Source organism: Tenrec ecaudatus, chromosome 9, assembly GCF_050624435.1.
Source record: "Tenrec ecaudatus isolate mTenEca1 chromosome 9, mTenEca1.hap1, whole genome shotgun sequence".
Lineage (NCBI taxonomy): Eukaryota > Metazoa > Chordata > Mammalia > Afrosoricida > Tenrecidae > Tenrec > Tenrec ecaudatus.
Genome location: NC_134538.1, coordinates 47,546,091 through 47,795,354, shown reverse-complemented (window position 1 = coordinate 47,795,354; position 249,264 = coordinate 47,546,091). Strand labels below are relative to the sequence as shown.

Sequence of the window (249,264 nt, the reverse complement as noted above, 5' to 3'; positions counted from 1 at the left end):
GCTGAGCTCCCTCTGAGGTTCTCTCAGTGTCTGGAGGGCAGCCAGCTGCCATAACACATTCAGGAGTAGCCAGACTTATGCCAAAGCATTCTCTACCTCTGCCGCTTACACCGTTCACAAATGAAATCTTGAAAGATGTGCGTCATGGGGCGGGCCCTAAGCATGGGGCTCAAAGGTCCAAATTCAATCTTAACGCTCAAAGTTTAGCTGCTTCCTCATCTGTGACAGGGGCTGGCCAAGGGGAGGGGGCGGGCTGCTGTGGGGAGTCAGTGAGGTGAGGCATGGGTCGTGCTTGGCACACCGCCCAGCACAGTCAGGGTGGGGTGTGTCACCGCCGTGGTCACAGCTCCTTCTCGGGTTCTCTGGACATCTTGCCCCCCTCCTCCAGACCAGGAGACCCTGTGCTCCTCCCCTCCCGGAGGAGGCCAACTATGATCCCAGATCCCAGAAGCCAAACTCTTTCCACAGGCTGGGTGGTTGGAGCTGAATAGAGGGGGACAGAAGCCTCCCAAAGAAACCAAGCTGGAGGCCCGCCGGCATCTCCCGATTGTGCCCCTCTTCCCTCTCCTTGTGATGCAGACGGAGCAAGGGGAAGGCTGAAGAGCCACCGCCTTGCTAAGGCTTACGAGGCTTTCCGTGGGACTTGGCGCCTTCGACATGGTGCTTGCTCATGACCAAGTCCACACGGGAGGGAAACATCCTCATCCCCAAACAACTGAAACCCCCTCATTTGCTTGGTGTGCTTATTCAAAGGCCCTCTGATATGGTCTATTCTTGACTCTGTGTGCTGGGCACAGATGGGCACAATGGCTGTTATCCAGTGCAAGCCCTGCCATCCAGTCCATCCACTGCCGCAGAGTGTTTTCCAGACTGTGAATCTTGACAGACGCAGACAGCCTCATCTTCCTCCTGAGGAGCGGCTGGTGGGTTTGAACCCCCAACGTCGCAGCTCCTGGTCCCACACTCACAAACCAAATGCAAATGCACTGCTGGCCGGTAGATTCAGGCTCATAGTGACCCTTTATGACAGAGTAGAATTGCCACCTGTGGTTTTGTAAACTTTTATGAAAGCAGAGCTCTATCAAGCAGCAGATGGATTCAAACCCTGGACCTTTTGGTTAACAACCGAGCACTATAACCACTGCACCACCAGGGTTCTTCCAGTACCACCAAACAAGGGGAGTTTTACTCAAGTCTTGCAAAGATTCCAGATATTTAATTGATGGCTACTTGGTATATCTGTTTGTCTGGTTGTTTAATTTCTCTATCCCAATCCCCTCTCCTCTCCCCTATTCTTATTAGTTTTCTGTATTGTGACAAATTGAGATGATTCCTTGTCAGTTTTATCCAGATGAAGATGTTCTACAAACAAACCCCCCTCAAAAAAACAAAAATACCCACCAAACTACTTCTGTGTGTGGATTCCAACTCACCACGCCCCCGTGTGTTATGGAGTAGAACTGCACCCCATAGCATTTTGGAGGCTATAATTTTTACAGAGCAATCACCAGGCTTCTGCAGGGTCACCGGGTGCATTAGAACTGCCAACTTTTGGTAAGTTGAGTCCTCTCTACAAAGCACGTATTCTAAAGCCCAGTCCCTGGAGAAGGGCATTATGCTTGGCAAAACAGAGGCAGCGAGAGAGGGGAACACTCTCAGCCAGATGGGCTGGCATGTCGGCTGCAGCCATGGGCTCAGACACAGGAACAGGGGTGAGGATGGCACAGGGCCAGGCTGGGCTTCCTTCTGCTGTACAGTCGCTGTGAGTCAGAACGGAATCAACAGCATCGAACAACAACACCGGTGGTTCTCATCTCACTCTGGAATGGTGGTGCTGTCCCAGGGGAATGAGGCAGGGTTAGACTAGGGTTTCTTGAACCAGTCTCTCTGGCGGTGCAGTAAACCCCATGTAAGGAAGAAACCTATCCGAGAAAGAAAGCGCCACAGTCACCACTAACAGAGGATGACAGAGAGGTGAAAGCCTGCACCTGTCGGAGGCAGAAAACCCGAGCCCTGTCCCATTGACAGCCTCTGCCAGGTTTCATGGTGTGGAAATGTGTCAGGCTGGGTGGACTAGAGAAACAAATTCATAGACACTCGTGTGTAAGAGAGCACTTTTTATCAAAGGGCAATTATATATTGAGAAAGCATTCCAGCCCAGTCCAGATCAAGTCCATAAGTCTGATATTAGCCCCTATGTCCAATATCAATCTATAGATTCCTCTTCAGACTCACACAACACATGCAATGATGCCGAATACAGGAAGATCACAGGCCAGTGGGCAGAAAGTCTTGTGGATCCAGTGGCGGTGGAAGCATCTCAGCACTGGCAGGGCTCTGCACGTGGCTCCCTCAGCTCCAGAGTTCTAGGGTAGTTCCATGTGTCTTCTCAGCAGGAATGTCTCGCAGGGGGTGAGTTTGCCCTGCCTCCAGTGAGCTATTTATCTCCTTAGCGCTTCCAAATGAAGTCATCAAGCTGCGACCTGATGGACAGGCCAGACTCCACCCCTTCCTCAAGTTGACAGATTATGTAACTGTCACAAAGCATCAATTCAGCAAACACATGATCGCTAAGGAAGCTAGGAATGGAAGTGGAAATGGAACACGAACAGGCAGAGAGGGAAAGCCACCCCCCAGAGCCGCTGCCCTGATTTCGGACGCCTAGCCTCCCGAGCAGAAACTCCCTGTCTGATTGCTAAAGCAACTCTATTGGGGGTATTTCTGTGACAGGTGCACCAGCTCACTGAGACAGAGCTCAGACTATTTCCTCGTTCCAAGGTTTACGACTGTCCTTCGGTCTTCGACAGTAGTGCTGAGGGGTGATTAAAGTGGGTCTCCACTGACTTGTGGGCCAAGAGCCTCCTGCTGAGTCATAATCCGCCATTGGTTGTAGAGTCAAGAACCAGTCTTCGACTGTCCCATCTTCTCTCACGGACAGAGAAGTGACCTGATGTGGGGACCAGCGAGCCTCAGAGCAGGGCCTGGTGGTGGTGGTGGCAGTGGTTTTTAATAGTGGTTGCCATGAAAAGGCATTTAAGCCTCTCGGGAAGAGCCAGTAAAATTAATCTACCACAGACCAGCAGCATCCAGATAGAAGGGGCTGGCCAGTGGACACCACGCATGACACACACTTGGTCAGAAGAACAATGGGCACCTCTGAATGTGGGCCCTTTCCAGGCAGGTCTCACCTCCCTCCACCGATAATATCCCGTCACAGTCCCAAAGGCACAGACTTGCCTTTTGTCCCACTCTGACAAGTACCAGCTGTTCTTCCTGTACGGACCTGCAAATTATACCCGTGACTCATTCACAAACACTCCTTTCCATTCCACCGAGCCTGTAGAAGCGTGCTTCATTATCGCAAAGGTTATTTCTGTCCCGTCCCGTCAGTCCTGTGACGATGGGATTTGCAGGAGAACCTGATCTTCCACAGGAGCGGGACCTCGGCTGGCTCGTGGGCCAGGCGCTTTGACTGTGGCGTCGCTGTAGGTACCTTTGGGCATGTCACCCACCCCGTTCGCTCTAGAGTGGGAGACTGGCGGGCAGAGTCGCAGAGTCTGTTAACTACTCCTCCTTGAGGGAAAGGACAAAGATTCGGGTCTCCCAGCCTGCAGGAGGATGACAGTGGGAGAGTGGGTCCGAAGGGGAGCCTGGTCTCCCAAGAGTGTGACAATGTGACTGCAGTTGCTCCAGAGCCAGCCAGGCTCTGCGCTTAAACTTATGAACATTCCCTCAACGGACCCTCACAGGAAGGCAGCGATGGGCGCAGGCCACCACTTCTACCACCCGGTGAGGGACGGGGAAGAGCCCTAGAAGGGGTGCTGCAGGCTGGGAAGGCGAGCGGCTGGAAGCAGGGGAGCTGCAGGCTCTGCATTCCGTCAAGTGTTCCAACGAGCTGAGTTGTCCAGTGAGGCGTCCTCTCCTCGGTCCGCCTCACTTGCTGTTTGAATGGCAGAATGGCAGGTCCACCTGACGGCTCCATCCTGGACCTGCACCTGCACCCTACGACAGTTTCCTGGGACCGTCACAAAGTGCCACCTCTCGAGTGGCTCACAACGGACAGCTCCAGAGGCGACAAGCCCAACGCCAGGGAGTGGGCTGTGGGCCATGCTCTGTGCAGTCTCTGGGAGGGCCTTCCCGGTCTCTTCCTAGCCTGGTGCTTCTGGCCTTGTGGATGCATCGTTCCCGTCTCTGCCTCTGTCTTCACAGGGGTCTCTGTCTCTGGGTCTCTCTTTCATAAGGCCACCACTCAGCATGGACTAGGGCCCACCCCACTCCATCCAGCATGACTTCATGCTGACATCCCTGATGACATCTCAAAGAACCCATTTCCACGTTCAGTTACCAGAGGCTGGGACTTGAACAAAGTGTGTCAGGGAAACACAGCTCAAGCCATCCCAGACTGTGAGTTGTTCTCTGGCCAGCCTCCGTGAAATCGGGGCTACGGTGCCGCTGCAGAACTTCCTGAGCAAGCCCAGTGCACGTTCTGCAGGCCTGACCTACTGGAACATCTAAGCCCCCTCGGCTCTGCGAACAGAGCTTTTGCTCTACTGGGCAAGAAGGGCCCTGGAGAAGTCGCCCCACCAGTGGTGCGTCCACGGCTCCTAGGCACAGAAGACTGGTCGGTGGGTCCGCGGCCGGCTTCCTGGCTGAGACGCCTGCTCAGGGAATAGATCGAGGAGGCTCTCAGAGGGGAGTGGGCGTGCCTGACTGCTCACCAAATGTGGACGCTTGGGTCCATCCAGAGGTGCCACAGGAGAAAGGCCCCATGATCCACTTCCGCAAGGGGAGCCACCGAGAACCCCATGGGCACTGTGAGTGCCACCCCCGAGGCCAATTGGAGTCAGAGCTGACCTCACGACGGGTTTGGATTGAGGGTCTCGCTTGATCTGATCTCATGGGGACATTCTGGAGAGCCGTCCCTCCACAGAATGAGCCCCATCGGGAGGCCGGCCCAGGCCAGTGTGACTGGGAGGGGGGAGGGGGAGAGCGAGTGAGTTGGCTTCTGTTTGATGGGGGGAGGGGTGATGCTTTCAAGAGGAGGCAGTGTGTGTTGTTACCCACTCGCTCCCAATAGCAAGGCGCTCTGGTGGGGTAGCAGACAGGTGGCTCCCAGTTTGAACCCGCCAAGTGTTCCCTGGGAAAGATGTGGCGATGGAGAACATGCCCGGCTCCCACAAAGCCTGACAGTAGGGGTCCCTTTAGCCTGCTGCATTTGACACTGTAGGGAATCAACTCACCCCTAATGTCATGGCTCGAACGGCTTCTGCTGTGCAGTGGTTGATGCTACTTGGGATTGACAATTCCGTGGGCCTTGTGGTGATGGGTTGTATTACTAACCACAAGGACAGCAATTAGGAACCACCAGCTGCTCTAAGACGAGGCGTTCTACCTGCACAAGAAACCCAAAGGGGAAAGTTCAACTCTGTCTCACACAAACAGGAGCTGGGCGATGGGCGTAGGAGGTCTGTACGGGGCCCAGCGACGCCTCTTGCAGGTACAGACTGCTGTTCCACGGGCACTCTGGACTCTGGGGCTGCTCAAGGCCTGTGCAAGCTGCTGCCGCTGCCGCCTACCTGCCACGGGCCACTCAGCCACTTTCCGGGGCCCCTGGCTTTTTCCACAGCTGTATTTCAGTGAGAATCCTCACCAGAGGTTTAGTGGAACCAAGGAGCTTGGGCGTGAAAACCCAGTTTTCATTTGGTCACAGAAATGTTAGCTGGCTGCCCTCGCAGAGAGGCCGTGCCCCACCGAGGTTGGAGACACTACTCCAGACATTCCAGTGTGCTTGCAAATGAAACAAGTCAGCCACCAAAGGTGCTGTCTGTTCCCATGTATGTGTATATGTCAGGGCGAGTGGACTTGACCATCAGCTCAGCCCTGGGATCTATATACTCACTGCCATCCAGGTTTGTGCCACCAGTGGCAGGATGAGTGCCCTCATGTGTGGGATCTCCCCTTAGGCTGCGTGTCAGGTAGCTGCCACCCAGGGCCACCCTTGGGAACCACCTCCATTCTGAAGTCAGAGGACGGTGCCTCATGGGAGTGTGTGTCTTGCTCAGACTGAGCATCAGGTGTGTGGAGAAAGGACACTCCGGGGGGGCCAAGTTCACCAATCTCACGTGGACCATTCCCATTGAACCACGGAGCTCGGATTTGCTAGAGTGGCGCGGCTGTGGCTGTTGCCATCAAGTCGGCTCCGACCCATGGCGACCTTATGTGCAGCAGAAGGCACCACGGCCCAGTCCTGCACCAGCTGCGCTAGGTTCGAGTCCGTCGTTGCAGGCCCCGTGGTCAGTCCATCCCACTGAGGGCCTTCTCCTTTTTGCTGCCCCTCCACGTTACCAAACAGAGTTGGGTAAATAACCCACTTCCTAAGAGGCAGTTCCGGAGAGAGAAAGAGTCGAGGTCCTTCTGTAAGCCTTTCGGTTTCAAGTTAGGGTTCAAATCAGGGCTTCCAACTGGCTGGTTCCGATTCTACCCAGGGCTGATCATTTGCATTTCTGCCCAAGAGCCACAGAACCAGAATCCACAGTTTGATAAGATTCCCAGGGGAGCACAAGACTCACTTGGTCAGCTTATTAAAACAGAGATTAAGATTTAATAAATCTGGGGTAGACATTTTTAGCAGAAGGTTGAACCAGGATGAAGCCCTGATCCAATCAACACCCAATAAAAAGACACGTAAGCACATCTCGCCTGCAGGAGAAAATCAGAGGCCAGCCCCATCATCCTCTGCCACCACCCCGGATAACTACTCCCAGCTGGTCTTCCTTCAGACAAAAACACCCCAGTAGCAACCACTATCTTTTTTTTAATAGAGTGGGGAGGTGGGGTAGATGATACACAACAATACAGAGATCATACTATTGTTTAATGTTCAGCTTTAGAGATTACTAACTCAATATACAAGGAAGACTCAGTTCATGAATTTCCTGATATGTAATCATTCTATTACTGCTTGTGTTTCTTCTGCCCTTGAGCTGACCCTTGGGGTGGATTATTATTCTTGCTCAAGGCGGAAGAGCAAGCAGAGCGCCCGAGGAGCTGGGTCCTGGGTCGCTTACTGCCTATGGACTTTTTGTCCCTGAGGAAATCACTTCATCTGCTTTAGAGGTCCAGAGATTGGGGACTCTGGCCACATCCAGCTGTAGTTCATCCTCACCGAATCGCCACTGCGCTTACGACTCCATGAAATCTTTCTGGAGCTTCCTTACCTGACCTGACCTGGCCCGGCTTCTCTCAGCTTCCCGCTGCCTCCTGCTGCCCTTGTTCAACATGCACAACCCACACCAGCCCTCATTCCATCCTTCTTAGATGCCCTGCTCCCCTCGTACACGGTTCCTCTCCCCCTTCCCCTGACCAATAACCTTCAGATCTCAGCTTAAACAGCATGCCCAGACCCCCAGTCGCACTTAGGTCATCCCCGTTGGCTGTCCCTCGCCTTCTTCTGCGCCCTAGCATGTCACACACATCTTTGCCATTCGGCATCTACTCGTCTGTTTCGAGTTTGTTCCCCGGTGGGCTGTGAGCTCCATGAAGAGTGGGTTGGTTTAGTTCACATCTATGAGGCAAAATAAAAATAGTATCGCTACAAAATTATAGACGCTTTCTTCTAAACACAAAATGTCCAAGTGTGAAGCTATTGTTTCTCAACATAGTCTCCTTCTCCATCTATAGTGTTTCCATCTCTCTGACCCTTCTCCCAAGAATTCATGCTCTTCAATTTCCGCCGCTTCAACATGAGCAGTTTGGGCAATCTCGGGGGACTCGGTTCATGTTTCTCTTACAAGGGTCGAGTTTGGGGAACACACAGATGTCTGAAGGGGCAAGGACAGGGCTGTCAGGTGGTTGGGGTGAGGTTTCACAATGAGATTCTCACAGGACAGCCCTTGCGACCCTCAAGAGAGAATGTGTAGGTGCATTGTGATGGGGAAAATTCCTTGGTGCTTTCTTGGCCTTTTTCTCACCAATGCAATATCCAACTTTCTTAAAACCTTTTCCTAATAAGCCCCAGTGGTCACCTGGTGTCCTTCATGAAAATCTATCAAAATCACCCTTTTGGAGTTCCCCAAATCAGTCACCATAACTTTCTAGCTGACCTCTGTGCCTTGAATCTAACTGACCTAACAAATCCCCTCAGAAGCCACTGTTGTGCTTGGACCTAGCTCTCTGGTTCATACTGGTCAAGCCAAGACTCATCCCTGGTTACAATTTGTTCCATAAAATTGTCTTCGTTTGTTTTGATCTTGCTTAAAAGGAAGATCAGCTCTTTGAGCTAGTTAATGTTCATACAACATTTTGGCACCCATCCAGATGAAAGCTGACTGAAACCAAAGTGTTCACTTAAAATGAAAAATGCCAAACCATGGGAGATGCCAACTTCAGGAGCTACGGCGTCATTCTAAGGTCTCCTTCCACTCATTTCTGGACTTCAGTCACAATTTCTTCCTTGACCCAGATGGTCTTCCTGCTCTTGGCTTATATTTGAAGTCTTCCATGCTTCCCTTCAGATGGCAGAGCCATCTACACACTATCGTTTTGTGGGGACAGCTTTACTCCTGTAAACGTGTTGCAGAGCTTCGACGATTTGGGAAGATGTCTAAATTAATTTTGTCGTAATATCCCCTCCCCCTGTGCCTTTTTCAAAAGATGTCCTGCTGAGAATAAGGCACGCATTCCTGAGAGGACTTGTCTGCAGCTGTACCCAGCTGCCGGGCCATGTTTAAACACATCTTGGCTTGGTGCAGAAACCCATGCACATGTGAATGTGAGTCCTCGTAGAAATACTGCCTGATCTACCACGTGACATTTCAGTTGTCTAGCTGTGCCACTACCTGGACTCAGAGAGAGCATGACCTTCTCACTCCCACAATGCCCATCATATTGGTGGCGCCACTTAGTAAGACACATGTAAGGCCGAGGTGGGGAAGAGATCACGGTCAAACAAAGGTCTGCCCTTCAAGAAAGTTCCTGAGGGGTAGAGGGCCCGGAGCAGCACCTTCCTTCCTCAATGTGGGGCCAATTACACTGTGAACCCCTGACCACTAAGGCCCGTTCCAGGAGCTATGTGCCACCTGGGAGTACCTGGCTCTTGCCCATTTTCTGATGGAGCCAGGAGGCTGCCGGCTTTCAGTTGTGTCTACAACACATGAAGGCTCGCTGAGAAAGCCTTTAGTAAAAAGGGTTCCGTATCAAGCGCCTGCCTTGGCAGCCCCAATAGTGCTTAAGGTATCCGTTTGTGGTGACTGAGGGATTGTGGGCCACTTGTAGCAGAGAGGAATGCTGTGTCGAGCAGGTGGCCAATCCTGAGGAGAAAAAAACCCAGTAGGGAATCCAGGCTTTGTAGCAAAGTGATGCTCTGCCAACAAGTAACTGCTGTACTTTGAAACCCAACGCTCTGGCTTGGCACTGGGTTCAGGAGAAGCCACCCTGCTTGGCTAGAGCCCATAAATCACGTGGTCATGCTGTCCCTCTTGAGATGGCATGGTGTGATGTACAGTTGTTCATAGCCAGAAGCTCCCACCATGGTGGGCATGGGCTCTGCAGGACAGAGTCCTGCAGGAGCGAAAGGCACAAGGAAGCGGTGCATGTGGCCTGCTCGCCAGCATCCTGCTGTGTCACTCCTGCCACATAACTGAGCTTCCCTTGATGGTGTGTGGGATTGCAAACCACAGGGCCAGTGGTTCAGATCCAGCAGCTGCTCTGCTAGAAAAAAGACGAGGCTACCTGGTCCCTTTTTAAGATATGCAGCCTCAGAAACCCTATAAAGGGTCTTTATGGATCAGAATCAACTTGATGGCAGTGGGTGGGCTTCAGTATATACTCAGGGCTTTCAGAGAGTAGACATGCGTCTTAACTCATAAGGGCCATTGCTGTGCATTTGAATCTATTTCCTCACCCACCATGCCTTTCGCCATTGACATCAGGGAATCATCCCATGTCCTAAACATTTTATGTCTTCAACTAAGGAACTTACTTTCCAGCAGACATAAGGTCATGAGCTTGCTGTAAATGCCTCTGGCATTCACTTGTTTTGTCTTCTCCCCCCCACCCCCCACAGCAATCGGCCTGGTAGGTGGAGACACGATTGTTTGCACCCCGCTACGGCACAGCTAAAGAAGAGCACCTTGTAAGTCTTGAACTGGCCGCCAAGATGGACTTATGAGTTGCTGTCGGACCTTCTCCAACTCATGGCTCCCCCCGTGTCTGAGCAGAATGGGGCTCCCCAAAGGGGTTTTAAGGGTGGTTGCAAACCACCAGGTCTGACTCTCGAGGTAACTCTGGGTGCCAGTTCTCTTGGCACCCCCGGGGACATTCGTCCTGCAGGGCGAGGATGCAGTGTGGAGGGGAGCAAGCTAACGTTAGAGCCGATGGCCCATCCTGAACCTGTTTTTTTTTTTTTTTTGATAGCCCAGGCTTGGAAGTGGCTGGTGTCAAGAGGCTTTCATCTTTACAGGAAAAAACACATCACAAAACTGGGCCCTGGAGCAGCCTGCCCGCCGTCTCAGGTCCTATAGCTCTCACTGTCGGATGAACAAGAGATGATGAGAACAGTTAGGGTGACTAACCCACTACAGGGGAGATGGCTGCTGTGATTTAAAAGGGGCACGGGAACCGAGGGAAGCGGGGCAATTCCTGGAGTGCTTCATGTACTGCCACGTCCAACATAAATGCAGGAAGAGACTTCAGAACTGAAAACGCGGCTCACTCCAACACGCGAAGAGTCTTGAGTCATAAGCACTAGCCCTCACCGAAATGGATATATCCTTAAGCCACACTTCTTTCCGTCCTGGGCTATATGATGTTGGTCAAATAGGCTTACTCGTACTGGCCCATCGACAGGCTGTAGAATCTCAAACAGGCTGATGACTAAAGCACAAGGAAGGCTATCACTGGACACTCTAGAATTAAAGGGTGGTAGCTCTGGGACGCTGCCCTTGTAGAAGCTGGAGGTCCCCTTCATCCATCGCCCTCTAAGCTGTGAGGGATGTCATTTTGGTTCTGTTTGGGAGAGTTGGAAAGTGGCAGGTGGGCTTGCATGTCAGGGATATCTTGTGTTTTGCCTACTCCCATTCCCCACCATTCTTCTGGTAAGAAACTTCCATCCTGTGAGAAACTCTCTCATGGTATTCATGATGCCTTGAACTCCATGTCAGGTGCTCTTACTGGCAATTTGAATACTGAATGGAGGGGCCCTCCTGGTTGGTGTGAGTCTGCCAATACCAGCAGGCTCTGAGAGACAAACTCCGTCTGCACCCTCACACAGGCCAATTGTCCAGCTATTCCTCTGGTCCTCTGAGTCACCTAGCATCCTTCCCACAAATCCTTTTTGATTAAATTGGTCTTAGTGCATTTCTCGTGGTCAAAACCCAAGATCCCCGATGGAGACAGTCTCATCTGAACCCACCTCGCACATCTTTGGCTCCTAGCAGATCTCAATCCAGATCTAGCCTAAAGTTCTCAGCTTTTACTGGTGGAAGGAAGACGTGAATATATAATATCCAGTCTTGGCTCACCCAGGCAATCTGGGGGCCCCTTGGGACAAGAGGCAAAAGTGGAGTGACAGCCAGCTAGCTGAGCACCAGGGGAGGCGGCAGAGATGCAGTGGAGGGGACAGAGAAAGGGCCTGGGTGGCGAGTGATAAGGCAAGCTTCTGAGCAGAGCGAGAAGCAGTAGTCAGTGAGGAGCTGAGGGGCAGAGGCTGGCTGTCTCCTGGGTGGTCTTTTCTTGCTGCAGTGGACCCTGCCAGTGAGATTCCTTCATCCTCTCAATCCTTCTCCACTCCTTTCTGGCTCCTTCCTTTGTGCTCCTCTTCCAGATGAAGGTGTGATCACACAGGCACGCACCCTAATCCTTGCTGTAAGGGCCACCGGCCACCGGCCCAGTTGTTTAGGAAGCAAAGACTGTCTAGCTAGAGCCAGATGGCTTAGCCTGAGCTTCAGTTTGGAAGTGCTAACAAGGATCCCATTTCCCAGTGGGCCCAGGACTATGGGACAGGGGCCCTGACACCACACACCTTCAACCACACCAGATGAGTGAGCAGGTTACACAGATGCTGCGTTTATTGCGTTCCAAGGGGAGCAGTCTAGCGCCAGACCCAACCCATCCCAGGCTTCAAGATGGGAAGGAATCAGGGTGCTGGCTGAGCAAAGCCATTTCCTGGGGGTCTGTACAGGAGGCCCCAGAGCTGGAGCCCCAGATCAGGATCTAATGGTTGGCAGGGGTCCTGGTTCCCACCACAGCACACAGTCGGATTACATTCTCCCTAGGGACCGCTTCTCCCACCTCCCACCTGTACCCCACCAGCCCGCTACTTGGTGGGCAAGTGTGACATTCCCTGTGACACCGCCTCCTTGCAGTGTGGAGCACAAGGCCCCTGAAAATCAACAGTTCCCTCTGTCCACAGAGACTGACAACATCCTCTTCAGGCCCTCCCCTCCTGGGGAGGTGGGGAAGTGTACTGGGGTGGAGTGAGAGGCCAGGGGTCCGCTCCCCTCCTGGGCATTGGTGAGCAGATAGGCGTGAGGGTAAGGATAGCCTTGGAGAAAGGACCAAGGAAGGGCAGGCAGCAGGCTGCAAGTGGTTTCCAAGGTATTGCTGCGCAGGGGCAAGGGGCAGGGGTAGCTGAGGGGTGTCTGAGTGGTGGGACAAAGCAGGAGCCTGAACACTCATCAAAGACCACTGCACAAGGACACGGCAGCTCGGGAAGGGCCCTGAGCTCCGTCTGGGCTGAGGGCAGTTAGGTGCAGGATAAGCAGGGTGAGTCAGACAAAGGAGCTGGAAGAAGAGACCCTGAGAGACGTACGTTAGGCCAGACACACACAGGTCTGGCGCCCTGAGAACAGGGCGGAAACAGGGCCCTGTGAGGGGGCGGGGGAAGGTGCCAGTCTGCAGGAGGACCCCTAGAGGACCACTCTTCTGCAGGGTTTGTAGGGGTGCAGGCTGGGGTGTCGAACTCATGCAGAGGACTCGGAGCCTCCAGCAGTGGAGAGTGTAAACTTCAGGAGGGGGGGTCCCAGGCCACTAGGCACTTGGAGGGGGGCCCTCAAGAGCTGGGAGCCCTGGGTGGTGGATGACACCAGGAGAGGTTGGTGGGCAGTGGTTCATGCACCAGTGCTGCCTGATGAGGAGCCGACTGAGAAGAAGTGGCTCAGAGAGGTCCCTGGGCGGGGCCCTCCTCGGTGCTCTGTCTCCAGTTCCATACTGACAAGGTCTCCATCGGGTTCAAGCTGCTTCCTGGTTGGTCTGCTGCTGGGTGGCAGCCCCCAGCCTCCGGTGAGGGCTATCGCAGGCCCTGGGCCTTGGAGCCCCCTGCCTGGGTGGCCGGTTGTCCCAGTAAGCGGGCAGTGACTGCCTCTGGGGTCTGAGGAGTGGCCTTCGTACTTGTACTCTTCCGTGCGCCCTGAGGACTGGGTGGGCCTTTCTTCTGAGGCTGAGGACTCAGCTGGGCACCCTTCCTCCCGGCAGATGGACTCTTGGAGCCTTTAGCCTTGACCTCGGGGCTCTTGAGGGCTTTCAGCGCCAGCATCTCACAGTAGGTATTGCACTGGTGTGTGGAGGCAAACTGGTCGAGCAGGGCAGGGAACCAGCTCTCCTTGAGGCCTTGGTATCTGTGCCAAATAGGGAGAGCTGAGGCCCTAGGATGGCACTTGGCTCCCCGACCCAGAAAGGAACCCCTTGGGGGCTGACTTTGGGATGTCCATGCTCACTGGTACCCAGAGCACCCCCTCTTCTACCTTGGGGCGGTAAGGAACCTCAAGTGGCAGCACCCCCAACCTCCATTACACTCCAGCATATGGCATTCACCAGTGAGGACGTTAACTGGTGTGAGACTAGTTTTCCTTTATCACATTAAGCAGAGCGGTGCTCATCTGCACCTGGATGGGCTTTCTCAGGCGAGCAGGAAGATAGGGTGGGGAGCGGTACATTGAGAACCCAGTACTGCAGGGTTCTGAATGGGCCCCGGACCTTAGACCGTGGTCACGAGCTCGCTGTCTAGGCCTGGGGTCAGGGAGCAGAGGGGGGGGGGGTTTGATAGCCCCAGGATGTTGCCACTTGGTCACCAGTGTGATTGGGGCCATTTGGCCTCAGGTTCAGTGCTTCAGGGATGGAGAACCAGAGAAGACTCTCTGAGGGAGCCTGTGCCCAGGAACCACTCACCCTGGCAGTCTGGTGGCAATCTGCACGTCAGTCATCTTCCAGTCAACCCCTGCAGAGAGAGGCAGCATGGGGTTGATGCCTGTGAGCCTCTCTCCACCCAGCCTGGACCAAGGCCTGGGTGTAAGGATGCTCATCACTTTAGGGCAGTGGTTCTCAACCTTCCTAATGCTGCGGCCCTTTAAGACAGTTCCTCATGTTGTGGCGACCCCCAACCATAAAATTATTTTTGTTGCTACTTCATAGCTGTAATTTTGCTACTGTTATGAATCGGGCAACCCCTGTGAAAGGGTCGTTCAACCCCCAAAGGGGTTGCGAAACACAGGTTGAGAACCACTGCTTTAGACCGTGTGGTAGTTACATAATCTGGTGTGAATTTGGGACTTGAGAGGATTAAGAGTGAAGGGGTGGAGTCTAGTCTGTCAATTGGATCATAGCCAATTAGGCCTCTGTGTGGGCATGGCCTTCTCCTGAGGATTCTGGGGAAAGCTCTAGTATTTCCTACTTGGAGGTGGGAGACACTTCTCTAACTCCCTGCAAGTCACTCTACTGACAAGGCTCACTTCCTGCGAGACATCCCTGAGGAGAAGCCACATGGACCTACCTCGATGCAGCCCTGGGTGCTGGAGCAGCCATGTGGATACCCCTGCCAGCACTGAGATGCTTATAACACCACTGGATCCAAAGACTTTCTACCCACTGGCCTGTAATCATCCTGCACTTGGAGTCATTGCATGTGTTTCATGAGTCTGAAGAGGACTCTATAGATTGGTATGGGACATATGGACTGATATCCGACTTATGAGCTCGGATTGAACTGGGTTGGGATGCTTTCTCAATTGCTCTTGTTATAAAATTCTCCTTATACACATGAGTTTCTATGAATTAGTTTCTCTAGTCGACCCGGACTAACACAGACGGGAACATCCCAGGGCTCAGAAGGCTTCTTCCGGCAAGCCCTCCCTGGGGCATCAACACCAGCCTGTCACAAAGGCTCTTATCCACAGTGACCACATCCCCGTTTTTACAGGGGAGGAACATGATTCTTTGTTCAATGATTGAGTGCTGACTAATCACTGACCCATCAAGGTGAGTCAAGGTGTAAGTTCCCCCTTTTTTGACTACTGGGTCCCAAGCTCTCCCAACAATGTGATCCCATGTGTACTGGATCAGCTCAGACCACAGACTGTGGGGTTCTGGACTTACGCTAATTCATCCTCCTCCCTCTGAACAGACTAGTTTATCCAGGGGCGCGGCGAGGGGGAAGGGGTGAAGATAGAAGAGTAAGGCTACATCAGGGGTGGACGACACTGGAGTGGGAAGGTGACACTGGACCAGACGGGCTAGTACACTATCACAGAGGCACACAGCACACCAAGAAGCCAAGGTGGACTCTGGTTAAGATATCCTTGGAGGAACAGAGGCAGGCAACATGGTGATGGAGGAAAAGTGTGTCCACCCAGGTCAGTCTGTCCAGGCATCTCAGCAGACATGCAGTAAGCTTGTGGCCCTCCTCCCATCTCCAAGCTGTCCAGTGGCATTCTTGGGCCAGTTTGCCTGCCTCTCACTCTTAGGCTTGTGTAGGAGAGCATGTGTGGGATTTAGAATGATTTCACGTTGTAGCTATGAATCTGGCCATTCATTGAAGATCTCAGATCTGTGTAAGTGGAGATAATGGTGCCCCATCTACCAGAGGTGTTGAAGGGATCCCGTCTATATGCAGAACTTGAACCGAGTGCCGGAAACATCCTACACCCATGGGAAACCTTCGCTTCCTAGGTGTCTCGTTCAGCCATTGTCAAACTCCATCTTGTATTTTAGTAATGATGAGCTCGTCTACTTGCTCAGAAATGGGCAGTTTGACACAAGGCTTTTACAAAAGGGGCCTCAATTAGTCCAGGAGTCAGGCAGAGGGGTACCATTCCTACAGTGGGGAGGGAAACTGGAGCTCAGGACGCCGAGTAAGCTAACCTGTCTGTGCTTTCATGGTCTCCTCTGCCAAACAGGGGCCCAGCTAGAAAACAAGCAAGCTTAGACCGAGCTCAAATGTCCTTCTGCTACACCTTGTGATCACCTTCTTGTCAAACTGGGTCCCGTCTTCTGGAGGGCAAGAACTATGCCTGCTCATCTTTGTATCTTCCCAATATTTAGTAAATGTTGGATGGATGGATGGATGGACGGACAGATGGACGGGAGGAAGGAGCATGAATTTACAAGTAATGAGGTCAGTGACGATGGCTAGCATGTTACTTAGCCTCTCCCACTTTGCCTATCTGGCGTTATCTGCGCAATATTTGTGGTAAAGCTAAACTCCCCCCAAAAGCACGTTTCCTCTGGGTCGATAGCTTTGATCCTTGGTCCTATCATCTATTTATGCCAAGGATGAGACTTAATACTATGTGATATTCCCAGGCCTCCTTCCCTCCTGGTGTCGGGGGGATTTTGTCCTTTTCTCTCGCCTTTCCACTTCTGGTTTCAGACAACAGGCCTGGAGCCGCCCAGGCAGAGAGGGCAGCAGTCAGGCTTGCTGGCCTTCCTCTGTGGAGGAAGGAATCTGGGTAACGGGAGAAAAAGAAATGACGCTAAAACAAAGTGAGAGATGACAGTGATTTACATGCTGGAATGTTAAGACTGCGGGAGAGAGCGGAGAAGGGGCAGTAAAGCACTCTGTTCTCAGATGAAACAAGCGTAGGAGAGGGGCAGTTGGCAGTTGCAGGGCAGGGAGGAAGGGAGATTTTAAGAGCAGGGATTGCGAATTTTGATTAGATCCAGTGTCATGTTCTTGGAGACAAATTCCTTTTTAACTTTCGGGGTCAGAATCCAACTCCCCCCAAAAAAACAACCCATCACTGCCATCAAGGGGCTGGCAGCTCTCGCAGCCCCATCGGACAGGGTAGGACGGCCCTTCCACCGCAGACGGAGTTGGCGGCCCGTATTACGGTTGCATTCAAACCGGGTGACTGTGAGGAGCATGGAGAGTAAGTACGAAAGCGCTGTGGTGGTTGGTCAGCTTTCCAATGGGCACTGGTCCTGCCCGCCACATGCTCTTGCACACACACATGCTGCCACGCACACGTGCACACCCTCGTACCTGCCAAGTCTGTCACAAGAAAGCTGCCGTTCGTCCACTGATACAGCCAATGCTGGAAGGTCTGGCATTTTTGCATGGCCTCAGAGCTGCTAGACGCTGCTGGGGCCCCAGCACAGCCCCAGTCCCGGGAGCAGTAAGATTCCGGGGGCTTGCCCAGGTCCTCCTCCAGGGTGGCATAGGGGATAGTGTTGGCAGGCCGGTAGATCAGATACAGTGGGATGACCCTACACACAGTTTCACAGTTCCTGCTCACCGCAGGAAGCACAGCTCCAGAGTGTTCACCCCTCCATCCCAATGGACACTCTCAGCTCTCAAAGGTGACCCCTACCAAGAATAAGGTTCTCAGTTCTGAGCCAGGAGGGCAGCTGGTCAGGGAAGCTCTACCCCGAGTTCAGGAGTGGGCATGGAAGCGCAGGGCACTGGGAGGAACCCTGCTGGGGCCGCAGGGGGCTGTGCGTAGGTGAGGAGTGCTCACACCAGTCATGACCCAATAGTGGTCAGGCCCTGGATATTCAGAATCAGGATTCCAGTCTCCAAATAAAAACCATGCCCATTGATCTCTGATGCCTACAAAGCTCTACACCAACCCTGCCTACCTACCACAGAAAATCCACCGAGGTGCCCATCCCCCGTGGCTTCCAGAGAGGCCCAGAATCTGTGGACGGAAACTCTGCCCGTAGCACATGCTGGGCTAAGGAGTAGGGGGATTCAGATGAGAGAAGGCTTGTGATCAGGACAGAGGCCTTTACAAAGGGAAGAGTGAACCTGGAGGTCTTTTTTTCTAGCTTTTGAAATAAAGGACCCACTGAGTCTTGCAAGTGGCTGCGGGCCCACTGCATATGGCCATGGCCCAGCATGCCCAGGAGGCTGGGCAAGCACTGTGCTCCCAAGGCCCTCGACCTGTGGCGGTCTAATCCCATCCCTGGGCACTTACTCAGGCACCTCCCCAAAAGCAGGCACAGCCCGGGCTTCGGCCGCAAAGATCTTGCAGTATTCACGACTCATGTTCTGGATCTTGCAGCCCTGTGGATGAGAGGGAACCAAGTCAGAGGGACAGAGGACCTCCCAGGGCTCTGACGCGCCTCGCCTCTCTAAGTGCGAGGACTACCTGCTAGGGGGCTGCACGGTGAATCCAGCACTTGGGGAAAATGGAGCACCCACCTGCCCTGCCTCACTTTTATCTTTTGTAAAATAAGTGGCTTTGGCCTTTTGTAAGCCGAGGGGAGTTTTTCATAGTGGTCTCCAAACGGTGCTCCCTGCAGCCGTAATGACAGTGGCAGTGCCCGAAGGGCCACCCTGTGTAGGGAGCAGACCAGGCAGAGCACCAGCCCATCCACCCCATCCACAGTAACCTCCATACCACCCCACCTAGCCAGGGTTGCCATGAGTCAGAATGGGTTTTAGACAAGGTCTCCGAGGAGCCCTGGTGTTCCAGCGGGTTAAGTCTTGAGCTGTTGAGCTGGGAGCGAGGCAGGCAGTTCAAACCCACCAGTCAGTCTAAGGGAGAAAGATGAGCCTGTCAGCGCCCATAAAGATGGACAGTCTCAAGAACCCTAAAGAGCAGTTCTACTCTGTGCCAGAACAGAATCAGTGGCAAGGGCGGTGCGGTTGAGCCTCCATGTGAGATTATATTTGGGGGCAGGGAGATAAGTTCCCACTGCAAAACCACGGTGTGAAAACACTGGCTCACACGGCTTTGACGTCTTCAAGTTCTCAGAGGCCAAGGTGGACGCTAGGTGCTTCATAAGGTCCAGACTAAGATGGTTTCTGCCTCTGTTTCCCAACATGGCCCAGGCCAGAAAATGGGACGGGGCTTTTAAAAACCAAAACAGGGATGGGGAGGAGGGCTAGGGGCTGGGAAAGGGACTGGGACTTGGTACCTGGATGGTGACATCGTAGTTTCTGCCCAGGAGAGAAGTCTCGCTGCTTGGCCCAAACATAAGCAGACTGGACACCTTGATGATGCAGGTTCGGCCCGACTCAAAGATAGGTTCCAGCCCATAGATGACCTTGGCCTGAGAAGCCTTCTGACGGCCACAGCCACGTCCACCCCCTCGCAGCTCCTCGCTCACCAGGCGCCCAAAGAGCTTGTCTCCCCAGCAGCCAGAATCGGCCAGGCCCTTGGCAAACACCATGGGGGTCATCTCAATCTCTTCTCCAACTGAAGGGGAGCAAAAGGCATGTGGGAAGATGGAAGCTCCTGCCTGACCAACACGAGGGTGCACAGGACAGGCGAGAGACTGGGAACATCTCCCCACCCTGTCCTGCCAGCCCAGTGCTCGAACCTTCTGCCCATTAACCTCCTATCAGACTGGGAGCTACCTGAGTGCAGTCACTCTCTGATGTCATAAGGCTGGTCACTGGACACCACCTCTGTGTACTCGTCACGTGGAATGTGCTCGCTGCCATCTGCGGAAGGCAGGGGTGTTCCATGCCCAGAACCATCATTGCGAAATCCTGGGCTGCTCGGTTTCACTTGCGTCTTTGGATCAAAGGGCTAAGGGACTGCATCTCAACCAACGCATCTGACCGGTACAAAACGTTGGAGGAGAACCCAGAGGCAATTAGCGCACCTCGGGCTCAGACGACGATCACTACCCGCAATTTCGCATTCGCAGGAGGACAAGCACAGGACTGGGCTGACACATCTTGTCCAATCAGAAAACAAGGAAGCTGTCGAAAGGAGGCGAGCGTAACAATATCCACCACAACCTCTTGAACACATCTACTATTTCAAAAGTCCACGCTTCCTAACAGTAACTGAAACTCGACCGCCCCCACCAAAAATCAAACCACACTCCGTAAACTTCATCGATCACTTTTCAAGGGTACTGGACACCAACTTAACATTTGAAGTTTAAATAAAAGGAGGGGGAGGAAATAAGAGGGGAAATCAAATATTTACCCTTCATTTCCTGTCAGAACTCCCTATATCAGAGAAATCAAATAGTTCTTTCTAGAAAATCTGGGGAAATGAATGAAAGAGAAATGATAGAATACTATCCCCATGTTGCCACTTCTATTGGAATAACGGATTTAGGCAAGAGTCAGTGGCTGTTGAAACGGAAGGAAATTTGGGAAGTGAGGGGGCTTTAAAAGGATGGGTTAGGCAGATAACACCCAGATAAATCCAACCATTGATAAAAACAATGAGACAGCATGGGCTCCTTCTGGGACGGAAAGGAAACACTGCCCACCAATGGAGGACCTTGCTCTGAAAGGAAGAAGAACCTGCATCTGGCCAACCTCTAGTTCACAGGACACACATGTGTGGAAGGACATGTTTTGTTTTTAATCATCTTATCGGGGGCTCTTACAAATCTTATAACAATCCATCATTCAATTGTATTAAGCACTCTTGTACATATGTTGCCATCAACATTTCCAAACATTTTCTTTCTACTTGAGCCCTTGGTATCAGCTCCTCTTTTCCCCTCCCTCTCCCACCCTCCCACCCATGTGAATCCTTGATAGATTATTATTTCATGTCTTATACTGTCCGTTGTCTCCCTTAATCCACATTTCTGCTATTCTTCCCCTTCCCCAGGGTGGGGGGGCAGCTACATATCTAAGCTTGTGATGGGTACCCCCTATCTCTCCCTTCTTCACCCCCCACCAGCCCCCTACCCTCATGATATTGTTACACCCACTACTGTTCCTGAGGGTTTTATCTATCCTCAATTCCATGTGTCCAGAGATCTTATCTGTACCAATGTGTGCACTCCAGCCTAGCCGGATTTGTAAGTTAGAATTGGGTCATGGTAGTTGGGGGCAGGAAGCTTTCAGGAACTAGAGGAATGATGTGATTCGCCAGTGCTATACTGCACCTTGGTTGAATGATCCCTTCCTTGTAACTCTTCTGTGGGAGAATGTCCAATCATCTACAGGTGGGCTTTGGGTCTCCATCCCAACTCCCTCTTTCACATCAATACAATTGTTTGTTTTGGATCTTTTGATACCTGATCCCGTTGACACCTCATGATCACACAGCCTGGTGTGCTTCTTCCATGTGGGCTTTGTTGCTTCCCTACTAGATGGCTGTTTGTTTAACTTCAAGCCTTTAAGACCCCAGATGCTGTATCTTTTGATTGGGCACCTTCTGCTTTCTTCACCACATTTGCTCATGCACCCATTTTGTCTTCAGCGATCATATAGGGAAGGTGAGTATCAAAGAGAGGCAGGTTACTAGAACACAGTGTTCTTGTGTTTAGGGAGACCTTGAGTAGCAGCTCAAAGACCATCTGTTATCTTAATACTTAACATAAATATCTGCACATTGGCCTCTATCCCTTTCATTATAAACTAATATATTTACATATGCATATGCCTATAGCCGTACCTCTATAAATAGCATTTGCCTCCGAGGTCTTTACTTCCATTCACCTTCCTCCCGCCCCACTGTCATGCTCACCTTCCATTTGGCTCTCAAGAATTCCTCTCAGATACATTGCACTTGATCAAACCCCGGAGGGACATGTCAGGAATGGCTATACTCAACCAAATCGAGAACGTAAAAAGGCCCACACATGAAGACACTTCAACAAAGGAATGGCAAGGAGTGGGGGAAATGTGAACGGAGGATCTGTTATCTATTAAACGTGACTTCACAGGCAGAGCAGCCAAGAGCAAAGAGTGGTTTCTGGTTCAAATGAACCAACACGACTCACCACTGAGGAAACAGGGTCGGCTGTTCGATGATATAAAAGAATTATTGCTACCAAATATACTCGTGTAGAAGCCGAGTTTCTCAGCACATTTTTCATGCCGTTTTTGTGGTAAAATTAGGTGCCTTGGATGATATTCGGGTTGGCTTATACTCGAGTATATACGGTATATTTTTAGTGCGAGGTTATATTTAATATTGACTTGATTTTATTGGCTAACAGAACAAAAGGCACGGGCTCAATGAGTGAGTGGTCCAGTGGATACATTCTGTAGTAAACGGAGCTCTGCGAATCACTCCGTTGTAGGCTGGCTTCACAGACCCAAGCTTGAGCAAGCCTCTCGAAGGTGCAACCCAGATGCCTCCACTGACACCTGAGCCTTGAAATGCGTATCAAACTCGGGAGTGTTTCACAATCACAGGGAGCTGCTGAACACGCCAGGTTTCCTAAGTCCCTCCCCAGAGATTGTGAGGAAGGATGGGTGTGACTAGGCCCAAGAAACTAGTCGACCCCCTGTCTGAATGTGAGGTAGGAGGTCCACGAGTCATTCAGAAACTGGGCAGGCAGGTGGCGGGATTAAGATGTGCCCCGGTAGCTAGTCCTGTCCTTGGCCAAGGCTCCAAGAGGGAAAAAGGACTCAAGGCTGAAACACACCCTCTACCCCCAACCTCTTTTCCTCTTAGAATCTTATGAAAAATCAGTCTTCCTCCCTCATTTCCCATCTTAACTGGGAGGCAAAGGGTGGCTGTGTGTGGACGTGGACGTGTCACCACAGAACAAATGCACAGACCCCTTTAAGTGGAGCAGGTGGCGGGAGTGGGGATAGACGCCCACCCTCTCCTCCTCCTTCCCCAAGGGGGTGCCTTACCTTCACCTTCTTCTCTGGAGATGAATCCCGACAACACTAGGAGAAAGAGAGAGAGAGAGCAGCTGCCCTTGGTCTATTCTGCCTCCATGGGAGCCAGGTCCCCAAGACCCTGGGTGATGGGTAGCACTCACCCTCAGGGCTGAGGCAGAAGTCGGTGGAGATGGAGCCGTGCTCATTGCGGATGGTGCACCGATAGGTACCGCAGTCCACGGGGGATGCCTGCACGATGGCCAGGGCTGCCGGCCCCTCATCCCCGGCACTGCAGAGAATGGAGACCTTTTTAAGGAGGCCATGCCAGGCACGGGGCTCATGGGATGGAGCTGACACATTCCTGAGAACAGTCCCTGCTCCCATAGGCCACTGAGAACCGAGGTGGTAGTGAGAGACGCAGGGAGAGAGGCTGACACCTCCTGGCTGTGCGACCTCAAGCGGGAGGCTGACCCCCACGTGCTTACCTCCACTCTGGGACTAGCAGACTCCCACACAGGGTTACTGTTAGGCGAGGACAGGGCCCAGCGGTGTCCTTACTGGACTTCAGGAGCCAGGTAGGGGGGGAGGTGGTCCCAACCAGCTTACCTCCTGCCCACCTCGCCCACTGGGCGCTGATCCTTGGCCCATGTCAAGACTGAATCACTAAGAATGTTGAAGAACTGGCACCAGAGCTTCAGGCTGCCAGAGGTGTCTGGAAACTGCTCCACCCGAATCTTCCGGATCACCTGTGGGGCTGAAGGGAGTGGGAACCAGCTAAGAGGGAGAAGCCTCTGTCCCCTTTCCATCCTGTGCCCTCGCTGGGCCATCTCACAGGTGTACAAGCAGAGGCAGGGAGCTGGAGTCAGGTGGAGAGAAAACAGGCTCCAAGTCTCCCACTATTTCACAGGCCTCAGACTTGGCTCCCCAACCCCACCCTACCCCACTTCTTATCTCTAGTTTCTATTTTGACCCCCAAAGTACACACAACGAACTGGAAAGAACTAGAGCCAGGGAGAGCCTCGGAGCCTGGAACACAGCCTCTAACTACACAGACCTGCTTTGAACACTGTCCCCCACCGCTAACTATAGTTGTGGGCGAGTTGCTAAAGAGGTGACAATGATGGGGGTGCTGGAGCTAAAACAGTATTGCATGCCAGGCCCAGCAATGAGCCCTTGACTTATTCTATTCCAGTCAACGCTCACACTGCTATGAAGTTGGCACTATGCTTGGCCCCATTTACAGGGTAGCAGCATCAGGAAGAGATCCAGGTCTTTCTGATTTCAGAGCCACCGGGATCATTAAATTAGGTGACCTTTTCAAAGGTCCTCTGTTGTCCCTCAATGAGAATGGGCCATGCTGCTGTCAGCCTCCGTGGCCTCCAGACTGCCCAGCCTTGTGGCTTACCTTTGAGTAGGTCTTTGGCTTTCCTGGGCTTGGCCGGAGTGTCCTGCTTGCTGTCATCCAGTGCCGGCTCTGCATCCAGGTCACCGGCCTTGGCGCTGGCACTGGGGTCTCCTGGCGCCAGCTCCTCCTCCAACCTTGGCACCTCCAGCAGAGCTGCCTTCCTGCCCTGGATAGGGGAGCGTCTCTCCCGCCCTGGGCTCCCTGGGGACCCAGGTGTCAGACTCTTCCTGGACCCCCGGGGGGAGACTGTGGGACTCTCCCTTTCTTCAGGCTTGGCCACCTCCCCATCTCCTGCTGCTCTAACCTTTGGGAGAAATCGCTTCCTCCGGGCCCCCAGAGCCAGCTCTTCAGGTGTGGCTGCGGGAAGACCTGGCAGGGCCTCCCCTGGGGCCTCTTCCTCTGGGGAGGGCTCCTGTGCTTGGCCCTGTGCTGGGAGCAGTCGCTGTCCGTTGGCCGCCTGCCTGCCTACAACCCCGGCTGGCACACCCCCGCTGGTCTCCTGGGCGGCCCCAGTGTGATCAGGCCCCTCGAAGGAAGCCTCTTCTTTACCCTGGCCCTCACCGGATCCTTCTTCTGAGTTTTGCCTGGGGCCCTCCTCGCCGACCACAATGGCAGGGATGCTGAGGGGGCTGGGGGCTGGGCCCTGGGGGTCCCGGGCAGCGGCCAAGGCCTGCTGGCCAGCCTGCACCTCTCGGTCCAGGAGCCCGGTGAGGCGGCGGGACGTACAGGGGCTCAGTAGCAGGCTCTGGGCGCTCTGCACCAGGTGGTTGTTCTCCACGCGCTCCAGGATGCGTCGCGATGTCCGGGGACTCAGGCCAGCCACTTCCACGGCAGGGGGCAGCTTAAGTGAGGGCACAGGGGCCCCGGGGGCCACACTGTCCTGGGGCTCTGCCACTCTGCCACTTGTCTCCGTGCCCGACAGCTTTAGCAGCAAAAGCAAGTAGTTCTTCAGGGAATCTATGAGGCCAGGATCACAGCTCCGGGGGCCGGGGGTCCCACGCTCCACATTGGACATGTTGGAGCAGGCCCCCTCATTGCCAGGGGCCACGGTTGCTGGAGGGTGACTCTGGGTGTGGGTGCTAAGCCCTGGAGGTGGTGTGGAGGCAGCTCCGGGTAAGGCCTGGGTCTCAGAGGGCACGAAGGCAGCAGTGCTCACGTGCTGAGCAGCCAGGGCGCTGGGCGACTCCTCTGCTGGGCTGCTGGCCAGGTCATTCGCAAAACGAGAGGCCATGGTGGGCGCCTCTGGACTCTGATCAGCTGGGGGACAGCTGCCCAGATCCCCAGACAGCACTTCCCCCTGCCAGCCCTCCTTTGGGCACTGGTACAAGCTGGTCTCCAGCTTGTCTTTGGCTGGGCTGGACCTTCCGAGCGCTGGACCACTCTCTCTTCCCATCTGCTCCGAGTTCCTCTCGGGCGGCAGCTGTGCTGGGTGTGAGAGGCACCCTGACAAGGGGCCCGGTGCTGCTTCCTCGTGGTTTCTGGAGGCTGTTGCCACAGCTTCCTCAGAGCTGAGCACAAAACCAGGCGTGTCTGAGGCAGAAGACCCTTCTGGAATCTGCTTAAAGTGTCTAGTAACCTGTGGGGGGCTAGGGCCCTCTGAAGAAGGGGGTGCAGGGGCTCTAGGCTTCTGGCTGTGGCTGCTCCTGGGCCCCTGCTCCAGCTGACCTCCTATGACTGTGGGTATGTCTCCCTCTGACTGCGGCCTGTCCTCTCCCTGGATCCTTCTGTCCTCCTGAGTCCTCTCATCTGCCTCCATCTTCCTGTGCGCCTGCATCTTCTCACCTGCCTGTGTCCTTCCCACCTGTGTCCCTGCTCTTCCTTGTGCCACCACATCCTGAGATGTGCCGAATGTCCTCGTGCCTTCTTGAGCCACAACATCCACCTGCAGCCCTCTCTCTGCATGAGGCTGCTGGCTGGTTTGTGTTCTGCTTCCCGGTGTCAGCAGCCTCCCGTCCAGCTGTGTCCTCCCATCTGCCTGGGAATTCTTGTGGCCTCCTGCTGTCTGCTCAGCAGAGACTCTCCCCTCCTCCTGGGTTCCTGTGCTCATGGGTTCCATGCTGCCCTGACTTCCAGAGGTGCTGGGACCCAGTGAGGCTACGCCGGGGCTGCTGCTGGCTGCCATGCTGGGAACCGTGGTTGCCTGGGATGCCAGGGCCTGGGGGCACAGAACAAAACAAAACGTGACCACACTTGCATCCAATCTGACCTCCTGCACAATTGCCCTTGCAGGATCTCAACACCTGATTTCTTAGGCCATGTGGGGGTGGGAGGCAAAGGACAAGTGGCAAAGCGCCAAAGCCGGCTGCCCGCCCCCTCCGACGCCAGTGTCCAGTCTCGGTTCTTTAGGGGCCCTTCTCATTCTCCCTATGGAAACCATGGTCCCACGCCTTACCCCGGCCACTTGGAAGAGGCTCCCAGAGCTGCCCATCGGTCCCTCTCTGGGGCACTAACTTCCCAGGATAGAATGACAGGGGACGTAGGGGAGGCCAGAAGAGCCCCTGATAGTAGCTTCAATGGCAGCATCTGCCATTCACGAGTGAGGGCCAATGCCAGCATGCCACCCAAACAGAGAGGGCAAAAGTCATCGTGAGCGGCCCGATGACAAGAAATCAATGGCACACGACAGTCGCATCTTTGCACAGCCTGACATCTGCGAGAAAGCCGCGGGTGTGGGTTCTTCTGGATTCCATGCTGAGTTGGCCTCTGACTTGTGGCGGCACCAACACTGTCCAGGCCGGCACCGCCCCTACCGCCACTGTGTCCCACAGCTTCCACGGGCTGATTTCCAGAAGCAGATCCCCAGATATTTCTTCCCTACGCTGAGTCTGGAAGCTCCGCCAAGGCTGGTCTCGCCTCACAACCAACACACCCACACACAGGCAGGTGGTCGCTGCACACAAGGCGCGTCGCGTCGTCCAGGAATGGAAACGGAGTCTCCCCCAGATGCGAATTCTGCCACGGAACTACCAGCGCCGCCAATGCACTATGCTTGATCTGCTGTGTAGATTACCTTGCCCTAGAGCAGTGGTTCTCAACCTGTGGGTCGCGACCCCTTTGGGGGTCAGAGGACTCTTTCACAGGGGGTGCCCGGTTCAGAACAGTAGCAAAACGACAGCTATAAAGTAGCAACAAAAATCATTTTGGGAACTGATTACAAGGATCCACATGTGACCTCTTCCCTGGGAGAGGGACAGCAGAGAAGGGGGGGAAGGGAGACTCCGGATAGGGCAAGATATGACAAAATAACAATGTATAAATTACCAAGGGCACATGAGGGAAGGGGGAGAGGGGAGGGAGGGGGGAAAAAAAAGGACCTGATGCAAAGGGGTTAAGTGGAGAGCAAATGCTTTGAGAATGATTGGGGCTGGGAATGTATGGATGTGCTTTATACAATTGATGTATGTATATGTATGGATGGTGATAAGAGTTGTATGAGTCCCTAATAAAATGTAAAAAAAGAAAAAGGGAAAAAATGATTAGGGCAAAGACTGTACAGATGTGCTTTATACAATTGATGTATGTATATGTATGAACTGTGATAAGAGTTGTATGAGCCCCAATAAATTGTTTAAAAAAAAGAACTAGAAAAAAAATCATTTTACGGTTGGGGGGGTCACCACAACATGAACTGTATGAAAGGGTCGTGGCATTAGGAAGGTTGGAACCACTGCCCTAGAGCATTGATGAGACCTGTCCCATTTTACAGATAAGAACACTGATGGTCAAAGACAGAGCATAATCTGTTCGCGGTTTGATGCCAGTTGGTGGCCTAGTTTAGATTAGAACCTGGCTCCAAACCCCAAGTCATTGGCCTTTCTAGTTAATGCTACCCATCCCAATATAACCAAAGGATTTTCTGTCTAAACACGGTGGCAAACGACAATAATCATCCCCCACGCCCCCACACCTGGTGTGTTCCTCTTGAATATAATCAAGATAACCAAGAAAACAAGCAACAAAGTAAGCAAACTCCATCTTTAGTGAAGCTAAAGGAAAATGGGATCCATACTTAAAAAAAATGGCCAAGGCTACCAAAAGGAAGGAGAGGCAGATGCTGGGTTTGGGGGGCCACGGGGGTGGGGCAAAGCTGCATGGGGGCAGGTGGGAGGGCATAACCAGTGAAGCAGCACAGGAATAGCGGGTCTCAGAATGAGGCAGCACCGTTGCTGGACATTAGAGAGAAGAGGTTCATGATAAAGAGGTGCATCCACGAGTTTGGTGCAAAGGGCTGCAGGATCATGAAGGGGCCCTGGTACTGCGATGGCTCAGCATCTGGCTGCTAACCAAACAGCCCAGTGGGTACAGACGAGGAAACCCTACGGGGCAGCGCTACACTGTTATATCAGGTTACTCTGAGGCAGAATCAACTCTGGTGCACATAGCGACAAGACAAGACGACTGGGAGAATTGAATAGAAGTAAGAGCAAATGCACACATGGAGAGAAGAGTGGATTGGCCCAGGGTCAGATCTCAGAAATCACCAGCAACAAAATATACTCCCTGAAGGAAGCTTCTAAAAAGCAGTCGCGAGTCTGTTATAAGTAATAGAATACAGAGTCAGGGGAGTACTCGCTAAAAGCCATCACGAACAAAACATGGGAAAGAGAAGAAAAGCTTCCCCAAGAACATCCACTAGAAACGTTAACTGGAAACTGAGGAAAATTCTAACCAGTCTGTTTCACCAATAAGTTTAAAAGCTTAATGAAGAAACCACATTTCTGAAGGGAGAATGCGAGCAAGAATTCAACAGGAAGAAATGGAAGAAGATGGAAGAGATAGAGAAAGGAAATATGTGAGCTGTCAGAACTCAGGAAAGATATTGAAGAACAAAAAATACAGACAAATTGGAAAGCATTTGAGAAATAGGAAATTTTATGGTAAATACAGTGAGGAACATAGGAGGCAGAAATGAGAAAACATAAAAGCAAACTAAAGTGGAAAGAAATGGTCAGCAAATGGTTATCAGTCAGATATTAGACCCTTCTTTTAACGTCTGATATTTTGGGATGACCCCAATCTACCCGATTTTGGGATTTCATGACGAAAGTTCACGGAGCAGAGAGGCTCATCGCTTAGCACTTTCTTTGGAAAAATACAGATCTCGTGACCAAGTCAGTCTTTTCTAGCTGTTCTCAACATTAATATGGACACAGGCCTCTCTGTGGACAAAGACAGTACTGGCTGCACAGAAACTTGCTGTGCACGAGCCTCCTAAAAGTGAAGGTTCTTGCGAAGTGACCTTCGCTTCCCTTGAGCCCCAGTCCCGTCCATCCTGGGTCCTGCTTGCGCTTTCTCCTCCATGTCTCAGGATCCTTCCTTCGCTTTACCTCCTCTGCCGAGCTCCAAGCTGCCAGCAATCCCATCACGCCAGGACTACAAGCTACATCTTGCCTCGACTGGAAAGCCCTCCGATTGGATCTTTGCGTCTGCTAAACTATCATCCTCAATGCTGCCCAGTAATGTTTGCAAAACACACATTGATGTGACACTCCCCTGCTTAAAAAACGGCTCAATGGCTTATCATCACTTGCAGGATAAAGTCTAAAATCCCTTGCCTGAAAGATCAAAAAGTTAGCAGCACTCTCTGTTGGCCAGGGCGGAGGAAAACAAGCATTAGCAGAAATGTGGTGTGAGCCCTGCTGGTGCAGTGCTTACTCATGGGCTGCTAACCTCAAGGTTGGCGGTGCAAACCCAGCAGCTGCTCAACCAGAGAACGAGGAGGCTGTCTGCTCCTGTACAGATTCACCATCCCGGGAAGGGAGCACTAGAACTGACTGAAGAGGGATTGAACCATGGAAGTATATGACATGTGACTACTTTATCAAGAAAACCGCGGAAAAAAGAGACCAAACTTGACAAAGGTTACCATAGGTCAGTGGTTCTCAACCTTCCTCATGCCGTGACCCTTTCATACAGTTCCTCATGCTGTGGTGACCCCCAACCATAAAAATATTTTCATTGCTACTTCATAACTGTCATTTTGCCACTGTTACGGACTGGGCGACCCCCGTGGAAAGGCTGTTCAACCCCCAAAGGGGTCGGACCCACAGGTTGAGAACTGCTGCCATAGGTGAAATGGAAAGAGTTGTTGGGTAGGGGCATTGAGTTTATGTCAATGGTGGTCGAATAATTTGGAAAAGGATATCATTAATGGCTGTACAACACAAGCGTATAGTCAACGGCACTGAATTATACACATAGAAGTTGTGGAATTGGATAATGCTCGGTTATGTATACTTTTGCCACAATTATAACAAAGATAATTACATGGATAACAATTACACAAATGACTATAAAGAAGAAAATATTCTAGAATTGAATAGGATGACAATTGTACAGCTCTTCTTGATATTATTTAATTATTGAATTGTATGACATGTGGATAAAGTGCTAATAACTGTTTCAAAAAATAGGGCATAAAAACATATCTTGGTATTATGCAGTCAATATTTGAATGATTCCATTTTAAATTATTTGGCCTGACTCTTAAATTATTACTATAAATTTGGTGTGTATTTGTTTGCGATAGTTTATTGTGCCAGTTTGGCTAATAAACACAAGTGGGATTAATTGAAGGGCGGAGAGATAAATGGCTCGGTGAGCCTCGCCTTCCTTGTCTCTCCCACTTTAGTCATCCGACCAGTGTGTAGCTCAGCTGCCTTGCTTGTTCTGTGCAATTTAAAGGGCACACTACCTGTGGGACGCCTAGCCTGTGGACTGTGTCGCTGTAAGTTGAGGTCCCTTTAAGACCACATGATTGAAATTTACATCTCCGGAGCTGAGGACTGACAGTTGGTGACCTGCCTTGCTGTTTGCTGCCTGTGCTGGGATAGCCTAGCTCGCTCTCTCTACAGAGGACTAGCTGGCGGCCCTCAAGACTTGAAGGACTGCCAGTGTCTCACTACTCTCTCACGGGAGTGAGTTACACTGAGCCATTTGTACTGCTTTATAATTTAACTGTTCATTTCTTGTATTATGTATCTATCTGTATATAATTTAACAGTTCATTTCTTGTGTTATATATCTATCTTTATAAATATATAATATATATATATAATTATCAGCAATCTGGTTTTATCTCTCTAAAGAACCTTGTCTAGCACATCGTTATTTTTTAAAGAAAACAAAACAGAAGTATATAAAATAAATTAAAATTTTTTAAGATTTGCAGTTCCCTAAACTCTATGAAGCTGTGCTCCTCTGTCCTATAAAGTGGTTAATGGTCACAGTTGACTCAATGGAAGTGTGTTTTTAAAAAGCAGAATGAAAAATACATATACTCTTTGACCCAGCAAGTACACGCCTAGGAATTTACTCTACCGATAAACTCTTACGCAAGGGCATTTGTTGAAGCAAAGTTTATAATACCAAGAAACTAGAAAATGTCTAAATTCTATCAATATGGGGCGAAACCAGTGAGTTATGGTAAATCTATACCCTAGATATATAAAATAAACATCCATGTTAAAAAATGATGCAGAATAAAATTACATGATGCAAACATATACACACACAAAGAAAAAAAGCCTGGAAGGCTGCCCAGTTACAGCAGTTGACTAGTGGAAAATAACTGCTTTCCAGAGGTCAAGAAAGAGGAAACTTAATTATCTTGGTAACCTTTGAGAGTTTAAAAGTTTATAATATGCACATGTAACACACGTACTGTGAGATGTTTTCCAGGCTCATCCATGTCATAGCAGGTACTGGAGCTTTGTTCCTTTTCAGAGATGAACACTTACCTGTTGTTGGACATTTGGGTTCCTTCTACCTTTCTTCTGTGTTGTGAATAATGCACAATAAATATTGGTGCTTGAGTGTCTGTTGGAATCCTATTCTTTTGGGTATGGGTCCATGAGTAGTACTGATAACTTTAAGGACTGCTGGTGGTGCAGTGGTTAAATTGCTCAACTACTAACCAGAAGGTCAGTGGCTCAAACCCACCAGCAGCTACTCATGAGAATGATGTGGCAGTTTGCCTCCATAAAGATTTCAGTTCTGCCATGGCCAACAGGGTGGCTAGGAGTCAGACTGGGCTCAACAGTAACGGCTATGATAATACTGGGCTGAGTTCTGAGGGACCACCTACCTGCGTTCTGGAGTAGCTGTGCCATTTTATAGAAATGGACGCGGGGCCCAGTTTCTCCACACCTTTGCCAACACTGCTTATCCCAACACCCTTGTGGTGTAACGTATTATCTGCTAGTGCTTAACTTGTACTTCCCTAAGGACTAGCGATGTCGGACAGCTAGCAACTATTTATGGGTCATCCGTACGCCTTCTTTGCACGTGCTTTACCTGTAACTGTGCATGTCATTATCTAGTGAGCTAACTCTAGACATCAGAGAATTAGGTCATCTTCCCCCCAATTTGTCTTTTAATTATTATGTTTAGACCACTTCTATTTACTATGAGTATGCTTTTATTTCGTTTACTCCTTTTATTATCTTCCTACTTGTTCTGTTTTCCTTCTCTTTCCCCTTTCCTGGATTCTTTTGTATTATTTGACAATGTATTTTAGTATTCTGTTCTAATTTACATATTGAGAATTTTCCTATATCTGTTTAGTTTTTTAAAATTCTATTAATTACTATTCTCACCCTATCAAGCCACTCACTGGCATCGCGTTGACTCTGACTCCTATAAACCCCGTAGGACTCGGTGGAACTGTTCCTTCGGGGCTTTGAAACTGCATCTTTCTGGAAGCAGCCACCTCAGCTTGTTCCCGCAGCATGGCCAGCGTATTGGAATCACCAGCCTTGCAGTTAGCCGCATACTGCCTCCCCAACGGCATCACCAGTTATTGGTCTGTAGATTATAAAATACTCATCCTTAACATCCGATCAAACTATGCACAGCCTACTTGGGATCAACATTTTAGTACTGTTGAAATGAAGCACTCTTACCATAAGGGCCCTTTACCCTCCTGCGCTTGATGTTGCGGTTGTCTTGTGTACTCCACCTACAGACTTTTGCCTCTCTGTCAAACATATTTTAAAGGTCTCATAGGGAGAAGAATAACGTGTTCTGTTTATCCATATATTTACTATTTCTTCTGCCCTTCCTTTACACCTGAAGTTTTAAATTTCCTTCTGCTATCTTTTCCCTTCGGTTGGAAGGACTTCCTTGAACAATTCTGTTAGGGCAGATCTGGGGGCAATGTAAGCTCCTACTTTTTCTTCATCGGAGAATGTCCTTATTTTACCATGAGTCCAGAAAGCTGTTTTCTGCTGAATTTAGAATGACAGGTGATTTGTTTTGGCACTAAAAAAATTGCTGTTCAACCTCTTTTGGGCATCTATGATTTCTGATAGAAATATAAAGTCATTAGATTGGTTCCCTATAAATGAACCCAAGCCCATTTAGCAGTGGTAAATTCTGGCTCCTAGCACCTCCATGTGCTGTAGAGCTGGCTGCACCCCACTCGGTTTCCACGGCTGTGACCTCTTGGAAGCAGTTCACTGGGCCTTTCTTCTGAGGTGCCTTTGTAAGGGTTTGAACTGCCAACCTCTTGGTTAATAGTCAGGCAATGAACCATTTGCACTGTGTCCTTCCTCTCTATATAATGCACCACTGACATAATGCTCCTGGGCCGAGACTTGTGTGGGCTTCTTGTATTTGCAGGTCGAATGAGCTTCTTGAGTCTGGAGGGTTACATCTATCACCAAAGTTGGGACGGGGTCAGCCTTTATTTCTTCAGTTATTTTTCCGTACCACGCTTTTTCCTGCCCTTCCAGGTGTTTGATGACAAATGCTAGGTCCACCCCTGCTCTGGAGGCTCCGCGTGCATCCTATTCCAATCGCTCTTTCCTCCTGCTGCTGTTTGGATGGATGGTTTCTAAGGCTCGATCTTCAGTCACGGACTTTCCTGTCACCCCACTCTGCTACCGAACCCATCCAATGAATGGTTTTTCTCTTGCTCTCAGTTATTGTAGTTTTCCGTTCCAAAATTTACCTTGTATTCTTCTTTATATTTCTCTGCTGAGACTATTTGGGGATTCATTTCTAAAGTATTCATCCATACTTTCTGGCACATTTTTGTGGTCGTTGCTTTAAAATAAGCTAATTCCAACATGTATGCCAGCTTGATATCAGTGTCTCTTGACTGTCTTTTTACATGAAAGTTTAAGTTTTTCTGACTTTTCAAGTTTTGTGTTGGCAGTCAATCTACCTGCTTATGTTCAGAATGCCAGTTCCGCTCACAGGACTGTGGTTTCAATGTTGGTTCTGTTTTTAAAACCTTGTGCCACTGTGTTGTCGTGTGTGTGTGTGTGTGTGTGTGTGTGTGTGTGTGTTCTTGGCCAGTCTGGAACCTGGAGAGTGGTCTCTTAGTTCCATTCTACAGCTTTTGGCATGTTGTTCAGGATCGGATCACCTTGGGAATGAGAATCCGAGCTCATAAGCAGTGTATGAGGTCCCCTCCGAGCTTATTCACGATCTCCCCGGCAATAATTCCTGGTCCTCGGCTGTTGTGTTTCCACTGCATCTGCTCCTCTGTCCAGTGATCCTCTGCTCCCCTTTAGTCCTCCGATCACATTAAAAAGAGAAGCGGGGAAAGCAAGCCCGCTGTCATCCGGTCACATAGCTAACACTTTAGTGACCCAACTCTGCCACTTATTTTTGCAAGTAAGCCTGTGTTTGGGGGCAACGAAAAGACCCAAGAGGAAACAAGGGTTTGTCTTACCCTCTGGGGACCAGTAAACTCACTGCCATCTGGCCAATCCCGACTCACAGCAACCCTGCAGGCAGGTAGAGCTGCCCTGTGAGTTTCTGAGACTGTAACAGTTTCTGGGAGTACTGCTGGTGGTTTCAAACTGCTGAGCTTCCAGCTCACAGCCCAGTGCGCCCCAGCTTCTCTAATTAAAGGGAAAGATTCTCCTTTCTCTCAAGTTTGGGGCACCTATAGGCTCTGTTGCAACGTCTGTCACTCACAGAAGACCCGTTTCCCGTTCCTCAAGTCTGATCCACGGGGCGATGCCAATGCGTACTGCTGGGCTGCTTCTTCCCCACCGGCCTGCTTGTTGCTGTGAACTGCTCTCAGGGCAGTGCCAGCTTACGGAGCTCCCATGTGCAATTAAACAAAACAGTGGGGTGCTTCACAATCACTGGTCTATTTGAGTGACTTGCTGCCCGATTGTGCAGTGCCTTCCACCCGAGGGGGCTCATCTTCCACAATATTCTATTGTGGCCCCATAAAGTTTCCATTGGCTAACTTTCAGAAGTGAATCGTCAAGCCTTTCTTCCTAGCCTGTCTGTGCCCGGAAGCCCCGCTGACTCCTGCCCCACTGGGTTATGAGGCACAGGATCCAGAATCACAGCCACACACAAGCCATCACAGGACAACAAACTGACAGATGGGTGGTGGAATTGCCTGATACTATTTACTTTTTAAAATCCTCAAATAGCTATTTTGTACATTTTGTGCAGATTTTTAGCTGTACTAAATGGGAGAGACAGGTTGGACTGTGCTTACTCAATCTTACCCAGAACAGAAACTGTGAACACAGTAACACTATAACAAACAATATTAGTTATTGTACTTTTCACTTCTGGAATTCTGTTTGGTTCCTTTTCAAGTCTTCGTTACTTTTTATAGTTTCTCGTTCTTTGCTGAAATTCTTCTGAAATTTTAAAAATCTTTTTGAGTATAGAAATTATAGTTTTATTTTTATAGTTTATTTCTGATCCTTCCAAAGTACGGAATCCTTGTGGGCCCATTTCTATTATCTGCAATTTTCACTAGTACTTTTCCCTATCACATTTTATTCTCTGTGCGCCTGCTTACCTTCATGTAGATATAAAATACTATCTTTTAAAAAGATATATTTTAAAATCAGTCCTTGAAAACATTCTATGCTGAGTTAAGGCATAAGAGAGCGACTATTGCATGACCCCACTTACATGATAGTTGTAACATCTGTAACAGGCAAATGTAACAAAATCATGTTTATTAGTGCACCAGGGTCAGGAAGGAGGGAGGGGGCCGGGGGGAAGACTGTTTAAGGAGGCACAAAGATTTTTTTTTAACAGAGACAGAAATTTTTTAAGTTTATAGTGGTGATGGCAACATGGTGTAAAGTTTTATTCTTTCAAAAATATTTCTTGACCATTTAAAATGTTTACTCTAGGAATTATTCAACCAAGGTGTAGTATAGCACCGACGAATCACACATTATACCTTTAGCTCCTGAATACTTCCTCCCTGCCCCCACTACCATGACCCAGTTCTACCTTACAAATCTGGCTAGACCAGAGCACACACATTGGGATATAGATAAGAGCTCTCCATACATGGCATTCAGGACAGATACCCCCCTCAGGAACAGTAGTGGGAGTAGCGATAGCATGAGGGTAGGGGATGGTCAGGGAGGACTAAGTGTGAGAAAGGCGGAACCCATCACAAGGTTGGGGACAAATAATAAATATGTGGGTCAAGGGAGACAATGGACAGTGTCAGACACAAAAGAATAATAACAATATGTAATTGAACAAGGTTTCACGAAGGTGGGAGAGGGGAGAGGAAAAAAGAGGAGCTTATATCAAGAGCTCAAGTAGAAAACGTTTTGGAAATGATGATGGCGATATATACAAATATGCTTGATACAAATGATGTATGGAACATTATAAGAGCTATAAGAGCCCCCCAATAAAATAACTTAAAAATAAGTAAATAAAATGTTTACTTGAACTATGTTCTAGGCAGGAGGTCTCATGGTATAGGGGGCTATATGTTGGATTGCTAACTGCAAGGTCAGCAGTTCGAAACCACCAGTCACTCCTCAGGAGAAAGATTAGGCTTTCTACTCCCATAAAGAGTGATATTCTCAGAAACCCACAGGGGCAGTTCTACTCAAGTCCTATAGGGTCACTATACTTCAACATCGACTTGATATGCACACATACACACATATATTTACTACTGGAGGTTTACCAGCGCTCCCATTCTTAGGACCAGGGCCTATGGATCTGCCAAGAGCACTGCCCACTCTCTGTCTTTTCTTCCAGAGAAACAAATGCCACCCACGCCCACACATCCCCCGCCCCTCCAAAAAAATACTGTCACGTGCTGGGCTCATCATTGTGGATGTTCAAATCCTCCTTGAATTTGGCTTGGTAATTCTTCATTTCCTTAGACCATTAAGAGTTCTGGAATCCCCATTTTCAAGATATTATCCAGTATTTGTTATGCTACACACAGTCGAATGCCTTTGCATAATCACAGGTAAATATCTGTCCAGTATTCTCTGCTTTCAGCCAATACGCAACTAACATTAACAATGACATTCCTCATTCTACGTCCTCTTCTGAATCCACTTGAATTTCTGGCAATGCTCTGTGGATATACTGCTGCAAGTATTTTTGAATGGTCTTCAGTAGAATTTACTTGAGCTATAAATGATATTGTTTGATAAAGTCCACATTCTCTTGGGTCGCCTGTCTTTGGAATGGACACAAACATAGATGTCTTCCAGGTGGTGGACCAGGTAGCTGTCATCCATGTTTCTTGGCACAGATGAATGAGCACTTCCAGCATTTCGTCTGTTTGTGGAAACATCTCAGTTGGTCTTCTGTCAATTCTAGGAGCTCTGCTTGGGGCCAGCTATTCTCAGTGCAGTCAGAATTCCCTTCAGTATCATTAGCTCTTGAGCAGATGCTCCATCCTGAAAAGACACCGATCAACGCTCTTTGGCACGGTGGCTGTGTGCTCCGCGCTTTTTTCTTTAGGTGCTTTCTGCAGCATGCAGCGTTCTGCCCACCCGATTCGTCAAGATTGCAACTTGACGCTTGGTGCTTGGTCTCCAGTTCTTTCAGCGCCGCAGGCTGCGCAGGTTCTTCTCTGGTTGTCTAACTCTGGGTTTTTGCACTTTCCCTCATAAGACTCTACTTTGCCTTCTAGAGGGACCCTTTGAAATTTTTTAAAACCAGAAAAAGATTTTTGTTTTGAGATTTAATAGGATGCAAACTATTTAAACTCAGCCTTTAAAAAGCAACATCAAAATACACTTTTTAACTTAACATTATATATTACATTTTTATAGAACTACAACACGCCTTCTTGTAAGGACAGCAAAGCCCCCATAGGTGGCTCTCCTCCCAGGCGTCCTCGCTGGCACTGGGAGAGCCTGGCAAGGCCACCAGTGGCCCTGGCAGGAGGATGCAGCCATGCTGGCTGGGTGACCCCCACCTCTGTGGGTGGAGAAGCCAGATTCCCACTTAGACTTGGCCGACAGCCTGGTCACTTTCCAAATGAGCTCCCTGGGGGCCAGTGGGGCCATCCTTACAGTATGGCCCTGTCCAGCCGGTGGACTGGCAGCACTTGGGGCAGCCCCGCTAGCTCTCCCAGGGCCTCCAGAATGTGCCACCTGGGAACCAAAGTCACCTGAGACTAAACATGACGGGCCAGGGTCCCTGAGTTTGCCCCCTGCCAAAGTCCTCTGAACTACTGTCCCCAGAGTCCAGTGCAGTCCCCACTGGAACGAAGCCATCTCTTCACGTCTCCCATGCCACTGGCCTCCAACTCCTTCCCCGCAGGAAGTGTCTTTCCAAGGGACACATGGCCTCACCCTGTTTGTTCCCCAGGAAACTTGCTTTTCCTCAGCCCTCCCTGAGGGGCTGTCTCAGCATGCCCCTCCTGTTTCCCTTCCATAAGCCCTCTCTCCTCTGACCTCCGCCCTGCAGACACTGCCTCCCGCGGTTCTTCTGTTCCTTCACAGAGCAGCTGCCACCCCCAGAAAACATCTCCTCATAGTTCCTTCCCAACCAGCGTCTCCTTCCACATGGGGCTGCCAGACTTGGTATGAAAGAATACAGGATGCCCAGGTTCAGGAGAATTCCAGAGAAACAACGAATACTTTTCTTGGTATAAGAGTTTCTTGGAAGACTCGGTTAGTACAAACATGCCGAGCTGCTAAGCAAAAAGCTGCAAGCTCAGGTCCCCCTAGAGGTGCCTGGGAAGAAAAGCCTGCCACTCAGCTTCTGCACACTTGGCCACTGGCAACCCGATGCGGGCAGGTCTACTCTGACGAAGATGGGGTCCCCACGAGTCACAACTGACCCAACGAAAACTGGTGCCGCGGGTATTAACTATGGCCGTGTATTTGGTCTGCCTCTCCCCTACTCCAACCCCTCATAAGAAGCCTGTCTTCCTCCTGCCCTGCGTTAGAACATGGTGTCCCCAGTCCCCTGTGCAGTACTGCCCTCCCTCGGGCCCCTACTGTGGAACACAGGCCACGAGGGATGGTCCCCACCAACTGCCTTAACCCTTACTGTTACCACTCCTCTGTCCCTTCCTTTGAAGAGCGGACACCCCCCCCCCCACTTACCCTCAGAAAACATCATCTTTTATCTGTTGGCTCCTGCGCTTCACAAAGAGATAGCATCCCTGTTTCCACGTGAAGCCGTCCCCCTCTGCATCCCCCTTCCGTCCTGTTGCATGCCTGCTCCGTTTACTGGGTTCTTCCTGGGTACCACGCTCTGTGCAAAGCACCCTGGTTTTCCCACAGCCCTTGGTAATGAGGTGGGCATCATGATCACTCCCGTTTTATGAGACGTGGCCAGGCAAATGAACTTGCTCAAGATCAAAGCAGTAAGCAGAGTCATATTTAAATGCATGTATACCAGACACTGGAATCTTAAGAAAGCCCAGACTGGCAGCTTGTAAAAGCTTTCTCATGAGCATTCAGGTTGAGGAGTAAGTACTACAGCCTACAAGACTCACTGCTGGTCTGTCTCCCCCATGAACACTGCTGCCTGAAGCTGATTCCAACTCCTGAGGAGCCCATGCAAGTCAGGGCACACTGTCCCATAGGGGTCTCCAGATTGCCAGGCATCTCTTCTGAGGGGTCCCTGGGTTCACTCGAACCTTTAAGTTAGCAGCCAAGTACTCAACAGTTTCCACCATCCAAGGTCCTCTTGCCTTAGACAGCCATGGAAAACCCTCTCCACCAGACCCGTTCTTCCCTCCAGTTCCCCAGCGGCCCAGTCCCCTTGGCTGTGTGCTCCCCCACTCCCAGAGGATGGGTCACAGTCAGGCTGTGCTGCCCGTGTGCCTGGCATCTGGAGTGGCTGGAGGAAAGGCCATGTCTATGGTCTCCTGCTTTTGGTTGGGGTTCCACCCCTCCCTATCCACCCCCACCAGCCCTTTCCATAAATAGTCCATTGCTCACTGTTGTCGCAAGAGTTTCCATGAGATCAGCTTCCCAGAGCGGCCTGTGGACACCTGACACCCCCTGGCCACTTACCTCTCCTGAAGTCCGGTGGCCTGCTCGCCCCTGCAGGGAGCTGTCCCGGGTGCTGTGTGTCCGCCGGGCAGGAGGCATTGGCACTGGGGCAGAGGCTTGAGTCGGGGGCTTCCTGACGCCCTGGGGCCCAAGTTCTGAAGTCTGACTCAGGGGAGAGGCGGGCTTGCTTATGACAGAGGGCTCCTCCGTGGGCTTCGGAGGGGCAAATCTCTTCCTGTTGAAAGGCCTCGTCGGCTGGGGGGCTGGAGGAGATGTGAGCTGGCCAGGGGCAGCAGGCTCCTTCTCAACTCTTGCCTGACCTGGTACCTTCCACAAGGGGGATTCCCTGCCATGTGGGGGCTGGGAGCCCGACTCCGGAGGCCCGCGTGCCTGGGTGCTCTCCATATACATGTCCTTCAGGGAGAAGTACACCTGCTCTGGACCTGGAGCTGGGACAGAGCCTGAGGCAGGGACAGGGGTTGGAGCAGTGGCATCGTGGGCCTTGTCTTGAGTGCCCATCGTGGAGGCTGGCTCCCTGGCACCATCTGCTCCTGAGGATCCTGGCACCAGAGCGGCCCTGCCTCTGGGCAGGGTCTGAGCCTGTTCCCTGTTCACAGGCCCCTGCGTCCCACGGGAGTCAAGCCCGCCTGAACTGGGAGCATGGTTTTCAGAAGGATGGGGCACTTGGGCTGCCTTCTCGAACTCGGGCTTCTGCAGATCTTGCTTAGGTTCTTCAGCTTTCTTTTTCTTCTTAGCCCCAGACTCCTTTTGGGGGGCTCTCTGGGGTCCCAGCTCCATAGCCTCACAGATGTATGTCAGCAAACCATGCTCCCCATCCTCTCCGTTCTCAGGGGCTGTGTCCCCGTTGGTAGTCGCCTCCCCAGGAGCAAAACTGTTGATCAGGCCCAGGCCTGGGTGCTGAGCCGGCTCCGTCTCTCCCTCCTGCCAGGCTGTGGGGGTCCCGCCCTCAGCCTCCTGGGGAGGGGCAGGGGGCACAGGCACATCAACCCCACTGAGCCGCCTCTTTCTCTGAAAGCGGTCGGGGCTGAGCTTGCGCAGTGTGTCGGCCTCCCCGGCAGCCTCCTTTCCATGCTTCCAGCTCTGCTCGATCTCACGCATCTTGGCTGCCGCCTTGCGCTTCAGCTTGGCAAACCAGCGCTGGTGGATCTTGTACTCCGTCATGGTGCCCACCTCCAACACCCCTGAGCAGGATACAATACCCTTGGCATTCTGGGCAGAGGCCTGGTAGATGGCAGCATCTTCTTCTTGGCACCTGGAAGTGGGAGCATGTGGTGACACCTCTCCTCTCCTGGGAGCTGTGTACCCCCCCACCCCAGCTCCCCACCTCTCAAAGCTGGAGCCTTGCAGAGGTGTGCATGCTTGGACACCGAGTGACCCCTCCCAGCCCCGCCATCTCAGACATCACCACACCCAACACACTTGGTAAGAGTTCAGGAAACAGGCTGGAGAAAGAGTGCGGGCTGACCAAGATCACACTGCCCTGGGAGGGCTTAGAATCAGGGCCCAGGAGAGCTTCCTGCAGAAAGAAGTACGTGACCCAAACAACCCCTGTGAAGTAAGGATGACACAGTGGCTTTTTCTGGCAGATGACCTCATGGAAAATATTTCCATGGGTCCAACTCTCCTCTTGTTGCTCTCCGCTCCCTGGCTGTCAGAAGTGCTCCCGCCCTGGCCTTAGGAGGTCCCACACAGTGGCAGGCTGCCAGGGTTCACCAGGTGGCACAACTCAGCAGCAGCAGCAACCCACGCTCCACCCCCAGCTCCTGCCTGGGCATCTTCTGTGGCAGACTTCACTTCTGAGGGCAGCCTCTGAAGGGTGGAGAAAGGGACCAAGGCCCTCTCCCTCACCTGTACAGCTGCAGGGTGTGCCGGTTGCCCTGGTGACTGATCTGGTATTTCGGCAAGCCACAGTAGCGGTCCAGCTCGATGTCATCCTTATACCAGGTGACCTCTGGCTCCGGGTATCCTGGGAAGGAAGCAGGAGATTGGGTTGCAAGTTCCAAAATCGTTGGGGGAAAGAATAGGATGTGTGGCTTCTCAGGACCACATGGAGATGGGGCAGGTACATGAGAAGACCGGGGTCATCATATGACTCCACTTCTTTGTAGAAGTCAGGCTTCGGTCACATCTTCCTGCCTCGCTGGCCACAGGTGGGGGCTGGGTCTAGAAGAAGGGCACGTGGCCGGCCATGCAGAGCACGCAGCGGGCAGAGTTGGTGTGCAGCACGCTAGGACACTGAGGCGGACACTCAGGGCAGGACGAGAGCTAGGGCAGAGAAAGCCCCGGCGTTCTTCCCGGCGTGGATTCCATTCCTTGCCTGGGAGTGGCTGCATCCCAGCTTGGCACTTTCATAAGCAGCCTTTCTAGTCTGACCAACCAATCGGTTTCATTTCGGAAGCTCGCCCAGTGGGCTTTCATGGCACCTTTCAACGAGTAGCTGAGTGCCCAGCCATCCGCGCCACTTGGGGACTCCTAACACAATACGCTCTATCCAAAATAGACGCACACATGCAAGTCAGCACCTGCGGCCGGCCAGGCAAGGATGGGGGCCCAACCACCTCCTCTGAGCCCTCCACTCACAGAGCACTGAGTGCACGAGAGAAAAGATACGGCACGGCCACACAGAGTGGTGACACCCCTGCGTCTGTGCACACGAGCTCAACTTCCTTACTGTCTGCGGATGAACTGCCTCCACTCCCACCTACAGCTGCGCACCACCCGCCCCTCGCCTAATCAAAGACTCACAACAAACAGTAAACAAGCAAACAAAAGTGCACTGGTGAGAATGGAGGGGGGTTAGAGCGGAGACCCAAAGCCCATCTATGGACAATAGAGCATCCCCCCACAGAGGGGATGAGTCAATCAGGGTGCAGTAGAGCACTAATGGATCACACACTATACCTCTGATCCCTGGAGGCCTCCTTACTCCTCCTCCCCCACCCACCCGCCCACTAGCATGACCCCAGTGCCGCTTCCCAATCTAGACTAGACGGGAGCATGTACACAGGTACAGGCAAGAGATAAGACTCACAACACATGGAACTCAGGAACAGGAACAGAGATAACAAAAGGAGAGGTGGGGAGGGAGGGAGGCACCGATCACAATGAATGGCACATAACCACACACCCTCCCAGGCAGGGGGGGGGGGGGAGAACAAAAGAAACCAGAGGAGAAGGGAGAGAGTGGTCGATATGAGATTTGAAAATAATTAACAATCTACAATCTTTCAGGGGGCCATGAGGGTTGGGTGGGGGGAGGAGGGAAGGTAAAAAAGAGGAGCTGATCCCAAGGGCTCAGTGGAAAGTAAATGTCCAGAAAAGAACAATGGAATATATGTACAAATATGTCTGATACAATTGATGTATTGACTGTAACAAGAGTTGTATGAGTCCCCAATAAAATTATTATATAGATAGATCTTCATTTACTCCGCCGTCCCCTGCGTCACCTCCTCTACAGAACATCCCCTTGTCAGAACGCACGGGCTCTATTTCCTCCCCGTCAGTTGGGCTTCTGCCCCATCATAGCTCCAGCCAAGGTCACCCATGACTTGCACATTGCCAAACACAGCCGTTGACCCTTTTGCCTCATCTGTTCAATCTATCAGCAGCACTGACCCCATGCCCTGAAACCCTTTCCTCATTGGGGTTTGGGACACTTCGCCTTCATGAGGTGCCGTCGCCACCGTCCCCTTCCCTTGATCATCTTCATCAGCAAGGCCTGTAAATGTCAAGAGTGCTCCAGGATGCAGGCCTCAGAACCATGGTCCATCCTCCGTGGACAGTCACATCCTAAGGATCTAATCCTGTCCATGGCTTTGCAATCTCGGTATGCTGATGGCTCCCAAGTGTCTATCTCGGGCTCAGATTGTCTATCTGAGTCACCAAGCTTCACATGGCCAGGCAGACTCCCCGGTTCCCTTCCTAAGGCAGCTACCACAGCCCCCGTTAAAAGGGAGCTTCGTGCTTCTAAAGTGGCTCAGGCCAAAGCTCTCAAGTTACCCTTTCTTTTTCTCACGTCTTCTCCAATAGGCCTTCCTGTCAGGCTCTCCTGGCAGAGTGTATTCAGCTTACGGTCACTTCTTGCCACCGTCCATCTGGTCCATATAACCATCCTCTCAAGCACATTTCCGTAACACACACTCCTCTAGATCTCACTTCTCCCATCCTTGTCCCTCTTCATCTCGTTCGCGTCACACCAGCCAAAGTGGTTCTGTTTTAAGTCAGGCCATCAAATGCCTCTGTTCAAAGCGCCTCCAACCAGCGGTATCACACGGACGCCGACTCATGGCAACCCCGTGTCTGTCAGAGTAGAACTGCGATTCGCAGGGTTCTCAACAGGAGTGGATCTTGCAGGAATAGATCGCTAGGCCTTATTTCCAAGGCACCTCTGGGGGAACTGAACCACCAACCTTTCAGTTAGCAGTCAAGCACTATCTGTTTGCAAGACACCCTGAAAACAAAAAAACATCACTGCTGAGTGGATTCCAACATACGGTGACCCCACAGGACAAAGCAGAACAGGCACCATTGTGACAATGATGGGAACAGAGCAGTGACCCAGGGCGGCTGCCTGTTCACATGGGACAAGTCTGGTGGGAGAGGTTAGCGGCCTAAGCCACTGTGCCACCAGGGCTCCTGGAAAAAGAATGTAGCCATCCCCAAATTGTGGCTAACACGTGGCTTGTCAAAAAATAATAGTTTAACAAAATTTTAAAAATAATAATATAGTGTAAATCAAATAAAGAGTGAAGTAAAAAAACCCAAATCCACCGTAAGTAACCCATCGTTGAGGAGTTCGTTCTGCATACCGCCCCCCTCGGGTGTCCACGGTCTGTAATCTTTACAGAAACAGCTTCTCCCACAGAGCAGCTGGGGGGTTGGAACCACAGACCTTTGGGTTAGCATCCAGGCTCCTCACCGTTACTCCTCTCGAAACACCCCCGGAACACCAATCTCAACCTGCTCTGAGACCCGGCCCCCGGTACCATTCTGGCCTCTTCGCCTACCACTCTCCCCCTTGCTGGCTCCGCCTCTCAACACCAGGCAAAGCAGCACTGACCTTGCATCTCCAGGGCCTCTGTGCGCACAGGACATCCCTTGAGGGGCCTTCAGCACAAGCTTGGTACAAAAGCAACTCTCCATCCCTGGCGCCCCTACTCCTGGGTCTCAGTTCACGTCTCATCCTGGAACGTGTCCCCACCTGACACCAGGTTGTTAGTTTCCCGCCCACCTTCCCCTGCCTGGACTGCAGAGCTGACTCTTTTCTGGGTTGTTCCCTGCTGTGTCCCCAGAGCGGGTGCCTGCGGCATTCATTCCATCCTGGTGGATGGGTGAGCCAAGCAATCCATAAGCAAAGTGCTCGGGAGCGAGTCGTCACCTCTGGCTGGGGAAGCAGGAGATTCTTTATGGTGTGAGTGGCACTTGAGCTGGCCCTTGAAGGAGTGGAATTTCAGGACCCTCCCCCAGCTCTAGCATCACTAGGCTGTCCCCATCATGGCTCTAGTGACGGCACTGTCAGTGGCTGCTTCCACGCCCTGCTCCCCTGCTCCAGTTATGTCCCAGGTGGACAAGAAACATCTCTTACTCACTGCCCTCACCTCACCACCCACCCTGGGGCCTGGCCCAATCAGGTACTTCATAAAACTCTATTGGATAGAAGAGTACATGAAAAACAAACCAGAGGCAGAAAGGAGGGGGAGTGAGGGGAAAAAGGAGTTGATACCAAGGGATCAAGCAGAAAGTGTTTTGGAAATGATGATGGCAACATATGTACAAATGTACTCCTTCCAATTCACGTATGGATGGTTATAAGAGCTGTAAGAGCCTCCAATAAAATGAGAAAGGAGGGGCATTCCTAACAGAGGCCTGGCCAGGAAGATGGAAGGCAAGCCTGCAGCTGGGTCGGCCAGGAACATACTCTGGGCAGGCCTGGCTGTAAAGCGAGCACTGTTTCCACTGTGAGCTAAAGTCCCAAGTTGCATCATTGTGTGGGTGACCAGGATTAGCACAGGTGTCCTCAACATCCCATGGGATGATCTCATCCCATGAAGTCCCAGCCAGAGCCTCCCTGCCTATGACCTGCCCCAGCCCAGTACCAGTGTCCAGGCCATCTGAGTACAACTTGGCTGGGGCTCAAGGCAGGAGGGAGCTAGAGGCCTGGGGGGTGGGGGGGTGGTGGTAGTGGTGGTGGTGATTATACCCCATAGCCAAAAGCTGGGCATTACCCTCCCCATGCCACCCTGCCACGCCTCTCCTCAGAGTGAGGGCAACTGACAGCTTAGCATTTCATAAGGACACTAGTCATTGGAAATAAATGTATTTGAGAAGAAAGCATTCCCTTGTCCCTTGAGTAGTGTGAACTAAGGATCCTTAGCTCACCACTATGTGTGTGCCCTGTCCATACCCCCCCCACACACACACACACTTGAGCCACCAGAATAACTCTTACTAGTACTGGAGTCAATGGCTTCCCTTTCGCCACACCCAGCAGCCTCTTCTTTCCAGAGCGCAGGCTGGACTCTCTGTGCGCCCCTTTGGATGGCGTAGGTCCAGCACCCCCCAAGCCTGGCCGGGCTCTCGTGGGGCTGACCCTCTGCAGCCTCCTTTAGGGCCTGCTACAGGCAGAGGAGGAGAGAGAGGCAGGGTGGTTGCTCTATCTGCATGGAGACAAGATGGAATCACCAAGCCAATGTTGCGTGTGGGCCGGTCTCAACCTTAGATCAATCTACTTTCTGCATCTCAGGGCTACAGGGATCCAATTTCTAACCCCGTTGCCAATGTTCCGGATCCTCAGTGTCACCCCCTCCTCCATCTCCAGAAACCTGCCCCCTGCCCTGCAGTCTATTTCCTCCTTGCTAACTGGAGACGTGTTTGCAGTATATTATGCTGTTAATAAAGACTGCCTTCTGAATCACTACATAAAAAGTAGGGACCCTGAGGGGTTTTTTATGTGGGAGTGGGGAGGAGCAAGAAGGGTCTGGTATGGCAGTGAACTAAGGAATGGATGGTAGAGATTGAGCTGACAGTGGTGCAGACCTCAGCATGATAGCTGCTTCCTGAGGCGCCCGTGACACTGGCTAGTTGGTCATCATGAGACCAGGGTGCTATAGCAATTAAGGGGGTGGCCATTTTGTCCTTTGGCTTGGTCTTGAAACAGTGGAAAGTCTATTCCCACCATAACCCTGGGATTTACAGTCAATAACTCACAACCAAACTCACTGTAATTGTAACTCACAGCGACCCTATAAGACAAGGTCGAACTGCCCCTGTGAGTTTCCAAGACTGTACCTCTTTATGGAAGTTGAAAGCTCCGCCTTGAGGCTGGTGGTTTTGAACTGCTGGCCTTGCGGTCAGCAGCCCAACACATAACCACTATAACAGATTCATGCCTGGCTCTGTCACGCTGGTGGCTCCAGCGCTCGAATAGCAGAGAGAGAAGGGGGAGCCACTGCCCATGCCTGGACGCCCCAGTGTCCCCAGAGCTGCTGTTACCAAGGCACCAGCCCGACAAATGAGTTGAGATGTGAAAAGTGGAAAGGATACAGATTTTGTCATCAGAACAATCAGGAGTCACTTGGGTCACTTGGAAAATATGTATCGAGCGTCTTCTGTGTGCCCATTCCAGAGTAGTGAGGGGCATTGGAGTGCTGCCTTACCCACCCAGATCACATGGTCTCACTGGAGAGAGGGCGGTGAACAAGGAAAGCATGGCGCCACGGAGGACAGAGCAAGGGGTCTCCCTGGAACTGCTGCTGATGAGCGCAGTCGGAGAGCCGTTTCAAGTGGGCCTTGGAACAGGAGAAGGAACTTTCCAGGCACAGAAAGAATAGGCTTCGAGCTAAAAAGGCAGACGAACTATGCCGTCTACACGGGCGAGTCCTAAAGTCTGGCTACTGGGCTTCCAGTTCATCCACGCTCAGCTTTGTTCCACACAAACCGTGTTTACACAGGTGTGATCTGTGGATGGCTGCAGGCAAATTCTCTTAGTAATACACACACACAGCCTAGTCTCACTGAGGCACCTTCAAAACAGAGCCAATCAAAACAGTGGCTTCTGAAGGGCACTGGAGGCCGGTTGCAGTCAAGGAAGAGAGGCCGGCTTGGGAGTCTATAACCCACCGAAGCCCACTGCCGTGGGGTCCGTTCCAACACAGAGTGGCCATACATGGTGACCATGTCTTGGGATTCCTAAGGGATAATCTTAATAGCTTTTCTCGAAGGATACGGGGTAATCACAGGAGCTGACTAGGAAGAACTTTGGATTGTGAGTTGGTTGAAGGGTTAGGGAGCAAATCCATTTTCCATCCAGTAACTGATACACCCTTTGTGTTATGTCATTGATTGCGATCTCCACAACGTGCTATCACTTCTCCCATTTCCTCCCTGCATTCCCTGCTTCCATTTCTCCTTCTATCGCACCCCTTCTGAATTTTGTTCTTGAGTCAATGCTGCCCTTTTAATCGCGCACAGTGACTACTCTAAGGTGTGAGGAAACGATTTTAAGAAAATTAAAAACTGCACTGGGGATAAAAAAAAGTCAGAAAGTTGTCTTTAGGAATTTTTTCCATACCAATGCACCTGCTCGTTTTTCAAGGATGCAATCCCGAAAGAATTTCATTGGGAAGCCTTACTCTGTCCACCTGACAGCCCTGATATTACCCCTTCACCCCTCATTTTGCACCCTGAGCTCGAAGGCTATTTGAAAGGAACCTGACCTGAGTCCCTTGAGGAAGCCAATATGCTCTTTCCTCTGTAAGCTGAAGAGCACGGAGTCGTTAGGGAGGCACGAGAGAGCCACCTCAGACGGGCACTGACCGTGACAGAGGGCGTATCAAGAACCAGTAGCTTCACACATTCTGATATTTTCATTTCCATGACTTTGTAGTGAAACTTTTCAGCTTACCCTTATATTTCCTCTGAAGCTACACTAAAGGAAGTTTTAAAAAAGATCGTAAATCAGGAAGACGAGGAGAGCAAGCTGGGAGAGCTAGTTTGAAAGGTGGGAGGCTGATGGAAACTGACTTAGCAGACCTGAGGAAACTTAACCCTAAGCTAGCCCTAAGAAACCCTTTTAATAACAGAAAATCCCCCAAAGTCATAAGAACTGGCAACCAGGTCACTATGAAGCATGGGTCAAAGGTGAGCAGGTCAGGTAAAAGTTGCTTAGGAAGCTATTTCGATCTCCTGCTCCCCTCCCTTCACACTGCGAGGGGAATGTTCCTACCTTACCTCCCTCAGCCAATGGTGAGGCTTATTATCCGGAAAGGCAAAACTTTAGAATAAGGATAATCCAGCACAGGTGAGGACATAACTACTTTATGGAAAACAGGAAAATGTAATAGTAATGCATGTTTTATACACATAAAATAAATGCATTATGTGGAAAGCCCATTCCAATCTAATCTAAAACTCTATTCTTCAGGCAAGATGCTGGACGTGTTCACTAGGTATGCAGCAATATGTAAGAGGAAGAAACTAAAGGAACTTCCTTTGGCTGTCCCCAGCAACAGTCAAGAATACCACCCTACCGGAACCCCCATTATCAGCTTTTCAGTCTCCCCTTTTAACCCTTATCTGGCAGCCAAGAATGCCTACATGCTGAGGGAAGCCTGTAGATGGGAGATTAAACACAATACATGTGTGCACATCTGTATCTGTGTGCATGTATATTAATATATATGACCCCCCAAAATTTTAAGCACATCAAAGAAAATGTGCACTATGCATGAGACAGAAACTTTAAGAAAACTACCATTAGGAGTCTCAGCAGGCTAAGAGAAGACATTCCATTCAGGAAAAAAGCAGGATCCGTTAAGCTTTGAAAAGTCAATCGAGAGTAGAGAGATGAAATGGAAGCCATCTCCCAGAAAGGAGAGCAGACAGACAAAGAGATGAAAGGCTAAGAAAATAAAAAGTGCCCATCCAGGACAGCACATCCCCAAATAACGAGAGTTCCAGAAAGGGTGGGGGAGGGGTTACAGAGGAAGAAATTAACGTCGAAGCAATGGCCACTTTCCTAGAACTAAAGGCTATCGGCTTTCAGACCGAAAATATCCCGGCATGCCACAGCATAAGACATCCACATCAAGATGAATCATTATGTTGACCTGACAAATGTGCTATATATTTTTCACAATATCAGAAAACGGTCAATCACTACTAAATGTCAGGACATTGGGGGACCATGAGGAGATCTTACAAACTTCCAGAGGCAAAGATTGGCCATGTGTCTGCTCGTTCTCATCAGAACCATTGTGAGCAAGAGGACAAATGAGCAAGCGTTTCAAAATTCTGAAAGAAAATCATGTGCAGCTTAAAACTCTTCTATGCCCAAACTGTCCCTCCAGAAAGACATTTTTAGACCCAAAAAGTCTAAAAGGGAGCTATCACAACAAGACAGTACCAAAAAAGGAAAACTATACAGAAACAAAACCCAGGCTATTTATCACAGGAAAGCGTTCAAGGGAACTTAGAGGGTGATGAGAAATAAGCGATCCGAGGTGACAGTTGTGCTTCTGACAGTGCGGGAAACGAAATCACCTTGGAGAAGAGTGATCCAAAGGAGAGGTGGCCAAGGGTGGCCTTCACAATGTCCACTGCCACTGTGCCCGCTTTAGGGCCTGACAAAACCACGGAAGTCTCTCAAAGAAGCTGCGAAGTAACCCAGGAAAGAGGACGACTTGAGATCCAGGAATCAGAATCCAACCCAGGAAAAAGGCAAAGGGAAGACCCACCATAACAGCTGTGGTTCAGGCCTTAAAATCCACTAGATGAGAGGAGAGGATAGCGATCCCCGGGAGGGATGGCCCCAAGGAGGATAACTGGTAGATTACCGATAATTTGATTCTGTCGAAAACTGTATTAGACCTTTAGAAAGCGTAAGAAAAATGATAGGTAAATGATTAAGTTGTAATAAATGAAAAATAAGGGAAGTATTAACTTTAGGAAAAATATAAGAAAAGGTAATATGCTACAAGATTCAGTTATGAATAGCATTGACATGAGCATAATATGATCAACAATAACTATGAATTAAGCAAAACTATGATTTAAGTGGAACAAGTAAATCTGTCCTGGAAGCAGTACAATCATACCGATCCTCAAGCAAGGATGGGGAGGCTGTCTCCCGTACTTGGGCATGTTATCAGGAGGGCACATCCGTGGACAGGGCCATCCTGCTGGGTACAGAAGGTCATCGAACAAGAAGACCCTCAAGGAAAGGGACCGACACAGGGGCTACAACGAGCTCAAACAGAACAACTGGAAGGACGGGCCGGGACCGGGCAGAGTTCTGTTCAGCTATGTCTAGAGTTGCTGAGTCAGAACGGACTCGGCAGCGTCTAACACTGATGCAGCCATGTTGATAGGAGAGAGTTCTGGTGACACAGTGGGTTAAGCATTGGGCTGCTAACTAAAAGGCTTGTTGGCTCAACCCCAGCTGCTGTACAGGAAAAAAGATGAGGCAGTCTGCATCCGTAAACATGTACAACCCCGGAAACCCTATGGGGCAGTTCCATTCTGGTCTCGAGTGTCTCTACGAGTTAAAATCAGCTCATCAACAGTGGATTTGGCTGTGGTGGGGTGGAAAGGACCCATGAAGAAAGGCAGAGAAAGAAAGCGATGCTGTAACAGACTAATTCCTTCTCTATCAAAGCAGGATGACACAAGAGATGATCTCAAATGGAAGACTCAAAAGTGAGACGTCCTATTACACAGCATGATGGAAACGGATACACCCACAAGAAAGCAGCCAGAAGTTGAAAAATGGTTGCTTTGGGAAAGACAAGTTGGTGAGTGTGGCCAACAGCTGTGTTTTGACTTATATCTTTTAGTGTAATTGAAGTCTTATACTTTGTGCCTGTATTAATTGGATAGAATAAAATCTGAACAAGGGCTTTCTAGATACAGAAAACAACATAATGCAAAAACAGAGAGTTCTGAAAGAGCTGGGGCTTTCTCATAACAACAAGCCACAAATAAATGTAGGAAATGCACAGTGGTACAAAGAAATGGGGTGCAGGTTTTCTATCTCTGTGTCCCTTGGACAGAAAGTTCTTCACCTAAAACTCAAGAGAGTTCTGGATCCGGGTAAAAACTACTCACAGGAACCCAATGCTCAGACAATCTACTAAGCTGCCCAGGGCAGACCAGTCCCCCAGAATTAAAGGCTATCACAGCTGGAAGCTGCCTGGGAGTTTCTGACCCAATGCCCTTGATATACAGAAGCAACAAGCTCTTAGCGGAAATCCTGAGCAGGACTCCTTTACTTTGTGGTTGTCGGGCTGGGAGTCCAAGTGCCCATGTATTTTCAAAGCAGACTGATACAACATGATAGGAAGTTCTGCTTGGAAGTTAGGCTGAAGGGTAATCCCTGGAACCAGCTTCCCAGACCTCCCACCCTTCTCTTACTCCCCTGTCTCACAACCAAATCCCACTGTGGAGTTAAAACAAACAAAACCAAACCCAAATTCACTGCCACTGAATCCATTCTGACTCAGAGCAACCCTCCAGGACAAGGTAGAACTGGCCCTGTGAGTTGGAGGCTGGACCTCTTCAGGAGAGTGGAAAGCCTGTGACAAGCAAATGATGATCCTTAGCTTAGCACATAAGTGGTACTTATATATTGCCAGGTGTTTTGCCTGTATTGACTCATTCCATCCTCACGAAAACCCTGATGAATTAGTACTATCATTCTTCCCACGTTACAGATGAGGCAGCTGAGGAGCAATTATGTAACCTACTACCCTACCCTATCCTATCATTGGAAAGGGGATGAGCCAGGCTCTCTAACCAGCTCCAGAATCTGTACTCAATCACACTTCATCCCCCTCTGACTTGACTCTCTTTACGCCTCAAATCACCCATCTGCAAAACACGTCACTCAGGGCAACAGCCTCAAAGGCCCCTTTCACCTGGTGAGTGTCCACTCTCAGAACTAAGATGATCAGACATGCACACAGAGCAGAGGGCAAGGAACCGCTCAGAGGACCGGCTGGAAGGTGAGCATGGTGTGTGGCCCCAAAATGGGAGGAGAGAGGGACCTCCAGCCACATGGGGAGATGGGAGTGGGGAGAAGGTAGGAAAGCAAATGTCAACTTGCAGTGTGATGCACACGGTCAACGCCCACCCTATGCCAGGATCCACTGCCTCCCTGGGCCCAGTTCTGTGCAGAGGCCCTGGCGTGGAGCACGCAGGCAGCCTCATTACCTGTGACGATGCAGGTGAACCTGACGTCGCTGTCCTCGGACACAGCCCGGGACTTGAGCGTGGTCTCGAAAAGCGGCTGGGTCTCTTCTGTGAGCTGAGCGATGATGGAGCAGAAGGTGCTCCTAGGAAAGGCAAAAGGGATTCAGAGCAGCCCGCCCCGAGACAGCACCGCCCTGGAATCTCCACCTGTGCCAGGGCCAGTCGCCAACCCCTGGGCACGGCCATAACATTTGGGTGATTCTTTCTTCAAGGGTGCCTGGGGCCCTGGGCCACGCCAAGCACAGGGAGGGTGCCCAGGAGAAGGGAATTCTAGCCCCTTACAGCAGGCAGACTGCTGATCACAGTCCCCAGAGCAGGGATCCCCATCCACCCCTCCAAATGACCTTGTTTCACCCCCACCTTCCATACCCTGGGAAGCTCGTGCATGGGGGACACACACACACAGATAGACCAAGTCTCTGGGACAGAACCCCCAGCCCCATGGCCTCTGTCCATGCCAAAGAAGAAAAAGCCGCTGGCCACACCTCCAGGCTATACGGGGCCTAGGAGCTCAGGACCCTCTCCTGGAGGGTGTGCTTAGAAGAAAAGCATCGAGCCCGTGCCAAAGGCCTGGGTGACTCAGGGTGGGCTCTAGTCCCCACGGGATCACAAAAGGGAGACTCAAATGCACTCGGACCGTCACAGAGCTGGGGCCCTGCTGTGGAATGCCGGCGTGGCTCCCTGCTTCATCACTGGGTGCCCCCTGCTGCAGTGAATACTCGATGGGCAGCTTCTGAACGCACCAGCGGGGCTGCCCAACCACAGGCAGGGCCACCCTGCCAAAGCAGGGCATTTGGTTCCCTCGAGACAGTCCATCTCCCTGGATTCAGAGGCATCTGTGTGCTTACTGAACCCAGGACAAACTCACCAGCAAAGCTCAGGGCTCACAGTTCTCCCTTTCCTGGACACAGGATGCAAACCATCATGCCAAACCCTCCATGGGCCAGCAGAGCCACCAGTGCATTCCCAGGCGTGAAGCGCAACCATATAGGCAGGTGGTGTGGTGCACAATCGGTGCCCCGCGCCCCCTCCCACAACACACACACACACCCCTGATGTGAGCAACTGGGAGCCCGGGGTGGGTGGGGGGACAGAAACTGTGGTGAGAAAGCAGCCTTTCTCTGTGCCTCACAAGAGGGGTGGCCACCCAAGGGCGCCTCTTCACCAGGGGAGAGAAGGGGAGGACCTACAGCCTGCAGACTTGGGGATGTGGACAGTGGGTTCCGTTTCTTGTTTCTGTGTATGTTACTACGGGCTTGAGTTTCGGGGGAAGGTGGTATTCCAGGAAGCGTGGGAATCCATGAAGACTGCTTAGGGCTCAGCCTTGGTTTCTCCTCGGGAATGCAGCTGCAGTTGGCAGGGGCCTCCCCCAGAGACCATGCAGAGAGGGAAGACACTGGGATACTTGAGGGGGTCTGCAGTTAGATTTCCGCACTACGTGAAACACTCTCCCATCAGAGTCACCTATCCCATAAGCTCCCTGCCCTCTTCTTAACCACTCAGAAACAGGAAGTCATGGGCTCAGGACCTACGTCACAGGCCAGGACCAAGTCCCTGGCCCTCAGGAAGAAAAACACAAGACAAATGTTTCTTACTGTTATCAGACTAACAGTAATTTCTGATTGTGGGGAATAGCAACTCTCAACCGAGACTTTCTAGAGGAAATTGTCCTGCTGGGAAGAATCTGACTTCTATTGTTCTTCAACAAATTCAAAGCATCCCTATGTCCTCTTGACATCCTCTGAGCTCTCCCTCACCTATGACCCTGACCCTGGCTGAATGTAACCATCAGCTCAGGCTCTTGGGGATGAAGCTGCATGGGCAAGTCAAGAAAATTGGCAAACCAAACTCATTGCCATCAGGTCGATGCCAACTCATGGTGACCCTTTAGGACAGGGTAGACTGCCCCTGTGGGTTTCTGAGACTATTAACTCTTTACGGGAGTAAAAAGGTGCCTCTTTCTCAGGAGAAACAGCTTGGTGGTTTCAAACTGCTGACCTTGCGGTTAGCAGTCTAATGTATAACCCACTATGCTGCCAGGGCTGGCTCCACTGCAAAGACAACTGCTAGAAATCCAACAACATGAATTTATTTCTTTACTGTTTTCAAACGGGAAAGACTATGTCTCATTTCCAACTTTCCACAGTAGGCCCCCTGCCTTGTTATTGTTCACGTTCGTGTGTGAAAACCAGGAGCTCTAACTAGGAAGAAAGCTTCCAGTGCGATGGGTCTGGGATGCACTTGAGGGGACAGGGAGAGTCACTGACAAGCCACCGAGTGTCACGCAGCTTCTCACTGCCACGAGCTTCCTGTTCCCATCCACCAAACCACACAGATGTGGGGTGGCCTGAATCCACTGCGCCCAGGTCCTCCAGTTCCCTGGAAAGCTAGGAAGCCCATACATCTGGAAACGGTCTCATCCCACCCTGACACCTGCAAGTCCTGCCAACTCCATGACCTCATCGGCTAACAGAGCCCAACCACGCATCTCTCAAGAACACCAGAATCCTTGGGCTTGTGGTGCTCAAGGGAGCCCGACTTTGGCCCTTGGTTTGGCGAGTTACTGTGTGTTAGATAAGCCTCCAGGTCCTCTCTTCTTCAGTCCTTACCAGACTCTGCTTTGCACTAGTTGCGTCCTACCCCGCCCCACCTCCTTCAGGCTGTCAGCCTCAGAACATAGGCTCCCAGTGCGCTCCTTCATCAAATGACGCTGTCCTTAGAGGGTGCTATCAATATCTGCGGGCCCTCTCTGCTACTCACAGGCCAGGAGCTCCTCAGAAATCTGTCTGTGTAGAGAAACTGTAGCCAGCTCTCCCCAAACCTACCAGAGTCTGGGATCAGGGCCAAGTGGGGGGACGCAGCCAGGAAATGTTCCCACTTTGATGCTAACGGTCAGTTCAGCCAGGGGTAGAGCACTGTCCCGGGCGCAGGAGGCAAGAAGACAGCCCTGAACCAGGAGGCTCAGCCGGGGGCCTGCTCAAACCCTGTGCTGCGCCTCTCACGCGGGCCTAGTTAGTGCAGGAGCCCGCTAGCAGCGTGCCTGACCCTGCTGGGTTTACATTTTGCAGGGGAGTGGATGGAGGAGGGAATGGAAATGGAAAGTCAGAGGAAGAGGTGGTAGGCGGCCTGGAGGAATTAAAGAAGATGAATTATGGTCAAAGGTAGTGGCTATCGTCCGAAGATAAGTAACCCTGGCTATGTGGTTATGGAACAATGACATCTTTCCCTGGGGCAGAGAGATATGGGTTGCAGGCAATCTCAAGGAACCCTGACCAGCTCTCTGCCCCTGAGTCCATGTCCCCCTTCCACGTGGCCCATGCAAACATCAACCCTGGCCCCTGTGAGACCCATGCTCACGTGAGTACCCACTCCCAGCCACCCCTGCCCGCTTGCCAGCCCTCCCCTCACCCCGTGCATCCTGGTTAGTGCACAAGCAGTCACCCAGAGGACCAGACCCGAGAGAAAATGCAGTCCGAGACATGTAATGCAGTGTGCCTTTACCTTCCAGAGCTGGGGAGAGACAACCGGTTGCTTGATAAGCTAAGCAAAAACAGCAAATGGAATGATTAGGCCAAAAAGCAAGGAGAGGAGGTGAAGTCAACAACAGTTGCAGAGTATTAACCGGCCATCATCTGGGGCGCAGAGGCCTTTCTATTAAAAGGGACCAGCTGTCTTAGTTGGCCTGCTCCCGCGAGCAAGCGGCCTCACCATAGGACACCAGCGCATCTGAAATCAAGAGTTGGTTAGAGGCCGCAGGGTCCAGGAAAACGGTTAGGCAGGAAGGAGGTCCCACGGGGCTGCACTTCGAGGCAGGTGTGCCTTGGGTGCCCCTCCCCAACAGGGCTAACAGCTACCTGGCACGCTTCCCCACCCAGCCGCAGCCCAGCAGCCGAGAGGCAGCTCCTGCGTCAGCCCTGGGCCTTTTGGAGAAGAGGCCCCAGTCCTGGAAAGGCCCTGGTGGGCTCGGAGGGAGACAGGGGGCTTGGAAAAGCCCCACCATTAATATGTTACAGTTTGGTTAAGGAGGCCACACAAGGAAAACCAGCCGGGGGAAATGAAGAAGAGGGAAAAAACAAAGCAGTTAATTTGGGAGGAGCTGGAGGCACCTAGTGCAGTCAGTCCAGCTCAGAGTCCCTCAGCTGTGGGCTCCCATCACCCACGCTGCCTGAGGAGGCGGAGGGCAGACAGCCAAGAGCAGACCACTGGTGCAGAGGGAGGACAGCCACCAGCCCAGGACGGCCTCTCTGTGGAGATCCAGCCCCCATGAGATGAGCCAACTTTGACCTCTACCTCCATGTGTCCTGTGCCACCTATCTCCAGTGGGGAGAGCTCAGGGCCTGCCTGTCCATACTCTCTGCTGGCAGCCGTCTCCACCTTGAGCACAGGGTCCCCTTCTTCACCAGCAGCCCAGCCTGCTCAATGGCACTCCAGCATCCCCTGGACTTCCCCGCTGGCTTTGTGGCTACCACCTGCATTTTCCCAAACCCCAAAACCTGCCATCGCAGACTCTTCCCTCTCCCCCAACCTCCAAACCAAGCCAGTCAACGGTTCTTGGCCCTCCCTTCTCCCGTTTCCTCCACTCCTGCTGCTGCGTGCCTCAGTTTAGGCTCCGTACCTGATGACCACCTGACTCCTCACACCATCCCACTCCTGTAAACAAAATGTTACAATCCCTCTACTGTCTACTCTCTGTATATTTAAGGCTCTTCCTGACGTGATCACACTCCCATTACAACCAGAGTTCTCTCTACTTCCCACTACTCGCCTTCCATTGTAGCCTGTCCCGTCGCTGCACAGGTATGAACACGTCCACTCCTCACCCCCGGGGCCTTCACTTTGGTCCTCCCTTCTTGAAAAGCCCTCCCTCCTTCCTTCTGCTCCACTAAATCTTGTCCATCTAGCCTTCAAATCTCGCTCCTTCGTGGCTGTAGGTGCTAGGTATCAAACGAGTATTGGCCATCTTGTGGAAAGAAGCACAGGAGAGGGAGAATGGAAAGGGAAAACGTCTTTCAAACAGGAAGGGTCTTGCCCCCCCCCCCCCAAAGGGAGCTGCTGCTCGAGTTTCAAACACCCTCTGGAGGCTGTGTGGGCAGAACCTCTAACCAACACCATCAGTTCCTAACTGAACTCCCCTTCGTCCCTCCCTCGGGGCAGAGATATTTCTACTTGGTTAGGTCCAAATTTCTCCCCTGGGAAGGAACGAGCTGGTCAGCTCTCTAATTTGGAGAGAAAAATAGCAGGTTTCTCCTGAAAGTGGCAAGGGTCGGAGCATAGGTAGTGGCCTTCCCCCCCCACCCCACTCCCCCCAGCTCTCAGGCTGACATGCTCTGCTCCTGGCCCTGTCGTCCTTCCTGTAGCACTCATGGGTGGTTAGCCAGGCCAGGTCCTGCCTGTGCCCTACTGAGATCAGAGCGAGGTTCAGGACTCCCATCCGGGCATAGGGGTAGTGTACCCCATTTACTGTCTCTGAGGAAGTAAAAATCAAAGACATCCAATGTTGGGGGCACAAAGGCCTTCAAGAGTTCGAATGCCACTTTTATTTTACAGAATAGGAATTCTTGAAGGAAAGGCCTCCTTGCATAGAGAAGAAATGTGGGCCTGGGGAGTCGGGGGCAGGACTGCCATGGAAGCTGTGGGCCTCCAATCCTTGACCACCTTCATCTATTCTGAGGCAGAAAGGCCCTCAGAAACCCTGGCCTGATACTTTCGTTTCCCTGCCCCTCTAGATGACCTGCCTGACCCAAGTAGAGCAGTAGAGGTTACCAACCTGTTTACAGAACATCACAGGCTCTGCTGCTCCTCTGAAGCCACCTGGGCCAGGCATCCAAGAAATGAGAAGCCAGGGACTTCTGGAACTTTTGAATGGCCCTCAGAAGCAAGTGGTTCTTTAGTGCACGCTAGCTCATGGCACCCACCCATGGGGGGAAGTGTGGTAGTCGGATGATGTTGTGTCAACTTGGATACATATGAAAGTGTAGGGATGGAACCCAACCTGTCAATCAGGTCACAGCCTGATGATACCTCCTAAGAGGTGTGGCCTTCTGGTAAGGAAGAAACTGGGAACCTCCCTCTCTCTCTACCCCTTTGCCTTCCTGCTTGCTAGGACTCTGCCTGCCTCCAGGGACCCCATGTGAGCCACCTGAGAGAGGTGTCGGCTTCCTGACATGGTCCCCCAACCTTGGATCCACAAGACTCTACACTCATTGGCCTGTGATCTTCCTGTATTCCACTTCGCTTTACTGCCTCGTCAGCCTGCAACTATGTGAGTCTGAAGAGGCCCTGAGCTTGTATTGGACTAATGGGCTTGAGTTGGACTAGATTGGACTGCCTTCTTGACGTACGCTTACTCCCTGATATAAGATTCTTTCTTAAACATCTATGAGTGTCACTGCTTTTGTTTCTCTAGACAGCCCAGCCTCACACAGAAAGTGTAGCACCAGAGGCTAATGACCTAAGAGACTGGGACTTTGGTCTGGTGGGACTATCTCCCTGTCTGAGCACTGATCCCAGTGGGTATCCGGTCATATCCTTGAGCTGGTTGTGGACTAGAAACTCCTCTAGAGACCAGGGCTCCCAAGTGCAGCACCAAAGTGCAGCCCCCCTTCACAAAGACCCAGCAGAGGGATACCTCAAGAGCTCTATGATAAAAATATATTGAGGTACACTTGGAAAATATCAGAGGCCAGAATGAATGTAGACAAGGCTCCCCTAGCAGTCAGGACCCCAGGATCGTAAGGGTGGCTGGAAACACAGGGACTCTGGTGTACTTTTTGCAGGGCTGGGGTGGGGGCAGCTAGGGATCTCCTCGGTGGAGCTTCTTGCTCTCTCAGCTCTGGGACTCGCCCTGTCCCAACAGCTAGTGGGGATGTTCTGAGGGACACTGGACTGTGTGGTTACTGCCTTCAACAAAAGAGTCAGGCTTGGCTAGAGACCTGGGAGCTGTTCCCTCTACTCTGTTCCCACATGCAATTCCATTCCCTCTTTAGCCAGAGGCTTTTTCTAGGAAATCAGATTCTCCGGTGGGAGTCAGTGGCCAGCTAGCAGGAACAGAAAGAGAGAAAAAAAAATCTGCATGGGCAAAACACAGCCCAGAGTTCTGGGTTAGAAAACCCCTTTACCCACTGTGCCTACCATGACCCCACTAAGGCCTTGATAAAAATAGTCTCCTTTTAAGAATATTTCCATATAAGTCCACAACTAAACTAGCCACTTGTGGCCCCACTCTAGCTCTCAGGCTAGCACATTTTTCTGAGCTCAACCGGGTGTGTAATTAAGATTCATCTCCCACACAGTTGCCCAGCCAGGCAGCCCCACTAGCTGCACTCTCCCCATAGCCTCTGGCCTAAAACTCAGACTCATCCACTCCCCATCTGCTTTGTTTTTCAACCCCCACCCTTTCCCCTCTCTCCCTTCAGTGCTGCTGTCTCCAAGAAGGGCCCTGCTCAGACCTCTTGTACTGACAAAGACCAGACTGGAGAGGCAGAGAGCAGATGAGTCATTGAGCCAAGCACGAGACAAGTGTGAGCCCTCCCCACCCCTGACCCCCAGAAAGGATGTCACCAAGGATTGGCAATAAATGTCCCCAGTTCATGTTAGTCTCTCCAGAGAGCCATGCTTAGGAGGCAGGGGCCTTCTTTGCTGGCAGTCAGGGGCCTTACAGCATCTGACTCAGTCACTAACACCAGCTCTCAGCCCTGCCTCAGACATGTGACACCATTTGACGAGTTTTATGCAGAAACGGTTCGTGTTACATCTGAACTTTCCCAGCTCCAAGGTCAACAGGACTCGCCAAACCACGAGGAAGTGCCCTAGGCTTTTCCTTAATGTCCTTGAGGTGGGTTTTCATTATTATAATTATTTTTAATTTTATTTTTTGTAGTCGTTTTAGGAACAGAGGACAAGAGGTCCAGAGACAGCTTTTCAGAGCGGGGGCTGTTTTCCACATAATCCTGAACAAGCCAAATTCTGCAAGTTCTGGGGCGATGAAGCAACCACTATCCCAAATGGCCAAACCCTCCTATTTCTTTGTGGAAAACCGGCACCAGAGTCGGAGGGGAAACTGAGCTGTCCAGAGGTGGCAGGAAGTGCCCATCTCCATGGCAACACTCACGTCTGGGTGTGACCACGTGCCTTTGAGTGCCTCTACAGTCTGTGGGTAGCCTAGCAACCCCAAACAAAGCCTGCACCCCTCTTCAAGCTCTTAAAAGGAGTAGCAAGGGGCTCACCAGACCCCTCCTTGGCTTTGCAATCCCCAAATGGAGGGCAATTGGCTCCCTCAGAGCTGTGAGTGCTTCATCGAAGGCATCACCAGGCAAGGCCAATAATAGCAGCCCATCCCAGCTCCCACAGGGGTCCAGGAAGAAGACCAAAGGCCGGGCCAACTAGGCACCGACTGGGGCAGGCCTATTTCTTCTTGGTGCACCCCCCACCCCCCGCCCCCGGCACCCCGCCTTCGCAGCTGGGAGGAATTCAGCCGCTCTGCCTTTCCTTATCACCAACTGTGGCATCCAAGTCCCGGGAGCAGCGGGGTGTGGGGTGAAGGGTGCCGATGGCCACCATGGGCAACAGGCGAGGCGGGGGAAGATCAGGTGAACCTTCAGGGTCTCCATCCCTGGATTCACCCTCAAATGGAGCCGGTCGCCTCTACAGGGCCGGGCCTCAAGGCCGGGAGGGCTGGAGGGGCCATCCGGAACTGGAGCAAGGCCTCCGGCCTCCAGGCTCTGAGAGCTCGCGGGCGCCGGCCCCCCAGCCCGGGCCTCCAGAGCCCCGCGACGCCCGGGCCCCACGACGACGCGCCGCCTCGGCCAGGGCCCCGTGCCGCGACTCACCTGGTTTCGGGGCGCACACTCAGCAGGTAGCTACGGCTGGCCGGGCTAGGGGTCCACACAGGTCCGTCGTCCTCGCTGTCGCCCCCAGTCCCGGCCCGCAGGCCTGTGCCCCACTCTCGACTCAAGACCCTCCGCGACCCCATGGTGCCGCCGGCCCCTGCCCCCCTTCCAGACCCCTGCCCCCCGCGGACCCCTGCCCTCGGGTCTCCGCCCGCCGCCGCCGCCGCCGCTGCTGCCGCCCACTGCTGACGCGCGCCCCTATTTATAGCCCCGCGGCCCGGCCGGCGTCACCTGCTGCTGTCCCTCCCCCGGCCTGCCTGGGCGAAGGCGGCCGCCGAGGCGCCCGGGGGCGCCGGCCCGCAGGGGCCCGTCGGCCTCGCGGGCCCGCCCAGGGGCCGGCCACCGGAAGTCCATTCATTCCCGCCGCCGGCCGCGCCACGTGCGCGAGCTCGGCCCCCGGCCCGGCCCCGGCCCGCGCGCCGTCAGGGTGGGCGCGCCTCTGGGAGCAGGGCGGCCTGCCCGCCGGACGGGTGGACGCGGACAGGCCCCCCGCGCCAGCCTGCCTTCCCCGCGCGCGCCCCGTCGCGCAGGCAGACGAGGCAGCGCCAACTCTGCCCGCGCCCTGGAGGGGAAAGCAGCGGGGGCAGCCTGATGGGCCAAAGCGGGCAGGGGCGCGCTAGCACCTGCTTGGGAGCTTGGGAGAGATCCAGCCGGGAGGAGCCAAAGGACCCGCCTCCGCCCCCTCGGGTGGCTGGGTCAAACCCACGTGACCTCAGACCCTGGGAGCCTGAGGCGCCTCTGATACATAGCTGGTCGTCGGCTTCTCCAATATCCTACATAGTTTAGGGACTCCGTGCACACTTCTAGACTAATTGAACCTCCTTCTCCAACCTTGGTGGTATACTGGTTACAAGTGAGGCTGCTAACCACAGGGTCAGCAGTTCGAAATCACCAGCCAGCCCCTGGGGAGAAAGATGAGGCTTTCCACTGCTGTAAAGTTACTCCAGAGGCAGTTCTACCTTTCTTATAGGGCTGTGATGAGTTGGAACAACTCAATGGCAGTGAGTTCGTTTCTTTGGCTTTTCCACCCTTAACCTGTCAGTTCCCAGCATGTGAGGGGGAAATGACTGAGTGCCCAAACTCAGAAAATAGATTCAGTTATTCACTACCTGGGCAGGGCAATAGCAAAGCACTGCCCTAAGCCCGGTTCTAGACATCCGGCCTAACCACAGTTGATTTACCCATCCTTTTTTTTCTTCTCCAGAGAGCCCTCATGCACAGGTGAGATACTGGGCTGTTACCTCAAGGTTGGTTCAAACCCACCAGCAACTTTGTGGGAGAAAGATGAGGCTGTCTGCTCCCATGGAGACTTACAGTCTTGGAAAAGCCTGTGGAACCGTTCTCTGCCCTATAGAGTCTATGAGTCCGAATCAACTGATAGACAGTGGGTTTGGATTTGGTTTACCTTCTCCCGCATCCCTGAGAACACCCAGAAAAGGCCCAAGGCTGAGGAAGTGGGGGCAAATGGGCACAAGGGTAAGCTGATTCGTTTCTGCTTTCTTCTGGTTTGGGCAAAATGGTAACCCATGTCACAGAACAAGTTGTATAGAAATTGTTCAATGAAAACCTAACCTGGGCGAACTTTCACTGAAAACAAAATATAATTTTAAGCACACAGTATTGCTATAGTAGAAATCTTTGTTGAACAAACACATCAAAACATGAAGCAATTTTATCTCAATCTATCCTCCATCTGGGTCCAGACGCTTTTGGGGGCGTTGTTTTCACCTCTCTAGCCTCTCCCAACGAATTCTCTGTTCTTCCGTTTATGAGAGGAAGTCAAAGTGCCGCTCTGGGGGCTCCAGCTTACACGGGCCCAAGTCCATTCCAAACTGTGTTTAAACCTGTCTCCGTGATCAGTGGGTGGCTGCAGACAAGTTCTCTCAGTAATGCATTCGTCTTGGTCATGTTAGGGCACCTTCAAAAAAGGAAAGTCCAATCAAAACAGTGGCTCCCAAGCACGTCTGCTGGACTGGTTAAATTCAAGACAGAAGATCTGCTCAGGACTCTCTCACTCTCTCTCTCACTCACTCACTCTCTCACTCACTCATTCACTCACTCACTCACTGACTCACTCACTCTCTCAATCACTCTCACTCACTCACTCTCTCACTCACTCACTCTCTCAATCACTCATTGACTCACTCACTGACTCACTCACTCACTGTCTCACTCACTGTCTCACTCACTCACTGTCTCACTCACTGTCTCACTCACTCACTCACTCTCTCACTCACTGTCTCACTCACTCTCTCACTCACTCACTGACTCACTCACTCTCTCTCTCAATCACTCTCACTCACTCACTCACTCACTCTCTCACTCTCTCACTCACTCATTGACTCACTCACTGACTCACTCACTGTCTCACTCTCTCACAAAAAAAAAAAAAGGAAAGAAGATCTGCTCAGAAGGTTCTCCTGACTGTTTAAGTCAGCAGTTCACAACCTGTGAGTCATGACCCCTTTGGGGGTCAAACGGCCCTTTCACAGGGGTTGCCCAATTCAGAACAGTAGCAAAATGACAATGATGAAGTAGCAATGAAAATAATGTTATGGTTGGGGTCAGCACCACTTGAGGAACTGTATGAAAGGGTCGCAGCATGAAGGGGGAGAACCACTGGTTTAGGGGGATGCCACAGGAGTAATCTCGATAGATGTCCTGCAAAGATATAGGAGATTGTGGGGCTTAGTAGGAGGAAGTTTTAAGAACGTTCCACTGGTGAGAAAAAGGTCAGGAAAGTTGCACTGAGAAGTTTTGTCCCCATTATTATAACGCACCTGCGTATTCTTTGAAGACAGCAAGAGCTGCTGGGTGAGAACGACATTGGCAAGCCTTGCTCCTTCCATCTCACACCCCTGATCTCGCCCCTTTAAGCCTTTTTTGTCCCCAAACTGAAAAGAACATTTCAAAGGAACATGATCTGAGTCCTTCAAAGTTGCCAGAACTGCCATTTTGGCGTGGTATAAATCAAAGAGCACAAAATCCTTCAGGGAGGGCTGTTGTTATTGCTCGGTGCCATCAAGTTAGCTCCGCTTCATAGTGACCCTGAGTGCAACAGAAGGAACCACTCCGCAGTCCTGCCCCTCCTCACACCTGCTCATCAATGCAGCCCCTGTCAGTCCATCCTGCTAAAGGTCTTCCTCGTGTCTGCTGCCCCTCTACTTTAGCAAGCATGATGTCCTGCTCCGGGGACCTCTATCTCCTCATGACATGCCCAAAGTACACGAGACAGAATCTCACTATCCTTGCCTCTAGGGAGAATTCTGGCTGTACTTCTCCCAAACAGATCTGTTTGTTCTTTGGGCAGGACATGGTACTTTGAATACTCTTCACCAGCATCATAATTCAGGTGCGTCGATTCTCACTTGGCCTTTCATATTCAGTGTTCAACTTTCATATGCATATGAGGCGACTGAAAATATCTTGGCTTGGGGAAGGGCTAGAGAGATGGAAACAGCACCTTCAGAAGTGTGTAGACCCAGATGGGGATGTTAAGCAACGATAACTCCGTACTTTGATATTTTTATTGAATAAAGGTTTATATTTCTTATGGCTATACTTTTTTTACTTACCCTTATATAATACATCAAATGGTGTGACTCTGAGTTGACCTCTCTGTCTTGAATTTCTGGTCAGGAAATCCGAGTGGCATAGTGGATTATGTGCTCAGCTGCAAACCTCAAGGTTAGCTGTTTGAAACCATAAACTGCTCTGTGGGAGAAAGATGAGGCATTCTGCTCCCATAGTGACAGGCTCAGAAAATGACAGCTGCAGTTGGTTCTGCCCTGTCCTAGAGGGTTGCTGTGAGAGGAATCAATGCCGGTGAAGAGCAGATAGCCTTGGAAGCCACTGTGTTTTTGTTTTTAACTCAAGTTTGACTTTCTTTTTTTAGTTAACCCATCTTATTGGGGGGCTCTTATAGATCTTATAACAATCCATCATTCAATTTTATTAAACACACTTGTACATATATTGCCATCATCATTTCCAAAACAAATTTCCACTTGAGGCACTTTTCCCCTCCCTCTACCACCCACCCACTGTCGTGAACCCTTGATCAATTATATATTGTTATTTTGTACCTTACACTGTCTGTTGTCTCCCTTCACCCACATTTCTATTATTTGTCTCCCTTGGTGGGTGGGTGTGGGTATGTTATATATTCAATCTTGTGATCAGTTGCCCCTTGCTTCCCCCTTCTCTCCACCCACCCTCCCCCTTACCCTCATGGTATGGCTACTCCCGCTACTGTACTTAAGGGGATTATCTGTTTGGATTCCATGGGTCAAGAGCTCTTATCTGCACCCATGTACGTACTCCAGTGTAGCCGGATTTGCAAGGTAGAACTGGGTCATGATAGTGGGGAGGGGGAAGCATTCAGGAACTAAAGGAATGTTGTGTGTTTTGTCAGTGCTATATGCACCCTTGTGCTATATGCACTCTTGTGCTATATGAATCGTCCCTTCCTTTGACCCTTCGGTGGGATGTCCAATTGTCTACAGAGGGGCTTTGGGTCTCCACTGTGACCCCCCTCCTTCACATCAATAAAATTGTTTGGGGTATTTTGATACCTGATCCTGTCAACAACTTGTGATCACACAGGCTGGTGAGCTTCTTCCAATGTGGGCTTTGTTGGGAAGCCACTATTTTAACAGGACCTTTTTTTTTTTTTTTTAACAACTGTATTACTGAAAGGACTTGTCTGTAGTTACCCAATGAGTGCAGAGAAATGTTTATCTGGAATAAAATGGCGCGTGCCTGAACCAGAACCCTGTAGCAATACGTTTTCCCTGTGTTCTAAAAGTCTCCCATGTGCCCACTCCTTTTGAGAGTGGGTCTTCTCCGACTGTGTGCTTCCATGGCAATCGCCATTCCTCCATGATTCCAGGCTTACATCAGACATGATGCCGACAGAGGCAAACATCAATCGGGCCCAAGCTGTGCCAATTAAAGTTTGTCACTGGCATTTTTAAAACTGGACTGGGAAAGGATTTGAGTTCCCTGTGATAGGAAGCTGCCAACTGTGAGGCCCAAGCTTTCAGAAGCCATGTTGCCTGTGATGTGGGCAGGGTCACCTGCAGCGAGACAGACAGAGGCTGACCTGATACAAGAGAGGCAGAGGCAAGGGCACAGTGCCCTGATGGCCTTCAGGTGCCTTGCTGAAGTTGGTCCTGAGGTCCAGTCAGGTTGATGGTTCAACCTTCCCCTGGAATTTGGGTACCAAAGAAAGTCGCCTTGCTGAGACTCCAGGAAGATGGCGGCCAGATACCGTCTCCTAGCTAGAACTTGCCCGGACCCAGCCAGAATCCAACCCACTGGGCCTTATCTCTACTGTGTTTTTGTTGTAGTTGGGAGCGTTCTTGACTCTGCTATATATCTTTCTATATTTTTCAGTATATGAAATCCAGGTTGGGTTATAGAGGTATTGTTGCTAGAGACCGTAACTTGAATAAGGGCTTCTGGGAGGTATGGCAGGGGAGGGAGGGGATAAAGGGAGCTGATCGCAAGGAGTACAAGAAAGAAGAAAAGCTTTGACAATGACTGTGGCAGCAACTGTACAACACTGCTTGATATGACTGAATCAGGGAATGGCATGATGTCTGGATAATGTCCTGAAAAAATGATTTTGGGGAAAAAATACCAAGAAAAAAAGGTCTCCTTTCACTCCAACTACTTCCAATTAAGTGTCTATTGGTAAACTTATAAGGAGTCTTGGTGATGCTGTCAGTTAAGCATTGGACTGTTAATCACAAGGTCAGAGGTTCAAACTCATCAGCTATTATGAGGGGAACGATAGGGTCATCAGCTCCCACAAAAATGTACAGCCTCAGAAATCTTATAGAGGGTGGCTATGAACCAGAATGGACTTGGTGGCAGGGGTTGTTGGTATTGCGGTTTAGGTATTGGGCTGGTAACCTCAAAGTCGACAGTTCAAAACCGCCAGCTGCTCCTAAGCAGAAAGATGAGTCCGTGTATTCAAATGTAAAGATTTACAGTCTTGGAAATCCTATTAGAGCCACTATGAATTAGAATCAATTCAATGGCAGTGGCATTGTCTTATAAAAACCAATCTCCATTGAATCCATTCCAACTCATGGTAACCCCCTGTGCAGTAAACTACATCCGATCAGTCTTCAACAACTGACTTTTTGGAAATAGATCACTACTTCTCTTCCAAAGTGTCTCTGGGTGGACTCAAACCTCCTACCTTTCCATTAACCGCTGCTTGCACCATCCAGGAATTCCTGTTTTCTGATGGTGAGCCTAACTCCATTTCCTGGTCACATGCCCCAACATTGCTTGTTCTAGGCTCTCTCTCCTACAGTGCAAATATTGAAATTTCATCAGCTGTCTACAGGGAAGTTCTTCAAGTATTTGAGAGCAGCTTATATGCACACACACACACACACACACACACACACACACACACACACATACCACCCGTGTGTCAGAGAGTGACCGAGAGACGGGTCCAGTGAGCCTTGTCCTAAAGCAGTTTCACCTCTAAGACAGTGGAGACAGGTATATAAGCAAAATAGCCTGCCGGGCCAAATGTGCATCCAGGTACAGAGTGAATGAAGTGTCCGGAGTCCTCCAGCATAAAGCGATGGCTCGTTCTGCCTGGGAGTCTGGTCAGGGCAGTTTTACAAGGAAGGAATGAAGGAATGTGTGAGAAGGATTTTGAAAATTAAATCAGTGCTCTTCAAATAGATGGGAGTAAGGGGCAAGGGTGTACACCTGGGGTAGATAGAATATTCTGCGTAGAAGGAATCAAACCCATTGGCATTGATTCTAACTCCTGGCAACCCCACATGTTACAGAGAACTGAGCTCTGTGGTTTTTCATGGCTGTTAGCTTGATAGAAACAGATCTTCACATCCCTCTCCTACAGTCCCATTGGTAGGTTTGAACTGCCAACCTTTCAGTCAACAGTCAAGTGCAAACCACTTGTACCACCTGGTAGAGGGAATATGTGCTAAGACATGGAGTATGGAGAGAGGAAACGGCCTGCCATGCATGCCACTTGAATACCAGGGAGACAGAGTAAACTCGACAACATTGAGTTGATTCAAACTCATAGCAAACTTGTAGGACAGAGAAGAATCGCCCATTTGGGTTTCTGAGGCTGTACATTTTTATGGGAGCAGAAAGCCTTGTCTTTCACTCAAGGAGCAGCTGATGGGTTTGAACTGGCAGCCTTGTGGTTAGTAACTCAACGTGTTACAAGGGAGATGGGTAAGTAGAAATGAGTATAAGGCAGGGGCCATTTCTCTCATAACGTTGTATCTGGAACTACCATTTGCTGGTCACCCTCCAAGTGCTCAACTTGTATTGAGAATGGGGCCCCGCAGAGATAAGAGCAGGGTAGCCTAGAGTGGAATTAGCACCACTCGGTGTCTGGGTTGCACACATGAGCCCCAGCTATTTTTGGCAGCCACTTTATTGTATTGACTCATCAGCCTGCAAGTTTTCAGCAGAAACCACTTTGCCCAAATCGCCCTACTCCTGCTTGTAGAATGAAACCTTTGTTTTTTTCCCAATCCCAAATGTAGAAATTTACCTTTTTAGTTATTTTTAAAGTTAAATCTCATCTTCGTCTCATACTCCTTCCTCCTCCTTTGTGGATTTGAATCTTGTCACCCAGTGTCTGTCTCTCCCAGCTCCTTGCGGTCTGCAGCTATAACAAGCAGACTTCCTCGGCAGGGCACTTGGGGAGAGAGAGGTCGAGGAGGCAATCTCTTCCCTCGGACCTCAGGCTCTACCAGGGGAGCGAGGATATATAAAGACAGCCTTTACATAAAGACCCAAGAGCACTAAACAAGGCGTCTGGAAACTCAGTTTCTAATCTACTACGCAAGCTGGGTGGCCTTACTATCCCTGAGCTTCAGCTTTCTCCTCTGTGGAGGGCAGTGGGCACGCCCTTTATGCTGCTGAAGGTCAAAGCTGTTCATTCAGCAAGCATTTATTAAGTACTATATGCCAGGCATGCTGCCAGGTGCCGAGGGTACAGAAATGAATGGTCGCAGTCTCTGCCCTCCAGAAGCTGTCAAGCCTGAGGGAAGGGCAGAAAAGTCAAACAGAACCCCATAAATGCTCCGAGTGAGGCTTGTGCACACGGTGCTCAAAGAGCACAGTGAAATACACGCTCGGTTCTGCCTTTGGGAAACCATGAAACAAAGCAGTCAGTGTTGGCAATTAAATACGAGTCCTGATGAAGGCCGGAGGAATTTGCCGATGGTGCCAGGATCTCCTCTCTGGGGGGTTCTGACCTTCCTGGGGACCCAGAATAAACTGGGTGCTTTGGGTAGAAAAATCTTGGGCTACTGTTAACCTCCTTACACCCACATGAGCTGCTCCCTCCTTGTCAGTCGGCCAGTTTCCCAGAGCACCCTGCACCAACCTTGGCATCCCCTCATACCGAGGTCACATCAACGTGCACTGTCTCATGGAGTTTGCCAGCCTATACTCTTTAGGGTTTCTGGGCAACTCCCAACCAAAAATCCTTCCTCACCTCTCCATCCGTGAGGCCCTTCCTGGCGCCTCTTCTCCCACCCCGGCACATCCCGAGCTCCCCACAGACGCAGTGGCATGGACAATCTGGCAGCTGCACCTCCTCAGGGCTCTCACTTCATGGTGTTCCCTGCTGGTTCCTAACCCAGAATGTGGCTGCAGCCCATTGTTCTCACTCCCATGCTGACTAGCCCTGCTGGCCTCTTAGGTTGCTTGGCCATCTTTTTACTTTCCCCAAGGTGGCCTCTTCCTTTATGTAGTAGTTACATCATCTGGTGTCAATTTGGGATTTGAGAGGATTAAGAGTGAAGGGGTAGTCTAGTCTGCCAATCGGATGAGCATAGCTAGTGAGGCCTCTGTGTGCGCATGGCCTTCTCCTGAGAATTCTGGGAACTCCTGATTTCCTCCTTGGAGGCAGGAGACTCTCTTCTCACTCCCTGGGAGATGCTCTACTGACAAGACACATGGCACTATGCTGATAGACCCCCTGCCCTGGGAACTGGAGGAGCCACGTGGAGACCCCTGCCAGTCCCAAGATGCTTACAACGCCACTGGATCCAAAGACTTTCTACCCACTGGCCTGTGATCGTCCTGCATTCGGCGTCATTGCATGTGTCTTGTGAGTCTGAAGCAGACTTCATAGATTGGAATCGGACATATAGGCTAATAGCGGATGTATGGGCTTGGACTGGATGAGGATGCTTTAATGTACAATTACCCTTTATATGAAACTCTGTTATGCACATGTGAGTTTCTGTGGATGTTTCTGCAGTCTCCCCAGACTCAACACTTGTCCTACAGCAACTCTTCCCAACAGGATCCCAGGCTCCCTTCTGCTTTCCCACTTGCAATGTCAGCTGTCCAAAGCACAGAGAAGCGTGGACTGTCGGGCTGGATTTTCAACTTTGTAGGAGGACAAGCTATCTAGATGCTCACCAAGTCCCACTCACCTCTTCAAAATGTGCCTTGTTCCTCTTCAAAACTCCCGAGTCAGACTTCCAAGAAGACCCTACTGCATCCCGTCTTCCTGTCCTCCTTCCCAAAGCCCATGAACATGATCCAATACTTTCCCTGCCACCTGCACCCCCATTTTCCACTTCTCACTTAACTATGTACCCCATTTTCCACTTCCCATCACTAACAAACTTCTCAAAAAAGCCTCAGGGTAAGCAGTCAGGTTGTCACCCAGTCACCCAGTGATCGGTCATGAAAATGGGATCGTTGGCTTCCTGAGCAAGCCCAATGACAAGAGCTGAGTCATAAAGCCAGACCAGACACACCCAGCAAGAGTAGCCTGATGCCTGTCCCTGAGGGTAAACATGGATCTCCTGGGGGTCGGCGGTAGTCCCCGAGCCTCGGGCAGGGAGAAGTCTGAGTGACAGAACACGTGGCCCCAGCTGTTTGGGGAGACACCAGAGGGCAGAGCCAGTCCGGGCTCCAGGACTTGGCAGTGGCTCAGTACACCTCTACCTCTACACCACACTCCTGCCATTGCAATTGCTTGGGCTCTCCAGGCAACTTCTGTGGGAGGTCCCCCAGCACACGCGCATCTCCAAAGATGGAGCAGCTGAGCCCTCTAAGCAGCTCCTGTTGTTTTCAGGTAGATTTCCCATGTATTGGGTCAAATTCGATTCTGCCCTCTGAGGCCACCCAGAGGAAGCCTTTTTGATGCACTAGATCCACAAAGGTGTAAAACTACTGATCCCGAACGATCTCTTTTCTTCACGAAACAGCAAGCTCTTCAATAGTTCCCCGTGTGGGATGGCAGCATGCGCCCTGAATCATAGTGCACTCCCTCTGGCTGTGCCCACTTTGCCAGTGGCCTCCTTATGTTGTGTGGGGAGTGTGAATTTCCAGGGGACAGTGAAGTTCAACAAGCATCAGCCTCGCTCTGGGCAGATTATCAAGATGTTGGTTGGCTTGCTTTGGTTCTCAGGTTGACGCATACCAAAGTGGCCTTTTGTACAAGTTGCCACCCAACCGGTTGAGGTCAGAGGTCCATGGGAACTTCCCAATCAAGTGACATCAGCTTCCACTCCAGTTCCCACGTCACCAGACTTGTGATCCATTTTAGGCAGGCGACTGATAAAATGGTAAGTCAGTCACCTCTGCCAGGTTCCACTTTCTTGATTGCATTCTAAAGGAGGCTCTTAGTCCTGAGCACCACAAAGCAGCCCCAGAGCTCTGCTGGCCCGGCCCTTGCCCTCCCATGGGAACCTCCTGTCTTCTGCTGCCAGCTATCCTTCTTGCCTGCTTGGCTGACCCCCGCCTCCCAGCAGCTCCCACAGCTTCCGGCATGGGGCAGCTGAGCCCCGGTTCCTAGAGGGTGGAGATGCCAGGTTCCCGCTGCTCAGGGAGGAGCTGGCTACTCTGGCATGCTCATCTCCGGGGAACGGCCATGTGGCCACAGCTGTGCTTGGGTAAGTGGACACCAATTAAAGGATTACTGGCAACAAGAAGCCACCCCTGCTGCTGGTTTGATTGGAAGGGGAATTAGGGGCCCAAGTGCTGAGTTGGACACCCTCCCCAGCCCACCTGCTCCGATTCCATGCTAGACTGGTGGGGCTAGAAATGTAGGCCAAAGCCGAGCACTTTCCAGAATACGGCAATCTCTCGATGAGCGGGCAGCTCTCTGATCCAGGCTGCAGGCCCACAACACAAACTCTGCATGGTTCACTGAGCCCGTGAAAGGTTTCCCCCGATCCAGCACCCTGCTGGCGGTCACCCTGGATAAATGGGTCCTTTGCCTCCACTCCGAACCTTGTTCAAAGAACTCTTCGTATCTCAGCAGCTATCTCAGCGGCTTCTCATTCTTTCCCAAATGTTAGCAGGTCCCTCGGTTGTACACACCGTGCTCGGGCCTCACGGAAAGGTCAGCGGTTGCACACTGTCAGGAGTACCGCAGGGAAAAGGCCTGGAAGTCTACTTCTAGAAAAGCAGCCCCGGAACCCCCTAGGAAGCACAGGTCAACTCTGACTCACATGGCAGCAAAATGAGTCAGAAATGACGTGGCGGCAACTGGTTGTCGCAGCAGCTGCCGCAATGACTGCTCACCCAAGGCATGCCATTGACAAACTAAGTCACTAGGTTGTTTGTTGTTTTTCAACAGCTTCCCTGAACCCAACACATTTGCTGCTGATCAACCACACCCAATACACCTAGTGTACTTTCTAACCCACCTCCCATCATCCTCATCCCCACACACTGCCCTCCCTACAAGTGCCTTGTGTCCGGGTCTAAACTCTTCGACTTGCTCCTCCACAACTTTCTTTCCATTTCCCTACCACTGCCTCCCGCCCGTCTCTCCCTTTTCTATTTTAACTCTCATACAAACCCCTGCTGAAAAGGGGCAGTAGAGGGCAGAAGTGGGATCCTCGTTCTTAGGCAAAGGGCTTCCTAGAAAGCAACATCTACCCTCCTCTGACTCAGATGCCAAAATACTCAGTCCCGTGGGCAGAGGCTCCGATGGCAACATCCCATGCATGTACCTCTATGGACTAGAACATCCCAGTGGAGAATGGGACCTGGACACCGTGTGCCCTGGGATGTAAAGAAAAGGGAGGCCTAGAGTCTCATGAACGCCAGGCCAGGTTGAAGAGAAGCTTCCACATTCTTCCAATGTCGGTCGGGCATATCCACCTGCCCGCATTGCCAGAGAGAGAGGGGAGCTTAAGTGTTGGAAGTATTGGCACACAGATTCTAGACAATTGCTGTGTAATGTCGTGCCACCAATGAAATGAGATCTTGGCTACTGATCTAGCCACCTGAGCATTCAAAGTCAGGGGAGCTTTTCCCAGGTAAAACTGACTAGATGTTTGACCATATTCTCTTGCTCTGTTTTCCATATGACCAGTAATAGATGATAGATATAGACACTAAGTATTCATTTTAAAGGGTCAATGCATTAAACAATGAACTTGTCCCCTCATTTTAAAGGGTCAATGCATTAAACAATGAACTTGTCCCCAAATTCTTCCAGATCCAGGTCCCTAATGAAAAGATGACTAAAGATGTGAAGCTATTTGGGCATTAGTTCACACCCGGGACACCTGGACAAAAGCCAACATAAATAGGTATCCATCCAAAGAAGAACTAGAACTCTAGCTGACATGCAAACAGAATTACAATTAAAGTGCTATTGAGGGGGAAAGAGGAGCTGATTTCAAGGGCTCAAGTAGAAAGGTTTTGGAAATGTTGATGGCAACATATGCACAAGTGTGTTTAATACAATTGAATGATGACTTGTTATAAGATTGGTAAGATTCCCCCAATATAATGACTAATAATAAATTTTTTTTAAAGTGATACTGCTCAGGCAAATGTGTAGAGGCCAAAGTTTATTCATGGCTACCAGCCAGGAGTGGTGGGAAGGGAAGATGGGGAGGGTACTGCTTCAGGAGCCCCAAGTTCCTGTTAAACATGATGAAAACATTGCAAATGGATAGTGGTGATAGTTGTACAATATAAGAATGTAATTATTACTGAATCAAAATGTAATGGGCTATATATTTTTTGTTTTAAAATTTTCTATCATTTTATTGTGGTGGAATATATATTATTTATATAATATTGACATATTAAAATATAATAAATGCAATACATTTTATATTATAATTTACATATCATATTACTTATATAGCTAAATATTATATACATTATGGTATACTTATGTTAGATATTTATATTATTTATTATTCTTATATTTTACATATTCCACCATAATAAAAATAAAATTTAAGTTGTTAGAAAGGGTATCTCAATAGGAGGGGTTTTTAAATTATATACCCTATTACACTTAGTTTTTGTGTATATCTAAGCAAAATTAAAAGAAAAATAGCACCAGGAGTTCTTGCCTAGGGAAAAGCTCATTTATCTTGTCTCAGTCTGCAGGCCTGGGAAGATAAAATCAGCCAGGCTCCAGACCTCCTGAAACCATTACACACACACACACCCTGCCCCCTTTGACAGATGAGGGAAGGGAAGGGAGGGGAACGAAAGGAGGGACTGAGAGTCGAGACTGGGGCTTGGGGCTCGTGATGTCTAGTCACTGGGGTTCTCATCTTTTCTCAACACTGCCAGTGAGTTTAGTCAAGAAAAGTAGGGAAAAGCTCCTGAGGAAATAATTTTGCAGGAGCCCCCCCTCCCCCCCAAAAAAAACCAACATGCCCAAATCGTAGCTCTAAAGACTGGCAACGCAAGAGTTCATAGTGGAGGAGCAACAATTCGGGAAAGGAGGGTGAGGAGGCGAATGCCATCCATGTCACGGTGCCCACACACAAAAGCTAGGGCTGGTGTGTCTGCTCGACAGCAAGGGGACTTTTTAAAAGCTTGTGGTCGTTACATAATGTCATGTCAACCTGGAAGATATATAAACGTGTAGGAATGGTATTCAACCTGCCCATCAGGTCATACACAGGTTGATGGTGCCTCCATATGGGCGTGGTCTTCTCATAAGGGGGCCCTGGGACCCTCCCCTTCTCTCTCTGCCTTCATTCACACAATTCAACACCCTGGACCAACCTGTGATCTTCCTGCATTCTGCACCATTGCTTGTGACTGTGTGAGTCTGAAGAGGGAATTCTGGAACATTATCGGATTTAGGGACTTGAGTTGGACTGGACTGGGATGTTTTCTCGATTGTTAATCAGTTCTCGATATAAAGCTTGCTCTTCTCCATACATAAGTGCCACGGGATTTGATTCTCTAGTTCACCCGGCCTAACACAAAGCTATGTGCACAACACTCTTCTTTGCACTAATGAAGTGAGGAAATTAACTATTGGCCAGAAAAATGGTTAAAGAAACTAGATTGAACTGGCATGATGGAAATAAATGCAATTATTGAAAATAACCACTGAAAGGGCCATGTAGAAGCCTGGAAAAGCTTCCAGATCACAATGTGTAGTAGAAAAAGCAATGGCGTGATACAAAATGGCTATCAGCAGTTATGGTGACTCCCAGCTCTGCCCTTCCGAGCTACCTCAGGGACACGACTCAGCCGCTCCAGACCTCAATGTCACATAGCTCATGGGACAAATGAATCAAGGTAACAGAATAAATGTAAAGGGAGAAGATCAGGCATACAGAAATGTTCAGTATTAACCACTATTAGTGTAAGCTCACTACCATCAAGTCAATGCTGACCCATAGCGACCCTACAGGATAGGGTAGAACTGTGCCTGTGGGTTTCCGAGACTGGAAATCTCTACGGAGGTAAAAACTTCATCTTTCTCCCATGAACGGCTGATGGTTTCAAAGTGCTGCCCAGGTTGGTAACAGCCCAACACGTACCTTACTTTGCTACCAAGTCTCCTTATTTGCACCTCATATTCAGAAAGGCGTACACACAAGGATTGTTGGCAAAATAAACAAACACCACCCTCGTTGCAATGGTGGGGGGGCTCGACTCTAAGTTATGTGTGGTTTTTAATTTCTTAAAAAATGATGTCGCATCCTCTTCCAGTGAGAAAAGGGCATTTTAAACAGGGATCCACCCTTCCAAAATGAAAATTCCATACTTAGAACCTGGGTCTTAATCTCTGCTCCTTCCTCCGGAGGGCTCCAGGATTCACTGGGCCCAGCTTCCCGGGGCTGTTGTGGCATCTGTCGGTGACGAGGATGAACCGCAGCCCAAACCCCTTAGAAAAGACACACGGGGCACATGTTCTCAATCTAGACGGCCCTGTCATGATCACATCCAGACATTCATCTCAGGGCCAGAGAGCAACTGGAATAAATCTGACTTGCGCCAAATACTTCTGGAACCCCTACCGTGTGCTCTGAACTGCACTGGATGCACGTAAGAGTATCAGACCGGCCCGACCAGTGCACGGATTTGACAGTCTCCCAAGCAGTGCTGTATACATGAAAAAAGCAAGCTTCCGAACACTGGGTGTAGAATGCTACCATTTGTATTAAAAGTAGATATATAAATATACATATTTATAAACATGTAAATGCATAGAATTGCTCTGAGAGGATACACAAGATAAAGAACAGTGATTAACTCGGGGGCGGGGGCGGGGGGCTGGAGGTGGACCTCCAGGGGCAACGCTTACTTGCTTTTGTTTTTTGCACGATTTGAATTATTTTACCATGTACACGTATTAATTCTTCAAAAAGGTCCAAATAAAAAGTAGTAGCAGTCAAAGAAACTGGTACCAAACAGGGCAGAGGCTCCTCAGACGTGGGGAGGCCCAAGCGTTGCAGTGACGAGGCTACAACTGCTGGGTTTTAAAAAGCCAGACTTTCTCCATATGTTGAGGGAAGGGTTCTTCCTACATCAATCACCTTATAGCAACTCTGGGGATCAGGTTCCGGAGAGGGAGTCACTGGGAAGTAAACGCTCGTCATGGGTCAAGCCTTGGCGTCTTCCGGGAGGGGTTCCTTTCTCCCAGGGTGGGGGATCTCATCTGGCTCACTTGAGTTAGAGCAGAAACGCAGCCAGCATTTTCTCAGGGAGCACACAGCTGTGGGAAGGAAATCGCAGAAAGGTATTGGACCCTGAGGGAACCATGTGTTTGTTCCCTGAGGGCTGAAGCAGCCTTCCCTGGTCTGCCTTCAAGAGAAGGATGCTTTCCAGATGGCGGTGCAAGGCCCAACAAGAGGGGAACAGGAGGGAGAGACACCGGACAGGCGAGCACAGTGTGCGTGGCCCTCTTTGGGGTGATGAGGCACAGAGCCACTCCAGAGAGGCTGGCACTCGGAGGGGAAGAAAAGGGGTGGCTGGGTGGCTGCGGCCTGCTGACGAGCTGGCAGCCAGCCAGGGCCGCCTCCCTGCTCAGGCCAGCCTCCCTCCGCCAGCTGGAGACCAGGAGATCCCTCCCGGGATCAGACCGGCTTCACTTCAAATCACTGCACCGTTCACTCATGCGAAGTGGGGGTTGGGAGGGGGAATGGGGAGGGCGGGCAGGCAAGCGGGCAGGGGGAAGTGATTTAAACCCTCTGAGAGATAACTGAGAAAGAATTCAGTGAAAACCACTGAGAAGTATTTAGCAAAGCCACTGTCCTCACTGTTTCTAAATAATAGGTAGGTGTGCAGACCGATTCCCAACAGATGAGCAGCGTCCCTGAGTCTGATGCCAACCGGGTACATTCACTCCCTCCATGCCCGGAAGCCAAGTCAAACACTCCAGGTACATAGCGGTCTACAGACTAAGAAACGCTTCCCAGCACTCTCTCAAAAAGGCCCAAGAAGTGAGCTGGGGGTGGCGTGGGGGTGGGATATCACTAGCCATTTAGAAGGGGATCAACTTTGGTCAGGAGGGTCTGTAAGAGCGGGGTAAGAGCAGGCCCCAGGCCATGACCCAGGTTTCCGCATGAGGGGGTTGGCATTTTCTGGATTCCATGCTGTTCCCATCAAGGACATCTGTATGGGGGTGGTCACGCCTGAGAGTGCAGGATTTCCCTTCTGCTCCCCAGGGCTTCTACTGGCCTCCTCTAACCCTGTTATGAATGAATCCAGGGGACAGGGCTAGCATCCCACAACTGGAATCAGAGAAGGGACCCACAGCTAAGTCAGGTCAGGCGTGTGCCTGCCAAGAGACCTTCACAGAGCTAGCTCTGGCGGGGCAGGCAGCTGAAGCCAGGCCCAGTTTGACCCTGCTGCCAGCTCGCAGCCTCGCACAAGGCCGTAGCCTCTGCGCAAGGGTGGCAAGCCCTAACCTTGCCGGCTGCCATCAGCCTGTCCGCTAAAAACCTGGCGTTTACAAGAGAAAGAAAAACCTCATTTTCCTCGATTCTAGAAAGGCAGGACATGTTTATCTGACTTAATGATTTATCATTCATATTCAGTGCCTCCCTCAAATGATCAACCCATCCCCTCTGCTGCACTACGATCCTGCCCCAAGGCCTACCCAAGTCGGTCACTGGGCACCTTCACCTCGGCCTGCTCCGTGTGCTGCTGCAGGTCCCGACAAGGGCAGTGACCCACACTTCCTCCTGTCAGCAAAGATACCCCAGCCAGCTGACCCAATTCTGCCATACTGCCGGACCCCACGACCATGGCAGCCCCAGGGCCTCTTCAGCACTGGCAACACTGCAGAACCCACTCACCCTGCCCTCCCCTCACAGCAGAAGGCTCTCTGGCTGAAGAAAGATGGAAGAGCTCAGATAGGTCCTAGAGGCAGCCCTAGAGCTTAGGAAAGAGGCCTGAGATGACCCTTGGTCAGCACTAAGATCCACCCCACCCCACCCCACGACCTGTCCTCCCCTCCTCAGGATCTTTCCCGGGAACCAGAGCGACTAGGGCTCTTGGTTTCCTAAGTCTAGAGAGGTCATTCCTTGGCTGACCCCCCAGAGATGGGGCAGAGGAAGGGAAGTCTGGGAAAGACCCTTAGGCAGAGGAGTGTGGGACCAGGCTCACCTGAAGAGGAATACAAGAGCCTCCCTCCATGGAAAGGTTTTTATTTGAAATGTAGTCTGTGCAACACGAGTGTGTCCGAGAGGAGGAAGGGCTGGCCTGCCGGGAGCACAGCCTCGCCAATGGCACAGGAGCAAGGGGACAAATATCCCGTCTGTGTGCCCCCAGACCGCACTGGTCAGGAAGGCACAGTAGCCCTGCCCACCCCCCAACCTTCTGAAGGAAAGGAGGCACCTGGCTGCCATGCCCGCCTGCCTCTGCAGCACTCCCTGCTCTGCCCGGGCCCCCACTAGCACTGCCAAGTTTCACCCACCCACTGGGACACTGGCCAATTCGATCTCCAGGGCAATTTTGGGGACAAGGAATCAGAGAAGACAGAAGGAAGGACAAGGCAACCAAGGGCCCTCACTGGACAGCTGGGCAGAGCTCTCTGAGAGGGACTCGTGTGGGCACCCCTTGCTCCCCCTCTTCTCAGGCTCAGATAGTGGGAGGGGAGCTGGAGTGCTGGCGGCTGAAGGTAAGCAGAGCTCCCAGGAGCCCGCAGCTGAGGGCAGCCAGCAGGGGGCCTCCCAGAAGAGCACAGCAGCTGAGGGTCTCAAGCCAAGTTAACAGCACCGGGGCTGGGAGGACACCGACAAAGAACTGGGGTACCAAGAAGCAGCACAAAGCCATAAATAACAGAAGCAAATCCAGAGCTGTCAGGGTCCTGGAGCCGGGGGCCACTCAGCCCCCTGCAGCTCAGGGCAGACACTGCTCCAGGGCACAGCTGGCCTCACTCCCACCAGGGCAGGGCCTGTCACTTCCCATTGTCCAATGGTCAGTGGAGGACACTAGGGTGACACCCAACCTCACAGACTATGAAGCCTCTGGTCACATCTAAAGGGAGGGTGTGTGGCTATCCTGGTCCGGAGGGGCCTGTGGCTGACTCCAAGCATCCTGGGCACCATCCTCCTCAGGGGCTGGGCCCACTGATCTTGCCTCGGGTTCGGCCAGCAAAGACCCGCTAGCACATTCTTCCAGTCCATTCTCCCTGGTCTCCATGGGCACCGTCTCCACAGAGCCCACCTCAGGCTCTGCCGCTTCCGTCGCTGGCTCCACTACCTCCTCCCCGTCCTCTTCCTCCTCCTGGTCTCTCATCTTGTGGACGATGAAGAGATGGCGGCTGAGGGAGCCGGCCGAAGTGTAGCACAAGCCGCAGAGGAGACACTGGGCTGTGGAGTTGTCCGTCTGGTGCTGAGGTATGTGGCCCTTGAACTCGAGCCCCGAGTCTGTCGCAAAGCTACACTTTGCGCACTGGAAAAGGGACTTGTGTCTCTTAGGGGAGGAGGCAGCCATGCCATTGGAGGTGCCCACAGCGTCTACGGCTTCGCTTTTTCTTTTCAGATGGTTCACCTGGAAGGACACACAGTATAAGCAGAATCAAGACTGTCCTTGGTCCTAGACATAAGGCCCCTCTGGCACGATGAGTGCAGCCCGCAGGACCCCCAGCAGTCACCACCTAAGTTGGGGTCACCCCAGTCCCAAGCGCTGGTTTAGGTTTGTTTTTTTTCCTAAATGTAGCACATACATGAGAGGTACCCCATTCCGAAGAAGTGCACACGGTACAGAGAAAATCAGTCCCACCCCCCGAGGCTTGCAGTCCTGAGGAAACCATTTCACCTGGGTTTTGTAACTCCTGTACATGTACAAGCAGGCGCCCTGATGGTATAGTGGTTATGTGTTGGACTGCTAACTGCAAGGTCAGCAGTTCAAAACCACCAGGCGCTCCATGGAAGAGGAGGCTTTCTACTCCCCTCAAGAGTTTCAGTCTCGGAAACCCACAGGGCAGTTCTACTTGTCCAGGAGGGTCGCTCTGAGTTGGCATGCATTTGGTGGCAGTGGGTTTGCTTTCTGGTTTTGACACACGACAAAGTCAGAATGGCTGTCTTTTACAAAAGGACCCACTCCATGCACACCTCTCCTCATCCTGCTTTTTGCACTTAACAGCACGGCTTGTCCATGAAGGTGTACGCAGCATGTGTAGGCTCCACCCCACTGTGAGGATGAGCCATGAGGAACACTGAGTTGAATTCCATCATTGTCACTGCACACAGGGCTGAAGTAAACATCCTTAAACATGGCTCTTTGTGCCCAAGGCCAAAGACAGGGGACAGATAACTCCCTAAAAGCAGAAGAGTTGGGCCCAAGGATAGGTGCATCTTGGGAGCAAGGAAGGGAACAGCCGTACCTTTTAATCATTGACAGATGTTGGCAAGTGACAACGCAATCTCTCTGAGCAAAAGGGGCTATTTCCCCCATGCTTTTGCCAACTAGTTCCTCTCTCTCAATAGCCAAGAAAGTTCTGCGAATGGCCTAGAACTCCTGGCACCTCAGAGCTTTCCAGACAGGCCTACCTCCTAAGGAGCAGGAAGAGCTACAGCGAGGAGGGGGAACAGGGCAGGGTGGGAGGCATGGGGAGGCCAGGATAACATAATTCTAAGCCTGGCCTTCCCCATGATTGTGGCGGGGCAAGGGCTCAGTCAATGCTCAACACCTTCACCTAACAGCCCTGCCCCTCCAGCCTCTGCCTCATGGGACAGGATAGTGTGTGAGAGTTCTGCAGTGGTCTCGGAGCTAACAGTGACAGGGGACTGCAGAACCAAAGGCCAGGGAACTGTCAGCACTTCCCAGGAGGGTCACACAGGGCAAGCACGTTGCTCCACAGTCACAAGGACGGAGGGGCCCTACTGCCCTCCTAATGCTCCTGCAGCTCCCAGCCTCTGGAGCGGGCAGGGAGCCCACACTCACCTGAGGGAGAGGGCCACCTGGAGCTCTGACTTTGGACGTCTGGCTCAAGTCAGGGTTTCTGATACCATGCATAAGGCTGATGTGGCTCTCCAGGAGGGAGGGCCGAGGAAAGCTGGGGCTGTCTTCCGTGCAATACCTGCCAAAGCAAGGCCAACAAGGTCAGGGAGTTCTCGGGCCGTGGGGCCCAGGAGAGCTGGGCAGCCAGAGGGAAGTAGGAGCAGCTTCCAACTCCAGGCTCCCTCAGGCTCTTCACAAGGAGGCCAGGGGAAGAGAGAGGCTAGGCCTGAAGCCGGCAGACAGTCCCAGGGCTTGCCAAAGAGCATCCAGCCAGCAAGTTAGCCAAGGTGTCAGAAAACTGCAAGTTCAACTGTTAGTACCCTTGATACCTGGCCCCACACCATGGACTCACTCTCTGCTCCTTGGTCTCACTGCCCAGGGGTCCAAGTGCTGGGCAAGTGGTCAGCATGAAAGAGGCCAGAGCATGCCCCAAACATGACCAGACAGGGTGCTCAGTCACGCCATCATCCCTCCTCTTAACAAGTGTGGGTCAGCATGAGAGGGGGCACGGGATAGAGGGCCCTGGAGGCCCTGGCTTTTGACCGACTCGGTGCATTTCCCCAGGGAGAACTTGACTTTGTCGAGAACAGTCCCAAGGGGTTGAGGGCAGACTCCTGGTGAACGCCCACGTCTCCAGGGACTCACCCACAGGTGTACACCTTTTTCACTGTGTCGTGGTTGTTGCGGATGTGTTTGCGCAGGCTGTTGGGGGTGTGGAAGGACTGCTCGCACTGCCGGCACGGGTACCGCTTCAGCACCTAGGGGAGGCGTGGCAGGAGGCAAAGCATCAGCTCCATGATACAGCTCAGAGGACACCTTTCTCCTCAGCTGAGATGTGCAAGAAAGGCACGAGCCGAAAACCTCACCATCTACATACCATACCCACCCTGCTCCAGGCCACCCTACGTGGCCCCAGGAACCAGCTGCCACAGGGGCCTAGTCCCGGGGAGCCAGCTGCATAGTGTGGGGCCTACACTTACCCGCCCATGGCTCTTTTTCATGTGGGACACGTAGCTCTCCCGGTCGGGGACCCACTCCTGACACTCCTGGCAGGTCCAGCCCGTGGTCCTCAGCCGGGGCCTGGTTTCCGTCCTACGGTGGGCTTCTGACCTGCCCCAGCGACTGGAGGACAGGGAGCTGCCCCGAGCAGCCACACTCGTCGCTGGAGGCTCGGCAGGGACTCGAGAGCCAGGGCGGCTCGAGGACGTGTCCACTGAAGACTGGAGGCTTGACAGCTCGTCCAGGTTTCGGGGGACCCCATGGGTGCTCTGGGGATGGGGAGAGCGATTACTGACTGGGCAAGGGGAGAGATGCACAGAGTCCAACCCCCAGTCTGGTGCCCGCACCCTCCTCCCGGGCCGCTTGCCCCAGCGCAGCTTACCTTCACGTGCTGCATCAGCTCTGGCTTCTGCGGGAACAAGAGTGGGCACTCGGGGCACTTGAAGACGCCCACCTGAGCCTTGCTGGCATTCTGGTAAAAATGCTGCTGGAGGTGCCGCTTCTTGTTGAAGACCGCTTCGCAGGAGCACTTGTAAATGAGCCTGTGAGACAAGGCCGGGCAGGCGAGAGTCATCAGCCCGCAGGCTCTCAGAACCAGGATCAGGCTGGGAACCCCCAGGGCTGAGCCAATGTGGGCACTCCCCCGTCTCTGGGTGTCCTCATGGACTTCAACACCCAGGCCCACCCACGCCACACACACACACACACACACACCACACACCACCCCCCCACCACCACCCCGGAACTCACTGGGAAGGCCTGTGGGGCTGGGAGGGGTGCTGGGAGGTGCTGTGGTCGGCGGTGCTGCTGGCAGTCTTGAAGGCCATGGGGCAGAATGCACATTTGTGGAAGACCTGGCAGTGCCGCTCCTGGATGTGGCTTTTCAGCAAGGCCAAGGTCAGGTGGACGACACCACAGTGGATGCACCTAGACAGCAGAGGAGGAGATGTAAGACCCAGAGATGGTGTTGGAAGCATGGAGGCAGGAGCTGAGCTGTCATCGCAGACAAGGGCTAACTCCCCTCCCAAGAGCACCCTGTCTCCCACCCGCCATGCACAGGTCACTTAGTCAGCTGTGTGGATTCTTAACACAGTGCAGTCACCCAGGGCTGTGCCTGGGAGGAAACCTACAGTTGATGAGTTTTTTTCCAATGCTGTTGGAGTGGACAGAAGAGAATGGTTCTGTAATGGCATAAAAACACACTTGAGTCTGGCACCGCTGCAGGAGTCCAGGTGGGACTTGAGAGGGAGCCTGTAGAAAGCCTGGGCCTTCTCTGACAGGCTGGTTTTGATGAAGCGAGGATGGCTATATGACACAAGTACAGTCATTTAAAATATCTGTGGAGGAGGTATCACAAGAGGGGGAAAGACAAATAGTGGGGGGGGGGGGAGAAAACTGAGCTGGAAGGGGTATGTCCACTCTCACAGGCCCCAGCCCCCAAGCCCAGGAAAGTGGCCCAGGGCCATCCCGTGGGCCTGCTTGCCAAGAGACACCCTACCTGGGTTTCCCAGACTGTGAACCTCTATGGAGCAGACCACCTCAGCTTTCACAGGGCTCTTTATATTTAATGGACAGAATCATTCAGTTCCTCAGGTGCACTTCAGGCCCCGGGTCAGGGGCTCAGAGCCCTAGGACAGTGGTGTTGGTGTGGTGGGACCATGCGCGGCCTTTTTTTTTATCTCCCAGTCTGTTTGCGTCTGAATTCTCAGAGTCTTGCTGGCTGGCCATCTTGTTTTCAGTGGGTTCGAATCAATGTAACAAAGACCTGCCTTAAACAGCTTTTCAGAAATGGAGGCCTTTGGTGACCCTGCCTTTTATTTTTACGTTTGGGGGGGGGTTGTTTTTTTTGATGGTATCCCCATTGACTTAACGTTTTGATGTGACTTGGATAAAAGTGTTTGTGCAGTCTTTCTATCCCCCTTTCACTCTAATGTTGCCTTTCCTTCAGCATCAAAGTCAGCCGTGTCCTTTCTCCAGGCAAGCCGGCCGGCATCCACTAAGGTTCCTGGTCCTTTCTTGTGTGTGCAGCCCTTTTCCTGAACCCTCAGCTCAGGGGAGCTGGCGGGCGTGGAGAATGGTCTGAACTAACAGCAATAGTGCATACGTCCGTCTACAAATGCCTATAAACACACTCAGTCTCCCCTCCACAACAACAGCCCTGCGGTGTTCTGCTGCTCCCTCTATCTCGTTCTGCCGGCTGTTCTCACTATCACTGCCATTCATCTGACCCCTACTGCCCTAGCATCCAAAGAGGCACTAGCAAAGATCTGACTGTTGCAAAGAAGAACCTGGCTTCACTTAAGAATTCTTCTACTCCCGACTCTACAAGAGTCCTGATCAAATTGGGGGAGGGGGGAAACACACACGACAGTATTCCAAATTCCCACATACGCCACGCATTCTGGAGCAGAGCAGATGGACAAGCTCCCAAAACTGCTGCCCTGAGATCATCTGAAATCTTTTTTTTTCCAGCTGTTAATTCTTTTTTTTTAATTAATAAGTATTTTTATTGGGGCTCATACAACTCTTATCACAATCCATACATACATCAATTGAGCAAAGCTCCCTTATACGTTTGTTGCCCGTCATTCTTTTGTTTTTCTTTTTTTACATTTTATTAGGGACTCACACAACTCTTATCACAATCCATACATATACATACATCAATTGTATAAAGCACATCCATACATTCCCCGCCCCAATCATTCTCAAAGAATTCGCTCTCCACGTAAGCCCTTTGCATCAGGTCCTCTTTTTTTTTTTTCCCTTCCCTCCCATCTTAAATCTTAAACCACAGTTAGACCCTAACGTGTTCTGTAAGCCAAGCAGGAAAGTAGCTCATTTCAAAAAGAACATTGGCTCTGGACACTGCTCCTTTGAAGAACATTCTGAATGAGATCCAATGAATCACAGCAACGAGAAAGGTCAGATGGGAAACTTGGGGAACCACTCCTTCTTGTCAATAGGGGAGGAAGACACACAGGCGTGCACCCCACCGCCACCCACCCACCCACATTCAGATTGACCAAATTTACAGAGCAATGTAACTATTCGCTTTATAAATGCCATCAAAATTCATTCGATTGACCCAGTCTATTCACTGAGGAGGGCCTATTGAAATTAGGAACATAAGTGGGTCAAAGCACCCTCAGTAAACATCTGTATCAAGTTGGGTTTAGACGGAAAAGATGTGCACATAAAACTAAATTAAAAAAAATCCAACCACATAACAAACTCTTTGCACCAAAATTTTAAGAAGCTCTGAAAAAAGAAAGCAAGCATAGAATTTTATGTTATTTAAAAAAAAAAAAAAAGCTTTATACCAGGAGGGTGTAGCAAAGGTGGCATATAAAGGGGGAACCAATTACAAGGATCTACATATAACCTCCTCCCTAGCGAATGGATGACAGAAAAGTGGGACATCAGACAGTGTAAGATATGACAAAATAATAACTTATAAATTAAGAAGGTTTAGTGAGGGAGGGAGGAGTGGGGAATGAGGGGGAAAATGAGGAGCTGATACCAAGGGCTCAAGTAGGAAGCAAATGTTTTGAAAATGATGATGACAACAAATGTACAAATGTGCTTAACACAATGGATGATGTATGGATTGTGATAAGAGTTGTACGAGCCACCAATAAAATGATTTAAAAAAAGAGAGATAGAAATTTTTAATCAAAATAAATTCATAGTCATATGCAGGAGGGTGGGGGGAAGCTTTTAGAAAAGTTAAAGAGCAGCCAAGTATTTAACTTTGCTAATAATCACAGCAAATAAAACAGTATTTCTTGCGAAGATTAAACTTGCTCCCTTTACTTGCATACTCTGAAATTATCAAGAAGCAAAAAAATTGAATTAAACATGTGTAGGTTTTTCAGATTTTCTTCAAAAGAAAGCAAAAATAATAACGAACATAAAATGAGAAAAACTTTGTATTAGAGTTTAATGAAACAGAACATCTGAATACATATTGCTTGAGAGTTTTCTCAAAAACAATATTCACAGAATGGGAGAAAATATATGCAAATCATCTATTTGATAAGGGACTTGTATCCAGGATATATAAAGAACTTTTTTTTAAATGGGCATTCTCCAAAGAAGATAACAAATAGGCAGTACGCTCATGAAAAGGTACTTAAGAGCATTTAGCTATGAGAGAAATGCACCTTTAAAGCAGTGAGGAACTACTTCACATCTATCACCCACTACCAAGGTCAGGTCCCTACTCGGCAACCCAAGGCAGGATTCTGAGGCTGTAAATCTTCGAGAGAGAGAGAGCTGACAGCCTCTACTTTCTTCCGGGGAGCACCTGGTGGGTCTGAACTGGTGACCTTGCAGTTAGCTTCCTATACTGCCACCAAGGGAGGCTCTTTTCACACTCACTGGGATGGCGATCATCAAAAAGTCAGACTAGTATTGATGAGGATGTGAAGAAAGTGAAGCATGTTGGTAAGAATACCAAAATGCTACAGTCACTTTGGAGAACAGTTTGGTCCTTCCTCAAAAAGGCTAGACACCGCATAGCTGTCTACCCATTCCTAGATATGTTCTCAAAAGGCCTGAAAGATGGGATTCATATACTTGTACACCGATGTTCACAGCAGTGCTTGTCACAGTATCTTAAAAGTGAGAAGGGAAAAAATTATCAAGTGCCCATCAACAGATGAATGGATAAATGTCATACATCCACACAATGGAATATTATGTGGCCATAAAAAGAATGAAGTAACTGAAAAGCTACATCATGTATACATCTTGAAAACATTTAAGACTACATGCCAGAAAACTCAGTTTATATTAAATGTCCCAAAGAGGCAAATCTATAGGCAGAAAGTCAATCTGTGGTCGCCTAGGGCTGGAGGGCACTTTTCTTGTTGGGGTGGTGAAAGTGTTCTACAGTTAATTGTGGCAATGGTTGTACAACTCTGTGACTAGACTAAAAAGCATTGAACCGGATTGCAGGATATATGAATTCTATTTCAGTAAAGCCGTTACTTAAAAAAAAATTAAACCATCTTAGTCTGAAGTGTAAAAAATACTGTATTGGTACATGTGTCTTCTGATCACCAAATATTTTAATACCAATTTCTTCAATAATCCCTTTAGCTAAATCGCAGGACAGTTTTATCTGACATTACAGAAGTAAAATGAAAGATTTACCTAAAACCATATATCCACACACAAAACTTGCTATCAATCAGTCTATCCACCCTCTTGAAAATTTCTTGGATTTAAGCTTCAAAGATAAAAATTTAAGTGTTCTCCCGACACAACGGCTGGAGCCAAAGTGGGTGAACAAGTAAATGTGGTGAAGAAAGCTGATGGTGCCCGGCTATCAAAAGAGATAGTGACTGGGGTCTTAAAGGCTTGAAGATATACCATATTAAATGAAGGGGGAAGTGCAGAGTGGAGACCCAAGGCCCAAGTGTCGGCCAATGGAGATCCCCTCATAGAGGCGTTTAGGAGAGGAGATGGGTTAATTAGGGTGCGAGGTAGTACCGATGAAGAACACAGCTTTCCCCCAGATCCTGGATGCTTCCTCCCCCCATCTACCATGATCCGAATTCTACCTTGCAGGGCTGGATAGGACAGAGGCTGTACACTGGTACATATGAGGGTTGGAGGTACAGGGAATCCAGGGTGGATGATACCTTCAGGACCAAGGGTGTGAGGGACGATGCTGGGAGAGTGGAGGGTGAGTGGGTTGGAAAGGGGGAACTGATTACAAGGATCCACATGTGACCTCTTCCCTGGGAGAGGGACAGAATGATTGGGGCAGGGAATGTATGGATGTGCTTTATACAATTGATGTATATATATGTATGGATTGTAATAAGAGTTGTATGAGTCCCTAATAAAATGTAAAAAAAGAGGAGAAAAAAAACTGCATTAAAAATGTGCTGAAAACTCATCTTATACACGGGTATATACGGTATGTTATGTTCTTTTTAAACACTATAATTCAGTCATCAATTATACTTAGGTCATTATTAATTATTGCTCAGCTTTTGTATATGAGGTAACCCAAAACATCATTATTTGGGTTGTCAAAATACTATTTTTTGGAGTAGACATTCCCTTTTCAATATGTCATATGACCCCTCACTTCTACTTTCATGTATGTTAACTGTGTTTCTAAATAAAAGCAACTTATTGACAACGTCAAAAAAAAATTTAAGTGTTGATGGCATTTCTCTTGGATTGGGGTTGACCGTGGGACACGGAAGCACACACTTAGGCCAGCGTTAGAAGGATAGTGTCAAATGTTAGAGGACCTTGTAAAAAGACATTCATTGGGGGTCTGGTTGAAAAAGGTCGCCTGGGATACTGCCACACAATGATCTGCAATGTGGTGGCAGAGGCTCTGTGTGCTCCGGTCTGTTTGGGCTTAGTCTTGCTTTCAGTGCACGTCAGGCTCTCCAATCTTCATAACATATGAAAGACATTAATCCACATTTGGAAATGTTTATGCCAAGGCAGAAATCTGGGAGTCATCACTGACACCTCCCCATTCCTCAACCTCATCACACACATACTACCATCAAGTCCTGGGGCTTCTGATTCCTAACTCTCTCTCAAAGCAACCTTACCCTCTCCATCCCCAGAGCCAGGCCCCAGCTGAAGCCCTGGTTGTATCCTCAGGACTACTTCACTCTCCCTCCCAGTCCTTCCCTCTCTCATATGACAGGTCAGCTTCCCCCAGTGAGCTTTCTAAAATGCAGAGGCAACACTGGTTCTTCACTCTCCCTGGATAAAGTCCAAGTATCTGCCAAGGAATACAAGGTCTTGCAGGGCCTGGCCTCTGCCAACTTCCTCATCTCATTCCTTACCAACCCTGACACACTTCTAACTGTGCATCGTTCCCGTAACCCCTGCTGTGAGAGTTTGCGCCCCTGCCTGTACCTTGCCAGGTAAGCTCTTCCTTCTGCCTGAAAAGCTCACCAGCTCCCTCATGAAACTTCCCTCGGCCTCTCTCCTCTCTTCAACAGAATGCTGCTGCCCCACTAGGGCAGAACTTGCCACTCTGAGTTATAAATCGCCTGTGCACACATTTGCAACCCACCAGACTGATGCTCCCTTGCGGAGAGGACTGCGTCTTAATCACCTCTGTGTGCCTAGGGTCCTGAGTCACACTAACGTAAAGCATGGGCATTCAACAAGTGTGGAATAAACTAATGAAGCTCACCATTTAAAAAAAAAAAATCAAAGCACTGAAAAATCTTACTAAATTGGGGCAAATATTTATTTCCAAAAGTGAGAAAGTAGAGCCTCAGACAGTGCAGAAGCACCCACATGGGATAAATCAGCAGAGGCTACCAGGCTGGCTGGGAGTAGAAGTTGGGAGTCCCCACAGCCCTGCAGGAGGGGCTCCCAATACTTAGACTGCGGCCCTGAAGGTGACTTCTTGCTTCGATGGGTTTGACACAATGGAGGAAGCTCGGGCTAAAATAAATACAATCTCTCGGGTTTTTTTAGGAAGCCGATAGGTTTTTTTTTTCCTTCCATTCTTTTGGTTTTGACTGATGCTCACAGAAAAGTCAAAACTAACCAAAACAGAGATCCAAGAACCTGTGTGTGTGGTGTCGTGCAGCGCTGTCTGTTAATGAAATACTGAGACCATTTGCAAGTGCCCCGGTTGGGGGTGTTATCACGACAGTACTTCAAATCCAACATGCCAGCACAAGAAACTTTGGGAGCAAATGCAACTTGACAAAAGCGAATGTTATATACATTCTCTGCCTTGGTGGCACACAGTTAAGTGCTCGCTGGCTACTAAAAGTTGGCAGGCCGACCCTCGCCCGCACCTGTGGAAAAAAGGCCCGGTGATCCACTCGGGCAAAGACGGCGGCCCAGGGGAGAGGCCCCACGGGGGCAGCTCCATTCGGCCTCTCCCCTTGGCTCGCTCAACAGTACCCGAAGACAACAAACTCCTTCAACCCTGCCCCCACCCCAAGATGACTTGGTTTTTCAGCAGTTGAGATTTGTCCACTTGCTTTTCTCATTTTTCCCCGTTCTCTACAAAATAAAAAGGTCTCGCTGAGCCGATCATTAGGGTGGGGCAGGCCCTCAGTCTGAAATGAGTGTTGGCCCAGGAAGAGACCCAGCCCTGGGAAGTTACGGCAGCACCCACCTGTAGCCCACCTTGCGGGCATAGTGCAGGCAATTCTCCTTGACGTGGGTCTGGAAATAGGCAGAGCGACAGAGGGCCCCACACTCCGGGCAGCAGTAGGGGGACTTGTGAGCGTGGATCCGCTGGTGGGCGCAGAAACTGCACTGGTTGGGCAACAGCATCTGGCACACCGGGCAGGTCTAGGAGAGAGCACCAAGAAAGTAGAGCTGCCTGGCTCTCTTGGGAGTTGGGTCAGAGTAGCCCACCCCCCAGCCACTCAGTCTTGCAGGGCCCACAGGACACTTGTGGCATGTCTGACACTGACACCGGGGGCCTGTGCCTTCCTTCCGCCTCGTGCATCCGAGACACACCCTGGCTCTCTCTTCCCAAGTATGAGTCCTGTCCTCCAGGACTGTTAGGAAGGGACTTCAAAAAGATTGTGAGAGACTAGATTGCAAACATAATGGCATTTTTCCATGGACTTTTTGAAGCCCCTTTGTAAGTGCACCCCGCCCCCCTTGGCCTTAGCACAGGACCAATTTTTCCTTTCCAGAGCCCTAAGCAAGAGCACTTACTGTGCGAGGGCCTTCCTGGTGACACTGGGCCTCCTTCTGGTAATCCTACTCACCACGCCCCCAACAGAGCAAGAGGGATAAGCCCAAAGCCATCACCATGCACACCGACAGGGAAGGAGGGAGCAGGGTGAGAGGCAGGGGTGGAAGCATGACTTCTCCGGGTCTATCTGAAGTTTTGACTTTGGAAGCGGTCCAACATTTTTGATACTTTTCCAAATTGGAGTTCATTTAAATAAAAACATTCCCTAAAAACTGAAAACCAGGCTAAAGCAGCCTAACTATATACACAAAGGTGTTTCTAAAAGTTCCTGAGAGCAAAAATGTAATTAAAAGAGAATGGTGTGCCCCCCCCACGCAGAACCCTCAACACGGCGGCCAGCCCTTAGTCACCCCCTAGGACGAAGGCACTGGAACTGAACTCTGCTACAACAATCAACCATTTAAGATCCAAAGGGCTACAGCTGCCCAAGAACCAAGCACAGAGGGCCAGGAAAGGAGGGGGGTAAGGCGGAAACCCAGAGACGCAGGGCATCCACGGTGGTGTACAGAGGGCTGCCAGCAGAGGAGCTGAAACCAAAAATGTTATGAACTGACAAGTGCAAAAGTGATGATCTCTTCTCTGTAAACCTTCTCTCAATTCACAATCAAATGCAACTTTTCTATGAACTCTATGAAGCCTAGGCACACAGACAAAGGAATGAGCCACGTAATCTTAAAATGTGGTCGTCTGGCTGGCACTCTCACTGTGAAGACAGGCTGAGGGCAAAAAGAACTTCAAGTACACCTGAAACTGGATGCATCTGTCTTAACGTTAGAAATACTGGTTTGGGGATTTTTTTAAAGTCTTGTATGTAGAATAAATATCAATACACTGGAGGAAAAATGTAGGAACCAAAAGTTTTAGCAGAAAGATCAGAAGAAGTTACATAAAACACTATAATTTTAAGTGCCAGTGCAAATTCATGATGTCTTTCCTTTTTAAAGAATACTAGTATGTATTCACTTGCTCTGACCACTGAAAAGTCCTCGCAGCGGCAGCAGCCCCAGCAGTCAGCACTCTGGGCTGAACCCAGCACCAAAGAGAAGCTGGCTCCTTGGAGCCCCAGCAGGGTCCAGGTTTAGCACAACAGGCACCAGGTCATCTCATTGGGATGGAAGCAAACAAAGGACACTCGCAAGGAGTAGGAGGACACGAGACAGCTTTTCCCACTGACCAAAAGTGGCATAACTTCAGCACCAGAAATAATTGATAAACACACTGAAGGTATAAAAATCAACTCATTATAACACAAAAATAATAAGAGACCTTTTCAACACCGTTTGAAACTACTAGGACAGCAACTCATTATTTGGAAAATCGTTATCAAAGGAAATAAATCCTGTGTTCACCCCATTTTACAACATACACTGTGTTTCAATGTGACCACATGGCCCTCACAGAAGGAAACCTATTCCATACAGAAGTTCAGCTAACCACTGAAAAAGAAACAATAAAATTAGAAAAACACGCTTCTGCAGCTCCTAATAGAAGTACTGGACCAAAGCAATGATTAGGAGGGTAAGTCAGAAAGCACTGCTAAAAAAGTCAAAGAGACCTTTGGGAAACCAAAGGTGAAGCTCTAGTTTTTTGACATGTCCCTCCATGGAGGCTTCTCCCCTCTCTGACCCTTCCTTCCCTGCACCAGCCAGGCCCCTTCCACTTCCACTGCATCAGGCAGTTCTTAAAGGACTCCAATGGGGTTCTTTTGCAGTGTTGAGTTTGGGGACCAGAAATAAGTCTGAAGAGGCAAGATCCAGGCTGTAGGGCAGACGGGGAAAGGTTTCCCAATGAAACTCTCCTAGGACAGCCCTCCCCACCCTTGAAGGCCGAGCAGGTAGACTGTGGTGATGGGAAAATTCTTTGGCCTTTTTCTCACCAACGCAGTTTTCGACATTCTTAAAACATCTTCATAAGAAACTCCGAAGACTTCCTGTGTCTTTCAAGAAAAATCTATCACGCTTACTCTTTAAGAATCTAAAAGACTGTCACCATATCCTTATGAGCTGACTGCTCTGTCTTGAATGTCAACGGCCCAGCAGATCCCCCCAGAAGCCAATGTTTTGATTGGACCTTTGGGGAAGGAAGGCACTCTAGAAGGGCATTTCTGAGAGAGCTTGCCTGACACACAGACGGGTGTGAACATGCTGCGTTTGGAACAAGCCCATGCATGTGTGAACTGGAATCCCAGGAGCGCTATGTTGTGACTCACCCTCCTATTTGGGAGTGGAGTTCCTGGATGAAGCAAACGGCCAATGTGCTTGGCTACAGGTTTGAGTGTACCTGGAGGCACCTCAGAAGCAAGTCCTGGCAATCTCCCGAGGAAAACAGGGCCTTGGAGTGTAGTTCCACTCCTACACCCGGTGGTGTCTCCATGACAACAACCGGATTCGTTGATGGAGACTGTAGGGACTTGATAATGAGGGACTGAAAACACCACAATCTGGCTAAGTTCAGCATCAGCGAAAAGAAACCTATCAGCCACTCTGTGGCCCTGAAGTCATGATAGGAAGTCCCGTTTCATCTTTGTGCTCCCTTCAAAAGTGGACCTGAATCTAGTCAAGGCTGCAGAACTCAGTTGTGGTCTACAGAAGAAACCCAGGGTCTAGAAGGGCAAATCAGTTACATGAAGAAGCAAGCACTCAATCAAAGCCAGACTCTCCAGTAAAGTCCCCAGGACACATGACCCCATCTTTTCAAGAAGCCAATGGCATGAAAAGGAGAAAAGAAAGGGGGGGAGCTGGCTGGAAAGGAGTACTAGTCTAGATTACAAGATTTAAGAGACTCAATAAACAAATGTTTAAACATGTGGTCTATGTTTAGATCCTGATTCAAAACAAGCCCAAGTGTAAAAAGACACTTTTTGACATAATTGGGGCAATCTGAAAATGGCTTGTAAATTTTGTTAGATGTGTTGACACAGTAGTTTACATAAACTGTAAGAATGTGAAAATAGAACCCGGGGTGCTGACATCCTGCCCCAACAGGGTGTCTGGGAGCAGAGAGGAAGGATGAAAAGATCCCTTCAGGGGCGGACTTTGAGAACGAAGACAGTAGGCCCCCAACATGCTGTCCTTACTCTGGGGTGGAGCCAAACCACCCACCACCTGTCTATCCACTGGCCGGGCGCTGTCCCGGGAAACCACCACCAAAGCTAGTCTCTGATCCCAGCGCGCAAGTCTTACTCCGCTCCTTGACTGCCACGAGAACCGGTGAGGGTTGTGAGCTAGGCTGAGGGAAGGGCTGACAGCCTCCCTCCCTTCCAGTCTGGTTCCCACAGAGGAGAAGAACAAGGAGATGCAGGATAAGAAGGGGGCCAACAGGACCCTAATGCCCAGAGAGCTACCTGCTCAGATCTGAGAGGAGAATGGGACAACAAACAGAACAGGCCCCGACACCAGACCGCCACTGCCAAGGGTTCTGATCACGTGACTCAGAAACAGTAGTACCAGTTCTCCCTTCTCCACCCCACCCCCACCCGGCAGGGTGGACAGGAAGATTGCCAAAGCCTGGGGAAAGAGCCCGAGCCCCCACTCGCCACTGGGCACTGGAGAAGGAAAAGACAAAGTGAAACCGAGAGGGCACAGATGAGAAACAACAGAGGAACCCCTGCCTGTTGCTGCTCCCCTCCTTGGGAGCTGGGTCCTCTGTCCAAGCCCATCAAACTCCACTTCCGGGCCCGACCCCATACCCCAAAGCCACCCCCACCATCAACAACCCTGCTCTTCAAACCCACTTTACCTCCGTATGGCTCCAGGGCCCTGGAGCACCCTCACCCCACCCCTCCTCCAAACGCACCCTGCAGACCCAGCTTACAGACCACCTCCAAAAGCGCTTTCCCTGGGCCTGTGGCACCCAGGTCTGTGTTTATGACCCAGCTTTGGTTTGAGTCAAGTAATTGGCATGCTCAGAGATTGACCAAAAGGTTGGAGGTTCAAGTCCACTAAGAAGGAAAGACCTCATGGCATGAACTTAAAAAAAAACAGTCGTTGGAAACCTGATGATACCCAGATCTACTCTGATCCACAAGGAGTCACAAGTCAGCGTCAACCCCATGGCACCCTACTACCGGCCCCATCCGAGTATCTGTAACCATTTGGGTGGTGACTCCTGCCCTTGCTAAACCTCTGTGAGCTCCTGGAGAAAAGATGTGACCTGGCACAGAGCCCGCAGGCACTGAGGAATCATGGGCAGAGCCTATGGGTCACCAATAAGCACACAGGCCCCTGGTTGAGCTACACCTTTCTCGTTCCTCAGGCCTCTGGAGCCCTGGCTTAGGGAAGTCCAAGTGAGGGGGAGGACTTGCCAAATCATAAAGAGAACCTGGAGGAAAAAAGGACTCTTGAAGGTTTGAGGGCCTCCTTGTGCCACCTGCAGCCTTCTGGGCCATGTCTGGAGGCAGCCCCTTGCCCGGACATTGCTAATGCAGACAGCCTCTGACACCAAGGATGCCAAGAGAGGTGTGACACTGAATACCTTCAAACCCAAGGGACTGACCAACAAACACATCCCCTCAAATATAACCAAGCACGGGAACAAGCAGACAGGCCTAAGAGGTCAGAACACCAGGAAAGGAGGACGTCAGAACCTCTGTGCTGGACCCACAAGCCAGGCTACGGCCCTTCCTTCTACGTCAGCCCTGGTGCAACCAGCCACACAGGCATAGCTGGGCCACTGCAGGCTGGACGACAGCACCTTGTGCACATGACTGGGCTGTCAGACGTACAAACTGAGGAGGGAGCCGAGACTCCCTGAGCTCCATCTCTGGGTCCTCTGGGACAGGGTCTGGACAGGGCTGACTCTGCCAGAGGCCAGAGTGAAACCACCCAGCCGAGACCTAACTTGGGGCCTGCAACAGTTTGCCTGACAGTCCCCTGGAGGGTGAGGTGAGTGGAGGGGCACGGCCATCTATCCTCAGGTGTCCCCTTGATTGTGGGCAGGATGTCTTGCCCATCAACCCCATCTACTGCTGCCGGGTGGATTCTGATTCATAAGGACCAGGAAGGCAGAGGAGAAGGGCCTCCAGGGGCTGCCAAGGCCATCCATCTTTACGGAAGCGGACTGCCACATCTTTTGAACAGCTGGTGGGTTTGAACCACTCACTGACCTTTTGGCTGGCGGTCAAGCGCTTAACCTGTGCCACCAGAAGGCCTTAACAAAGCCCCAACACAATCCATTCAGGTGAGTGGCTAGCCATCAAGCCAGACACCCTCCCCCCAGGACTCAGCAAGGAGGGGGCTTCCTTCCAGGCTCCAGGCCCTGGAGGGTGGGTCCACTTACCAGCCCCTCGGTCTCTTCCGCCAGCCTCTGGAGGTGTGCAGCCAGGGCAATGTAGTCCTGCACCGGCTTGTGACATTCAAGACACTTGAGTCTGTACCGGATGAGCCGCACAGGGTCCGGGTAGAGTGGCAAGGCTGGTGGAGGGGGGCCGGCGGGACCCGAGGTGAGGTCGGGTTTCGGGGAAGGCGAGGGGGCTGGGGCGGCTGGGGCTGCTGGTGCCGTGGAGTTCACAGGGGCCGACACAAACATCTGGTCTGCAGAGATAGGCTTCATGAGGAGCTGCGAGCACTGCATGACGAGCCCCTTGCTCTTGTGGTCGCGGGCGTGCCGCAGCAGGCTGCACTTGTTGAAGAAGAGCAGCGTCTTGGAGCACAGAGTGCACAGCACCTCGATGTGGACGCTGCGCCGGCTGTAGTGCTGGCTCAGGCTCTTCTCTAAGGCAAAGGCGTCACCACACTCCAGGCAGCAGTAGCCGCTGGCCGGCACGTGGATCCTGCTGTCCACGGGGGGGCTGAGGTTTGGTGCGTAGACGGGCACAGGGTTGGCGCTGTGGAGGACCTTGTTGAAGAGCTCCACGGCCAGCGGGGCAGCCTTCTTCACCTGGTGGACCAGGGGCACTGACATCTGCGTGAGCTGGGGCTGGCTCCGCCTCGGAGTCGAGGACTTGGCCGTCACAGACGCGGCCACACTGTGGGGGACCAGGTTCAGGTTGGCCAGGTGGACGGCTTTGGGCAGGAGGTTGGCTGGAGCCAGGCTGGAGGCCTGAAGGGCTGAGCTCTGCTGCTGTTTCCGGCCGGTCTGTGAGCCCACGGCAGCCCCCTTCGAAGCCCGGGACCCGGAGCTGCAGCTGGGAGACGGAGGCTCCCCAGCCTTGCTCTCCTCTCCTTTTGGGTCCTCCTGGGGGCTCCCTGAATTTAGGTCCACCTCAGCAAAGTGCTCCTCCGCAGGCAGGGTGACGCCCTCGTCCCCCGGCACCTCGCTGGGAGCCTCAGCACTGGCACTCCCAAGAGGCGATCCAATGGGGGACTTAGTTGGGTCATCAGGGTCTGGCAAGATCCTGGTGACGGTCCGTTTGATTTCCCCTGACGATGTCTTAATGGTTTTGATTCTGACTTTGGGAATTGCTGGGGGGGAGCTGGCAGCCACAGAAGGGGAGCCTTTGCTGCTACTGTCGCTGCAGATGCTCCGAGGGCTGTCTGATGGCTTGATACTTTTCCTGGTGGCCTCCAGAGGACTCCGGGGACTCTTTGGTGACTTGGGCATTTTGGGGCTGCCTTTAGAACCCTCCTTAGGGGGCCCTGAAGGATCTTTTGTGTGACCAGGCTGGTCCTCCTTGGTGACACTGGCCGCTCTTTTGGCCTGCAGGGCCACCAGGGCTGCAACGCAGGAGGACAGTTTGGAATGAACTGGCTTAAGACGCTGCCGAGGGGGCACTGACGAGCACATGCCAAGCTCAGGGGCCAGTCCTTTGGATTCTGAGATTCTGTTCCTGGGGTGGCTGTTGAACTCCAAAGCATCTCCAAAGAATCGGCTAGCATCCAGTTCCTTGTGAGGCTCCGCTGCCTTCGGCCCACTCCGCTCCTGTTCCTGCTGGGTCTCCAGGGGCAGCGGCTCTGACTTCGGCTCTTTCTTACAGAAGTGATCAAACATGTGTAGCTCCGGAACTGGGAACTTACCCAGAGCTTCCAGGGCCGGGCCGCCCACAGGAGGGGGTGGGAAGTAACTGTCCGAGTGCTTGGGCTTCATCCCAAACCCGTTGTCTTTGATGGTGTCCTCGGGCTCGGGGCTGGAGATCGGACTGAACTGGTTAAAGGTTGGTAATGGCTCTGACTTGGGTGGCTCCAGCTTGCCAGGAAAGCTCCTGACGCTGTCTCCGTTCATGAACGTGGAATCGAACTTCCCACAGTTGTGCCCCATGCTGTGGGGGTCTGGTGGCAGGTCTGGGCCCCGGAAGCCATTGTGTAGGAGGCTGGGAGTGATGTGGTCTTTCTCTGCTTCAAAGGACTCCTGGCGGCTGGTGTTCTTGACAATGACACTCACGGCCGGCACGTCTGGGGCCGACCCCGAGTGAGACAGGGACACGCTCTCGTCCATACACATGCCTGAAGCTTTGAGGGGATTCTCATTCTCCTCGCTGGGGGTCTGGATGGCCTCCTTGGCATCAAGGCTGGTGGGGTCTGGGATGTCAAAGGCAGCCAGAAGATCATCAAAATCCGGGGTTTTCATGTCCCCCATGGCTGGATGCTGGCAAAGACTACAAAAGAAGCAGCAAACAGAGAGAGCGGTCACCAGGATTCCACAGGATTCTGTCTACTTAGTCGACACTACATACCCGCCCCGGGTGCACATGCAGCCAGTACACCTTTGCAGCAGCCAGCCTCCCTCGCCCCCCCCCCACGCCCTCCTTGACCCCCAGAACTATGGAAAGAAAATAACACACCTAGCAAGTTTTATTCCAAGCTTGTCAAATGTTGTGATGAGGCAGGTTGAAGAAGGATGTTTACACCAAGTGACAAGCCAGCCTGGCAAACCCCAACTCTTGATATTTGGTTATTCCTGGCTGGGCCGCAGAGCTCAGAAGTAAGTACACATGCACAGCACACTCTCTTGACTTGTCAGGGAGAAGCATCACCCCAGGAGCAAGTGCTCTGGCAAAAAGCCAATGGCTCAAGCCCTTACAGAAACGCATAGCTCAGCATCCCCCGCTTTAGAAAACTCCTCATTCATAGGACACTTGGCTAGAATATTCTCTGCTAACTTTCTCTTAGTAACCTTTGTATTTGTGCTATATGAATTCAATCAAATCCGAAAACCAGTTGCTGGTGCCAGGGTTTGTGCTTAACTGTCTCCTGAAGCAACTCCAGGACCATTGTTCCCAAGGAGCATTTTGCTCTATTCAGCTGTTGCCCTCAGTTCCTTGGTTTTCCCAGAGTTGTAAGTGTGGGTAATGGGAGGCGGTTACACGTGAGGGACAGGATGACTGGGGGCAGATTGGGGAAAGCCCTACATCTGTTCTAACTTACTACACAAGAACACACACCTGTTTCCTTCCTGATCTCAGGAAGAATGATGGTGCAAGGAGCATGCATGGCCTTAGAAAGAGGCCTTCCATTAGGGAGGTACTGTAATACTCACACTGACAGCAAACATGAACCTGGCTGGCTCCAGCCTGCTACGGAAGGGTATGGGGTGGGGGGTGGGGGGGAGAGTGGGCAACGGGATGGAAACCCACCACATCCCTCATTCAGTCATAAATCTTGCGTCTGCTTTAGCACCCTGGGGACATCCTGGTACAGCACACTTCTTACACTGTGGTTATGCCGACCACTTTCTGGATGCAGGCTGGCACAACTCCTTTAGAAAGCAGCATGGCTCTGCGGGTCTATCTAGACATGATAAGCAGGATAAACTATCTGAAGGAGAAAACAACGGGACCAATGGTTCTGGCGGGAAACATGGGAGAGGGGAAGTGGGGGAAAGGAAATGGTGCAAACAAACCCAGGGACAAAGGAACAAGTGATCCAAAACTGGTGGTGAGGAGAGTGTAGGATGCCTGGGAGAGCTTGATCAAGGGCAATGTAACCGAGAGGAATTCCTGAAACCCAAATGAAGGCTGAGCATGATAGTGGAACAAGAGGAAAGTCAAAGGAAACAGAAGAAAGAACTAGGAGGCAAAAGGCATTTATAGAGGTCTAAAAAGGGCATGTACATATGTAAACATATTTATATATGATGAAGGGGAAATAGATGTGCATATATTTAGAGGTTTAGTATTAAGGTAGCAGATGGACATTGATTGGGCCTCCACTCAAGTACTCCCTCAATGCAAGAACACTTTGTTCTATTAAACTGGCATTCCATGATGCACACCTTCCCGACACGATCACTAAGACAAATGGGTGCATGAGCAAATTTGGTGAAGAAAGTTGATGGTACCCAGCTATCAAAAGATACAGCATCTGGGGTCTTAAAGGCTTGAAGGTAAACAAGCGGCCATCTAGCTCAGAAGCAAAAAAGGCCACATGGAAGCACACCAGCCTGTGTGATCACAAGGTGTCAATAGGATAAGTTATCAGGCATCAAAGAACAAAAACATCGTATCATTGTGAGTGAGGGGGCGTGTAGAGTAGGGACCCAAAGCCCATCTGTAGGAAACTGGACATCCCCTTATGGGAGGGTCTCAGGGAGGAGACAGTCAGTCAGGTTGCAGGGTAGCAAAGATGAAACACACAACTTTCCTCTAGTTCTTAAATGCTTCCTACCCTCCCCCCAACTATCATGATCTCAATTCTACCTTACAAATCTGGCTAGACCAGAGGATGTACACTGGTACAGATAGGAACTGGAAACACAGGGAATCCAGGACAGATGATCCCTTCAGGCCCAGGGGTGAGTGGCCATATTGGAAGGCTAGAGGGAAGGTGGGGGAGAAAGGAGGAACCAATTACAAAGATCTACATATAACCTCCTACCTGGGGGACGGACAACAGAAAAGTGGGTGAAGGAAGACGTCGGACAGTGTAAGACATGACAAAATAATAATTTATAAATTAACAAGGGCTCATGAGGGAGGGAGAAGTGGGGAAGGAGGGGAGAAAATGAGAAGCTGATACAAAGGGCTCAAACAGAAAGCAAATGCTTTGAGAATGATGATGGCAACAAATGCACAAATGTTCTTGACACAATGGATGGGTGTATGGATTGTGATAAGCGTTGTAGGAGCCCCCAGTAAAATGATTTAAAAAGAAAGCAGTAGGGCAGCTACACCAAACCAAATAGATGCCAAACCCTTGTCCTGAAACCCCACTTCCAGAACTTTGCTGCAAGATACAGACCAAACATCTCAAGAGTTATATAAAAAAATATTTTAAGAGTTATATGCAAAACTGTCTGCTGCAATGAGATGAGAGAAATGTACATACACACACACGACCTGAAGGCCCAGTAAAAGGGAGTGGACAAATCCTGCTGGTGGATTGTGATGCAGTCAATAAAAATTCTCATCATGAAAGCTATGTCACAAAATAGGAAAACCGCTTACAGGGTTAAGTAAAAAAAAATACAAACACACACTATGATTACAATACAAACCTCAATATACATTTAAGCTGAGAGCAAAGGTAATGAATGACACAGGGTGGTGGGATTATTGGTAGCTATGTTTCTATCAGAATCATTGCCTGCAGCTAGACTGCTTTCGTAATTTTGAAAAGGAGAAACAGAGGGAAAACAAAGAAACCACTGAAAACCAGCAGGGGCGCAGGTGAAGGTGCATCTGTCCCCATCCCCGGGGATCCACAGCTCTGCAGATCTGGTTTCCCTCTCACACACGCCACTCCAACAAAACGCAGCCACACACACCCCCACTCCCCACCCCACTGGGAAGCCACTTAACGATGGGCGCTAATGGTAACGGGAAATATTAACTATGTGCACGTGGGTTGGCAGAAGCACCTCACTCGAATGCAAAGTCCGGTTTTCAGGCAGGTGGACTTGGACTGTGGCTGTGGATGGGAAGTTTTGGAACCTGCCCACAAAGGCACAGGTGTCACCGAAGGCGGCACCAAACGCTTGGAGCCTCTCGATGCCGAGTGACCACTGTGCAGAGGACCACAGGAAACACCTGAAGGACTTTTGTTTGACAAGCTTAGTCCCATTTCTTTTTTTTAACTGCAGTGGGGGTGGGGGGGTTGGATTTGAGGGAGAGATGCAAAATCAGTTACTCCTTTTCAGAAATGGGGAGCAGCATATGTGTTGGGAGGGGTGGGCGGGGCTGGCAGAGCGCGTGAGGAAGGCCAAGGGACAGAGACTCCATCAGGAGAAAGGAAAGCTCTCTGCACCAGAGGCACCTGAGAAGGATCAGAAGTAGGAAAGGTGTCTTCTGCAGCCAGGTAAGTCAAAGTCAGCAAATGGTGAGGAAACAGCATTGGATAAAATGACAGCCCCCAATGTTGGTAGAGCTAAGTGGCAAAATACCGTAAATACTCGTGTATAAGCCGAATATTTCAGCACGCTTTTTTCCTTCAAATATTTTACATCTCTTATCACAATCCATACATTCATCCAGTGTGTCGAGCACATTTGCACATATGCTGCCATCATCATTTTCAAAGCATTCTTTCCCCACTTGAGCTCCTAATATCAGCTCCCCATTTGTTCTCCCTTCCTCTCACACCTGCCCCACCTGCCCTCCCTCCCTCTCGAACCCTTGATAAGTTATAGATTATTATTTCCATATCTTACACCATCCCCCATCACTCCTCACTTTTCCAATGTTTGTCCTCCTGGGAGGGAGTTCTAGGGGGAGCCTGTGATCGAGCTCCTTTTCTCGCGCCACCCTCTCCTAATCCTCCTGGCATCTCTTCAATCCTTGTTGGCCCTGAGGGGTTTAATCTGTCCTGGATTCCCTATGTTGCTTATCTGTAGCAGTGTGCATGCTCCGGTCTAATCCCATTTGTAAAGTAGAATTGAGGTCATGATAGTGGGGGTGAGGAAGCACCAACGAACTAGAGGAAAGTTGTGTGTTTCATTGGTGCTATGCTGTACCCTGACTGGCTCATCTCTTCACTGTGACCCCTCAGCAAGGGGATGTCCAATTGTCTACAGATGGGCATTGAGTCTCCACTCCATGCCCCCGCCCCCGCCCCATTCACCTTCAGTATGATTTTGTTCTGGGTCTTAAGATGCCTGGTACCTAATCCTATTGACACCTCATGATCACACGGGCTGATGTGCTTCTTCCACGTGGGCTTTGTTGCTTCTCAGTTAGATGGCCGCTTGTTTATCTTCAAGCCTTTAGATCCCAGACCCCCAGGGAACCATCAGCTTTCTTCACCACATTTACTTATGCACCCATTTTGTCTTCAGTGATGAATGCCGGATTGTTGGAACAAAGTGTTCTTGTGTTGAGAGAATACTTGAGTCAAGGCCCAATGTCCATCTGCAACCTTAATTCTTAACATATAGATGAGTACTTAGTTCTATTCCCCTCTCATTACACACACACACACACACACACACACACACACACACACACACACACACCTGTATTTAGGCCTCTGTAAATGCACTTTGCCTCCTGGTTCTTTCCTCTATTTCCTTTTACTTTCTTCTTATCCCGCCATCATTTGGCCTTCATTTGGGTTTAGTAATTTCTCACTGCTACATTGCCCTTGATTAAGCCCCACTAGGCATCCTATGCCATTCTTTCCATTGATTTTAGTTCACTTGTTGTTCCCTTGTCCCTGGGTTGGTTCCTTTTCTCCCATCTCCCCTTCTTCCGTATCCACCTGAAACCATTGGTCCCATTCTTTTCATCTCCGAATTATTTATCCCGCCTATCTTATCTAGATAGACATGCAAAGACATTAATAAGCGCAAAAACCCAGCAAAGCCAAATAAAACAACAAAGGAAGTCAAGACCAACAAAACAGTAACAAGCACAACAGCAACAAAAAGAAATCTACTGACAAAAATGGAAAGGCCTATAAATAGTTCAAAGTCTGTTTGTTGGCCTTAATGAGTGTTTTCCAGTCAAGTCTGATGGGGTCATCACATTTTTAATGCCGTTTTTGTGGTAAAATTAAGTGCCTCAGCTGACAGTTGGGTCGGATTATACTCGGGTATATATGATAAGTGCTTGGAAGGGATTGGAAATTGCTATAACTGATTTAATGGGCAATTCAGCACTAAAAACACTGGTACTGAACATGGTCCACAAAAAGTTCTTTGGAGAAAAGGAGGTGCCCTGGTAGCATAGTGGTTATACATTGAGCTGCTAACCACAAGATCAATGGTTCAAATCCTCCCCCCACTACTCCAAAGGAGAAGCACGGAGCTTTCTACTCCCATAAAGTGTTATCATCTCAGACACTCACAGAAGCAGTTCTACCCTGCCCTATAGGCTCACTATGAGTCCACGTGGACTCGATGGTAGGGAGTTTAGAGTTTTATTTAACCTCCCTGGTGGTAATCCCAAGTGTGGCTCGGGGTAAATGTTACCTGTCAGAAGCGGTAACCCCAAGCCACACTCGGGATTACACTGCTTTGAGAAGCAATGACTGAGAACTTTATAGGGGTCTCATTCTTTACTGAGTTCACTACCAGAGGATCAATGCATATTCGCCAAAACAATGTGTGCAATGGCAAACAAAGCTTTTCCAGAAACCAAAATGTGAAATTAAATGACAGCAAGTTCTTGTGGGAGGTGGAGGTGAGGAACCCCTGAAACTTATTGCCCGAGATATTCTTTGAACCTTATAGTCAAAAAGACCCTGGAAATCTTAAAACTGAGTAACAGTTGAAGCTTAAAAAGCAAGGCCTTGAGCGTTGTTCACTTTTAAGGATCATCTACAAGGGACCCGGATTGACAACAGCAAGTCAAAGGTTAGAGACGACCCTCAGGCCCAGTGAGTGTATGTTAACGAGTCAAGGACAGCTCAATGAGTGAGTGACAGCAGTTGGAAGAATGCAGTCAATGTCAGTAACCAAGACATGAGAAGCTGTTGAAGTGGGGTGTGCTTTGCTGTGTTTATGCTCTGTAACATCATCATAAACTTCATGGACAGAAAAAGCAGCAAGTCTTGGAAAATAAGCATCAGTGAATACAAATTTGAAGAAACATTTATGGAAAAGCAACTCTAATGATATTTTAGAACAATGGGCTCTAAGCTAAACTATTCAAGAAAGAGACCTAGGCATCTAGTGTTTCCCAAAGTGGGTGACGCTGCCCCATGAGACTGCTGTTTTGTCTATTTGGTATATGTGTTCATACACTAAATTGGGGGGAGGGGCTGCAAAAGCAGATGCCTACACTTTATCCTGGATTATGGGCTATCATATAAAAGATTTTCATTGTCAGGGGGTGCAGAATTAATTTGCTTTTTCCTGCAAAAGAGGTGGCAAGTCAAAGAAGTTTCGGGACTATGGTTTAGACATGCTTCCTTCTTAAGACACTACAATACATGTTGCCTTACAGAAGGTCCAGGAAATGCTGGATTTTTATTGGAAAAGGCAGCAAAATACTACTCTTATTCAAAACCTCTCAAGGCCCACAGCTAGAAGTGCTGTGTGGCACAGTCCTAGTTGTGCACACATACACAGAGACAGACAGTCAGAGGAAGAGGAGAAATTAGCTCAGTTACACTGTAGATGCAGGGACTCCCTAGTGAAAGCCTGAGCCAGGGGTGAATATTTTGGAGACAGAAGAGAAAAAAAGAAGGCACAAACTGGAGAATAGATTTGTCCATCGAATCTCAAACTACTAGAGGACAGGGAAGTATTTAACACGGAAACACAGGAGGTCAGCAAGGGCAGGCACAGCATGGAATCATCATGAGTTTTATTACAGACCGCCACAATACAGCAAAGTCACATGGTATTTGGTTGTTGTTTCCACTGTCTGTAAAAGTTATGTCTGCACCAAACTGTGGGCTGGTAAGTATGCACTGGAATAAAAATGGTGAAGCACTGTGAGAATTACCAAACGTGAGACCCAAAGGAACACATGCACGAATAAGACAGCTCGACTCAGGGCAGCCGCAAACCTTCCGCATGTAACAAAGCACTGCAGGTCTGGAGAGTGCACTGGAGACAAGATGCACCTCTTGTCAGTGGGCCCTCTGATGCATGCTAGACCCGATTTGGTTTTCACCATTTTCTGTATTTTGGTTTGTTAGTTCCTATTCAGTGTACCTCGTGGATGTTGTGTGCTGGTGTATGAAAGCCAGGAGTGAGGAGCCTATAAGGACAGCCAGTAGAGTAAGGGCTTCGGTTCTGGGGGGGCGGGTAAAAGGGAGACGATGCCAAGGAATCCAGGAAGAAAAAGAATGTTTGGAAACTGATTGTGGTAGCAACGATACAATTCTGCTTGATGTGATTGATCTATGGAATGAAATATATATATATATATATATATATATATATATATATATAAAATCCCAATTAATAACAAAAAATTTTAATTAAAAAAATGACAAGGTATACTGCAAAAGTGTAAGTTTAGTTATTGGTCAGAAAATGTTGTTAGAGGTACATACAGTAATGTCCACATATAGTACTCTCTAGAAGTAAAAAACTAAGAACAAAGCATTGTCACTAAGTTTTTCTAATAATATTTCTGGTAGCATTAAAACGGGTCACCTGCCCACATGGAAGAAGCACACCAGCCTGCGAAATCATGAGGTGTTGATGGAATCAGGCAATAGGCACCAAAAGACCCAAAACAAACAAACAACCCAACCCCACCCCCAACATATTGTTGAGAATAAGGCGGGGTTGAAGCAGAGACCAAAAAAACCATCTGGAGGGTCACAAGGAAGGAATGAGTCAACCAGGACACAGTATAGCACTGAGGAAACACACAGTATTCCTCTGGTTCTTTAAGGTTTCCCACTATCATGACCTCAGTCCTGCCTTTCAGTTCTGGCTAGACCAGAACAAGCACACTGGTACAGATAAGATCTCCCGACTCACGGAATCTAGGTCAGATAAACCCCTCAGGCACAGAAATGGGAGCAGTGTTACCAGGAGAGTAGAGGGAAGGTGGGGGGAGGAAGGATCCCAATGAAAGACACATAACCCCCCCCCCACACACACACACACACACACACACACACAACCCAGGGGAAGGGAGACCAACAGTCAGTGTAAGATACGAAAACAATAATTTATAATTTATCAAGCGGTCACAGGGTGGAAGGAAGATGAGGGAGGGGAAAATACCAAGGAGGTAATACCAAGGGCTCAAGCAGAAAGAAATGGAAATGATGATGGCAACATATGTACAAATACATTTGATACAATTAATGTATGGAATGTTACAAGAGCTGTAAGAGCCCTCAGTAAAATGATTTTTTTTCTTTTTTTTATTAGTAAAATGATTTTTTTTAAATAAAATCCTGATTATCTGCTTTTGTTTTGTTTTGCGTTGTCATCTGTTTTTCTTGTTGTTGACATTAGATACCATGAGTGACTGACAACAAAACGGGCATTAGTGCCGGGTACTTTGAGAGAAAAGTCAAATGTTAATAGTTGCGTTATCTTGGTAGATTAGCCAGAATTCCTGAGTTGAGAGGCTTTCTGTGACATAAGGGACTCAGGAAGTCATCGGAGCTTGAGTGGTGCTTTCTTCACGAAGAAGAGCCTGGGGTCCGTCGGGCTTGTCCTCCTGTAGCTGAACACCCACCCTACACAGAGGCCCAGTCTGCGCATGGCTGGAAACTGGGCTCATCTTGCCTCAGCGTGACATTTGGCATCCAGAAAGAGTTTGGGCCTTGAAGTCGGCATTCCTTTGGATGCTTTTTCTTTCCCTCCTCCAAGGATGGATGTGAGACACCTGGAGCCACAAGCATGTTGCTCCTCTCTCTAGCCTGAGCTAAAAGAACTGAAGTGACGGCGTCCGCCCACAGCGCTCAATCCCACTGTTTTTCTTAGCAACTAAAAAAGCAAACATTTGCTGCCAGGCCAAGTCCAACTCATCGCAAGCAACCCGTCTGTGTCAGAGGCAACAGGGTTTCCAATAGCAGCTGTGATGGCGTGGTACGTTGCGTGTTGGGTTACTAACCACCAGGTCAGCAGCTCAAAATCACCAGCCACTCCTTGAAAGAGGAGGTTTTCTACCCCCATTGAGAGTTACAGTCTTAGAAACCCACAGGGGCAGGTCCACTCTGTCCTATAGTGTCGAGATGAGTCAAACGACTCAATGGCATGACTTCCTTTGGGGGAGATCATTAGGCCTTTCTACCAAGGTCCTTCTAGGTCAGCGGTTCTCAACCGGTGGGTTGCAACCCCTTTGGGGGCTCAAACGACCCTTTCACAGGGGTTGCCCAATGCATAACAGTAGCAAAATTACAGTTATGAAGTAGCAAAGAAAATAATGTTATGGTTGGGGAGTCACCACAACATGAGGAGCTGTATTAAAGGGTCGTGGCATTAGGAACATTGAGAAACACTGTTCTAGATGGTCTCAAACTCCCAACCTTCAGAGCGCATTAACCATCTCAACCACGCAGGTCCTTACTCCACAGGACCAGATTAGTGAGAGCTCTTATTAAGAATGTCAAGAGCAGAGGCGTTCTAAAAGCATCAAGAAAATTCTATTTATCTTTAGTTTATCTTGTTTAATAAGACAAGGCAGCAAGATAACATAATACCAACTTATAAAATGAAAGTGAAAGGCAGCACAGCTTAAGGAACCCTGGACTGCGAGATAACAAACCCCCCCTTGTTTGCTGGCTGAAGGCTGCGAGGCTGGCTGGCTGAATTTTTCACAAGCTTGTAGGTGAACTCTAATGTGTTTCCCACACAATTGAATATGGCTTGTGGATTGACAGGATCCGTATGAAACGACTGTTTACAGAGGTTAAGAGTTCTAAATGGGCAAATAAAGGCTTCCTCAGCTGTCTATTCCACAGGAAGGAACACCCCAGGAGACATAAGCAAACAGCAGAGCAAGCGGAGGGATGCCCAAAGGAGAGCGAGGGAGCGAGCAGGACTGCTCAGCAGAAGCTGGGGCCGGGAGAAAGCCCGGTGGGGTGAGTCAGAAAGTACTGCAAGCAGGAGCCCAGGCAGAGGCACGGGTGTGGTCCACGCCATCAGCGGCTAACTCCGGACCACACGGGCCTTCACCCCGTGAAGGTGCCTCCAAAGGAAAAGGTCCCATCCAAACAGTGGCTTGCCATGGGATCTGCAGGGTCAATTAAATTCCAGAGAAAGGTCAGCTCACAAGATGATGGCGACTTTTGTGGGATCCCCCCAAAGTGGTAGGGAATCTTGATGGATTTTCTTGAAGGATACAGGACAAAAATGGGGGCTTATGAGGAGCAGCTCAGGAAAAGTTACACTGAGGAATGGTTTCCATGGCGACTGTGCACCTGCTCATCCTTAGGGGCAGCAAGGGCTGAAATCCTATAAGGATTTCATTGGGAAACTTACCAAACACACCCTGCAGCTGGGACTGCCCCTTTGGACTGCTTGCTGTTCCCCAAGCGTAGAGGATATTTCAAAGACACCCAGTGTGAGACCCTCAGGAGGGACGTAAATGAAAAAGCACAGAAGTCTTCGGGGAAGGGGGACAAAGGAAGAACATACTTCCTTCCCGAAATGTATCAACCTAGGTAGAGAACATGTTGAGAAACGATAACGGCATCTTCTCGTTTTTGCTTTTTAATAACAGTTTCTCTATACCTTTGTAGCAGTGCTTTTTGACTTACCCTCATAGATGAGCTAGCTGACTGGGAGATTCTTCTGGAACCAGGGGAGAAGCTAAGTCACAACCACCACTGCCATCAAGTGAATTCTGACTCACTGAGACCAGAGGTGAGTCACTTATGGACTCACAAAGACCAAGCAGAACTGCCCCTGGAAGTCTCCAAGGCTGGAAACCTTTTTGGGAGCAGAGAGTCTTATCTGCCTCCGGAGGGGCAGACTGGCGCTGAGCCATGGATCTGAAGGCTCCTAGCCCTTACACCATGAGGGTTCCCTGGAAGCTAGGCAAGGGGAGAGAGAGGAGCAAGAACACTTGGGAGTCACCTGCTGTTGACTTTCTGTACCTGTACTGTGATGGCAACTAGGTTGAGAGACATTGGGTGGGAGTGAAGGGAGCTCCATAAACTTCATGTGGATCAAAGGAAACTGTCTGGACCAAGGAGGACGGCCCAGACTGGAACAAGAGAGCTCAAAACTCAAGACACTGACCACGCGAAATGGCTTCCATCCGTGCTGTCACGAATTACCTGTGTAAGGATATTTGGCAGGTTTTGATTTAATATGTAAAATCAAACTAACTCTAAGGATCCTTGAACAGGCTAGACTGAGTTGGCTGGGCAAGTTAAGCTGTAACTACCAGACTGCAACAGAAAACTTAAACCTACAGGAGGACATATGGACTCCCCAACACATACATACATATCACTGTCCTTCTCAGTACACGTCTGAGACGTCCTATTAGGTGTAAGTGACACTGAGACACAGATGTTCAGAGTCGTCAGTAGCCAGTGTTCCATTTCATGAGGCACCTGTTATTCCGCCCATTAGCAAAGAACAGCTCAGGGTGATTTTGGGCAAAATTCAAGAAAACAACTGCCCAAACAGCCCCAGACAAAACAATGTGTTTCACCTGCTCTTTCCTTTATCTAGTCTTACTGCCTCAACAATGCTCTCTGCCAAGATAACTGTTGTAAAACACAGACTCGCCCCTACCCACCTTCAGGAGAGGTCAAACTCCAGCTTAGCATGACCAATCCGCTCAGATGTGGTGTCTGTCCACCCCTCCAGTCAGCTCCCAGGGTACTTTCCGTTCTAACCATAATGATGTGTCTCTCTGGCTTTCGTGCTTCTGTGTCAGCATCCAAGCCACTGCCTGTGACTAAAGAGTAAGACCTGACACCTCATTCCCATTCTGGTTCCAAACATGGGCTGCAGGAGAAATCCTCTTCCTCCCCAAACCTCCAGCCCCGGGCTCCCCCCTTCTCAGCACCCCGCAGCACCAGACCTCGGCCTTCCCCCTCACACCAGGGTGCCCAGCCCTCCACCAGCACTCCTGAGAGTGGGCTGGGATCACGGGTGGTCTCGACAGTCTCACCTGGCTGCCTGTGAGCCTCTCCAAAAATCAGGTCGTGGCTCCCATCTCTATTTCTAGCACCTAACACACCTGACTCCCAGTGAGCTGCCACTGTCCCTAGCCCCTCCAGAACCACTCTTCCCCCCTCTCCAGATCCCTGCCCGCACTGCCCCCAAATGTGTCTCACCCAGGGATAGCTTCTCCTCTGCCCCCTTCATCCTCTTCCCACCCTAACCAGAATCCCCTTTCTAGCCCGACTCACACAGAGTGTCAAAGCTGAAGGGGACCTCAGATATTATCGGGACCAGCGGCTTCCAAATGCCCGTCTGCAGACTGCTTCTGGGCTAACTGCAAAAGAGTAAGACGAGGAACAACTTTAAAGTACACATTCCCAGGCTCCACCCACCAGGAAACTTCTGCTCCAATCAGTCTGGGATGGGCCCCTCAATCTGGTCTAGACTAACCTCTTCATTTTGCCCTAGGGCTTGGAAACAAGAATTCAGTCAGTAGACAATGACCACAGAAGAAGTAGGTCTGGTGCTGAGGACACATACGCTACACCTGAGCACTCCCATGGAACCAATGGAGAGCCTGCAGCTCCGTTCAGACATCCCTGAGGACACACCAAGGGCACTGAAGAAAGGAAGAAAGGCTTCCTCCGACCACATCATCTGAAGTAACCGACCACATCATCTGAAGTAACCGCACCCTCCACTCTGCTCACTTGGCTCCATGGTCTGCCTTGGGGAGCCCTGGGGCACAGTGGTTCCACACGGGGCTGCAGTCTGAAGCCATGAGCCTGGGAAGTAAGGTGGGGCTTCCTACTCTGGGAAAGAGTTCAAGTCTCAGAAACTCACAGGGACAGTTCTGTTGTTGCTAAGTGCCACTGAGTCCATTCCAACCTATAGCAACCCCATGCACATGCACAACACACGAAACACTGCCCGGGCCTCACAGCTGTTCCTGTGCTGTGCCCACTGTTGCAGCCACAGTGCCAATCCAGATCATTGAGGGCTGTCCTCTTTCCGCCTGCCCCTCTACTTCACCACGCATGATGTCCTTCTCCGTGGATTACTGGGCTCTGCTACAACATGTCCGAAACACTTAAGACTTTGAAATCTTGCTCTCCATGCCGCTAAGGAACACTCTGGCCTGACTTCTTCCAAGACAGATCTGTTTGTCCTTTTAGCAGTCCATGGTATTTTCGGTATTCTTCTCCAGCACCGCAATTCAAATGTATCAAGTCTTCTTTAGCTTTCCTTACTCGACGTCCAGCTTTCACATGCAGATGACGTGAGTGAAAATACCACAGCTCTGGTCGGGGATTCCTCAGTCCTCAAAGTTACATCCTTGCTTTCCAATACTTGAAAGAGGTCTTGTACCTAATGCAACACACCTTTTGATCTTGTTTGCTAATTCAGTGAGCATGTATTGAGGGTCCAAGTAAGACAAAATCGTTAACATCGTCAACCTTTTCCCCATTTATCATGCTATCTATTGGTCCAGGTGTGAGGACTGTGGTCTTCTCTGCATTGAGCTGTATTCCGTACAGAAGGCTGCAGTCCTTGATCTTCACCAACAAGTGCCTCAGGGGCTCCTCGCTTTCAGCAAGCAAGGTTGTGTCACCTGCCTGTCTCAGGTTGTTAAAAAGCCTTCCTCCGATGCTGATGTCACACTCTTCTTCATATAATCCAGCTTCTCTGATGACTGGCTCAGCATTCAGAGGGAGTAAGTTTGGTGAGAGGATAAAACCCTGAGGCACACCTATTCCCTTGTTACGTTTGTACAACTACGTCTTGCCCTGTCCTACAGAAACCTATAGGGTAGCTGAGACAGCAGTGTCTCAATGGCAGTGAGTTGAGTTTGGTAGTTATTTCAGCATATACATTCTTTGTCTTGTTATATTAGATTCGCTTATGAATTATTCATAGGTATCCCATCAGACCTAGGCCTGTCCAGTATCTCTGCCTGAGTGTTACTGGTGTTGTGTGCCTGAGTCCACTCTTACTCACAGCCACCCTGGATGACAGGCTAGAGCTCTGTCACTGGCTTTCCCACAAAGGCTGCCAATATTTATGGGAACAGAGTACTAGGTGTGTTCGCCTATGGAGCCGCTGTTGCATTCGAATCACTGACCTTTTAGTTGGCAGCCAAGGACCTAGCCATTGCGCCATCTTGGATGGAGACTAGGGTATTAGCGGGAGCCCTGCGTGTAGCCTAGCTCTAACCCTCGATGTCTGTGGTGACTTTCTCATTTCAGACGAGTGCCTTCTCCCAGGAATGTGGGCCAAAAATCGTGATGTCATCTAGAGTCCTCTCTTCCTGCTATGACTGAACCGTGTCCCCCAAAACGTGTTGAAGTCTGAACCCCTAGACATGTAAGTAGGAGTCCTGGGGTGGCACAAAGGGGAAAGCACTAGAATATCAAACCTAGCCAGATACCACTTGAAGACAAATCTAGCAAGCTGCTTCTAATGGTCACAAGCCTTGAAAAGTGCTCTAGGCACAGCTTGACTCTGTTCTCGTTGGGCCACCATGTGTCAGAAGCCACTCAACAGCAACTGGCAGCAGCAATACCTGTACGGAAGTAAGTATCCCGGGGTGGGGGTTGTTACACTAATCAGGTCAGCCCAGAACAGGACGGGTCTTAAGCCTGATCACTCAAGAGTTATAAAGAGGCCCTCCAAGAAGGATGAGACCGACGGATCTTCAAGACCACGAAAGCCAGGAAGGATTGCTGACAGTTATTAGAATCTGAAATAGGCAAGTGAGGCCCTTCTCCCTAGAAGGACGTCCTGAATTGGGACTTCTAGCCCCCTGAACACTGAGAACATGATTTTCTGTTATTTAAATGCGCCCATTTGTGGTATTTCTGTTAGGGCAGTACTAGATAACGGACACTTTCTTCACACCCTTCATCCAACCGATAAGAAACGCTGTCGATGCCACCTTTGAAGCATACCCAGTCTCTCGTGGTTCCTGAAACAGCCAGCTCACCAGTCCCCTTGCCTCTACCTCCACCATTCTTCTGGCAGTTAGGGTCCTCCTCCAAAGCAGACATCAGATCATGTGACACCTCTCCTCAAAATCCTCCCATGGCATTCCACATCAGTAAAATCTAGTTTGACCCCTCTTACAAGGTCCGCCTGATGTGACCACCTCCCCTGCCACTCAGTGGGCCCTAGGCCCACACAGGCCTCTATGCTGTCCCTCAAAGGTGCTGAATGGTTGGTAGCCTCTCCTAAGCGCCTCTGCGCCTCTGCTCCGCTGGGCTTGAATTCCCCAGGTCTCTCTGGCTCGGTCCCTCGCTTCCTTCAGTCCTTCACTCAAATGCCATAGGAGACACCAGCTCCATCTTCACCACCAAGTCCCACGGTCACTCTCAGTACTCTACTTCTTCTTCATGGCCTTCGTCACCATCTGATATACAAGGGGACTCCACAAAGCAGGTGGGGAAAGTGGGAGTGAAAGATCATGAAATTTTTCCACGCGCTTTTCTGACCCACTCTTGTATTCCAGAGTTCTCATTCTTTGCTGTCTGTTTCTAAGCTCCTGTCTGTGTACTGGAAGAGGTGGCCCACCGTGTGAAAGGTAACACAGGTTGTCGTGCTCATCGGCCAGAACCAACATTGTTCAAAGCTCGTCACAGATTCTCAAGCAGGTTTATTACCAGCCAGACACTGGCAAATGGTCAGCTTTTTTGCTTTCTTTTTGTGTTGTTGTTGGGGGAAGGGGGGCCTTTAAACTTTTATTTTTTAACAGAGAGATCTTGAGAGTGGTGAGGAGACCTTACCAATGGGAAGGAGGTTATCTGAAGTGGCATTTCTCTATGAACCTTGGGGTGCTGTAGGGACTGATTAAGTTAAATATTTTATCAGTGGAAAATGCCCACTGGTCAATCAGGTCATCTGTCTGGAGGACAGAATCTACATGCCGCTGGCAGAGAGGGGAGGCTGGCTCTGAGAGCCATGGGGAAGGAGGGCACAGCAGTCTTCGGCCTTAAAAGATGATTTGGAGGGGAGAGACACAACTCCACAACTATACCCCCCCAAATTACATTTTAAATGGATGAAAAGTACAGCAGGTATCTCACATCTCAGTAACGCTGTAATATTAAGAATGGAAAGAGCATAGAACTGGAGGGAGGAGTTGGGATTATGCAGGGCTGGAAGGCTGACTGAGACAGTACAATGAAAACAAGGTATTAGCAATAAAGTTTAAACAGAACTGAGAACCTAGCTATAAACTGATATTTTGTAACCTGTCACCCCCACCCCCACACACCCTGTTACTTTTCACTACTTGCCAACAGTTCTCAGCACTAACTGGGCACCATACTTTGTTACAGGGGACCAAGACCCAGAGACTTGAGAAAAAGGGGGACAGGACTTCCCTTGTTCACGCTCATCCTGGAGGAGCCACTCCTACTGTCATATCTTGGTAATGGTGACCCCACCCCCACGCCTTCTTGGACCTTCTGGGAACTAAGCCTTCACTTCCTGAGCAAATTCAAATTACTCACTGCCATCAAGTTGATGCCAGTCTATTTGGGTAAACTGTCCCTGTAGCTTTCTGAGATTGTAAATTTGTACAGGAGTAGAAAGCTCCTCGCTCGCCCTTGGAAAAGCTCGTAGTTTCGAACTGCTGACCTTGCAGTTAGGAGCACAACATGTAACCACTACACCAGGTGCCACGCTCCCTGAGAAAAAAAGGAAGTGTTGCTCTCTCTCTCCTGCTACCCATGCATTTAATGGCACCGAGGATGTGACCAGTCTCACCTACTACTGGTAAACTATAGTCCCAAAGATTACAAAATTCACAGGAGGGATGGGGGCCACAAGTGGCTGCTAATGCTTTGGGATTCCCTTAACTCATAGGCACTCAAACTTGCCCCTTGTTTAGGGCAGAAAAAAAATTACTCAGTGTTCCTTGGCGATTAAAAACTGTAGCCCAGCGGGGAGCGGGGAGGGAGGGGAAAAAAAAGAGGACCTGATGCAAAGGGCTTAAGTGGAGAACAAATGCTTTGAGAATGATTGGGGCAGGGAATGTATGGATGTGCTTTATACAATTGATGTATGTATATGTATGGATTGTGATAACAGTTGTATGAGCCCCTAATAAAACGTTAAAAAAAAAAAAACTGTAGCCCATAATCCAGGATAAGGGTAGTTGGTATCTGCATTTGCAGCCCCCTTGGGCCATTTATTCCATACCCTTGGGGGCAGTATTGTCCACTTTGGGACACACTGCCTTAGATCATCAGAGGCATGTGATCCCATCCTTTCTCTTACAGAGCCAGTTGCTAGTGGGTCAGAAACACTTAACCACTGTGCCCCAGAGACTCTATTTTTTTTATTAAACATTTTGTTAGGGGCTCATACAACTCTATCACAATCCATATATACATCAATTGTGTAAAGCACATCTGTACATTCTTTGTCCTCATCATTTTCAAAGCATTTGCTCTCCACTCAAGCTCTTTGCATCAGGTCCTCTTTTTTTCCCCTCCCTCCTCACTCCCCCCTCCCTCATGAGTACTTGATAATTTTTAAAAACATTTTATTAGAGACTCATACCACTCTTATCACAATCCACACATAAATCAATCGTGTAAAGCACATCTGTACATTCTTTACCCTCATCATTTTCAAAGCATTTTTTCTCTACTTAAGCCCTTGGCATCAGATCTTTTTTTACCCATCCCTCCCCGCTCCCCTCTCCCTCATGAGCCCTTGATAATTTATAATATTATTATTTTGTTATATCTTGCCCTGTCCGGAATCTCTCTTCACCCCCTTTTCTGTTGTCCGTCCCCCAGGGAGGAGGTCACATGTAGATCCTTGTAATCAGTTCCCTCTTTCCAACCCCCTCTCCCTCTACCCTCCCAGTATTGCCACTCACACCCCTGGTCCTGAAGGAATCATCCGCCCTGGATTCCCTGTGCCTCCAGCTCCAATCTGTACCAGTGTACATCCTCTTTTTCAATTGGAGTTTAAACTCAAAAAACAAACCAAATCCACAGCCATCGATTCCGACTCAGAGCAAGAGGGCAGAGCTGTCCCTTATAGGTTTCCAAGACTTTACATCAGGGTTGGGATACGTTAGGCCTGCAAACCATCTGGCATGGCTGGCACTGCCAAAGACAGCCATAGGTAGGGCTTGAAATTCCCTAAATCTAGGAGCTTTACCAATAGCCACATATAGTTACATTCAGTAGATCATAGCAACAACAAACTTTGAGCGATAAGGAAGGGACGGCTACTACAGATGGACCAGACACATGAGTACATGATGGGGCAGCTGCGTGTGGCTTCTCAGTTACCCACGGCCCGTCTCCCAGTGCTGCGTGACCCAGAGGCTAGTCAATGCCAGGTGGGCCGGGAGCGTGCACATTCCAAGTGCTAGCACACTGTGGCGAAACTACAGCAGTCTTGTGATGAGGAGACGAAACGTGATGAGATGATCCCCCCAGACTCTGCAGAACTTGCCTCTGATGACTGATGGCATGGACTTCTTTGTTGACACAGTGGATAATTCCAATCCAACCTTCAGCCACACAGCCACGGTCCACAATCCTCACAGACACTGAATCTCAGATGAAGGTTAAGGAAATTACCAAAACCAAACCAAACTCACTGCTATCAAGTAGATTCCAACTCACAGGCACCCTGTAGAACAGGGCAGAACAAACACCCTTGGTTTCCAAGACTGTAACTCTAAGACTCGTCTTTCTCCCTCAGAGCGGCTGACGCTTAGAACACCGATTAAAGCACAAAACCGTGTGGCACAGAACCGTGTGGCTGGCGACACACCCTGGATAGTATTAAAATTTAATTGGTGTTGTGACATCCTCCAAAATGGTGACTACAAAGAAAACTTGATACAAAGTGTCGATCTTTCCAAGAGACATAGACAAATGATTGTTGTTTGTGAAGTCAAGGGCAAACCAGTGTGCCTAGTGTCAGCAGTAATGAAAAAAGCCCATCTGGAACATCATCACAACGCAAAACATGCTAACCCCAGTGAACTGGGAGGCCAAACGCATCTGGACAAACACCAATGCGCTCCAGTTTGGAGCCACAACAAGCCGCTTTCATTGGGCTTTGTTGTGACAGAGACGTCTTCCAGACGAGTTATGTAGTGAGCGTGCCAATTGCAAAGAAGCTGAAGCCTCGTGTGCAGGCAGGGTTGGTGAGAGTGCCTGGTGACTGCTGTGGAGTGGTCAGCACCAGACAGTATAAAACTAATTGTCTCAAAGTATTAGTTTCTCTCAGAAAACCGTCTCTGACTGGATTACTGACTAAGCACCAGACATTGAAAAATCACTAAAGGATGCTGTAGGAGATTTCCAATTTTCCTCACGTGTTTGTGACCAAATACTGCCCAATGGGCTGTTTCTGTTCGTGGGATAACTGCGGAGTCTGGCCCTCGAGAGGAACTGCGTCACTGGCAGCCAGCCATGACACTACAAGAGGTGAGGGCTTGCTTCAGAGACTTGTCCTAGCAATTAAAAAGCTTGCGCTAACATTTAAAAAAGCTAAGTAGCCTTACTTCCGACGGCGTTCCAGCCATGGTTGGCTCGCAAAAAGGGTTAAATGAATTTGTCAAGAAGGAAGTGAATCACCTCGGTCTTGATCCAAGTGATTAATTACATGCCAAGAGAGTCTCTGTGCTCAGTCACGGTAGCTCAGAAATGTAATGTCCACAGTACTATCTTGCGTAAATTTTGTCAAAAGCAGAGGACTGAACAGCCACAGTTGATGGAGTTACTGGATGATCTTGACTCTGAAGTGGTGGCTGAATCGCAGGAACATGCTCATGAGGTTTTCCAAACCTCAAGCAGTCCGTGAGATGAAGGGAACTCAATGAGAGCAATGGCTGTGTGACTGAGTGTTCACGGTGGACATTACTCACTACCTCTCAGAGCAGAATGTCAAGCTGCAGGGCCCCAACCAGCTGCTCAGCTCCCTGCTGTCACACACGAAATCATGTAAAGCTGTACTAAGGCAGCTCAAAAGGAACAACATGGTGCATTTCTCCACGCAGGAAGGACAAAAAGCCTTCTACAATGCTTGAATATACTGGTGAATGTATGAGAGTGAGAGTAATGAGGCATTTAATTAAAGATTCAAGGACATGAAAATTAAATAGAATTGAGCATCCTTGCTATATACCATTCAATGTGGAACCAGCGGATATGCCTGCTAACCTACACGATAAAATCATTTAGCTGTAAAGCGATGAGAAGCTATGATAAGCTGAGAGTTAGGTACAACAACCTCCCACTGCTTGAGTTCTATAAACATTACATAAGCAATGATGAATTTCTCACTTTGAGGAGACATGCACTGAAAGATGCATCTGTGTTGGGAACAACTTAACTGTTAAAACCATTCAAAACTTACCATCGCAAAGAGCTGATTGTACTCCAGATGATTCCAGTCAATTGTGTACAGACACAAACCCAGAAAAGTAGTTGCAAGTAGCAACATCATCAACACCAGCTAACATCACAGGCCTCACCAAAGAGAAGCCGTTCCAGCCATCACATGAAGGGTGTTAGTTAAACGTTTGACCAGCATGGCCCATGAATGCATTATAAATATCCAAATGGCTCTTGGCAGAAAAACATCATGATGGGAATAGACAGCCTCATTTTTCACCCACGGAGTGGTTGGTGGGCTTGAACTGCTGTCCTCGTGGTTAGCGGTTCAGTGCGTAGCCCCCTATACCACCATGGCTCCTTTAATAGGAATGCAGGAACTGGCCAGTCAAGGGCAGGGAAAGTTGCTTCTCTTCTCTTGCTGGCACCGGCACTCCACATTCACTTCCTTCCTCCTCCTCCTCGCTCTTTCTCACCTTCCCTCAACACAACGCTCCTCTTTCGGCTTCACCTTCTCTCTCATCCCTCCGTCTCCCTCTTGCCTCCTTTCCCTCCCTTCCTCATAAGAATTCTGGAAGGGATCTTGCACCACTGTGGCTGACCCACAGGCGGTCAGCCTTCGGCAGGAAGGCAGGGGCTCTGGCTCAGCAGCAGAATCCATACACGAGCCCTTTGTGTGTGCACCTCATGAGCCAAGTGAACACTACTGAATAACGTGTCCAAAGGAACGTCCCTGTGTGGCCTTCTACTACAGTGGAATGTCTACAGATAAAATGATGTGATGTCTGGGACTTGCCTCGAAATAACCCAGGGCAGGGGAAAGAGAGCAGGGAGGCATGGGTTACACGAGCAATACAAGGGGATTTCGCATCTTCTCCTCATGTGTACACTGAAACGCAATAGGGGTCACTGGGCCCAATTTAATAAAGAAAGAAAGAAAAGAATCACTTCTGGCCAAACTCTCCGCCCCTGAAGGCCAGCTCAGGTCAGAACAGACATCATACCTGAAGCGAGGTTCTCAAAACAAGGGCGTGGTAAGCATTGTTGGGGGTGCAGCGCTGCGGAGGGAGGAGAAACTTCCACCCAGGCACATGGTCTAGTTTCCACACGCCACCTAAGGAAAGGGGGAACATCTTTAAATGGATCTGAAGGTAAATGTTAAACTAAGGAAAGAGAGTTAAGAAACCATCATTATCCAAGCCCCGGTTAGACCCTGAGAGGGGGGTTGCGCACGGGAGGGGGGGGGGCTTTAAACTTAAATTCAAAATAGGCCTCAACTGTCGCCAAAAACAAAACTTACCCAGCCCTTTGCCTTTCCTCTCCCCACCCCACCCCCCATCCTTGTGCAGTGGTTCAGAGCAGACTACCTGCAGATCCCATTGCTCCTACATATGAGCCATGGAGCCTTAGGAATGGGGTTTCCCTTCTAGGTCTCCCTAGAACCTAAAACAGGCCTGTTACAACCAACCAACCCCACTGCCACTGAGTCGATTCTGACTCAGAGTGACCCTTCAGGACAGGGTAGAACTGCCCCTGTGGGCTTCATTTCTGAGAGTTCACATCTTTATAGGAACAGAAAGCCTCATCTTCCTCTCATGGAGCAACCAGTTGGTTTGAACCGCGGACCTTGTGGTTAGCAGCTCAATGCATAATTCACGATGCCAAGAGATATCCTTGGACTGTTGTAAAATAATTAAAACAGGATTATGAATGAGATTTGTCCTTAAGTGTGTCTTTAAATCTAATATGGAGGTAAAGCAGACAGGTACATTGGGTTCTTATTTAACCGTACTTTGGTGTAAGAAGACTCACAAGCTGCATGTGCAGCAAGTGCAGGTGACTGTGAGAATGAATTTGTTGTGAGGGCAAATAAACATATTAAAGGGCAAGTGCGAGCTGTCCACGAGTTGAACACTCATAACCTGGAGACTTTCTGTATTTGCAAAGCTCTTCCAAGAGGACCTGGTACACAGCAAATACATTTTATGCCATTAACCTCCCGGGTCAGAAACCTCTACCTCGGCGGATTGCCAACTTGCTAACTGTCAGGCTGGCTGGAAGCACACCGGGTAGACGGAGGGTCTAGGTAAGGGAAGCCCCACTCCCACCACCACGGCCCATCCTCCGGGGCTCAGGGGCCTGCTGGGGTTGAGGAGCAGAGGAGGACCAGGGAAAGCCAAAAGCTGGGGAACAGGCAGGGAAAGGACAAACCCCGAACAGGTGGGAAGAACATGAAAAGCTCGCAGAAACGATCTTTTAAACATAGGTGCAGCTGGAGCCTGAGGAATAGTGACCAGCTAGATTCACCTACAAATGCTGGCGTTAAAAAGCCTTTTCCCTCATAGTTCCAAAGCGCCCATTCTCCTGATGAGCCTGCATTTCCTCACTTGACTTCACTTAGGTCTTCCCTCTGACCACCAGCATTTCTGCAGGACTCCGAAACAGAGGGGGAAGACACTATGGATGAACACAGGGAAAGGAAGGTTCTTCACGGCTTCCAGCCCCACTACCTTTTCCAGCTCATTTCCAAGCCCCATTAACCCAGTTCTTCAGAAAGGAGACAGAAGATGGGAGAAAAAAATGTAAAGTCTTTTCCTTTATCGCATACTGGACCTCCACAGTTCAAAACAAACCAACAATTGTGGGCAAAAAATCAAGGGCTGGGGGCAGGGGAGGGGCAGGCGAGGGTCAATCGTAAGTTCTGAGGTACACCAGTTCATGTACCTGTTTGTTTATTCTAGGTTGGCCTCGGTGCATCCAGACCCTGGGTTGTTATTTATGGGGACTGGGCCCCATGCCAGTAACAGCCTGGTAGCAGAGATGGGATAAGACACTCTACCATCAGGCTTCACTGTCCAATGCCGGCTGCTTCCTCCAAGTCCCTCGACCCACACACTCACGCTTCTTTTTGTATTTACACGGAGCTTTCCAGTTTAGGAACCCCAAATCCCCACTCACAAGGAACTTGCCAGGGAGTGGCAGTGGAACCAGGGCTAGCAAGCCTCCCAAGGCCAGGCAGCCCTTCCACTCAGGAACTCTGGGCCGGGAAGCCAGCTTTCTCTTCTCACAACCCTCACCTTCCCAAGGTGGGACTGCAAGTGGCACCAATTTTCTTTCAATTTAGTGTTGAGCCATTGACCGTACCTTTGCCATAACTACGACATACCCTCGCAGTGGTTCTCAACCTTCCTCATGCCGCGACCCTTTCATACAGTCCCTCATGTTGTGATGACCCCAACCATAAAATTGTTTTCACTGCTACCTCATAACTGTAATTTTGCTACTGTTATGAATCGGGTAACTCCCTTGGGGGTCGCGACCCACAGGTTGAGAACTGCTGCCCTAGAAGTGTTGTAAAACCAAGATTAGAAAGCATTGCTCTGGATTAGAGGCTCCTCCACATCAGCAGGATGAAGGAATGTCAGAGGGGCAGAGCCTCTGGACGACCAGAACACGTCGCCCTCTAGCTCTCACCAAGGACCTGAGAGCCAGAAGGGTGATGGGACCCAAGACAATAAAGTACATTCTCCAAGAAGAGTTTCTGATCCTCATGGAAAATCACTATGATTCTTTCTAGCAAGGTCATAAGAGCTTACAGCTCCCAGTTCAACTCTCTCAATTGAGTACCAGGTATCAGATGCATTTAATCATCAGACAAATGATTCTCAAAGCTGGATGCACACCAGAAACACTTGAGGGCTTTTAAAACCACCAATGCCCAAGTTTACCAAAAGGGGGGGGGGATCTCTTTGCCATCAAGTGGATTCCAACTCATAGAGATCTCCTGGCATAGACCAAGAGGTCAGCAGTTGGAACCCACTGGCTGCTACAAGGGAGAAAGATGAGGCTATCTGCTCCCACAGAGTTACTCTTGGGACCCACTGGGACAGTTCTAACCTGTCCTGTAGGATCATTATGAGTCCACATCGACGCGATGGCAGTGAGTTGGGAAGCAGCTGGCCTGGGAAAGGTCTGATTCAGTGCCCAGGCTTATCGGAGTCACTGCAGCGCCCCGCTGCCTCAACCACGGATAGGCCAACAGCCCTTCCAGAAGGACAGCCAATCCCCATTCGTAGATAAAGTTTTCAAGTCCTAACCAGAACTTAACAGGCCTGGAAAATCGGTGCCAGTCTACCCTCCCTCACCTCTATGAGCCCACCTGCTGTGGTTCTCCCCTCCCCACCACCACTCCTGCTCCCACCACTTTGGCTTCCTGGCTGTCGTACCTTTCAGTCCGAAAGGCACTGCCCTTGGGTATCCCCATGGCCTCACCTTCCTCAGGCCACAACTCAAAGTCTTTGTTATCAGTGTGACTTCTGTGAACTCTCGCACATAAAATAGAAAATGTGGCCCCCACAAACCCCTACCCTCCAGCCCTGCTGTGTTTTTTACCATAATTGTGGTGAAAAAATAATCTCCCCATAATCTCTCCAGATCACCACAATCCCTCACTCTTTGTAATTTTACTTGCTCATTCACTGCTGGCCAAGCATTGGATGGTTAACCGCAAGGTTGGAGGTTCAAACCCAGCCGTCGCTGCTGGGGAGAATGGCTAGACTGTCTGCTCTCAAAGACCGATAGCCTCAGAAACCCAATGGAGCGGTTCTACTCAGTCTATAGCAGCAGTTCTCAACTTGTGGGTGGCGACCCCTTTGGTGATCGAATAAACCTTTCACAGGGGTCACCCAATTCATAACAGTAGCAAAATTACATTTATGAAGGAGCAACAAAAATATTTTTATGGTTGGAGGGGTCACTACAACATGAGAAACTGTATTAAAGGGTGGTGCCATTAGGAAAGTTGAGAACCACTGGTCTAGAGGGTCGGTGTGAGTAGAGATCTACTCAATGGCGATGGGTTTGGTTTGGGTTTTCATTGTCTATCGAAGGAATCCCGGTGGCATGATGCTGCTAACTGAAGGTTAGTGGTTGGGTCCTACCAGTGGTTTCCCAGGAAAAGAAGCCTGGGATCTGTCCCCCTAAAGATAACAACCCCACAGGCATTCTGTCCTGTCCTGTCAGAACAGACTCAGGAGCACAACACCCCGCCACTGTCTATCAATGAATACATGGTAGACTGAGCTCCATGAGGGTTAAGATCTGTGTTCCTTTTGCCCCTAATACACCCCAGTACCTAGGAGAGTACCTGGCACAGAGCAGTCACTCCTGGATTTGTTCTAGAGATTAATGACTAAGTGCAAAATGCCCATCTCAAAACATGTCGTACTACCACAAGATCAGAAAGCAGCAGCTGATTACACCAAAATCACTTCTCCGCTAATCTCATCTTGGCAGAAGTCTTTTTTCCAAAGCAGGCTAGAAGCCTAATGAAACAGAAACCATTTAGAAATCAGTGTTTCCCGTCCATTAATCCAACCCAAGTGTGTCTGTGAGTCAAAGTCTGTGAAATAAATAGAACTAGGAAGAAGGAAAATGAAGTTGAGAGCAGGTGAGTGAATGAAGTTGGCTCCCGCCCTGGTGGGACTGTCAGTGTGGGCCCCAAGAGCACTGGCAGGCACAGCCAGGAGCCGGTGCCCACACTTCCAGGTCCAATCCGTGAGATGCAGGCCAGTGCAGGATACTTCCCACCTGCTTTCCCCCAGACCCATCAACCTGGTAAGTCTCACCAACAGCACGAGGAGGCGACTTCCCTTCCTCATCGCCTACTGATACCCCACCTGCCCCATTTTTTTCTTCTCTCGCCTTTACATGCTTATTTTTTGGTTTGGTTTTTGTCCAGCTCCCTCTTGTTGGGAGCTTGACTAAGTTGTTGAATGCAAAAGGGATGATCTGATCTATACACCTTCACCTAAGTCACAATAAACCGTTTAAAAACAAACGAAAATTTAAAATTCACTGGCCAACTCATAGTGAACCTGTACTATAGGACAGGGTAGAACTGTCTGTGGGTTTCCAAGACTGCTAACTGTCTACAGGAATAGAAAGTTCCCTCTTTCTCCCAAGGAGCAGCTAGTAGTTTCAAACTGCCGACCTTGTAGATTGCTGCCCAATGCATAACCAGTATGCCACAAGGGTGTAAACAGCAAGCAAATTTAAAATTGCTTCCTATGGCCTCGTACACCAGGTCTAACCCCTGTGCTAGATTCTCAAGGCCCTTCACAATCCAGGTCTATTAATTTCCTATGTAGCCCCAGAGCGCCAAACCACTGCCTTCCCTCCCCCACCCACCTTCAGCACCACCACCAGTGCGCAAGGGCCTTGTAGAGCTGAAGCCCACTAGACGCAGCTCCAACGGAACTTTCCGCTGCCCTGGCAGCCACAGCAGCCTCCTGTCCCTCCAGGCCAGCTCCTAGCCGCACTGCCCTTCCCACCCCATGTCCACCACACGACCCCAACACACATACACTCGCTGACTACAGAACTGTTAACTGAGCACCTACTGTGTGTCAGCCTTATTCAATGAGTGGATACTACACTACAGTGACCAGAAGAGAAGAAGTCCCTGCCCACGCAGAGCTGGTAAAACACTGGAAGGAGAGAGACAAAGCAGCAAGCCCATAAAAGGTCAGCCTTTCTCAACTGGAGTTCCTTATCTGAAATCAGAAAGATCAATATTCTCAATTAAGGAGCAATTCCTGTGACTACATGCAAGAAGAGGTTGCAGATGGAGGAAAGAACAAGTGGAGAGGCCTTGAAGCAGGAGAGAGCTCGGGGAGATCAAGGAGCACAGGTCAGGGGCAAAGGGGAGAAGGGGCCACCGGCCCTCTCAGGAGACAGGCCACAGGAGGGCTTGGGGAGAAGAGTGGCAGTGTCTGACAGACATCTCAGCTGTCTAGCATTAGTTAGTGAGACATGAGGGGGTTAGTTTCCCCTCAAACAGTGGTTCTCAACCTGTGGGTCACGATGCCTTTGGGGGTCAAACAACCCTTTCACAGGGGTTGCCTGATTCAAAACAGTAGCAAAATTACAGTTAAGGAGTAACAGCAACAAAAATAATTTTATGGTTGGGGGGGTCACCACAACATGAGAAACTGCAAAAAAAGGGTCGCAGCCTTAGGAAGGTTGAGAACCACTGCTCTAGAATGCTCAATTTTCTAAACTGAGGGTATGTGAAAACAATCTTCCCAACGCTTTAGGACCCAGATCCAAATCCATCTGTGCTTCTAAGTCCCCAGCAGCAGCAGCCCTACCTCTCACATACCTCGTGGCCCAGCAGCAGGCCCAGCCAGGGTGTCCCAGGGTGGGCAATGAGGTGATGCAGGAAGCCCTGCCTTCTCTTCCGCGGCGCAGCTAGCTAGCTCATGACCTTCCTTCCCTCCTTCCTTCCTTCCTTCCCACAGTCTGGTTCCCAAGTGCCTACCTGGGTCCCAGTCTTTCTCTCAGTTGACTTAATTAGTTCCTGTTAATTAAAGCTACTGTTTGGTGATGAATTGCTAAGAGTATGACCTCTCCCAGAGGGTGGCTGCATTTTAAAGGGGATTCTAAGTTGGAAATGCAAAAGCCCTCAGGACTCAAAGGACTGCGACCATACAGAATGGTGGGATGACAGGCACCACGCTCCTGTTTGGGGGTGCGGTGGGGGCTTGGCTAGCTTCTCCTGAAGCCGACAGACCCTTACGGAAGCAATATCAAGGGGCAGCAAGTGAAGCGATGAAAGATGAGATACATTCTTGCCACTGCCTCCCTCCTCCTGTGTGGCCATTCAATCCAGTGTGGGTACCAGGGAATGTTCCCCGAGGAAATCCCAGCCGTCTCGGAGGGGTGACCTGTGTGAGAGTAACTGCCACCCTGAGAAAATAAAGCCCCCTCAGGACACTGCTGGCCTGGAAGCAAATTGCTCTCTAATTGCTTTCAGTGGGGGAGCTCCCAGAGGGCAAAGTTCACATCAAGCACCAGGGAACATGGAGCTCAGGACTGGGCTCAAAGAGAGCCTTTCCTAAGTACAGTATTGATCAACAAGAGCCCAGCTTCAGAAAAGCTTCGCAGGATTTTAAAGACAAGCAACTATTCTAATTAAGACTAACGGTAGTATTAATCACACATCTAACATTTTTAAGGACCTGAAGGTTTATAGCCATAATGAAGTATTAGAAAGTGCAGCAATTTTTACAACCCAGCCCAAGTGGCGAGTGGACATAACAAGGCAAGAGGCAGAAGAGCCAACCCTTCCCCGCATCATTCAGAGACCTGGGAGCAAAGCCCCAGAAGCATTAGTGACTGCTCCTCAGCTCCTGGCTCTAACACGCCAAAGCTCAGCCTCTGAGCCCTGTTCAGGCCTGGAATGGCCGAGATGGCTAGCAGGTACAACAAACATCTTCCCACAAGGCCTCTCCTTCTGGCCTTCAGCTTGCTAATGGAATGACTTCAACTTCAGGGAGGGAATTGGCAGAGCAGTGTAGAATGCTGTAAACTGCAGCACCCCAGGGAATCCGAGAAAAGCCAGGGCCCACCCACTGGCTCTCAGTCAGCTCCTGCGAGAGTAAAGGGCTCTTAGGCCAAGGCTGGAAGTGGAGAAGGAGTCCTAATGGCACCACCAGGATGGGCTGAGCCCCTAAAGGACAGCCCTGGAACACAGGCAGGACAGGCCCATTGTCACACCCAGACCTCTTGCACTACTGTGCATGTCCAGGACACGGAGCCAGTGGCCCATGGGAGGAGGCACAGGCCACACACTACAAGGAGTGTTTTCCTAAAGTAAATAAATGCCCAATAAATGAAGCTGTTGTTATTTGGTGTCCTCAGGTTGTCCAAACTCAGTGATCCCGTTTGACAGAGTGGAACTGCCCCTCAGCGTTTCCTAGGCTGTAATCTGTATGGCAACAATCATCGGGTAGGTTCAGACCAGGATCTCAAATCCGATCGAACCAGTTCAGCTCATGGCTGATGCAGCAAAATCTGAGCAGACTCGGGATTTGTAAAATGTGGTTGTACCAGAAGGATAAGCCGGGCAGGAAAAGCCTAGGCAATGTCTCCTGGAATGGGAGACTGGGAAGAGGCCCGAGGTAGATGAGATTATTGCCACAGCTGTGGAGAGTGGCGCACTGTTCAAGGCAACTCCGTTGAGTGCCACCTTTGAGCCAGGCACGGGTATTTCCTACTCTTGCAGTCAAGATGTTGTCTGCACACTGCTCTTGTTTCCAGAAACATCTGCCTTCTAGCAGGCCGTTAACCCATCATTGCTCCTGGTCCAGTTATCATTCCAATACACTCACATTTTACAAATGTGGGTCTGTCCCAGTGTGTCAGTCTCAATGGACATACATATGTGTATAAGAAAGAAATCTATAGACGAGACCAACTGAACATTGAGAAAACTCCCAGCCCAGTCCAGATCAAATCCATAAGTCCAATATTAGACCATATTTCTGATATCAATCTATAAAGTCCTCTTCAGACTCACGAAACATGCAGTGACGCCAAAAGCAGAAGATCACAGGCCAGTGGGTAGAAAGTCTTTGGATTCAGTATCATTGGAAATATCTCAGTACTGTGGCTTCTCCCGCTTCCGAGATCTGGTTGCGTCCATGGGGCTTGTCTTCTGCAATGTCTTCCAGGGAGTAGCAGAGAGAGAGGTATCTTCAGCCTCCAAAGAGGAAGTACCAGATTTCCCAGAATTCTCAGGATAAGGCTATGCCCACACAGAAGTCTCATTGGCTAGCTCCAGATTGACAGCCTAGACTCCACCCCTATACTCTTAATCCTTAAATTGACACCAGATTAGGTGACTACCACACGCAGTTTCACTTCATTGCTCATGACTGAACCAAGAAGAATCGGCTCAAATCCTGTCTCAAAGCACCAGCCTTTTCCATCAGTGGTCAAGCACTTAACCAATGCCCCACCTGAGCTCCTCACAAATGAAGCTAGAAACGTGATGTCTACTCATTGGACTCTCCCAGCTGGGTACAGCCCTGACTCTCTGGATTCAGGGGCAATCCCAGTCAGAGGTGCCAATCTACCATCTGCCGGGAAAGCTGCCCTGCTGCACCTCTGACAGGCGTCCGCCCCTGAGGGTAACTGAGGGCTGTCTCCAACGCAGGCAGCACGGCTACAGGGAGAAAGCACTGGAGGATATTTTTCCAAGTAGTTTGAGTTTTTGCTTTAGGGCATTCAGTGTCTCCAAAACGAAGATAGAATGTATAAATATATTTGGGAGTGGGGGGTAAAAATTATAAGCCTACAGAAAATTCATATGCTGGGGGCAGAATATAAAGAATAAAGCAAAAGCCATGGCTAATTCAACCACATCAAGGTCAGTAAACTACTATTCTGTGGAGAGGAAACAGGCCTGTGCTACACTAGATCAAGGGCTTGCTTCTCTGGTTAGACCAGTGTACATGCTTAAGACCCTGAATGTCACCTCTAGCCTGGCCAATTTTTTTTTTTTCAGAATCTGAGGCAGCTCCAAAACTCCTGGAGTTCTCATAAGCAGACATAATGGAAACTCTCCCAGACCTGCTTCCCCTCACACAGACTGATTCCAGGAAAGGAGCTATGTGCTCCCTCAGCAGACATACTCCTTGATTTCACTCCCTAATGTGTGATGGCAATCTTTTCACATTCAATCACACATATTGATATCAAGATCCTTTTGTCTCACCTATAGCATGTGAATGAGAAAATGGACCACCATTACCTTGTGATAACCACCAGTCACTATGTTTGTTCTGGCAAGAATGATACCATTATCACACCTTGGGAGTAGAGTACCTGTCCAAACCCCACCGCGAGCAGAGGACCACCCCTAAGTGCTAACAGCTCAGAGAAAGGACTGCAGGGACTCCGCGCCATCGCAAGGCTCAGATATACCACTGCCGCACGCGCGTCTCTGCTGCTGCCGCCCAATACAAGTAGCACGCTCATCTCTGGGGGAATTCTCAAGTGTTTAAAAATGCAATTGACTGAAGTGAACCCATCCACCGAGGGAAGCTGAACTCGGGCATAGGGCCGAAATCCATTACATGTCAAAGAGATGGTCTCCTTTACAAGTGATGCTGGCAAAACTGAATGTCCATTTGCAGAAAAATGAAACAGGGCCTATATTTCACGCTATAACCAAAAGGAACTCAGGATGGGTTAAAGAGCTAAATGTAAAACCTAAAACTATAAAGACCATCAGAGACAAAATTACCCAAACCAAACTCACTGCCATAGAGCACATTCCGACTCACAGTGATCCTAAAGGCCCCGGCAGGGCAGAGTAGAATTGCCACTGTGGATTTTTACAGAAGTAGAGTCTCATCTTTCTCTCTGGTGGTTTTGAACTGCTAACCTTGCAGTTATCAGCCTAAGGGATGACCCATTATGTACACTATCAAACATAACTAAAACACATCAACACCAGCAGAAACAAACTAGATGGTTGGGATCTCCTAAGAACTAGGCCTGTCAGCACATCTCAAGAGTTCACCAGCACTCAACCTCGGGTTTCAGGACCATAGTCTTCTGGGACACACACACACACACACACCAAGGCCATCGGGCATAAAGGAGTTCAAAGACAATGTTCTACAGCCTACTTGGGGAGCAGTGCCACGGTCTTGCCTCTGAGGTGTGACTACTTGTCTCTCTTCATATAGAGCAAAGAAGAGTGAAGCAAAACAAAGAATCACATATAAGTTAGTCCAATGGGTACGGTCACAAGAACTTCAGCTCTACTATCCTGCTCTCAGAAGAACTAGATGGTGCCCAGTTACCACTACCAACCACTCTGAAAGTTAACGCATTAGAAGGTCCTGGACAAAAATGTGGAAAAGTCAAAGTCCTACGGAGATTTGTGGACCCCTGAGAAGATGGCCCTTTCTCCCTCGTGAGGCCTGAAATCGATTCCATTTTCAGCCAAGAGGTAGACGGGTCTCCAAGGGGAACAACACTAGAGCGGTAGGCACTTCTTGGAATGACCATTTGAGATCAAAAGGGTAGCATTTGCCCAGGAACGACGTTCAGAAGGCAGGAAAGGTCATGAAAGGAGCAGGATGGAAGGAGAGAGAGAAGTGGACTAAGTGATGTTGCAATGTAAAGATTACAGTCGATGAAACGAAACAGGGTGTGTAGGAATTTTACGTGGAAAGTTGATCTGCTCTGTAAACCTTCACTCAATTCAAACACAAACCAAGCCCACTGGTACTGAGTGAATTCCAACTCCTATCAACTCTACACAGGGCTTCTGAAGCCGTTAACTCTTTAAGGAGACAGATAGGCTGGCTCATCTTTTTTCCCACCCAGCAGCTGGTAGGTTTGAAGCCCTGATCTTGCAGTTAGCAGTCAAATACTTACTGAGTAGCACCACCAAGGATCCTCAATTCAAAGTAAGTTTAAGATTTCTAAAAATTAGGATTTCCCCAAAAAACTAAAAAAGAGAGCCCCCCCCCAAAAAAAAAAAGAGAGAGCCCATAGATTGGGTGAGGTGAGGGTGTGGGCGCAGTTTGGCATGGAGTCGTCAACCAGGCATTAATCGCTAACATTTATAGGAAACATCAATACCTCAACACCCAATTTTTAAAAACAGGCAGAGGACAAGAATAAAGAAGACATTCAGGTGGCCAACAAACATATGAAGATATGCTTGTGGCTCATTAGACATTAGAGATGCAAATGAAAATAAAAATGAGATATCATCTCACCCCAGTATTAATAGCTAAATTGAAACAACAACAACAGTGTTGGCAGAGGAGTAGAGAAGTTAGAATTCTCTTACGCTGCTGAAGGGACTGTTATATAGTACAACCACTGTGGAAAACAGTATGGCACTTGCTCTAGAAGTGGGAAATAGAAATACCACCATACGGTCTAGCAACCCCACTCTTGGTACATATCCTAGAGAAGTAAGAGCCACAAGAAAAATATGCACATGGATGTTCCTCACAACACTATTCACAATAGGGAAAAGAGGAAACCACCTAAATGTCCATCAATGGAAGGATGGCTAAACAAATGCAGGTTCCTACAAACAATGGTGAAGAATGATAATGATATCACTGAACGCCTGAACTGTATGACGTGAAGGATGTGCCAACACAACTATTTTTAAAAGAAAAATGACCCTAGAGCCCTGGTGGCATAGTAGTTATGCGTATGCACTGCTAATCTCAAGGTCAGCAGTTTGAAACTATCAGTAGCTTTATGGGAGAACGATGGGGCTTTCTACTAGAGAAATGACAAATCTGGGAAACCCTTCACAACAGGGATGAACTTGGAGGACATTATGCTAAGTGAAATTAGTCAATAAAAGGGCAAACACTGTATGATACCTTTTTCTTTAAAAAAAAAAGCATTTTATTGGGGGCTCATATAGCTCTTATCACAATCCATATGTACATCCATTGTGTAAGCACGTTACATTTGTTGCCATCATTGTCAAAACATTTTCTATTCAGCCCTCCTAGCAGCTCATTTTCCCTCCCTCTCCCACGAACCCTTGATAATTTATAAATTGCCATTATTTTTCCATGTCTTACACTGACCAATGGCTCCCTTCACCCACTTTTCTGTTGTCCACCCCCCAGGGAGGAAGTTATATGTACATCATTGTGATCAGTTTCCCCTTTCTCCCCCAAGCTTCCACTTACCCTCCTGGTATCACTACTCTCCTTGTTGGTCCTGAGAGGTTTATCCACCCTGGATTCCCTGTGTTTCCAGTTCCTGTCTGTACCAGTGCACATCCTCTGGTCTAGCCAGATTTGTAAAGTAGAATTGGGATGATAGTGGGGGGAGGAAGTATTAAAGAACTAGAGGAAAGTTCTATGTTTCATTGGTGCTACACTGCACCCTGACTGACTCATTTCTTCATTGTGACCCTTCTGTAAGGGGATGTCCAATTGTCTACAGATGGGCTTTGGGTCTCCACTCTGCACTCCCCGCATTCACACTGAAATGACTTTTTTGTTCTGAGTCTTTGATGCCTGATACCTGATCCCATCGACACGTCATGATCACACAGGCCGGTGTACTTTTTCCATGTGTTACTTTCTTGCTTCTCAGCTAGATGGTCGCTTGTTTATTTTTTTTTTTAAACAACTTTTTTGTAATGGTTTTCTGGGGAAGGGGGAACCAACTGCAATGATGACTGTATAACCCCATCTGAGGGGAACAAATAACAGAATTGTAGGGGAATGGATACATTGGATGGTGTGAGATATGGAAGAATAATACATAATAAAAGGGTTCGTGGAATAGGGTAGGGGAGAGGATAAAGGGGAGCTGATGTTGAAGAAGAAACTTTTTAAAATGACGGTGGCAGTGATGGTACAATTATGCGTGATCTGATTGAATTGCGGATGGTTATTTCTGTAAGAGCGCCCAATAAAATGATTTTTTAAAAAAAGGTTTTCACACTACAACATTGTTTGATGGTTAGCAGGAGTGGGCGGGGAAATAAATCACTAACTAGAAGGTAACATATGTTAACTTGGATGAGGGTGAAGGTAATATACCATAAAGGGAAGATTCAGCAAAAAAATAAGGATGGCAACAAAGGAAGACATTGGGGTGAGCAAAGAGTTGAGGGCAACAGAAGTAAATACTGTTATATATACAACCCTATAATAACAGTGATAAAAATCCCCAAGTAGATACCTAGATATATAGGAAGGGGAATGGACTGTACCCACACAAATACATGCAGGGTTTAGAGGGGAGCTCCGAAGGCACAGGTGGTTAGAAAGGAGATGAAACAGGAGAGGGGACCACACGGAGAAGTGGGATGAGGGAGGTTATCGTGTGGCACTGTAATCCATGACATGAAGCTGAACGTGTATGGATCGTACCTTCACCCAAACTGCAATAAAAAGTTAAAGACAAACCCAAGTCATAATCGCTTACCTCCTAAACTTCAATTACTCTATTTGCCATCTTTATGATTTTTATCATTTCCTTCTAAAACCTTTGTGATTCACTTAGTAGTTTTCTTTAAATTAGCTTTGTTTCACTTAACTAAATTTATGTTTATGGGAGGGGTTATCATTAGCTAATGCATATCACATCCTACATCTCTAGAGCAAGAAGGGAGGGCCTGGGCCAAGATGTTCACAAATGAACACATACAGACTGGGGGCACATGCAATTGCTCTACCTCAGACATCAATATGTTCCTGTTTTTGTTAGACAAGAAAAAGCTAAAATATTTACATACAAAGATACATGGAGATAAAGGTCTAGTACAAATTCCGAAATACTACAATGTTACTGTAGCTCTAGGTTGTAGCTTTATCAGTGAGCTTTATTTCCTATTTGATATCTACCTGTAGTTCCTAAGTGTTCTAGTGTGCCTTCCTTGTCGCGTGCTTTTTAGAATTTTCAAAGAAAAATATTCCATGGTCTAGGGTGGTGAAACTCAATTTTTTCACTGTAGAAAAACAGACTCAACACTCTAGAGATTGCAGACACAGACCAATTGGATGCCAATTTCTAACCCCACCAGGACACCAATGGGACGGCTCCCTCTGACCAAGCTGAATGGAGAGCGGGGCATTACTTTTTACCTGGCCTGCTAAGCCATTCTCTTCAAGAACAACTTCAAGCCCCTCACCCCCACTTAAGAGTTCACAGATCAACCTCCAATACACTTGCTCACAACCACCTTGTAGCCACAAAATTATTCACATCATGATAATGTCCATTTTTAGTGAATTCCTTTTCCCATTTATTTCTTTAAAAAAACAGCTGTCTCCTCAACCTTGAGTTTCACAAGCACAGAATCCCACCCAAATCATACTGAACCATTCATTTCAGTTAATAATCATGGTTGACTACACTGTGTGTCGTGTGAGGAAAGAGGATGCTAACAGAAAAGGCTAGTTTTCATGGAGCCTGAGAAAAACAACAGGAGTTGAGGGGCAAGGATTTGTTAGGATGTCCTAGCCCTGGCCAGAAGTGAGGGGGCAGCGGCCAAAGGACAGGAACATCTGTCATCCGCAGTTTCATTTCTCATGGGCAGTTAATATCCTGAGTTTATGCATCATTCTCTTCCAACTCTGGATAGTGAGTCAGTCTCCCTGGGCCCAATCAGCTCTGAGTGCCTTACAAAATGGAATGTCTGTTCTCTGAAGCTGAGAACCAGATCCTGTGGCACAGGGATCCCGCCAAAATGAAAACCACCCCCAGGATGACACCTACTGCAACACCCAGCATGGGATGTACTGGAGGCACATCCAACTCTTTTGACTTGCCTTTCACAGGCCCAACTTCAGCTTGTCAGTCCCACCCCCAGACAGATCCAGCCTCTAGGATTCCATGTTCCTCCCACCCAACCCAACCCAACCAGTTGCCATGGAGATGATTCCAATTCCCATGACCCCATAGGCTTGAACTGTGCATCATAGAGTTTTCAATGGCTGATGTTTCAAACACAGATCACCAAGCCTTTTTGCTGAACTGCCTTAAGTGAACTCAGATCTCCAACTTTGAGTGAGCAGCCTAGTGCTTAACCAGTTGCGCAACACCCCACCATCACCAAAAAAACAACAACAAAACAAAAAACATTGCCACAGACTTAATTACAACTCGTAGAGACTCTACAAGAGAGTGCAGAACTGTCTCACAAGACTTTCAACGTTATAAAACGTTACAGAAGCAGACTGCCACCCTTTCTCCCATGGAGCAGCTGGTAGGTTTGAGCCACCAACCTTCGCTTAGCAGCCCAGCACTTCACCACTGGGCTCCCAGGGCTTTGCGACCTCCCCCTCCCTCTGGCCCCCAACTATACCCTCTTCCTAGAATCGTGTCCTTAAACCAGCTGCCATTGAGCTGATCTCAACTGATGGCAAATACGTGTGTGGAGGCTTAGAATTACTCTCCATCGGACTTTCAGTGTTTGATTTTTGGGGAAATGGATTGCCAGATCTTCCAAGGAAATGAGTGGACTCAACCTCTAACTTTTCAGGGCAACTCCTTGACCAGGGAGGAAGGAGTGGGTCCCCCATATGGCACACTCCTGGTCCAGTCAGTGGTTCAAACTGACTACTGTTGGCTCTGCAGGAGAAACATGGGGCTGCCTGCTCCTGTAAAGAGTAACAGGCTCAGAAACCCTAAGGAGCAGTTCTACTCTGTCCTACAAGGTTTCCAGGAGTCAGAATGGACCTAGGAGTGGTTGGGGAGGCCAGGTTAGAAGACGTATCTGTTACATTGTCTCTGTGCCGCGTTCCTGGAAGGCAGAAATAGGATTCACTCTGTACCCATACATTCTAATACAGTCCCAAGTAAGATGTGGGAGATCAATCGATGCTGAGTGAATAATCACAGGGGCCATGGAAAGAGTCACACAAAATTCAAGCATTAAATTACTAAGACCATAATATGCCTATGCAAACTAATAGTCCAAAACCAAGCCAAACCCACTGCCATCAAGTCAATCTCCACTCATAGGGGTCCTATACAGGGTTCCTTATGGAACTGTGGATCCTATGGGAGCAGACAACTGCATCTTTCTGCTGCAGGGCAGATTGTGGATTCAAGCCACCAACCTTTCCGTTAGCATCCAATGAGGCCCAAGAGGTTAAATAACTCAAGACTGTCCAGTTAGCAAGTAAGGAGATGCAAGATGCAAACTCCAGCAGTCTGGCTTCAAAGTCAGTAGGTTGTGGAATCTGGCTGACCAGAGCTTGAATGATGACTATGTCACAGGTGAGGTTTTAGATAAGTAATCTATCCCCTCTGGGCTTGTTTTCTTATCTGTAAAATGGCCTCTTTGTTTTAGGGTGTGGGGATGATTATACAGAAGTCTTTAAATTTTGTTCTCCTACTTAGTGAAAAACAAAACAAAAACAAGCCCACAGCCCTTGAATTTACTTCCACTCAAAGGAACTCTTTAGTCTGGAACAGCCATGCCCCACAGCACTGCCAAGGCTATTAATCATTAGCGATGCACATTGCCACATCTGTCTTCTGAGAAGCAATTGGTGGGGCCTAACTGGCAGCCGTGGGTTACCAGCCAACCGCTGCCACCGCATCATCAAGACTGCTGCCGTTATGTCATCAATTCTAACTCATAGCCATCCTACAGGACAGAGTGGAACTGCTCCTGAGGAACAGACATCTCATCTCCTTTACAGCAGCTAGTGGATTTGAACTGCAAACATTGTAGTTAGCAGCCCAATACTAAGCCGGCTAAACCACCAGGGTGCCTAACTCACATTAGAGATGTTAATTCATTTTCTTTTCCATTCCCTTCCCCTTCCTGGTGCGTTAGTACTGGGCTGCTAACAGGAAGCTCAGCAGTTCGAAAACCCCAGGCGCTCGCAGGGAGAGAGACTAGGCTCTTTCTACTCCTATACAGAGCTAAAGTCTTTGGAAACCCACTGGGACAGTGTCCTAGACCTAGAGGGCTGCTAAGGTTAGTTTTTCCTGAAGAGCTCTCCTCACACTGCCTGAGGAGGAGTTTTCCCAAAGAGACCAGGGAGAGTTAAGACACTCAACACACAAAGCCCAGCCTTACCTGCTGGCTTATTTCAAAGTCCACTCTCAATCCAATGGTCAGAGACATTTGAAAGGCACATGTCATCTTGCCAAGCACTCCTAAAGACCCTGTGCATAGGACCCAAACGGAAGGCATCCAGCCCCAAGGCCTCCCAAGGCCCCCAGTGACCTGACCCAGGCCACCTCTCCACACACTTATCTCCTCTTTTCCTCTCCCCGTCCAGCCACACGGGCCTCTTTCACTTCCTCCAACTTGCCAAGCTCAGCGCGGCTCCACGCACTGTTAACTCTTCATCCTCCGGCAGGCCTCAGCCGAAATGTCATTTCCTCAGGGTAACTAACCTTCCCTAAGCCCCAACCAAACCCTGCCTTTCTCTCACCATAGTCCTCCTCATCCGTTCCTGGCACGCTTCACAGTCTGAAATTATTCACCACTTCCATCAGGACTTCATTCAGAACACCTTCTCGGCAGGCCTTCCTCAAAAAAAAAAAAAAAAAAAAGGCCTTCAATGCCACTGAGTAGATTCCAACCAACTCAAGAGAGACCGGACAGGACCCAGTAGAACTGCCCCTGTGGTGTGGGGTTCTGAAGCTGCAGAAAGCCGCTCCTTTCTCCCAGGCCGTCCTACGCTACTCTTCATGTACACTCAAACCCCAGAGCCTCAGTCACCTCAGACTCCTTTTTTCCCGGCCATCTTGCCCTTACTTCACACTTCTTAACACTCTATTTTTACTATTTCATGTATCGCCTTCTCCTCCCCCCCTCCCCCTAGAAAGGAAGAGCCACCAGGGCAGTGACTTTCATTTGCCTTATTCACAGCATCCAGAGCAGCACCTGGCACTAATCTGTTGACAAGTTGTTACTGAATAAACATTTGGGTTGACTATTGAGCTGTGAGGCCAACAAGCTAGAACATGGTGTCACTCTGGTTTACCAGGATGCCCGCAACTAGGGCCTGGTGCACAGTAAGTGCTTGGTAAAAATACGAGTACCCTGAATGGAGCAAAGTCACATCCCACAGGAAAACGAGAGAATGGTTCAAACAGGGGCCCGAGCACCATGCTTCCTCCTCGCTTTCAGGGTGTCATGCACCTGTGTGGTGGAGGAAACTCACCCCTGAAATCCCACCACCCACCGGGCCAGGCATCTAGCTGTCCACATCCTGTGTGCTCAGCCACTCCACCCTTTGAGAGAGCCACTTCGCAGGCCCTATGTGAACCCCAAACTGAAGGCAAGTGGGCAAACCCCAGGCCACATGCCATTTTACCAAAGTCGCCTTCTCCCACTGTCCTGGGCTAGTCCTGGGTGCCAGACATGCTTCCCTGGTGGGCCTGTGGTGCATGTATTCCAATCCAGAGCTCTCCAGGCCACCTCTGGCCTACTCAAAGATGGCCAAACACCCCCTAGGCAGCTTCCCTAATCGGATCGTTCTCTCGAGCAGGCAGGTCTAAGGTCATGGGGACCCCTCCCCCTCGCACACGCGGATTCAAGGCCAGGAGGCCATCTGTCCAGCAGACGCTCCCCTGTCGTCCCTCGGGGTCACATTGTGCCTCTCCCCCACCCCCGGATTGGCAGGAAAAGTCTCTGCAGAGAGATCATCTCCACGCTGATCAACAGGCCTAGTCCCCAGCCCCTGGACCCCAACTCTGGGGCTGGAGTACCTGTCTACTCGGGGAGAGCTCCCCAGGTCAGAACTTGGGGGCAGTGGGGGGGCGACGCAAAGCGACGGAGGGGCGCCGAAGAGCGTCGGTTCCCGAAGTGCCCGGCCCGAGCCGGCGCCAGCTCCCTGGGTGGAGGGACGGTCCGGTGACAGGGCGTCCCGGCGGGGGAGAGTGGCACCGTTATCCGCGCCCGGGCGGGGGGCGGCGGGCAGTGGGCGCGCACGGCCGCCTGTCCCGCGCGAGGCGCACAGCGGCGTGCCGGCCGCGGGCTCGGGAGCGGCGGGCGCGGGGCGGAAGGGGCCGGCGGGCCCGCCCGCGGGGGCGGTGGGGAGGCGGCCCGGGCCCGCCTGGCGGCGGTCGGGGAAGTGGCTGCCGCCTCGGCCGGCGGGCAGGGTCAGCCTGGCTGCAGGGCCCGGCCGCGGCGCGGGGCGCGGGCGCGGCCCTGCTCGTCTCGGGCTCGGGCTGCGGCGGCCCCGGCCGAGGCCCCGGCCGGCCCGGCCCGCGGGGGCGCTTACCTGGCGGCGGAGGCGGCTGCAGGCCCCGGGCTCCGCCGCGCGCGTCCCCGGCGCCGGCTGCGGGAGCCACAACATGGCGACGGCGGTGGCGGGCGGGGCTGCGGCTCCGGGGGCGGAGCGGGGGCGGGAGCCGGCCTGGCGGCGGGACCTGGCTGGGGCCGCGGGGCGGGGGGGCGGGCGGCAGGCGGAAGGCGACTCGGGCCTGGGCACCGGCCCAGGGCGGTGCGGCGGAGGGGCTGCCCCGGCCTGGGCCGGCCTCTCGCCTCCCGCCCGGGGCGGGCTGCGCGGCGGCGGCGGCGGCGGGCGGGGCGGGGGGCGGCGCCGCGCGGGGTTGGACCCCGACCCCCGACCCGGCCCGCCTCCCCTCCCCTCCCCTCCCCTCCCGCGGGCGGGACCTGCCGCCGCTCGGCCCTGGCGCCCACCCCCTGGGCCGGGCCTCGGGGCCCTGGGCTTGGGCGCGGGCCCAGGACCCACTGCCCCAGGACGCGAGCTGCGCCGCGGGCGCCCTGCCTCGGCCGACGGCGAGCGCCTCGAGCCGGGACCGCAGCGGCTCCCCGGGATCTGCGCACGGAGCGGGGCCTGGAGGGGGTGGAGGGGTGGAGAGGAGGAGGCCGGGGTGGCACATTCAGCAGTGCTCCCTAATGGATATCAGGGCGGAGGAAGGGGGCCCTGACATGTTGCCTCCGGGACCCCACGCAGCAAGCAGAGTTGCAGGACGGGCGACGGGTGCCTCCCAGGGGTGCTCTGGGACATCTCTCGGAGACGTCGGAGAGGCCCGGGAGGGTGCCCAGCAGGACCTGCCAAGAACCCGGAGCACCTGGAAATGACATCCGCAGCATGAAGGCGGCAACTAGGCCCTAGTGACTGGCAGTCAGCAAGCGCCCTGTGCTAACCACGGAGTAATTCCTACCGAAGATCCCGGGAAAGAGATGCTAATTTGCAAGCGCGTGGAACTAACATTTAGCCTGGGCCTGCGGTGCACCAGCCGCCGAGCTGAGCACCTGGGCAAAGGCTCTGCTAATAGTGAGCCAGTGAAGGCAATAAAGGGTGATGGGCCTTTCCAGAAGAACTCTTGGCAGTGAAAAGGAAGAGAAAGTGGCCCTGAACCCCAAAGGATAGTTAAGAGTCACGGAATGGGGTGACTCCCACCCACTTTCCTTTCTTCCATTTTTTTTTAAGTCAATTTGATGGAAGACTTCAATGAAGGAGCTGAGAAAAGAGCTAGGATAGGGAATGATACAAGATGCCCGAGGAGGAAGAGTGAAGGCCAGGAGGGGAGAAAAAGCAAAGATCTTCCGGGAAGATTTCAAGGATTCATAAAGATAGGAATGTTTGGAGCAAGGTAGGCATGCATCCTGAAATGTTTTAAGGATACATGAGAGCTGCATGTTTCCACAGATTGTGTACATGACCCCCAAAGTCTTCTATAGGCCAAGTGGGGTCACTGTCTTTAACACTTAAATACAATTGGCGCAAAGCGTCATCCCCTTAACCTGTGAGACCCAGCATATCTACCAGTAACTCCAAAGATTCTTAGGGGAATATTTATTTGTCCTAGTTATCTCTAGTCCCTATATCCTGTATCCACAAAATACTCTATTGTGTGTTTTCAGGAATTTTTGTCACCACACCCTGGTCACAACTTCATTTATACTTCCCCAAAATACTTCACCATACATGGAAACAAGCAAAATGCCCAATGTTTTAAGAGTGTTAAGTGAAATTAGAGTTGTATTTAACAATAGCGTACACCATTACAAAAATATAATAGTCATTCAAATATGTTGAAGAAAAATATCTAATGGCATGATGAATACTTATTAAAAACACATTGTAAGATAATGAAAAAAAATGAGCTGATACCGAGGGCTTAAGTGGAGAAAAAATGCTTTGAGAATGATGAAGGCAAGGAGTTTACAAATATGCTTGACACAGTGGATGTATGTATGGATTGTGATAAGTGTTGTATGAGGCCCCAATAAAATTGTTTTTACAAAAGATTACATAATGCCAGTTTGTAATATAAACATGTAACTTGCATTTTCTGATGTTTACAGGGCGTTTATGTTTTGCTTGAAATAAAAGAATTATATGGTAAAGCATTCTTAAGAAAGACCACTATTTAAAAATAATAATAGCTAGAGATACTTTTAAAAGAGATTTGTAAAATTCAAAATAAAAGGAACCAGACTCAAAACCTACTATAACAACAATAACAAAAGCAAAATCACTGTCACCAAATCAATTCTGACTCATAGTGGCCTAATACCACAGTAGATTTGACCCTGTTGGTTTCTAAGGTAAATCTTTTTGGGAGCAAAAAGTCTCATCTTTTTCCCAAGGAGCACCTGGTGGGTTGAACTACTGAACTTGCACTTAGTAACAAGGAACCCACTCCACCACTAGGGCTCTACAGTAATCAGAACAGTCTGATACTGATAAAACAGACACACAGACCAATGGAACAAAATTGAGACCCAGAAGTAAACCCATTCACTAATGGACAGCTGGAAGGAACCCATTAGTTAAAGTACTTGACTTAACCAAGAGGCCTGTGCTTCAAACTTACCACTTTCCTGGGGGGGGGGGGGGGGGAATGTTGGCAGTCTGCTTCCACAGAGAAATTCTGTGAGGAGCAATTCTCCCTGTCCTGTAGGGTTGTAGGGGCAGAATTGGACTTTGGGATGAATGACTAATCTTCAACAATTACAATTTACTATATTGAATCCATTAAAAGAGATTTTTCTCTAGTTCTTAATGCTTCCCCCCACCCCGCCCCACTATCATGATCCCAATTCTACCTTACAAATCCGGCTAGACCAGAGGATGTACACTGGCACAGATAGGAACTGGAAATATGGGGAATCCAGGACAGGTGATCCCTTCAGGACCAGTGGTGAGAGTGGCGATACTTGGAGGGTGGAGAGAAGGTGAGGGAGAAAGGGGGAACTGATTACAAGGTCTATATATAACCTCCTCCCTGGGGAACGGACAATGGAGAAGTGGGTGAAGGGAGACATTGGATAACAAAATAATAATTTATAAATTATCAAGGGTTCATGGGGAAGTGGAGAGCAGGGAGGGAGGGGAAAATGAGCTGATACCAAGGGCTCAGGTAGAGAACAAATGTTTTGAGAATGATGATGGCAACATGTACAAATATGCTTAACACAATCGATGTATGTATGGATTGTGATACGAGTTGTATGAGCCCCTAATAAAATGATAAAAAAGAGAGAAGAGATTGTTTCTTCAACAAATGGTGCTAGAAACACTGGATATTCATTTGCAGAAAAATGGCATAGGACCCATACCTCACACTCTATTTAAAAAATAATATGGATCAAAAACCTACATGTAAAACCTAAAATTATATACCTTATGGAGAGAAAAAACAAGGACCAACTTAGGTACCCCAATTTGTGCCATAGTCTATCAAACATAACTAAAAATTTTGTCTAGGTTATCATCTCTTGGTAAATTTTTAGTTATGTTTGATAGCCGATTCAAGACCTCTCCAAAAGTTAAACACAAAAGACTTCTGGGAAAGGAAAACCTACAGACTGGAGGGGAGAAAAATTTGGCAATAACACAAGAGACTGATCTCTAAAATTAATGGAAAATGTCAGCCCTTTAACCATAAAAAGTCAAATAATCCAATTTTTAAATGGACAAAGCACCCCCCTCCCCAGGGGGATGAATAACAGAAATGTGGGTGAAGGGATACAGCGGGTAGTATAAGATATGAAAAATAATAACTATATGATTTATTAAGGGTTCACAAGTACAGGAGGGGCAGGGAGGGAGAGAAAAAAGAGGAGTTGCTACCAAGGGCTCCAGCAGAAAGACAATGTTTTGAAAATGGTGATGGCAACATATGGACAAGTTCACTTGGTATAATTGATTTTTGATTGTTATAAAATCTAAAAGCTCCCAATAATATGATTGAATAATAAATAAATGGAAAAAGGACATGAACAGATCATTCAGATGACAGACAGACAGATACATGGAGAAATGCTTTTGATCATCAGTCATTAGAGATCATGTGAATCAGAACAATAGGTTGCATCTTCACTTGGCATTAACAGCAGTGATCAAAAAAGAGAAACTGACACATGTTGCCACAGGTGTGGGGAGGCTGGCGCGCGCATACACTGCTGGTAGAATTGGAAAATGGTGCAGCCACTATGGAAAACAGTGTGGCATTTCTTCAAAAAGGTGGAGTGGTAACTACGCAATCTGTTGCCAAGGTGAGACCTTTAAGAGTGAAGGGGTGGAGTTTAGCCTGTCGCTCAGATTGCAGCTTGATGACCTCATTTGCAATAGCTCCTTGGAGTCTGGAGAGACAGATACTCCCTGTGAGACATTCCTGTTGACAAGACACATGGATCTACCCAAGAGCCCTGGAGCTGAAGGAGACCCCTGCCAGCACTGAGATGCTTCCACCGGCACTGGATCCTCAAGACTTTCCATCGGCGGCCTGTGATCTTTTCATGTGTTTTGTGAGTCTGAAGAGGAATTTATAGATGTATGGGCTAATACTTGATCTGGACTGGACCAGGATATTTTCTTAATGTATAATTACCTTTTTCTATAAAACTCTATCTTACACACATATAAGTATGCCAGAATTTGTTTCTCTACTCTACCCTAACACAGGTGGAAATAGAAATATCATATGACCCAGAAATCTCACAACTTAGTCCATATCCTAGAGAAAGAAGAGCCATGACACAGATAGAGCTATGCACATCCAAGTGTATTGCAGCATTATTCATAAAAGGAAAACGATAGAAACCTAAGTGTCCATCAACAGGTGAGGGGACAAACACAGTATAGTGCATATGAAAGATGGAGAAGTACATATATGGCATATATACATATATGGTGCACAGACACAAAGGGATACTATAAAATGTTGAAGAATAGTGATGAAAATTTTAAAAAATAATTTTTTAATAATGATGAATCTGCAAAATTCATCACAACATCAATAAACCTAGAGGACAATCATGTTGAATGATATAACTAACAAAAAGACAGGTATTTATAAGATCACTATTTATAAAAGGCCAAGAAAAAATTTCAGCACTGAAGGAAACATTTTTTGATGGTTACTAGAGATGAGAGAGGAAGGAAAACTCACTAACCAGATAACAGGTATTAACCTAGGTGCAAATAACTAGATAATAGGTATTAACCTAGGTGCAGATAAAGATAGTGCTTACTGAGGGGGTGGTCAGCACAACATGACCAAAGCAAAGGAAGAGAGTAGTGGGTACCCAAAGGTAAAAGGCAATAATGGCAAATATTATTTCATACACAATACTGAAATAAGTTATAAACAATAATTTATAAGTGGAGACATAGGTAGATAAATAAGCTGAACAGATATGAGAATATACTCACAAGCATTTATTGCCAGTGGCTGTTTCTACATATAAATATTTGTATGTGCAGCAAATATATTGAGGCATGTAATAGAGTATACAAGAGACAAAATTATGCAAACTTCTTAGCCATCACCAAAGACCTTCAGAAGCTGAGCCATGGGGCTTCTGGGCGTAGGACCGTAGTCTCAGCAGACAATCAGGTAAATTGGCAGGCATCTAGGTCCATTAGCATAACATAGCTCATAAAGAAAATGTTTTAATTTGGTGATTATTGACGGGGATCTTAAAAGTTTGCAAGCCGCCTTCTAAGATACAGCTACTGGACAGCAGCAAAGAGGAGTGAAGAAAATCAAAGACTTAAGGGTACAATTTAAAAAAATGTTTTTAATAAAAAACAAAAAAAAAGGGTACAATTAGTCCAAAGGACTAGGGGGCCATAAAAGCCACAACCTTCACTAGACTGAGGTCAGAAGAACTGGATGGTGCCCTGCTACACTATTAACCACTCTGATTGGGATCACACAAGAAGGGTCTGGACAGATTGGGAGAAAAATGTGAACCGAAATTCAGAATCATGTAAAAGATCAGATTTACTGGTCTAATAGAAATTGGTAGCGCCCACAAGACTATAACTCTTAGGCACTCTTCAAACCTGGAGCTGAGCTCACTCCCAGGGATCAATTTTCAGCCAAACACCAGACAGGCCTACAAAGATAACATTAACATGCATCAAGAATGTGTGCCTTAACCGTACAAGACTCAAACAATACCATTTGCCAAAAATCAAGTGTAGAAGTCTGGAAGGGACAGGAAAGATGGGCAAATAGGAACGAGGAACCAAGAAGGGGAAGTGGGAGGAGTGTTGTTACATGGAGGGATTGCAACTAATGTCACAAACCAAAATGTGTACAACTGGTTGAATGGGAAACTAATGTGCTCTGCTTTCAATCAAACCACAATAACAATGTTTTGGTTTTTTTTTAAAAGGAAGAAGAAGAATGGGAAAGAAAATTGGAAACTTTGAAGGATGGATGGGAGTTTCACAAGCAGCATTAGAGGCTGTTCCAGGCACAAGGAAACGTACAAATCAGGACCAAACCAAAAACCGAACTCACAGTCATTGAGTTGATGCCTACGCATAGCAGCCCTATAGGACAGCGTAGGACGGCCTCTGTGAGTTTCTGGGACTGCAACTCTTTTCAGGAGTAGCCCCATGATTCTCCAAAGAATGACTGGTGATTTCGATCTGCCAACACGGAAGGGGGAAATGTGTAATGGAGTGTTCGGGGAACATGACGAAGTCAGCTTGACTGGACCACAGGCTTCCCATAGAAGAATAGGAGGAAAAAATAAAATAAATTTTAAAAAATTTTTTAAAGGAAGAATAGGGGATCAGTCTGGGAAGGTCAGAAAGCACTAAACCCAAATGGTTTAGTGAAAGGCAAATTGAACCCTTTGTGCTTTACAGGCTGGGAAGAAACAGTATCACAGGTGATAACTTAGAATTCATTTTCTTTCTTTTTTTTAATTCATTTTTTAAAATATTTTTATTTTCTAGTACCCACTTACCCACTAAGGTTCTAGAGCTCCTAATATTTGGACATTTGATTGACTCAAGCAATGAAGTGGGGCAACAGTCTTTTCATGCCAGCCATTTACAAGGTGAGAATTGGCCTTTGCGTCTCAGGTTATTTATTACTACGGTTTTTACTCACAAGGCAGCAGCATTTCAGAAAGAAGGCAAATTAGCCATGAGTGAAAATGGAAGGAAGAAGAAATGTGTGCCTTAAACTGGTGTTTTTGCAGTTTTTTTGGCTGTGACTCCTCATAAAAAATACATTTTACATTTCAACCCCAAACATGCCAACACACCCAGCACCCCTCTAAAGCAAGCGTCTTAAAAAGTATTACCCTTAGCTTCATGCAATGCATGCTGAAATATCTAACTTTATTGTTTGTATTTGTTTTAAAATATTGGTCAGGACCCAACCACGTTGATTTATGATCCACAATTGGGTCAGATAGATACGGGATTGGGCTGTGTTTCATTCCCTTGTACACAGGGTCGCAAAGTCTCAGAACCCCCTTCCTTGACAGCACCCAACAACCACAACACTGGGTCACAACCTGCCTTAGAGAGGCTATTCCCTGCTATGTTTGCAGTTCTTGTTTTGAATAGACAAACAGCCTGTGACCTCAAGCTTGCCATGTTTACATGTTCCAGAAATCAACAGGATAGGCAAGACTCTCCCAGGATGTGGTGGGGGAAGGGATGAGCGGAACAATGTTTGGGTTCCTAAGTCAGTCTCAGTAAATATTTACTAATATCAATATTTCTCAGGAGCCATAAATGTTTTCTCCCTTGTCCAGCTTGAGATAAAGATTGGACTTCAAAGAAACCTAAACACAGATCAGCAACAACAGAATCAAGGACTAACATACAAAATAAAATCATATCTTGATGGTGGCAGTTACCCTGTGATAATACATACAAGTTGGAGTTTATGAAGTACCATTCCTTCTTAAAAAAAACCAGCAACAATAGTTACACAAATAACAATGAGTACAAGGAAGAAGAAAATGTTCTAGAATTGAATATGGTGGCAATTGTACAACTCTTCTTGATATGATTGAATTATTAAATTGCATGGCATGTGGATGAAGTACTAACAAAACTATTTTGGTTTTGGGTTTTTTTAAGTATCATTCCTCCTAAATTTGGAACCAACGAAAATATCAATTTATTATTAATAGAACTGAACTTAATAATGTGGTTTGCATGGAAGCTGATAGGTCTTTTTAGTATTCTTCTCTGAATTAAAATTATCACACAAACTTCACCAAATTCCAATGTCCCTCTTCCAGAGGCCTAGCAACTTTAACCATAGCTGATTAGAGAAGACAGCATTTTCTCTGAAGATAAATTGCCATATCCAAAGTCACCAATCAGGGAAGCAGCTCCTTCTAGAAGAATTGGGACCAATTCTCTCCCATTTGCCCTTCCATGAAAACAAAGGGACTAGAGAATAAGAGGGACCCAACCCGTAACCCCTAGCAAATTGGATCTGACCCGATTGTTGGTCAGTCAACTGGGGAAATATATTAAACCAGATGAATTATAATGATGATATATACGCATCTTAACATTTCATCTTATCATATAACAGACAGGAAACACTGATTTGTAGATCTGTGGATGTGGGCTTGTCTTAGGGATCTGGTGCTGCTGTAACAGAAATACTGCAAGTGGGTACCTTTACCAAACAAAGTAATATTCACATAGATTCAGAATCAAAGAAGTCTGAAGTTAAGGCTCTAGGGATAGGCTTGCTCTCTGTCAACACTGAGAAAGTCCCTTTCTGCTCCTGGGCAATTTTCATGTAGCGTGACATCAATTTTTTCCCTGTCTCTGTTTTTTCACTTGCTTGTTTAATCGCTTTAATTTCTCAAAAGAGATCAACTTAAGATACACCCTATACTAATCCCATCTCATTCACATAACAAAAATAACCCAAGCTCAAATGGAATTTTAACCATAGGCAAAAACCAAAACTGAACTCACTGCTATTGAGTACATGGTGGCTCACAGCAACTGGATAGGACAGAGTAGAAAGAACTACCCCTGTGAGTTTCTGAGACTAACTGTTCTTGGGAGTAAAAAACCCCTCTCTTTCTCCCAGGGAGTGGTTGATGGTTTTGAACTCAATACCTTTTGGACCACAGCCCAATGAGTAACCACCATGCCACCAAAGCTCCTAACCATAGCCATAGACATTAGGATTGACAACGTATATGTGGGGAGGAGACCATGGACACAATTCAATACATAACATTCCACCGATTACCCCTCCCCAAATCTATGCCCTTCCCACATGCAAAACACATTCATTACATCACATCTTCCCAAAAGTCTTAACTCCAAGTCTAAACGTTTAGCTCTGAATTAGATAAATCCAATATGGGTCAGGTTTTAGGTGTGTTCTATTTTCTTTTTCTGTGAACCTGTGGAATCTAGAATACATGTTAACTGCTTCCAATGTACAATGAAAGAAGAGGCACCAGTTAGGCATTCCCATTACAAACGGGAGAAATTGAAGGGAAAGAAAGACTAATTGGCGCCAAGCAAGTCCAAAACCCAACCTAGCAATTTACATTCTTTCTCAAGGCTTGAAAACAATCCTTTGTTCTTGGGGACCACGTGGACAATGACCTCACCATCTAGGCCATGCCCATCAGATTTTGAGTGGAGGCCCTTTATGCCTGGATACCAGCTCCACCTTCCAGGAGCTTTGGGATGACAACTCTGCTCCCTCGGGTTTAGGGGACTCCATTTCCCTAGTCCATCTGAGTGGAAAGCCCACCCCTTGGCCCCAGCAGGCCTCACTCCTTCAGTTTTGGCGGCAGCTTCAATTCCCTTGGCACACTTTAGCAGCAGCTTCACAGGCCAGCACCAAGTTGGAGAAGCTCTGGCTCTTTGAAACCCCTTTTGAAATGTAGGAGACCATGGCCCCACCCTTTGAAACTGAGAAGGCCCTGCCTCTTGTTCTCCTTCCAACAGTGGCACTGAGCTGTAAGCCGGTTTAGGGATGATCCTTTTGTTTGCTTAGAGGACAACAGCTATAAACTCTTTGGGCTGTTTCCTGTCGGTGGCATTCCAAGAGACAGACAGCATTCTTTCCTTCCCTCTTTCTCAGTCCCACTCAGGGTAAGTTGATGGAAGTTGGTTAGATCCACAGCTCACATACTTTATTCCTCTCGCAAAAGACTGTGGAACATTCTAAGACATATATCCTTAGTTGGTATAACGAAATTTTCCAAACATTTGAGTTTGGTACTCATCTTGCATCAGACATTTTTAAGACCATCTCTTTCCCCTTGCATATTAATTTAAGTGAAAACCATATAACCAATGTAGGTGAGATGCAGTCTCACCACCCTCTCTTCTAAGGAATATTCTGGCTGGACTTTCTCCAAGACAGATTTGTTGGTTCTTCTGGTAGTCCATGGTACTTTCAATATTTTTATCAACAGTATCGAATTTTCTCTGGTCCTTCTTATTCATTATCCAGTTTTCACATCCATATGAGACGATTGAAAATATAGCTTGGGGCAGGTCCAGGAGCACTGGCGGCATATTGGTTGCAAGTTGGGCTGCTAAATTCATGGTCTGAACTTCGAAACCACCAGCCACTCAGCAGGTGAAAGAGGGCTTTCTACTCCGGTCACCAATTACAGTTTAAAAACCTCACAGAGGCAGTTCTACCCTGTTCTATGGAATCACAATGAGTCAGCATTGAATGCACGCAGTGAGGTTTTCTTGGTTTGGGGCCAGGTGCACCTTAGTCCTCAAAGTAACATCCTGTTCTTTAACACTTTAAATAGGTCACCTGCATCACATTTGCCCAATACAGTTTGCGGTTTGATTTCGTGACTGCTGCTTCCATGAGCATTGTGGATCCAGGTAAAATGAAACGCTTGGCTATTTCAATACTTTTCTCTCTATCCATCAAGGTGCTGTCTATTGGCCCAGTTTTGAGATCACAGGCATAGAAGTTAGGATTTGCATCACAAACTTTGGGGGACCACAATTCAATCTGTAACAGAAACACAACTTCTTCTTGTCTTTACAGCTTTTTAATTGTGAATTAGGTGAAGGTTTATAGAGCAGATCACCAATTTTACATTTAACAATCCATACACGTTTGCTTTGCAACACACCCATTGCAAGCCCCCCAATGTCTCATCGGGTATCTCACTTTCTCCCTGTGTTTCAGGTTTCCAGTCCTCCTCCTTTCCTCTTTCTCTGAGCTTTGTCCTTGAGTCAATGCTATCCTTTTGACCTTGAATGGTTGATTATGCTAACACCACGTTTAGGCCTGAAGGGTGATAACAGCCAAAATCTTGGCAGTTCTACAAGTATCTACCCAACCAGTAGGGCTGGATACTTCTATGATTTTGAATTTTGTTCCCCATTTTCCTCTACTTCACTAACGTGAAGGTCTTGAGCAGTTGGTCAGGGTAGCGGTAGTGGTTACTGGTCAAGGTAGCCAGGCATCCCCTAGGTTTCTGGCCTCAGGGTTGTAGACATGGCGTTTGTATGGTTCATTAGTCCACTAAACGAATTGTTCCCATATGCCTTCTTATTTTCATCACACTTCTTTGGTCAGGATGGCTGGAGACCAATAGTTATTGTTCACAAGCTTTGGAGACTCCAATCACTAATAACCGAAGTAGCATACAGGGCACTGTTTTTGTGAATTGTGTCATGCCAATTGGCCTTTGTGGCCCTTGACCAAGAGACTACAGGACTATGGTCCAGATCCCCCAGGCCCAGCAATTCATTCCCTCAAAGTGATTAGCTATGTTTAAGAAGTGTTCTTAACTTTATCCTCAGTGTGCTCACTGCATTCACAGATCTCTTTGTAGCAAAGGTAAATGCACATAGGTAAACATCCTCGGTCAGACATGCATATACTCATGGGTATATTACCTCTTGTACATTTAGCAAGGCCGGCTTCGTTGCCTTTGACTCTGGCAAACCTTCCAGTGTCTTCCCCTGTCTCCATCATTTTTTTGCTAACCTTTTATTGGATATTGCCTTCCCTTCACCCCAATTAACACTTGTCTACCCTCTAGCCAGCAACTTCCCCTCCCTCCTTTACCGGTCCACTTCCAGGAAACACCAAAGAATGTGTCTTTTACTGTGAAAATCTTTTCTTGACATTTTATACTCGTGGTTTCATACAGTATTTCTTCTTTGGTGCTTAACTAATTTCACCCAGCATAATGTCCTCTTAGTTCATCCATGTTAAGAAGTGTCTTGTCATTGAACCTCCACTCAAGTACTTACTCAATGCAAGAACACTTTGTTCTATTAAACTGGCATTCCATGATGCACACCTTCCCGACACGATCACTGCAAACAAATGTGTGCATAAGCAACTGTGGTGAAGGAAGCTGATGGTGCCTGGCTATCAAAAAGATATAGCATCTGGGGTCTTAAAAGCTAGCAGGTAAACAAGCAGCTATCTAGCTCAGAAATATCAAAGCCCACATGGAAAAGCACACCAGCCTGTGTGACCACGAGGTGTCAGGCATCAAGCATCAAAGAACAAAATATCATATCATTGTGAATGAGGGTGAGTGCAGAGTGGAGACCCAAAGCCCATCTGTAGGCAACTGGACATTCCCTTACTGAAGGGTTGCTGGGAGGAGACGAGCCAGGCAGGGTGCAGTGTAGGCACAATGAAACATACAACTTTGCTCTAGTTCTTAAATGTTTCCTCCCTCCACTATCATGATCTCAATTCTACCTTACAAATCTGGCTAGATGAAAGGGTGTATACTGGTACAGATAGGAACTGGAAACACAGGGAATCCAGGACAGATGAACTCCTTCAGGACCAGCGGTGAGAGTGGCGATACAGGGAGGGTAGAGGGAAGGTGAGCTAGAAGGGGGGGAACTGATTACAAGAATCTACATATAACCTCCTCCCTGGGGGGTGGACAACAGAAAAGTGGGTGAAGGCAGATGTCAGACAGTACAAGGTATGACAAAATAATAATTTATAAATTATCAAAGATTCATAAGGGAGGGAGGAAGGAAGGGGGGAAATGAGAAGCTGATATTAAGAGCTCAAGTAAAAAGCGAGTGTTTTGAGAATGATAATGGCAACATATGTACAAATGTGCTCAACACAATGGATGGATGTATGGATTGTGATAAGAATTTTACGAGCCCCTAATAAAATGATTTAAAAAAAAAAGAAGTGTCTTGTCAAAATGGGTGTATAAGCAAATGAGGTGAAGAAGGCAGCTGGTGCCCAGCTATTAAAAGATACAGCTTCTGGGGTCTTAAAGGCTAGAAGTGAGCAAGTGGCCATCCAGCAGAAAAATAACAAACCCACATGGAAGAAGCACACCAGCCTCTGTGATCATGAGGTGTCATTGAGACCAGGTAACAGACATCAGAAGACCCATAACAAACATGGAACATCCCCCACAGAGGGGTCACGGGGAAGGGATGAGTCAACCAGGGCGCAGTAAGCACCGATGAAACACACTATATTCCTCTGGTTCCTTGAAGCTTCCTCACCCCTGTACCATGGCCCCAGTGGCGCCTGTCACGTCCTACTAGACTGGAGCACGTACACATGTGTAGATAAGAGATAAGAACTCAAGACACACCCAACCCAGGAGCAGGAATGGGAGTAGCAATGCAGATGAGTAGGGAGAATTAGGGGAGGGGAGGAAGGGGGAACCAATCATACCCACACAGCCCCCTCCAGGGGGAGAACAACAGAAACCATGGGAGAAGGAAGAGAGTGGTCAGTGTGAGATAAAAAAAATAATAATAATTTATAATCTATCAAGGGGTCACGGGGAGAAGGGCAGGAGGGGGAAGAGAGGAGCTGATACCAAGGGCTCAATAGAAAGTAATTGTCTAGAAAAGAATGATGGCAACATATGTACGTACAAATATGCCTGATATAATTGATGTATTGATTGTAATAAGAATTATGAGTCCTCAAAAAATGATCCAATAAAAAGTGTCTTGTGAATTCATTATTCTTTAATGTTGTGTGATATTCCCTGTGTGTATGTACCAAAGTTTATTTATCCCTGCTTCTACTGATGAAAATTTTGGTTGTTTTGATCTGTTTGCTATTGTGAGTAGTGCTACAAAGGACATTGGTGTGTGTATGTATCTATTTGTATCGTGGATCTTATTTCTCTAAGACATATAACAAAAGTAGAGGCATAGCTGGGTCATATGGTATTTCGGAGGAGGTTATATGTAGATCTCTGTAATTGGTTCCCCCTTTTCACCCCACCTACTCTCTGCCCTCCCAGTATTGCCAGACTCATCACTGGTCCTGAAGGGATCATCCGCCCTGGATTCCCCATGTTGCCAGTTCCTATCTGTACCAGTGTACATCCCCTGGTCTAGCCAGACTTGTAAGGTAGAATTGGGATCATGATAGTGGGGGATGGCGGGAGGAAGGAAGCATGTAGACACTAGAGGAAAGTTGTATGTTTCATCCTTGCTACGCTGCACCCTGACTAGTTCGTCTCCTCCCCGCAACCCTTTACCTTTCCGTAAGGGGATGTCCAGTTGCCTACAGATGGGGTTTGGGTCCCCACCCTGCACTCCCTCTCATTCACAATGATATGATTTTTTTGTTCTTTGATGCCTGATAACTGATCCCTTCAGCACCTCGTGATCACCCAGGCTGGTGTGCTTCTCCCATGTGGGCTTTGTTGCTTCAGCGCTAGATGGACACTTGTTTACCTTCAAGCCTTTAAGACCCTAGATGCTATACTCTTTTGATAGCTGGGCACCATCAGCTTTCTTCACCACATGTGCTTACGCACCCATTTGTCTTCAGCGATCGTATCAGGGAGGTGAGAACACAATGATATGATTTTTTGTTCTTTGATACCTGATAACTGATCCCTTTAGCACCTCATGATCACACAGGCTGGGTCTCACCCATAACTGATTTGGCAGTAATTTTCAACTTATCTTTAACTAGTAGTTCCAAAGCATTCCACTGATATTCCATAGAAACAATTCTTCTTTTTGAACTTATGCTTCCTTGGTTTGTGTAATTTTTATTATATTACTTACACTCTGACATGCAGCTGTCACCAACAGGTTTGGAACCAAATACAACAGCCTTTTGTTGGGTGTCTCACTCAACTATCATCTGGTAGGGAAGTGCATAGTTATTTGAGCGGGTAACTCATTAACCAAAAGCACTCAGCAGGCCACAGGCAATCATCAATGTGTTTATTTGGATGAAAAAGAAAGTGTTGACTCAAGAGAGTTGATTGAAGGGAGGGTAATTAGGAAATGTGACCAGAATCACCCACTCTGTGTGCCTACCATAACATTCTTCTACCATTGTTTGCCATTTCATAAGTGTTGATCGATAGTCAGCACAGTGCCAGGCATTATGCTAGCTTCTGAACACATAGCAGTAAAGACAGCGCTCACATGTTAAGCATGTGAAGAGGGTAAATAGTAAAGGGAGGATGTTAGAAGGAAAATTTCCTTACCTTCCCCTCAAAAATTACTGTTCTCCATTCCCTTTGAGCTAAACAACAACAACAACAATAACAATGCTTTAAATGCCTTAAGACAGTCCTAGGAGGCACAGTGAATTGCAATAGACTGCTAATTTAAAGACTGGCAGTTCAAATCCACCCAGCATCTTCATAGAAAAAAACAAACCTGGCGACCTCCTTCTGAAAGATTACCACCCAAAACACTCCTATCGAGCCATTTTACATGTGGTCACCATGACATGGGAATCAACTCTGGCAGCGACTCACGGTGTTCACATGTTAATAATACCACTTAACTACATTAGCAAACTATTTATTCCTCACATGCTTCCCAACACAGGTAAGATGATGAAATTGGTACATTCAGAGAAAGTTGTGGCATGGGAAACTGGCATAATTGTTTTCAACAAGTTGACAGTACTTCTGAAGATGCCTCTCTCTTTTCCCAAAACCATTTTATTGGGAGCTAATATAGATATCATATCATTCCATAGTTTAATCACATTAGGAATTATTGTATAATTGTTACCACCATCAGTTTCAAAGCATCTCTTCCTTCTTGAATTCCTTGATATCAGCTCCTCTTTACCCCCTCCCTCATGTGCCTCTCCTGACTCATCCATATCTCTCCTAGAGAAACAGTCCCCCCCCAAAGACAGACCACATACACAGCGCTATTTGCTACATTTAGCCTTATTTATAACAGTAAGAACTTGGAAACTCAATGAAGGGTTAAGTGATTGAGCATGTGCAACATTGTGTATCTTCCCATTGAGTGTTCAGATAATGGAGTAACTTGGAAGACTTTTGAGTACATATTAAAAAATGCAAAAGATAAGCCCTTTACATGAGTAGACTAAGAACCACTGTTTTGTGCATTGCAAAATTGTGACATTTTGTGCTAGGTGAATGATATGCCTGTTTAAAATGCAGATACAAGTCTGTATCTTTCCTTTTGTAGTAGCTATTATCAGCAGGAAACAGATGGTCCCTTTAAAATGTGTAACTGCAGAGTGTGAATTAGGAGTCTAGGTCTAAACATGTGCACAGAATTGTGGGAAGCCAACAAGGAATAGTGAAATAGCCCAGGGCTCGCAACTGTTGAGAAATCTTTACCAACCACAACCACAGCTGCCAGTACTGGGGAGGGCAGTGGCGGTAGGAGTGAAAGGGCCAATAGGAGCTTAGAGGAACATAGCCACTAGGCACGCCACAAGGAGGGTCAGTAGTTTGACTTCTCTAGCCTTCAGATCTCCTGTAGGTGCCTCTCATTAGCCATCCCAAAAGGTGGCTTAAGGGAATACAAGTCAGTTGATGCTGTCTTTCCAGGTAGGCACAGTGGGAAAGAGTGAAGAGAGGATCTAAGGGGACAAGGGCAGAATCTCCAGCAGGTGTGTGATCCCCTTTTCCAGCTCTAGCAATCAGGTTCCTTTGAGATCTTTGCCCTGATGCTGAAAAAGGGTAGGTGGCTAGACAGGACCTAGAGGGGGCAGGAAAGAGATTATTAACTCTTGTCGAGACAAGAGCAGAGTCAGAAGCAGGAATGTTTTCTATTTTGAGACATTTTCTTGCTTATACTGGAGGCTGAACTAGAAAGAGAGATTAGGAGATACGAATGAGTTATATTCAATCAGAGCATTAAAAAGTCTTCCCCCTGAGAAAGATGAGGGCAATGAATGTACAAATGTGCCTTACACAATTGATGGATGTTTGGATTGTGATAACAGTTGTATGAACCCCTAATAAAATGATATGTTTAATTAAAAAAAGAAAGAAAGAAAAATTTTTGAAAATGATGATGGCAACAAATGTACAAATGTGCTTGACACAATGGATGGATGTATGGATTGTGATAAGGACTGTGTGATCCCCCAATAAAAAATTTTTTTAAGTTTTCCCCTTCTGGCTCTGGGCCTATATTTCTCCTTCGTAAGTAAACTTCATGTATTCAACAAATACTTTTTTAGTGTCTATCATGTGCCAGGAACTGTTTGACTCTATGAATTTAGACAGGAACAAAATGAATGTCTTTGTTCTCATGGAGTTTATATTCTGCTGGGGGTGGGAAGAGACAGCCAGATAAATATGTCCAGTGCTCATAGGTGCTGCAAGAGAAGCACAGGGAAATAAAAGGCTGCCAACGGTTGTACTTCTTAAAAACCTCTTCTTTTAGACCACACATCAGAACTCCTGAATAAATGAAGCCCTTGGTGTCTCTTGGCTGAACTAAGATCATAATAGCTCATTTATCTTGTGGCCTCCTCTGATATTCTCCCACCAGTCTTCGGCTTTGCTCTCCATCAAATCCTGCCCGAACCCTGCTTACAACCGTCACTGCTGTCGATAACGTAGAATAATGTCTGAAGTCCTTCTGGCTCCTCTCGTCTTCTGGCTCCATCTCCAGCCTCCAGGCCTGGCAGGCTCCCTTTCTACCACTAATTCCCCACAGTCTGTGGGTCACGCCACCCATTCTCTGATTACTGCCCCTCGGCCCAGGCTGTGCTTTCTCCTTGGACTGCCCTCCCTCTGCAGCCTCCTGACCTTGGCCGCCCTCAAGTCACTCTTCCAAATTCAGCCACTGTCATCTCTCTAGTCAGGCTCCTTTGACCTTCTCATAAGTGAGCTAGTATCTCCTCAAGTTCCCTCCTTTGTGCTATTGGCATATATTCTAGGTGCCTATGAATTATAATATCACACCTTATTACTTTATTTCTCACACATTAAGTAAACCCGGTTGGTTGAAGCATAATCCATGGGTCATAACAGAAGAGTTATTCATCCATATAGAAGCCACCTTTGTTATGTATTACCACCCCAAACTAAAATGAACAACTTACCCCGCGTCCCTCACCCTAGAGAACCGCAGTACTTAATCTTCCTTTTCTTTTTTTTGCTCTTAAAAAATATTTTTACTTTTAAAACACATTACTTAAATAAAAAATTGAAGTTAAAAATCATTTTAGCATTAAAAATGTTAAATTAAAATTTCATGCTACTTTTAAGCAGTTGATGTTGAATGCATTTCCCTATACTTATTGTCTATGGATATATATAGTTCCTCTTCTGTGAAATTTCATCTTTGTACTTGTTTTTCTATTTATTGTTTGTCCCTTCCTTATTAATTCTCAAGAGTTCTTTATGTTAAATTTTAATAATCATTTGTCATTTTCCCCCTTGGAACTCAGGTGCACAGGAAAAAAAAGTAGTTATAATTTCTAAAAACTTACATATGTCTGTGTATATAAAAATAGCCATCTATTTGTATTTATATATATAATAGGCATATTTAGAAGTACATGTTCATACTCCTAAAACATATACTGTTAATCTTAGTTATTGCTGTCTTTATAAAGCTATATATAATTTTTCACTCGATACCATGTAGCTAAGATTAACGATGCAGGAGCCCGGGTGGTTTCGATACTGGGCTGCTAAGTGCAAGGTCAGCTCTCTGAAACAGCAGCTGCTCCATGGGAGAAAACAAGGCTTTCTACTCTCATAAGCAGTTACAGTCTCTGAAACTCACAGGGGCAGTTCTACCCTGTCCTATAGGGTCGCTATGAGTTACGATGGACTCGATGGCGGTGAGTGAGACTCGTTGCAGTGTCCCTAGGTGGTGCCGATAGTTAAGGCACTCGTCAAAGATTGGATGTTCAAGTCTCCTCACCAGTGCCTTAAAAGAAAGGTCTGGTAATCCACTTCCAAAAACATCATTATAGAACATCCGCTGCTGAGGAACAGTTGCACTCTGACACACATAGCGTCACCACAAATCAAATTCAAATGGACTACAACTGGTTTGTATTGCTTTTATTTAAAAATTCATCATAGCAGGCTTGTTGCCTATTAACTGAGCTTTTTTATTGTGGCTGCTGTGGAATGATGGTGTAGTGGTTACTCATTGGGCTGCAATCAACATGGTCAGCAGTTCGAAACCACCAGCAGCTCTGTAAGAGAGAGACTGGGCTTTCTACTCCTGTAAACAGTTACAGTCTCAGAAACCCAGAGGGTTGCTATGAGTCAGCATTGACTCAATGGCAGTGAGTGTGTTGGGGGTGGGGTGAGGTGGGGGTGGGGAGCTGTAGATTTTCCAATGTGTGAATATAGTCACTCTCAATGTTCTTAGGTTGATTCCGTGTCCTTGCTGCCCTATAGGGCGAAGAAGAACTACGCCCTGGGTCTCTGAGACTGGAAGCAGACAGTCTCATCTTTCTACTTAGGAGAGACTGCTGGGTTTGAATCACTGACTCTGTGGTTAGCAGCCCACGACTTAACCCACCGTGCCACTGTGTGTGAATATGGCAATATTGATTTCTTTCTTGCACCAGTAGCTCTTGGTGACCTACATCCTTCCCTTGAGCCCTCCTCTGATTTCATGAGAGTTCTGCCTTATTGACCATTTCCACTGAACGTACTAGGCTTTGGACATGTCTAATTTTCTACTTCACAGCATCCTCAGCTACAAGAGGCACAGCCTGGACGTAGAGAGAGTTCTTACCCCTGGGACTGGCCATCAGGGGACCTGAGTTAGCAGACTAACGGGACGGCTTCCTGTCCTTCCGGCGCACAATTCTGGGAGGCATTGTGTGCACTTCCTAGAGGACTCTTTCTGTGGAATCCCACCCACTGCACTAGCCTTCATCGCCTCCCTCTTCCCTCTTTTCTTCAGCCCCCATGCCTAGAACACTTCCTAAAGAGTCCGTCTTTGTCCTCAAGTTCTGCTTTGGGCAAACACAAAAATGAGCACAGCCCATGTCTTGACAATGAGAATGTAAGTTGTTGTAGGCTTTTGCTATCAATCGTTACTAAGGATAACTGGTGTAAAATCCACTGGTACACAAATGTAAGAATCTCTCAGTTATTTATCTACATGTAGAATTGCTGGATCAAAGGGTATGTGAATGCTCAACTTTGAAAGGTAATTCTAAACTGTTTACTACAGTGGTTTCTACCAATTTACCTCTCCGGTAGCATTGTATAAGAAGTCCTATTGAGCTACATCCATTCCAACATTTGCTGTTGCCCCTCAAGCAGCTATCAAATGAATCTCACTGTGGTGTTGATAATTAATGAGATTAAACATGTCTCCACATATTTATTCACCATAGATATCTCATCTTCTGCAAAATATCTACTCATTGTTGTGCTCCTTTGTCTATTGGTTGATTATTTCCTCGCTTTTTAACTAGTTGTTTTTAACTAGTTTTTTGACAGTCCCCCTCCCCCACCTTGGTACTCAGGTGTGCTCAGAGTCGAATTAATTAATGATAATCGTTATCTGGTATAATTTGTAACACCTCCTGCTCTACCTCCATCCCACTCCCCCATTACAAAGGCCTGATGGTACTGTCAGGTAATCATTGAACTGCTAACCGCAAGGTCAGTGGTGCAAACCCACCAGGGAGAAAGATGAGATTATAGGTCTCCATAAAGGTGCATAACCTCAGAAACCCTATACAGAGTCACTGTGGGTTGGAATTGACTTGACAGTAGCGGGTTTAGGTTGCAGAAGTAATTCCACTGATACCTGTCCACCACGCTGGCATTTGAAATACATATGGGCCTGGCTTCCAGCATCACAACAGTCCATCCAACTGACAGGGTCTCAAGGAGTTGTTGTTAGGTGTCCCCAAGTGAGTTCCAACGCATAGCAACAGCATGTAAAATAGGATGTGATAATACCCATTTCTGCAGTCCTCAAGGTCTTTGATCTCCATCAGCAAGTGTTTCACGTCGTCATCACTTTCAGCCCCCAAGCTTGTATCATCTGCCTGCCCCGGGTTCCCAGTAAAGCCTGATGCTGTGTTCTTCTTCATATAGTTCATCTCCTTGTTCTCTTTACGGCTTCCTAATTGCGACTCGATCTACGGGCAGATTCCTCATGCTCATGATTACTGCTCTGGAATTCCCACTCTTTGCAATGCTCTTAAGAATCTATTATGAGTACATGTGTCTGCTTTGTCAATAAAGCAGAGGTTAAAATGTATTTCTGGCACACAAGGGTATGAATTGTGTTTTATTTTTCTGCATGTGACCACTCCTGGATCTAGAACAGTGGTTCTCAACCTCCCTAATGCCGTGACTCTTTAATACAGTTCCTTATGTTGTGGTGACCCCCAACCATAAAATTATTTTCATTGCTACTTCGTAATTGTAATTTTGCTACTGTTATGAATCAGGCGACCCACAGGTTGTGAACCACTGGCCTAGAAGCTCACTCAGATCAGCACTGCCATACTTTATTGTTGAGGGAACTGCTGTGATTGGTGGATTTGAGCCAAGTTTAGAATTTACAAGGAGACTAATTAAACTGTGGGGGAAGAGGCAAGCCTCAGGGAGAGGGGAGATAATATACGTAAAATGTGGGGGGTTAATTAGTCCAAGTGTCGGACCAGAGTGTTTGAGTCCTATCTTAGAGGTAAAGGGGGAGCCTTTTAAAATGAATTTGGAAATGAAGGGAGAATTCAGACAAGACATTGAAAATCCAGTCATCTCATTGGGCCTCCACTTAAGTGCAATGCAAGAACACTCTGTTCTATTAAATTGGCATTCCATGATGCTCACCTTCCTGACAAGATAGCTGAAGAGAAAGTGGGTGCATTAGCAAACGTGGTGAAGAAAGCTGATGGTGCCAGGCTATCAAAAGATATAGTGTCTGGGGTCTTAAAGGCTTGAAGATAAACAAGCGGCCATCTAGCTCAGAAGCAACAAAGCCACATGGAAGAAGTACACCAGCCTGTATGATCATGAGGTGTTGATGGGATCAGGTATCGGGTATCAAAGAACAAAAAATCATATGATTGTGAATGAGGGGGAGTGCAGAGTGGGGATCCAAAGCCCATCTGTAGGCAACTGGACATCTCCTTACAGAAGGGTAGCAGGGAGGAGACAAACAAGTCAGGGTGCAGTGTAACAATGATGAAACATACAACTTTCCTCTAGTTCTTAAATGCTTCCTCCTCCCCACCCCCCCATCATGATCTCAATTCTACCCGGAGGGGGAGGGAAGGTGGGGTAGAAAAGGGGAACTTAATACAAGGATCTCCATATAACCCCCTCCCTGGGGGATAGACAACAGAAAAATGGGTGAAGGGAGACATCGCAGAGTGTAAGACATGACAAAATAATAATAATTTATAGATTATCAAGGGTTCATGAGGGAGGGGGGTAGAAATGAGTTGATACCAAGGGCTCAAGTAGAAAGCAAATATTTTGAGCATGATGAGGGTAACAAATGTACAAATGTGCTTGACACAATGGATGGATGTATGGATTGTGATAAGAGTTGTACGAACCCCCAATAAAATGATTTTTAAAAAAGAAAGAAAACCCAGTCATCTGATAACATCAACCTGGATGTAAAGAGAAGGGAGAAGACACTGGAGACAGAGGAGTGAATGAGCTCAGATACTAGTAACTATTTTTGGACACAGACTTGTGGAAAAACTCATGGAAATAGTGGCTTCTATCCAAAAAATAGACATAAACCCAAGTCCATGAAGAGTCCCTAAACCAAGGGGTTATCCTAGATGGGGGAGGCTAGACGTGAGCCATGGCAACAGCATGTTAGTTACGGCAGCTGCTAAATGAACAATTGGTAGTTTGAGTCTACCTAGAGGCAGATAAGAATGGGAACCCTGGTAGGTAGTGGTTACGTGTTGAGATGCTAACTGCAAGGACAGCAGTTCAAAACCACCAGCTGCTCCACTGGAGAAAGACAGGCCTCCTTCATCCTATCTGCAACTCCAGTCTCAGAAACCCACAGGGGCCATTCTGCCCTGCCCTATAGAGAGAGTCCCGTGAGCCGAACTGGCTGAATGGCAGAAAGTTTGTTTTATTTTGTTTTGCTTTGAGAGGCACCCTGAAAATCAACTTGAACAAAGTGGGCGACGGAAAACCAAATGGAGCACAGTTCTGCTCTGACACACACAGGGCTGCCAGGAGTCGGAATGCGCCACTCCGGGCCGGGCAGGGGTGGGGGGTGGGGTGGGGGCGAAGCACTGTCTTGAGAACCAGGGGCAGAAGCATGGAGGTGAGGTGGTGAGTGCAGTGTGGCCTGTCCCCTGGTTTCCAATTCTGCCAGGTGACCTTGGACAACTTATAAACCCACCTGTGCTGCACAGGTGTCTGACAGGGGCCTTATTATCCTCCCACCCCCACCCCCAGGGGCCTGCTGTGAGCGCACAATGAATCCAGCCTCCCAGTCCAGCTGAGCCCAGCAGGGTCGGGCAGGCCGCGAGCCTGGGCGGAGGCTGCAGCCGCGGAGCGCAGGGCAAGGAGGAAGGAAGAGAGTGGGGCCGAGTCTGCGAGCTGCGGCTGAAATGGGGGGAGGGGGGGTAACTACAGCGGGAAGTGAGGGCCCCGTGAGACTTGTTGGCTTGTTGCTGTTGTTGTTTTCTTTTTTAAGATGGAATTAGATCCTCCCGTCGGCGGATGTAGGGGAGCGGGAGAGAGCGCGCCTTTGGAAAGGGGCCCGAAAAGCAGGAGGGGAGAGGTGAAGGGCAAAGATGGAGGCCCTGGCCTGGCTCATTGACGTCAGCCAGCAGGGGCAGGGCAGGGGGGGGGCGCGGGGAGCCCAGCGTGGTGCCAGCAGGTGCCTCCAGGGCAGGAGGAATGTCACCGTGGGAGGGGGCTGGGCTATAGGTTGGAGGAGAGAGGAAAGACGGGGTGGGGAGGGGAAGGCGGTGACTTGAGGAGGGAGATAGGCTGGTGGGATTCAGAGGAACAATCTGGTGGTCCTGGGAGCTCCAGGAGGAAGGAAGCCTTCCACAGCCAGGGGCGGCTGTGGCTGAAGCAGGGTCTTGAGGGGGATGCCCGCCTCCCCAGCAAGCAGGCAAGGAGAGGTAGCGGCCAGGAGCAGTGAAGGGCAGGCAGTCCAAGCGCACAGACGGTGAAACCAAGGGGAAAAGTAAGACATTAACCAGAGGGAGTCGCAGAGTCAAGAGGTGTGTTTTTCTTTCTAAAGGTCAGGGTTCCTGTGCCTTTTTTTTTTTTTTTTGTTAAGCTAAGGCAGCACTTGCAGATGCTGGCAGTGCAGTCTCCAAGTCCACGGCCATGGAGTTCATTCAGACTCAAAGCAACCCTGTAGGGCAGAGTAGAACCGCTCGCAGGAGCAAACTGCCTCATCTTTCTCCGCATCAGCGGGTGGTGGGTTTGAACCACTGATCTTGTAGTTAGCAAGCCAATTCTTAACTCACTGAGCCACCAAGACTCATAAAGGGAGGATTAACCGAAAAAAACAGCAACCCCACTGTCATCAAATCAATTCTGGTTCCTAGAGAGCCTGTAGGACAGAGTAGAGCTGCCTACGTGGGCTTCTGAGACTGTAAGTCTCTATGAGTGTAGCAAGGCAATTTCAAATTGCAGCCCAGCAACCACCATGTCACCAGGGATCCTAAAAAGTCTGTAGGGGTGTGATGCAGTGATAACATGGTAGTAAACAGCTCCTCTGGACCATGTGCTTTCCCTAGGCCTCTATTGCCCCAATTTACAGATGAGGAAACTGAGGGGCAGAGAGGTTAAGTCACTCGCCAAAGATAACACTAGTGACTAGTTAGTAAACAGCAGACAAGACTTGAACCCAGTTCAAATGACTCCAGAGTCCCAAAGCTTGCCTTCCCCTCTACCCAAAGTTAGAAAACCCCAATTTACACAGAAGAACATTCAGGCTGGAGATCTAAACTGACCTTTCTGAAGCCAGAGAGTGCATTAGACACGGTTAAGAAAGTTACAGCTGACAACTAAGGACAGTTGTGTGGCCAATTGGTTCACCCTGTCCTCGACCTGAATGGTGGCTTCAAGGAAGAATGAATCCTCCCTTCCTCCAAAGGCATAGAGGCGAAGCCAATTCCTATGTACTGACTTCCTGGTTCCTTGTCCAATCACAGGTATCCCGTGATGCATTTTTTATCTATCAATATTTTCTGTTGGGTGACTTCAAAATATCCACCTTAAGAACAGGCCTGATTTCTGTCTGCCAAGCTGCCATATGCACTGAGAGCAGAGCCAATCAAAACCAAGATCAAAACCAAACCGCAGGTCAAAGGGAACAGTTCGGTGCTATGGTCAGGTCACGGGCCAGGGCCAGGCACACAAAGATGAGAGCAATTGGGCAAGCAGGAGGCACAGGCAGGATTCCAGGGGCAGACCCATCACCCCACCAGAGTCCAGCCCAGTGGTCACACATCAAAGGCAGTGGGGCACAAGAGCTTGTGGTAGACAGCAAAGGATGGGGAAAGCCATCTGAGCAGAAAAGAGGGAGCCGCCTGACCTCGCTTGCACATCACCCTTTCTGTGCCGGCTCACTCACTGCTTTAGAAAATGCTGTGCATGACACATATGTTATATATTCTTGACGGCTCCTGTTCTTTGTTTGGTAGTTTTTTGAGAAGCACTCTCCTGTGGAAATACAATGTAGGTCCCATATGTCTTTTTAAATTATTTAGTCAAAATCCCTCGTGCTATTGAATTGATTCGGATTCACGGTGACCCCCTGTAGTCAGAGTTAAAAAAGGACTTTATAGGTTTTCCATGACTGATTTGGGAGCGGCGGGAGGGCGGGGGTGGGGGGGGAGTAAAAGGCCAGAATTTGCTTGCAGGGTACCTCTGGGCTACTCAAACTCCAGCGGAGGGGTTAGCAGCTGAGCACTGTTGGCTCCATGCAAAATACCCAAACCAAACTCGCTGCCACGCTGACTCCTAGCAACCCTACAGGACAGGGTAAGACTGCTCCCGAGTGTCTGAGAGCCTGGGACTGGGAAGGGGAGTAGAAAGCCCCGTCTTGCTCTGGAGGAGCGGCTGCTGGTTTTGCTGGCAGACTTTTCAGATTCTTGCATAAGCACTCCACCCCCAGGCTTCCTCGGGCTCCAGGTGGGAACTTCTAAATTACTCAGTTACCATGTTTTTAAAAAGGGAAAAGGAACTAACATACATTTTATATTTGACTCAATACAAGTAGTGTATCATCAGCTCGTGATCCATGTAATCAATATTGCTTACAATCTTTTGTTCCCCCCACACTCAGTCCTCGAAATCCAGTATGTATTGGACACTGGTTAGCACATCCCAATTCAGACTCGCCTCATTCTTGGTGCTCCACCACTGGCTATTGTCCTGGAAAGCACAGGCTGACAAGGGAACAAGCAGACAAACAAACGAACAAGACATAACATGGTAGTGTTTGTGTTAGTTTCCTAGGTCTGTCATAAGAACACATGAACTACAAACTGGGTGGTTTTCAGAACAACAATGTATTGTCTCATGGTTCTGGAGGTTCGAAGTCTGAATTTAGGGGGTCAGCAGGGTCACATTCCCACCAAGTCTCAAGGGGAAGATTCTCCCACATCTCTACCAAGAAACATAGGTGTTTCTTGGCAGTCCTTGGATTGCAGATGCTGTTGTGTTTGAACTACTGACCTTGTGGTTACCAGTCCAATGCTTACCCTGAAACACTCCCAGAGCTCCTTAAAACCAAACAGTATGTTAGCTTCTTTGTTAGGATTGTCTGCCTTGTGCATTATGCTCTTTTGAGATCTATCTACAGAACCCAGGTGGTGCTGTGGGTCAGGTGTTGGGGAGCCTAACCACAAGGTTGGCAGGCAATTCAAATCTAACAGCCACTCCCAGGGAGAAAGGTGAGGCTGTCTGCTTCCATAAAGATTTATAGTCAGATTTATATATGGAAATCTTATATAGGGGAACTGTGAGTTGGAATTGACTCTGTGGCCGTGGGTTTGATAAATTGGTATACAGGACCAAATGGAAAACAACCCCTGAAAAGATTAGCTAAAGCCCTTTAGGGACAGTGAATTTATGTTAATAGGGGAGAAACAACTCAGACAAGGAGGGAGAATGGTTACACAACTTAACAAGTGTAAGCAGTAACACTGAATTGTCCATATCGAATCAGTTGACTTGATATATGTTTTGCTATGTATATTCTCAACAACAACAAATAAATGACAAGAAATCAGAGCAAACAACAAATAATCAAAACAAAATAAAATAGGACCTGTCATACTCTGGCATGGACTCCTGTTAAAGACTTTATTCCTAATTATTTTAGTTCAAGTCATTCAGTCCGCAGGTAGCAGGGAGAAGAGCAGCAACATTATCTTTCCTGAGGGACACAATGGAACCCGTACTAGCATGAGAGCGTTCTGTCTACACTTTTCCCTTTTCCCTCTGTCCCTCCACTGTCTTTCTCTCTTCCTTCTTTTTCTTTCAAACCATGTGAAAGTGGATCGGACTGGATTTTGAAAGCAGTAGGAGGAAACTCTCATGTTCTGAAGGTGTCTAACCACTTGCCATCAAGTTCATTCGGACTCACCGAGAGCCCGTGGATGTCACAGGAGAACCACTGCTGGCAGATGTTCATGGTCCTGATCGTTTGGAAGCAGATTGCCAGCCTTTTCTTCCAAGGTACCTCTGGCTGGGCTGAAACCAGCGCACCTCTCACTCAGCGGCTGAGTGTTAACCATTTCTATGATCTAGGAGCTCCTCTATGAACATTTCTGAAGTATGAACATTTCTGAAGTATGTCAAGTACAGATCTCCTAGTTTTCCCCTTGACACATAGACACACACACCTTTTGCACAGAATCCCTTGGGAAGAAGAAAGTGGCAAGGGGAGGAGATGGAACTGCTTGTTACCAAGCACGCACTCATTCATTCATTCATCCACTAACAACTGTTAGTAAAAAACAAAAACAAACAAAAAAACACAATAGTTAGTAAAAACCAAATTTCAGAGTCAGAGGCCATTTCTAGGATAGCTTAGACTGACATACCCCTGGCCTGTGAAGACCACAATTTAGCAGAGAAGTCTGGCAAGTCATGACAATAAAATGTAAGTGCTGTGATAGGGAACATATAGGGAGGGGGAAAGGAGGGCTCCCCGGGAGAATAATTTAACCCATCTTGGGAGGTAAGAGAAGACTTATGGGGGTGGAGGGAAGAACAGTGTCTAAACTGGGCCAGAAGACTGAATAAAAGATAAGGAAGCATAGGGGAGCAGCAGCTTTGGGGGATACAGAAGAAACCTTTTGGGGAACTGAAAGAAGTTTAGTGTCAGAGCCAGGTTGAGAAGTGACTCTGTTATCATGCATGAATTGTCTGAGCAGCCTCCTTACAGATGGAATTTGGGAGGCAACACATTGACAAATCTGCAGTAGGCAGGTCCAGAAAAGAAAGTATTCTACCCCCAAAAAACATTCCTTTGTACAATTAGCCAGTTTCACATGCAGAAGGATCAATGGGTTTTACAAAAGCAAAACTCTCTCTTTTCAGATTATGTCACGGTCTGAAACTTGATTCTTTTTTAAAATTATGGTAGACTAGAACTCAAGGACTCAAACTACTTGCCACAAGCAGAGGGTACAGACAGTTCACTAAAGATGGTATCCAAATGGCTGATAAACATGAAGAAATTCTCTCAACCACAGGCCATTGGAGAGATGCAGACCAAAACTGATGAAATATCACCTTGTACCAACATTGACAGTCAAGTTCAATGAAACAGAATATGACAAATTCTATAGAAGCCGTGAAGAGATGGAAACCCTCCTACACCACTTGTGAGAGTGTGCAACCACCATGGAAAGTAATATGACACCACTGCACACAACTGGTCATAGAAATCCCATAAAACCTAGCAGTGCCTCTGCTGGGTACATGTCCTAAAGAAGTATGAGTCATAACACAGACAGAGAGAGGCACATCCATGTTCAATATCTCACTGTCCATAATAGCAAGAAGATGCCAACAACCCAAATGCCCATCAATAGAAAACTGGCTATAGAAAGTCTGGTATATACTCACAATGGAGCATTATACATCACTAAAAAACTGATGAAAACATAAAGCACCTCATGACATGGATGGACCTGGAGAACATCATACTGAGTGAAATCAGTCTATCACAAAAGATAAATATTATATAAGACCAAAATGTGTTGGACAGGGTTCTCTAGAGAGACAAACCAGATTGCTAGTAATTATATATAAATATATTTATAAAGATAGATATATAATTCAAGAAATAAACCGTTAAATAATATACAGATAAATAATATAAGAAATTAACAGTTAAATTATAAAGCAGTGAGACACTAGCAGTCCTTCAAGTTTTGAGAGCTGCCAGGTGCCAGTCCCCTTCTGTAGAGAGAGCTGGGCTATATATACCCAGGCAGCAAACAGCAAGGCAGGTCCCCAACTGTCATCAACTGTCAGTCCCCAGCTCCAGAGATGAACATTCCAATCGTGTGGGCTTAAAGGGACCTCACCTTACAGCGACACAGTTCACAGGCTAGGCATCCCACAGGTAGTGTACCCCTTTAAACTGAGGCACAGAACAACCAAGGTGAGGCTCACCAAGCCATTTATCCCTCTGCCCTTCAGTTAATCCTACTTGTGTTTATCGGCCAGGCTGGCACAATAAACTATAGCAACTATTGTGTGTAGGCTGGGTTGACTAGAGAAACAAATTCAGTGACAATCATTTATGTGTAAGAAGAGTATTTTTTATTTTATTTTTTAATCAAGGAGTAATCAATATATATACGTATATATATCCCAGCCCAGTGCAGTTCAAGTCCATAAGTCAGATACTAGTTCATAAGTCCCTTTTCAGACTCACAAAGTCACATGCAATGATGTAGAATGCAGTAACATCACCAGCTGGTGGATGTAAGGTGAGTGTAACGTCTTGTGGATCCAATGGCAGTGGACGCATCTCCAGGGCTTCTACAGGTCTCAATATGGCTCACCAGTAGGATGGTGAAGGTAAGAGAGAGGAAGTTCCCAAGATCCTCCTTAAGAAGGAGACTGGTCCCTGGAGAAGGCCACGCCACAAGGAGGACCATCAAATCTGTGACCTGATTGACCGGCTAGACTCCATCCATATTAGCACACAAACAAATCCCTAACTATCACACACTGCTATAAGGGGGAAAATATGTAGAAATCAAGATAAAAACATTTATACCAAAGAGAACAGACTTCGGACACTGCCAAGGGCAGGAGGGCAAGGGAGGGAAAATAAAGAAGCAGACTGTACTGTGGACGGGTGTTAACTTGGGTGTAACGGATGATGGTAACACAAGAGGGAAAATAGACACCGAGGAGCCAGTGACATGTCAACTCTTTGGTGTTGATTAATAATTTAAACTGTTGGAAACCAAACTGATAATCCAAAACATAGCCCCCCCCCCCCCGCCTAATTTATAAGAAAAAATGGATAAAACCATTTGTCATGAGGACACATCAGAATGAGGGCTGTTTTCAGAATACTGGAATATAACCTTTGAATTACAGTCCAGTCTTACATACATTGGACATACGGTGAGGCGAGCCTGGTCTCTGGAGAAGGACGTCATATTTGGTACAGTAGAGGGCAGAGAAAAATAACAAGGCCCTCAGGAGATGGATTGGCACCATGGCTGCACAATGGGCTAGGAGTAATTGTGAGGATGACACAGGGACAGTCGGTGTTTCTTTCTGTTATGCGGATGGTTGATATGGGTCAGAACTGACTCGCCTGCACCTAACCCTAACGACCATCTTTGAACATGTCAAGGTCATAAAATCTTCCCCTGGGGAATTGTTCCAGAGGACCATATGGCAGCTAAAGAACTGTGGACCTGGAACCTCGTGCTATAAGATTTATTATTGGTTGGGGGGCATGTAGGTCAGTTTGTGTAACACAGTCCATCAGACAATGGTTTTTGAGCCCTGGGAGCCCTGGTTGTGTAGTGGTTATGCGTTGGGCTGCGATCCGAATAATCGGCAGTTTGAAACCACCGGCAGTGCCTCAGGAAAGAAACTGGGCTTTCTATTCCCATAAACAGATTCTAGTTTCAGAAACCCACAAGGGATCACTGTGAGTCAGTATTGACTCGATGGTAGTGATTTGGTTGGTTGATTATTGATCTCTTCTCACCTGGAATCAGGAATCAAGAATAGTGAAGAAACTCAAAGACGGCAACAAATGTACATATGTTCTTGACACAATAGATGTATGTATGTAGTCAGATAAGTTTCCAATAAAATGATTTAAAAAAAGAAACCTAAAGACTCAAGAAAATAATTAATAACAGACTAATGAATTTAGGAGTCCTGTGGATACAGTGAGTTAAGTGTTGGGCTGCTAGTCAAACAAATGGATCCTTTGAATCCACCAGCTGCTCCTTGAGAGAAAGATGGACAGCCTCGGACACGCCATGGGGCAGTTCTACTTTGCATACTGTAAGTTGGAGTTGATTGGGCAGCAGTGAATTTGGTTAACAGACCACATCAACCTCCACGAGCCTATTACCAGAAGAACCAGATGGTGCCCAGTGACCATTCAATAAAAGATCCTGGACAGAGGGGGGAGAAAAATGGGGAACAAAATTCAAAATCATATAAAAGACGACAAACCTTACTGGGGTGATAAAGAAGCAATTTCTCAAGTGGTTCACAACAATTTCTCAAATGGTTACATAGCAGGCTGTGAATAGATGTTTTTGATTACTTGAGTGCATGTATAAATAATTGCTAATGATGTACTTTGAGTGTGGTTGCATTAAGAGAATATTATTATATTCACATCAGGATTTGCACAAGCCACATTTCCAGGGATGACTCACTGTTTCAACAGATTCCCATAGGATCCCAAAGTGAATCAATCACCTTTCCTTTACTATAAGAGCCAAGAGCTCACAAGGCAACCCATCAAAGAAGGAGGTACAATTCCCAGATAGAGAGGAGAGACTAAGTTTGCCCTTAAGGTTCTACTCCTGCAAGATATGACAAAATAATTTATAAATTATCAAGGGTTCATGAGGAGGCAGGAGCAGGGAGGGGAAAAATGAGGAGCTGATGCCAGGGGCTTAGGTGGAGAGAAAATGTTTAGAGAATGATGAGGGCAACGAATGTACAAATGTGCTTTACACAATTGATGTATGTACGGATTGTGATAAGAGTTGTATGAGCCCCTAATAAAACAATTTAAAAAAAAGAGAGAGAAGAAATGCTGAAAAGAGTGTTGAGGGAAAAAAAAGTCTCTACTCCTATTGCCTCCATACTCACAGTGAGACATTCTCCTCTCCAAGAACTTAAAAAAAAAGTGTTATTGTTGTTGACTCTCTAAGAACTTTTCAAACAAACATTAAAACCCCTTTCTGAGAAAAAAAATAGACATGGTGTGGTAGTTACATAATCTGGTGTCATTTTAAGAAGATTATGCATGAAGGGGTGGAGTCTGACCTGTCAATCAAGGTATAACCAATGAGGCTCTGTGTGGGCATGGCCTTCTCCTTAGAATTCTGGGAACTCCTGTATTTTCCTCCTTGGAGATGGGAGACACTTCTCTCTCTGAACTCACTCCTTTGGAGACGCTCTACTAATAAGCCACATGGACTTATCCTGATGTGGCCCTGGGAACTGGAGAAGCCATGCCCAGGCCATCTCCTGGGAACAAGAGACCCCTGCCAGTACTGAGATGCTTACAACGCCACTGGATCCAAAGACTTTCTACCCACTGGCTTGTGATCGTCATTTCATGTGTTTCATGAGTTGGGAGAGGACTTCGTAGTTTGGAATCGAACATATGGGCTAATGTCAGACTTATGGGCTTGGCCTGGACTGGGTTGGGATGCTATGTTAGGGTTCTCTAGAGAAACAAAACCAGAACACTAATAATTTTATATATATATTAAGAAATAAACAATCTAGAAAGCAGTACAAATGGCTCAGTACAACTCACTTCTATGAGACAGCTAACACATTGGCAGTCCTCCAAGTCTTGAGGTCCACTGGGTAGTCCTCTGTAGAGGAATTCAGGCTATCCGGCCACAGGCAGCAAACAGCAAGGCAGGTCACCAACAGTCAGTCAGATGACAGAGTCTGACAGTCCCCAGCTCCAGTAGCTTGGCGAAGCAGGTCTTAAAGGAACCTCAAATTACAGCAACACAGGTTAGGTTTCCCACAGGTAGTGTAGCTTACAAATTGAGGCAAAGAACAAGCTAAGGCAGTTGCACACTGATCCGATCATCAAAAAGCAAGAGACAAGAAAGGCAAGGCTCGCTGAGCCATTTATCTCTCTGCCCGTCAATTAATCCCATAGGTGTTTATTGGTCATGTTGGCACAATAAACCTACCTATCACAGATGCTTTTTTAATGTACAATAACCCTTTATATAAAACTCCCTTATACTCATATGAATGTCAATGCATTTGTTTCTCTAATCTACCCAGACTAACACACATGGTAGTGGGAAGAGCAGGGCACTAACCCACCCAAGGGGAGGATATTGTTTATATCTGAGAGGGAGAGAGAAACCAGACTTCAACCTGGTATGCCAAGATGTGAATGCAACATACCAACAGGAAGCAGGAAAACAATAGAGAAGTCTGTGGGGCTGGCCCTAATCCCAACTTTGTGGACTCCCTCCATCCCACCCCACACACCAAAGAATGCACTTCAGAGGACAGCACTGAAGCAACAGCTCAGGGAGAGGAGCAAGTCTGATCAGAACACAAAAGAGCAAATGAAGAGGCGAGAGAGAGAGTGGAACATATCCTGGCCTACCAAGCCCCAAGGTCTACATTCCTGCTTAGAGCAGCCAATGCACAAAGGATCATAGAGCCAACTTCACCACAAGACTATCCATCACTGACCCAAAGCCCTACAGGGGACAACACTGGAGACACAGTGCAGGAATTGTGCCCAATCTGACCCCAGCACACCAGAGTGAAACACTAAGGGCGTGCAACCAAGTAGCAAGGGGACCAAAGCAATGAAGTCCCTGAGAAATGCCAAAAACAAACTTTGGAGCCAGGGCATGGCACCCTATCAGACTGGACTGGAAAACACTCCTAAAGGTAAACAAACAGACCAGCAACTATTTATAGGTTTTTCTTTTTTTGTCCTTGGTTTGTTGTTGTTTTCTTTTCCTTTTTCTTGTTTTTGTGCTTATTGTCTCTGCATGTCTATCTAGATAAGATAGGCAAGATAAACAATCCAGAGGAGAAAACAATGGGACTGAAGGTTCCATAGGGGCACTGGAGAGAGGGAGGCAGGAGGAAAGGAAGGGGGGGTGTCAACCAACCTAGGGACAAGGGAACAACAAGTGATTTAAGATCGATGGGGAGGAGAATGTAAGATGCCTGGTGGGGCTTGATCAAGGGCAATGTAGCCAAGAGGAATTACTGAAACCTGAATGAAGGCTGAACATGATTGTGGGACAAGAAGAAAGTAAAAGGAAATAAACGAAAGAACTAGGAGGTGAAGGACACTTATAGAGGTCTAAACACAGGCATGTACATATGTAAATATATGTATATATAATGGTAGGGAAATAGATCTATGTAAATATGTTTATAGGTTTAGTATTAAGGGAGCAGATGGACATTGGGCCTCCACTCAAGTACTCCTTCAATGCAAGAACACTTTGTTCTAATAACCCAGCATTCTTGATGCTCACCTTCCTGACATGATTAGTGAAGACAAAATGGGTACATAAGCAAATGTGGTGAAGAAAGCTGATGGTGCCTGGTTATCAAAAGATATAACATCTGGGGTCTTAAAGCCTTGAAGATAAACAAGTGGCCATCTAGCTGAGAAGCAATAAAGTCCACATGGAAGAAGCACACGAGCCTGTGTGATTATGAGATGTCAATGGGATCACATATCAGGCATCAAAGACCCAGAACAAAAAATCATATGGATGTGAATGAGGCGGAGTGCAGAGTGGAGACCCAAAGCCCATCTGTAGACAACTGGACATCCCTTTACAGAAGGGTCATAAGGAAGAGAAGAAACAGTCCGGTTGCAGAATAGCACCGATAAAGCACACAACTTTCCTCTAGTTCTTTAATGCTCCCTCCACCACCCTGCCCCACTATCATGACCCCAATTCTACTTTACAAATCCGAGAGCATGTACATGGGTACAGATAAGAGCTGGAAACAGGGAATCCAGGACAGAGAAACCCCTCAGGACCAATAATGAGAGTAACAATACCAGGACGGGAAAGAGAGAAAGGGGGAACTGATCACAATGATCTACACATAACCCTCTCTCAGGGGCATGGACAACAGAAAAGTGGGTAAAGGGAGACAGTGGTTTGTGTAAGACATGAAAAAAATTATAAATTATCAAGTATTCATTAGGGATGGTGGGAGAGGGGAATGAGCTGATACCAAGGGCTCAAGTACAAAGCAAATGTTTTGAGAATGATGATGGCAACAGACGTACATATGAATGGATGTATAGATTGTGATAAGACCTGTAAGAGCCCCCAATGAAATGATTGGGAAAAACAAAACAAAAAAAGACCCCTTTCTGCTTTTAGTAGAAGTCGTGCGGTCAAACAGGAAATTGGTGCATCTCCACCGGCCGCATTTACTCACATACCAACCCAGATGCTTGATGCATCCCTCTCCCAGTTGCTCTTACAGCTGTTTGGGGCCTTTTTTCCCCCTAATCAATTAAAAATTTTAAATTAATTTCTTTTTAAATAGTTTTATTGACATACACATCACATATTTCATCATTTAATTGTTCAAGCTTATGAATATTTGTGTGATCATCTCCACATTCAAGTTCAGAACACGCTCTTCTCATAGTCATTGTGGTTAGCTCCCCATTCCCCACTCCCCACTATCCTCCCCTGCCATGACCCTAGACATTTATTAACCCCGTTATTGTCCCTCTAAACCTACCGATCCTGGATTTCATATAAAACACAATCAGGAAGCAAAAAACACAGAAAAACTTTAATAAAAAAAGCAGAAAATATTAAAACGGAGACGACTTTAAAATGGGTCAAAAAGGAGATGAAATGATGAAGTGTTGCATTTTAGCCTAACGACGTTGGCCATAATGAACTGTACAATGCTCTCTGGTAGCTCGGCTTTTCACATCCTTGGACTATGTTCAGAGGGCTTCATTTCTACGGGAACCCGGCGAATGGATTTTGGGCTTCCTTTGTTATCCATAGCCTCCTGTAACCAGGTGTTCCCACAATTTGAGCACCGATAACATTCTCTCCTTTGGATTTGGATTGTGTTGTGTACAATGCTTGCATCACACAGGTTGGTGCGTGTTCTCATGTTGTCTGGAGTTTTTTTAAAGAGAGGGTCGAGTGGCTCCAGTCATCTCTCTGCACAGGAAACACCTGTGATTTGGGGGAATGAGATTTCTTCCTAGCACCCAATGCTATGCGGAGGTGCTTTGTACTTTAAACTCGCCACCTCTGATATCTATAGCCATTGGGTTCCTAGGCAGAAAGCGCCATTTCTGCAGCCCCTCAAATAGACCTTGGGATGGCCAGGTATATAGATGTCACCAGCAAACCCAAATCAATCATTTTAGGGGTGGCACAAGAGAAGGCTCATCTTACTCACAAATCTGTCCTCATATCTGCCCTGGCAAGGTTATAAGGTCGTCTTCTCCCCTTCCTGCCACTTCCTTCTTTGGGAAAGTGAACTAGAATTTTATTGTTAGGAATGACCCCCAAATCCACAGTCATTTAGTTGATTCTTATTTATTATACATTTATATAGGGTTTCTGTGACTACTCATTACGGGAGCAGATAGCCTCATCTTTCCAGTATAGTGTGGCTAGTGGATTTGAACCCTTAAGCTTGCATGATAATGCAGCCCAATGCCTAATCTATAGCACCACCATAGCTCCTTTACTTCTTTTGATAGACACTTGATTTGTCCACATAACCAGGGATCAGCTACAATGGCAGACCCTTCTAGTCCTAAGTATTCAGACATGAGCTTGAACCTGTTTCTTGCTTTTAATAATTATTAGCATTCATTCTTCACTTACATCCATCACTACTGTGCCGATGGTAACATACATTCACTAAAAATTTTTTTATTGTGAATGGGGCGAAAGTCCACAGGGCAGATGATCAGTTGTCCATTCAATAATTCATATACATTTGTTTCATGTCTTTGATTGCAATCCTGTATCCCACTTCCTCTCTGTTTCCTGTTTCCATGCTTCTTTATTTAACTATTTTGAACTTATTTTTTTCATCATTTTATTGGGGGCTTGTACAACTCTTATCACAATCCATCCATCCATCCATGTGTCAAGAACATCTGTACAGTTGTTGCCATCATCATTCTCAAAGCATTTGCTTTCTTCTTGAGCCCTTGATATCAGCTCCTCATTTTTCCCTCTCCCTCCCCCGTCCCCAACTCTTTTGAACTTTGTCCTTGGGTAAATGCTGCCTGTTTGACCTCAAATGCTTGGCTTTTCTATAATACCATTGTTCCCCTTATAAAATTGTCTCTTGTTTGGTGGAAAATTGAGTAATAGGGATGAGTTTATTTCTGACACAAATTAGTTTTTATTCCCACTTTACATACCAGAAAACTGAGGATGAAAAAAAAAAGGAGTTAACCCTTTGGCCCAAGATCACACATGGAGTGAGTGAACGCCTGCTCTGTGACTTGGAGTCAAGTGGGTCTGATTTATACTAAATTGCTTCCTTTAGGCAGGCCATCCCGATTAAGGAAAATAGCCAGACACTACTTTGTGATTGACAGGGCCTGAAAGATTAAAGTGTCAGCAAGATTGACAGCCCACTTGGAAAATTTAAATCCTTAGACTTTACATCTTTATCTGGCCTATGATCACCTGCCTAAAATACCCGCATTACTTTCATCACAGGCACTGTTTCCATCCCAGAACTGAAAGAAAACTTCTTGAAGCCTCCCAAGGTCCACCCAGTTTATCTGAATCTCTCCTGATCCTATTCTTCCCTAATATATTATTTTCACTCCAATTGCCTCTTGTTCAAATGCTAAGTCTCCTCAAGACTATCAGCTCCCCGGAGAGAAGTCTGGGTGTTAGTCCTATCTCAACGGCCAAGCCCTTTCTAGCCTGTGCTTGGCTTTAACCCTCCTGTCTCACAGTGCAAGGCTGGTGCAACTGTGGCCCAGCTTGCCTTAGAAGTCCCCTTTGACAAAGGCTGAACGAGCCTTTCTCCTTTTTCAGTCTCATAAGCAGCCTTGGTGGTACAGTAGTTAAATGCTTGACTGCTAACGGAATAACTGGAACCCATCATCCACTCTGTGGGAAAAGACTCGTCATCTTGGAAAAGATTCACTAGTAAAAACCCACCACTGGTATTGACCCCATTCCAACTCATAGCAAGCCTCTGTAGAGTTTCTGAGACTATAAACCTTGACTGGGGCGCACATCTTGCTCCCTTGGTGGGGTGGCTGCTGGGTAGAGGTTAGCAGGCCAACACCTGTCCCACAGCGTCACCCGAGCGCCTTTTGATAAAGATTCCAGTTTAGGAAGCTTTGTGAGGCAGTTCTCCTCTGTTTTACACGGTCACGGGAGTTGGAATCCACTCTCACACACACAACAACAGCATTTGTAGGCTAGCATTACACCTGAGGAGCTCAGGTGGTACTGTGACTTAAACATTGAGCTGCTTACGAACTGTACGGTCAGTGGTTCAAAGCTACCAGTTGCTCTGCTTCCATAAAGAGTTAGTCTAGAAAACTCTGTGGAACAGCTCTGTTCTGTCCTATGGGGTTGCTGTGAGTTGGAATTGACTCAATAGTAGCGGATGGAGTTATATCTTCAGTTATTCTTTTTCACAAATACACTTCTGAGGCAACCACTATTGAAGCTCATCAACATTGGGCTCACCAATATAGGACTGGGTCTGAATCTTTCACTTTCTAGGTCTCCTTTCAGCCTTGCATGTGTGCCGTAGGCCCCTGTCGCTGTTGAACTGAGTGATGAGAATCATAGCCTTGGAGTCTACCTTCATCTATGCCTGACAGGCTGAGACATGAACCCTCATTCAAAACTTTTTTTTCTAGTGGGGAGTGCTTATTTCACATCAGATGTTGTTTGTGGCCACTGAGTTGAAAAACAGAGCAAAAAATCGTGGTCCTTCCTGATTGCTGCCCCATTGGAATAGATTGCTGCAGCTATTGTGTCAATCCCTGCATGGATAATTCCCCCACTTTGACTTTCGTTGACCTCCACTTGACCAAGCACGATGTGTGTGAGTAACATTGAGCTTTCCTGACAGCATGTCCACAGTGAGTGAGCCGATGCCCGAGACTCACTATCTCTGTGCCCGAGACTCACTATCTCTGTGCCCGAGACTCACTATCTCTGTGCCCGAGACTCACTATCTCTGTGCCAGCCTTGCTTTAAGGACCTCTCTCGTTGGATGCTAAGAATTTTCTTTCTTTCTTTTGGAAGTCCACAGAATATTCAGTATTCTTTGCCAGCACCACAGTTTGAAGACATCGGCTCATCTTTTGTCTCTTTCTCCATTATCCAGCTTTGCTGCCTCTGAGGGAACGCACTTTAATCACCAAAGGGACATCTTGGCTTTCTAAAACTTTGGTGTTTGTGTCAGTTGCCTGCGTCAGTAGTGACTCATGGCAGTTGTAAGAGCCCCTAATAAAATGATTTAAAAAGGAATAAATAAAATAACATATTTTTGGGGGGCGGGAAATAGTGACTCATGGCAACCCCAGGTGTGCCATGCAGACCTGCTCCATTGGGCCTTCAGGGCTGAGACCTCTCAGAAGCATATTGCCAGCCCTGTCTCCCAGGCTGCCTCGGGGTGGGTTCATACTGTCAGCCTTTTGGCTACTAGTCAAGTGCCACTCAAGGAACTTAAAACGTTAGAGAGACCTCATGTCCAAAGCTGGGGGTACTGTACATAGTTGAAGTATAGAAGCTCTGGTGGCGCAGCGATTGAGCATTGGGCTGCTTGGCAGGAGACAGATGAGGCCTGTGTCTGTAAAGATCAACAGTCTCAGAAACCCTGCGGGACCTTTCTACTTTCTCTGCGGGAGCTCTATAAGGAAGTCAATACCATCGCAATGGGTTTGGGTCTTTGGTCTATGGAGAAGTCTAGGAGCCACTGGGCTGCTAATGGCAAGGCCAATGTTTCAAACAGCAGTTGCTCCTAAGATTAAGAATGAGGATGTCTACTCCCAGAAAGATTTACAGGTTCAGAAACCCTAGGGAGTGTTGTTTTGAGTCAGATCTCAGGGTAGAGATTATTTCAAGGCTGAAAATCACTATGGAAGCAGACTGCTTCATCTCTCTCCTTTGGAGGGGGGTGTGGATTAGAACCACCAATCTGATCTGGGCTAGCAGGCCAGTTCTTAATCTGCTACACCACCACAGCTGTGACTTGGTATTGCATCGATAGCAGTGGGGTTATAGCGAAGGCTTGCTAGGAGAAGGCTGTATAAGTGGAATTTGAGAGGCAAGGAAGAATAGAAAATGTTAGAATGTGGTAGAGGGCTTTTTAAGTTGAGGAAACAGGTTCCATCAAATCCTCCAAGCATGCGCAGAACTAGACTAGTCAGAGAGGTAGGTAGAGGGCTTTTGCTAAGAAATTTGACCTCATCCTGAAAGCCATGGAATTATTGAAAAGTTTATATATAAAAATCGAGTCAATTTTTACATGTGATGGTCCTATAGGATATGGTAGAACTAACTGCCCCTGTGAGTTTCCAAGACTGTAATTCTTTATAGGAGTAGAAAGCCACTTCTTTCTCCCTTGAGGCAGCTGGTGGTTTCAAACTGTGGGTATTGTGGTTAGCAGCTCAATACATAACCACGATGACACCTGAACTCCCTGGAAGGCTTTCTATAAAGAGGGAGTATAATCAAATCTCTGTGTTGGATAAAACACTCTGACTGAAGTATGCAGAATAAATCAGAGAGAGGTAAGAAATGGGAGAAAGAAGTTAGTTGGGAGTTCACTGTGAGATTCCAGAATGAGTGTCCATAGCCTGAACCAGGGTAGTAAGAGTGGGATAGAGAAAATGGGTAAATAAGAGTGATAATAATTAAGAAAAAAGAATAACAAAATTTGGTGACTAATTGTATTTGGGAGGTGAGGGAGAGGGAAGAAGCAAAGGTAACAAGCAAATTCCTTTCGTGGTTGGGTGGTGCCATTCATGAGGATTTCGAACAAGTTAAGCACCACAGAACAAAACGCTGTCCTGCCCTGCACCGTCCTCACAACTGTTCCTATGCCTGAGCCTGTTGTTGCAGCCACTGTATCAATCCATGTCCTGGAGGGCCTCCTCATTTTTGATGCCTTCCGTTTTACCAAGCCTGGTGTCCTTTAAGGGGACCGGTTTCTCCTGACGTGGCCAAAGTATGCCATGCTTTGGACCCTCTGGAGCACTGTGGACTTACCTTCTTCCAAGACAGATCTGTTTGTCCTTTTAGCAGTTCATGGTATTTTCAGTATTCTTCTCCAGCATCATAATTCAAATGTATCAATTCTTCTTTAGTCTTCCTTATTCAACATCTAACTTTCACATCCATATGATGCATCTGAAAACACCAAGGCTTGGGTCAGGTGCACCTTAGTCCTCTAAGTGACATCCTTGCTTTTCAACACGCTAAGGATTGACCTAATGCAATGAGTCATTTGACCTTCTGACGGCTGCTTCCATGAGCACTGATTGTGGCTCTCAGCAGGACACAAGCCTGACAACTTCAGGCTTTTCTCCATTTACCAAGATGGTACCTAATGGTCCCGTTGTGAGAATTTCGGTCTTCTTTACATTGATTGCAATCCATATTGAAGGCTGAAATCCTTGATCTTTTTCAGCAAGTGTTTCACATCCTCCTTGCTTTCTGCAAGCAAGGTTTACGTATGGGCTTCTATGGGGAGTGTTGGGGAGAGGAGCTAGGACATCTGGGACATAGTGAGTGTGAGCTATCTGTTGTGGTATCCAGAGGCTGGTCACATCCAGGAGATAAAGGCTCTAGATATTGGCGAGTTGAATGCATAGAGAAGGCAGTTAATGCCATGAGAACAGAGATTAGTCACAGCAGTATGTAGCATAAGCACACCGTACTCTGTGGGCTAAAGAGCCCATGATGGAGACTAAGCCAAAGAGATAGGAAACGAACTGGAAAAGGAGTCCTAATGGACCAAAAAGTATTTCATGCTTCTGTTCTATGATTTTCAGCACTGCAATCAGAGAAAACCCAGCTTTTTCAAAAAGTTTGAGAAGTCAAGTATAGAAGAGAGACCCTGTAAGGTTGAAAGATATATTTTTAAAAATACATGATGTACCTCTTGACTGTAGGAGGATGAGGACCAGGGACATTTCTGGGCTCATAAGAAGAGTCTCTGTCTTGATGTGACTTATGCTTAGATGGGTGTATATATTTGCTGAAATTCATTGAGTTGTGTTCTTATATATTTGTATATTTTATTGCATATTAATTATACTTCAATAAGTAGTCTTAGAATAAAACAATTGTAAGAAACACTCTATTTATTTATTTATTTTCATTAGAGCCAACCCCCGTAAGAAATATTTTAACATGATCATGTGGTAGGAAAAGCGGAAGTTGTGGGAGAGATGTTGAAGGAGAGAGGAATGATTAAAGGGCAAGACCCTTTAGGGCGGAAGGGATTAGCTTTACATGGGAATTCTCACTGACAGAGGAAGTGGTGATGGTAACAGAAGCAGATATATTGGCTAGAGGTAGAATAACAAGCCAAAGGAATTTCTTTGTAATTACTTTATTTCCCCCATGAAATTGGAATTCAGATGTTGTGGTTTTAAAAACATGTCCACGGATTATTTAATACTCCTCCATTTAAGAGGGGAAATTTAATTCTGCTCCCCTTGAGTTTGGACTGGTTTAACTTCTACTGATTAGAATATCCAAGAAACTATGCCATGTCATTTATGATATTAGGTTTTTAAAAAAGACTGTGACTTTTGTCTGGGTAGGGTATTCAGTCAGCCCAGTTTGCCTGGGATTGAAAGGTTCCTTGGGATGCCAAATCTTCTGTGCAGAAGCCAGGGAAAGCTCTGGACATATTGACAAGAGTTGGTCACCCTACTCTTGGGCTGGCGCTCTCTTGGATCAGTCATTTTTGTGGAAGCAGCTGCTATGCTCTAATCCACCTATGGTAACACGAAAGTTTGTCTCAACAGCTTGACTACAGCTTCATGAGAGATCCTGAGCCACATCCACCCAGATATACTGGTCCCCGATTTTGGGGACTGTGAGATAATACTTGTTGTTTTAAATTGCCATATTTTAGAGTAAGTTGTTATGCAGCAATATATAATTTCACAGATCAATGAGAATTATGCCAAGTAGTGAAATGGATTTTCAAGGCCTAGCACAATTGGCAAGAGCCCTGGTGATATAGTGGGGTATGCATTGGGCTACTAACCCTGAGGTCTCCAGTTCAAAGCCTACTGGCAGCTCCAAAGGAGAAAGGTGAAGCTGTTTGCCCCTGTGAATAATGACAGCCTCAGAAACCCACCAGAGCAGTTTTACTCTGTCCTGTAAGGTCACTGTGAGTGAGAATCGACCTGGTGGCAACGAGTTTGCTTTGAGCACAGTTTGGTTATTTTCTCCAGCAGTCAACTGCAGACAGTGGGCTCACACACTTTGAATGCCATTAATATTTTGCAATGTCCAACAGTATCTTTCTCCCCTCTGAACAGTATCTTTTGACAGAGGAATTTTGCCAAAATCCTATTTAGTTTTCTCACTGAGCATACTTGTTATTAACGCTGTGACTGGTTTTTAAAGCTTTTTGGCAAGTATGTGACATGTTTTTGACTATGACAAGTATATTTTAAAAGGAAGTCTTCATTGTTTTGATGACTTATCTTGAGGAAGAAAGTCAACAATGTTCTGTTAGGAAACACTCTTTTGTGCCCCCACCCCGCTTGCTCCCAGGGAATGTTGTCTTGATTATTGGATTGGCCACAGACTTAAAAATAAAAAAAGAGAGAGAGAGGCACTGAAACGTCATTGGCTTTTTGCCACTGATTGACTAAGTTGCATAACACAGTGTCCTGGGAACTAGGGGCAAATAGATCACTGGTTCAGTAAAACCTGCTTCTCCAAGGGTCTTCGTAATTCCTGTTGGTGTTTTTCTTTCTCATTTATTTACTGAAAATCATCAAACTGGATTACACAATACCAGCCGGATCAGGCTCACTTTGCATTTTTATTTGTGCTTGATTCCTGGTCAGTGTTTTCCCTTATAACCTTTTTATTTCCCTAGTTTAAAAATATTCATTAACATTCCCACAAGCTAATGGGAGCTCCTGATTCACTATTGTGACTTTAGAATGAAATGGAACACAATGAAAAAAAGAAATGTAACACAATGAAAATGGTAAGTTAATATGTAAACAGTGACACATTATGAAACAATGTATTTATTTATTTTATTTTTAGCTGTCATAAATGGACATTTATTTTCTCACAATTTCAGAGGCTATTAATTGGAAATAGTTGGTCCAAATTCATGGTGTCAGCTCTGGGTTCTCTAGAGAGATAAAACCAGATTGCTGATAATTGTATATACAGATAGATATATAATACAAGAAATGAACAGTTAAATTATAAAGCAGTACAAATGGCTCAGTGCGACTCACTCCCGTGAGAGAGTTGTGAGACACTGGCAGTCCTTCAAGTCTTGAGGGCCGCCAGATCCTTCTCTATAGCAAGAGCTGAGCTACATATACACAGGCAGCAAACAGCAAGGCAGGTCACCAACTGTCAGCCAGCTCACCAACCGTCAGTCCTCAGCTCTGGAGATGTAAATTTCAATTGTGTGGTCTTAAAGGGACCTCAACTTAGAGCGACACAGTCCACAGGCTAGGTGTCCCACAAGTAGTGTGCCCTTTAAATTGAGGCACAGAACAAGCAAGGCAGCTGCACACTGGTCCGATGATTAAAGAGCGAAACACAAGAAAGGGGAGGCTCACCTAGCCATTTATCTCTCCGGCTTCAATTAATCCCACTGTGTTTATTGGCCAGTCTGGCACAATAAACTATCGCATCTTTCTCTCTGGCCTCATAATTTAACAGGAAGGTCTGTGTCCCCTTTCAGCATCTGTTGGCTCAGCATTCCTTGGAGAGTTCATATGGCTTCATATCTCTCATCCCCTGGATCAAGGACAAGGATTCAGATCCCAAGGATGCAGTCCATTGCTGGCTCTTCTTTCTTGGTGACAAGAAGGTCCCTCAAAACAATACATTAGTCTAGAATTTACACCCATTCCTCACTTATAAACACTGCTACGTTCCAAAAACCAGGCCATTATGAAGGATGATTAAATAATTATGTAACTGACAAGTTACATCATTCTATAACTGCCAAACCACCAAGAAGAATGGCCTATCCAGCTAGACACATAATCTTAACCATCAGGACCAGTATTATTCTTGCCTTGCACCTAAGCATTAATTACTGCCAGAACACATCATTAAAGTGCAAGATAGTATAATGTTTACTATTGTTATAAACTCTAAAATATCAGATAATGAGATAAGTGATAGTGAGAAGTAGGTATGCAATCTGTGGGCAGAATATTACCTGAAACTATTGAGCCAGCACAACCCAGACTTTAAGAGCAAAATGACTACTGAGGGTGTAACATAGTTCTGAGAAAAATCAAAATTAATCTAACATTTAAGATTGTGGAATAGATGTGATTAAAGCCTTCCCCCCCCCCGCCCCTAAGTTCCACTAAACCAGCCTGTAGACAACTTTATAGATCACTGAGGCAGGGATTCCTTGTTGGAAATGTGTTGATAGATTTGCCAAATGTAGGGAGTTAGGGAGTGAAGGAGACACCGAGGTGGAAAAGAACAAATGGAGTAAGAGAAAGATCAAAAGCTGGAAGGATATGGTGTGATTTCATTTATGTTTTTAAAAATAAGTATAAATTTCATACATAGAAAAAGATCACCAGAAGGAAAAACGTGAATCTGTTCAAAGTGATCGACTGTGTAGAGAAGGGAATGCATGGCCTCACAAAGGAACTTCCATGCTTTACAGAAACCTGTCTGGTTTTCGTCTTTTGCAATGAGAATATGTGCATATATGTTAAAAATGCACAGGGAAATGAAAGAGATTTAACCAGTAGAAGGTGGTTTAGGAGACCCTAAGGGTTCAGATGTAGAACAGTACCCACTATGGCTATGAGAGGGAATTGTGTGACATTTTTAGCTTGTTCATGTTTCCTGAGTGACAAGACCACCTGCAGCTCAGACTACCCAGTTCCTTAAAGTATGGACTTGGTTACAAAGTCAACCTGAAAAATTCAAATATTTAATACATTTTACGGTCTCCTGCCTCTGCATCTTTCTTTGTGCAATTGCCTCCACTGGTTATGTCCTTTTTACTCTCCCCTTTTTACCCATATCTCAAAGCAGCCTTCCCCTAGAAGGGCCTGCTCAAGCTTGCTGTGGAGCTCACTAACTTGACAGATTGTTTCCATGACTCGAATCCCATAGGACATTGTGCTTCTTGTAGGCTTCTTTCCTTCACCACACAGACAGTGGATAGGGGCCTGTAGCCATTTAGATTGTTACTGACACTCACTTTCAGATTCAAATTCAACATTAACAAGTATAAGTCAAGTGGTCTAGAATTCAGATTAGAGCTTATATACATTCTTAAAAAAACTCAAATATGCATTGAAGATCTGTTATGTGTCAGACACTGTTATTGAGGGGTGGAGGTAAAGAGGCAGACGAGCAAGACCAAGTCCCAGTCCTGATGGAGCATGGTGTTTACATTTTTATCTCACACACTTTTAATTTTTATTTATTTATATTTTTAATCATTTTATTGGGGGCTTGTACAACTCTTTTCACAATCCACACATACATCTATTGTGTCAACCACATTTGTAAATTTGTTGCCATCATCATTCTCAAAATATTTGCTTTCTGCTTGAGCCCTTGATATCAGCTCCTCATTTTATTTCCCTCCATTCCTGCTCCCCCCTCCCTCATGGACCCTTGATAATTTATAAATTGTTATTATTGTATAATATCTTACACTGTCCAACGTCTCCCTTTACCCACTTTTCTGTTGTCTATCCCCCAGGGAGGAGGTTATATGTAGATCCTTGTAACCGGTCCCCCTCTCGAATCGACTCTCCCTCCACCCTCCTGGCATCGCCACCTTTACCACTGGTCCTGAAGGGGTCATCCACCCTGGATTCCCTGTGTTTCCAGTTCCTATATATATGTACCAGTGTACATTCCCTGGTCTAGCCAGATTTTTAAGGTAGAATTGGGATCATGATAGTTGGTGGGGGGGAGAGGAAGCATTTAGAAACTAGAGAAAAATTGTATGTTTCATCATTGCTACATTGCACCCTGACTGGCTCGTCTTCTTCCAGCGACCCTTCCATAAGAGGATGGCCAGTTGCCTACAGATGGGTCTTAGGTCCCCAATCTACACTCCCCCACATTCACAATGATTTGATTTTTTTGTTCTTTGATGCCTGATACCTGATCCCTTCAACAAATCATGATGACACAGATGGGTGTGCTTCATCCATGTGGGCTTTGTTGCTTCCGAGCTAGATGGCTACTTGTTTACCTTCAAGCCGTTAAGACCCCAGACACTATATCTTTTGATAGCAGGGCACCATCAGCTTTCTTCACATTTGTTTATGCCCTCACACAGTTTTTAATTAGAAATTATTTTTATCCGGATAGGGCAAGATATGACAAAATAACGAGGTATAAATTACCAAGGGCATATGAGGGAGGGGGGAATGGGGAGGGAGGGGGGTGGAAAAAAGAGGACCTGATGCAAGGGGCTTAAGTGGAGAGCAAATGCCTTGAGAATGATTGGGGCAGGGAATGTATGGATGTGCTTTATACAATTGATGTATGTATATGTATGGATTGTGGTAAGAGTTGTTTGAGTCCCTAATAAAATGTAAAAGAAGAAAAGAGAAAAAAATGATTAGGGCAAAGACTGTACAGATGTGCTTTATACAATTGATGTATGTATATGTATGAACTGTGAAAAGAATTGTATCAGCCCCAATAAATTGTTAAAAAAAAAAAAAGAAATTATTTTTAATTCAGTAAGTATGGGATGCTCAGGACAGTTGAAATATATGAGGGGACTTTTAAAAGTTCATGCAAAAATGAGATGAAAAGATAACGGAACTTTTGTGAAGAAAATGGAAAGACATGTGGAAACAATTAGTCCAGTGAATGAATGGACCATGCAAACATCAGTTTCCACAACTCGGAAACCAGATGGCGCCTGGCTACCACTACCAACTGCTCTCAAAAGGATCACATTAGAAGGTACTGGATAGACATTGTGTGCTCACCTCCCCAATATGATCGCTGAAGAAAAATGGGTGCATCCAAGTTCAAAGTCAGCGGTTTCTCTAGCCTCTGTAGGTCCAATAATTCTGGTCTTTTAAATGAATTTTTGTTTTGTTCTGCATTTTCCTCCATGCTCTCTAGGACTTCCTATTGTGCCCCTAGTCAGAATAGTGGGTAGGAGCAGTTGGGCACCATCTAGTTCTTCTGGTTTCAGGTGAAGAGAAGGCTGTGGTTTGCATGGGCTGTTCCCTCATTTTTGCTTTTTAAAATAAATTTTTTCAAATTGATTAACAAAGTAGATAACATATGCTTATCTAATATGTACTGTAGGCCACTGCCAGATAAAGGAAAACCACTCTTTCAGTGTATGGAAAGAACCTGCTCTATGCACACTTCAGTGCAACTTTAAAAATACTCTAGTTATAATTTAAGAGCATCCAGAATTTAAGTGACCACGATCTCCTGTTTCAGTATAGGAACAGAAAGTTCCCTCTGAAATCATTTTAAGCCTGGACAAAATTCCAATGCTATGTTCTTAGCATCATTCTGTAGAATCTTCCAAGATTTAAACAATATGAAGCACACTTCACCTCTGCCTTTCAGAGAAGACACCCAGCTTCTATGATCTCGTCCACCAGGAGAATGCTGGTCACAATCACAGCGCAGGAGCGTAGGAATTGTTTCTTTACACCCACTCAGCTACCGCCATTGGCTCATTCAAATTCAAGTCCATTACGCACACGGTGACCAGATTCTGAATACTCAGCTGAACTTTTACTTGTGTTTCCTAAATAAAGGTCATAACTGAAGTTCTGAGCAAGAACTGTGGCTTAACAAGCAGCACATTGGCAAATGTTTGGACTCCAGGCGGGGGCCCTGCCCTTGATGCTGGGCTTATGCTTCACCAAGCTTCTGTCATGGCTACTTTCACTGCCATAATCCCTAGGACCACAGAACATCAATGGCATGTTTGACGGTCTTCAAGCCATCTCAGACAGCATCTTTGATCTGACTAAGTGTGCTTGTTCGGTCCTTTGATCAGCATGGGTTACTGCATTTGTTCACGAAGGTGCACGTCTCTTCTTCCAGCACGTACTTACTCTAGATTAGGCATGCCTGTCCCAGACAGTCAGGATTCAGGTCTTCTCAAGAATGTTAAGCCACTTGCCACAGGTGAGTATCAGCCTCTCCAAAGTGTTTCCTACTTTTTCCAGGGCATCCAAGGGCAAGAGGTCAATTCCCTGTTGGTTAATGATGACAAATCCTATTGGGATCACTAGACTTTCTTCTTCAGCTCCATCTTCAATGAATTCTTCCCTTGTCAGCGAATTTTCTTTCAGCTTTAACGAGTCTCTCCCTTCCTTCTGCACTCTTGTAAAAGCCAGAGCTCACTTTTTTTCCTTCATATTTTAAGGATAGATTACAGGTGCTGATGTACATATCTTCTCTTCTTTCCTTCCTATCAGGATGCTGGGCTCTGTGACTGAAAACAAGCCCTCTGATTAAGCTTGTAACCATTTCTGATTTATGTCTCATCTCCATGATTGCAAGCATAAAAGGTCAGTGGGCTCCTCTTTTTAAATGGCCAGAATGGAGTCCACTACAGCCACTGTTAGGGCATCAGCAAGCTCTGTGCGAACTTTGGTGTGTAGTGATGTCCTGGTCACATCTCTGTGTTTCTCTGCCCATCTCTTGCGAACTCTGATTTGTTTTAAAAATTGGACGGTCTTTTCCTTTGCCACTTCAAAACCTTCAGTTATTATTTGGGATGCAGTCCTCCAGAAATGTAGAGGCCAGCCTGCTTCAGCAGGTCCCTGATGAACAGAATGCTGGAAGTAGTGCCATCATCACAAATTGTGTTATTAAGGGGGCTATTTGGGTGTTGATTTTGCATTTCAGGAAGCAGCATATTGCCGTCTTTGGTAAGCTTGATGTCTCCAGCACCAGAAACAAGCATCTTCATGGTGTCCCTGGGTCCCAGGTTTGGTCCTCAGCATGTCCTGTAGCTCCTATACCTCACTCATGGTGACCACCAGGGCCACCTGGGCTCAGGCCAACTTGGTCATGAGGTTCAAGGTCTTCACAGTTGACATAGTAGCAACAGCCAGGGAGAAGTATCACATTCAATTTCTTTTGATATGAGTAGAAACCAGTAGTTGTTTTGTACCATTCATTGCTTTTTTTTTCTTCATAGATTTACCTGTTTGGGATATTTTGCTTAAATATAACCATACGATAAATGATCTTTCACAAGGACTATCCATGTTGTACAATGTACTAGTACTTTATTCTTTCTTATTGTTAAACAGTATCCCAGATATGGACATACCACTTTTTTAGTTATCTATTTCTCAATGGATGGGCATTTTAGGTGGTTTGCACTTGGCAATTACAAATGTATGGGCATGTTTTCATTTCTCCTGGGGATATTTTCTCCACATCCTCATTAAAACTGGTATTGTGTGTTGTTGCTATTCATTATACCCATCCTCCAATCTACAGTTTAATTTTTAAATCATTTTAGATGTACTGAAGAATTCCAATGATAGGACAGGGAGTTTCAGTATGCCCTTCACTCAGCTTCTCTTTAATGTGCGATAAGCAATAGTTTCGAAAAGAAATCACAGCAAGCTTTGGCCCGTTTGCAAAAGTGGACAGTAGGAGTTTCGAACAGTCATGTCAAACGCTGCTGAAGTAGAGACAGAGCCAGCAGAAGAGGGGGTACTTCACGGGGCCGCAGGTAAGAAAACTAGCAGAGAAGAGTTTAAGGAGAAGCAGTTGAATCATGGTAGTGGAGTCGATTGGTCTCATCACTCTGTTGCATTGTTCGGTGGTTAACAAATTGTCTCTCCAAGGGACTCAGGGTTTGGGATATCTCACCTATCCTTCACCCTTACCCGAAAAGCTCGGGGGGGGGGGGCGCGCGGAGGACGTGCTCGGGACCTGAGCGGCGACACGTCCAGCGCCCCGCCCGCCCGCGGTGCGGACGCAGGGCGCGCTCCTCACTGAGGCTGCTCAAGCCCGCTAACCTGGCGAGGCCGCTCACGATTGGCTAGGCGTCCATGAGGGCCCGCCTTGAGGAGGTTAAAGAGCAGCCACCCCATCGAACCCTGGGTCACCGCTTCCGGGAAAGGTCGTCCGACCGGGCTCGGGGGTGGGGTGGGGGCTGAGCCGGAGCGAGCGCGCGCCTCTTCCGCGAGGCCGAGTCGCGAGGCTGAACCCCGAGAGTGGCGAACCTTTGTCTGCGCTCCGCGGCGAAAGGGGCGTGGCCGCGCCGGCTCGAGCCCCGGAAGCGGAAGCGCGGGCGCCGTGGGGGCCCTGTCTAGTGTGAGCTCGTCTCGAGCACCCGCGGATCCTCTTGCTGGTCCCATCGCGCCCGGCCTCCGGCCCGCTTCCCGCTCTCCGGCCTCATCATGCTGTCTCTAGACTTCTTGGACGACGTGCGGCGGATGAACAAGCGGCAGGTGATGCTGGCCACCTTCTGTTCCCCCGGGTTCTCCTTGTCCCTTCCACGCGTCCACTGCGGTGCCCGCCCAACCTCCGCTCCTGGGTGTGAGGCCCGAGCGAGTCAGACTGTCAGATCTCTCTCTCTGGACTTTGTTTGCTCCTTATTGTTAGCTCCCATCTGATGCCTGGCCTGCTAGGGGTGAAGCGGCAAACGGTATCCTCATGTTCCCTTCTTCCCAAAGAGGAAGGGGAGCAATTGGAGAACGTGAGGTGCTTTATAAGTGAGAGATGGGATTGCATATTGTTTTAGGCATTGTAAAGTGGGCAAACTCATGGATCCTTTAATCCAAAGGAGCACGGATTCCAGAGAGACTAGGTTTAGTACTTAGTGTTACTTCAACTTCTGGGGCTGTTTGGGGTCCCCACAAAAGTAGGTTCGCTGCTTCCAGCACATCTCAGCCCTCTTAGTTCAGTCGGACCCCAGCAGACGGCGCTGACTTCTCCCTGCGCCACCTTTGAATTCCGAGTTAGAACACTGTAGTTGCCCTTGAGACCCCTTAGTATCCTGCATATTTGGCTAGAAAACCCAATTAGTGGTATGCCCCCAATCAAACTCACTGGCACCAAGTCGATGCTGACTAAAAGTGACCCTGTAGGACAGGGTAGAACCGCTCCTCTGAGTTTCTGAGATTGTTAACGGGAATAGAAAGTTGCGTCTTTCTCCCGAAGAGCGGCTGGTGGCTTCGGACAACTGACCTTGTGGATTGCCGCCCAACACTAACTACTACACTACCAGGTCTCTCGTCGTCGTTGTGTGTTGGGCTACTAACCGCAAGTAGTGCAAAGCCACCAGCCAGTTCCTCAGGGGGAAAGACAAGGCTTTCTACTTTCTGCTCTCATAGAGTTACAGTATTAGGAGCATGGAGATCTTGACATTTAGTGTCCTAATTTTGTTCTTCCGTTTTATATCTTGGTCTTTGTCAGATGGTATTGGGAATACTGCTATAATTATGTAGTCCTTAGAGAAGGTTACTCTTTTCTGCCTTCACCTAAGTATGTCAGTACAACCCAGTTTTGCTGGTTTCTGATCTTTTTATAGTACTTTCTTTTAAGGATGGTCATAATTTACTCCAAAGTTTGGGTTGATAACTTGCACTACAATGGTTGTTTAAGTAACAGGTGTCCAGTTTCCCTTTATTCCCTACAGGCCCAGACCAACGCAGTGTCATCTCTTAGTCGTAATTCCCAATTCTTTCTGTCAGAATTGATTTTTTTCCCCAAATGGCACAGAATATTTGCTTATGCATATGATAGTACTGATAAAACGATCAGTGTTGTAATTTTTAACTGTACTGGTATTTCTAGGTGGCACAGGTGTTTCTCTGAAGAAATGCTTATTTGGGGCCTACTGTGGAACCCTGGTGGCATGGTGGTTATGCGTTGAGCTGTTCCCTGCAAGGTCAGCAGTTCGAAACTACCAGCTACTCCTGGGAAGAAAAACAGGGTTTTTTACTCCCATAAAGAGTTACAGTCCTGGAAATCTACAGGGAGAGTTCTACCCTGCCCTATAGTGTCTCTAGGAGCCGAATCAACTAAATGGCAGGAAAGTGTATTTTTATTTTTTTTGAGTGGAGCCCTTAGGAGCCCTGGTAGCATAGTAGGTTACTTGTTGCGCTGTTAACTACAGGGTTAGCTGTTCGAACTCACCAGACTATCCAAGGGAGAAGGGTAAGACTTTCTGCGTCCATAAAGATGTACCATCTCAGGAACCAAAAGGGGCAGTTCACTCTGCTCTCTGGGGTCACTATGAGTCAGAATCTACATGGGGGCTGTGGGTCACAGAGCCGGGGAGTCTTGGTGGCGTAGTAGGTTATGCATTGGGCTGCTATATGAAGCGTCAGTAGCTCGAACATATTAGGTGCTCTGCGTGATGACAATGGGCCTTTCTATTCCCATAAAGAGTTCCAGCCTCGGAAACCCAAAGGGGTAGTTCTGTTTGTCCTGTAGGGATCACTGCGAGTTGGAATTGACTCGCTGCACCTAACAACCCATCTGTTTACTTTAAGACCACCAGCTGCTATCGAAGACAATGCTGTGTTCCCACAACGATTTACTGTCTAATTTACATTGGTTGCTCTGAGTTGGGGGGATCTACTCAGTGGCAGTGGGTTGGATTTTTGTAAATTATTATTATACTAAAGAGCACTGCTGGGACATTGGTTAAAGCACTTGGCTCTAGCCAAAAAATCAGTGGTTTGAACCCCCCAACCATTCTGTGGGAGAAAAATGTGGCAGCCTGCTCCTGAAGATTCAATCCCGGAAACCTGATGTGGGTAACTACTGTGTCCTGTAGCATTGCTATGAGGTGTGAGTGATCAGGCTAACAGCTGGATGGATGCCTGTGGGTTTGGTTTGGGTACCTTGTGCTGAAGAAGCCTTAGTGGCAGAGTGATTGAACAAACGCTTCTGACCAAGAGGTTGGCGATTTCATCCCCGCACCTGTTCTGTGGTAGAAAGCTCTGGCAGTCAGTGCCTGTAAACATGACAGCCTTGGAAACCCTGTGGGCAGATCTATTTTTCTCTGTGGGGATTAACTCAGTGGCAACGGGCAGGTAATTATTATACTAAGGAAACCTAGTAGTGCAGGGGTTAGAGTACCAGTCTGCTAACAAGATGTTTGTAGTTGGAGCTCACTCACCTGTGGCTCTGTGGGAGGAAAAAACCTAGTGATCTCCCCGAGGAAACTCTCGGTACAGTTCTACTGTGTCATATACGGTCACTAAGAGTCAGAATTGACTTGACTGCACACAAGAATAAGAGGCTTTGTTATACTGGAGTTCCTGGGGAGCACAGTTAATTAAGTGCGTGACTGCTAACTGATGGTTCCAGTGTCTATATCCAGAGAAGCCTCCAAAAAAGGGCTGGTGATACACAGTGGTTCTCAACCTGTGGGTCGTGACCGTGTGTGTGTGTGTGTGTGTGTGTGTGTCAAATGACCCTTTCACAGGGGTCGCCTAAGACCATCAGAAAACACATATTTCCGATGGTTTTAGGAACCGAGACACTGCTCCTCTGTCCATCTCCAAGCAGGTCTGCCCACATGTAGATACGCTCATGTGAGTAATCGACATGAAGACTTACCCATGCTACACCATGCTTCAAGACAAAATTTCATTTATTTGTAATTAGAAATAAATTTCACAATATAATTACATTTTGTGATTAATCACTGTGTTTTAATTATATTCAATTTGTAACAATGAAAATACATCCTGCATATCAGATATTTATATTATGATTCATAACAGTAGCAAAATTACAGTTATGAAGTAGTAACCAAAGTAATTTTATGGTTGGGGTCACCACAACGTGAGAAACTATTAAAGGGTCACGACATTGGGAAGTTGAGAACCAGTGCTTCAGAACAATCGCTTTTCAAAGCCCGTGTAGCACAATTCTACTTTGGCGCCCAGAGGAGAGTCAGGAGTTGGAATAGAAGGGCTAGTGGCTGGCTTTTTGTTGTTTTCCTTTGTGATTCCAAGTACGGTGTGAAGACTACAAAGAGAGATAATGTGGACCTGTGCTTTCAAGACACTTAAGTAGAAATGACCAGGCAAAGCCTTGTCTTAGAGCTCTTGCTGTGTGTGAAGTACCTTATTTATCTATGAGGTCAAGGAAATGTTGTATGCAGATGGAGAAAATGAGGCTTAGTGAGAAGCAGTACATGGAGCCCTGGTAGTGTAGTGGTTATGCATTGGCTGTGATCTTCATGGTCTGCAGTTGAATACTACAAGCATATCCAAAGGAGAAAAGTACTGGGCTTTCTACTCCTATAAACAGTTACAGTCTGGGAAGCCCACAGAAGGTTACTATGAATCAGCACTGACTCAATGGCAGTTTTTTTGTTGTGTTTTTTTTTTTTCTTGCAGAGAGCAGCACAGTATGGAGGGTAAGAGTGTAAGTGCTGAAGCTAGACTTCTTAGTAGCAGAGCTACTTTGGGTCCATTATTTTGCCTCTCTGGACCCACACATGGGGCTTTCTACTCCCATAAAGAGGTACAGTCTTGGAAACTCAGAGAGGCAGTTCTGCCCTGTCCAATAGGGTCGCTATGAGTCTACATCAACTTTATGGCAGTAAGTTTTGCTTTGGTGCCTACATCAGAGGGTTTCCTGAAGATAAAATGAGTTAATTTATGCAAAGCTCGTAGACCAGTGTCTGGCACATGGTAAGTATAAGCTGTATCATTGCTGGAGAGGTTTAGTAATTTGCCCAAGATCAGCAGTGAATGGCAGAACCTGGATTTGATATCAGGTCTGACTCCAAAGTCTGAACACAAAACTGGCAAGGCATACCACCTCACTAAGAGGATTGCTTGTGGTCTGTTGGATAAGCATTGGATTACTAAGCGTGAGGTTGGCAGTTCAAACCCACCCACCACTCCGAGGGAGAAAGATCAGACTATCTGCTTCCATGAAGACTTATAGCCTCAGAAACCCTGGGTAGGGTTGGCTTGAGTCAGAATCAGTTGGAGGGCAGTGGCCTCACTAAGATGAGAAAGGCTATGTCAGGTTCTAGCAGTGCTAGGAACAGATGAAGGATTCTGGCCAGGGAATGATCAGCATAGCATCTCCAAGAAGGGCTTGATGTTTCAGTTAAATCTTAAAAGAACTGTAGTTTATCTTTGTGCGTCGTTAAGATGTTTGCTAATACCAGCTAGAGGGTAACTGAACCTATGTGGTAGCCTCTGGGGCTACAGAAAGTACAAGGTACACTCACTGCCCACAAAGAGTTGGCCAGCCTCAAAGAAAAAATGAAAAATGTCAATTCTTGCGAACCAGTGGAGTTACAGTAATGTAACAATTACTGTAGGGAACAGAAATTTGAAGAGGCTACTTTACCCTCTATCTTCTTACTATAGACTGATTGGGGCTGAGGGTATGTGCGGTTGTTGAGGTGTGTCAGATTAGTGCATCCAGACTCTGTTAGTAGGAAGCTTATTTTTCTTGCGGAAAAAGAGGATAGATAAGCTCAATGGCTTTGACGTTGGACTTGAAGGCAATAGTTGTGAGCGTTGCTTGAACCAGGCAGTGTTTCATTCTGTGGTACTTAGCGTCGTTAGGAGTTGCACCAACTTGACAACACCTAATAACCACCACCTCCTGATTGGGGGTGGGAGGGTCTTGGAGGGACTGAAGAGCATGGGAGTGGGATGAGGGGAGTGAAGAAATGAGCTTTTAACTGTTCACAGTATCTGAGGGAAAGAATCAACAGGGACCGTAGATGCTGAACTGCTTACTACAAGGACTGGTTCAAACCCACTAGCTGCTCTGAGAGAAGGATGAGGTTCTCTGCCCCCACGATAGCCTGAAAATGCAGTCTCAGAAACCCAATGGAGAGCTGCTACAGGTTGGACGCAACTTGACAGCAGCGGGTTGGGTTTGGATTTATGGAAACTGCGAAGGAGCCCTGGTGGCACAGCAGCTGCTAACCAGAAGGTTGGCAGCGTGAACCCCCCAGTGGCTCCTGTGCAAGACCTGGCGATCAGATTGCAGAGGATTGCAGCCACGAGAACCCTGAGGGCAGTTCTCCTCTTCACAGGGAGGCGCCCGGATTTGAAATGGGCTAGACAACGCCTCACACCATACATACTGAGAGCTAATCAAATGAAAGAGAAGCTAGGCTTTGCCATTCCTCCTCCAAAAACAGCTGTCTTTTGCATAACAGCTGGTGCCTAAGTATATGTATCAAATATGTAATTAGTTCGTGACTTTTTTATTAATCATTTTATTGGGAACTCTTAATTTAATTAGATCAGGCATAATTGTACAGTAGTTTGTGACTTTTAATTGTTTCCCTTATCAGCTTTATTGAGAAGTACTTGATAAATTTTTAGTTATTGATCCCCATCACAATTAAGATACATTTCTCTCAGAAAATCTCAGTATAGTCCATCCCTCCCCTAGCCACAGGCACCCACTAACTTGCTTTTTGTCACTGTAGATGGGTTTATATTTTATATAAATAGAATTATAAACCATGTACTCTTTTGAGTTTTAAATGATTTTAAACTATGGTTTATTTAAGCATTTGGTTTGTTGTTAACTGTAGTTTTTTTTTTAATCTACTTCACAATTTCAGAAGTAAAATTTGTTTTTTTTCCTATACATTATTGCCTGGAGTCCTGATGGCACTGTCAGGCAACCACTCCAAGGGAGAAAGGTGAAGCTATTCCTGTATAGATGGAGAGCTTTGGAAACCTTATATAGGGTTGCTATCAGTCAGAATTCAAGGCAGTGAGTTATTGTCTACACTCAAGTATAAGCTGAGTTTTCCAGCACATTTTAAATGCAAATTTTGTGGTTAAATTAGGTGCCTCGGCTGATATTCAGGTGGGCTTATACTTGAGTATATAGCTATTTTGTTGTTGATAGACTGTTGCCAGATGAATCTCTCCTTTCAAACTTTAGTAGCTTAAAGGCAAATCCTTAGAATGATGTTCACAGTAAGTTCCAGTCATTTGTAGTCTGCCAGTTCATTCACTCCTAGTTTGTGTCTTGTCCCATTTTATTTTCCTGTCTATTTTATGTCCTTGTCTCTATGAACTTTGCCCTAGCCCATAGATTCCCAAATATATTTGGCCTACCGCCCCGTTTTCGGGGAAAAAAATTACTCAGCGCCCCTCTCTGGCAATTAATAACATTTGCACCATATCCCATAATCTAGGATAAAGTTTATGGATCTGCCTTTGCACCCCCTCTGGATCGGTCCAGTGCCTGCCTGGGGTTGGTATTACCCACTTTGGGAAACACTGCTAGTCAAACCTTCTGTACTTGACTGTCTTTCAAACTCTTGTTGCATTCTTGAGGAGTCTTTGGGAACTTCCCTAGAACATTTAAGGTGACATTATGATCCTCTTGGAGTCATCTGGTCGGGCTAACCAAGAGGTCGTAGGTTGAGGTGCACCCAGCAGTGCCTCAGAAGCAAGACCTGAAGATCTGCTGAAAATTCAGCCACTGAAAACACATGTGGAGTTACCATGAGTCAGAACTGCCTCAGTAGTAACCAGGTGTTAATTACGTAGCTATGGTCCTTTTCACTATGACGGACTATTTTGAGTACTCTTTTTGTTGTGGACTGTGGCTCTTGTACTGAAACACCGATTAATTTTTGCCTGGGGCTTTTCTTAGTTCATGACACTCAAAAGTATTTGCTTTTTCAAACGTGACAATAGATGTTTTCTTGCCGTGCCATAAATGTATTCATTTCATTCAATATGTTCATCATTTTAGAATGGAAATGCAAAGTGTTACAGATTTGGCAGCTTTTTAATTATATCACGCAGCTAGAATCCAACATGTTTTTTTTAAATCATTGAAAATATACACAGCAAAGCATTCACCAATTTAATTTGTTCATGTACAGTGTAGTGATATTGATTACATTCCTCACTAGCCTTCCTTTTCTGTATTGTTTCTTTTCATTAACAGGAGCTCACTATCCCTAAGCTTTGGGTCAGACCTTGCCGTTTGCTGTTGTCAATTTGATGCCATAGATAGAGTTCTCAAAAAGAGTACGCTGCTCAAGGCAAACACTGATTTTAGCTCACCTGTTTGTGGGATGAGTACAAGAAAGAAGAAATAGATCTATATAAGACAGGCAAGATAAACAATCCTGATCCCAAGGAGAAAACAATGGACTGGTGGTTCTGGGAGGACAGGGGAAGGGGAGAAGTGGGGGGTAAGAGAGAGGGGAGCCAACAAACCCAGGGACAAGGGAACAATAAGAGATCTAAAATCGATAGTATAGAATACCTGGTGGGATTTGATTGAGGGCAAAGTAGCTAGAGGAATTAGAGTCAAATGAAGGTCGAACATGACACTGGAACAGGAGGAAAGTAGTAATAACCTGGCATTCTGTGATGCTCAACTTCCCAACATGATTGCTGAAGACAAAATGGTTGTATAGCAAATGTGATGAAAGCTGATGGTGCCCGGCTATCAAAAGATATAACATCTGGGATCTTAAAGGCTTGAAGTTAAACAAGTGGCCATCTATCAGGGAAGCAACAAAGCCCACATGGAAGGAGCACACCAGCCTGTGTGATCACGCGATGTCAACAGGATCAGATATCAGGCATCAGAAGATCCAAAACAATCATACTGATATGAATGAATGAGGTGCGGAGTGGAGACCCAAAGCCCATCTGTAGACAGTTGGACATCCCCTCACAGAAGGGTCACAAGGGAGGGACAATTCAGCCAGAGTGCTGTATAGCATCAACAGAACACAACTTTCTTCTAGTTTTCTTTAATGCCTCCTTCCCTCTCCCGCCACCTCACACTATTATGACCCGAGTTCTACCTTAGAAACCCACCTAGACAGGATCATGTACATTGGTACAGATAAGAGCTCTCAACATGGAATCCAGGACAGATTACCCCTCCCCCTTCCCGGAACAGTAATGGGAGTAGTGACATCATGAGGGTGGGGGGAGAAAGAGGGAACCGATTGCAAGGATCGATTTATAACATCCAGAACAACAGAAACGTAGGTGAAGGGAGACAGCGGACAGTGTAAGATGAAAAAATAATTTATAATTTATTAGGGGTTCACGAGGCTGGGAGGATGGTGGAGGGAGGGAAAAAAGAGCTGATACCAAGGGTTCAAATAGAAAGAAAATGTTTTGAAAATGATGATGGCAACATATGTACAGATGGCAACATGTACAAATGTGATTGATACAATTGATGTATGGATTGTTATAAGAGCCCTCAATAAAATGATTTATAAAAACAAAACCAAAAAGAGGACCTGATGCAAAGGGCTTAAGTGGAGAGCAAATGCTTTGAAAATGATGAGGGCAAAGTGTACGGATGTGCTTTATACAATTGATGTATGTATATGTATGGATTGTGATAAGAGTTGTATGAGCCCCTAATAAAGTGTAAACAAAACAAAACAAAGAATAGTTCTAAAATTCTTATGAACGCACAACTTTAAAAAATATGTTTAAACCCTTGAATTGTATTTGCATTACATGTCAGTAAAACTGTTCAAATGAATTTTTTAAAAAAAGAACACTTAAGGGGATATTTTTGGTTTAAAATAAGAGACTCAAAGATGATCTCGGCAGCAAATTTCAGGTGTTTTATCTAGCCTCAGCGCCTTTAGAGACTGGCTTCCATGAGCATTTGGGATTCTCTTCTTTTTGGGCAGTTATCTGTATAGAATGTTTGATCAGAACTGTCAGTCACGGTAGCCAGTCACCAGTTCTTCACCTCCTTGTGCAAAGAGAGAGGTATTCGTTCAATACACATTCCATTTTCTCTCACTCTGACTCTTCTTGTGCTGCTCTAGGCATGCAGAAATCGATTGGTACCTTGGATGGCTGCTTACCAGCTTTAAAGACCCTGGGTGCTATGCAGAGGACTAGGCGGTAGAACAGGAAGACAGAAAAATGATTTTTAGTCCAATCCCCTGGGATGTCCCATGAAACCGTGACCTTCAAACCAAGAAACGATGTCTCATGAGATGTTTTGTTGGACATGAGCAGCCTCCGCAACCGCTCTTTGTGTGTGTTTTAACCAAATATTACACATTTGTCAATTGAACTTTGTGTACATTTACAATCTATTGACACCAAGTGCCTTAATCAGAATAGGAGTCCTAGTGGCATAGTGGTTATGCATGGAGCTGCTCCACAGAAGAAAGATGAGGCGTTCTTTCAAGAGTTGCTGTCTCGGCAACCCACAGGAACAGTTCTACCCTGCCTGGTGGTGTTGCTGTGAGTGGCAATAGATTGGATGGCAATGAGTACATGAGACGAACGTAAAATGAAATCCTTGAGGATGTCAGTCTTTTCTCCTCTTCTTCCAGTGCAGCTTGTTGATGTCATTGTGAAGGTTTTGTTTTCTTTATGTTGAGGTCTAATCCGTACAGAAAGGTGAGATATGTAGGTGCTTCATGTTCTTTGCTTTCAGCAAGCAGAGTTGTGTCATCTACAGAGAAGTGAACCAAAGATAAAACCAAACCCACAGTTTCCCTCCTGACTTCTTTTACTCACACAGTGGCACTCTCTGGCTGATTAGTCGTCCCTGTTTGTGTATATCACATCTTAGTTAGCCATTCATCTGTAGATGGGCATTTAGATTGTTTCCACTTTTTGGCATAATGTTTCAATGAAATTTGACTTATCTATATCTTTCAGCAATGCTGCCTGATTGTCATCATGCTGAAGTGTTTTCATGTTCTCTGCCTATTTTTTAATTGGATTGTTGTTTTGTTAATGAGGTATTGAAATTTTCTATAAGTGTAGCTTCTCTATTTACTCTTGGTGAAATCTTTTGATGCATATAAGTTTTAAGAAGTGCAGTCATCTAGTTTGTTTTCTGCTATGTGTTTTTCATTATGTTTGATAGTATAATTGTGCTATGTATTAGTGTCTCTAAGTTTGTTCCTATTTTTTCCATCAATGATCTTTTGAGTTCTAGACTTTGGATTTAGATCTTTGATCCATCTTGGGTTTGTTTTTGTGTATGATGTGACATATGGATCCTGTTTCATTTTCTGCAAATGGATACCTAGTTTGCCAGCATCATTTGTTAAAGAGACTACCATTTCCCTTTTTAATTAGTTTTAGCTCTTTGTCAAAGATATATAGGTGGATGGATTTCCTTCTGGGTTCTCAGTTTTATTCCACTGCTCTATGTGTCTGTTGTACTTGCCCCAGACTGTTTTGTTACCTGCAGTGGCCGTGTAGGAGGTTTTGAGATAAGAACATGTGAACCTCCTACTTTATTCTTCTTAAAATATATTACAAATAATAAAAAATATATATCACTGGCTTAGTTTCTAAGCATGGGAAAGTGTTTACTTGCTGGTAACATTGAACAGCTGGATCTAGGGTTGAAGAGTAGACCTTATTTTGTTGAGTTTGCCATCCTCTGGGATAAGCATTTCCGGATGGCCAGTTTCAAGTTCTAACGTGGCATTATTGAATGTGGAATGAGGAAGAGCTGAGCAGTTGCACACAACTATATCTTTTCACCTTCAGATAAGGCTTTCTACTCCTGTAAAGAGTTATAGTCCAGGCAACCCACAAGGGCAATTCTATGTCATATAGGGTCACAGTGTGTCGGAATTGACTTGATGGCAGTGAGTTAGTTTTTTTGTTTTTAGACACACTAGGAAAAGTAGTCCCAAGAATATGTACAGTATATTCTTATACTGTAGTATAAGTAACATAATTCTTTAAACTATCATAATTAAAAAAATCATTTTCTTGGAGGCTCTTATAGCTTATAACATTCCATACATCACTTGTATCAAGCATATTTGTACATATGTTGCCATCATCATTTCCAAAACATTTTCTACTAGAGCCCTTGGTATAAGCAGTATCATAATTCTTAAGATATAGTAAAATATTCAGAACTGATGACTTGAATATATTTTACTTTTATCTTTAATATCATTTAATTGCACTGGATTTAATAGTGACTGCTTAGCAACCAGATTGCAAATTTCCTGAACATTTAGCTGCCACTGGGTGTATGTGAGGTGGCGTTATTTGTTTGTTTTAAATTTTAAATGCCTGTTAAAGTGGCTTTTGTGACCAGAAAAACCTACTTAGATTGGTTTTGGTTTTGAAAATTACTCTTCAATTTATGAGAGAAAGATGGGCTTTCTACTCTGGTAAAGGGGTACAGTCTCGGAAATTCAGAGTTACAGGTTTGGAAACTCCTTAACTGTCCTAAAGGGTTGCTACAAGCCAGAATCGACTCGATGGCAGTGAGTTTTTTTGGTTTGGTTTAATTTATAAAAGCAAAACTTAACTAGACCTTTCTTAAGCGTTTAGGATGGATGGGTTTACAAATCTAATCCTAGTGAACATTAGCAGATTGTAACAATGGCTTTTAAGAGTTTTTGGTATAATTTATCAATTTAAACATCTTTAGAGTATTGAACTTAATTTGTAAATAAAATCCTGTGTACACATAGTACACTTTCTGATTAAAATTATAATTCTAAAATAATTGATTATTTCAGATAGGGATTCTAAAGCTACCAATTTATTACTTGGAACACACAGAAATCTATGGTATTTTTCATGAGTTGGATGGACCTAGAATGAATGAATGCGTAGCAAATAGGAGATGGATGTGTACAGCACAGGAGACAAATCCTTTACCTGTTATTGAAAGAGGTCTTGTAAAATATTAGGGCCAGTAAAATATCATTGGCAGAGTGTCGTTTCTTAGTGAATTTCCCAGCTTCAATGTAGAACTATTAACAGTAGCACCTATTACATACACAGGGGAAATGTCAAGTTAAGTTACAAATCCTACTTAACGTCCACTGGTATACTTGTCTTGAGTACCCGGAAATCCATTCTCTCTCAGTGCACCTGGGCAGAAGTTCTGAAGAGGAGGCAGTCACTGGTATGGCTCCTGGATACTCCACAGTTTTTAGTTTGGGGGCATTTTGTTTCTCTAGTATTCTCGCCATAAAGATACGCATGGTTACTCATTCTCACAGCCAGATGGCACAATTCTGCAGCAGGAAAGAGGAGCTCCACTGACACCGACATTGTTATCAAGGGGAGAAGTGAGATATTGAAGGTAAACATTGGATGTGTTCACCGAAACAGGAAGCTTTGTCTGAAAATCAGCTTGGGTTTAGTCTGGGAAGTAGAACCCTTATGAGTGTTATGGGATAAGGGGCTTTAGGGGAATGTGGCCCTACCTATTTGTGGGAAAAGCTGGATAAGTGAAATTCTAAAAGTGGGAGTTGGAGGGCCAACTCTTGTGAGGTACTGGTCTGAGTGGACAAATAAGCCCAAGCTTGCCCTGGAGTCCTGGCTGTCAGAGTGGGACCGCAAGGGAGAGCAGATGGGGCAGTCTGTGGCAGGCTGTTACTCGGCCAGAGAGCTGGACTCTGAGCAGGGGGCCCGGGGTTAGATTTGAATCTGCCAACCCCTTGATGTGTGTGTCTCGCTGCCTCTAACAATAGTGACTGCCCAAGCACACTGGCTGCTTCACTCTCACTGTTCACCTACTGTTGGGGCCATGCTAACCGGGAGTCCTACAAAACAGGGATTCTGGGACATCTCATTCTAACTGAGCCAAATTGATAACTGTAGAAGAGTGCTGTGGTGTATTCCTTGTGCACTTGGCTTTAGTCATATTTAACTTTTTTTTTTAATTTTAACAATTTATTAGGGGCTCATACAATTCTTATCACAGTTCATACATATGCATACATCAGTTGTATAAAGCACATCTGTACAGTCTTTGCCCTAATCATTTTTTCTCCTCTTTTCTTTTTTTACATTTTATTAGGGACTCATACAACTCTTATCACCATCCATACATATATATACATCCATTGTATAAAGCACATCCATACATTCCCTGCCTCAATCATTCTCAAGGCATTTGCTCTCCACTTAAGCCCCTTGCATCAGGTCCTCTTTTTTTTTTCCCTCCCTCCCCTTTCCCCCCTCCCTCATGTGCCCTTGGTAATTTATACCTCGTTATTTTGTCATATCTTGCCCTATCCGGAGTCTCCCTTCCCCCCCTTCACTGCTGTCCCTCTCCCAGGGAAGAGGTCACATGTGGATCCTTGTAATCAGTTCCCCCTTTCCAACCCACTTACCCTCCACTCTCCTAGCATCGTCCCTCACACCCTTGGTCCTGAAGGTATCATCCACCCTGGATTCCCTGTACCTCCAGCCCTCATATGTACCAGTGTACAGCCTCTGTCCTATCCAGGCCTGCAAGGTAGAATTCGGATCATGGTAGTTGGGGGGAGGAAGCATCCAGGATCTGGGGGAAAGCTGTGTTCTTCATCAGTACTACCTCGCACCCTAATTAACCCATCTCCTCTCCTAAACGCCTCTATGAGGGGATCTCCATTGGCCGACACTTGGGCCTTGGGTCTCCACTCTGCACTTCCCCCTTCATTTAATATGGTATATATATACATATACACATACACATATATACACATACATACACACACTTATATCGTTTTTTTTTGCATGATGCCTTATACCTGGTCCCTTGGCACCTCATGATCGCACTGGCCGGTGTGCATATTTAACTTTAAGGAGAAAAAGAAAACATTTTATTTCTATCAATTGTGTGTCTGTAATGGACCACATGTGCATAACTGTACTTACAGTTTGCTCCTTTCACCAGTCATTGCATATTTCTGTTGCCCTCAGCAGCAATCTCAGTCACGTTTCTTGATGGTGGGCTGACCCAACCCTTCATTATTAAAAGGTTAATGCCATTAACCCTGTTTGCATAGAGTTTTTTTACTTTTCCATTAACTTTTATTCTGGGACATGGAGTACTAAGAGAGGATTTTCTATATTGGTTATTTTCTCCTTTCCTTCATTGCATAGTCTCAAATTCACTGCCATCAAGTCATTTCTGACTCATAGCCACCTAACTGACCCTGTGAGATTCCGTGGCTGTAATTCAAACCTTTAGCTTTCTCCCTCAAAGCAACTGGTGGCTTCAAACTGCTCACCTTGTGTTTAGCAGCCCCATGTGTAGCCCACTCCACCACTTCACGGTCAGATTCACTCACCTTAGCCAATAAAATAACCCCCCATCTCTGCCTTTTGATTCACTAGCATGAGAAAGCCAAAGTGGCCAGGTGGCATGCTCAGTTCCCCCAATTTAATGTAGCCATCGTACCCCTGCTGCAGGAATAGCTCCTTTGGGAAGGAACACTTCTAAAGCAGTAGAAACTAACGTTGTAACGATGGGGAGTGGAACTTTTACTAGTGGATCATGCGGGTTACCAGGTTAATATAAGGAGCCATCGCTCTCCTGCCTTTGGTTTCCTGAACTGACGAACCCTGGCCCAGACGAAGACGCATCCTGTGTTGGTTGCTAATTCAGAAGCAGATGCCATACACTGGAGGTGATCGTGCCAGCCTTAGAAAGCACTGCCATCCAATTGGTGCTATAATTGTGTCCTCTAACGGCCATTTGAACCACCTAGGAGCAGAGACTATACAGTAATTGAACAGGGAAATTTTATTGCAAAGAATTTTTAATGAGGTAATTAGCAACTGACAGAAGTAAAAGAGAACTCTTGAGGGATTCCGAAGTAGCACATGCAGAAAACAGCTACTACCCTCTAGGCTGAGGGAGAGTGAGCAAAGGAAGAAAACTTCTCCCCAACTCCCTTGGCTGAGACTGCGACTTGGAGAGGGTGCTGCCAGCACCCTGCAGTGCATGCAGCCTGTCAGTGGCGATGACATCTGCCAGGGATGAGCTGGAGCTGGTCTATAGAGTGGCCTGCCGGGTGTGGGCTGAGAAATTGACTAGGAAGTGTGTGCGGACTGGAGCTGGTCCGAGGGCACCGAGGGAGCACTACCAGGACTCCTGCAGCACAGGTCAGCTGGCTCCTGTACAAAGTAAAAACACAGGAGCAAGAAGAGCAAGCCCCTTCTCTCCCTGGACTGCCTAACAGTGCCCTTTCTTAACAAACCCACTCTCATTGATTCAGCTGGCAAAGGGGAAAACGCTGATCGGGCTCTGCTCGGTGCACAGAAGGGTAGATTGGAGAGGCGGTAGGTAATTGGCCTATCATGCCACAGGTCTTTCAGATCGGCAGCTTCACGGTGGAGGCTCGCGGATGCTATGAGCACTTGCTCTCCGGTACTTTAGTTGCTGATAGAAGCTTTCTAGCGGACCTCTCTTCAGGAACGGCTCCAGGGTTGATCTTGCTGTGGCAGGTTCAGTGGTGATTTGTCTTGGTGAGCGGAAGTCCAGCTATGCATAACCTTCATCTTAGCTGCTGTACTCACTTTGGTCTTCAGCCCTTGGGCAAGACATGAAAGATTTTCTTCTGCTGAGATATTCTTAGATGAGCATTCACATGGGACACAAATGTCGCCATACTGTTTATGCCTATTTGGAGTCTCTTCCCCAGACCACTTGCCTCCAAATTTCCAGTCATGTCCCTTCCAAGTTCCTGACCATCTATTCAAATTGCTTGAATCAGTAAAGATCCACACCTGTGACCATCTCTTATTCTGCCTGTTTGGAGCATTTCTCTTCAGCACCTTGCTTTGCTGGCAGCCCTGAATGGGGTTGTTTATCTTCAGTTGGTGCCAGCATATACAAGGAGGCTTGGGAAAGTTCCCTTATCCTTTAAATTCTATTTTCCATGAACTTCTTAAAGCAGAATCATCCAAAATCAGGTCCAAAGCCTTCCTTAGTCAGCTGACAGTAAGGAACTCCTCATGAGGCCAGAGGTGTGAAGTGAGAGCTCTGTAGCATGAGTGGGAACCATGGGTATCGAATGACTTGCTCCTACAATATTCTTAAGTCTTCAGGACCTGCTGACAAGGATACTTACCCAACATTATTATGACTTGATGAATCTGACAGTATCTAGTTTATGATAAGTAGTTAAGATCGCATGGTAATTTGATGGTCAAATGTAGAGTGTAGTAGAGTAGAGAATCTCTACTGGAATTTAAATAGCAAGCTAGAAGCTGTTACTCGTGGAGAATAATTCTCTAAACTCTAAAGGATAGCAAAGCTTTGACTCTAAATCCAAAAGGTTTGTCTTGCGGTTTACCAACAGGGCACTGCCAAAGCCTTCTTTGCCTATCCCCTCAACCATTACACCTCAACAAAAGAAAACAAAAATCCTCATAACTGAACCAGTATTCCGTGATAAATGGAGAAAAAGATTGACATTATCAAGGATTTTGTTTTACTTGGATCCATAATCAATACCCATAGAAACAACAATTAGGAAATCAAACGACATAGTGTGTTGGACAAATCTGCAGAAGACTTAATGAGCTAAAAAGCAAAGATAGCATGAGGGTGAAGATGCTTCTCACTCAAACCAGGACATTTTTAATCCCTTCACATACATTTTAAAGATGGACAATGAATAAGGAAGACCAAAAAAAGTAATAGCTTTGAATTTATGATCGTGATAAAACATATTGAAAACTGAACAAATCTGTCTTGGAAGAAGTGCAGCCAGAATGTTCCTTAGACTTGAGGATGATGAGATTCTGTGTTATGTACATTGGCATGTTGTCAAGGGGTACCTGTTCCTGGAGAAAGGCGTCATGCTTGGTAGAGAGTGAAACAGAGACAGACCTTCAACAAGATGGATTGACACAGTGGCTGCAACAGTGGGCTCAAACATAGCAAGCAAAATGGCATAGTTCCATTGTACCTAGAGTCACTGTGTCAGCACTGATAACAATCTGTCCCTCTAAATGGACATGTGGGTTGGTGTTAGGTTGAGAGCATTATGAACAGAGCTGCTGCGAGCATTGTTTGTGTATGTGTTTGTATAAACATATTTCATTTATCTCAAACCGGCATAATAGACTTTTTTATGAAACAAAAACACATTTTCTGACTGTTTTTGAAAGTATGCTTCTTTGGACTATATTAAGGGCTTTGAGTGTGTGTGTGTGGGGGGGGTGTTAGAGGATCATTTAAGATCCTCCCTGGGACCATCAGTGGCTTTATTGGGCTATAATAACAGTTCGTGTTCTACACATGCTTTAGAAGTTATTAGCCAACTGCTATTATATACTTTTCAGACACATTTTTGCTTCCTTGGTCATTACTGTCTGCTTGAAATAGCCAGTCTGACTTACATAAAAATATCATATACAAGTATAGTGAACCTCAAAAATCTCTTATAAACATAGTAAGTATAGTGTATATTTGATAACTTTAAAAAGTGAATGCATAGAACACAATTTCCAGATTGTACCCTAATAAAGTCTAGTGTTTGCATTGATTATCAAATTTTATTTTGTGTGTGTGTTTGTATGTGTGACATTTTCTATCTGTCTAACCCAGTGGTTTTTAACCTTCCTAATGCCGCACCCCTTTAATACAGCTCCTCATGTTGTGGTGACCCCCCAACCATAAGATTATTTTTGTTGCTACTTCATAACTCATTTTGCTACTATTATGAATCAGGCGACCCCTGTGAAAGGGTTGCTCGACCCCAAAGGGTTCATGACCCACAGGTTGAGAAACATTGCTCTAACCCTTCCCTAAAGGATTTTGTGCTCTTTGATTTATATATCATGTCAGAATGGGCAGTTTTGATAACCTTGGAAGGACTGAAATCATGTGCCCTTTAGATATTCTTTGAGTTTTGACAACAAAATGAAGTCTGAAATTAGAAATTTTCATGTGGGCTGTAGGGCATTTTGGAAGTAGCCCTAATGTTATGGTGAGTTATACCCTGACCTGCTAACCACAAGGTCAGTGATTTAAGCCCACCAGCCACTCCCACGGAGTAAGAGGAGGCTTTCTACTCTCATAACGATCCAGTCTTGGAAGCTCACAGGGGCAGCTCTACTCTGCCCTGTGGGGTTGCTGTGAGTCAGAATCGACTCGATGGCAGTGAGTTTAGGTTTCGGAGGACATTGTGTAAAGTGTACACCCATACCTTCCCCAAAAAGAAAAAAATAGCACATACTAATTCCTGTATCATATTTACTAAGAAATATTTTGTAGAACTTTTCATTGGTTATAATAAATACCATTTTCTCTTGTCATTTTGATCATGGAGGGACATACTGTTCTGCGATTTCTTAGAAAAAACTGATAGGGGCTATTTAGTCCGGGGTTGTTGTTCGGTATGCGTCACACAATAGCTTGTTAATAATTTCCCAGTGGTGGGCCACATCGTATGAGAAAGTTGGGAAGCTGCCACTTTACTTCCTGTGGTGTCAGAAAGAGAGAATTGCTTTTCAGATCATACACGTTTGTAAACATAGATGCGATGATAAAGAAAGCAGAGCTGATGTGTACCAGTGCTGAGGAACTGATTCCTTAAGACCCTGTGTGTGCACTGGATGGAAGAGTCTTTGTGGCATTAACCTTTTGGAAGCAGAACCGTAGGCATTCTGATGTCCCCTGGTGGGTTTAAACCACTAACCTAGTAGTAAACATAGTTTGAACTACTAACCCGTGTTAGTAGTCATATGCTTAACCATTTGTGCCACCACTCCGGTTACCCTACTTTCTGCTGGCTGCTGAGTCATAGTGACCCCTATTGGACAGAGTAGAACTGCCCCTTTGGGTTTCTGAGACTTTAAATCTTTACAAAAGTAGACACCTTCCTCTGTCCTGTGAAGCCACCTTGGGGTTGGCAGCTCATTTTAGCCCACTGCACCACCAAGACTCCATAGAAGTAAAAAGTCTGATGACTAAACACTGTTTTTAGGAAAAAGGAGTGAGTGCATGATGTATTTCAAGCTTCGGTTTAGATAGAATTTTAGAGCAAATTGTGTGCCTCTATAGAGTTCTGCTTGCAGACCAACTTGAACCCAAACCCACTCTCAAGTCAATCCTGATATGGGGTGACCCAACAGTAAGTAGAACTGCTCCCTAGAGTTTCTTTTTAGACTAAACTCTTAGGGGAGCAGAAAGCCTGGGTTTGAACTCCTGGCCTTGAGGTTCCTGGCTCAACTCATAACCCACTACTCCAGATGGGCTCCTTGAAGACCGTCTAACAAGCATGCAAATAAGCATTTTACATAATGCAAGTTACTTGTTTTTAAGGTCTTTCTTTTAGTGGGGAACTGTGTTTCCACCTTCACATCACTCTACTTTTCAGCTGGGTTCATTTTCAGATAATTCATTGCAGTGGCTACCCAGAACTCACAGACAATGCTTATGATTATGGGGTTTATTAGGAGGGTTAATAGGTTACAACTGAGGTGAGAAACATTCAAGGTAATCATATTTCAGTCGGGACAGTTTCTTTGCCTCTTTCTGGTCCTCAACCTCGAGGCCTAGCCTCTGCCTGTTGGGCACATTGGTAATAAAGCTCTTTTAGGGCTGCCAATGAATTCCCAAAGGGCATGCCACTCCTCTTTAAGTTGAGGGCCTTCAGTTTCAGTTCCAGCTCCCCCCTTGGCCTCCCATTTAGAGGCACTCAGCTTGACTTGCTGTGTGGTCTGGGAAGTCCATTGCTCTATCCCATGCTCTGGCTCTCCTCATTCTGCTGCTGCTCCTGTGCCACGTCTCTGGCCTCACAGCTCTCGGATCAGTAGAAGGTTCAGTGCTCAGAGATCCAAAACACAAGCTCCCCTCCTAGCACTTCTCTTTTATTGGTTAATGAGATCCTTCCTCCTTCTTCGGAGATGGCTCATAACCAACAGAATGGCAATCACCCGAAAGCCTATCTCTGTCATCCCCAACCTTCTTCTACCCAGACCCATCAGGAGTCACAGACACGGTAGCTAGAGGGGCCACATTAAATCATTCACTGTACTGCAGGGACTTTTAAGGCCTTTCTCTAATAATGATGGGGACAATCTTGCTGCCTAGATCAATTTCTTTATGAGTAAAGGGAGCATTTCATATCTGAGGGAGAAGAGACGTGTTTTGGGGTGATATTATGGGTGAAACAGTGACCCTCCCCCCCACTTTTAAAAAGTACAATGGTCTTACGAGGTCTTTCACACCTATTCTGACAACTCTATATGAGCTCTGAAAATGGTAAGTTTGCCCTCAACAAAACAGAATGAACTGATTGGAGTGACTGTTCGTGGGCAAATGTCACTTACCCCAGTGTACATTTTTATAGTTTTACTGCAACACTATTCAGGTATGCAGTTATGGAATATTGATTGCCACAGGCCCTGCTAGGATGTTATCTAATATATACTATGTTCAGGTATTACCTTTTCAATGCTAAACAATTCTGAATTTGGAAACACCTTTGAATTTTGAATACAAGGGGCTCACGAGAGACTGCTTTGTAGCTTTAGGGGAATCCTATAGCCCTTAGTGACCTCAGGTTCTGAGTTGGGGCCCAGACTCTGTTGCCCTATCCAGTACTGACGGTGCTTTTAGTGTGGAAAGTTTGTGTGCTCGAGCCTGAGCTAGGTTCCTGACTGCTTGTCCTCTGGTTGACAATGACTGCATGTTAGATGCGAAATTTCCTCCTCTTGTTTTCTCTCCCAGTTTGCTCCATTTTCTGTATGAAAGGACAATATCTGCCTTTTAAAAAACCACCATCTTGAGGAGGAGTAATTTAGGAGACATGAGTTCTAGTAGTTGCTTCTAGTTCTGCTAGTAGCTATGGAGACAAGCACATCATTTAGCCTTGCTCAGTTTCTCATCTGCAAATGGCAGTGTCACTCTGTTACCCCAAATATTGGATCCATGTCCTTGTATGATAACCTTAGTTAATTAGCACTCCAAGTGGAACAGAGGCACACTTTTATTAAGAGGCTAGCCAAGGGAGCATTGACAGCAATATAGGTTAGTGAGGGAATGTTCAAATTACCCAGTTTCCAAGTGGTATAGATGTTAATTTTTCCTAATTATACTAAGCATATATACCAAACCAAACTCACTGCCATTGAGTTGATAACAACTCAGAGGGAGGTAGAACTGCCTGTGAGTTTCTGAGTCTCTGACTTTCTGGGAGTAGAATGCCCCGTCTTTCCCCCATAGAGTGGCTGGTGGTTTTGTACTGCAGACCTTGCAAATAGCAGCCCAATGCATCACCACTACGGCTCCTCAAGGTGGGCTGTATCAATTCTTAAGGTACATGACAGGATGCAGTACACGTGCAATGTAGGACACAGTGAATACAAAAACAATTATATAATGCTCTCTCTTTTTGACCTTTCCAACTGACTGCTCCTTAACAATCGTTAGCAATAACAAAGAAAGCTGGAAGTGTCAGTTAGTCTCTAAGCTAAAATCAGATAGTAATTAACATCACAAAAACTCCTGTTTCCCTGGGAAACAGTCAAAACAATGATAAATGTATCTTAGAATTAATTACAGTTAAACTTACTTGGCTGCTTCAAATCAAAATGACTGCTGTCTTGGTCACAAGTCTTGATCATAACTTACAACACTAGGTTTCATGTAATCTTATATTCTTATTACTGCATTACTCAAACTGCACTATACCTTTTCAAGTTTCCTTAGGCTACATCTATGTTATTAAACTTTTTAGTGTGAATTGTGAAAGTTTACAGAGCAGTTCAACAGTCTTACATTCAACAGTCCATACATATTTTGTTTCATCTCATCCATTGAATCCACACAATGTACCAGCACTTACTCACGGTCTCCCTATTTCCTGTTCCCATTCCTCCCTCTTTCCTAAGCCTGTGCGCTTTGTCCCTGGGGAAATGCTGCCCTTTTGATATTAAATGACTGATTATTCTGCCACAGCAGTAAGTTCAGTTTCAATCCTGAAAGTCCATGTTTTCTTTCTTTGCAGATGACACTAATTAACCCCTTCACGAGGCAGTACTTAATGAATTGGCAGTACTTAATGTTCTGGCCATTAGTGATGCCTTAAGATATTAAACTATTCTTGAATAGGTGATACTTAACATAGTGAAAACATTTAAAAAACAATACAACCTAAGTTTTATATTGAAAATCATTTTCTTCCCACCTGATTCCTAGTTCTTCTCCGAGACAGCCACCATGATCAGTTTCTTCTCATGTGTTACATATGTACTTGGAAAAGTATGAAGCTTGAGAAATTGTGTATATGTAGTTTATATATATATAAAGTAAAGGTGTGGGAGAGCTAAAATCTCAGTCTGTTGTAATAAGTGCCAATCAAACCCACTGCCATCGAGTCTGAGACTGTCACTCTTTCCCGGAGCAGACATTGGTTTTCTCCTGGAGAGCAGCTGGTAGGTGTGACCCACCCCCCTTGTGTTAACCCTAGTACCACCTAAGCTCCTTAGTATTACAAGTACTTGATGATGTTCAAAATTTATGAAGCAAGAAAAACAAATGGTTTGCGATAAATTCCAAGAAAAAAAAAGCTAAGAGATGTGAAAATGGTGTGAGGAGCCTGTTTTCTTGTTATATATGTCTTGGAACTGCACATATGTAATATTTTGCTTGAATTAAAAATTAACTTTAAAAATATAGTAACTACAGCTAAAGAAAATGAAATAAAAATTATACAGATTGACAATTAGACATCTCCTTACAGAAGGGTCACATAGATGAGACAGGGTGCAATGTAACACTGATGAAACATACAGCTCTTCTCTTAGTTCTTTAATGCTTCCTCCCCCCACTATCATGACCCCAATTCTACCTTACAAATCCAGCTAGGCCAGAGCATGTACATGGGTACAGATAAGAGCTGGAAACACAGGGAATCCAGGACAGATAAATCCCTCAGAACCAATAATGAAAGTAGCAATACTACAAGGGTAAGGGGAAGGTGGGGGGAGAAAGGAGAAACCAGTCACAATTATCTTACATATAATCCCCTCCCAGGAGGATGGGCAACAGAAAAGTGGGTGAAGGGAGAGATTGGCCAGTATAAGACATGGTAAAAATGATAAACTATCTAGGTTCATGAGGGAGGGAGGGTGGGGGGGAATGATACCAAGGGCTCAAGTAGAAAGAAAATGTTTTGAAAATGATGCTGGCAACAAATGTACAAATATGCTTGACACAATGTATGTATGTATGGATTGTGATAAGAGTTGTACAAGCCCCCAGTAAAATGATTTTAAAAAATTATACACAAATAGATTTTTTCCAACTTTTAAATTTATAATTATTTTTAAAGGAAAATTATGAGTATTAATATCTGTACATTACCACTTGAATTCAATAATTGTTAACATTTTGCTGTTTTCTATCTAGTATTTATGTGTGCATGAATTTTATTTTTAATGGAATCATTTGAAAGTTATTTGTTCACTTTTACTTAATTTAGTATGCAAACAAACAAAAAATTTAGTATGCATCCTCTATGAATGAGGAAAGAGCCCTGTACAACCAGAGTACCATAATCACACCTAAGAAAAATTAACGCTGATTCTCCATAGCATTTAGTGTCCCAGTTGTATTTACATCTCCCTGGATTTTTTTTGTTGTTGTTTGTCTACTTTTTGACCAGGATCCAAGTAAGGTTTGTGGTTGGAAGGGGTGCCAGCTCCCCTCCCCCAACTAATTGCGGGTTCTATAGGCACAATTGTACGGTTGAGGTATATAAATATTAAAGTCACAGAGAACATGAGATATAGGAGAGAGTCAAATAATGGAGTCAGACACATTCCATGGCAGCATGCTCACCTCCTGGATGGCCATGGTCTGTCTCATCAGCCAGGTCCACGCACAGCATGGGCCTAGGAGAGGTGGGGCAGGGACCCGGCAGGATGCTTGAGGACCTGGCAGGAGGCTGGAGAACCCCATTTATTGCTAACCAAGAGTTATATCTACTTCGGGGGGGCGTGATTGCAGGTAACCGCACATCACAGGAAGGGGCAGTACCATAAGGCACACACATCATAGGAAGGGGATGTACAGGGGCATAGGCCTAACAGGAAGGGGATGAGCTAGGGCTGTACACATGATAGGAAGGGGACGAACTAGAGGTATAGATGTGACAAGAAGGGGAGACCCTAGATTCATGATGGTAGCCTAACCTTGGTCACCCTTGGGCGGGCTTGACCTCTCTGGGACCTCCTACAAGGAAACAGTCAACTATTCTTATCAGAAGGGAGTGGACCCTACTTATTGTGGGATAAACAGTGGTGTCTGCTTGCTCTAGATGGCTAATAACCCTTAGGGAGAATAACCTCTGACCTACTTCTGATGACCTCCAAGTATATAGTCATTCGCAAGCAGCAAAGTTTGGCTTATATTTGGGGGAGACAACTTGGGAGAAATCTTTATATTTCCTACAAAGGTTCATGATTACATTTTATTGTTTTGTCTCTTTAGTCCTTTTTAATGTAAAATCATTTCTTACCTATATTTCCCCTTATGGCAGTGAATTTTTGAAAGGATTAGGACAGTTGGAGGAGCACTTGTGACTATTGGGTAAGTGTTGGGATGGTCACCTCAAGTTTGTCAGTTCAGACCCATCACCCCCACAGGAGAATCATAGGGCTATCTGCTCATGCATAAATTTATAGCCTTGGAAACCCTATATAGCGTCACTGAGGCAGAAAGGAGCCTTGATGGTGTAGTAGTTATGCATTGGACTGCAGTGTGAAACCTCCAACTAGCTCTGTGGAAGAAAGACTAGGCTTTCTACTTTCATAAAGAGTTAAAGTCTGGGAAACTAGCAGCTCTGCCCTGTCCTATAGGGTCATAAGTAGGAATAGACTCCATAGCAGTGAGGTGTTTTTTTAAAAAATTTTTTTTAATTTGGTTTTTTTAAACATTTTGTTAGGGGCTCATACAACTCTTATCACAATCCATACATACATCAATTGTGTAAAGCACATCTGTACATTCATTGCCCTCATCATTTTCAAAACATTTGCTCTCCACTTAAGCCCTTGGCATCAGGTCCTCTTTTTTCCCCCTCCCTCCCTGCTACCCACTTCCTCATGAGCCCTTGATAATTTATAAATTATTATTTTGTCATATCTTGCCATGTCCAACATCTCCCTTCACCCCCTTTTCTGTTGTCTGTCACCCAGGGAGGAGGTCACATGTAGATCCTTGTAATCAGTTCCCTCTTTCCAACCCACTTTCCCTCTACCCTCCCAGTATCGCCCCTCACACCTCTGGTCCTGAAGGTATCATTCAGGTGTATATGAGGGGGTACAAAAAACCCGTCCCCCCCCAAAGCTATGTATTTAAATCATTTTACAAAATGATACATTTGTCAAATCTGCAATTCCATTCTTGGAAAATTTTAAAACTCACTTTGGATGGCTGGCAGCACCTACCTCTTATTTTTTTCCACTTCTACGTTGTCAAATCGCTGCCCCGTCGTTTCCCTCTTCATTTGTGGAAATAAAAAGAAGTCCCACGGAATAAGGTCAGGTGAGTCAGGTACATGGGGCAAGAGAGGCATGCTGCTTTTTCCAATAATTGGTGCACTGGAATACCAGTGAGCAGGTGCATTGTCACGGTGGCAAACCCGTCCCCCGTTGGCCACAAATCAGGGCTTTTTTGTTGCACGCTCTTATGCAGTCTTTTCAGAACCTCTAGATAGAAAGCTTGATTCACAATCTGACCTGGTGGAACGAACACCAAATGCACTATCCCCCTTACATCACATTCAGGTTTTTGGGGGGTACTCACTCAAATACTTCGGAATTCAGTACTTCCCTCACTCTGAACCCTCCCTCCCTAAACTCTGCAGTCTTCGTCAGTCCCATGTCCAAACAGTGTTGGCACCCCTCGGACTCCAGTTGGGCTCTCTGGAGCAGTCTTTGATTTTGGAGCTATAAAGAAGTGTACAGCGTCAAGATCAGGGCTGTAGGGAGAACGGGGTAGATCTCCAAATGAAATTCCCTTAGGACAGCAATACTTTTTCATTTAGTCTCCTCGACATATTTCTGAAGCTTTTTTTCCTGGTTTAAAGTTTATTATGAAGGAGGTCCATATTAATCAGTGCTTTTTCGAATTTCTCCCAGCATCCCATTTACTGTCCTCATAGCTAATCTTGTTGTTAGGTGCCGGAGAGGCGGTATGGTATGACCCATAGCAGCACAGCGTGAAACACTGCCTGGTCTATGCCGGCATCACAGTTACTCCGGTGCCCGAGGCCACTGGCCTTCCTCTCTTTCCCGGCCCCTCTACTTTCCCAAGCATGGTGTCCTTCACCGACTGCTCTCTCCTGACAGGTCCAAAAAACGGATGATCCTTGCCTCTAGGGAGCATTCTGGCTGTACTTCTTCCAAGATAAATTTGTTTTTCCTTTTGGCATTCCCTAGTACTTCCAATATTCTTCACCAGCACCACAATTCAAGCACAATAATATTTTTTGGGGTCTTCCTACTTAAGCGTCCAAATTTCACATGCAAATGAGGTCATTAAAAATACCATTGCTCTCCTGATAAAATTATCATTTAAAAAAAAATACCATTGCTTGGGTCAGGCCCATCTCAGTCCACAAAGTAACGCCCTTGCTCTTCCACACTCTAAAGAGGGCTTGTGCGGCAGAGTTCCCCGCTGCAGCACTTCCTTTGATCTCCTCACTGCTGCTTCCATGAGCACTGATTGTGGGGCCAAGCAAGACACAGCCTTGCCAACTTCATGATGTTACCTACTGGTCCAGTGGTGAGGATTTGGTCTTCGTGACAGTGAGCTGTAATCCGTACTGAAGTCTGCAACCAGTAATCCTCATCAGCAAGTGCTTCAGGGTCCCTCACTTCAAGCAAGGCCGTGGCCTGAGGCCACATTCTTCTTCGTATTATCCTGCTTCTCTAATTATTTGCTCCACATACAGATTGAATAAGTTTGGTGATACAGTCTAGTTCTTATAGTCTTAGCTCAAGTATCTAGTCTTAGCCCTCATACTATACAATTACCTCATACTGTTTCCCTTACTTTCTGGTCTTGTATCCAAAAGAGGAAATCCCAAACTTGTTGCCATGAAGTCAACTCTGCATCAAGTCCAACAGAGTAGAACTGCCCCATCTGGTTTCCAGGACTAACTCTGTAAGGAAGCAGCCTGCCATCGCTTTCTCCCTCAGCATCTGATGGCGTGTCTTGGCACCCGAGCGCTTCACCTCTCTGCCACCAGGGCTCTTGCTGGTGTATCCGGCTGTTCGAATCTTAGAAATTTGGAACTGGGGAGAGTGGACATTCAGTAACAGGCTGGCTGGTGCCTTTATGTTCTGAATATAAGCAGCCCTGGTAGCACAGTGCTTATGTTCTGGGCCGTGAGCCACAAGGTGGGCACTTGGAAACCGCCAGCAGCTTGGAGAGGAAGAGATGAACTTCCTACTGCACAGACACAGAGAATCTTAGAGGCCCACAGGGCCGGTTCTACCTTGCCCTGCCCTGCCCTGCCCTGCCCTGCCCTGAGTTTGAGGTTTTCATAGGACAGATAGGCGGGATGACTTTGACAAAGTCACTTCCCTTTTTTTCCTTACAGAATAGTTGGTGAACTTGAACTGCAAACCTTGAGGTTAGCAGCCAGATGAATAGCCCCTACACCACTAGGGCTTCTGGTATAAAGTGAGAGCATACGGTTCAATGGCTTTGAATAGTCTGTGATTGTCAAGGGGGTTTAAAAAGCCCTTTTAGTTACACTTTTCCACAGTTTTGAAGCCCCCCTCCTAGAAAATTTAAATATAAGAGAAGTTCAGACACTTCTGTTGTGTGGATGAGATTGAATTAACATGATTGGTTGTGAGGTTCCTGTGAAATAACTTATGTGAAAAATGCAAAACTCGTTGCTATGCAGTTGATGCCATAGCAACCTTGTGGGTTTCTGAGACTGACTCTTTATAGGAGTAGAAAGTTCTGTCCTCTTCAGGAGCAGATGGTGGTTTCGAACTGCTGACCTTTAGGATCTCAGCCCAGTGGCCAACCACTGTAATCCCCAGGGCTCCTACTTTTTTGAAAGCTCCTGAAAATGACAAAGGATTGTAAAACATGTAATACAATTTTATGAGCCAAGTGCAGCGGGAAACAGCTGCGCTGGGCTGCTTCTGCAGTTACTACAGTAGTTAAGAGAAGGTCTCAACTTCCGCTGGCCTCATAGTTGTCCTGGAAACAGTTAAATTGATACTGCGCTCATTTGTTTTCTGGAATGGAAATAATTAGGTCTGATCTCTCTCTCTCTTTTTGTATCCTTACAGCTGTATTATCAAGTCCTAAACTTTGGGATGATTGTCTCCTCAGCACTAATGATCTGGAAGGGGTTAATGGTAATAACTGGAAGTGAAAGTCCAATTGTAGTGGTGCTCAGGTAAAAAATTTTCTTTTCAAGGTGTGCAATTGCATGATATTCTTACATGGAAGAAAAACTGAGCTGTTAACATGTTTTCAGTGACTGGTGCATTAGCCTCTTTGAAAGTCCTCTTTCCTAGAGGAGAGCTTGGAAGAAAATTAGATGTTTCTCCTGATTGGGAGGAAATTCTCACCCTGGTAGGCACTTCTCACTCAGAACTCCACAGGACTCATGACCTTTCTATACAAAGGTCATATGAGAGCTTTACTTTTGGCACATGCTGCATTTGAATCCCTTTAAGAGTGTTAGTGTACTTGGTTTTCCTGGAATTCTCTTTCTTCTTAACTTTCCATTTTGAGCCACCAGGCCTAATATTCAGTTATTAGTTCAAGAGATTTTGTAGCATCTCTGCGTATTAAGAGTTCTTCTGCAGCATATTCCCCGTGTCAGTAAAGAAGCATAGCTAATTGTTTTTGTTTCATTCTGACCTTTAAATATCACTTCTAAACTAGACTCAGGAATAATAAAGATACTGATGCCATTTCTTCATGGAATAAGTATTACTGATTTTTTCCCCCCTTCACTCTATTTTCTCCCCAATCCTTGCACTCATATCTCAGTGATTCAAAAATACAGTGTAGTAATTCATTTGGATAATTACCCATTGGCTATTTGAGTCATTATATTTTATTTTGGGCTCAATTTCGTAAACCATCTGAAATCTTTTTTGGAAATAATGGAGTATAAATGTAAACTAAATGGAATAATTAACATTATGTAGACATTAATGTGTTTCTTCTCTTTTTTAATCATTTTGGAGGCTTCTTACAACTCTTTTTACAAGCCATGTGTATCAATTATATCTGACATCCCTACATATATTCCATCGTTCTTTTCTAGACATTTACTTTCCTTTGAGTCCTTGGGATCATCTCCTCCTTTTCCCCTCCCTTTTCTCCATCTCCAACCTTCGTGACCCCCTGATAGATTGTAGATTGTTAATTATTTTCAAATCTCATACCGACCGCTGTCTCCCTTTCCCTCTGGTTTCTGTTGTTCTCCCCCAAGTGGGGGTGTGTGGTTATGTGCCATCCGTTGCGATCGGTGTCTCCCTTCCTCCTTAGCTCTCCCCTACCCTTTTGGTGTCTCTATTCCCATTCCTGTTCCTGGGTTCCATGTGTCGTGAGTTTTATCTCTTGCCTGTACCTATGTACATACTCCCGTCTAGTCTAGATTGAGAGGCAGCACTGAGGTTGTGGTGGGGGTGGAGGGGTGAGGAGGCCTCAAGGGAACAGAGGTATATTGCATGACCCATTAGTGCTTTACTGCAGCCTGATTGACTCACCTCTCCCTGGGTCCCCTCTGTGGGGGGATGCTCCATTGTCCATAGATGAGCTTTGGGTCTCCGCTCCATTCTCACCTCCATTCTCACCAATGCATTCTTGTTTGTTTACTCTTGTGAACCTTCTGATGCTCGTTGCCCAGTCGACACCTCATGATTGCGCTGACTGTGCTTCTTCCATGTGGGCTTGTTGTTTCAGTGTTGGATGGCTGCTTGTTTAACTTCAAGACTTTAAGACCCCAGAGACTATATCTTTTAATAGCCGGGCACCATCCTCTGTCTTCACCACATCTGCTTATGTACCTATTTTGTCCTCAGCGATCGTGTAGGGGCTTGGGGTGGGTGAGTATCACAGAATGCCAGTTTGTTAGAACAAAGTATTCTTGTATTGAGGGAAGGTACAAGCCAAGGCCCAAGACCCATATGTAGCTTCAGTGTGTTGCTTTATGAATATATGTACGTAAGTCAGTCCCACTAGCAGGCGTCCACAAACTACGGCCCGTGGACCGCCGGATGTTTTTGCCTCGTTTTTTTTTTTTTACTTCAAAATAAGATATGTGCAGTGTGCATAAAACCATAGTCCGGCCCTCCAACAGGTCTGAGGGACAGTGAACTGGCCCCCTGTTTAAAAAGTTTGAGGACCCCTGGATTAATGAATGTATCTGCCTAAATGCACACCTCTATTTATCTCCCTATCTGTATCATTGTTTCCTAGAGCTTCCCTCTGTTTCCTTTTGCCTCCTCCTGCCCTGCCATCACTTTCCCCCTTCTTCCACCTCTTCCTGCTTCCTCTCCACGAGCTTGGTATTGTTCTAATACTCACAGGATCTCTACCCTCTCCTAGATGCTGGTTCTGCTTCCCTAGTTGTTCCCCTGAATATGTTTCTCTTGAAAGGATAACCATGACCCCTTCGTTACTGAGTATGTCCTTCCAGCTCCAACAGGTGTTTGGAGCCTCTGGATCTCCAGTAAACTCCTCTTTTCTCTCTTCAACCTGAGCGGTTTTCCTGATACTTAAGTACAGCTGTGTTTTTAGAGCATCAAAGAAATGAATGGATTTTACTAGGTGGCCCAGCGGTTATTGTGTTTCTCTAGAGGCATGGGTTTCTAGTTCTTTCTCTGTAACTCTGCCCTTGGGCAAGTTGCTTACTCCCTGAACCATAGTTTCTTCATCTGTAAAGAGTAGACCTAGTTAATGTCCGAGGAGCTTTCAACTTCAAATAATATGTGGTCCTGAGTTCCCAAGTAGTCTTGAACTCAGCGAAGAAGTGTTCAAAATTTATGAAGTTCACAATTTATGAAGTGTTCAAACACTAATAGGAGGAGAAGCTATACTCTAGGCTTCTTTTGGAGAGTGTTCCAGGGTTGTCACCGGTTCAGGTCCTGTCACTGAAGGTACTAAAGGATAGACTACCGCCCTCTTAACTGGGGATGTTGGACTGAGCAGGGACTCAGACTAGAAGACCTGCCCAAACACTGCGGGTCCTGTAAGTAGTGGATTTTTGCTACAGCTTGAAAAATGATTCTCAGTTGGGGATTTGAGGGAGTATTTGTACAAAGCTTTTGCATAAGTGGGTTATTTAAATGCTAAACTTTTCTGATTGCCAACCTGGAATAAGGAAATGAAATTTAGAGGAACTAGATCATGTAAAAGAAGAAGCCAATCAAGACTGGAAGGAGAATTTACTGGAAAAGCTATTTATGTGATTGGGTGGTTTCATGCAAGTTCAAAGAATATAATTTTTACTTGGAACCAAGTGTACCTCAAAGGTCACAGGCGACCTGGGAAGCTACATTTAGACGTGGAAGCCTTTGCGGGGGAAGACGGTCACTTTCATGTTAGGGTATTTCATGATCTGAAGTTTCAGGAAACATTCACAACTGATGTTTTCCTGTATAGAGCTGAAGCCAGTTAAAAAAATTAATGTTTTATTTATAGAACTGATTATATAAAATGTATCCTTATTGCTCTATTAAAAGTAGAGTATAATTTGATAATACGAATTTATTTAATGTTGTGAATGTGTCCTCTAATTTCTTTCTTTTTTTAAAGTTTATTTCTTAAGTGGTCTTTCTCATCCAAACTTTTGTAGAATCTTACCTACCACTTTGCTTTGGATTGCTATTTATATCTGAATTCTTAAATCTTCCTCTTTCACCCAATTCTCTTAGCTGAAGTATACACTCATTTTCACCTTACGTACAGTGGGCAGCTACATCTGCTCTTGAACAGGCACTTGAAACTCCACATAACAAAGACAATATCTTTTCCCACAAACCTGTTCTTCCTCCTGCTTCTGTCATTGTCGCTGCTCAGCTGCCAGTGGTAGCAACCTAAGAGCAGCGCTTGATTACATATCCCCCATCTCCCACCCTGCATGTTCAAAGGCTAAAGTTTTTATTTCACTCTTGGATACTCATTGGGGAGCTAACCGCAAGGTGAGCACTTCAAAACCACCAGCTGCTCTGTGGGGGAAATGCAAGGCCTTCTGCTCTTGGAAAGCGTGACAGGCCTGGAAGCCACAAGGGCAGTCTGCCCTGCCCTATCGAGTCTTAGGTAATGAGTTTGGTGTGGTTATTCAGCTTTTTGATAGTTGCCCTCCCTATTGTTGTTCTAAATTGAAACCTTATCATTTCTTGCCTGGGTTGTTCTAATGACCTTTCAAAAATGCTTTTTTTAAAAAATCATTTTATTGGGGGTCATTACAGCTCTTATCACAATCCATCCATCCATCCATTGTGTCAAGCACATTTGTACATTCGTTGCCCTCATCATTCTCAAAACATTTGCTTTCCACTTAAACCCTTGGTATCAGCTCCTCATTTTCCCCCCTTCCTTCCCGCTTCCCCTTCCCTCATGAACCCTTGATAATTTATTATTATTATTTTGTCATGTCCTACACTGTACGACGTCTTCCTTCACCCACCTTTCTGCTGTCCGTCCCCCAGGGAAGAGGTTATATGTAGATCCTTATAATCAGTTTCTCCTTTCTACCCTACCTATCTTCCACCTTCCCAGTATCACCACTCACACCACTGGTCCTGAAGGGATCATCTGTCCTGGATTCCCTGTGTTTCCAGTTCCTATCTGTACCCGTGTGCATCCCCTGGTCTAGCCAGATTTGTAAGGTAGAATTGGGATCATGATAGTGGGGGTTGGTGGGGAGCATTTAGGAACTAGAGGAAAGTTGTATGTTCCATTCTTGCTATACTGCACCCTGACTGGCTCGTCTCCTCCCGGTGACCCTTCCGTAAGGGGATGTCCAATTGCTTACAGATGGGCTTTGGGTCTCAGCTCCTCATTCCCCCTCATTCACAATGATATGATTTATTGTTCTGATGATGTGTAGATGGCCGCTTTTTAAATAAATTTTATATACTTCCATTATAGGAAATCTTGAAACAATAAAGTATTTGAAACTAAGTCATTCATAATTTATGTCATTGCTATTAACTTTTTAGTCTCATGTATTTTTATATAATTATAATTCTGTGAGTGTCCTTGTCTCTATTTCCCCCTTGATTTTCCTTTATCCATGTTTTCAATGAGTATTTAATAATTTCTGTTACTAATAATAGCTTAGGTAAGTCATCTCCTAATCTACCATCTCTTCTTTTTTCAATTTACTCATTAATTCAACAAATATCTGACTGTTCTATATACTATATACTTTTGGATTTTGGTGGACTTCTTGGTTCACACCTTCTTCATTCTATCATTTTGTAGTTGTATATAACTGTAGGCTCCTCCAAGCCTCATTCTTCTTGCCAATAAAGTTGGACTAATAATAGTATTTACTCTGTAGTACTCTGAAGATGGCTTAAAAAGTATTTAGAATAGCACTTTGCCTACAGTAAGTCTACAAGGAGATGAATCATCCAATCAGAGCAACTCTGCTTCTGTTTTATTTATATATATTTAAAAGAGTTTTATTTGAGCGAAGAGTATCACTGGTTTTTTTAGAGATAAAAGTAAAAACTTGAAAATTCTGTGCAGTACCTTCTGTGCATTCTCACCATGTGTCCCGTCTTCTGTGTGAACATCTTCTGATAAAAGAACCTCATTGTCTGTCGCGAGGAACCCTAATCCAGGCTTGTTTGTTTTTCCTTTAACCCAGGTTTTAAGGGAAACCTTGTGCCCCGTACCCAAGGATCAAAAACCCAACTTCTCAGAATGTGAAAGCCACATTCTTAGTAATTTCCAAATTTTTCTATGCATTGGTACAACCTGCAATCTTTACCAAACACTGGTGCCTGCTTCCCATTCCAACATTCTGATTTGAATGGGTTTGGGTATGACAGAACACTGGCATTTTTGTCATTCGTTAGGTGATTGCAATGTGCTGCAAAAACTGGGACCCACAGCCGTTCCTTTGTAGTGGGACCAGTGCCGTCCAACTGGAGAGCTCGAAACAGTGTCATTATTCCTGTTCTGAATTCTATTGCCTGCCTGCCCATTTCCTCCCAAGTTCCCGTGGCTACTGTAGGGCCAGCTGTTTACCACCAGCACTCCTTGAGGGAACACTGAGGCCACTTGCTGCTCCTGTAAAGATGTGTAGTCTCAGTGACCCGAGAGAACAGTCGCTGTGAGTCAGAATCAACTCAGTGATGGGGTAGAATCCATTTCTTGCTTCTAAAAACTGGAGTTTGAAATCTGAAAATAATAAGATGGTTACTGCTTCCCTGAAATGGGCTCATTGACCTGTACAGTTATCTTAGGACATTTCTAGAATTTGGTGTAGGGTAGAGTGAGAGGCGAGAAGACGTTCTATGGAAGTCTCCTGCCATCAATGTCCATGGAATCAAACCTTCCCAGTTTCTGGAAATTGTAGGCGAAAAATCTCTGCTCTGTTCTAGTCCATGGTTTCCTCTTTCTTTCTACAATAGAACAAAGCTAAGTTGCTAGCACAAGTGTTCTCTGGGTCAGTGAGGGTTCTCCCTCTTGGTGGGTTGAACCCGTAAGGTCATCGTGATCTATGTCTTTGTAAATGGCAGAAGAAGATGACCTCATTCACATTTCAATATGTGTCCTGGTTTCAGATGAATTGAGAATAAGGGCAGTGTCTTTAAAGTTCATTCTTTCCTTTTATATTCTCTTTGTCATTTGAAATTTTAAAAGGTTAAGGAATTAGTAACATTGCCCTTTTCAAGTTTTAAGCTCTTGAATAGTAATGCTTGAGATGGAACTAGTTAGTGAAAGCTAATGGGGTGGGGGTGGGGGCATCTTTAGTAGAGCACATTAGTTTGGGGAAACTGGGAAGACCATATACTGAGTATTATGCACCTTTATGTTGGCATAATTGTTAATTAAAGTATTGCGTATACTCAATATTATCATACTCCAGAAGTGGTACTTTTGTTTTATTGAATAGCTTCACTTTGAAAGCCAGTGTGACCTCAGACTGGCTGTCTAATGACATCTTCCTCTTCGTTGCAGCGGCAGCATGGAGCCGGCATTTCATCGAGGAGATCTCCTGTTTCTGACAAATCGCGTGGAAGAGCCCATAAGAGTGGGAGAAATTGTTGTTTTTAGGATAGAAGGAAGAGAGATTCCTATAGTTCACCGGGTCTTGAAAATTCATGAAAAGTATGTGCAAAATGCATCTTTTTCCCTTTTAACTTACTTTATGTGTCAAAGTTTCTGGTATTTAATTTTGATAACCTAAAAATTGAGATGGGTAAGGGCCCCTAGACCCTCCCTTCTTCCAGCCATTCTCGGGAGTACCTGAAGGTTTGTGAGCATTCAGAGAAATGTAAGTAGTTATCTGGTAGTTCATTTTTTTTGCCTGGCTGTTTTTCCAAAGGTTTTTCTTCTACTTCCCAGCCAGATCACTAACTGTATCTAACACTAAAACACAATACAGGAATGAGGCAATTCCTGTCTTTCACAAACACTCTGAGGGAGTCCTAAGGACATTCCAAGTACAAGTTCTTCAGATTCCAAAGAAAGTTCCTGATAGATAAGCTATCCCTGTATGCTTTAGACTACTGCATTTTTAAAATCAGAAAGGGCGAAACCTTTCGAGTCGCTTGGAGGATGGTGGATGTAAACAATTTCTCCTTATCTGGATTTTAAAGAGGTTCAGCAAGATGAATTAGAAGATCTCCCTGATTTCTGAGTCTATGGTCGTCTGTCTAGCTGTGTATTTCTCATACAATTTCTTCCAAATCTGTAGTAATTTTAGTTAGGAAAACTTTCAGAGAGAAGGGAATGAAAGAAAGGGGAGCTGTTCTGGAGAACATACGGGCGGGGGGGGGGTGTCTCTGGGGGAGTTCCTGGAACAAGAGGGAGTGTTTAGTGAGGACCCCTAAAGATGGGCATAACCGCCTCAAAAAGAGTTTGCTTTCTCCACATTAGGTGTAGGAGCATTCTTCACTGCTTACAGAAAGACCATAGGCGTTCTTGTTTGTTTTCTAGACTTCAGAATGTATTTAGAAAGATAATAATTTTCATATGTCATTCTAAGATTTATTAGCTAAGAGGAGAACTTTTTTAAGTTTTCAGAAATTTGTTTTGACATTGTAGAGATCAGTCCAATAGAGATAATGTTCTTCAGTTTCTCAAAGTAGATTTGTGATGTTGTGAGCAAAATGGTGCTAACTTTCCCTGAACATATTAAAAAGAATGGAATTTGGCCCAGGCTGTGCTGTGGCTCTATGTTTCTACAGAGAGTCATTTGACATTGTGGGAGATTAAACAGATTTTATTTCAAAACAGTCTCTCTTGTTTCAAAGGAGTTCAAATTATAAATTTTAGAGTCCTGAAATTTAAAAGCAAGTTTTAACAGAATTCTGAAAAATTCTTTTTATTGGGGGCTCATACACGTTTTATCACATTCCATACATACATCCATTGTGTCAAGCACATTTTTACATTTGTTCCAGTCATCATTTTCAAAACATTTTCTTTCTACTCAAGTCCTTGGCTCCTCACTTTTTTCCTTCCCTCCATCCCTCATGAAGCCTTGATAATCTTTAAATTATTGATATTTTTTCTTGTCTTACCCTGACCGATCTCTCCCTTCACCCACCTCTCTATTGTCCGTCCCCCTGGGAGGGGGCTATATGTAACAGATCATTGTGATTGGTTCCCCCTCTCTCCTCCCACTTTCCCCCTTAGCCTCTTGGGATGGCTACTCACATTATGGGTCCTGAGGGATTTATCTGTCCTGGATTCCCTGTGTTTCCAGCTCTTATTTGTACCCGTGTACATGCTCATTCCAACTCATAGCGATGCTATGGATCTTAATGGGAGCAGAGAGCTTCATTCTCCTACAGACTGGTGGTGGATTTGAACTGACAACCATGAGGTTAGCAGGCCAATGCTTACGTCACAGCTCCACCACGGCTTAAAGAAAACACGGTCATATGTAATCCTACCACAGAAACAGTGTTAAAATTTGGGATAATTCTCTCTGTTTTGTAAACACACATATTTCCCCCCATATAACATTGGAATCTACTCAGTACTATTTTGTAACATAATTATCTCATGAACATATGGAAATGTATATCTGGTATTGCGACATGTGGGAAGAAGCTCTGAACTAAAGGCTTGCCAAGTGTATTGTATTAATGGGCCCATGACTTTGACCGTCATTTTCTGTGTGTCCAGCTCAGTCATTTGCCCACTCCTAGCTGTGTTCCAGATAAGTTCTGTTATGTGTACTGGGTAAGGGACACACATGTCAGGTTTATCTCTTAATTCACTGCTGAGCTGAGGCAAAACTCTGTTGTCAGAAACATTAAGAGATTGCCACTGTTTGGAGACAATAGTAATTTGGTAGAGAGTGGATAGTATTGTTTCTTGTTTGTTTTAAAAGCTCACTACCTTTTGCATTTACAATAGCTATGATATTTATTCGTTTTCATTTTTTATTTATTCATTTTTCACAGTTTTATTGACACCCAATCCACATATCATGTAATTCAGTAATTCAATCATACCAGTAAGGATTGTACAATCATTACCACAATAAATTTTATAACATTTTCTTTTTTTTCCTTGTTAAATCTCTTTTAAAATGTGTGTGCTTTTAAACTCACAGTCAGCTCAGTGCTCCCGTCCACATACATTGCTCCTGAAACCTCTCACTCTCCCTCTCTCTCACTTCCCAGCCCTGTATCCCTATATCAGTCATTATCTCTGTGTACCTACTCCTGTGCTTCAAAAATTGGAAAACTCAACAGAAACAATAAAAATCAAAACAAAAATAAAGTGGTAAGGGTAAAATAATATAAAGATAAAAATACAAAAAAAAGATAAAAATACAAATAATGAGTAAGAAAGAAAAGACCACCATCAATATTTTAAAAGCCAGGGAAGAGTTTTCGTCTTGGAACAAGCAAGGGATCGTTGCACCTAGAACAAGTTCAAGTTGGTTCTAGAGGGAGTTCAATAGACTAAGTATCAAGTTTGATCCAGCATATTCAGGATTACAATGATCTACGTTTGATAGTAAGCCATTTCAGACCTTTGCCTATGACTAGATCTGACCAGATCCTCTGCAGATGGGTTTTGGGCTCCCACTGTCCTCCACAGCCTTCCACAAATTGGGTGTTCACAATGTTAGCTCTGAGACTTTCCCTTCATTGTATTTGACTATTATCATCATCTTTGGATCACGCGTCTTTGATACAGACTTAGTTGACTCCTCCTTTAGATGGCTGCTGTTAGAAAACAAGCCTTTAAGACCCCAGGCACTATTCCCATTGATAGCCGGGCACCATCTGCTTTCTTCACCACACTGCTGTAGCACCCTTGTCTTCAGTGATCCTTTCATGCAGGTGAGGATCGAGCAGGGCCATGTGATCAGAACTACCTGTTCTTGGATTGGGGCTGGAGTTCAGTGGGGGCCCAGAATCTATCTGCTTGTCCCTGGGATATGCATGACTCAGGTTTACTTTGGCTGTCGTATTGTGACAAAATCAAAACCCCATGAGACCAACTACATCAACAGCAACAAATCAATCAGCAAAACAAAATCCAACAAACTAAAGGCAGGAAAACAAAACCCATAGAAACAAAAATGTAAAACACTATTAATCATCCCCCTGGGATAAAAGGAGATTGCACCGATAACAGTATCAATTTTTCCAGTGACACAGCACTTTAGACACTGTAGGTCTGAGAGTCTGTGCAAGTGTAATTCCACCTTGAGCTTCACCCCAGAAGTTCTGTTTCCCCTAAGTGTGGGGATTGGTATCAGGTGGAAACTTCCTGGATCAATTCTTCCAAGTGCAGATCTTTGCTCAACAGATCACAACCTGTCATGTCACTGTGAGGGAGACAGCGAGGTACTAAATATGTGGTGATTCTGGGTCCCTTTCCATTGCACACCCACCAAGCACTCAGTGACTGCCACTTCCACAGTCCCAGGGCAGTCACTCTCTGGTTCTTTTCCCATTGAGTAGCCCCTCCTCAGTCCAGGGGTTGGCATTTTCAATTAAAACAATAAGGAATCACTACATGATGGGGTGAGACAATTCGGCAAGGTTATCTACATTTGTACTGTGCAAAACAGTAAGATCTCTGTTGTTTTCCACCCCCCCCCCCAAAGTAATTGAGTTAGGAAAGGTAGGAGAGCGTGAAGGCTGTTTGTTTTTCATCTAAGAGCTCAGATTCCTTGCACATATTTGCAGTGGATTTAATCCTCCTAGGAAACATTAGCCTGCTGATGTGCTGTTCCTCGTATGTGTGCGGCATTCCCTAAACTGTCTTATTTTGGAGCTCGGTGAGCAAGCACTAGTTCAGCCTGAGGGAGGGAGGTGTTGCGCTTTGATGGCAGTGACCCTGGCCTGCAGCTTTGGAAGCAGAACTGTTGCCGCGAGCGTGCCAGGGTTCTGGGCTTTGCTTTTCCCGTGCTTGACAGACAGACGCATTTATTCTGCATCCAGGTGGGCTTCTTTTGAGTCTTATTTTTTTCTTATGAATGGAGTGATTATTTCCTCCCCTGGAAAACTACACGTCACAATATTATGATGGATGAATTATATTGTGAGTACTTTGAGCTCCTTGGAGGTAGATAATAATAGTAAGTAGTTGGTACCTGTGCTAACAAAAGAAAAGTCTTACATAAATGGCCCAATTAGTACTTTGGGCCTATGAGCTATGTAGTCCTAGAGTGTTTTTAATAGTAGGTCTAATCAGAGCTGGTTGCCACTAGAGAAGACTTGTTCCATCGTGACAAATAGAGGGAAGAGACATGTGTATGCTTTTTCAAAATGCCACAGTCATCTGTCCTAGTTATAGCTGAGAGGGGCAACACTGGATGTGTTTGTTTTGTGGGCAAATCCATTTTGGGGACTAGCCCAGACCTCCCCAGAGACTTCCGCATCTCCCAGTTTTCTGTCCTCCCATCTGGTTTTGCATTTCTGTGCCTGTAGGGTTGACATTATCTTTGTGGTTGAATTGAATCTTCCTTTGTGCTGCTCCTAACTTTTACAGCTACCCTACCCCCCACCCCCACCCCGACACATGACACACATACACACACACCCCTGCCTTCTTTACCCTCCAGGCGCCAATTCATAGATTCATTCTTTCACTCACTTTGACTTGTCGGCTACAGATGATTTTCCTCTGTATATATTTGCATTTTTTCTAACTGGAATCTCATTTTTAATGTGATTGTTTGCACTTAACTGCCTTTGGTGTTGGCAACACCTCCCAATTTAGTTTGGTTGGCAGCTTCAATATCTAGTGAGCCAGTCTCTGAATTGCAGTCTAAGTGCGTACTAGTCAAAGTCTGAAAGATGTCTTCTTTCCAGTAGAAGGATTAACCCAAACTGGAATTGGGTTTAAGTGAATCTTCACCAACTGTAAAATATAGTTTGCTTTCAGTTTTTGAAAAATAATGCATTTTTAATTGTGGGGCCATCAACTCTACATTCAGCAGTTCAAACTACCGCACACCTCACCCCCCACCACATCCTATCCCACTGCCCCTGATTTTTCTTCTTCCTCTTCATGGATTTTTAACCTCCTTTTCCCCTAAGTCAGTACCTGTCAGCCTTCTAGTCCATTGCTTCGTCTGCCCACCATTACCCTCTCTCCCTTGGAAACCTTCGGAGTCCGTTCCCTTTGCTCTGCAAGTCTTTGACTTCCTGTTTCTCTTTATAGTCGTGGTCTTACACAGTATTTATCCAGTGTGATTGAGTAACCTCACTCAGCATCAGGTTCTCCAGAGATCATGTAACGAGCCACTTATGGTTTCATCGTTTTTTAGTGACGCGTAGTATTCCATTACTTGCATCTTCCACAAAGTTCCTTAAATCCACTCTTTTCCTGAATGGCATTTGGACTGTTTCCAACTTGTTACTGTTGTGTGAACAGTGCTATGATGTACAGGGGAGCATACTTGTCTGTACTGCGACTTTCACTTCTTTGAAGGTATATACTCACTAGAAGTATTACTGCCCCATATGGAATTTCTACTCCTAGTGGTTTGAGGCAGCACCGTATTACTTTCCGCAGTAAGTGTACATTTTAGTTAATTTTGAAATTACTACAAATCTCATGGTTCAGTAATCATATAAACCTGTAATAATTTAGCCAATACGTTGTTCTTATAATCCCTAACATATCTGAAGAATTGAGGGTTTTATTTTTATTAAACATTTTTATGTAATATAAAACTGCATGTTTGTTGGGGAAAGAATGAGAAGATATAAGTAAGCAATAAAAAAGCTGTAGGCAACCACTGTTTGTACTTTGGTTTATATTATTTTATATCTTAATTAATATGGGGTTTTACCTTTTATTTTGGATTTGGAGAATTTATAACACTCACAGAAGCAGACAGACCAGGATAATGAGCTTCCCTGTACCTGTCAGGCACCCCAACAAGTACAGTGTAGTCTGCGAGCCAGCACTCCACAGACTGCCTTGTTTATCTGGCTCTCACAACTGTCCCCCCTTCACGGGACAGAGTCACACCACTTCCCTATTGCTCATGTTCGTGAAAAGTTTTTGAGGTTTCCTTTTTGGAAATAACTCAGCTTTCATAGGGTTTACCATGTTGTCTTTGACCAATTCTATTCTATCCATACTCCCATCATAAACACTCATAAAATTTAATCATAGATTTTAAAAACATAGCTACAATTAGCATGATTAGATCCTTAATAAACAAAGTGATTCTTTAATATCTTTAAATTTCCGATGTTGATTCAAATGACCAATTGTGTCTTAACATTTTTTTTTAAGTTTGAACCCAAGTCTCTTTAAAATCCTTGGATGCAATTGGTTGATAAGCTTTAAAGTCTCTTTTATTTAATCTACAGGTTCCTTCAGTTCTTTTCCTTGAGTTTGTTGATTTGAAGAAACTGGGTTTGTTCTTTAGTTTCCTATAGTCTCTACTTTGCAATTACCTCTTGTGGGGTTGTAGAACATGTTTTATTGCTCTCTGTCTTTATAGAAAATTGGTACATTGTATATATTGTAATATTTTAAAAATGAGTTTTTACTGCATATGCTGTTGTGATCCTCTCTTCCCTAAGTAAAATTTGTATGATAAATAGGCGATGCAAACCATTTGCACTTGACTACTGACCTAAAGGTTGACAAGTCAAGCCCACTCAGTGGCCCCACAGAAGGAAGGCTTTGCAGATCAGATTCCATAAAGATTATCCTTGGGATATTCCTGTGGAGCATTTCCACTCTGTAAGACACATAGGTGCTATGAAGAGGAATTAACTTGATGGTAGCCAGTTTGGTTTGGTTTGGGTCTGATGAATATTTTCCAGTGTCATTTCTTTTCAGGTAGAACCATGCTAATTGTAGTTAGGTTAAAAACCAAAACAAAAACCATGCTTATGTTTTATAGGTATTTATGGAAACAATGCAGGTGACACAGTGTAGCAACAATGAAACATACAACTTTCCTCTAGTTCCTAAATGCTTCCTCCCCCAGCCCCACCACCACCACGATCATGATCCCAATTCTACCTTACAAATCTGGCTAGACTAAAGGATGTGCACTGGAACAGATAGGAACTGGAAACACAGGGAATCCAGGATAGATGATCCCTTCAGGACCAGTGGTGAGAGTGATGATACCAGGCGGGTAGATGGAGGCCGGGGTACAAAGGGGGAACGGATTACAAGGATCTACATATAACCTATTCCCTGGGGGACGGACAACAGAAAAGTATGTGAAGACCTACGTTGGACAGTGTAAGATATGACAAAATAATAATTTATAAATTATCAAGGGTTCATGGAGGAGGGATAGTGAGGAGGGATGGGGAAAATGAGCTGATGCCAGGGGCTTACGTGGAGAGCCCATGTTTTGAGAATGATGAGGGTAACGAATTTACAAATGTGCTTGTATACAATTGATGTATGTATGGGTTGTGATGAGTTGTATGAGACCCTAATAAAATGATTGTGTGTATGTATATATATATATATAGATATAGATATCTATATATACATATGGGGAAAGATGAGGTATGCATGGAAAAATTGACTGTAGATTGATAATTGATAGGGCAGGGTGATAGTACACGGAGACTAATTTTACTGTTTTGCTTTGGTGAGCATTATAAATTCTCTTTTTTGAAAAGAAAAACATTTTTCTAAAAAGCAAAAACTTTAATGCTTTATAGTAGTTGTTGTTAGGTACCATCGAGTTGAGTCCGACCCAAAGCTACCCTGCGCAAAACAGAATGAAACACTGCCCGGTCCTACGCCACCCTCACCATGGTTCCTTTTCTTGAGCCCATTGTTGCAGCTTCCGTATCCATCCATCTTGTGGAGGGCCTTCCCCCCTTTACTTTATCACATATGATCTCCTTCTTCTGGGGCTAGTCTCACCTGACAATATGGCCAAAGCATGTACGATGAAGTCTCACCATCCTTGTCTCTAAGGAGCACTCTGGTCAGATTTCTTTTCTTCTTCTTTTTTAAATCATTTTATTAGGGACTCATACAACTCTTATCACAATCCATGCATGCATCAATTGTGTCAAGCACATTTGTACACTCATTGCCCTCATCATTCTCAAAACATTTGCTCTCCATTTAGGCCCCTGGCATCAGGTCCTCATTTTTTCCCCTCCCTTCCTCATGCACCCTTGATAATTTATAAATTATTATTTTGTCATATCTTGCCCTGTCTGAAGTCTTCCTTCACCCCCTTTTCTGTTGTCCGTCCCCCAGGGAGGAAGTTACATGTAAATCCTTGTAATCAGGTCCCCCTTTCCAACCTACCCTCCCTCTACGTTCCCAGTATCGCCACTCACACCCCTGGGCCTGAAGGGATCATCTGTCCTGGATTCCCTGTGTTTCCAGTTCCTATCTGTACCAGTGTACATCCTCTGGTCTAGCCAGACTTGCAAGGTAAAATTGGGATCATGATGTGGGGGGGGGGTTTAGAAACTAGAGGAAAGTTATATTTTTCATGGTTGCTACATCGCACCCTGTCTGGCTAGTCTCCTCCCGGAGACCCCTCTGCAAGGGTATCTCCAGTGGCCTACAAATGGGCTTTGGGTCTCCACTCTACACTCCCACCTCATTCACTATGGTAAGATTTTTTGTTGTTAAGATGTCTGATAACTGATCCCTTCAACACCTCATGATCGCACAGGCTGGTGTGCTTCCTCCATGTGGGCTTTGTTGCTTCTGAGCTAGATGGCCGCTTGTTTACCTTCAATCCTTTAAGACCCCAGATGCTATATCTTTTGATAGCTGGGCGCCACATTTGCTTATGCACCCATTTGTCTTCAGCGATCGTATCATGGAGGTGAGCACCCAATAATACGATTTTTTTTTCTTTGATGCCTGACAATTTCTTCCAAGACAGATTTTCCTTTTAGCTAAATGACAAATTCTTTTGAAATTAGAAATGGGTGATAAAATGCCAGTGCCATGGGATTTTTGGGTAAACGAGCAAATTTTGTGTTTTCAAATATCATGAAGGTATTTGTTAACGTGGGTTTCTCCTTACTCTTTTAAGGCAAAATGGACATATCAAGTTTTTGACCAAAGGCGATAATAATGCAGTTGATGACCGAGGCCTCTATAAACAAGGACAGCATTGGCTAGAGAAAAAAGATGTCGTGGGGCGAGCCAGGGGGTAAGTATAAAGAGGAACATCTCTTGAGCGGCTTTTAAAGTCACATGGCCTCCTCCATTGTATGTCCACTCAGACCCATTCCTGTTAGTGGTTTGATCTTGGTTCCACCAAATCACCATGATGTCCTTTGAATAAGTATGCTTCTCAAAATACACCTAAAATCTCAGTTGTACGAATCCAGAGAGGAGGAACTGGGGTCAGTCAAAGCATAGAATAGTTGCATTGAAATGATGAATTGACTATGGCAGCTTAAAAAATTCGTCTCATTTCCATTGAGAAATGTTTTGGACGCTCTACATGTACTCTACTTGCTAAACCAGGCCTGGATCTGGGGACCGAGAGAAGTAGTCATCCTATTTTGGGGAACTTTGTACTTCATAAAAGTTTGCTTAGAGTCAAAAAAATTTTTTTTACTGAGTCAGCACCTTAAAATGTACATCTCACTTCAGCTTATCAGTTAACTTAAACCATATTTGTTTTATTTCTAGTCTTTAAATTGATGCGGTCAAATGAAATTTTAAAGTTATATTCAGCCTGTTTATTTCAGATTTTGTCAGGAGAACAGATCAGTGGAGGACAGGAATTGTAAGTTACTGGTGCAAGGAAATATGGGGCTGTTACTATCTTAATGCTTTTAATAGTATTAACAATAGCTCACATTTATCAGGACTCACAATGTGCTAGAGACTACCGTTCTAAGTGCGTTACAAGTATGACTTCATCTTAACCCAGAACTACCCAGTAGTCCCATTTTACAGGTGAGGAAACGCGGATGGGTTAGATTACTTACCTGAGGTCACAGTCTTCATAAGTGGCTATATGGCTCCAAGTCTTCTCTCTTAACCAACACATCAAAATTACTGGCATAGCGTTTCTGCAATGAGTTGCTTCTCACTATTTAGATGCCACATGATACTCTTAGGACTGTGTGCACAGCTGCTCCTCCTGGCCTAGCGCAGACAGTGTGGATGCAGACGTGTTACACGAGGGAACAGGCCACTGCAAGTGACCAACTCTGCCCCATAGAGAAGTGAGTGTGAGCTAATACCAGTGTGCTTTGTCTTCATTGTTACGTGGTCCCCATTCTGGAGAAATCCTTTCCTATGGTGGAGCTGAGCATACTTAACTAATCTACATGAAGCCATCCGCGCCTCAGGTCTCAAGTCACTGCTAAGGTGGTTCTGCAGACTCAGCGTCCCCTTTGAGGCCTTTGGTTTTCTTTTAACTGTAACAGTACAGATTCAGGGAGAATTGTCAGGAAATACAAGTCATCACAAAGCAAAGTCATTTCTCGTTCTCCATAAATATGCACACCCACTCCTCACTACTTTGTTATCTGTTATTTCTCAGTGAACAAATCTGTCTGCCTGTTTCCAGAAATACTGAGGGGGGAGGTGAGGTGGTTTAAGATTATGCATCACCTTGGCTGGGTCATGATTCTCAGTGGTTTAGCAGTCCCGTGATGATGTCGCCACCCTCCATTCTGCGATCTAATGTGCTCATCCTCCATTTTCACATAATGCCAATTTTTTATTAATGACCCAGTCTTTGGAACCTAACCATGCAGATAAGGGACGAGTAGGTGTTCTATTAACTTTTTAATTTATATTCCATTAAGTTTTGTTTATACGAAGGGAAAGCACCAGCCATTGCTACATATAGGTCTGTTCATAAACTTAGTTTGTACACGGGGAGAGAATGGTCACACTCTCATTGCCTTTTCTCACCCCAGATATTGTCTGGACAGGTCAAGACTTTGTTTCCGTGTCTTCATTTTCAAAGCTGTTTAATGTAGCTGATTTCCTGTTGTTGGACACTGTCTGGTTCCAGTGTTACTCTTGTAAACAATGTTACAGTGAACAGTCATTCTGTATCACTGAGTACAGAAGGCATGGATTCCATGCAATCATTTTCTCATAGTGAATTCCTAGAAGTGGAATTGCTGTGGAAGGTATGCACATTTTAAGGCTATTGATAAACTTTTCCATCTGTTTTATTTATATTCCTACCAGTATAACAGTGTCTTTTAATTTGGGGTTTGTTTCTTAAGTGTTTAATACCTTTTGGTCTGCTTTGTTTCCTTGGCTGGGTGAAAGACACATTATCATGCACAAGATCAGAGGAGATACACTTTTGCTCAAGTAACTTTTTTTGGTTTTGTTTTGTTTTTTCAAAATTTTTTGGAAAGTTCCAAACTCTGTGAAATGCTGTTTTTGTTTCTTTTTTTAAAAACGGTTTTATTTCCACTTAATTTACATATTATACAATTCAATAGTTCAATCATATCAAGGAGAATTGTACAATCATCACCATATCAATTTTAGAATGTTCCCACGATTAAGTTACTTTTAAAATGAGTTGTAATGCCATATCTAAAACTCAAACATTGAAAATCAAGGTCTTTTTAGTGGTTTTATTAACAAAACGAAATAACCTGGTTCTTTCTGAATTGAGTAACTTTCCATGAAGTATGAAACACCTGGGACTCAGCCAGTAGGGACACAGAATTTTAACTTGGCAAATTCCGTTTCCATGGATTATACCACTTGACACATGTGGGGACATCTCGCCCGCTTTTGTGGAAATTGTGTTTCTAAAGCATTAAGCTGATCTTTGGAAGTCAGGCTGTACCCAAGCCTTGAGGTCTCCGATGGAGGCACAGATGTCTGTGTGTTTTTAGAATGCGTTTTCAGTAACAGCACACTACAAAACTCACACTGAGGATTCTACATAAAAACAAGTCTTTATTGAGATAATTCATGTGGATTGAGCTATCACCATCTTAAAATATACAGCACAGTAGTTAGTACACCCACCCAGCAGACTGTACAGCCATCACCACTAACACAAGGTTATTTGCATCTTCCCAACTCGCCGGACCTTTCCTCTTCCCGCTCCAGTCTGAGGCCACCCTAAGCTACTCTCTGTCTTTAGGTTGTTGTTGTTGGAGCTAGATGTCCCCACGTCATTTTCAACTCATAGCAACGCCATAGGACCCCATATGGCTGGAATCTTTACCAAAACAGACTTCCAGGTTTTTTACCCCACAAAGCCACCGCACGGATTCAAACTGCCAACCTTTGAGTTAGCAGCTGAACACTTAACCACTACACACCAGGGCTTCTTTCCCTCTACCTAGATTTATTTATTCTGTGCATTTCATATAATAGAATCCTACAGTAAGTATATGGCCGTTTGTGCCTGATTTGTTTCGTTTTGCATAATGTTTTCAAGGATGAGCCATATAGTATGTAATAAAAAAATTTTGGGTAAAAGAAACTCATATTGAACCAATAAAGCCTTTAATGGAAGTGATTCTCCCTAAATTGAGAGAGGGGACAAACAAGAGGACCTATTAGTCAAAGGAAGATAGCATTTGTCAAAAAACCAGTAATAGAGACTTACCGACAATGATAAGAGGAATAAAAAAAGAAGGAAGCAGAGTAACTGAGCTCTCTGTGTAGTGAAATCTATGGGAATTTATGGGTAAGAAAGAATTTCTTTGACACGAAAGAAATTATCTTGGGCTAGACGCAAAACGATCCTGTTGTGAGCAGCTTGGCATAGCCTCGTATTAAGTCAGTAAGATCTGTACTTCCCAGATCTAGACCCCTCTGGACACCTGACAAAATGATTTCTCTTAACGTTTGTGGCTATCTCTTCCTCTTTGACCCCTTGGTTGGCGGCCTCTAGTCACTTTCTCTCCACAAACCATAGCTAGCCCTTCTTTCTGAGATTATATCAACAACATCTTTGATCCCACGAGCTTCCGCGGGGAACACATTTCACCATATTCTGTTTTCTGGGTGCTCTCTTGGCATAGGCTGGTGTTGGCACTGGCTTTGTGGCTAGCATTTCTTTTCCTTATTTACACCTCTGTGTGCTTATTAGCAGGTCTGCTTTAGCACAGGGAGGAGAGTGCTACCAATTTGAATTTAAGATGACTGATGCTAACAGCACTAAGCACTTGATTCTCAACTAACGGGCTGCTGCTATCTCTGTCCAGGAAAGAAAGCAGTGGTACAGATAATGAAATTTTTTGTTTGACATGGGCTTCCTATTCTTGTAGTCTTAAGTTTTGCTTACATTACTTCTAAAAATCAAGCAGCTGTCCTTCCCCTTCAAGTGGAAAAGGAAATGCCAAGCTAAAAAAAAGTTTCCCACAAGGAATTCAGGGCGGTTGATCCCTTCAGGACCAGTGGTGTGAGTGGCGATACAGGGAGGGTGGGTTGGAAATGGGGAACCGATTACAAGGATCTATATATGACCTCCTCCCTAGGAGATGGACAACAGAAAAGTGGGTGAAGGGAGACATCGGACAGTACAAGATATGACAAAATAATAATTTATAAATTATCAAGGGTTCATGAGGGAGGGGGAAGCAGGGAGGGAGGGGAAAAATGAGCTGATACCACGGGCTTGGGTGGAGAGCGGATGTTTTGAGAATGATGAGGGCAATGAATGTACAAATGTGCTTGACACAGTTGATATATGCATGGACTGTGATCAGAGTTGTATGAGCCCTAATAAAAGGATTTTTTTTGCAGTTTCCATAGTAGCATAAGCACGCTAGGTGTCCATTGGGAGGCCAAGGCTATCTATGGCTCTTTCAGCATAGAGCCCGTTGCACAGCGCTAACACAAGAATTCTCTGTCCACGGGATGGCTGCTGGTTCATCAGACCAGAACCAGCCATGGGATACTGTTTAATACGAATCAGAGGTGCTTTTATAGCTCTTAATCTGCACATCATTATGAGGCATTTGCCAGGCAAAACCTTTCCTGGTCTTAAATAAGTTGGTTTTCCTGCTCTGAAAATGATTGCCTTAGAAGGTGTTGAAAATGAGACAAAAGAAACAGCAGAGCTAATGCATTGTGTGCGCTCCTAAACTCGGTGCTGTCAGTGAATGCTGCCGCATAGCAACCCAAGGACAGGCTAGAACCGCCCCTGTGACTCACTTTCCGAGATTGTACTGGTAACAGGAGTAGAAAGCACCATCTTTCTCCAACAGAGCAGCTGGCGGTTCACACTGCTGACCTTGCAGATCGCAGGCAGCATGTAATCACTACATCACCAGGATTCTGAATGGATAATGATTCAGAAAACCTCTGTCTGTCCTCCTAAAAAGCTCTGGTGATACTGTTGGGTCAGTGTTGGACTGCTATGTTAATTTCAAGGTCAGGTTTTCAAACCCACTAGCCACTCCAAGCTACAGAGATGAGACTTTGCTCCTGTAGTTTTACATGCCATAGCACGCCTGCCCATGCCTCACCCACCCTGAGCCTACAGGAACATCACTTGGGCCCCACCTTCCAGAAATTCCCCAACGGAGCAAATCTGAGCAAGGGAGAGGGATCTGTGATCAGCAAGGTGTTCAAGTAAATCTGATAAAGGGGTCTAGATATTCAGAGACGCTCTTTTATAAAATGGGAATCTAGAGTTGGGGGGTGGATAAGGGTGTAAAGGGGTTGGGCAGTGCTACCAGAAAGGAGAGAGGTGGGGAAGGGTGGGAACGGGAGATAGGGTAAGGGGGAAGGAGGAGGGATTTCTTAAAAGGAAGTGGAGTGCACCAAAGAATTACTATCTCCAAGTTTGCAAAGGCTTAGATGGTCGAGGTGCTTTGTGGAGGTAATTGCTGTTTGTGTTGCTTTTAGCATGGTGTCAAAATTGTGGGTGTCCCGAATAAAGGTATGGGGATTGTTTCAAAGTCCGCAGAGATCAGCCTCCACGTCAACCGGCTTCCCGTTCTAGGACTGACAGGTCTAGCACAGTGGCGCTCAGTCCACGGTGGAGTCCAGCAGAAAGGGAAGGTAGCGTTTGCTACCCTAGCCTTCCTCCCACATTAATGGCACAGGCTAGTTTTCTTTCTCTCCCCCTGGTTTCTTAGCGTTGTGGAGAAGTCTTTTGCACTGAGAGGAGAATTGAAGCCTGTGAGGAAATAAGATCCCCAAAGGCAAGAGGACAGAGACCGTTAATGAGCCAGCATTTCATGCAGGCCTGTTATAGACAGAACTCTGTGTGTGGTCCTGAGGGGACCGTGGGAAACGTTCATTGGATGAACGCTGTTCAACAAATGGTAGCACCCCATCAAGGAGGTGGCGGGACCGTGGGCTGTGTCACAGACACCAAGGAGAAGATCTCAAGAGCAAGCAGGTAGAGGTGTGGAGGAAGATACGGGCTAAGACTGGCCTGCCAGATATGTTAGTCGGGCATTCTAAAAAATTTCAGCATAAAGCCACCCGAACCCTACTCCAAAGCCAAACTGCTGTTGAGTGGACGCCGACTCATAGCGACCCTAGACGACAGGTTAGAGCTGCCCCTGCCAGCGTCCAAGACTGGAACATTACGAGAGTAGAAAGCCCATCTTTTTCCTGTGGAAGGGCTCGTGATTTCAAACTGCTGACCTTGTGGATCGCAGCCTAATGTGTACCTGCCACGCCCCCAGGGCTCCCTGCCAAGCTGTACTATACGTGGGTAAAAACAAGAGGGTGGCGAAATGTGAAGTGCCGCAACAGAGCTCCTCTCTTCACTTTCTGGATGCCTAAAATGAGTGCCGTGTAATGTTGGGGCTGCCCTTGTCTTGACCCAACGGACCCAGCTCCTAACACTATGTACACCAGCCCGTCTCAGACCTCAGATCTGGTACTGTTCTACTGCACAGAAGCTGTGTACCAGGGACACATGGATCATCTGTTTCCTCATCTGTAAAATGCTGATGTTCTCCCCTATCACACAGTCGGTTGAAAGGATCCCATGTGACATAGTCATGTGTTGCTTAATAACCACGATTTGGCCTGTTACAGAACATTATGTGATTTGGATATTTTCCAGATACCATACAGGCATCCCCCAAGTTGCAAGTATGTGACTTAGGTACAACTGGTAATTGTGAACCAACTCCCTTAATGTCTTATTACATTAAAAATTCAAGGTGTATATAGTTGTTCATGGGAGCACATGGTGCACTTTGCAACGCACATCAAAACATTGTTATGACTATTATTTTGTTAAAGATTTTTGTGTATCTGTGTTTCTTTAATGTTTACACATAGAAAAGTACACTGTTTACTAAGATGAACATTTGCCTGACATTCCATGCAAACTCATACCTAAATGCTTCAGCTTAGGTACAAATTCAAATTAAAAGCAGACTTTAAGAACAGACCTCGCCTATAATCTGGGACTGCCTGTCATAGGCTTCATGGGTTGGTTTAAATTATGAGCTGTACTCAAGTTGGGTATCCGTAACCCTGGGGCTGCTTATATAGCCACATGTAGTTTTGGCTGGACGGTGGCTAAATGGATGTTATGCAGAGTGTGACTGTGCAAATGGACTCGATCAGCTGAAAGGTGGTCTTCTGTGGAAGCTGTTCAGTGAATTATAGTGTCTGGAAGTTCTGTGACGTTCTCTGTTTTTGCTTTAGGTTTGTTCCTTACATTGGAATTGTGACAATCCTTATGAACGACTATCCTAAATTTAAGGTAAGAGCCTGTGCTAGATGTTTTATCAAAATATCATTTGCTTAATTTTGGGAGCTCTCCAGTAGATGACAGTAAGAGAGGAAAGAATGACTGGGTAGTTTAATAATGTTGCGTGGCCACGAAGGCATGTTCATTAGTGAACTCTTAGGACTTGAGAGCTTTTCAAAGCTCCTCTGACCTGTGACTCTGTGTTTATTTTCCAGTATGCCGTCCTCTTTTTACTGGGTTTATTTGTGCTGGTGCACCGTGAGTAAGAAGTCTGCCGCGCTGTTTCCTGGGAAGATGCCGTACTTTTTGTTACTGAGTGTTGGGAATAGCTGTTGGTCTGTGATTGGTGGAATGAAGAATACACATCTTGGCCCTTCCTGGTCGTACTGGTTTGCATTAGCTTCTGTTTCCACACCAGAGGACGTGTGGGCGGGCACATGTGCACCTCAGAGTGCACTCTAGGGGACTTCAATCACAGAATTTCATATGTTGTCATTGTCACACTTTAACATTTTTGTACATCAATGAATTTTTTATATTAAAAGGTTGAGCCAAAGCCCCCAAGTGTTTGTACTTTGAAGCCAGGCTTCACTTCTAAAGTGCCTCCAGAGTTCCGTGACTGAAAACGCAGCTCTGCACGAGTGTGAAGCCTCCATTCCCGCTTACCATGGGAACGGCCTCTACTGAGGTGGCCACAAGTCTTACTTTTTCAAAATTTTGAATAAAAGACTTTGCACATTGAACCCCTTATCCCTGACTTGTGTTTGTTGGGCAAGCTCCTGAAACTTGCCTTTCTGTGCTGGTTCCCAGCACCCCTTGGGGAATCATAGTAAAAGTCTTTCAGCTAAGAAGGTTGTCTTATTCTTAACAAGCCTTTTTTCCTGTGTGTGTGAGAGAGAGAGAGAGAGATAGAGAAGCAGAAGTAGCATTGACGTTCATAGAGAATCTCGTCATCATAAAATTGACTCTTCACTAGGGTGTGACTCAGATGTGTGGAGCCCCCACGAGTGGTGCTGAAAGCGTCAGAAGAGCCCGCTCTGCTGTGCACACTTGTTGCCTTTTCTGCACGTGAGACACTTGCCCTGGCTTCATGAAGGCTGTGTGTGAGCATCCGGGGAGGTGGGGGACGGGGGACGGGACAGAACTTTCTGTTTGCCTCAAACTCCTGCCCTCTTAAGTGCTTTGCTTGGTCCTAAAAGAAAGAAGACAAAGCAGAAGGAGTGAATGCAAAGCCCATTTGTGTGTTGCTGTTCTTTCAATATTGAGGCAGTTAGGGAAGTAGTTGAGGGCGAGTCCATGTGGACTCAGGACAAACGAACCTTCATTCTGTGTGTTCTCTTATTGTATTAATGTGAAATCCCAACGCAAACGTCTTCACAGCTGGGGTTAATGAACACTTTCTCTCATTTGTTCAGCTGCCCAGGCTAATAGAAGAGAAGCAGGGCGATTAATCTTCTGAAGATCTCCCCTCCTCGAGGCAGTCAGGCCTGCCCTAGGCTGTCGCTCCTTAATGATTGCAACAGTGTAGGAAGCCTGACAGATCCCTGCTAGCAGATGTTTCATCAAGCCTGGCTTTGAGGCTTACTAGTCACTTTTATTTACTTATGAGCCAAAGAGAATGCCAATGCCGGAGCAGCCCCTGGAACAGACACTTACTACTTAACTCCATTTTTTCCCACTCCTAAATACCTGGAAAGATGGGCTTAACCGCTCAGCAAGTCCGTATAGTGACTGTTTTCAGTACCAACCTTTCTTGGATGATTCTGGGAGCGTGTGGTGCTGTGCTGGCTGGGTTTGAGAATCCAAGGCCTTCTGTGATCCTAGTTTGCTCTAGGAATCTTTACCAGACTTTGGGGGAAAACGTTAATACTTTCCTCATTGTAGATTTTCACACCCAGTTTTGTGAAAGTGTAGATAGTTTTGTCTTTTGCTAGGCACTCAAGTTGTAAACAGCAGCTAAATTTCCCTGGGAATCATTATCAAATAATTTAGAAAGATTTGAACTGCTCTGTTACTGCTGCTGCTGCTACTGTGTATCTTTGAATTGGTACAACCGAGCGAAAGACTACCTGGCAGGTACCACCCTGACAATGGTGCTGTTGTGGCATCTGTCGTGTCGACACTTCTCTCAAAGGGTTTTCCTCTTTTCTGGTGACCTCTACGTTACCAAACATGTTGTTCTTTTCCCAAGACTGATCTACGGATGCCATAGCCAAGGACGTGAGAGGTAGTCTCACCACCCTTGCTCCTAAGGGGCATTCGGGCTGTACTTCGTCCAAGATGGGTTTATTTGCAGTGCATGGGACTTTCAGTATTCTGTGCCAGCACCAAAGTGAGATGCGTCAATTCTGCAGTCTTCCTCATTCGTGGTCCAGTTTTTCCATACATCAGGTGACTGAAAATACTTGGCTTGGGTCACATACACCTGCCTCAAAGTGACATCTTGGCTCTTTAACACTTTAAAAGCATCTTTTTTTCCTTTTCTTTTTTTAAAACATTTTATTAGGGGCTCATACAACTCTTATCACAATCCACACATATACATACATCAATTGTATAAAGCACATCCGTACATTCTTTGCCCTAATCACTCTCAAAGCATTTGCTCTCCACTTAAGCACTCTGCATCAGGTCCTCTTTTTTTTTCCCCTCCCTCCCCGCTCCCCTCTCCCTCATGAGCCCTTGATAATCCACAGATTGTTATTTTGTCATATCTTGCCCTATCCGGAGTCTCCCTTCCCCCCCTTCTCTGCCGTCCATCTCCCAGGGAGGAGATCACATGTGGATCCTTGTAATCAGTTACCCCTTTCCAACCCTAAAAGCATCTTATGTAGCAGATTTACCCAATGTAATATGTTGTTTGGCCTCTTGACTGCAACAAT

At 47.0% G+C, this 249,264-nt stretch overlaps 3 protein-coding genes and 1 pseudogene across 10 annotated transcripts; 1 reads left to right on the top strand and 3 right to left on the bottom strand.

The window, feature by feature from the left end:
• Positions 1-12,113: 12,113 nt before the first annotated feature.
• On the bottom strand, positions 12,114-62,615 carry ALPK3 (alpha kinase 3). Its single transcript, XM_075558036.1, has 13 exons — positions 62,473-62,615; positions 53,606-53,727; positions 42,245-42,362; positions 40,397-41,648; positions 24,159-26,313; positions 23,360-23,507; positions 22,915-23,042; positions 22,784-22,819; positions 19,132-19,412; positions 18,186-18,274; positions 17,252-17,475; positions 14,164-14,212; positions 12,114-13,613 (listed from the first exon to the last, which is right to left on the bottom strand). The coding sequence occupies exons 1-13, from the start codon at positions 62,613-62,615 to the stop codon at positions 13,286-13,288; spliced, it is 5,073 nt and encodes a 1,690-aa protein (XP_075414151.1). The 3' UTR covers positions 12,114-13,285.
• Positions 62,616-77,940: 15,325 nt separating this feature from the next.
• Positions 77,941-141,948, bottom strand: ZNF592 (zinc finger protein 592). 7 transcript variants are annotated; one of them, XM_075558032.1, is made up of 12 exons: positions 141,744-141,878; positions 139,947-140,040; positions 122,199-122,308; positions 113,074-113,159; positions 98,252-100,505; positions 92,381-92,559; positions 85,000-85,176; positions 84,632-84,791; positions 84,231-84,518; positions 83,896-84,008; positions 83,194-83,329; positions 77,941-81,798 (listed from the first exon to the last, which is right to left on the bottom strand). In XM_075558032.1, the coding sequence occupies exons 5-12, from the start codon at positions 100,484-100,486 to the stop codon at positions 81,283-81,285; spliced, it is 3,804 nt and encodes a 1,267-aa protein (XP_075414147.1). In that variant the 5' UTR covers positions 100,487-100,505; positions 113,074-113,159; positions 122,199-122,308; positions 139,947-140,040; positions 141,744-141,878; the 3' UTR covers positions 77,941-81,282. The 7 variants fall into 7 exon arrangements, with proteins under 7 accessions (XP_075414147.1, XP_075414149.1, XP_075414144.1 ...); XM_075558034.1 differs by lacking the exon at positions 113,074-113,159 and having other exon boundaries at positions 77,941-78,514; positions 81,472-81,798; XM_075558029.1 differs by lacking the exon at positions 113,074-113,159.
• A 49,356-nt stretch (positions 141,949-191,304) lies between these two features.
• On the bottom strand, positions 191,305-192,455 carry LOC142455962 (T-complex protein 1 subunit zeta pseudogene; annotated as a pseudogene).
• A 1,075-nt stretch (positions 192,456-193,530) lies between these two features.
• Positions 193,531-247,125, top strand: SEC11A (SEC11 homolog A, signal peptidase complex subunit). 2 transcript variants are annotated; one of them, XM_075558027.1, is made up of 6 exons: positions 193,531-193,826; positions 222,399-222,508; positions 229,270-229,419; positions 238,793-238,912; positions 246,337-246,394; positions 246,598-247,125. In XM_075558027.1, exons 1-6 carry the CDS (start codon positions 193,776-193,778, stop codon positions 246,646-246,648), a joined length of 540 nt encoding a protein of 179 aa, XP_075414142.1. In that variant the 5' UTR covers positions 193,531-193,775; the 3' UTR covers positions 246,649-247,125. The 2 variants fall into 2 exon arrangements, with proteins under 2 accessions (XP_075414142.1, XP_075414143.1); XM_075558028.1 differs by lacking the exon at positions 193,531-193,826 and adding an exon at positions 195,250-195,268.
• Positions 247,126-249,264: the final 2,139 nt, after the last annotated feature.

What these genes read in the sequence shown, in the direction of transcription:
- ALPK3 (XM_075558036.1), bottom strand. Translation starts at nt 62,615, where the DNA reads ATGGGGTCGCGGAGGGTCTTGAGTCGAGAGTGGGGCACAGGCCTGCGG. An exon ending in CACACCCTGCAGCTGTACAG is followed by an intron (nt 41,649 to 42,244) that starts GTGAGGGAGAGG and finishes TCCCACTTCCAG; the next exon opens with GTGCCAAGAAGAAGATGCTG. An exon ending in AGCCAAAGACCTACTCAAAG is followed by an intron (nt 23,508 to 24,158) that starts GTAAGCCACAAG and finishes CACTCCCTTCAG; the next exon opens with CCCCACAGGTGATCCGGAAG.
- ZNF592 (XM_075558035.1), bottom strand. Translation starts at nt 100,486, where the DNA reads ATGGGGGACATGAAAACCCCGGATTTTGATGATCTTCTGGCTGCCTTT. An exon ending in AGCTGATGCAGCACGTGAAG is followed by an intron (nt 84,519 to 84,631) that starts GTAAGCTGCGCT and finishes CCCCATCCCCAG; the next exon opens with AGCACCCATGGGGTCCCCCG. An exon ending in AAAAAGGTGTACACCTGTGG is followed by an intron (nt 83,330 to 83,895) that starts GTGAGTCCCTGG and finishes TTGCTTTGGCAG; the next exon opens with GTATTGCACGGAAGACAGCC.
- SEC11A (XM_075558027.1), top strand. Translation starts at nt 193,776, where the DNA reads ATGCTGTCTCTAGACTTCTTGGACGACGTGCGGCGGATGAACAAGCGG. An exon ending in CCAATTGTAGTGGTGCTCAG is followed by an intron (nt 222,509 to 229,269) that starts GTAAAAAATTTT and finishes TCTTCGTTGCAG; the next exon opens with CGGCAGCATGGAGCCGGCAT. An exon ending in GTCGTGGGGCGAGCCAGGGG is followed by an intron (nt 238,913 to 246,336) that starts GTAAGTATAAAG and finishes TTTTTGCTTTAG; the next exon opens with GTTTGTTCCTTACATTGGAA.